The 288,358-nt window shown below is 42.3% G+C and overlaps 6 protein-coding genes across 19 annotated transcripts; 4 read left to right on the plus strand and 2 right to left on the minus strand.

Annotated features, from left to right (window-relative positions):
* Window positions 1–1,183: 1,183 nt before the first annotated feature.
* Window positions 1,184–20,571, minus strand: wt1a (WT1 transcription factor a). Of its 10 annotated transcripts, none has more exons than XM_070972051.1 (10): window positions 20,210–20,571; window positions 20,100–20,170; window positions 16,001–16,123; window positions 14,362–14,464; window positions 10,555–10,638; window positions 6,183–6,282; window positions 3,035–3,179; window positions 2,167–2,256; window positions 1,682–1,765; window positions 1,184–1,305 (listed from the first exon to the last, which is right to left on the minus strand). In XM_070972051.1, exons 1-10 carry the CDS (start codon window positions 20,569–20,571, stop codon window positions 1,184–1,186), a joined length of 1,284 nt encoding a protein of 427 aa, XP_070828152.1. The 10 variants fall into 10 exon arrangements, with proteins under 10 accessions (XP_070828152.1, XP_070828149.1, XP_070828150.1 ...); XM_070972048.1 differs by having other exon boundaries at window positions 1,673–1,765; XM_070972049.1 differs by having other exon boundaries at window positions 20,207–20,571.
* Window positions 20,572–47,357: 26,786 nt separating this feature from the next.
* Window positions 47,358–65,240, minus strand: ccdc73 (coiled-coil domain containing 73). Its single transcript, XM_070971969.1, has 20 exons — window positions 65,196–65,240; window positions 64,634–64,762; window positions 62,388–62,459; window positions 62,190–62,261; window positions 62,057–62,092; window positions 61,792–61,866; window positions 57,940–57,978; window positions 56,678–56,813; window positions 55,256–55,335; window positions 54,936–55,058; window positions 54,721–54,780; window positions 54,399–54,503; window positions 52,891–53,001; window positions 52,624–52,755; window positions 51,933–52,152; window positions 50,176–51,785; window positions 49,864–49,960; window positions 49,536–49,663; window positions 48,108–48,196; window positions 47,358–47,535 (listed from the first exon to the last, which is right to left on the minus strand). Exons 1-20 carry the CDS (start codon window positions 65,238–65,240, stop codon window positions 47,358–47,360), a joined length of 3,537 nt encoding a protein of 1,178 aa, XP_070828070.1.
* Window positions 65,241–68,382: 3,142 nt separating this feature from the next.
* On the plus strand, window positions 68,383–75,948 carry LOC139337877 (DEP domain-containing protein 7-like). Its single transcript, XM_070972700.1, has 12 exons — window positions 68,383–68,449; window positions 68,768–68,953; window positions 69,094–69,235; window positions 69,330–69,425; window positions 70,793–70,983; window positions 71,155–71,356; window positions 71,540–71,691; window positions 71,954–72,145; window positions 72,346–72,488; window positions 72,689–72,814; window positions 74,705–74,780; window positions 75,484–75,948. Exons 1-12 carry the CDS (start codon window positions 68,383–68,385, stop codon window positions 75,693–75,695), a joined length of 1,785 nt encoding a protein of 594 aa, XP_070828801.1. The 3' UTR covers window positions 75,696–75,948.
* Window positions 75,949–76,930: 982 nt separating this feature from the next.
* tcp11l1 (t-complex 11, testis-specific-like 1) lies at window positions 76,931–86,647 on the plus strand. Of its 2 annotated transcripts, none has more exons than XM_070972834.1 (10): window positions 76,931–77,233; window positions 77,612–77,761; window positions 79,164–79,296; window positions 79,382–79,502; window positions 79,719–79,939; window positions 80,250–80,386; window positions 80,901–81,079; window positions 81,194–81,375; window positions 81,928–82,100; window positions 82,199–86,647. In XM_070972834.1, the coding sequence occupies exons 2-10, from the start codon at window positions 77,620–77,622 to the stop codon at window positions 82,408–82,410; spliced, it is 1,500 nt and encodes a 499-aa protein (XP_070828935.1). In that variant the 5' UTR covers window positions 76,931–77,233; window positions 77,612–77,619; the 3' UTR covers window positions 82,411–86,647. The 2 variants fall into 2 exon arrangements, 1 of the variants encoding a protein (XP_070828935.1); XR_011602553.1 differs by having other exon boundaries at window positions 76,950–77,233; window positions 82,026–82,100.
* Window positions 86,648–89,261: 2,614 nt separating this feature from the next.
* On the plus strand, window positions 89,262–121,860 carry hipk3a (homeodomain interacting protein kinase 3a). The gene is made up of 18 exons (XM_070971865.1): window positions 89,262–89,649; window positions 93,717–94,753; window positions 95,048–95,239; window positions 95,443–95,624; window positions 105,248–105,371; window positions 109,504–109,623; window positions 110,170–110,256; window positions 110,522–110,706; window positions 110,905–111,070; window positions 111,609–111,732; window positions 111,980–112,074; window positions 112,258–112,412; window positions 112,697–112,858; window positions 112,941–113,312; window positions 113,521–113,682; window positions 113,769–114,043; window positions 116,459–116,613; window positions 117,334–121,860. The coding sequence occupies exons 2-18, from the start codon at window positions 93,719–93,721 to the stop codon at window positions 117,892–117,894; spliced, it is 4,152 nt and encodes a 1,383-aa protein (XP_070827966.1). The 5' UTR covers window positions 89,262–89,649; window positions 93,717–93,718; the 3' UTR covers window positions 117,895–121,860.
* Window positions 121,861–125,766: 3,906 nt separating this feature from the next.
* kiaa1549la (KIAA1549-like a) lies at window positions 125,767–235,017 on the plus strand. Of its 4 annotated transcripts, none has more exons than XM_070971527.1 (24): window positions 125,778–126,295; window positions 167,252–167,983; window positions 169,578–170,387; window positions 171,056–171,171; window positions 175,698–175,920; window positions 177,905–178,038; window positions 178,969–179,137; window positions 186,475–186,534; window positions 187,641–187,801; window positions 189,959–190,130; window positions 193,580–193,740; window positions 196,302–196,337; window positions 201,731–201,924; window positions 214,182–214,327; window positions 220,097–220,221; window positions 221,221–221,441; window positions 223,618–223,750; window positions 225,963–226,204; window positions 226,487–226,655; window positions 227,963–228,060; window positions 230,052–230,197; window positions 230,289–230,443; window positions 230,553–230,625; window positions 232,398–235,017. In XM_070971527.1, exons 1-23 carry the CDS (start codon window positions 126,058–126,060, stop codon window positions 230,580–230,582), a joined length of 4,671 nt encoding a protein of 1,556 aa, XP_070827628.1. In that variant the 5' UTR covers window positions 125,778–126,057; the 3' UTR covers window positions 230,583–230,625; window positions 232,398–235,017. The 4 variants fall into 4 exon arrangements, with proteins under 4 accessions (XP_070827633.1, XP_070827628.1, XP_070827631.1 ...); XM_070971530.1 differs by having other exon boundaries at window positions 226,490–226,655; XM_070971532.1 differs by lacking the exon at window positions 196,302–196,337 and having other exon boundaries at window positions 125,767–126,295; window positions 226,490–226,655.
* Window positions 235,018–288,358: the final 53,341 nt, after the last annotated feature.

The raw sequence follows: 288,358 nt of genomic DNA on the forward strand, positions 1-288,358 counted from the left end.
CTAGTTGTTCACTGAATTCAATCCCTTTAAATCAAACCCAGCATCCTCTTTTATGGTATGAATATGAAATTCTGAGAGAGGGCAGAGAGACTGAACACCTCGGTCCCTTTAAATCATTCCAGTGAAAGCAAAGAGATAAGCCTTCCCAAAGTAGTTCAACGTAAGACATATTTACACCAGCTGAAGGCGCTAAGCTGTGGAGGCATGTATGGAGCTGACCACAACCTTTGACCTCACTGTACACACGGTGGGAGATGGAAACAGTAACTGGGGGTGAATGAAATCTTTCATTATAACTCATGGAAACATTTTTGTCGAACATGCAGAGACACCAACTCTAAGCATGGAGACCTTCTGTGAAGGGAATGTCCTGTGGATTTCACAGGTTTGTGTGCATTTTTGTATTTACATTTTCTGCCTGTGGAAACACGTTACTGGCAAACAGAAAGTTAAGTGGATCATTGCTCTTTTCAGTTACTAACTGACCTCATGAAACAACAATGCAAAACTACTGGAAACATCTGTGTTTTATTTCTAGTTAAATCCCATGAAAACCAAACCAACAATCGATAGGCTGTACTGTACCTTTTATATATGTATATCCTTAAAAAGGGTATGTTTGTGGCCTAATCTACATTTTCAATAGGAACAAATTCAGCCTTCAGACCGGAAACAGCTGCATGTTAAAAAAATAGGCATGGGCTGCGATGGTGAGACGATCAATATGAACAAAGCACTGCAAAGCAGCTTTTAATAGGATTTTACAACTCAGAGTGGTCCTTTGCAAATGAATGAGGAGGGCTGCATTTTGCACACATTGATGATTTTGTATGGTTTGTGATAGTTTTTGTACTTTCATGGGTTTTTGTAGACAATATCAAAAAACAAAATACATCCAGTCTTACTGTTTAAATTAAACACCTTGAAGGTGACAGTACAGTTTCCAAGACAGACCCACACAATTCAGAATGTTTCATGACTTTTAGACTGATTAGCATTTGTCTAGAGGGCGCCAGGTAGTTTGTAAAATCAAAATGATTTTCAAGGGACCCATTAGGACTCCAGTGGCCCCTGCAGAGGCTGGTTTATGGGTTCAAGGGGGGTCGCTAGGTTTGGATTAACCAAAGTCAGAAAATATAACCCACATGTTTACATCTAAAAGTGTAATATGGGCTGACAAGAGTCAGATGGCCAGCTGGAGCTTGGTGAGGTTCCTCTGGTGCATGTTGTGGTGTCGCACCAGCTCGTCGCTGCGGGCAAATTTCTTCTCACAGTTCGGCCACCGGCAGCTAAACGGCTTCTCGCCTGAGAGAGGTGGGACGGATGGACAGGTCGGAAGAGACAGGAGATGGGTTGAAGAAGCGGTGGAGAGGGTGGGAATGACGGGAGGTGGAGAAGGTAGGAGAGGAGGGATTTAGAGAGAGCGCGAGCCAGATGGAACAGTGATGAAATCGAGAGAAAAGAAAACGGAAAACGAGAGAAATATTAGAATATTATGCTGATCATAACCTGAATGGGAAGATTAAATGGACTTATTATAGTACTTACACAAGTCAAGTAGGAATAATACATGTTGTCATTCCAGCATTATGTTACAAAATGACAGTATACAGCAACTGTATGTAAACATCAAATGGATGAAGAAGAAATGGAAAAATAAAAGTTTACGCACTTGTTTTACCTGTATGAGTCCGGGTGTGTGTCTTAAGGTGGTCAGACCGAGAGAACTTTCTCTGACACGTCTCGCATTGGAAGGGTCTTACTCCTAAACACATTTACAGTATGCATGCACGCACACACACACACGCAGTCCAAGTTCACGCACAGACACACACACGTACAGAAAACACATGCTCAAACATCGCACACACACATACACACACACACACATACACAGAGGGAGAAAAATACAGTAGAGCAGAGGCTTGCAGGGAAGCCATTCAAAAGTTCTGCCAGCCTTTAGCAACTTCATCCGAGGGGAGTTCAGTGTCGAACAGCACCGGACACAAAACGCAAACTGTGCACTTCAAAAGATTGCATTGTCCACAACATGGCTGTCATGCAAATAGCGGAGGAGAGCGAGTCGAGAGAGCAAATACACAGAATTGAAAGGGGAAACATGAAGAGAGAGAGAGAGAGAGGCAGACTGAGTGAGACTGGTCAGACCTGTGTGCCTCCTCTGGTGTCTCTTGAGCTGGTCGGAGCGGCAAAACCCGCGGCCACAGTCCGCGAACTCACACTTGTAGGGTTTCTCCCCTGGACCAAGACGAGAGAGAGGACACAGAGCATTCAACACAGTTCATTTTGAAATGATTTGTGCGACCAGCTGTTAGCTAGAATGATTATTTCATCCTTCTTATCTTACAGCAGTGGTACAGTAGCTAGCTGCTGCCTACAAAAGGCCATTGCTTTGGCATCACGGCTCCTGAAGTGGCAGCTGCAGCATCCCAGGCTGTCTTGAGGACAGGCAGGATGTGCAGCAAGCTGTATTTCAACTGACTTTAATCACACTCCATCATCAGCAAAGACACAAAATACCTCAAGCAACTAAGACCGGTAAAAGAAATTGAAATTGTGCATAATGTTATTTGTGTGTTTTTTTGTCCTTAAAAACCAAAAATGTAAAATCATTTTACAAAAAAATGAAAGACTTCTTATTGACCACCATGTTAAGTTCAATATTTACCACAGCAACATGGCCAAAAATGATTGAGAACAGGCCTATCATTTCACTTCTAATATTAATTAGCTTATAAAAATTGATACTAGAGTGTTTTCCTTTTCGTGAGACAAAAAATGACCGGGTGCTGTGGTTTGTTCTACGCTGCATCAGACAAGGCTGAAACTCGAAAAACAGGACATCACTTGAATAGCTTTTAAAAAGTTTGTTCTCCTGAAGCCAAAGTGCCAACCTTTAATTGAAGTGGGAACACATGTGTGACAGTTTCTGTGCCTCAGGAAAATGCAGCACTGATGATGCTGCTGTCAGAAAGTGTAACATTACAGCACACGTTCCTGCTTCTGCTGCTTTCACCTGTGTGTTTGCGACCGTGCGTCTGCAGATGAGACAGCTTGAAGTAGCGTTTGTTGCATCCTGGGTAAGCACACATGAATGGTCGCTTCTCGCTGCTCCCTGACCGCACTATGGCTGGAGTGATGCTGGGCACCCGCCGCACATCCTGCACACACACACACACACACACACACACACACACACAAACCACCCGAGGAAACATTAACAAAAACTATTCCTGGACATCAATAATCGACCCAGTAAAATGTAATTTAGAAAATAGGCAATTATATCTGTCCTGTGTGTAAATAAGTACATGTGATGTGTCTGGCTCGCAGGGATCATTATAATAAAATGGTCATATATTCATTAGATGGAAATTAGCAGCAAAATGACCCCAGATTGACTGCAGCCCAAAGGGAGCTGTTAGTCACGCCTCGTAGACAGACCCCCTTCCAGAGCGCCCCATTACAGCCCCGCTGCTCGCTGCCGACGCTGCTGGAGAAGAATAACAGGAAATAACACATGACTGCTGAAAAATCTGTTTTTTCTTCATATTAGTTCATCTGCATAGTAGTTTTTTCTTATTTTCCATGCCCTCCCATGCTGCCTGCCTACCTTCAGTTCCTCTGTTTTGCTACTTGTTAACCCAGTTCATAACATTTCAGCACTTTCTTCAACTGTTTCCACTTAATACCACTCTACCACTAAATATTTCTGCCATTACTTTCCTCTTTCTCTTTTCTCCCTCTCTCTATTCGCACCCCCTTTTTCTCCACCCTCCCGCAGCCATCTGCTTTTAATTTCCACAGTGCCTAGCATAATGGCCAAAGAGACTCAGAGGTCAGCCCTGTTGTAATTAGTACTGTTAGCAGTTATTTATAAGTATTTTACAGCCTTTACATGCTGGAAGAAGAACCTCTTTCAGTGCCCATGTCAGTGAAATTGACTGACATGATCCTAAAATCCCACACTAATACTGAAACAGTATGAAAGTGGAGTGACCTGTTCAGAATCTGAAGCCCTCTAGTACGTCAGGTGATGCTCAATACATGCTGCAGAACACACACACTGATGTCTAAGGGCTCATGGCAACATGTTGTTCATGAATGTAAAATGAACCCCATTGAGGTGTTAATCGAGCTCATTATCATGCTAATTATCAAAGACATTTAAAGAACCCTATGGAGTTTTTGGCCTTTAGTTGCTCTGTGGGCCGGTTTGTTTTATGAATGGTCCTCGTTTTGTTTGTGTCACTCATGTGCATGAGGGCTCGCATGCATGTGCACCCTGGTGACATGATGCTCATTCCTACCAATGATCTCACATTATTCCGCTGATTCAATCTGACCGCTGCCTGATTCGTCATTAGGTTTCCAAATGTTCAAAAAAATCGGCTTTGCAAATGTTTTATGAGGAAGGAAATGCACTCGACATTTTTGTCAGGCCTCGGTTCACTGTTTGTTTACAGAAAACTCTGCAGGGATGCAGAATACAACTTTAAAATGGCTAATAATGAGCTAATGTGTTGAAAGACTCTTTTGCTCTTGGAGTTGTGAACATTGAGCTAGCCAACAGTGCTAACACTGGGTCTTCATTTTGATGCAGAGGAATAAATCTATGCTCATAACCCTGCCCAGCTGACAAAGCAGTTAGCATGTGAAGCCTTGTGGAGCAACATAAAATGAGCCTCTAGCACACGATGGCCTTTCATTGTTGTTGCAAGCTAACGAGTGCTAACTGGTTAAATTTGGTAGCAGTTGTTGAGTTTGCTATAAAGAAGCTGGAGGCTCGTGATTGGCCTAAAGGTTATTATTAAATGGAAAAAAAAAAGAAAAAAAAAAAAGAAATGTCATGAAGCAAAAGCATAATTGAAAAAAATGCTGTTACAAAATAAAAAAAGATTTCTAACATATTGAAATATGAAACATTTCATAACAATAACTAGAATTGTATTAATGATTATTTATCTTCCATAATTATTTATTTGAACATCATTAAACACTTTGTGGCTCCGTACCAAAGTGATGAAGGACTAATCCAGCATGCCTGTCTCCGGTAAGACAGAGTAATGTCTGTTTGCTGCAGGTGTTCCTAGTCTGCTAAATTAATCTAATTATAGATCGACAAGACTGATTGATCTCCCAACAGCAGAGGGATATAATTAGCTGTGCGATTCAATAATTTGTTATGTGATGCTTGATCGTGGGATTCAGTTTTCAACAAACCGTGTAATAATTTTTCTGGTCATGAACCAATATTAATGAAGAATGAAATTCCATGGCTGTCAGCTGTATTTCCTTTGGCAGTGACCGAGAATTAGTGTAAATCCTGTTATAAAAATTATGGAGGAAAGCATCACGTTGCTACTCAATCTGTTATCTCACATTTTAGCAGCTCTTAAATTATACTTTAAAAGACGTAACAGTGAGAGTCTGTTTATTGTTTTGCACTGAGCCAGACCTCTTCTGTGTGTTTTGTGCAATACGTTTCAATGAACGGGAGGGGGGGAAAAAAAATGAGTTAGGGAAAAAAAGGAGCAGGGTGACTGATTAAACAGGCCCCGAAAGAAAGAAAGAGCTCAAAAAGTCCTGCTGTGGACTAAGAGCAGGTCTGGAGAATCTCTGCTCCCTGTCCTTTAGAGCTGCTGACAGACACTAATTAAAATCTAATGATTTATTAACATGCTGATCCTCGTATGGAAACTGTATCTCTACCCAGTGTAACCCTATGAGTGTGTGTGTGTTTTTCTTCACTGCTAATGGATTTGTGGAAAAAGATTCCTCTTGGCCTTTAGAGCTGCCTTTTAAAAATGTGTGTGTGAGACGTGTTAGTGCGCACGAGTAGGCATTTGTGTGTGTGTGTGTTAAATCTCTGCTCTGCTACATATCAGTATTTCCTATTCACGTAGCCTGGTCATTGCATCAAACTCTCCACTACTCAAAAAAAAATTCATTAATGCATTTTCCCCCAGTGTTTCTTACACTCACCTTAAGCTTTCAGTATGTCAAGCATGTGTGGTTGTCCTGATCTTGACACTAAACATGCACAGCAAAGAAGACAGTGTGTGTGTGTGTGAGGACAGAGGGTCCATGTGACCTCTCGATGGCCTCTTGAAAGTGAAAAAAAGCAACCTGTAGAGACACTGTAGTAGCGGTAGCAGTCTTACCTGTATGCCCCTGAAGACTCCATGTGTGTGTATGCGGTACTGTGTGCTGCAGCTGTACACCATGGGGGTGCTGGGGTCACTGTCGTAGCCCGCTGCATGGCTGCCAACACAGAAAAAGAGCGGTGTGACTGATTGATTGATTAACATACTTAAAGAGAGAAGATGGACACTGGAGTTCAACGCTTTCACACAGTGCTGAACAGCTGACTCGAAGCCACTTTGGCTCCAGGAGCAGACGACTACTCAATCAAACACTTTCAGCTCCGGAGCATCAAAATTGAAAAGTTGTCTAAGCCACTAAATCATTTTCCGATCACACACGGTCACAGGTAAAAAAAAAGGTTTCCACGTGGACGAGTGCCACGCACAGTAGGATGAATGTGAAGCAGACAGATATCAGATAACAAGATGTAAGAACATGATTCAGGGCCATAAATACATTCAGTGTAGCAAACACTGGCAGATATACAGCGCATGAACTGCTGTTTGACTGCAGGTAAGGTCGCGAAGGCATCATTATTCAAATACGCTCACTTTGTCACATACAGCCCAGTAATGCAAAACGCAGGCCGGCCGTTTGTAGCCTCAGAGTTGACCGTAGAGATGTAAGTCGTGTTGATGTATGTCTTTTGTCAGAGCACCACAGATCCAGCTGAAGCCTCTGGTCGTGTGTGCGGGTGCCTCTGTTTATGCACGTGTGTGTATGTTTTATGTAAAAGACTTAATGCTTGCAAAACTGACGACAGCGTCAACTGTACTTTTTGTGTTTAGCACTAATTAGCAAATGTTAGCATGCTTTATATGTTATATATGTTAGCATTAGGGCTGCACGGTGGCGCAGCAGGTAGTGCGGGTGCCTCACAGCAAGAAGGTTGCCGGTTCGATCCCCGGGTCAGGCGGGGCCTTTCTGTGTGAAGTTTGCATGTTCTTCCCGTGCATGCGTGGGTTCTCTCCGGGTACTCCGGCTTCCTCCCACAGACCAAAAACATGCTCATTAGGTTAATTGATGATTCTAAATTGTCCGTAGGTGTGAGTGTGAGTGTGAATGTTTGTCTGTCTTTGCATGTGGCCCTGCAATCGGCTGGCGACCGGTTCAGGGTGTACCCCGCCTCTCGCCCATTGTAGCTGGGATAGGCTCCAGCCCCCCGCAACCCCGAAAGGGATAGGCGGTATAGATGATGGATGGATGTTAGCATTATCATTGCGAGCTTGTTAGCATGCTAATACAGCCTCAACAAGGTACGAGCACGGTTGTGCATTTTACCTATTTGTGCAGGCACACCTACGTTTTGTTGACAAACCAAAACCTTTTCCCATTCGACGATGTGCAGTCATGTGTGTCACGTTATCATCTAACAATGCTCTCTAAATTAAGTAACTATTTATCGAATGGTATCTACTGTATTTCTTGAATTCTGTTGTCTTTTATCATTGGTGCTGCAATTGCTTTCTTCATCATTTATCAGTTTATCTATAGAAAATGTCTCTGGCAGCTCCCCTGAGCCGAAGGTGGTGTTTCCACACTGCTTGCTTTCCTGATCAACAGTCCAAAATGGAAAATGATTAAATTTAGAAGGATGTGAAACAGAAAAAAAGCAGTAAAAATCAATCTTTCAGAAGCTGAACCCAGGGAATAGTTGGCATTTAGGCTTGGAAAAGGCTTAAAATATGAATGTAAATGATTCAAATAATGAACAAGCACAGCATAATGTATGACACAAATAGACTTAAAGAGCACAAAACCTGCTCTGTGACGCAGCCTCCAGCTTTGCCTCTCATATCTTCTTATGATAACACACAGGGAAACAGAAAGCTGTTGTCTATGAAATGAGTTATGTCTCACTCTGTCTGACCGAAGGAGGAGGATGGGAGTTTGCATCCTGTGCTGCTGCAGTGGGAACGAACTGTAATGCGTCCGAGCAGTCATAAGGTGTTCTTTGTCTGCCTCGCTGTTTCCAAGGACAGCAGGCATCAAGACTACGTCAGTGGTAGACAGCGTTAATCATACTGCCCCCTTCGCTTCAATCCTCATCTTACCTGCCATTTTGACGAAGAGCAAGTGTCACGCATGAACCTGAAGTCCACACATTTAGAAGAAGGCTTTGGAAGTGCAACCGAGACAAACACCGCAAAATACAAGCGGAATCAACTAATAAATCTAATGAAAATATCATCTATAAATATGTTAAAACACAAACATACCAAGAATAATTACAAAAATGAATGTAATAGAATACTGCTTGCTAATTAATATTTTCAATTCTAATTAATAAAAAGGTTCCAAGACCCTTTGCAGCCATTAAAAGAATAGTTTCATATTTTGGAAATGAGCCTTTTCCCTCTCTTGGCGAGCGCTGAATGAGAAGATTGTTCGCGCTCTCACATTTGTTCGTTCAAGATAAGACTGCAGCCAGCAGCATTTCCCTCCTTTTCCAGTCTGTATGCTAAGCTAAGCTAAGCTAACCAAACCAGCTGCTGGCTGAAGCTACATACAGTATTTACATTACCAGATATATTACCATACACACAAATTATATACTTACAAATGTCAAGCTATATCATGAATCCTCACTTTCTATGTGTGTGCAGACATCATAGCATTGTAACTAAATACATTTGCATGACAAAAAATCATTGAAAATCACCTTTATTAAACTAAATATGAAACATGTAATCTCACACTCGACTGTCCACAGAAACGCCTCTGTGGCAGCTGATCCGGGGTTCAGCGTTTAGCGCGAACAGTGGGGAAGGCCCCGTCTGCTCTTCCTCTGTAAGCTCAACTCCCCCGCACTTCCTCTTCCTCATCTCCTGCTCCTCGGCCCCGTTCCTCCTTATCTCCCTGTCTTCTACTGACTCCCTCCTCATCCTTGCAACCCCCTCACACCTCCCACCCCTTCTCGTGCTCCCCCTCACTGACAGAGTCACAGAGGCTGAGCAGCTGAGACGGTCAGAGCCGAGCGGGGCCGGTGAAACACCACCGTACACCTTTATCAACCTTCTCTGAAGACCTGATGCTCAGTGATCTGTGGGCCAGGAGGCTTTAAAAATCATTTGTCTCTGCCGTCCTTCACTTACAGACAAACAGCAACAACACTTGCATACAAGCACACACATACACACTCACACTACTTCTCCACAATGAAGCAACATCCCCCCAAAAAGCGCAGACATTCCTTCTCGCTGCCACCCCTTTGTGCACGAACACGCCTCCATCACAAACACACACATTCATCTGTTAACTATGATGAATGCCTGTTGGCTCAGGGTCGGAAGGTATTTGTGAGCTGACACGGAGCTGACCATTGTGCAGCTACGCAGGTTACGGTGACATAAAGTGTGAACTCTGTGTGAACAGTGGAAGCTGATACAACAGTGAATATTTCAAACTGCTTTCTGGTGTATTTCTGCTTCTATTTGACTGTAAAAGGGAGACATGCCACATGAACGTCTAAGAACAGGGTACCCAGAGTTTGCTCTCTTCACCTGATTAAAGGACAATGCTGATGAGGCATCTTATAGCTGCTTGGCTAAAAAATACTCTCTTTCTGGTGCACATGCTAAGCTAACACTAAGCTCTGAGCTCCAGCATTATCTAAATTATAATGAAGAAACATTTTAGTAATCTTCTTCGGTACTGGCAGAACGTGGTGCCAGTGTCAACCAACGCTAAGTAAAATATCTCCACAACCACAAACCACATGTGCCATGAAATGTAGTATAGAGTTTCACGGTTCCCAGAGGACCACCTGACTTTTGTCTAGCACCACTGTCATTTCCACACATGTGAGGCATGGCTCTCCAAATCACGCAGTGTCCTGGCAGCCTTGTGGTTAGCATCAATACAATATAATGGCATCGTCCACAGAGCAGCCAGAGACCTCTGTTGCATGCCATCCTTCCCACTCTCGCCGTTCATTTCCGAGCTTCCAATACGAAGCTGCTGTCCGTTAAAATGCCAAAAAATGTCACTGAAATTCCAGAAAATTTACTGCACGTACAGTTTCCACAGGATGAAGGTGTGTTCAGACTTAATGCGAAGCAAGTTTCCACCCAAAACAGCCCATGAACTACACAAATGTCAGCAGCGGCCTGCCCTCAGTGTCACAGGTGGAGTGTGTGTGGAGCGGGCCTTTGTGTGTGTGTGTTTGAAACTCCTGCTGTTTCTCTCATTTCTCTCGTCTCTGTGCGTTTACAGTCATGTTGCCTCAGAATATTAGTCTTTTTCGTCCTGTTTGACTTATCTGCTGAACAAGCCAGGAGTGTTTAGTAGGATTATCCCCTCAAAACCAGGTTATCTACATGCAGCATAAACATGGTCTTGATAGATGCTGTTGCTGCTGTTTAAAGAGAGCGATGGATAAGTTCCTACCTCTTTATGGTGGATGCCAGTGTATTGACAGGGTTCCATGCCACACACTCCAACTGAGAGGTCATTTGATATAAATTTTCTCCGCTGTGGAGGGAAGACAAAACGTAGAAGAAAAGCTCATGAGCTGTGAAGCGGACCGTTATTTAGTAGGGTTGAGTGTGTGTGTGTGTGTGTGTGTGTGTGTCTGTGTGTGTGTGTATCCATTTGCGTATCTGTGTTGCCTTTTGCGAGTTGTCCTCAATAGAAGCACTCCAATGAAAAATGCCAACACACACACACACGCGCGCAAGCACACACACACACACACACACACACACACACACACACACACACACACACACACACACACACACACACACACACACACACAGAGTCACAGGTGGAGCTGAGGTTAAAGAATGTGTCTCAGACAGACACCAAGAAAGCTAAATTCCCCCATAACAGCCATCTTTCATTAAACACAGCAGACTCCACAATCATTATTCAGACCTGCCATGTGATTACACATGTACACACACACACACACACGCACACACACACACACACACACACACACACACACACAGTAGATTTATAGCTCTCACCCCCTCACACCGCAGCCCCTCTATCACACCACCTGCAGGCTCACAGCAGCCTGGATGGGGTGGATGTGGTGCCTGGTACCTTGCTCATTACGCAGCTATTATTTTACAGTACAGCGGGGGCACGCAGCCAGCAGAGCACACATGGTATTCCTGCTGAAATATTGTTGGAAGAGACGCCGTGAACTACATTTAAAATAATGATCCAGGACATTTTCCAGCAAAATGTCTGCTTCTCTGTTCCTGACCGCCTACGGCCACTTACGGACAGCCGCCTGTCCTGAACACCCAGCGTGTGTTCAGGTAGGTCTTTCCTGGGAAACCCCTCTGGGTCACAGCCTGCAGCAGAAATGTTGATTTCTTTCCCAAAAAACAGAAGAAGAAACTGCTTATTTACCATAAGGAGTGGTAGTTGTCATGGATCTACAACTATCAAAGCATTGTCAACAGAAAATCAAAGAAAAACAGATAAAGCCACTGGACAAGCAGCAGAGTGCAGCACAGGAACTCGACGTTAAAACGACACTCGACAAATTAAAATTACAATAAAAAAACTAACCCTATATATATATATATACATATATACGCACACACACACACACACACACACACACACACACACACACACACACACATGCACACATATGGTTTAATGAGACCTCACTACGTTTTCATTTCATGCTGTCCAAGCGGGCCAAGCTGGCAGCCCGCAGAGTAAATACAGTCCTGTTGGTACCAGGCTGCAAGATTAGACAACTGACTAAACTCATATGAGTCTTCCCAGCCGCGCGCGTGTGTATGTGTGTGTGTTTGTATGCATGCAGTCTATGTGTGCGTGGGTGTGTTGAGCACATATCAGTTATGTTTATGGCAAAGAAGACTCTCAGACTGAGACTTTTAAGGCAGTTTATGTGTATACCATATCTCTCTCTCTCTCTCTCTCTCTCTCTCTTACACACACACACACACACACACACACACACACACACACACACATATATATTGAACTGTTATCATCTATCCCTGTGGAATTTACTGGAGATTTCCTCTGTTCCTCCATCGTTGGAAAACACTGTCTGTGGCATGTGAAGAATGCCATTTAGATCCATTACAACAAGCAAACAGTTTGGAAAACATATGGTGACGAGGTTTAACTCCTTAAAAAGTTTAGTTTATTACATTCAAAGGAGGATTATTACAAGCAGGGCGTGTGCGGGTAGTTCACTGCAGTGGCAGATTTTCTGGCTCTTTGGAGTTTTTTGTACTCGCTGTTTCTCCCGGTCGAACTCTGAGTGAAGCCGTTTGCATTGTAGCAAACACATTAATGAACTTAATGACTGAAGTTATGACAGCTGAATATTTTGCAGTCACGTTTCATGAGATTACAGATTACAACTTGCTGAACTTTTGGTTCTGATGTGTGGGAGGGGGAGGGAGGAGAGGAAGGGATAACAGGATAAGGCGGACGAGAGGTGAGCGGGACGAGATGGACAGTTTTGGTGGGGCAGGAGGATGAGGAGGTTTTTAAAGAGTGTATTCATTTAGGCATCTGTGTGTGTATGCATGTGCGTAAAAATGTAATGTATGGGTACATATTTGGTAAGTGAAGTAAGAGTTTTTCTTGGCCTAATTGAAGGAATAGAACTCAGACTTGGGACAGGACGGGTTGTGATGATCTGATGTAGTAAAAAATAACAAATCCACTTTTCCTCTTGATCTTTTTCTCTTCATACCTGATAGATCTTTCGTGGAATTATCACGGTAGGAAAGGTGCAGGTGTATAATAAAATGAATCATGGCTGAATTCCATTAAGCTGCTTCAGGTTTAGATTGGTGTTACTGGGAGACTTGAATAGAACAGACACATCATTAATGTTATTAGTAACACTCATGCTTCTTCTACCAGAACAAATCCAGATGTCTGCTGAATAATGCCTGCAATTAATTGCTGAACAGTATCCAAGCAGCAAAACTACATATATCGCGTCTTCACACTTCACATTAGTGACAAGAACAGAGTGAGCCACCGGTGGGTCGCTTGGCGAATCAATGTACAGCTTGACAAGAAAAAGAGCAGACAGCAGTTTGTTGAGTGGAAACACTTCTGAAAAGCAGCCTTCCAGTCATCCATCGACTGCAGCAAATCACAGACTGTTTTGGAAAAACGGCTTGATGTGACTCAAGGAAACGAGAGGCAGTCTCCTGTCAGCGCCTTTACTTTATTTCCTGCTTATTTCCTTTGTTTTTCCTGGTTTAATCAAAATGAATATCTAACACGTGCGGGGTTTTGTTTTTTTTCAGACTACACTTTTAAAGATTTGATTTTGAGAGCTTATAAATCTGCATTCATTAACATACTAAAGGTCTCTCTGCAAATATCAAAACAGATGATTAGACTGGCCTTCAGTGCTATTAATTGCACTAACTGATTAGAGAATACAGCAGCACAGGAAACTACTGTCCAATCTAATGAAACTGTACTGAAACTGCTAAATGTTGCTGAAAACAAAGACAGTGCTACAGATCATAAAGCCAGCAGAATATCTTTGTCTAATTCTGCTCATTCTAGATATGACAGCAGTAAAAAAAAGTTTTTCCTGGCCCATCAGCTGTGCTGGGAAGTACACGCCATGTCAAAGAAAAGAGCAGGGGTGAATGAAAAGAGTAGAATGACGACGACTGCCTGCATAGTTTTCTCAATGCGAAGCAGAAAAGCTTGATTTATAATACGGTTTAAATATTTTCCATTCGGTAGGTCAAACCACTGTCCTTCAGGACTTCCTGCCACTGTTCAGTGGCACAGTGACTTTCATAGGCGTCTAATCTGCATATAAACAACATCCAAAATTCAGATTTAGACCACTCGAGGGAGAGATCCATACTTCTCATGACCGAGTTAGCATGAAAACCAGTGAAACGGCAGAAAAAAAAGCACCCAGAGGAAGGAGGACAAAAGGAGAAAGGAAGCTGCTGTGGCAGACAGACCTGTCCTGAAGGTGGACATCCTGTTCAAAAGTGCATCCTGCCGCCTCTCACTGAATTACCGCCGTTCGATCCCAAACAATCAACAATGCTTTCTGAAACATGTTGCTGTTTATTCTAAATATACATGTGTTAGGAGTGTGCACAAGGTGTGTGTGTGTGTGTGTGTGTGTGTGTGTGTGTGTGTGTGTGTGTGTGTGTGTGTGTGTGTGTGTGTGTGTGTGTGTGTGTGTTTGTGTGCTACCTGTTGTAAGGGTTCCTCAGCAGCAGAGCCTGGCTGCCTGTACAGCTGTCTGAAGATGTGTGGCATCCGTAGACTGGAGGAGGTACGGGATACTGCTGCTCACCTGTCGAGCATGGACACACACAACACACACACACACACACACACACACACACACACACACACACACACACACACACTCTAAAATATGTGCAAACGCTGTGCACTCAGAGGAGATGTTGTATTTAAACTTCCACCATATCTCATCTCCTTTTAAAATCTGCCCTCTCTTGCCCTCTTCTACTTGTCTCCATTATTTCCCAGTTTCTTCTACAAATAAAGAGCCTTCGCTTCATGTTTCTCTCTCTGGGCTTCCCCAGCAGTGAAATCAATGGCTCCCTCGACACTTCTCGACATTCCAAAATCCCTCACAGCCCCGATTCTCCCACTTATCTTTGCCGTAAAAACTGTCCGAAAATGACTGCGGCGGCTCCATAAAACAGACTCATTTAAATATTTACCAATAACATGCACAGAGCAAGGATTAAAGGAAAGGTGGGCGGATGAAAGAGGAGATGTGAGGAAGAGACGAGGGAGTTCGCAGGCCAGGATGTGGCTGATTTATACCTCAGACAGACGAGGTCACTGCAGAGACGTCAGAATAAGGGACAAGACACTCCCTGGGTGAGGGCCATGGAGCTGCCATACAGACGCAGCTGTGCACTCACATGGGGGCTTTAAATACACACACACATCTACTTTTGTTCTTCTTTAAAGAGACTCTGGGGCATTGTCATCTTTTAAGAAGTGACTACTGAAAGATAAAAATAGATACTCAAATTATTCTGGATAAAATGTGCCATAGTCTTTTCCACGTGTGTGCAGGAGAAGTTGGATTACAGGAGACACCTGAGGCTGGTACAGTCAGGAGCACTGGGAAGACTTTCATTAACATTTGAACCTACTTTGGACTGAGGAGAGGATACCATGCAAGTCAAAATGCAGACACAACATAGTCATAAATTACCTAAATTGGATTTTCTTACATCTGTTTTGTCATTTACAAGTCATAGGAATGTGTAACTTCTGTGCAAACGGATTTTTAAAGTAGCAGATGCTATTAGCACCCAGGTATCTGTAGCCAGCATGATTGTTTCCTGAACCTAAAGACGTATTTCTGTTGCCTATACCAAACAAAACTGTCACTGAAAACTGAGAATAATAAGTCATGTCAGTCTTAAAGAAAAGAAAAAAAAGAAGTCAGCAGTGATTTTTGGTGTCATAGAGGACTCAAACCCCAGTGTCCTGGGTGAAGGCCCCATGTTTGACCCACATCCTCTGCGCTGTAAGGACTTTGCTGGTGTGAATATCTGGATAGCTGCCATGTGGCTATTCTCACTGCGGCGAGACATGCATGCTAAAATCCGCTGTTCTACTTAAGTGCAGTGAAGGCAACCAGATCGCTAACGCAATCGGGTGAGAAAACCTCAGGCTAGCATGAGCTAAAACTCAAGCGAATCACTTTCACGGTTAATTTATGAACCGACATCTTCATAATTCAGTTTGTGCTTCCACACAAGTGCATGAGACAGTGGTTAAATACAAGAACAGATAAATAAAATAAATAGATTCGATGACTCAAACACATGTGTGCTCTTACCCATAGTGCTTTGCTGAGTTAAAGCGTCTTCATGTTTGAAGGAGTGGTTGGAGAACTGCGAGCTGTGGTGTGTGGGAGTGTGGCTGTAATTACTGGCTCCATCGAATGCGACCGTGCTGTAGGCTGCGACACAGAAACAAAGAGCAGTAAGTACACAGAGCCACCGTCAGAGATCACCTCGTTAACACTGGAACCAATCCCGACTTCTGTCATTTACCAGTTAGACCACCAGCTGTTTCACTTCATTTTCCTAATTTGAAAGGTGGTTTCATTGTTGAACACAACCATGAAATACAGTTGAAGATGGATAAAATGGCATTTGTGTAATCTTGTAAACAGTGCAGTACCTGTATTTTTACCTGTAACTGTCAAGCTACAACAGAAACCTGATTTTAAAAGGTTTGTTTCACAGTGAAGTCACCGCGGCTGAGCAGAGCACAAGACGGGGATTGAGATCTTGATCAGGTCAAAGAGTCAAGACAAAGTTTTGGTGCTGCTCCACAGAGAAGCTGAAGAATTTGCTGCTTTCTGAGCTCAAAAATTCCTGGATTGGTTTGTCTCACAGTTACAGGTTATGGAGTCAGTCCTCAGAGGTGATTTTAGACTATGAGAAACATATGAAGAAATGTTTCTGCAAATGTTTTACAGCTATTTTGAAAGATTCACAAGGACCCCGTCTCCTTAGCCTTTAAAAATACTTCATTTTCCCCCAAATGAATTTAGTTTCATTTCTAATGGTCGGTATCAAATTCTGAAACAAAAAGTTTACATGAATGTTGTCACTTTTTCAGTTGGGGAATCCAAACTCTGATAAACTTTATACAAATATACAGTTTCATATAGAAAGGGTATGTTTCCCTTTGAATGTATAAAAGAGATGACAGGACTGATAGCAGCAAGAGTTTTATCAAACAACATGACATCAGGGCTAAACCAGGGTAAATATGAACCCACACACGCACGCACGCACGCACGCACGCACGCACGCACGCACGCACGCACGCACGCACGCACGCACGCACTGTTGTTCAGGGGAGACTTGATCTGTGCCTGACATCCCATACCAGACCTGACTCATAAGACTGACCTAAAGGGCACAACACAGCCCCATATATCACCCACCCACCCACACCCACACACACACACACACACACACACACACACACACACACACACACACACACACACACACACACACCTTCACATACATGCTTCATTAATTAAAATGCAGCACTTTCACTCACTTTACTCAGTGGATCATTGGGTGAGAGGAGAGAGGAGGGAGAAGAGAAAAAACTCATTAAACATCTCCATTTATCTTCTACTCACCCCTGTCTGACTCCTCTGTGTGTGTGTGTGTGTGTGTGTGTGTGTGTGTGTGTGTGTGTGTGTGTGTGTGTGTGTGTGTGTGTGTTGATACTGTTGTTGCCTTGAAGTCCAGCACTGAGGTGACAAGTGATGCGGTCAATTTGTATTCAAGTGGAAAACCAGTCTGGAACACCTCGAGACTTTTCTTCCCAAACTGAAACTCAATGCTGTTTAAATACCTTTCAATTCCTAAATGTGCAGAAATGTACAACTTTTAAACACACGTTGCATTTTGATTTCATTTTAGCTGTCTTTCACAGCGTCAGCGAGTTGAGATGATTATGATTTTAGGTCCATTTCGAGGACTCTCTTTAAACGTGAGCAGCACGCTAACATGTCCTGATACTGTAAAATGTGCAGATCTGTAAAAGCTACAGTATTATACATGGAAATGAAACAAGTTAGATTTTTTTCACATGCCAATAAATGACTGGAACGTGTTTTAATTGCACCTGCAGGTCTGTCTGCACAAGGCCACCGTAAAAAGGTTTAGTTTTAACATATGAAGCAGAATAAATGCTTTCCGGCTGCAGGGACTTTCTACTGATCTTCTCTATGACCCCGCTCTGTTATCAGCTCTACTGTGTGACCCGAGTCCTGCTGTTAGTTTGTTTGTCTGTGCTCGTCCAGCCACAGCAGGGAGCAGATAAAACAGGTTAGAGGGCAGCTCAGCTCTTTGATTGTACTGTTATTCCTAAATTATCTGCTTGATAAGCATGTTATTACTAATTAATCTGTTGGGTAACCACGAACAGATTCATTATCCTGCGTGGAAAAAAAAAAATCAGGGGTGAGCTGAGATCAGCGAGAGAAAACACCGGCAGGGTAGCATTTGAACATAAAGTATCAAATGTTCTATGAATAAATACATTATATGTGTATCTTATGTTTAGTGATACATTGTACTCAATGGATTTTAATCCCAACTTTTGACACCTTTTCTCATCATGTTTCCTCTGTATCACGTTTAAACACATTCTACACATTTTGAAGTAAAGGAAAAAAATAACAGAAAAGTAAAAATCCAGGGTCTTTAGTGTATGATGTGATGTTGCATACACGCACGCACACACACACATAATTATTAATCAAATAAAGAAAAGAATTATGTGAGTTCAATTCAACTGAAGTTATCTCATTTCCATTCATTGATAGATATTAATTTAAAAAATTTCATCTGATTGAATTCTTCATGTCATTTTCACTCAAAGCAAAATTTGTGTTTAATTGTCTTCAACAATTTCAGAATGAGATAGAAAATAATAATAATAATAATAATAATAATAATAATAATAATAATAATAATAATAATAATAAATTTTGAGGATTGTCAGAGAAACAATATTTTTTTTCAAACTATGGATCAAATTTTTTTGGCTGATTTTTTAGACTAAAACTAAAGCTGTGAATATTAATCTGGAAAACTAGAGAGAGTGAGAGATACCATCCTGTAACATCCAAAATGACAAAGCAGTCGACTGCGGATGCCTCAACATGGGTAGTTTTTTTTTTTTCTTTTAATTACAAATCGACAGAAAAAAAAGTGTATTGTGCAGAACTTGATGAATGAAATGTTTAAGCATGTCATTTATACATATTTTTATCGTCGTAAAAATTGTTAAAGAAGAGAGGAGTTATACCAAAACTTTAAAATTCCACATTTTAGACTCATCTCTTTTGTCACATTTGGGTTCGTATAGTCAGAAGCAGACCTATTGCTCACGCTTGAGCAGCCTCAACACAGGCAATACTTCATCAAAAATAAATAAATATCAGACTTTCTGTTCATTTAGAATAAACTTTGCACCTCTTTCATTCAAGAGGAGTTTCACACAAAGTCCTGAGCCTGGAATTATTAGCGTCCATGTGGGTGTGCACTTCTGGGATACTGAACATCAAATATGTCAAATTTATACAGAGAAAACTGATGCTGCAATATTGAATCTCCAACCATTAATTTAAATAACAGTTTAACTATGAATAAAAAAGAATGAATGTGTCAAATCCAGAACAACATTTCCATTAAAGAAAAATTACGAACTCAAAGTGATCAGTTAAAGTTAATGAATGAGACTGATGTACGATTTTTACATGTTTTTCTCTCAGCTGTGACTTGTGTCCACAAACAGCAATAAACTACTAGTATGCCCGTCCTTGGCTTAAACATTATTATCTAAATCCTAAAGGGAATCCTGAGTAAGCGATGCTTGCATTTACACAAACAAGAACCATCAGTTTTCAGTCAGCGGAGAAGCTGAATCAGCTTTTTTAACAGGGATCCTCTGTTACCTGTTTGTGGTATTAAATAGTTATCTGTGATCATCGCGCAGTCAGTGACGCAGTACGAAATTCTAGGGTGAACTCAGGCCTCCGAGCTGTGAAGGCAACACAGCGACCGATTTAAACTACGTATGATAAGGTTTCATACAGGTGTGTCACTGCTGATAATGTACTGTGAGCTTCAGATGTCCGTCAGGTGGGTCAAATTAAAGGTGTGTGACATGAATCTACATCTGTGCTCTGCTTTGAGTCCAGCAAAGAAGCAGTGAGCGGTCAGGCTTCTACCTTTCATTTAACAAGTTTCATCAGTTTCCTTTAAGGCATCTGGGAACAATAGTGACCCTAAAACACAGAACACACACACACACACACACACACACACACACACACACACACACACACACACACACACACACACACACACACACCTGTCCTCCTCCTCCAGCCCTACCTGTCTGGTTGCGGACTGCCTGCTGTGTGTCCATGCAGTTGGTCAGGTACGATGGATTGCTGAACATCCTGCTGGGGGGCTGGTGGTGGTGCGGGGCCGACACAGACGGCGGTTGGCTGGGTGCTGGTTGTGGAGGTGGGGGCGCCCCACATGCTCCATACCTGCAGGCCCCGGTCCCCGTGAACTGCCCTGAGAAGTGGACGGTGAAGGCGCTGAGGCCACAGTGAGGGTCTGTGTCGAGGTGGTGGGGGTCGCTGGTGGCCCCCCAGGTGGGCTCCTGCTTGATGAAGGAGTGTGGCCCCAGGGAGGAGTGCGGGGTGGCCAGGGAGGAGTAAGGGGAGGCGGCGGTGTGGAAGTCCAGGACGGGAGCCCACTGAGGAGCCGTGCTGACGGGCAGGGCCGGGCAGCCGGGGCTGGGGCACGCCGGGAGCGGGGGCAGCAGGGAGTTCAGGTCACGTACGTCTGATCCCATTGTGGTCCAGGAGAGAAAACTAGGACAACGGTAAGCTATTTTTAAATCTGATCTGTCACCCTGCACCTTTCTACCTGTCTGCCTCTCTGGCTGACCCAAACCCAAATCAGCCTCCACCCTCTAAATCCACCAGAGTCTGGAGAGTCTTTCACCGCGAGAACTGTTTCTTGTCTTTCACGAGTCTTCCCCCGTTTGGTTCCTGCCCATCAGCCGTTTACGACACTGGAAACTCCTCAAGTCCGACAGAAGTTCATGGCGACGCAGCAAAGTCACAGCACTCAACTTTTCTCAGCAGCGCGGGGAGGCAAAATAAAGAAAAAGTCAGAACAGTGATGAGACGAGACGTTCGCCACAACGTCCACAACAGCAGGGAGAGAGAGTCTGGCTCGGAGGGATGGAGTCCATTCAAGGAGGAGAGAGGTTTCTGCTCAGAGCTTCCTCACTGAATGGAGAAAGAGGAGTGGAGGAGTGAGGAGGAGTAGCCCTCTTTTCCCTCCACACTCTCAGCTTGTGTGTGTGTGTGTGTGTGTGTGTGTGTGTGTGTGTGTGTGTGTGTGTGTGTGTGTGTGTGTGTGTGTGTGTGTGTGTGTGTGTGTGTCTCAGGAGGGTAGGAGGTGGAGTCAGGAGGTGATGAGGGACAGGAGCCCTCTGACTTCATTCATTTACTGTAGGCTGAACAGCACACACACACACACACACACACACACACACACACACACACACACACACACACACACACACACACACAGAGGAAAATACACACCAATTTTAACACCAGTTACTTAAACAATAAAATAACACTTCATCATACTAATGTTTATATTTTGGCTAATATGGAAAAAATGTTCACTGTGAAATTTTCTCTCTTTTGTTGAGGAACAAAGAAACATAAATGACTGTTTTTCAGTTTCAGCTATAAATCTACTTTGTTGGTGAGAGGCTGCTGTTTTTCAGTCAGATTCACAGTGGCTTATTATTTTAAACGAGGAACCGCACCAGCCACGCAAAAGACGCGTCTGCTGGAGGAAGTCCTCCGTGACATCGCGTGAAGGCCTTTTTTAAACCAGCAGACTCACCTGCGCGCGAACAGGAGTGAGAAGTGAGGCCCGGCCTCGCGCAGGGATCCGTTTTAAAGAGGAGTAAAATGAAGGGAAACACATTCACCTCCAGCGGAAAATGGCTGCTCTCATATAAATTTCATTTCTGGAGATCGTGCAGTTACGTTTGAATGATTTTTGAGGATTAGGAAAAAAAGGATCGCGGCTTGATTTCAGTTGTGGGCAGTTTGGCTGTTAATGGTCCGTGTGGCGATAAATGTTGTGGATTGAGGCTTTAAGGTCTGCAGCTTCCGAGCCTTTATTTATATTTCACGGTTTAAATTTTGTAACTAAAATTTAGCCGACAGTAGAGGAGGTCAAATTTGCATTAGAAAACGCCAGTGACTCTGACACGTTATTCGTGTATTTTTATGATTTATATAATGTGAAAACTACCAAAAAATGAAAAGAAAAAGAAAATAAAACTCGGACATATTTTAAAGTAATAGGTCAATCATTTGTTTTCAATTAAATAACCCCTCATAACTGCACAGTGAAAAAAGTAAATATATGATTAATTTATTTTTAACACAATGTACCATTAAAAACGAAAACATTATTATTATTATTATTATTATTATTATTATTATTATTATTATTATTATTATCTTCCAGCCTGTTTTCCCTGACCCCCCCTCTCTCTCCGCGTCGGTGCGCGGCTCGTTTCATGCAAACATCATCTTTAACCCCCGGTGTTGAAGCGCGCCATAAGAACGCACAGACGGACTTAAACCTCCAGCTCATTCAGAGACCAAAGCATCATTTCTTCATCCTTCATGTCACGCGTGTGCGCGGCGGACTCCTGTTGCTGAATCACGCGAAAAATAAATGAGATGAATTATGCGCCACGAATGATGCTGAACTCAATAAACGTCGCAGCACCAGTTCATTCTGTTATAAGTTTGGTAAAAATAAATGAAAATGAAAATAAATGAAATAAAATAGTGCTCACAATTTAGTGCGTTTTTCACGTAAGTAATGCATATTTAATGATGTAATTCCCTTTCGTACATAAAAAACAAGCGTCGCTGAGTCTTAAATCCTCTGTTTTGAACCTGTCGGAGCGGCTCTTCTTTCCTCCTCTCTTGTCCTCCTTAAACGCTGCTTACTGTACCAGTTTCATCGTGTTCAGACCCGCAGGAAGCAGGCTGGAGGCCCGATCACGAGCCTGCAGGCATAATTTAAGATGCCCTGAAGACAAGGAGAGAGAATATGAGACAAACATGATGAAGCATCTTCACACTGCAGCTGACCATCAAACACTTCCTGCTCTCTGCAGACTGGTTCCTCTTGGAAAAACAAAAATCAGAATCTCACTTAAGTTTTTTTTTCTTATGTGCAAAAGCAGCTGAAAATTAATTTCTTACATTTACGTTGGCTGCAGGTTTTTTGCAGATGATTTTCAAATATTTCGTTTTTCAAAATAGCCTCCACATATTTAATGAATCATCACTTTTTTTTTTGATTAAACAAGACTGATGAATGAAGTTTCAGCATCAACCTGAAGGAGCATCAGACTGGTATAGATGAATATGTTGTCTCGGATAAATAATGTCCATATTTACAAGAGCTGGAGCAGAGAACCAGCCTGTGCGACTGATGCGTTTCTTAATTAAGGTTGTTGTGACACAGCAGTTTGGCTGCAGCCTGAGACAGAAAAACAATGATGTCATGTTTCTGATGCTGAAGGACAAGTTGAAGATGATTCTGCTTTACTGCTCGTCTTTGTCACTTTGTTCAGAGCATCCAAACTTTGGCAAAGGAGGAGTTGGATGAGTGGAGCAGATTTGGAGCAAGTGGCAGCCACCACACTGTGTGTGATGTGTGAGACACCCGTGAGACACCTGTCAATCAAGACAAGCTCGAGGCCAAACATACTTTAAGACACTTCCATCCATCTGTTTTTATGCTCATTTCTGTGCGCATTAAAGAAAACACAGTGTAAATTTGACAAAAAAAGGCAGAAATGCTGCAAAAACATTCTTATGTTTTCTGTTTGTTTGTGCATGAAAACACATATTTCCATCATGTTTCCTCCATCATTTCTCACTGTTTGAGGGTGGACTGGTGCTCCTTTAATGTCATCTTCCTCTGCAATGCTTTAATGGCACCCGACTGGAGAACTAGCTAGCTTTTTTTACACTCAACTCCTAATGTAGAGGATGGAAACATGCATTAATAAAAAATTTTGAAGATTTTCTGGAAATTTTAATCTGAGTCATCGCCTGGTAGCTACTCATTGAGCTGCAGCTTGTGGCACATTTCACTCAGGCCCATCTGTGCAATCCCAAGGCCAGACAGTTGGCATTAAACATTAAAAGAAAACTCTTTTTCAACATAAAATGGCAACATTTCAAAAGTCATTTATTTCAACATCATCTACACGTGGACGTATGGTTATGGTTAGGGAAAGATAACGACTGAGGTAAAAATAATCCACCTGTGGACTGTGATTGGACGAGAGCTCCGACCTCCACACCCGTCTGGGCACATCTGCCCACACTGGACGACCATCGTGCACTGAGAAATACTCCATTTTTAAATGTTCCTATTCAGGATACTGGGCCGAACCGCGAGCTTACACAGCGTCTGTTTCACTAGCACGATTAGCTTGTTAGCAAATTATCCAATCAGCTGGTGAACCGTCAGGTTTAACAACTGCTTTAGAGAAGGCCGCATGAAGGAACTTAGCAACAAACTGAAAAGAATCACATAATTGTTTCCTGACCTTTACCTTCTCTTACGTGCGTGTGTGTGTGTGTGTGTGTGTGTGTGTGTGTGTGTGTCCTGTCCTTGAGCAATGCCATTGCTTCTGATCTGAGACTGTAGGCCCATTTAAGGTTATCTCTGCCTGACGCTGCTGGTTTTGCCAGCTGTCTTGCGGCCATGACAACACACGCACACGCGCGCGCACACACACACACACGCACGTTGGAAACAAAATCTATGAAGCCACTGGGACAGATGTTTCAGTGTCAAACAGCTGGACACAGTTAGTCTTCAGCATTATTAACTGAAAGCTTCTCTAACACGTCCCCCAGCTTGAACGTGATGTCTTGATTTTGGGCTACATTTGTATTTTTCTCAGCTTGAGCGCCTCACATTCAAGACAAACGGACGTTCAGCAGGCCAAAGCCACGGGCACACTGCCACTGTGGACACAAACACACACATACACAAACTGGCTGAAGAATTGAGGCATATAGTTAAAGTGGGTTTTCCCCCTCTTAACGGAAGCGTCCACTCAGCACTTTTCTTCCCATCATGCTCTTCCCCTGGAACCAATCACAACACTGTCTCAATTTGTTTTACACAGGACGTCAGAGGAAGCCGGCCAGGTACAGTCTCACAGCAGCAGCAGCGTGTGTTGTTATTTATTGTTTGTGCATGTTTTCACATGGGGCCAATTACAGTTACACAGCGTGGGCATTCGCTCTGCTTGAGTGTGTGTGTGCACGCGTGTGCACGTAAGTGTGAGTTTGGGTGTATCTGTGTAGAACTGATGAGCCGAGATAGGTGGTGACTTCACCATCTGGAAATCTAGTCTGGCTCTCTCTGCGCAAAGAACTGCTGACCCATGATTCAACTCTTCAACTCTGCACAGAGCGGAGAGAGGGAGAGAGAGAGAGAGAGGGAGAGAGAGGAGGAGGAGGAGGAGGAGGAGAGCATGAGGGAGGCAGGAGGAGCGCTGCGCTAAAAGTGCTTGTCTTGAGAAGAAGAATCAGTGTGTCAGAATACTTTGTTCAGCCATCAACAAGGGTCCTGGAAATAAGAGTACATGTGCACATATGCATAAATACTCATGCAGGCGTGCACACACTCTCACACACACGCTCACACACACACACACACACACACACACACACACACACACACACACACTGAGTCTGCTGGCCTTTTTGCTCACACACATGACTTATGCTGTTTCCTTCAGAGCCAGACAGTGGCTGACGTGAAGGGAATAACGTGGATGTTGTGGTAATGAAGTGCGAGCTTGTATGAGTGACACACTCTTCTCTCTGCACAATATACCGCGGAGAGGACGCACATAGATGTAAAATGTGCACATGCAGTAGACAAATGCAGCGCATGTTCTGCAGCTTAGCGTTCGACAGGAAATGCTGACCGACACAACAGATGAAGAAAGTCACAGCATTAACACTTCATGTGTGCGTCTTTAGCTCAGTGACACAGGAAGTGACATGTTTGATGTTTGTGGTGTGTTAGTTAGAGCAAAATCTCTGAGGTGTAACAACTGTTAGTGTGTCAATATGCCGATTTGAAGTACTGCTTTAAGTATTTTTTAGTGCGCTTTACAATCCAAGGACCGAGGCTGGTCTATCCATTCACTTTGTACCCTTGGTGTAGCAAATACTGTAACGTCCTCACAGCCTCTCTTCTTTCAGTTTCAGAGGAGTTGACTGTTGAACACAAGGACACGTTTGTGTCTTTTGTTCTGTGTTTTGCTGATAAATGTACACTGATCCATCATGATAAGCCCTGTGATCTCTGATAGGACCCAGGCTGAGAAATAAGCCAGCAGCACCAAGACGGGCAGCCACAGGGACATGTCAAAGTCAGCATGCTGCTCTTCCTCCCCTCCTCTTTTTTCCATCGTTTCTTATTCATTCAGCAGGAACGCATACACACAGATGCATAGAGGAAGACAATCGCACACCCCTCCACTCTCCATATTAACATGGCTGCCTTCTGTCCCAGAGGAGCGCTCAGGCATCTGACCAGTCGACCAATCTGGTTTGAAGATTGATGGCCCCCGCGGCCAATGGAACACATTCCTGCTCAATGAACAACAAATTATCTTCACATGAAGACTCGACTACCTTACCCCCAGTGCTTCCTCTCGAAGCACAGAGATCCCAGTGACCCGGGAAATATTTTGTTTTTCCATACGCGGCACACTCATGTTAAGGTGGAGCACCTTTAATTTAAGGACTACATCACCGTCACTCTGTCTCTTCTTATCTGTTTTTCTCTCTCTAATTCCACGCACACAGACTGGAAAGAAACCCCTCTATTGCACAAGTAGCATTAAGTTTCACAAACTCTGTACATGCAAAAAGATGTGAAACACTGCAGGCCTTTTAATGAAAGAACTAATTATAGGATTTACAACATTATTCGGCATGTCAGAATGTTTTTATGTAAATATTGTAAAAGATGCACTCATTCAGTGACAGATCAGTAAGTTGTAATGTGTGAATGTGCATTAATGATCTTATTAATTATGATGCACAGGTCTGAGTTGGGCTTCTGTGTACCCAGACAGTTCCACGCTGCTTTTCTTACAGACATGCTGTGTGTCCATCCTACATCCTCCGGTCTGAGCTATTTGCTGATATGAAGGAAAAATGAGCTCTTCTACATGCAGCTCACTAATGATGTATGTATAGTTTTGTTTTGACCAAATTTCCAAGACAGAAGTGCCATTTTTTGATAATTATGACCAAAAAACCCCCCAGAACAAACAAAATGCTGAATTTAAAAATAGTGGAGCAAAGAGCTCGTATGGTCCAGTGTTGTGTTCAACAGTTTCCAGTTGCTCTCTCGCTCTTACTATGCTGTCAGTCTTGGCCATATTAAACAGCAGACCTCGAGCTGAACAATGGAGAGAAACTGCACGTCTCTCAAAGACACACCCTCAGTAACTTCCACAAACCACCGTTGTGACGTTAGGAAATGAGCATTTTGATATCAGAAGGCGAAGCGAGAGAAGAATACAGCTGGTTACAACACGAAAGAGAGTCCAACAGACGAGAAAACGCTCATCTTGTTTTATGCGTTAATTCTCAGAGGAAAGAGGGGAAAAATCTTTAAACTGTCCAGAAAGGGAGTGTCGGGGGGAGGTAGGATTATGAAGAAAAATGAGCTACTGGTGTTACGAAACTGAATCAGCAACAATTTCAGTTGGACACTTTGCATATGAAAGTTGGCTGAAAGTGTGCACATTTCCACTGTCGCACTCCCTAGGTTTGATGATTCACAGATTAGAGGCATGGAGAGCGAGGCTGAGGAGAGGTTATGCACTGGTCACACACAGAAAACACAGGTTAACAACAGAAACATCATGGCCATTTCAAGTGCCAGGCAGGACACTGCACACAAAGCAACTCTCTGCAGGCGTATTGAGTCACAAGCCAGAGCTGGAATGAACTTTTTAAGCTTTCAGACATTTTTTTTCCCACCAACTATGATAATTAATGGCTGTGAGTGAACTAAGTGACCTTCAACCTCTGAATAATGTTTTCTTTGGTCAATGTTGGTCTCAAATTTACAAGCCGCAGAGGATAGAGACGCTCCCTGCAAACACAGGTGGTGAGCTGGATTCCACTGGACTCTCTATCTGTTTGAGTAAACATCAGCCACCTTGCAAATAAAATTAAAGAGAGCACTTAAGGCTTGGTCTTCGTCAGCGGATGTGGGACCACATCCAAGAAAGAAAGATATTGAGAGAATGGTAGTACCAGCTGCAGTCTCAGCGAGTGAAATACACTGGTATTCATGCAAGCTCAAATCAACTACAAAGGCGCACACATGCACAAGCACAAATACGCAAAGGAGAAAGAGTTATGGCCTGCAATAACTCTCACCCGCTGGAACTGAGTGGGATGAATCACTAATACGTTTATGCTCCATTTTGCATCGTATTCAGTTGTGGACCAGTTATATGTATTGATATCAAACCAGACGCTACAATAAAAACAACGCTACACGTGATGGCACTTGCAGAAAAACTAAAGAATACAAAAGTGATAGATTTTATCCATCCTGTAAAAGTGTTTTTAACAAGTCTTATTTTAGCTTAGCTCTCCTTTTACACTACGATAGCAGGGAGAGCAAACTAATACAGTAAAGCTGTGGGCTGGATAGCTGAACAATGAGCTGCAGATTCAGGTTCTAGTTGTAGACACACACACAATACTCCACTATTATCCCAAATCTTACAATTCCATATTTGATATGGGTCATGTAAACAGCACATTCCAATTCCAGTTTTCTGAATTAGGCTTGATTCCAAATGGAGTGTTTTCCAATTAAGACGTGGATATGCTGATATTATTCAGGTTCTGGGAGCATTCTTTGGATGTGTTTGCAGTTTTGCATCTTGTTTGCTTATTCTGTACATGTACAGACAAACAAAGAAGCAACTATTTGTGATTTTCGGACAAGTTAAGTCTTAAAGTTATTTCTTGACAAACACCTCAATGACCACAGACCTAGCATCCTGCTTGCAGTCACTCGCAGGTGGGAGTTGATCCTGCAGCCACTGCAGAGGACTGACAGCCTCAAAACACGGGGGGGCACACCCTACCAACTGAGCTACCCCACCATCAAAACTTAACTTTAACAAAAACAGTAAACGGTCGTTTCAAAATTCCGGATTAAATAAATGTACATGTGAAAAAGTTTAAAGGTGTAAGTAATATTGTTGAACTCTTGAGCGAGCCAGGCTAGCCGTTTCACCCTGTTTGCGGTCTTAATGCTAAGCTAAGCTAACCATGCTCTGGCACCAACTGATTTTTTTTCTTCATCTTTGGCCATTTGGGAGCAGTGGAACAAGCTATAAACACAACACTGACAGATGCGAACATGTTAGCAACACTTACACCTTTATACACTTTTCAACTGGCAGAAATCAGTTAGACAGCTATGTTAGATCGTCGTTAACTTCATCTTTCATTTCAAGTTTGGGGGAAATGTACAGCAGGTTTATTGGAGCCTTTGGTGATTTTTTTTTTTTTTTTTTGCCAAAAACAGCTGTCTGCTGCTACTGAAAACAAGGTTAATGAGAGCGGTGAGACTGAATCAAAACAGCAAAGGTGCAGATCATAAATTCCAAATAATGAGCTGAAAGCTAAAACTGCAGAGCTGAGAGATAATTCTCGGTGGGTTCATGACAAAGAAGAAATCCTTTCATGTGGCATTTTATAGGTTGAGCCACTAATGACATGAAAATATTGATGATTGCAGCTTTAAAGCACAGGCATGAGAATAATAGATCCTCTCATCTCAGTCTTGGAAAGGAAGCAAATAAGCATCCCAAAACGATTCCTTCTGCAAGTAACACAATTTGTTGTATCTTAGTTATGGATTTGTAAATGATGCTTGAACATCTATTGTTTCATCAGGTGGCAGACATCTCATTTTCTTCTGAAAATGATCTTAGCCAGTGCAAAGGAATAATGAATATCCTCCTCAAATGACAGCAATAATTTCCTGTGCTCTTGTGGAAGAGCTGATTTCCAGAAACAAATGATTTTGTCAAGGCAGATGTGAAAAAGAGGACAGAGGGAGAGGTAGAAATGTACGGAGACAGTCAAACACACACAGATGTGGGCTTGCTATGTGCAGGCTGTGTTAAGCACACGCTCTGGTTGCTGCAGACAATTCTTCAAAGATACTATCTGTGTCTCTGAGCGGATGGCTGAGGAAAGAACTTCTAAATCAGCATGTATATATATATATTTTCAGAGTTGAATACTGGAGCAACAAATCACAGCTCTCTCCTTAATATCCTGCCAAATCCACAGACACAATCTGAAGCTGCAGACATGAGTTAATATACATCTGAAAATAGATCCAAACATGTGACCCACTTGAGATGCCTTTGATTTAACTCAACAGACACTTGAAATAGTCTGATGCTAACGGCCTGAAAAGAACTGGTGATTCATCAGTCTCCTGTGAAATATTCTATTAACTGTGGCTTTGCGTTGGTCATCATACCATCCATCAATTAAAACAAGACTGTAGCCTGTGGAGACCTTGTCCTCGTGTAACTTACACTTTTGAACCACGTATACTGCGACTCTACATGATTACATTAAACTTTGGGAAGACGTCTGTAGGTGGTGTTTGGCCTTCGCGCAGGTCACGTTCAGAGGAAGCGCAGATACTGGAATGGAAAAAAAACTACAAAACAGACTTCATATAAACACACAAAACCAGAATTGGCTCTGGTCTGATAAGGATAGTCTAAGGGTAAAACAAAGGTTATAAATAGGAAGAACGAACAAACTGAGATCAACGTGTGACCCTTCCTAAGTTTCTTCAGGTGGTGTAACAGCCTCTGATAACTGTCCGTGCCCCAAACACATAAAAGAGCAACAAAAAGAAAGAAAGCACGAACGTATCAGCCCTTGTGAGCGCAGAGGATCAGAAATAGTAAAGCGTGAACAGTGAAAGTAGCCCAGGCGAGGCCACAGCAGGATGGCTTTTAATGATGTGCTGCAGGCTGTCACAGTAACCTCTGATTCACATACACATGCACACATATTGTATACGCTGGAGCAGCATGTCCACCATACCTTAACAACTGAATAGATCGATTAGCAATGACTCCCAAAATGAGATACCTGACTGTTGTTGAGTGTCCCGGACCTTCATTGTCACGTGGTTAACGTTGCCGGAGTGTGCTTACAGTAGGTTTAGGCACCAATAGTAATTGGTTAGCTTCAGGCAAAGATCATGGTTTGGGTTAAAAACCTAACATCGTTAAAAACGTTACTTAAGTAAGTCTGTCCATAAAAAATAGCACCTACACACGAGGTGGCACGGTGTGACTGTGTGGTAACACGGTCGCCTCACAGCTGGAAGGTCCCGGGTTCGATGCCCACCTGGGGTGCTGTGGGCGCCGGGGGCGTGTCCTCCACCATGCCTTCGGTGCCTGCTGCTCGAGGAAAGGGGCCTTTCTGTGTGGAGTTTGCATGTTCTCCCCGTGTTCACCTGGGGTATCCTCCATAAAATATACACTAAAAACATGCAAGAAGATCACCACCTGACCAATGGTGACAGGAAGGAACTGGGTCCCCGGGCGCCGCTGTTGGCTGGCAGCCCACCGCTCCTGTTCTGCCATGGAGGAAGGACTTTACCAGGATGGGTCAAACGTGGCGTGTGCATGTAATGCATGTGGTTGCATGGAGTGATCAATAAAGTACGCCTCTTCTTCTCCTTCTTCTCTTCTAGCATGTTGACGTGAGCGCAATGATATTTTTACATTATGACAGAAATGATGAGCAAACCTACAAAGCTGAGATTTAGATTGTTAAAAACCAGAATTATCCTTTAATAAGAGATCAACAAAGATATTCCTTTCAACAAATGCAAATATAATAAAAGAACAGTTTGATATTTTGGGAAATATGCTCATTTTGCCTCTTACTGAGAGATAAATGAGAAGATTTATACCGCTCTCGTGTCTGGACGGTGAATATGTTGCCCAAGGCAGCAGTTGGCTAGCTTAGCTTAGCATAAAGACTACAAACAGGAGAAAAGAAAGAGAAAATGCTTAAACACATTTCCCAAAATATCAAACTATACTTCTAATTATCCATCTGGGTTCAATGGCATCTTAATTGACAGGCAAATGATGCCACATTGAAGAAGTTCCACATCTCAAATCTTGAGCTACAATAATAGAATAAACAGCACAATATGTATCTTCTGCAAACATATACAGAAATATACACGCTTATCTGCAGTATAGACAAAAATATGAAGGCACTCAACATACAGTGCACGTAGAAAGAAAAAAAACAAAACACTTAAGTCTGCATCCTCCCACCCTTCTCCAGTGGACTAACTACTTGCCTCTCAGGCTCCAGTGATCTAACATCGCCCTCCATCTTCATCTTGTCCTTGTCACCTGCTCATAATGAGCCAGTGTCAGTCAGCCAACCAGCACAATAAAGTAGCTAACAGGGAGACAGAGCGGGGCAGATGACCCCGCTGGCAAGAAAACTGAGAAAAACACTGAAACAGATATCAGCCAGAGGAAGGACTGCGTATGAGTGTGCTGGGTTCACTGGCTGGTCAATTGAAAGTGTTTCACAAAAAGGACAAAAAAAGCAACATTCTTGGCTTGCCTCCACATAAAAGAGGGGTTTCATTACAAGAAAAGGTTTAATCTCGTAAACCATGAAACTCTGTCCTTTCCTGTGCTCCCTACTTCTTCTCAACGAGATTTATGCTGTTTCAATTATTCTAGTAAATTTAAACTGCTGTTTTAAACCTCCAACCTATTGTTGTGGTTGGGTGTAGTTCTCAGCTGACGTTACGCATACTGCTATGAGCACCTTTAGCCAGCAGGTTTATCTGACTTTACAGCCGGAGTTGTCAAATTCTCAGGTCAAGCCACTGCTGGCTTCAGACCCAGGATTCACCTTTACCTTTGAATGTTTTCAAGTGTATTTCTTATTTTTGTGACTACACAGACAAGGTCAAATCTCCACTGTAGATTCGCATTTCAAAATTTTCTTAAAGCGACATCCTCTATTGAAGTTCCCATATTGTAGAAAGCGAGATTTCCTTATCTTTTTGATCATTAAGCAGGTCTAAGTGCTGTTTAAATACTGTGAAAACATCAAAAAGCCCAATCCACCGAGGAATGCATTCAGCCCTTGTTCAGAAACTCTGCCTTTAAACGAGCCATTAGGACTTCTGTGATGTCACAGCCATGCAGTCACCGCCATCAGCCACGCCCCCCGGCACGGCATTGGTTGTAAAAACTGTGGCAGAGCTGATGCATAAACATGGTTGGTTACGCCTGCTCAGGCTTGTGAGAGCTGGCCAATCAGAGCAGACTGGGTTTTTCATGAAGGGGGTCTTAAAGACACAGGCACTAAAACAGAGCGTTTCAGACTGAGGGTAAGTGGAGGTGCTGCAGCAATGGACAGTGTAAGAAAAACTGTGTTTTTTAAAACCTTTAATAAAAGGATGAACCTGAAAATGATCATAAAATGAGATCTTTAACAGATTATCTCACAGATAACGTAACAATCCAAATGTTTTATGCTCTGGTTGTGTTTTGATTTTCTTTACTGAGACATCGCTTTCTGAGTTTAAGAGACACATAACGAAGAATGAATGGGACTTTAACTGACTGAAATAGCTCCTCATGTTTTGGCTGATCATTCATGTCCCCCTGAGGATGCAGCGTGCTGACCTTTCCTCTGGTGCCACCAGCAGGTCAAAGTTTTCACATATCCAGTGAAATGTCTCGGAGACACAGGGGGCAGACTGGTTGGATCTGGGGGACGTACAGTATTAGCCGTCAAAGTAGTCTTAACTGATCTGTGATTTTTCATGGGACTGTGAACTGTTTTCAGCGGGTCCCTTTCCAACATGCCTGCTAATTTACACGGTGGAAGAAACTCTACATTATCTATTAAATACATTAGAACAACACGTTTGATGTGCACATAAACAAGAAGGTGTGGATCTGCCATGTTTAATTGGAGTGATTTCACAACATCACTCCAGCTACAGACTGCACACGGACGCCTTCAGATACAGAGAATCACCACAGTAAAGGCTGTTGGTACACTAACCTTTGAGGATTCACTTATTAATCTGTATTCTGTGTCACTGCCACTGATGCCGTAACCAGAATTTAACTGTTTTTGGGGTGATCACGTTAGTTGGCTGAAAAATGCAGAATGGAAGTGGAGAGGTTTATCTGCAGGGTTTTGCCTGCTTATCTAACAGAAAGGCTTTTTTTATGGTAAAAGTGTTCCTCCTTTTATCATCAACTCCTAGCAAGCGCATGCACGTTAGACACAGCACTCAAGTATTGAGGTAATGGAGGAATGACACATTCATAACTCTTGCATGGTCAAGATTAGTGATGAATTGCTGTTTTTTTAATGAGGCTTTTAGCTAAATTTATGCAAGTAAATAGGACTGGATAGTGAATCTCAGTAGCCTGCTTCTTCCTTGACAAATGATTTTAAGCAGCAGTAATTCACTGCTTAAAAAAAAAAAGTTTATCCTTTTTGGTGGCATTTTTTTGTCGCCTTGGAAAGTTGGTAAACAAAAAGTGACATTGTGATATTTCAGTTTCATTTTAATTGTGGTTGTAGCACCAAATTCAAGCAAAAGTGATGTCATGACACTTCATATCAGGCAGTTCTTGACTGTACACTTAATCTACAGAGACATGATTCCCGCATGAACAAGCACTTGATGACAGGGAAGAACCTCCTTTTAAAAAGCAGAAAGCTTGAACAGTAAAGTACTTTTTTTCACTGAAGTGCAGGGAACTTTAAAGGTGCTATGATGATATGGCAGTGTTGTGCCTGAACGCGTTCACTGAGCGATAGGTCGTGAACTCGTTCATATTTTGGGCGAACGTTAACTGAACGTACTGTATTACTGCCTGATGAACGTTACTGTGAACTCGTTCATTCTGGTGTCTGTGAACGGCACGCTTTCTCAGTTTAACTTTGTTCAATAGGGAGCCAGATTTCTATAGAGCCTTCCAGGTGAAAACCCGGCTAAAACACACTGTAAACAGGCCTTAATATGTAGCGGAAAAAACACCCAACCTGGCAACACCAGCCACCGGTGTCACACCGCCGCATGCGTCATCAAAACAAAAAGCAGCATGGAGGCATCGTATGATCATTTAAAGAGTTTTCTGACAAGGTCGGTGAAGATGGTAAAAATCTGACATTTCTGTGCAAACTTTGCCTGCTGGCTTTCAGAAAGAAAATCCACACTTCAGTCACATGGGGTGAAAGCTGCAGCTGCTGCTAGTGTGGACTGAATGGACAGCAACAAAGCCTCAAAGCAGCAATGTGGAAATGCTGTCCCCTCAATGCTAATGTAAACCCTGGCTGGATAAGGGTTCAAAATTGGATATGAAGATGAAATGTGACGCATAGTTACAGAGTTAAAACGGATAAAATAACTGCTGTCTGGTTCTTTATGGGCCGTGGCAATAATTTAGAAAAATAACAACTCGCAGCAACATATGGAAAAAAGAACTATGAACTAGTTCATTTTTGGAACGCTGAACTTAGTTCAACATTTTGAATTATGAACTATGAACTGAACTAGTTCATTTTAAAATGTGTGAACTGAACTTTGAACTAGTTCATGTAGAAAGTGAACTTTCCCAACACTGGCTATGGGTGACATGGGTGTGTCTCCACTGAATAAAGTGACCAGAATATTATGGAATACAAATGCGCTGAGCTGTTGATCTGCTCTGTGCTAGTATAAAACCAAAGACCTGGATCTGACCCCCATGGTCCTCAAACAAACATTCCTGCATGCAGAGCATCCATCAGCTCTGTGTGTGTGTCTCTGTACAGTACCGTATGTGTATGTGGACTCATTACATTTAATGTGTCTTGTGGTCACTGGATGGGGGCATGTGTGTACCTGTGTTTATGTTAGAGTGTGTGTGGGTGTGTGTGCGTGTGTGTTAAAGGGGGGGTGAGGATGTAGCTCAGTCATGCGGCCTCCTGCTGCAGAGTGACCGCTCTGCACTGCTCACCATGATGAAGTACCAGACACATTCCAGCACTTCAATAACAAATGGGCTGACAGGGAATGATGACGGCGGGGTATGGGCTCACTCATCAAGTGTAATAATAGATTATTTTAACATTGTGGTTTGGTGCTGTAGTCTGAAAGTATCCTGTGCTGTGATACTCATTTTCTCACATTTTCACTTGAAAGGATGTGGAGCGCTCAGTGAGCTCAGCAGAATCACTGCAGCATACAGATCCTCACAGACTTTAACTGAGCTCAGGGAGAATAATGAGAGCCTCTGCAGCCCAGGAGGATATTGTTCTACTTTCTCGTAGTTGTCTCAACATCTCTATCTTCTGTTTTCTTTCCATCAGGACTCCCTTGCAAATCTCAACCTTCTATTTCTAGTTCCACATGTTGCTCTTGGAGGACGGCCCGGCTTCACTTCCGACATGAAGAACCACACGAAAAAACAAACACTGTCCATCTTTATCAGAGACATAGAGATGACCACAGTGGCGGTGGGCAGGAGCTCCACTGATCAAAATCCGATGACCTTTGACCCCATTTTTCCCGCCATCTGACAGCTCATTAAGGGCTGGACTGAACACAATCAATCAACAACTAACAGATTACCATCAAGTCACATTATTGCCCCCCTACAAATAGCTATTTGAAAGCAAAAGCACTTTATCCATCATTTTATCAATTGGCTATCAAAAAGCTATTTTCAGAAAACAAATGAAAAAGAGCAATCAGCGTTGGAAATGTGTAGTTATCAATCAGCTAAGAGAGGAAAAGGAGTTATCTACAATGGAAAATGTTTACCAGTTATGGAGAGGGAAAAAAAACATGAGAACAAATAACAGACAGGCACTACAGGAAGTGAGTAAATCAAAGCTCTGACCTCTGAGTATCAGTAAATCAGCCTTTGGAGCCGTTTCTAAAATTACTGGTCAACAGAATGTGAATGTTGAGCCTCAAAATAGAAAAATGAACCTTGGCTTTAAAACACTAAAACACAACCTGCAGTGAAATCTATTTGCAACGCTGTACAACAAAAGCACTTCTTAGCATACAATGACAGACTCCATATACAGACCGGTCTCCCACACAGGACTGAACATATGTATCTGTAGGCTGCAGGAGGAAATGTGAATTTAAATACAGGACGACGGTAAGTAAGACCAGCTGCAAGCTTTTGTTGCAGTTGTGGACCTGTTGGTCAGAGCGAGCATGTTTGCGTGATTTGCTTCGTGCGCTGTGGCTCCCCTTTGCTAAATATGCAGTGTTGTGGGAGGCAGTATGCAACCATAACAACCCACAGTATGAGTCTGAGGTCAGTCTATTTTAAAGTAACAATAAAATGAAAAATGACTTTTGCACCTTTGGTAATCATCCACATCGTAACTTTTAAAGTTATGTGAAAAACTTCTGGTTTCTGTTATCTTGGTCGATGTGAAAATAAAAAAATAAAAGATCAACAGCTAAAAGCAGTTTCCTTATTCTTCATCCTTTAGCATTTTAACTTGGAACGGCTTGATATTCTCCCCAAATCCAACGATTGAAAATAATCTTGGAAAGAAATCACACGCTTTTTAACTACAACGTTAACTTTCTGATGGATCATTTGGATCCAGCTCACCAGTGGTATCACTTGCTAAATACTTTCATTTCACCATTTCACCAGCTCTAATGCCAACTTGAGAAATGACCTCACTGATCTTGGAGTGTTGACTCATAACAAAAGACTTCAACCACCACTCCAGCACTGTGTGAGACAGTCAGGAGGGACTTTAAACATTGTCTCATAGGGCGAACTTCACTGTGAGAGGTGAGATTGTAAAATTTCCATTTTGGTTATATTTGCTTTGTCCTCTTATCCACTTTTATCTCCTGGGTTTTGCCCCTCCAGCATACCAGGGGGTCATCCAGACGTGTCCCCCTGTTGGGACGGCCTCTCTGGGCAGAGGGCAGTGGGTCTCTGGGCAGACTGGTCCACGGGCTGCACAGAGTGGGATAGTGACACCGACTCTGCTAATGGAATCATAATAGAGAAAGACATTCATCTGTGTCCCCGCTGCCTACCTATCAAAACAAACAGACCTGAGATGTATCTGAGTGCTTAATGGGCCAGTCAGTGGGATTACTTCTCCATTTTTAATCATGATTGCCATCACTTTCTGCTCTCCTCTCTGCAGTACCGCTGAATTAAATGGAAATTCTCTCAGCGATAATCCCCTATTTTTGCTTTAAATACCGTAAACTGTCTCCACTGCAGTTTTCCTCATCATTCCACACCCCTTCCCCCAACAACAATATACTGATTTTAAGTAACATATCATCAGGACCAGGACCTGCAAAGTTTAGAAAGCCACAGTATCCTCCATACCTGAGGCCATCAAACAACATGTACACCCTCTTGAGCCAGCGATGGATGTAACCAAGTAGCTGGCAACAAAAAACAGCTTCCACTGCAACAGACTAACGAAGACAAAGACGAGTTAACTCACCGTGAGAGGCAAACGTGGCCCTCTCTCTTATTGCTGTGAAGTGGCCAAGGCTGTCCTGTCACACATGTACTCACACAGCAACCTGCTGTCATGGACTCAGTGTAATGAGTGAGGGTTTGGTGCACAGGTGCAGCCTCAGGTGGTTTGTTGTGGGGTAATCTCCACTTGTCCCTGTAGGTTCCTATGCATGGAAGACGTAACCAGGGTGAGTGACTGAGTTTGTGTGTGTTTAAATAAGATCCAGCTTCATAGGATCTGTGTTTGAATAGGTTAACCTTTTGGCTTCACATTCTCCTCTTAATGCTCTCTGGTTATTAACGGTTATTGCTGCTGTGCTCAGCGTCCACTGTTAAAATTCATAAACATTTTTCAAAGTTAGGAGCATCCACAAATCACACGTTACACGACACCTTTGGTTTATTGTTTCAGCCTCACAGGTCCCATCTATTAGTAACAAAATCTAAGAAAATAAGGTCAAACAGAGCAGCCATTATCTCTGAGTTCAAACTGTGGTTCAACGTCAGAGCAAGAAGAACACGGCGGTTTGCTCAAGACCCAAAGACCTTCAATCTCTGACATTTCCAAAGCAGCAACTAAATACATTTGTAGCACAGCGGAGCTTGGCAGGTCGCTCTGGGCCTGTGATTTAAGGGCCGGTTCACATGCACGTGTGTGCGAGACTGACGTCTGAGCTCATGTGAGGCTTCTTACTATTAAAACATCTGAAATGTTACATTCACTCGCAAAATTTGCATCTTGAAACACGCCGAAGACAGCGAGACAGAGAGAAAGAGATGGAGATCGTGGTTGTGACAGGTTTATAGGATCCCCTGGAGTGAGAAAGAGTTCTCCATCATACCGACGGCGAGCGACCCACTGAGGGAGGGACTCACAGGCCGACACCTCCTGCAGTCTGAGTGTGTGCATGTGTGCGTCTGTGTCCTTGTGACCCAGACCAAAGCTTTAGCCCCCAGCTCCATCAATAACACAATGGCTTCATCTTCTGGAGTGGAGTGCACGCACAGAGACAACCACACACACACACACTAACGTGCACATTCCTGTAGATATATAGGCATCAGTGACAGTGTTGGTCTGTGGGAGGACCATGTACCCATAAGAAGTTAAAGCCTTCCCAGGAAATCAGAAACGTATGTCTGCTGCCACGGTGGTCCTCCGTGGAGGATAATTCTGTCACAGCCAGAGTCCGCAGAGTATCACAGAGCTGACCGGCTCCTCTATCTCTCACTTCATCCTATCTTTATTTCTCTTCCCCTCTCTCTGCCTGTGGCTCTGACACATTTTTAAGGTTTTTTATGGCAGACCAGTATTGTACTCGCATTAGGTCACACGGCACTTTTAGCTCCGTGTCTCAGGGACTTGCCTTGGAGTCATTTTGGTGATAACCTGCTTTGGACACTCCAGCTTTGATTTCACTGAATAGTTGAGGAAGATTTTTCCAGTTTGATGAAAAGATGATGACAGATTCATGATGTTGGAACCCAGGTTGAGATAATGTTGAGATAATTGGTAGCCACTGTCTGAAGCCGGGCTGTTAACGGTCATTCATGTTAAAAGTAACACATTTTTCACAACCCTCCATGTGCCCTGTCACAGAGGTGACGCTGACTTTGAAAGAACAAACATCATTTAACATATGCTAAAAGATCAGCCCCTTTTTCTGTTTTTGTGCTGTAAAGCTTAAAGCTTGTGTGTCATAAAGCAATATAACAATCACGACAAAGTTCTGTCACACCTTAAAGTCTTACTGACAGCTGTGCAGGAGGAGTCGTGAATCACTTTGTACTCACTGTTCAGTCATCTTCCGTTCAGTCAATTTAATCAAAGTCTGACGACGAAACCTCCTTCATAAAGCGAGTACAAGTGATTGACAGCTAACCTTTGTTACATCGATTATTTTGCGTGAATAAATGATCCAAGTGGTCAAATTTGAGAAAAAGCATATGTGAAAAACAAAAGGCAAACATTTGCTTCACTTTCTATGTGAACACACGTTCAGAGATGTCTATGAAATTGACATCAGACCCTTGAACTACCAGGCGTGGGGCTGCAGTCATGCACTGAAGTGACTTTATAAAGAGATTTTTGCGGCAGTGCTATCACTGACCCTTCCATTAAACACACACTGAGGGAGGACGTATGAAGCCACTGGAGCAGCAGTATTTCGTTCTGCAAACCTTTATTTTCTAATTACTTTTAAATGAGATGAAATTAATATAAATAAAGTCCCATTCTTTGACTGATTTCTTCATAGCATTGCATTACAGCATGTCTTGACAGCTGTCTTCATGTGCAGGAGCAGAGCTAAGTGAAAAATGACCAGGAAACCATTCATCCATTCACTGCGCCTCCATGCTTGTAGTTCAGAAACGACTTGTTCTGTTTATGAAACTTCCACGAGCGTCTAAAGCTTCACGTGGTAATGATCTTAGTTATGGTCGGACCACTGCTCTGTATCTCCCATCTTTGTCTTCTTCTTTTGCTGTATTTATTTGTCTTTCTGACATCAGTGCTCTCTTTCTCTTTCACTGCTTCATGACGTGCACATCAGGAGGATGATTCATAACTTGTGGAGTCTGATAACTGCCTGAAAAGGGAGAGTTGGCTGGAGCGCGAGGCCCGGGCTTATTTAAGAGCCTGTAAATGATGTGGAGGGCGACCTTTCAACTCTGCTGACCTTTGACAGCGGGGCGACGTTTCAGAGATTATCTTGTCCGCTGTGCTCGCAGGTGAAAGACGAGACCGTGTGTGCACTTGTGAGTGTAGGTCTGCGCCGAGCACAAGTGATTCACAGCTGAGGACGCACTCTCAGAGAGACTAGCAGTGCAGTCAGTCATGCTGAGCCCCGCTAAGGAAAGGTGAAGCCTGTTATTTATCAGCGTCATGAGGTTTCACCGCAGTAAAAATGTGCAGAGATAGAAACCACAGAAGATGAACGGCACAACGGTATTTCAAACCTGAGAATAAGAAGCGCTGTGTGAAGAAAACACTGAGAGGTTTGAGCTTAGATCGTTGTTTCTTTTAATTCTGCTGCTGGGGTCAGCCGTTAAAGCCGAGGCTGATTCACTGTGAGCGCAACCTCTCACATATCCTGCAGCTGATGAGAGATTTTTGATTTGGGATTGATTGACTTAAACAGACACACTTTGGTGTATAATGATGGGTGTATTTCATGGCTGAAGCGTCTGCCTGTCTAAAAGCTGGAACAGCAGCTGCACATTTTCACCTTAAAGACACCGTGTGGAGTTTCCAATCAATGGCAGCACAATGAAGAATTGATTTTAGGAGTCTGTTTGTTTGTTTACAAGAAAACACCACAGGGCACCTTTACAGGACCATAGCCATGGTTTTAGTCCATCCATCCACCCATTTTCTATACCAACTATCCCTTTTCAGGGTTGTGGGGGGCTGGAGCCTATCCCAGCTGTCAACGGGCGAGAGGTGGGGTACACCCTGGACCGGTCGCCAGCCAATTGCAGGGCAACATACACAAACAAACAAACAACCATTCACGCTCACACTCACACCTAAGGACAATTTAGAGTCACCAATTAACCTTTTGAGCATGTTTTTGGTCTGTGGGAGGAAGCCGGAGTGCCCGGAGAGAACCCACGCATGCACGGGAAGAACATGCAAACTTCACCCGGGCATCGAACCGGTGACCTTCCTGCTGTGAGGCACACGCACTACCTGCTGCCCCACCCCACCAAACCTTTTTATGCTGCTGTGTGTTTTTTTAACAACTTTTTCTTCTATTCCGGGCAGCCATTAGTTTCCATTCATTTTCTTACAGTACGACGTAAATGAAAGAGTCTTGAAACTTGCTTGAGTTCCTTCAGAGCGAACATCAGGTCTGCAGCAGCGTTCATTTTGTCAGCTGATGTTTTGCATTTAGTCTTAATCATGTGTCAAATGGCCAGATTAGTTTTTAGCACTTTTACTCTCCTTTTTTTTTTTTTAGTCAAGTTTTAGTTGACGAAAAGTCTGGGCATTTTAGTCTTTTCTTAGTGAAACAAAACTGTGACCATTTTAGTCTTTTTTTAGTCATTAAAACTCGACATTTTAGTCATTTTTAGTCATCTTTTATTATTTATTTTTATATTGAGCATTTCAATCTAGTCTCGTCAAAACTGATATTTTTTTTCATTATAGTCAAACTTATTTCACATCAGATTTTAGCTTAGCATAGCACACAGCATGTTTATGTCACCATATACATCAGTTAATGAATGAGCTGCTCAGGTGTTCGCTCACTAGTTTCAGACTGAAGCTCCTCCCGCTGCTTTAACAAACCTGCAGTCTCACTGAAACATCAGTGTTTCCCATTAGCCGCGTATTTGCTGCTGCAGTTACACATTGGCACCCCCTGCTTATAACCAACACTTGCAACGCTGACGTGTGTGTTCATGAAGGACGCCATCACTCACATTCGGTGACTGAGAACAGGTCTTCAGGGGCCTTCAGAGTCCACGTCAGGGCAGCGTTACACTAGAAAATCACTAGTTTGTGTGATATGTTGTGTTCATGGGTGTCAGGAACGACCATACCAGGCAGAGGAAAAGATGGCCGCAATATCACGTGCACAAGCACATGTGCTTTTGTCCCAATAAGGAAGGCGAGTCCCCACAATGTGACTGTGTCAACAGATTTATGTCCCCACAACATGAGTAGTACATGGTCACACTACAGCGCACACTTGTGTTTACCAACACACACACTTCCTGCATTGCATGCCATATGAGTCACCATGGCAACAGGTAAATAGAGCGCAGAGCCTCCATTTCACTCCAGTGCAGCTAGAAATATGAAGGCAGACATTGAACTTCTCCTGAAAAATAAAAGTGGAGAAAGGAGTCAAGTCAAGAAGTTAATGGATAAAAAAGTGCTGCGGAAATCTAAACAGTGACTGAAATGCTGTGAAAACACATTAAGACTACATGCGCGACCTTTATTCAAAAACTCACTTTCAAACTACATTTGGTCAAGTTTTAGGCTGCAGCACAATCATCCTCACTCACATAACGTCCGACACGACATGCTAACCCTGACAGGAATGTTCCTCCAGTGCGACCAATCACTGAAATGATTGCTCATTGATCAGTGTCTTGTATGTCTAAAGCTTCATCCAGTTTTATTTAAACAGTGATTACAGCAGTAACGTTCAGTGTCTCTGTCCTTAGATTGATGACTAACATCAAACTGAGATTTCAGAGTTTCTAAAGACGTAAACTTCTGCAAATGAATGTGCTTTGAAATCACTCAAAAACCTGAAAGCAAGCAGGTTCGTTTCAGAGTGCCAAAATAACAGAGCCAACTGTGACTGGAAAGCTGCAGTCTCCCTCGACTTCATTAAAGCTGCTTTCTGAGACATGGCGCTGAACTTAAACTCCAGAGACTTAAAGTACTCAAACACAGTATACAGTCTTTTAAGACTCAGTACATTTAGACCAGGAATCAACAGGTGCAACTGACAAGGAGGTGTGTTTTCAGTGCAAGGAAGGCACCTTTCACCCATGTTAACTGTCTTTATCACGGCAGGTAAGTGTTTGAAAACATGTAAATGAATTAGAAATGTTGAATTGATATTATGTTTGAAGAGTTTCCACATAGAAAATGAGGGAAAAAGGTGAGTCAAGGGGAGCAGAATCTTCCCTCTTCATAATAATCTGCTCATTTAAGTGTTTTTACAGGGCCAAAGGAGCAGCTGCACTTCTTCACTGTAAGACTGCAGAGTACACCCCGAGTGCCAGGATTGCACTCAGCCTCCGTCTCAGCAGACATCTACTCCACCGTTTAATACGACTTCCCGACCAGATTTACTGTGATGGCTTTTGAGGCAAAGAGGTATAATATGACAAAACATAACCCCATAACCCCGGGATATTCAACAATGTTTAGCGGTGAGACCCATTTAGCTGGAGGATTGGCAAATATATTGCTTTCCTCCCTTCTCGTGTACAGAATCTCAATAAAATGGAGCAGTAAATCAGGCCTGAATTCAAACTTGTGACTGCTCTTTCTCTGTATAGGCCTGTGTACTCGAGCCAGCAGGGGGACGGGAGGAGGGGGTTTCGGATGTGTGTGCTGTCCGTTACTGCATTGCACTGTGTGTTATCATTTGCGTTTTATCAGTGTAAGGGTTCAAGGTCTGCTGACGCGAACATGAAATAAAGTGGGACAAATACTCATTAGGCACAAGTAAAACATACAGTCTACCTATTCTATTTTACAGAAATACAGAAAGTGATACAGACACACAGACTCTTACGTCTACGATGCAAGATTAGCGCTTTTTCCTAAAGTCTGAGGGGTTATCTTAACATCGAATAACACACACTTACACACAATGTGCTGGGGGACACATTGATGGAATGTGAATGTCAGCGGTCTCTTTATTTACTCTCCATATAAAACACTGAGCAGTAATTAACAGCAGGTATCCTCCCTCGCCAGAGGGTAATTGACTGTTTCAAAGCACCAACACTTCATAACCCAGGCTGTGCGTGTGCGTGTGTGTGTGTGTGTGTGTGTGTGTGTGTGTGTGAGTGAGAGAGAGAGAGAGAGAGAGAGAGAGAGAGAGAGAGAGAGGGAGAGAGAGGAGGAGGCAGAAGGGACAGAAAGTGTATGCGAGAGAGAAATCGAATGTTTGTGTATGAGAGTATTAAAATGAACTCCTTTATATTCCACACCTCCCCCACCTCTCCTCCCCTCCCCTCCCTTCCTCCCAATAAGGATAAGGGTCAGCGGCGGTGGGCAGAGCCACTCAAACGCTCCAGTTTTCTTTACGAGCACATTAACATTCAGGCGTGTTCATATCAGTAAGTGTAGTAAGATGGACCAAGCGGAGACCTTGTGCCACCATCAAAAGGTGTGCTGTTAATTTCAGGATGTGAGCAGAGGAGCCTTTTCTCCAGCACGTCGGCGGGGACAGCTTCGGATCTTCAGCCGCACACTGAAACTTTCCTATCCACGTACCCGTACGACGGCAGAAGTTTGAAACGTGGCACAGAAATCTGGTGTTTCCACATGAGGAACAGCAGACGGCAGGTTTCTTCATAATTCCCTTTGGTCGCTGTTCTCGTTGCCAGTCGACTGAAACCCCACCGAGCATAGCCAAAGAACAACAGTGCTGCTAACCCTGCACTTTAACCCTTATGTGTTAACAAAGAGAAGCTGGATGTTAAATGACGACCTTCTGAATGTCAGCTGGGGACCATTCAGGTGGGAACAAAAAGGTGGCACGAGCCACCAAGGTGACCCTGTCCTTTACAGTGATGTCGTCCAAACTGACCTATTAAATGCAAATTAATCCTTCCAATGTTGCAGGTGCCATTGAGCAGGACCAAGGGTCAGTAAGAGGAAGTAGCTGATACCAAGTGCTGTGCTTTTGCTCACTTATGACAAGGTTCAAAGAAGCCACGAGCGCTTGAGACTGCCAACTGTGTTTCACTGCATGTTTAGGCACAGGACAGTTTTATAAGGGGTTTTCAAGTTAATAAGAGTTTGAAATATAACATAAAACAAGTTCAATTAGATGATTTATCCTCTGAAACAGAGGATATGAGTGAAAAAGGATTTCAATGCACAAACATTTTCGTTCATATTTCAGCCAGAGTTTAGCCTAAACGCTCCTGTTCTCAGAGCTACTACTCACAGGGAGTCTGACTGGAGACGCCGTTCATTTTCTGCTTCTTCATCAAACCTGCTGCACCATCCTGTAAATCCTGTTTACTGCTCCGCTCAGAGGATGTTTACTCGACCAAAACTCTACTATACCTTGCTGTTCCTCCGGCCCACTTCCAAAAGCTTTGTCAGCTCATTGAAACACGTCAGATGTGTACAGCAACACGGAAGCCAAGTATCTGTGGTCAGCCGCTTTGTGCTCACACTGGGCCATATGCTCATTCCTCACAGGGAACATAAAGTTAATGAGAAGCTTGTTAATTAGACTGTGTTTGCTAATTGATTTTTGTTAATTATGCTGGGGGGGGTGCTAATTGTTATCTCTTAATTCATGTTAATGTGTATGAACACACTCTAACCAGTTGTGTCCTAACTCATAATTGCTCCAACAACAACAGCAACAACAACACGGTGTCGACCAAAGGTGCCTCCATGATTAGAGCTCCTCTGAGACCTGCAACCCTGATTGGCCATGGCGCTAATTAATGTTAATTAGCATGTTAACAGTGGCAGGCCTTTTTAACAGTGTTTGGCCTTTGTTGTTTATTTGTCTGGCTGTTTGCTGTGACACGCATGGCTCGCAGTGGCAGTTCTGTCCTGGTCTATAAAAACAGCAAGCTGTGAAACATACAGCTGCAGCCTCACTGTATTCTCTGTGTCATCCAAATATACGATATAAGACAGGGATTTATCACAGTTACGACCAAATTTCATTGAGCCATCAAACGACAAGACAAAAGTGTGATTTTTTTTGTGTGTATGATGCATACATTTAACACTGCTTTATATACATACAACTGTATGTGAACAGAAAATCTTTCAAACACAGTACAGTGACATAAAGCTCCAGAGGGATAATCAATCTCCTTCTCTCCTGCATACCGACAACTTACAATGACAATGCAACTACAAATGAACAGAACTGTTTTCCCCTGGAAAATGTAGAAATGTGAACAGGCAATGACTGAAGCCAAAACCTGGACACCCTTTCATGGTTTTTCACAGTGTAAGCTCCAATAACTTTGCCAATAAAACCCGCTGAAAAGTAATCTGATCTATTAAGTTGAAAAGAACCGTTAATGTGTTGATATAATAAAAGTGGTAGCTTTCAGAACATTTAAACCTGCACTAGTCACCAACGTGTGCTACAGCAGAAGGCTTTTGTAACGTGAGTGCACAGCAACAGTTTGGGGGTTTATTTGTCCATCCTTCGTCTTTTGGGCAGTCGAAGCCTCTCTGTGTTGAGGAACTGTTCGATTTTGGAGATATGGGCTCTGAATGATGACTGCTGCTCTTCCCTCTCCTGAGAGCAGAGGGGTTCCCGGTCCGGCTCTGAGCTCGGACCTGCAGCTGAGGCGGGAGCTCTGCTGCACCTGCTGTAAGCAGACACCAACGTGAACTTGTTTTAGTCAGCAATTATAATACTATGACTCCAAATGATAGAACTCCTGCAGATACACAACCAGACGCATTATGAACCCACTTTAAAACAATGACCTAACCTGCATGGTGCAGCAGTGTTGAGCATTAAGAGTGTTTGTCCTCACTCTCGCTGCTCTGGCTGTGCAGCAGCAACATCTGGCTAACTTCTAGGCTGACAACACCAATAAGGTCTGCTCTGCATAAATGTTAGTTTGTGAAATATGTAAACACTGCAAAATCTGCATCATCCTTTGTCAATTTAGCATTTAATTCCATAGTTTTTTTAAATATCAAATTATCAAGCATGATGCCTGTCCGGCTGGTCCAGGACATTTTCATTCAGCTAGCTAGAGACATGAGACCACATCAGGTTCAAACAACACCGGTGACTCTGCAACCTCTGCTGTATTACTCACATTTCCAGTAAGCTCTTCCCAACAATGTGCGGATTTAAAACTTAAAACTATCTTGAAACTACAATGGCAGTCAAATTGTACGTCTTCCTGTAGGGTATACTGCTTACCCTGGGGTGGTCCGCCACGACTGTCTGCTGCCTGTGATGGAGGATGTGGAGACTGGAAAAGAAGTGATGGACAGAGACGCTCTGCTCCCCTATGTAAAAAACGACAGCAAGAAGTACAAAGAGTAGAACACAACCCTCTAAAGTAAAACAGTGGATGCTTGTCTTCTATCTAAAGGATTCATTATTTCTTAAGCCTCAGTGCCTTCTGAGGAAACGTCGTAGTGAAAGGAGCATTAACCGATAAACAAATGCAGAGCAGACAATAACCAGCAGCAATTGATACGTAACAGTATCCAGACCAGAGAAAGTAGCCGGGCCCAGACTGAACTCTGTGTGACATTCCCAGTGTTCAGAGTCTGCAGAAAATAAGGGCTTTGGCCCTCGCTGCAATTTGTTTAACTATCAGAGCAGTTTTTCTTTCTCATACTCTCGCCATATTGCACTCTATCTCCCTCGATTGCCAGCACCTGGATCTTATAAAACACGGAGTGACAGTTTGTGGTGATGGTGACAAAAGAGAGCAGGAGAGTGTGTGAGAGTGCAAAAGCAACGTAGAGAATGAGAAAGAGAGAACGAGCGACAGGATGGAGAAAGTGAGTTAGTGAGAGATGGATGATGAAGTGAGAGAGCGAGGGGATGGATAAAGACTGAGTGAGTGAGAGAGGAGAGGTACCCAAGCATCATTAGGTCGGTTTTCTTGCACAGGTCGTTCATTCTCTGTCTGTCTGGCTGTCCACAGGATGTCTCTGCATTCAGCATACATCAGCTACATCCCTTCACTCAACACCTGACTGAACATTTGTCAAACTTTCATACATGTAAAATCTTTCTCAGATATTCTGCACATTCTGTTAATTGTGTTGGCCCGAGCTAATATTTGCTTACTCTCACATTTGGACTTTTTTGGACCACAAAAATGTTGGAAAAAGCATCTAATGTCTACTTCTTATGACGACATGTCAGCTTGATGGAACAGACGTATTCGTTGAGCTCTAGCACACATTTCCCCCGAGGTCCACTCACACACATTTTATAAAACGACCAAATCATTTGATAGAGAGAATATCTTAAAAGGGTCATTCTCACGTCATCTGAGACGTGTTTCTAAGTGAACATCACACTGTGGCCATTTCCTGCTGTTCAGTGTCAAGCTGTAACGTGGAACAATGTTGTGGCTTTGCTGTGATTAAATATACTTGGCCATGGGCTTTAACAGCTGAAATTAAATTTTCCACATAGGTGAAAGATGAGCTCATACAGTGAGGAATCATTAATACATCAGGAGATATAGGAGCATATAAATCATGTGCTGTTTTACCTGTAACATGTGAATCAGGCTGGTGGTTAACAGCGTGCGGAGCGTAATGTAACTTCAGAGTTTGTCACAAAGGAGCAGCGTCTTACATCATAACAGGCTCAGTAACTGACCCTGTTTGCTGTTGCTGTCTCTCCCGTATCCGTCCACTCTCCCTGCTGGTGTCTCCTTGAGGAAGCCGCAGTCCCAGAGAAACTGGAGGCATTCGACAGATCTGACGCTCTGGTCACCACCGAGGGGACTAGGAAGAATGAGGTGAGATGGCAAGATCATCAAGAATACGAGAATGAATGATTAGTAGAGATGGTACGAACTACAGATGTACACCGAGTGCACTGTGTCAAAGGTCAGCGGTGGATCTACGGAGCAACGCCGCTGTGTTCCACAATAGCCGAATGCTTTTCAATGGAAGGGGTCATACAGTATCAGCTCAACAGTCACCTTTGTTCTGCTTGCCTTTGAGGAACACAGGGACTGTGCTGGAGGGCTGTCGGAGGACTCCAAAAGGAACTCTTGTATTTTGCTCAAACACAGATCCCTGAAAACACACCAATGTGCACGTTACACAGAAGAAAACAGCCAGTGTAAAAGTCCTGCTCATGCTAATTTCTCAATGCTGCTACATCTGGCATTTTGACCTTTATTCTTGCTTTAAAGCAAACCTATTTGAAACCTTCGTGTAAAGCTACATCCACACGTCTGCAAAGTAGTGAGTTACTAAATGGTGATGCTTGCATTTTTGAATTGTGATACCTGAACAAAGTGATGCAGAACGGAGACATCAGTCTTAGCTCTTGGGTCTACTGAACTGGCCCAGTCAAATGACGGCCTGTATGTCTTATCGCTCATTAGCTCGTTAGCATCCTCAAGGGACGTTTCTTTTGCTGGAGACGGCGCATAACATTTAGTGCTGCTGGTCTCTGGCAAAGCACCATTGTCATTCCCAAGACTTGAATGGACATCGGTTTTAGTCGTCTTTGCACCTCCTTCATCCTCTGCTTTGTCATCTTTCATGTTCTCCTGATAGCTGCTGGTCTCAGATTTACTTTCCACAGTGTCCACTGTGACTTCCTTCAGAATGGATTTTTCCACAGCTCCCCGGACAGTCTCACTGTTTTCACATGTGTCTCCATTCGACTGACCTTCCACCTTCTTACATACAGAAGAATCATCATCCTCGTCATCAGGTATCAGGGACCTCAGCTGTCCACGCTGCTGCTCTGGGATTTCCTGACTGTGAGGGAATGCTTGTGGTTCAGCTCTCACATGCGTATCAAGCATTTCATCCGTTTGCTTCATATCAGAAGGATTACTAGGTGGTGTTTGTGTTGCAGTTGTCTCCTGGATACAGATAATGTTATCTGACTGAAATGCATTATTGGTCTGTGAGTTACAAACACTGTACTGATTCAGAGGTCCAGAAAGTTCAGTGGGGATGTTGGGAGCTGATTTGTCGGACGGCTTCTCTTCTGCGGTTTTCACAGAGATCTGATGAGCTGAGTCTTGAGCAGAGTGTTGGGCCTCATCATGACAGGGGGTGTGCACTTCTCTCCTAATCTCATATCCCGTACTCACAAGACTGGAGTCTGCAACCTTCTCAATGGTCTGAGAGCAGTCTGAGGGTTCACAGGCAGCCAGCGGTGGCTCAGTATGCCTCAAGCCAATGACCTGCTGTGTGTTGCTCTGCTCGGCAGTTGTGTCAGTAGTCGTCTGGGTCGGTCTCTGGGTTTCTGGCGTGCGTGGCCCTGTCGTTCCTCTCTCTTCCACTCCATCTGGCCCATCTCCCTCTGCGCTATCTTTTGTTTCTGTTCCAGGCTGTTTGGTGTCTCCTGCATCTTGCGCTGACCTCTGGCTATCCTCTCTGTCTGCTCTATCGGCTGCTTGGGCCATGAGCGTTCCTCTCTTTCCGCCAGCGCCTCCTCCCTCCTTCACCTCTTTTCCTTGGATTTCTCTATCACACGGCTGCTCCTCATTTCTTCGCTCCTCTTTTCTGTTGCTTTTTCCTAGTATCACCTCACCTTTCTCACTCATTTCTCCGTCCCCTTCATCGCTCTTTCCATCGACAGACCTCTGGTCAGGGCTCGATGCAGCTGATGTGTCCCTCACACAGCTACCTTTGCTAATCAGCAGCCCGTTATCAGACAAAGAGGACGTAGCATGAATTAAACCCGAAACATCATTGGAATCCGTCTCGCTTGCGTTGGAGTTGTTTATGTGTTTGTCTGACGTGCTGCTGTCACTGTCTGTAGTTCCAGAAAGACAGAGGCTGTCCAGGTTGTTGGTGAATGGGCAGGTAAACAGGCTTACAGGGTTTAGGGGCTGTTTAAACTGAGACTGTTGCTGGTGGTTTGGGCTGTCTTGTCCTGAAAGAGAACACAACATAAATGTTTAGATAAAAAGTCTCTGCTCATAAATTAAAATGATATAAAAATGTCTTTCTGCATTCTAAATAAAGTGCTGAAGTACTAAGGTATTTTTATCGTGTGTATGCGTATTTTTAGCTGGCTGACCTCCAGTTGTTGCACTGGCACCTAGCTCAGTCACAGCTCCTGTGTCCTCCAGACTGGCTGGCTCTTCGGTCTCAGTGGGAACTAAGTGCTGCAGGCTGCCAAAGCCAGGCGGCTCAGAGCTGCAGACGGGTACATTAAGAGCTTCCTCCCCTCTGATTTTCTCCACTAAAGCGGGAAAGAGCTGAGTAGAAGCACTGAGGCTCGGACTGATGTCTCTCCTCTGTGCAGAGAAAAATAAAGTCACATGCTTGGAACATATATGTACAACACCACCTGCAGCTGAGGCCACACTCATTCACTCACTCACACTACTGTGCATGGATGGTGAATACTGGGCTGAGCTAACTGTGGGAAGTGGGAGAGCTTTCTCTGACACTGCAACCTTTTACTCTGCTATCAATGTTTTTGTTGCAGGCAGATGAGACAGCATCTACTTAGGACCTGGTGAGTGTTTATCTTTATCTTCATATGAAAAAAGTGAGGAATTTAACGATGAAACAGCACATGAAAATATTAAAAACAAACTTCCTTTTGTTGGCCCAGCTGGTTGTTGTGCTTTGCATTGTGGGACACAGTAGGCGAGACTGGAGATTTTTGCCGAATCATTAGGACATCCATATTATTTCTGGCATACCGCAGATGTTACTGTGTTTTAGCCAAATCAGTCTGTAGAACAGCAGCTTTTGAATACAGCCTGTCTCTGTACCTCCACGCTGGCCCGTGAGGCCGCTTCAGCGTGTCCCTGATGGAGCTCGTCGTAAGCCTTGCTCACTGCTCCAAGGCCCTGCTGCTCACGCTTGATGCGATCCAGAAATACTGCCTTCTGTTTAATACAACCGCACAGAGACAAATGCAACCCGACATGATGGCTCATTTCAGATGTTTCTGACGAATGCTGTTGTTAAATAAAAATGTCACCATCGCACTGCCCCGTCTCACACTCCAGTTTTTCTTCTACCTCTTTGTCCCAGCTGGTCTTGGAGGCGGTGTAGCTCTCCATCAGTCGGGCCACCTTGTCTTCCGTTGCCTTGCTTTTCTCTTGCATCACCTCATGTTCCTGCTTAAGGGCCTGCAGTAAAATTAATCACCCATAGGATTTTTAATGCAGTACTAAATTTTTATGTGTTTATTTAACGTGAACAGAAGGTCTTAAACATGGTAGGCAGAAAGAGGGCTTCTTGCTAATACAAATCAGTTGGCTTGTGTCATTTTAATAATGATTTTAATAAATTAATGAATAGGTGAATTAAAAATGAGAAGGGGGTACAGAGAGAAGAGAAGGGAATAATAAACTGCGAAGCTCGTAAATGGAGAAAAAACACACTAACTATCATTCAGTTGCAGACGGGATTATATTCACTAATGTGATATACAACAGCACGTTTACGAGGAGAAACGATGGTCATCATTTATTTCTGTCCTCGTGTAAATTCACTCCATAATCATTTAAATAGACCCTGAAAAATTCCTGATCTGTGTGGCAGGTGCAGGGTTTTACTTTGTAGGAAAAATATTTGACATTCTCCATCACTCAAATCCAATCGAATGTATTTGTTTGCATCAGTTAAAGGACGAGCACACGTTGAAATGTCAGAAATGTACGATTCTTCTGAGCTCCTGGTTTATTCCATCTTACTTAAAATATTCATTAGCCTTTTAATTATCACCTACGAACACTCAAATCATTTAAGCTCCCATTTTAATCTGAATGATTACACAATGTGATTTTTTTCCATATGTCTTTCAGCTTTATCTGTCTGAGAAGAAAAAAACAAACACTAAAAGGTGATTGGTCTAAATCCCACAATAACTGCGGGAAAGAATTTCAATCTACGTTTTTAACATGATATTATAATAAAACATCATTAGGTATTTTACACAATTGTCTCTCTCTACAAGATTAAAAGCTTTATTTTCATGTCCAACTACAAAACTGAAAAAGGTAAGGATTTTTTTTTATTCCACTCTTTTGTATATACTTATTGTTTTTAATTTGCATGCACTTGTTACTCTATCTGCTTTATTTGTGCTGCTGTAAACTAAATTTCCCCTTGTGGGACTAATGAAGGAATATTGAAGTGATGAAGATGCAGGAGGTCTGCCCTGGTTTATCATGACGATAACATGATTTACTATACTATAAAGTAGGTTTCTATTATTTTCTTGATCGTTATCTTCGTTTGAGCTCATTTCAGGTCAAATTTTAAATTCCAATTCAATTTAAATCAATTTAATCTAAAATCAAAATTTAAACTAGAATTACCACCTCACAGTTTTTGTCATAATTAGCGTAGGAATTCTAACTAAAACATTAATGAATGATACGGTGGCAGACAGGACGACGGGATATAACTCTACATCTAAAAGTTATTCAAAATAAGGCAATTTAAGACAAATATGAGAGTAAGTCTGTGCTGATGTGCACAATATGAAGAGTTATGTCCATAAACCAGCGAAGACTCTGACCTGGTACTGCTCTCCTTGTGTCTGTAGCTCCAGCTCTACTCTGCTTACTGTCTGTGTCTGACTCAACAACAGCTGCTGGGTGTGCTGCAGAGACTTCACCACCTCCTACACAAACACACACACAGAATAAAGGGATTTAGCTTAAATGCACTTTGAATTGTGGAAAGGTGAAACATAGACTAGGTAAAGCACTTTGTTCAGTATTACTCAGGACAGCAAGGCAACCTCCAAAACAGCCACACTAACAAAGTATCAGTGGAGAAAGAGCATCAAGATTAAGGCAGCGGTCACATTGTTTCCTTCCTATTTCCTAGTTTCTGACCTGCTTTTCTGCTCTTAGAGCTACATTTTCCTCCCTGAGTTTCTTGTTCATTTCCGTTTCCTAAAAAAGGAAAATATAAAAACAAAATGCATCATGATTAGCTCTCTGGCAAACTGTCAGAACCATAGTTTGATTTTGATGTGATAGAGCTCAGTATGAACCAGTTTTGGGGCTAGCACAAACAGATGGACTCCTATTGAACGACTGTTATTTACCATGTTCAGTTTGTGGTGCAGCTGCTGGATATGCTGCTCTCTGTCTGCAGGACTTCGGCTCTTGTTATGTCTAACTGCTAACATCTTGGCCTTGATCAGCTGTTTACTGACCTCCTCCAACTCCTGAAAAAGCCCAAAACATCCAATCATTTCAGGAGCACAAAATTATCCAACCCGATTCCTCTGGAATTAGTCAAGTCAGCTTACAAACTTCAGGAGCAAAAGCATTTTGTGTGACACAGTGAGATATGGATATTACATAAGATGTGATGACATGTTGCCTCAAATCATTCCAAACATCAGGGCACTTTTCCACATACCGTCTTTAGTGAGACAATAATGGCTTCTTGTTTTTCAATTGCAGAAGTCAGTTTCATATTTCTTTTCATGGCCTCATCAACTGTAAGAAACACACACGGTAAACCACCATCACACGGGATGCTATGACGATAGATACGGACAGACACTGTAGTTTAATATCTTCACTCTGGTTGTTCTGTGTCCTTTACAGTAAATGACGAGTGTAAGACTTTCAGGGATGTCACAGGACGTCTACTTTAAATATGTAACAGCTGTGGCAGAATGAGCCTTCTGCCTTCACATAAACAGAGATACTGTGCTGTAGGAATTTGAGATAAATGTGCTTAAAATGGGCAATGGAGCTGTGACTATGTAACCGGCTACAATTTAAGATTACAATGGTCACCTGATAATATAAAGCCTTCCACTGTTAACAGCACATATTTCATATTGTCATTTGTCCTGATAACAACAGCGAGCTAATGTGATTCTGCAGCATGCACAGTACTGTATATGTTACTGTAAGCCTCCAGAGAAGAGGCTATCTACTACTGTCGACATTCATGACATGAAAAAAGTGTGAGTTGACTGGACCATCTGACTGGCAACATGTGATTTAAACAGCTATGATTTCAGTCGAAATCATACTCAGTCGATTTCCGGCGGGCCAAAACTACGTGACATTGCACACTGAACCTTGAGGCTTCTGGGATAGAGCAGCATAAAATAACGCCCGTCTCCTCTATTGTCAGCTGGCAACAAATAGAGGAAGCTACGCTGGATACGTGGTTAACAGAAGTGGACAGCTGAAGAGCAGCAAATTGTCTCATTTAACAGGATGCATACTTGTTGTCGACAGCATGGATCCACAGAGCCTGGCCTGCTGGTATTCGTGCTGTGGGAATGTTTTAGTGGCTCACATAAAGCCCCGTGGTAGCACAGTCTAACACTACACTGCTGCTGACCCGGGAGATCAATTCATGGCCACTGTGACTGAATGTCAAAATATCCTGTGGGAGCATTTAAAGGAACATGACAGTGATCTCTGCTCATTACCCAGATCCCGACCCCAAAACGATATCTTGGAGATGAAGTGAAACTGGATGTTTTCAGGGACGAATGTGCTGTGGAAAACTCTGAAAGAGCTGAGTCAGACCGCTGTATCGAGTCAGTGAGGACCAACATCCCTGTGAGTTGTTTCCAGCACCTTGTTACATTTGTAACCTAAAGAATTCAGGCTGTTCTGGGGCAAAACAGGGCCCCTTCTGCTAACGTCTAATGCACACGTACTTTAGCTCAGTAACATTCAGTAGCGCGTTCTGTATGTGTCCTGATCTATGCAGCATGTTGTTAGTGCAGATGTGTCTTTGCACCATTGTATAATTTATAAATCTATAACCATCAACACACGTGTCCTTCTGTGCTATCCATCCATTCATTACCATTTTCCTCTAGGTTTTCGTGGGCCTGCTTGACCATGGCGCACTGCTTCGACAGAGCACTGAAACGCCTCTCAACCTCCCCCAGCTGGTTCAAGTGGCTGTCCTTTGACCTGCTCTGCAATGCTAGTTTCTGTTCCTGTGGAAGGGGAAGAGTTGGAACAGACAAGGGAACGAGCGCCCTCGACAGAGAGAAAAATCCAAGAAAAAAGCTGCCATAGCACAGACGGCTGTGTAATCCACAGATGTGTGAAAGTACAGAGCAGAAACATTACAGCAATACATACTTGGCTTCAAAAATACTCCAAGAATGAATGAATGAATGAATACATAGATGAATGAGGATGTAAAATGTTTCTTTTCTGAAAGCAAGAGTTCAATACACGTCTTTGCTGTCTTGCCAAGAGTTTGATGACAAGATCATGTCTGTCTGTTAACAGCTAACAGCTGGTTAATTAAGCCTAGCATAAATACTAGTGGCAGAGGGCAACAGCTATGTCCGGTTTACAAAATCCACTTACAAAAGGGCAACTCTTCAAATGTGTTGCTTTCACACGTTGGATTTTGTATTGATTAAACATATAAATTCAATGTGTCAATTAGTGAGCTTTAGAGGTTCTGGTAGGTGGATTTGTGTCAACTTTGGACTGTCGGGCTAGTTGTTTCCCCCTACTTCCAGTGTTTCTGTCAAGCTAAGCTAACTGGCTGCTGGCTCGAAAGTCTGTGCTCATTTTGTCAGACATAGAATGCTACAGGGGAAACAGCTGTCAAGCGAATGAGAGGATCATGGTTTAACACAGCTAACGCCTGTCTCTTTTCTGTGGGATGAAAGAATCAACTCAGCGCATGCCTCAGAGCGCTTTATCGCTCTTCAAACTGCCATTACACTTTGATTGTCTGTATCAAGCTGAGCAGATTCTTTTCTTCCCTCTCGCTGTCCCACTCACTCCCTTCGCTCTCATTCTCACTCCCTCCCTGGCCTCTCTCCGACACACCAGCTCACTTCGACTCACTCTGCTGAGCCACCGTTATGTGAGGAAGGTTAAACTGAGCGAGGCCCAGTTATAAAATATTTTAATAGAGATATTTTCTCTGCTGTGCTGGCAGTTCAAAGTGTCACACACTCCCTATCCGTTACTCCTGATGAGCTCTTCCCCCCAAACCCATCTCTCCTTAGCACCATTCCCTCATCCTCCTCTTTTAATTTTTCTTCCTCCCACCCATCCTCTGTCAACAGTTTGTGCAAGAGGAAAATCCTTCCTTACCAGCTCGCTTGATTTCTTCTCCAAGTTGTACTTCAGTAACTGCAAAACAGCAGTAAAAGAAACTCAACATGATAAAGGGTTTCAGCTCTGATGAGCAGAGCAATGCGTGTTACTGTGTGTGAATTTGAGGTTTTCCACGCTTTTCTTCACACAAACCCAACATAACACATTTGTGTACACATTAAATCAACACACACAGAACAGCTCGTGGATGGACGTTCAGGTGAGACTGAGGTGTCAGCTGCTGTTTCCAAGGTCAAGAATGAACTCTTTACTTTTACAACAATGTGGATGAGAGGTCCTATTTATCATCTATATGCAATTATGTCCCAGATGTGATCAAATGTGCTGCCTCTGTCTTGATGTAGGGCTGCGGGTAATGATTGCCTTCACTAACGAGTAATAGTGAGAAATATCACTATATCAGGCACCTGGGGTGACATCTTCAAATGTCATGTTTTGTAAAACCAACCCAAAGATATTCAACTTACAATGATTCAAAACAGACAGTCTTCACATGGTGAAGGTGGAACTAGAGCTAACTATGACTCACACGATCGATTGTGAAAACTAACGTTCTGTCTCTAAGTTAGCTGAGTGTCCACTCAAACCTTCACGACAGGCTGCCTGGACAGTATCAGATTTTGGGCATCATTTATTATACAACCAGCTCTTCGTTAAGCGGTATCAGTGGGGTTCTCATTCTGGGGATCCAGACCCTCAGGGGGGTCATCAAATAACTTTTAAGGGGTTACTTGCATGTTGATTTACGGGTTAGGAGTTTATGGCTTTTCTGATTTTTGTCAAATGTTTGTTTTCCTATTGACTGGGAGGTCTGGGAGGAAACAATTAGGTCCCGGTACACTATAGCACGAGACATGCAGACACGGATTATTTCATTCAGAATATTGAACAGGAACTATTGGACTCCAGCAAAAATGGCCAGGTTGGGACTTTGGGAGAATGATGAGTGTTGGAGATGTAAGAGGGAAAGGGGCACACTGGTGCATATGTTCAATGAATATGAGATGGTGCACAACCATTGGGTGGCTATTATCCAAAGTATTAATAAAGTACTGAAGGTAGAGTTCAGGGAGGGGGCAGCTTTATGTATTCTGGGTATTTTGCCGAGGAAATGCGCACATGGGTGAAACTGGCTCTTGCAACAGGAAACAGGGTCGTCTTGAGACACTGGAAGTCAGGAGACAAGATCAGTTTTAAGGAATGGAGAGATGAACTAACCGAGATAGCTTCTTTTCAACAACTTATTTCTAAGATTAATAATAATTTAGATCTCTTTTTGAAGGTATGGGCTCCTTATCTGGAAATAATTGGAAGGCGACGATCATGATGGCTAATACCTGTATGCTCCCCCATGTACCTTTTTTACTTGTTTTGTATTTTTCATCTTAATTATTACTGTATGATTATTATTAATTATTAATTGTATTTTTATTATTAATGTTTTTTTGTATTATTTCTTATTTTTCATTCAGTGTGTTTTGCTTGTTACTGTCAGGTTTGTTCTATTTTTCTTAAAATGCCGAGTTGAACTCGTTTGCAATGTATGGATCTGCACACTGGCTGTGCATTTGTAAAGAAAAGTCAATAAAGAAGTTAAATCACATGTTTGTTTTGTTTTGTTTTTTCCTCACAAAATACCAAATCTTCTCTTCTAATGATTAATCAGAAAAAGCAGCACAAAAGCAGGAAGCATGCTTTCATCACGTGCAAACGCGGCCGGTGACTTCGCTCTGCTTCATGTGTCAAAGGGGACAGATTGAGAAGCCACGCTTACGTCTACCAGCCTGCATGTAAAGACAAGCCATTCTTTGACACCAGGAGACAATGCAGCAATTTGCTGATCTTAGTAATATCATTGTTTCAATCCAAAAACAAAGTCTACCTGCAGTCTACATTGAGATTACATTTGCCTTGTTTATTCATCTAGTTCTGGGCAGGTATACCTCTATCATTAGTTTGATTCTGAGATAAATACTGAAGCACATTACGATGGATATTCATCATCCAGGTTATTTATTGAGATTAAAATAACTGCTGAGATGCATTATTTAGATTTAATTATAGATTAATTGAACCATACTGTTCCAGTGGAGCTCAAATTTGTAATTTAGCAGATCGTCAAGGTACAGCAATTAAATCACTTCAATCCCAACTGCCACTGATGTGAAAATGTGTTAAATTAAAGGAATCCACCAGACCGTGTCCCAGCAATGAACACCACTGGGCCTCACTTTAGCCAAACATGGCAGTCGGTGTCTCCCAGATAGAATATCAAAAACAGTCTCTATTGTCTCTGTAACACGGCTGGGTTGTTAAAGTGCAGCGGACCATGGGGACGGCTGTATATCACCTCTGTGGTGTCAAGCCCGAAGACGAACGCTCTGGGAGCCAGACTGGATCCGGCCTGTGCGCTAAAACCCTCTGCTGCCCTTGACTATGGTTGGACATGTGCTTTCTTGATTTACTTTTCTCTTTGAACAGCTAAAATTATTTTTCCTGATTTGAATAAATAGCGAGAGACAGACAGGACGAAAGACGGAGAGAAAGGTGACGGGGTGAGTGGGAGTGCTGGTGTGAGAGCTAGAGACAGAATGAGAGAGAAGAGGCTGTGATGTTTGGAGGTTTTTGGGACAGCGTCAAGTTAGAAAATTAATAAATACAAATTGGAGGTTATGATGCTGGTGGCTAAATGGCCATCTCCATTGGATAAAGAGGTTAAATCTAACTGGTCAGCACAGGATTTAGGGGTGTAACCATTATGATCACCTCGGAAGCATCGCAAAGCAAATTATGGTGGATTAATTACTCAAGATAAGATCATATTTGGTGGTCTGCTGTATTTTTTCAGTCATTACCCATCTGCCTAGCAGGATCCATCTTCAAAATGCACAACAATTTGATTTCCACATTCATTTGGCAGAAGAGGAAACCTAAGATTAAAGTGTTACTGGGCAGCACAACCTCACTGAATGCGTGACCGCAGCACACAAGTCGGCTTGGATTAGAAGAAAAATTCATGTCCACTAATGCATCTGGAGATGTTACCATTTTTGGAGCACAACAGCTGGAGAAAACTTGGTCTGGTCACTGGAGAGTAAAGACAGTGGAAGAACCTTCATCAACCTTGATCGAATGTGGATTTTCTGGCAGGTTAATCAGATGTTGGGTTTAGGGAGTGGACAAAGAGAGGGCTTATTACAATAGACCAAATGTCTGAGGGGAAATTTTCAAATCATTTAAACACTTATTATAAACAAAATAAATTTGGTTTATACTGCAAAGGTTTTTATTGTTGCTTACAAGTGACAAATTTAAAATCACTTCAGGAATGGACCAAATTGAAATCGATCACCCGCTGCCATAGAAATTTTTCTAATAAAGATTACAGAAGAAAAGAGAACAAATACATAAACGCTTACAATCACATGTGTCAGGAAGATGGAGATGAACGTTATCATCAAAGATGAAACATGCGAAGAAGTGCGAAATAATTCAAGTGGAAATTAAGAATGAGGGATTTTAGAAAATAAATCATATTAGCAAAAAATAAAAAATGACATTTTTATCTTGGCTCAAACCACTGCACCCACCCGTCATCACTGGCAAAACAGCTTAATGAAAGTGTACTCAATGGAAAAATAACAGCAAAACTCCATGTAAGGCAGACATGTTTTAAACCGATGAGCTCCTGGTGAAAAGGTGCTGTGCTGACTTTGTTATGAATTTTCAATTTATTAAATTTTGTCTGAGACTCAGCTGTGCCTAATTCAAATGTGTATAAGCACAAAAAACATTTTGTGAGGCTGTGAGCGTTGCATATCTCAGTACCTGCAGCGACTTCAGCTCTTCTTTTAAGTTGTTAATCTCCTTTTCTTTTAAGTCAGCACTGACCTGGTATTTCCCCTGAAATGTTAGATTATTATTGTGAGTGTCAAAAAGGCAATAAATACCAAAAGCACAGCACAAAAGAATTCACTGCAGGGGCCAAGATTGTGCAACTGAGATGAGTGAATTTACTACTCCACTAAAAACATTAATTGAATAAAACACTCTGAGTATCAGGTTGACATGTTTGGGAAGAAGCTCTTCATACCTTCTCCTCCTCAATGTTTCTTATTTTGGCCTGAAACTTGAGAAAAGAAAAGGATCTGAAGGGTTTAATGCATTGTTAAAAGTCCTGCTTTAGATTTTTTAATTTAAACTGTAACCATGCAGTGAAAACATACCTGCTTCTTCACACTGATAAGTGACTCTGCGTGCTGGTTTGCCACTGTTTCACTCTGATGTTGTAGGGACTCCTGACATACAGGACAAGATAAAGTAATGACAAAATGTACTATTTATTTAATAAGAATACAAGTGCCCACAATCTTTGTACAAGCTACTAAAGATGCTGATGTAAAGGCAGCCAGGCCTCGCTGTACCTTCTCCCACTCCAGCTCCTGTTTCTTCAACACCAGTTTACTGATCTGATCCTCAAAGCGTGTCTCTGCAACCTGAACCACAGACAGGCATCATTTACATAAAAACTGACCATCCTAAATAAGAGCAATCACACAGACTGAGTGAGGAGTAATTCACCATCAGACACAAGGCAACGTGGGTGCACCTAATAAATTAAATAATACGACAGTAAATTTAGATGGAGCAATGGCTGGTACAATGCAAACTTAGCAGGAACAGGACAAACTGAAAATCCGTTATCTCTTCCATTCTGTGGGCAAATAACTGTCTGGAGTTGAGCCAGAAGTGCAAACTGCACTAACCTGGTTCATCCCTCCGTATCTTTTGCAGATGCACACAGCGAAAGAAGAGGGGAGGTGATATTTGTGGAAAGCCATCCCTATCCTCCCTCTTTCCCCGGAGAAGGCAGGTAAAAGTCAATTGCTCTCTATATCCACAGGACTTTTTTATGTGCATGTGGGAGCTGGTTAACTCACTGACTTTATTTTATAAGTTCCTATTAAACTAAGCTACCAGCGTGGCATTGCACTTAAAAAAAAGGAGTGCACAGGAGATAAAGCTGTTATTTTTCCACTGAGGAATAATTATACGTGTGCATGTGTGCCCGCGCGAGAGTGTATACGTGTTTAAAAAGACACTAGAAAGCTTTATTGAGCCTGGTAATCCATGCAAATCAAAACAGGCAACTGTAGCTCAAATTTTCAAACTGCTAAATGAAACCTCACAATATGAGATTTGACTTTCAGCTGAAAGCTCACGCAACATTATATATTTGTCATGTCTTTACTGTTTTATTGCTGTTCTGAATGGATGGTTTTTAGTGGCATTAAAAAAGAAAAAATAAGCATCTGGGCATGAGAAAGCAAATGGTTCATTTCATAGTGGAGCTGGAAGAAGTTAGACAGTTTATCCTAAAGTTTTCCAGTATATGCATCATCGTGATAAGTCACAATGTGCCTTCATTTACATCTCACTTAGGATAATAAGTCTTTATTTGAAAAGTGCAAAAGGCTCCTCAGCTCACAATAAATGTCACAGGCACTCATCTTTCACATCTTTCCTCTCTGCTATAGTCTGCCGGTATAGCACATTCTCACAAACTAAAGCAGTGGGTTGTATTAAAAAAGGAAAAGCCCACTGGAATTTGACCTACTCAGGAATGTCCGGCACCATCATGACATCCCCTCGCTCCACCACAACCTCAACCTCTCCACCACATGAACGACACAACTACAAAGAGCTACTTGATAACGGCAGCGCCTGAGGAGGATCAGACTGATACAGCAGCTATGTTGCTGTCCCTCTTAACATGGCTATAACAATAAAAACAACGACCAACATCCCATTTTCGCTCCCTTCACCTTTAAGCACACTCACAATGTGTTGTCAAGTTGAAAGTACTTGCTGGAGGGTAGAAAGCTTTATTTATTTTTGTTACTTTTACAAACAAATTTCCTTTCTACTTATTGGTCAGGGGCCAAATGGTTTATGTGACCCCCATCTCGACGCAATGTGCATCATACCGAGCTGGGTCTTACTGACCAGACTGCCAAATGGGGAAGCTTCTTCCAACTCCTTCACTATTGCTATGAAATTACAATCCTCTTTAGACAGACTTGGAGCCATTACAGTCTAAGTTCTAGGCACTAAATAGTGATGTGACACAGAGGGACAAAGCAAGCGATACACAGATTTTGGCATTTCTTTGAAACCTAGTAAAGCTGAGTTTAAGTAACTGTATGGACAAATATGAGTAAATACAGTTCACTTAATTCTTCAGATCAGTGGATCCTGACATGTGGTTGGACCCTTGACGAGGAGACGCAAGACAAATCGGGGTCGTGAGATGATGAAGAAAACAGAAAAAACGTATTCCTGCGACACAAAATGATGTTCATTTATTCATACATTCCTCCAAGCTACTTTATTCTTGTCACTTACTGGTCACTTTTAGCTCCTTAGGTCTAAGAGAAGGGAAAAATCAGTTTTTGACAAACTGGTTACTACTAGTGGAAATATGCCACCAGCTACAACAGTTGGGAACCATGGCTTTAAGAAGGTCAGAAGGTTTTCCTGTTGTGCAGTAAGCACACTGTGGTGTTGTGCCTTCACAGTACTTGAAATTTTAACAAAAAGATTGTTTTTCAGTACTTCACAAATATAAAAAGGCACACACTGACAACAAATTTTAGGATTGCTACTATACCCTCCGAATATGCAGCTCCTCCACAGCCTCAAGCAGATGGGTTTTAAATTCCAACAACTGTAGTAAGATGGTGCCTCCACTTTCTGTTCGACAGCGAGACAGCTCCTGCTCCAACACAGGACCTTCTACCTGCATTAAAAAAGGAAATGCTTCTAACTTAACTTCTCAAATTGTCACCCAATCCAAGAGAAATACAGTTTGGCAATTTTAAGACAGAAAAAGTGAGGCCATATGTTGAGGCTGTAGGACAAAGGTGGTGTGTTCAAAGTAAGTTCCTCCAGCATTAAGTAAGAAAGCATGACCAAGTTCAATGAGTGATTCATCAGGTGAGCAGTTTAATAACTGCAGGAGTGTTGCAGCTTTTAATTAATATTAGCAATCATGCAGAAAAGCTTTCATGTTTTGTTTCTGAGAACAAAACTGAGATGAGCACAATACCTGGTAATAACTGGTAATTATTTATATCAGAAGTATTTTTTTAAATCTAATCTTAAAATGAATAAACAAGTCTCATGATGAATGCGCTTTGATTTGTCTTCTACTGTCAGAAGTCGTAACTTACGATGGAGTGGGTGGGGAGTGTCCCGCAGTCGGCACTGAGATCCATCAAGTTGTTTCAGGGCAGGCCAAGGTCCCACTGGGTCTCTGCTGCCTGTTAATCAAGACAGAAAAAAAAACATTTAGTTGAAAAAGGTTTACAGAATTGGCTGTTAAATAAGCAGTAACACTCTCTTCCACTTATAAGCTTATAATTACTTCCTCATCTGCAATTTTTACTGCTAAATGATTTTATTATAAATAATAGGCTAGCACTTTAAAGCCTCGTAATGCTTCTCAATCACAACAATCTAACCTAATGGCTTTGAAATAACCATTAGGGTTTTTTCTGTCTTTGTTTTACACCACTTCCACTGCGGTGAGAAGACAACACCTTGATAAGCCATCAAGGTTCAAATGAACCAGCCCATTGACACTAATAGGGGTCAGAGCAATAACACTGAATGGACAAATTGTGCTGTCAATGCTTTTTAAATTATCTAGGTTATTTAATTTGACCCGTGGATGGTCCTGTGCAACTGTCTCTGTCCCCTCGGCATAACCAAGAAACTGAGGGACACACACACTGCATACACGCAAACACACACCTAGAGGAAAATATGACTATTTAAGTGGGAGGTCTCCACTAGCCACTGATCTCTTAATAGAACAGACCTTTTTTCTCCCATTTAACCTGCGCTGGTATCAATCATGTTGGAGAATTAAATGATCCCTGCTAGAATTGGCTACTATCATAAAATGACAATGTGACCCCAGGCTGAAGAGGGAGGGGATGTGCAAACGTATGCTAGTGTGTCGAAGTGATAGTATATGTGTGTCTTATGCGCACACTGTGAATGTATATGTGACTGTGAGTAAGGGAGTAGACCACAATGTCTTTATTTGCTTCTCCTGTGATTCAGCTGAGCAGGCATTAACCACCTTCTCTAAGCCATGAAAAAGACAAATTTAAAGAAGTGCCATCCATTAAACGGGAACATTTCTGTTAAGCAACACGATGTCTGTGTTACCTTTGAGTGAGTTACACACAGGTGACAAATTAAAAGAAAAACCAGAATAAAGAAGACAAACATTACAGCGGCAGATGCATTCATAGAGGATGCAAGAAGGTACTTAATGATGAATATGGAAATAAAAAGTTATTCACTTTTTGTGGCCTTCACAGTCAACAAATCTCATCCCAGATCAACACCCATGGGAGATTTTACAGTGACGTGTTAGGCAGCACTCTCCACCATCATCAACAGAACAACAGATGAGAAAACATCTTTTGAAAGATGCTGTTTGTTCATCACTCCACTCGAGTTCAGAGACTTAGAGAAGCATAAATAAGGCACCTTACTTTTTCTTTGAATTTGTCCCCCATCTGTATCTAAGTTACTGTAATACACTGAGGCAAAGAAAGTTAAACCAGTGCCCTGAGATTATAATACAAGTCATCACAGTATAACTGACAGCAGCACAATAACAGAACGACTACAATATTGGTGTAAAGGTGCACTACAATAGGCCTTTTTAAAGGAAGACATGTTGGCATGCCACAGTAGGGATAGCAAGTGGTAAAAAATGAAATTAATGATGGCTGAATTTCATTCAGTTGCTTCACTTTCAGGGTCCTGATGTTGTTAATGCTGCCTCACTTGACTAGAACAGAGCCATTGGTACACCTGTTCAGATGTCTGCCATGGAAAAGTATTACACAGCACACTGTGTCTTAATGACAGTTTATTTTCTGACAATTTATCAATTAAGATTCTACATATTAATACTTCTCTATTCCACATCATATTGCAGCTAAAGGTAAAATACCAAGCTCTTTATAATGCTAAGATTTTCTTTAAAAGGGGGTAATGTTCCTGTTTTTAAAAAAACATGTTATCTGGTAACTTAAAATAACAGTTTTTTGTATATTTGTTAGAAATTTAAATGAATAAAAAACTGAGTTATCCATTGTTTATTGTAATTCATACATTGATTCGTCTTTGACTCCTTTATCAGATGGTTACTCTTCAGTTTCCAAATTAACATTAGCTTACCTTATTTGTCCAGCTTTGAATTTTCTAAATGTTGAGCACAAATTAACAGATAATGTCAGAATTTATCACATTCCAAATAAGTGTGTCTTTTCACTTTGGCATCCCCTAAATTGAGACATTACAGAAAAGTTCATTACCATCCAACATCCCATTGGAATTACCACCATTCTTAAACATTAGCCAAAACTTTAGCTTTAACTGAAAGCTAACTTAGCATGAAATGCTAGGTGCATAAAATGTGCTAATGTAAAGCAAACAGACAGCTAGTTCGTCCATTTTTTCGACATATTGTTTTAAAATACGTTGATGTAGCTGTTGTAAGTGAATTAGTCTGGTCAAAATGTGTCTTGTTGAAGTAGCTAACGTTACATTACCTTTAGTAATTAGCCCCGCTAACAAAGAAGATAATACATCAGCCGAACTGCCTCATCACAGCGCCCTCGTGCTTCCAGGAAGAGGAAACGATTCACCAAATGACGCTCAAATTTTTTTTTTTTTTTTTTTTTTTTTTTTTTTTTTTTTAATTGACAGGCTGCCATTGAGTAGCTCAATGGCTAGCCGAGAGAACACTCAAATTTGTTCAAAAACATAAAAACACACACGACTAAACAGGACACAGTGCGCCCTCACATCTGCAATGTGACACACTGCAGCCGCGTGAGTGAAGGTGTCTGTCACCTGCCAACACACACAGCCAACAAACAGGTGAGATGCTGAAACTGTGCTCCTCTGAACTCTTAGAACCTAAATACAATGTGAATAAAAATGGAAATTAAAGTTTTTTAATTATTTATTGCATTTAATAAAGCTAATTAATCAAGGAACATAAGATTGTGCTGACTCAAATGTAACATTAGACAGCATTGATGGTTATATTAAATAGTAGCATAGTAATACTCAGTGTTTTTGGTGTTTGATTTAGCATGTTCTGTGAATACAGGTGAACAGCGTGAACAAAAGGTTCAACTTTTGTATCACAGGCGAGTTCAGTGTTTGTTAGCGATTGGTGCCATCTAGCGGTTGACTTTTTAAATTGCACATAAAGGCGTTTCTGCTTGTCAAGACGTGGTTTGTGTCGCTGGTCGCTTTCCTGCTTGCCTAACCATCTGTTATCAACTAAAGGAGTGCTTTCTCTGCTTCTCCATCATCATAGACATGAGCTCCATTAAAGAAAGAGCTGCGGCGCTGAACCTTGCAGAAAAATTGTGTGTGCGTCCTCAGGGTAAGTTCAGCAAGCACGCTTTTCAGCGAGGTGTTTGGATCTCTGCCGCCCACGGAGGCCTGTTCATGTGTCTGATTGTTTGCTTCTGCCATGGATAACTATGATAAACTACTCAAAATTCCCTCAACTTGTTGTGGTCAGTCTGCACTGATTAACAATCAACCCCAATTCACTGCTGCTGACTAGTTAGACTTTGTAGACTTTCTTCAGCTTGCCCATGCTGTTCCTCAAGGTATCTTGTACTCCTCATCTGCACTCCAACCCTGCACAGTTCATCTGTCAAATATAACTGAAATAGTTTTTCTCTGTGCTTTTTAGCACATGGAGTGGCCAGTAAGCCAGTCCAGGCTTGCTCCATGTGGAGTGGCCTCATCTCCCACCTCAGGTCCTCTGTGGCAGTGAAGTGTCGACGAGTCCACCTCAAGTCTCACAGCGACTGCTTCCTCGGCTCAGAGGCTGTCGATGTGGTGGCAGAACACATTAATCGTGTCAAAGGCTCTGAGGGTGTGTGTGTGTGTGTGTGTTGTGTGCACGCTGGGCAGTGGATTTTACACATAGCATTTTATATTCTCACATTTTACATCGTTTAACATTTGCTTTTTTTATGAGTTTCTTTTTGACCCTAACTATCTGTTTGACGAAAGGTGCCAGTGTGTCACGGGACAAAGTGGTGTGTGTGTGCCAGGCTCTGCTGGACTGTAATGTGTTTGAGGCAGTGGGAACCAAAGTGTTTGGCAAAGACAAGAAGCAGAATGTGTTTCAGGACAGTAAGAGTGCTCTCTACAGGTTAGAAGCATACTCAGAAAACCCCAAATCTCTGTCTTCAATGGTTGTGACTGTATGAACATGGTAGCCCATTATTTGGCTCTTTCACACACAGGTTTGCAGGTGTGTGTACTCCTTCAGTGGAAGACTTGGAAAGAGGTGCACTTGTGAATGGCATCCAAAACCTCCTCTGCAGTGCTCCCTCGGACAGGTAAGTCAGAATCATTGCATGACATTATACCAGTTTATTAGTCACACATCGTCCAATACAACATTAACGCTAACAAGGTTCATAGGGTTGAACACCTGTATCACACAGTGTCAGTAAAAACTGACCAAGACTGGATATATTCCTGAGGACTGTTGCACTGAACTGCATAAATTGTCCATGTGTACTGTAAACTGTACACTGTGTGTATGTTTCTGTCAGTTCATGAACTGAATGTCCATGTTCTTATGTCACATCCTCACCAAGCGGTGCATCAGTGAAGTGATGCGACTGAATCTGGTCAGTTTAGAGTGAGAAAGGATTGCACACCAACGAGGAAAAACCAGAAGTCGAATGCTTGATGGGTGACCAAATGAAGTTATTCCACCGTGATGTTGACACTGTATGTGTTATGTTGCTAGTCTAGTCATGATTAAGATAAGATAAGATTTTATTGATCCCACACCGGGGTTAGCCATCACAGCCAGAAAGTATTAAAGCAAAACACAGCAACAACAGTGGCACAGAGGGGTCAAGATAAAAAATATACAGGCTATAGAACAAAAAATCAACTACGTGTATGAACATTATGTACAGATTATTAAAAATACTAAACGCCACAAAAATACTATTGCCAATATTCTTATTAGGAAAAACTACCAATGTTGTTGTATTAAAAAGGGATTTCTTACACTTAATCTGAAAATTATGAGCACAGTCTGAAGCAGTTGACTGGTTGGATTTGACATTTATGTTAGTTGTCTGCATCTATTATGCATCACCCATCTGAACTAGAAGTATAAGTGGCATTTAAAAGAGCACTCCACCGATTAAGCTTTGCATTACTGCATTATTTCTTTATTGAAAATTGCCAGACTTGTGAAAGCTTAAAGACAAGATGACAATCGATGCAGCAGAGCCAGAGGTATCGTCCTTTAATTCTGTGCATTCTTCATCCTTCTCTCTTTCTTCCCTCTCCAGCCACAAAAGACTTAGAGCAACTATTTTCACACATGAAGGAGCCCTCCCCAAGACCTGTAACACCGCTTTGATGTGTAACATCGGTGCAGTTCCAGCTTTGAAGAGACGGATATTTAGATTTTCAACTTGATTAGATACTGATGTTTCCAAGAACTTCATCACATTGATGCAAAAATCACTGTGAATCCAATATTACCATTAGCAGCTCTGTTCTTTGATTTGGACCATTGCCCACAGTGGTCTGATACAAGCAGAGACACTGAAGGGAGAGCTGCCACTCCAGAAACGATAAGCCACAAGAAGTCAAATCCTAACCTGTGCTAGAATCCTCAAAATGCTTCGACATGTCACCAGCCTGAGCTCTCAGCCGTCTCTGTTTTGTATCCCAGGCAGGAAGAGCAGACCTGTCCCGCCCGGCCACATGTTCAGACGCCCAGCCCTGTCAAATTCACTCAGACGTCCATAAAAGCCAACCAGCTGGACACTTCTGCCACTGCCTGTCTGTCATTGGAGCCTCTGGTGGACAGTCTGTCTCTGAGTCCCAGCAGAGTGCAGACTGACACTGTCTTACCACAATCATGTAAGACACATCTCCCAGAAATCATTCTTTTTAAGATTAGTGAGTGAAAAGTGGTAACACGCCTATAAATCGAAGATATGAGGAAATGACAGAAAAGTAAAATCTTTATTACAGTAATATAGTACAGTATTTGCATGTGTGCATTTATTTTTGTCGTGCTCCCCTCCTCAGTGGTCGACGAGGTGTGGCAGGAGCAGACTCTGGTCAGGCTGTTAAACCTGGTGGAGCTCCCCCTGCTGGAAGGGGTCCTTCAGTGCTGCCAGACCCCTTCCTCTCCTCCTCACTTAAACATGCCGGCCCACAGTAAACCCGACCTGATCTACAGCAGCAACCACCTGGACAGACAGATCCTCAAGGCCTTCAGGGACTTTCAGTGTGTTGGCTTTGAAAGCAATGTGCTGTTTAGACTGTTGGTTTAATCTCAACACACCAAATAGAAGTGGATGACAGTACCACTCACTTTAGAGCAGTATCAATCTTCTCAGTTCTAGATTTCTCAAATAAATAGTGGATGTAACCATTTTATTTTTCATTATTTTCCTGTGTTGCTCCACAGAGAAGACGCGTGGCTCTGTGCAGCTCTGGACTGTCTGGACTTCCTCCCTGATCAGCCAGTGGTGGAGCTGAGCAGAGAGCTGCCTCACTGTTTCCTCCAAGATCAGGACCGCTGTGAGCAAGCACCAACTGGTAGCTGTTCACAGGATGGAGGCAATTGCTTGGAGGAGTATCAGAAAAGGGGTGTTGGTCCCCATGAGCAAGGCATGTATCTGGTATCTGCCAAAGGCCGGCGCCGCTAGCTGATTGAGTTTGGTGTCCTTGCTTAGAAAAGATAATATAATTTCTCCTCATGTCAGCTTTAAAGAAGCTTTAGATGTAGTTTGATAGTGTGACAGGCTGTGTTGAAAGCATTTAACTGCCACTTTTAACAATGCTGCAATATAAAAGTCCATGTCTGTATTACCGGCTGCAGTCCAGCCTCTGAGCTCCGTGTCCACCCCAGTCAACAGCAGTGACGAGCGTCCTCGCCTCTCCCAGAGCGGTTTGGCCCAGGCTAAGCTGCTGCTGTACAGGACCCTGACGAAACACTACAGCCACACAGACAGGCCTCCGCTGCTGCCCCAGCACATGACTGACATCTACACAGCCATCACCGACCTGCTGGGTAACAGCCGGGGTTATGATTCACACTGTCCTACTGCAGGTCAACCAGGCATTTTAACTCCGCCTGTTTAGGTTTTCAGTGGCCCCATGTGGCACTTATGAAACATTTCTGGGCCTGTTTCTCTACTCAAGCTGTCCAACTCTTCTTAGATTTCAGTAACCTCAATATCATGTACATCTGTGTCTCCCTTGTCTTCCCAGTGAAGGCTAAGTTGTGCACAGCTCTTGAGGCTCTGCAGCTCTCTCTGAAGCTGCTGCCTCCCGCCTGCAGAGATGAGCTGCGCAGGCTGCTTACATTCATGGCTCTGGCAGCTGACTCGCAAGGGATAAAACTGGACAAGGAGGTGAGAGCTGGTGCTAAATTTTAAATGGGATAATGCATTTTTAAAATGTCCACGAAAATGTCGTTAAAGTCGTCACTGCGGCACCGCTTCTCATCTGCCTTCAGGCAGAGAGGTGAGAGGCTGCTAACAAAGAGGGCTTGCTTCCAGAGCTGTACCACCTGTTTTTGTCTGTAATCTGACATGTGCTGTTGGAACTGTAGATGGAGAACAGACTGGCAGTGAAGAGGTCTTTCTCAAGGGCAATCCTTCACAACAAGGCTCTTTCAAAGGACAAAGAGGACCTGCTGGTGGTCTTCATGCTCAGCAACATAAAGGAAATTTTCAAGGTAAGGGATTGCTGTCAGAACACATGCTTCTCCTCTCCTTGTTTAAACAATCCTTTGAAATTTTGGAAGACTATTAAATCCTTACCAGGAAATATAAATGACCTAGAGCTTCCCCAATGCATTATTAAGGACTCATAGAATCTCTGATACTGAGCGTTTCATTGCCTCTGGTTCCTTGTTGTTCTGACGGTCACATCACGGCAGGACAAGCCTTTAGTTTTAAGACAGTTTCAGCCTCAGAGGTGCATTAAAGCCCTCAAACTTTCAGACAACAGAAAATCAGCTGGTCCTGATAACTTGGACCCTTACTTTTAAAAGCTAGCAGCCAATTTTATCACACCCCTTTTGAAATCCTCTTCATATGGAAATCTGCTTTTGTTCTGCCCCTGACCTGAAAGAGCTTCATCCTACTCCCTTAAACAACTACAGGCCCATCTCCAAAGTCAGTCTGTCTTGGATAGGATTTTGTATGATTTTCAGTCAGGTTTAAGGAAAAAACAGTACAGCAACAGTGGCCTTAAAAGCACTAAATAATTTTATTTAATTTTTAGCCACTAGCAGCTTTTCATTTATCGAAGCAGCACACTAGCAGGACTACTGGAGGTAACTCACAGAATCACAAAGCTTGTCTATTAGAACCGAGAGGCGTCACTTGGTTGTACTTTTGTTGGCCAACTGTTGTATTGAGTCTCAAACAGAGTGTTTTTGTTTCCTGGGATGAAGAGGAGTTTTTTGCTGCGATAAGGACTCATTCATTGGTTGCACTGAGCACTGACTGCTTCCTTGGTGGAGGTCTGAGAGCATTTTCTGGGGAATTCTGTTCATGCTGATATAGGCTTGTAAAAATAACTCATTTTCTAAGAAAGTGAAAATATTAAATGTTAATAGGCTAATTTGGCCTAAATACTTTTGATTTTTTTTTTTATTCAGTTTCTGGCCCTTGGACAAATGTAGTCAAGGGCTCCTGATCTGAGATATTTGATTTTGTGGATCTTGCCATAATGTCACCAAGGCTTATCCGTGTAGGTCTGTCAGAGCAAAGTACTGGTTTTGGCAGCCATGCTGGTAGTATGCCTAAAAAAAAAAAAAAAGAACCCTCCAAATAGCACGGCTCTAAAAACACTGGATCCTACGTGTCCCATAATGCATCTCTAGCCTTTTTGAATTTGCGACCCTGAACCCAAGCTGAGGTGGCCCTGATGACATCACTGAGACATTTTCAGGGATTTTCAGGCTTGACAGAGCTCCACCTTTAAGTGAATGAAAACCAACACTCGCATGTGTTACATCTTATTAAATTTAAGACAGGCGTCGCAAACTCGTTCCACAGAGGGCCGTGTGGCTGCAGGTTTTTCCTCCAACCAATCAAGAGCACGCAGTCTGACCAATCAGCTGTCTGAAGACTGAGATCAGCTAATGAAATGAGTCAAGTCTGGTGTGCTGCTGCTTGGTTGGAAAGAAAACCTTCAGCCACTCGGTCCTTTCTGGAATGAGTTTGAGACCTGTGATTTAAGACATTAATCAAAGCCCATCATTGTGAACTCTTCCTGAAACGGCAATCCAGAGTCTGGCCCTGATAGTTTGTTACCAAAAGGTCAACTCAGAATTGTCTGTATTGGTTTGAGGCTGACTTTGTCTGAAGTGTTTGTGTGAGCTTTGACATTCAGTGGTGTTGTGACTCCCTGTTGTGTAAACAAATTGCTCACATTGGGTTGCAAAATATAGCTCAGAAAACTCTTACAGACATTTGTGTAAGGGTTTCAGAGAAAAGGATAAGTGGGAAGTTGAAATGAAAAGACTGCCAATTTTTATTTTTCACGTGTAATTTCATGGACAAGCCGTTCTCTGCCGTTAAACAATTTGCCACCAACCTCGTTTTCTTTGCTCCAGATACCGGGGGCTCTGCACAAAGGAGTGAGTGACAAGCTGGCCGGCCTGGTGCAGGGGAAGCAGCCCGACGTGACTGGTAAATGAGCGTTCATGAGTGGTAATCCCACAGCAGCGGCCAACACATAACACCTTGATAATGGACAGCGTTAAAAGTCCGAACAGATGGGAAGAAATCTCGCTCTCTCACGAGGTTGCAGCTGCTTTTGTACAGCTGCAGGTACAATACGATATAAGACAGATGTGGTACCATTTAAAAAAAAAACAAAAAAAAAACTTCTCTTTACCATTTCACAAGAAGCTCTAATTCACTGCGGTTGAAAATGGTGCTGATATTTTTCATTTGACTGAAACACCACTATGTGTCTAGTTACAGATGTCTAAAAAACCCCATTTGCATCTGTCATGATTTATTACTTGAAACTCTCCACAGAGGAGCACAAATGACTTCCACGTGCAGTGTTTCGCTTGGCAGAAGCTTTTGTTGTTGAATATTTCTAAATGCTTTTCTGCTGCGGGTGGATCCTCTGGTAGTGTAATACTTAGAAGTAGAAAAGAGTCCTAAGATCAGTGAACGTGTTCAGTAATGTCAGTCGCACAGCCGTCCGTCTAAAGTGCATTTTATTGATTATGAATTAGATTTTTCATTGATTAATGATTCGTTGGTGTCATATTTGAATGTGAAAATTGCTGATGTGTTTGTGGTAGAGGTCACTGGGAGGAATTGTGGGTAATATGCGAGGAGCTGACGGTTCACGCTGTTTTTCTCTTCTGTCCTTCAGGCTCGACCTTCTGTCAGCAGCTCTCCAGCAGGACTTACACCCACTCTACAAAAAATACCACCAAGCAGGAACTGTGGGCGCTGCTGAATAGCATCCACCTGGACACCAAGATTTCTGCCAAGGAGAGGAAGCGCCTGCTCGGGCAGTTTTACCAAGCCCACCCAGAGATATTTAACCAGTACTTTGGTGAATCTGCTGTTAGTGTGCTGTAGATTTGGAGGACACTCATACATTTTCTCTGTTTCTGATGTCTTCTACAGTCATTTTCACCACTTAATAGTTTTTGCCAGTTACATTTCTGTGTCAGTTAGACACAAACAGGCTGACTTAAAAGAAGTGTTTATATCAATAAAATATTAATGTACATTGTAAAGATGTGTATGGGAAAGATGCCTCCAGCATATGATTGCTTTTGTATGTGTATTTGCTTTATTATTGAACAAAATAAATAAACTGTTGATATACTGGGCTGTATTTCTCTCAAATCTAAATTCAGAAGATAAACATTATATTTTATGTCCCATGATTAAGCTTGAATGTGTGTGTTTTAACACAAAGCAGATGGAATAGAGGAGAGGCAGCCCATCATTTGTGAGGAAAAAAACTAAATCCATTATTTATCCATTAATTCTTAATATTGTGAATATATCTACTCTGCCTGATTCATTGATCCTTTATCTGACTGAGCTTTGTTTTAGACTCTGGCCCCGACCATGGCTCTGAGATATCAGTAGCCTAACTGTGCTGTGTGTTGATAAATCCAGGGTGCTGTCTGTGGTGCTGAAGGAGCAGACAGATTGGTAATTGCACATTTTCCCCTCAGTTTTGTCTTAGATCTATAATATTCTTTAACCTATATACTATAAATACTCAAGTTTATACTATATCGCCTGTAGTGTCACCTTCACGATCATAGTGACAAGCTGCAACATGTCGCTATGGTCGAGAGGATCATAGAGACACACTGCTTCCTGTAGCAGTCCTACAATATTGCTGTAATATTTCTGTGGTCGTTCAGTTGTGCCTGTGCTGCTGAAAACTACACTCCCAGACCAAACCACCACCAAAATATTTTGGGATGGACAAGACTCCAGATGTAGTTTTTACCGATGATGTTTGGTGTATCCTGGGAGTGGAGGTCAGTGTGCCTGAGGAAACCTGCCTGTACTGACCGCACTGAGCTCTGCTGCCTTAATCCAAGGATAGACTGTGAAAACTATGGTGTGTTGTGAAAAATAAGCATAATTAAAACACTTAATGCCTACATTCAGTAAAAGAACAGGCCTACACGGCATATGTAATCATTCTGTGGGGAGAAAATCTAATGCTGTTCAATAATATGGAGAAATTAACTACCTGGATTAAATCTGGATACATGACCACCCATAGATGTTGTGTGCGCGCGCCCGGGCTGGAGAGGGCTCGACTGCTACGTCATTTTAGCCCCACCCAATACAGGAAGCGACGCTCGGTTAGCGGCAAACCAGCAGAGGAGGCGACGACGTTAAAAAGCTCGACTTATTTAGGATGAAACAAAGCCTTCATTGTGTTGAGGACGGTGTCTGGCAGTGGTGAAGCTGTGAATGAATTTGTAACAGTGATAATTACCATGGTGGGTTTTGAGGGAGTGGCTGTGTCTTAAGGGTTTTGTTGTTTACAGCGAATCGTGTTCACGCTGACTAAAGCTAACATTTGATAAGTTCAGCTTCACAGCTAACCCATCTCTCTCCTCGGTGCTGCCGACTGCAAGGTTAGTAACGTTAGACTAGACTGTGATTACAGCCGCACTGCCACGAGGCTTTGTTCTGTTTACTTCTGTCGCGTTCACCACCTTAGACAGCTTAGCATCGCACCGACTCCTCTCCCCCTCCCCAGCTGATGTAGGTGATGTCATCATCTCGAGATCACAACAACAAACCTGTGTCTCTCCTTCTCCTCGTACTTTACCATGAAATCCAGTCGCTTTACAAATGCTGTTCATTGATGGCGCAATACTGCATGTCTAAAAACATCACTGTCACCGCGACACGTCACATATATGTCGTGTAGCGTAATCACTGTGCATTTTACTGACTTTGAAATAACTGCAGATTACAACTTGACACAGGCAAAATATGCTGTTTTGCAGACCTGAGCATGCCGAAGGAGGGAGACCACCTTGAGGGTGGAGAAGACAAGAAGTCAAAGGAGGAGAGGACGCAGGATGCTTCGGAGGAGACAGTGAGGAAGAGGGTCCGGGCGAATACTCCGAGTCCACATAGAGGGAACACTCCTCAAGGTGGGAAACGGGTTCATTTCAATTTCACTGGAGTAGGTTTCTGTGGATTTGGACTTGTCTGCTGTTGTCCAGTAGTCTCGGTGTATGTCAGAGCTGGACTTGCAGTGCAAAGCTCTCAAGTTGTTGCCTTCAGTTGGGATCCGGTCTGCTTCCTCTCAGATGCGGTTCAGATCCAGCTCAGTTCCTCAGTCTCTCAGTTTATCAGCAGAAACATGTTGACTTAGACGTGAGCACAAACAACCTTCCTTTTGTATATGGAGATAAAGAAACACTCTGTGAGGCAGCCTCACAAGCATGTTCCTTCAGGGGTTGGCTACCTCACATAGAGCTCTCCTGTCTTAACTCAACAACACAGCTCCTCTAACTCTCATCTCATCATCACGTCTGCGTGCTCCACTTCAGAACAAAACAAGCTTAACTTAGTTGGGAGCTATGTCACACACAATGACACTTTTTGGACACTTTAATTGACAGATGAAGGCATGACACAAGCAGTGGCGTAGCCAGGATTTTTCAACAGGGTGGACTTTTGCGAAGTAGTGTGGGCCACTATTTTTTACTTTTTTTTAATTATTCTGATATAGGCAGTAGGCCTACAGCAATTGTCCCAAAATTAAATATCACGTGATATCATCCCAGATCAGACGATTAATGGCAAACAATAACGGGCTACATTGATATGATAGATTATACTTTATTCATCCCCGGGGGGAATCTAAGGCACGACATACATGTATGTGATTTTAACATCGAACATAAAGACTTGTCAAATAGCTAGTCAAGACCATGGATGTTCAATTCGGTGCGTGTGTGGCTGAGTGTGAGTGCAGTGTGTGAGAGCATGCGTGTGTGTGTGTGTGTGTGTCCGAGTGTGTGTCTGTGCGAGAGAGAAGTTCCCATGGAGGATCGCAGGTTTGTGTGAATCCTCCCAGTGGTGGAAAAGACGCGCTCTGCTGTGCATGAGGTTGTGGCGAGTGTTATCATGACTCTCAACAGCTTGTTGACACCTGGGAAAATGTCCGGCGGACAGCTGTTGGTCACCTCTACCAGGGACGCAACCTTCCTCTCAAGATAATGTCGGGCGCTTCTGATAGGGTGGGCCAGCTGTCAATCATAGTGGCACTGGCCCTCATTGGCCCTTATGTGGCCACTAGATACAAGTGTTTGGAAATATCGTGCCTTCTTGTTCATACTGATAGTTACAAATTGGATTATCCTGTAGAGGCAGGAGTAGAAACTCTGTTTTCTGGCAGGTATGCTGAACAGACTTAACAGATCTTATTGTGTGCTTGATTAAAACAGAAAGATTATGACTGTTCTCTTGCTTTTGAGGCAAAGTACACTCTGATGTGTGATTTTCTAGGAATAAATCATTTCAATTGTTTATTTTCTTCCCTCACAGCCAGCCCCCCCAGGTTTGTCTCTGTTGAGGAGCTGATGGAGACGGCTAAAGGAGTCACTAACATGGCTCTGGCTCATGAAATAATGGTTAACCACGCTTTTCAAGTCAAGCCAGCGGAGCTTCCTGAGGGGAGGTGAGACATTGATTGGACACAGTCACAGACCTTTGAGTGCTTGTCTTGCTGTGTAAGTTGAAGTACCTCCTGTACCTGTGCACAGTTTGGAGCGTAGAGTGAAGGAGATCATGCACAAAGCATTCTGGGATTGCTTGGAAGCTCAGTTGAAGGAGGATCCACCGACGTACGGACATGCCATTAAACTGCTGGCTGAGATCAAAGAGGTGAAGCGGAGGTTTTTTATTTTATTCAGGAAGTAAACCAGCCCAGATGACTCAGAAACCCCTCAAATGTGAGGTCGTATTTTAGCTGCTCATCCTGCAGTTGTTTGTATTTTGAAAACGTCATGGCTGCACGGCTGGACATGTCATACAATATCTGCCTTCTGTCTTTCCATTCCCGCCTGCATTTAATCGTCCTCCATGTCCCTGCTCATCCAGACTCTGCTGTCTTTCTTGCTGCCGGGCCATGGTCGCCTGCGCTCCCGTATTGAGGAGGTTCTGGACTTACCTCTAATCCAGCAGCAGGCTGAGAACGGAGCGCTTGACATCAGTCGAGTGTCCAAGTTTATCGTTGAGATGATGGGCTCCCTGTGCGCCCCCTGCAGAGACGAGGACGTGAATAAGCTAAAGGAGATCACCGATATTGTGCCTCTGCTCAAGTAAGCCAAGAGACAAGAGAGAGACTATTATTAGGTGCATGTTTCTGGTCATGGTTTATTTTTAGATTGTGTAATTTCATTCTGGAGCAGAAGACAGCTTGTTCTGAAGTGACGTTATCATAGCGGATGATAAGAGAAGAGGCAGCAGGTCCCCAGACTTAATGTAGACTTAATGAAAGCGGATAACAAGTTAAACCTCGGCTGAGTTGGACGTGGATTTCAAACCTCCACAGCATATTTTGAGTGGATAGAATTTCATGACAGACAAGTCTCTGTTTCTGTCTTTGTCTTCCTCTGTCCTCCCTCTTAGGGCCATATTCTCTGTGCTGGACCTGATGAAGGTGGACATGGCTAACTTTGCCGTCAGCAGCATCAGGCCTCATCTGATGCAGCAGTCGGTTGAGTATGAAAGGAGCAAATTCCAGGAGTTTCTGGAGAAACAACCTAGTAAGGAATCATTCTCCCATTAAATAAACCATATTATATATTATTCATGCTGAAACATTATGTGTTATTCTTGCAGGTAAATCTAATAGCATGTGCACTCATTTTGCCTTATTTGCAGCATTGCAGTGATGCAGCTAGCCGGTTACAGTACACCCTGAAACAAAACTGGGTGTTGTTTATGAAATATTGACAGTTGAAATTTTTAATTGGCTTAGTTCCAGCACATGGAGTAAAGCAAAGAAGGACATTCATAGTAGTCTACGACTTCCTCTTGCTGCACTCTCCTCCAATTGAACATCATAGATTTCTGTGTTAATGTGCTTGTTATCACAAAAATATCTTCAGTTGACTTCTGGGGTGCATAATTGGTGGAATGTCAACCGTGAAGAAGCTGTTATTAGTGTTTTAGTGAGTGTGGCCTGGTTCTTCTCAAAGCAGGGAATGGATGGATGTTATGTCTTTGCTGGGAAAACAAGGATCTGCTGTATCCAGGAAATGATCTGTTCTTCTCTAGATGCCTTAGACTACACTGAGAAGTGGCTTGAGGACACAGTGAGATGCTTGAGAGAGGCTGCAGCGGATGGTTCTAGCGCTGCCTCATCAAACCCTCCCTCACTCGTCCCCCTTAATGTCCATAATCACGCCTATTTACGCCTGCTGAGGTGGGACCACGCCTCAGACCCTTTCCCAGAGGTACGCTCCGTCAATCCTGAAACCTGTCATCTTTTCTTTAATGAATTATGTCCCTTGTGATTCTGTTTGTGTCTGTGAGCATAAACCGTGTTCCTCTTATTCTCGTCTCCACAGACATTGTTGATGGATCAGGTCCGGTTTCAGGAGATGCAGCAGGAGGCTGAGCAGTTAGTTCTGCTCTCCTCCGTGCTCCTCGTTGTCTACACCACCACAGGGGAGGCTATCTCAGGCCTGCCGGGCCTGATGGAGACTCTTAAAAACACTGTCAATGTCTTGCTTGCAGACATGCACACACCGTGAGTACCAGTATGTTGTTTGTCAAATTACAGTGGACAACTTTGCAGGTTGATGCAGGGAACCTTTCAGCTATGACTCCCACTGACTGGGTGGAGTGACTAATCAGGGTGAGGTTCTAGTTGCCTAAATGCGACTGAGCCAAAGATTAGCTATTTTTCGAGGCAGTTAGCATTTTACCAAGAAATTTGATGGTGAATATAGTTCAGTAAGAATGAGAATTTAGCAGCTGAAGAGTCTGATATTTCTCAGGAGTTGATGGAGACCGAGAACAGAACTAGTGACAAGTGACTAGAAAGAGTGAATATTGAACTAATAATGTCCCATGTCTGCCAGATGTGTACATAAACAACCTGTTTGCAAACATGTTTGCCATATAAAGTTACTTAGGTGCTAATATGCCAATGTTTTGCTGCTACCAAGTGAAAAAAAAATCAATGAATGCAGCTTTACTGTGTGTTGCACTTGCATCTTTTTAATACTAGCAGCAGTTTTACAACTTGTAGCCAAGTTGTGCTACTATATTTAAATACTTCCTTTTTGCCTGTCCCAAGGTCTTTTAGTGCACAGGAGGCCTTAGCGACCATCGGGGAGAAACTGTGTTTTGAGCTGAGTCAGTGTTTAAGCCAACATGGCTACTCTCCATTTTCAGCTGACCGAAAGAGCACTCTGAGGGGACAAATCTCAGCTACCGTCCAGCCGGACAACGCAGTCCGCAAGCTGATGGGTAAGAACAGTGATGCGCGTGATGACTTTGAACACCGTGTGATTGACTGTGACGTTTTATGGACACAGTGACAGAGATCTCCTCTCCCCTCCTCTCAGACTCTCGAGTTCAGAGCTACCTCCTGGCTTCCCTGGAGTCCAGCCAACATAAGACCCCTCCTCCTCTGCCGGGGGGTCTTGTTCCAGTAGGCAGGGAGCTGAAGGAGCTTGCTGTTCGCTTCAGCCGCCTCGTCAACTTCAACAAGCTGGTCTTCTCTCCGTTCTACCAAAAGATTCTCCATAAAATACTGACAGGAGGGGAAAGTCCATAAACATGGAAAACGGAGCAGGAGCCACGTGGAGAGTGGTCTGTACTGTAGTTTTGCCATTTCCCCTCACTAGTAATGGTTAAGATTTAGAGAAAGGTGTCGAGGAAGCTGATCTGCATTCAGCAGATAAAGCCAGCTCCCACAGAGAGTGCACCTTATGCCAACATAATCAAAAGCATTGGCTAAAATCCACATTAACTCACACTGTTGCTTATTTGATCAAACCTCAGGCCTCATTATTGTGTCCTGACAATAGCCATCTCACATGGAGTTGTTTTCAGTATTACTAGCTGGGTATCATTCGATATCTGATCCAAAACAATACTTGTGTTTTAGAACCCATGCTACAGCAGTACTTAGTGGTACGTTTACCATACTTTCCAGAGTATTAACACATTTCTTTCTACAAAACCGCTGTGGTTAGGTAGATTATAACTAGCACTGTCAATCGATTAAAATATTTAATCGCGATTAATCTCATGAATGTTGTGGTTAACTCGCGATTAATCGCACATTTTTATCTATTCTAAATGTCCCTTGAATTATCATTTTAATACTGTTATCAACATGGAAAAGGGGATAGGCTTGCTTTGTGCAAATGTTTTTTAATTGAAAACCTTTGAACATAATAGCCTCCATACGCCTCTGTTGAAAGCCATCCATTGTCGCCTGGTTTTGACCAGGAGGCGACCGAGAATTCGCATTCGCCGTGTGTTTGGCCATCAAGTGGTATTTCAGACTGGATGTGCTAACTCAGTTCACACCAACAACACACACAGATAACTTTGGTCTTGTCAGTCGACCCATCTGGCAACTTTTTGAAACTGAACTTTCCATTCAGAATCTTGTTCGCATCCATTTTGGCATTTCGCGTTTGACATCCACACAAACCGGTAGCCTACTCTTTTACAGCTAGCGAGCAGACAAGACCAAACACGTGCGTGGGGCGTGCCTAATGTTTTGTTTCCGGTTTACAATCGGATCCTGTAGTTTTTCTTACGTTACTAGCAGTGGCCACAGCTTATAAAAAACTACAAGTTCACTAGGTTAATCTCACGGTAAAATAATGACACCGTTAAAATTGATTTGCGTTAACGCATTAATAAGGTGATATTTTTGACAGCACTAATTATAACATAGCAAAACTATGATTCTGAAATACAGAATTAAAATCAACAAGACAATGGATTGGAGCCTTTATCAAATGTCTTGGAGTAGGAAATCAGTCCTCATCTAACTTAAATGGAAGGAACGACTGCATGTTTGACGCTCCTTTAACTTTCTCAAGCCCACACAGGTCTAGATGCGGCAGTGTCAGACCCACAGCTTTGTATGTGCAATGATCTCCACACAAATGTTGCCGCTGTGGGTCTGGAACTGTTGTCACTAGAGCTGTGCAGGTCAATGACAGCGACACAGGAGGCCAAGCGGTCAGCCGGTTTTCACAGGACACTGCACTCGTTGGCAGAAACATTATTTACGAATGTCCTACGGTTCACTAACACACAAAGTGTGGTTTGCAAATACCAATGCATTTAGTTTTCAAAATACAAAATGTACCTATCAAACAAATACACAACATACTGTACACTACTAACAAAAAGGTAGAGATATTTTGCTTTTGGGTGAAATTTATGAAAAATGTAAAAAGTTCACGCTACAGTGATATTATAATTATAATTGATTGAAAAGCCAACAACAGTGGTGGGTATACCGCAACAAAAAATGTCACTGTCTCAATAACTTGTCATATGCCCTTGAGCATCAATTACAGCTTGACAATGACGTCTCATGCTGTTCACAAGTTGACTTATTGTCTGCCAAAGCATGGCATCCCACTCTTCTTGAAGGACGGCCCTCAGGTCATTGATGTTCTGGGGTACAGAGTTACGAGCCTCTACACAGCGACTCACCTGATCCCATTGGTTTTCTATGGGATTCAGGTCTGGAGAAAGTGCAGGCCTCTCCATTTGAGGTGCCCCAGTCTCCAGCAGCCGTTCCCTAATGATGCGACCTCGATGAGCTGGAGCATTGATGTCCATGAAGATGAAATTAGGCCTGTGTTGTTGATGCAGGGGCACAATTACTAGATTAATGACATTATTCAGGTAGTATGGGCTTGTCACTGTACCATTCACAAAGTGTAGGGCAGTTCTGTATTGACTAGACACACCTGCCCACACTGTAACACCACCACCACCAAAGGCTCGTCTGGTGACAGCAGTGGCTGATGCATAGCGCTCTCCTTGACGTCTCCAATATCGTTGGCGGCCATCGTTTCTGCTCAGCGTGAATATATTCTCATCAGAGAACAGCACTGAGGTCCACTGGTCCCTCGTCCCGTGCAAATGCTCCCTGGCCCATGCAAGACGATGACGCCTATGCATGGTGGTGTGGTCAGGTACCCTTGCAGGTCGTCTAGCACGCAGACCACGCTGATGCACACGGTTTCGAATGGTCTGACGTGACCCTTGGGTACCTCTCACCTCCCTCAAATGTGCCTGGATTTGAGTGGCATTCATCATCCGGTTCCGCAGGACACTGTTCACAGTGAAGCGGTCATCAGTGTGGGATGTGGCCAAAGGACGTCCACCTCTATGCCTTCCTGTGACTCTTCCAGTATTTCTGTTGCAGCCTGTTGATGACACTGACACTCTAACCTCAGTGGGCACCTCCCTCTGAGAACATCCTGTTTGAAGCCTCACAATGGCGAGGTACTGCTGATCAGTTGTTGGGTGTCGTCTTGGTCTCGTGATGTCAAAATGTGAACACCTGTTGTGAAAATTACCGTTCAGCTTCTTGTTAGACAACAGCAAGTTGTGCAAACAGTACTGAAACATTGAACAATTGGACATGTGCATTCAAAAGTTTAGAGAAGGTCAAATTAAGTTCACCTGTAAAGGTTATAGTACATTTTGGATTCATCCTGAAATTTCACCCAAAAGATGAATATCCCTAACTTTTAGTGAGTAGTGTATTTCTAATACATATGCTTATATGCTATATTAACCATGTAAACACAATGAAGACGTTCAACTATACACCCTGCTGGTGTACACAAAGAAGAAGATTATCTATCCAGTAATATTCCTGAGCAATGAGAACAGCTGGCTACCTGACTGTGCTCTGGAGAGAGCAACTGATTGGCCAATGCTCAGGAACATGTTTTGGCAGATTTCACCCAGACGCTGCATGACAGGTCATTTAGCATGTCACACTACACGAATACAGATGCCGATTGTCATTCATGATCGGCCACAACACTGGTAATTCGTCAGCCACGACAGAATCGTCTCAAAATTGGGCTATTCCCCGAACAAATCTCCAACAGAATGTGTGCGTCTGCCTGACTGACGTCTCCTGTCAACTCATAATGCGTAAACCACCTCTGGAGCTGTCCTGAATATGGCAGAGATGGGACTTATTTGCCAAGTTACGAATGTTGATAAAAATATGCAGCACTCATAGACGTTTTGGCTGGGACTGATTCCCTACACTGACATTTTCATACAAACCTGGCTAGTAAAAGCTTTCAGTACTTGACAGTTTTCAAGCTCAGAGCTACTGACTGTTTGACTGCTCAAAGCGGTTTAGCAAAGCATGACTGCATGCTGTCTTTTTCACTGCAATCCTGAGGAAATACGGTGGATACAAAAAAAAAGCTTTACACCTTTACAGCTTGAGAATCAAAATCTCTGCACTGGCTCACGGGGAATCTAAATCTAAATGACCAAAATCACAACATCCTGTGAATGAATTACTTCCTACACACATTTTAACTGCACAACAGTATGAAGTAAAGGGTAAGTAGACTTTTTGTATCCACTGTATGTGCACAACTGACTGTTCTTGTAAGATATTTTAGTGTTTTACGCGTAAAGAAAATTACCTGAACGAATTGACTGAAGGGAAGCCAGACTGGTGTTATGGACCAACTTGAACCGTTGCTCTTTTGTTAGTTGTTGTTTCGAATAACTTTAACTTATTCCAAGCATTTCTAATTGTAAGATGTTTAGAATATTTACTTTTGACAAACACTTTGCTTTGCAGACATATTTTACACACTCAACTTACAGCAGAATATTTACAGTGGTTGGAATATTTCTTCAGGTACTCACAGAATGATGTCGCCTGTTCCCCAAACGAATAAAATGTATTCATTGACTGCTCACATCAGTTACACTGATATTTGTCTTTAAATGTTCATCCATCATGCCAATAAAGTGTTGTTTGTCCCACAGAGCAGAGTCAGTTGTCATCCCAGTACGTCTTGTTGGTTTGTCTCTTTGTTGGCCTGCTTCTCTCAGGTTTGTTTTTAGAGAGGGATCTAATGGGATTCCCAGGTAATGCAGGTATGTTAATGACCTAATGGGCTTTCGTTTATTGTTGACGAACCATCAGTCTGACATTGTCCTCTCTCTTGACCAAAGCACGATCTGAAAATACTGAAAACTGAGAGGACCCACCAGCGTTACGTATATTTTACATATGAGACACTAGGTGGAGCCAGAATTCCGATATTCAACCTGATAAGACATTTATAGAAGCAGAATATACAATTGCATAGTAGCCCTTACAATGAAATGTGACTTCCACTCAACACCAGCAAATGTTTAAATTACCCAGTTTTATTAGCAGTCACATGGCATATAGATGAAGGCTTGACTGTACAGTTTGATTTCTTATGTGTTTGAACACATCTGTAAAAAAAAAAAAAAAACACAATTTAAACAATAAGTGCAACAAAAGGATGAGACAGGATGAAGAAGACAGACATCAAATGAGAATGAAATACATTATTACATTTGATTACAGTCTTGTTCTGCTGACACGTTTAGTCCTGATTATTATGTTTGCTTGCATCTGAGATGTGTGTGTAATTAAATGTACTTTTTGTCTTTGATTAAAACAATAATTGATGACCAGCTGACAATAGCAACTCTCTCCTCTTAGACGCTTGTTCAGGAGGCGGGCGGGTCACTTGTTTTTAAGGAGTTATTGAATTTGAAGAAGTGAATTATTGACAGTGGTATTATAAGCCGCATGAGAGGAAGGTCCTCTACTGGTTAATGCTGAAAATCCTGCATTTCACCCAGTCAGTGGGCAGTTAAATGCGAGAACCAGGTGCCAGCTGCAGCTCTGAGGGCAATGCCTGGTTCAAGGGCAGGACTGTCCCTTCCTAACTTCTTTCTGCATTAGAGACTTAAATTGAATAGCCATGTTTCACAGATGACATTTTGACACAGTAGGTAAAGCATAGGTGTAAACAATAAATTTGAGGATGACTGTTTTTTAACAGAATGGAGCCTTTTTTAATATTAGTAACATCTGTGACTCTGTCTGTGCTTGTGTTGGCATGGGTGTGGTCTACCTTCTTAAATCTCCTGGCTCTGCTAATTCTGCACAAATGCTTGCAAGAGGCTCGTCACCCCTCCCAGCCTACACGCCTGCCTCCTATCAGCTCATCTGCCTGCAGTATATCTACCTCTGCTCTACTTCCACTCATCGCCAGACTACTGTCTCAACCTCGGTGGATTATTTCCTGCCAGCCACACCTCAGACAGACTTCCAGTCAGCCATCTCCACCAACATACAACCAGATTTCCCAGTTCATCAGTCAGCCATCTTTGTCAATGCCCAACCAGACCCTGCCCGCCTTCTGCTCAGCACTCCAGCAGTCTGCCTATATTCTGAATCCTGCCCCGACCCTCAGCCGTCAATTACCACCATTGGCCCTGCTCTTCATCTGCTAGGCTCTTGTTCTGCATTCCAACCACTGAACTTCAGATGCCATATGCTTATCCAGCAGTCTGCATCAAACTGTGGCCTAATCTTCTGATGCTGGCTGCTCTTCCTGACCTCCAGCCTCAGCTCAGCCTTTGTCATGGGCTTCCAGATTGGCCCCTTCTATGTTTACCCACATCTGTGGCCATACCCCAGCAGATCCCCCAGTATTTTCTTATGTTTCCACTTCCCTGTGTTTCCAATGCTCCCACCTGTCTCCCTGTTCTGTTTGTGTATGTTGGTGTGGGCATGGTCTACCTTCCTCAGTCTCCTGGCTCTGGTCATCCTGCACACCTGCCCCCCATCAACTCATCTGTATATCTACCGCAGCCCTAATCCCACTTGTTGCCAGATCATTGTCTCAGCCTTGGTGTATCATCTTCCCACCTGCCTTTTGTCCTGCTTGCCTGCCATCCGCTCATAGTTTGCAAGCTAACCCCTGCCAGCCACACTTCCCTTCTTTCCCTGCTCATGCCCAGCCACACTCCTTCATCACCTTGCCCAGCCTGCCACAGGATCCCATATCCCACCATCAGAAGAGTAAACTCTGCTGCAATAAACCTCTTTCTGTGCATGTCTTGGGTTTGGATCCTCCTGAGTTGACGACAGCTCCACTAAGCAGCAGTGTTAGGTAACATTGCAGGGCCCTCTTCAGTTGATGTTGCATTATTTCCTCATGAACTAACAAAAATCAAATTAACAAAGCCACCTGACATGCAGTGGACATGGGACCCTGGGCAGCAGCTCACTTTGCTGGGTTGATATTTGAGGGTATGATAAGATGTTTTCTAGTTTAACCACTGGATATACATAGACAGCTTTAGAAGGAGCTCTGCAAATGGATATGAATAAAGTTCAGCATAAGATAACGTCATAAATATAACATCTAAATGTATCTAAATGAGTAAAATATCACGGAAGTCAAATGTTTTTGCTCAGCAGTCAGTGTGACATGTGGACACTCTCTCTCTCTCTCTCTCTCTCTCTCTCTCTCTCTCTCTCTCTCTCTCTCTCTCTCTCTCTCTCTCTCTCTCTCTCCCCCGTCCCTCCCTCTACCTCCTCCCCTCCCCAACATTCCACACATGCGGGGAAGCAACAAGCTACCGAACCAGCAGCAACAGCTAGCAGCCAGCAGCTATCTGTGTCGGGGACGCGGCGTATTAGCATGCAAAAGTTTAGAAACAGAAATCCTTGTCCTGAATAGAGACAAGAGCAACGCTCGGCGAAACCTGAGACGGCTGTGGAAACCATCGTCATGGCTTGCTTTCGTGATAGCTAGTTATTTGTGTTATTTTAAGCTTCAAATGTGTGAAAAGTCGCTCGGTCTCTCCTCTCCTCGTCGTTGAACAAGATGGCAGCAGCAGCAGCATCGTTGCAGGATTTGACTGTGGTGCGGGTCCTCGTTGCTAGCTTGTTCTTTGACGCTCTGGGTGATATAATTCACAGGTCTTGCTGAAGGTAAGTCGTCTTTTCTTAAACTGGCTGTGAAATATATTTTCGGTGTGACGGCCGTGTTTGTGTATCGTATCGTTTTCACGTTGAAAGATCTCATCGCTAGCTTGTTTGCTAACTGTTAAGCTAGCCAACTTGAGTGAGTTCCCTTTGACAGACAGTGTTACGGTTAGCAGCGAGAGCTAATTAGTTGCAAAGGACGAATAATAGTTGTTCAAGGGTCTGTTGCGAACATGCTCCTGTTTGTATTTTGTTTCTTGAGCTGTCTTTTGTAAAACGTTGATGTTACCTTGAAAATATATTATAAAACATACGGGAATTGAGTGTGTTAGGGGAAAAAAAAACTCAATAAAACGCGCAACACTTGCACTACAGAAATTATAAATTAGCCAGTTTGGTTATTAAAGATAAATTTTGCTAAACTATCACAATCCCACATAGTGTAACACACCCATTTTTAAGCCGTCGATCACTTAGCGTTACAACATAAGTTTCAACAGGTGTCTAGTGTGGTGTTGCCCTTCCCCCAAACGGGCGCGTGCGCGCGCGCGCGCACACACACACACACACACACACACACACACACACACACACACACACACACACACACACACACACACGATAACTGTCTCCTAGATTGATCAGTAACAAACTGCGTGTACAGCTGGCATTCTTTAACAACACACACACACACACACACACACACACACACACACACACACACACACACACACACACACACACACACCTCTGTGTCATGGCTCTCCATTTCAGGCTTAGATCTTGTCGCCCTGTGGGATATCAGGCTACGTAGGAGGCATTACAGCTGTGTCTGTGCCAGTGTCTCTCAAAGACTGATGGGTATGGCACCTTGGCAAGTATACACAGGGTGGACTATTTGCACCACACCTGCCATATGGAGTAGTTCTTATGCTAACTTTAGTCATTTGCACCAACATCAAGTTATTAGCATGTGCCAGACTTGCAGCTGTCGGTGGTGAATGAAGAAAGTAGTTTTCAACCGTGCATACAGTTTACATCTCTACTTAGCAATGGCACAGTGCTGCTATCTTTCTGGAAAACGTTTTTGGCTGAAGCAGTTTTAATGACAACCCCTGATTTGCTTGAAGTTCTGACAAAAAGAACTAATTTATTCATCAGTACAGCAGTCAGCTCAGTTTTGCACTTTCAGTACCAGTAGTATTGTTCTGATCAGAGTGAAGTCCATATGTTTTTCTTTGGCTGAAAGTAAAGTTTGATCGTAACGGTGGTTGTTAATTTCCATCTGCAGTGTACGTGGTACAAAGAAGTGAAGTGTGATGTATTATCATGTTGACGTAAAGGCACACCCCTCTGCCTGTCTGAGCCTGTGTGTGACAGCTTCAGTAGTTATGAAGGCCACCGGCTCTCAGAAGGCCTTTCTTGTCAAAGAAATCTTTGTATATAAGACAACCAGCCTTATGAGTGTGTTCACGTAACTTGTAATGTAGCCTTAAAACTGGAATCACCTGAGTGTCAGAGGCCTGGCCCTCTGCCTGCTATCATGGTGTCATGGCCTGCTGCAAGGAGAGGAACATTCATTTGAAAAGGTCAAAAGAAAATTTAAAATAGTGTTTCAAATTGGAAAATAGTTTGATAAACTGTCATGTATACTTCATTTAGTATCAACAGTTAAACAGAATATACTTGTTTTTGTAGACATGCAGACATGTGAGACTGATGGAAAGTATTGAATGTGTTAGCAGTTGAATAAACACTTATTTTTAGCTCAGGTTAGGGAAACATTTACAGGACACATGGTGTTAAAAGCAGCACAAATCAGATATTTGTCAATGCAACTTTAATATGAGTGCACAGATCTGGAGATTTCTGGTCATTGTAATCAGTTGCAGTATCTGTTCTTTTTTTGTGTTGACTTCCAGAGAAGGTGAGCAGTATTCCTAGAGATGTACTGAGGGTTACAAGAATGGATAATTCTGTCTCATTTGTCCATGCAGATAATGATTTGACTGTGTTCGAAAGATAGGCAGGCATCTGAACATTACTCATTTTGCATGTGGGTTGTTTCAAGCGTAAACTCAGATGTCAGATATGAGTCATTCAAAAGTAGATGTACTGATATGGTTGAAAACTTTTAATATAGGCAAAAATTTGTCTTTAGGGTTGCAATGGTAAGAGATTTTCACGGTTCTATCACTCCCTCAGAAAATATCACATATATATACAATTCTTCTTATTATTATTATCAGCTACAGTGACCCCTAAAGTAACAAAAACAGCAGCATTGTTTTGATTGAACTAACACTCTATTATCTTATATCATGAAAACGGTATATTAATTGTTCTGTGAATTTGATTAAGAAATGGTTTAAGATAAACATTACCGTACCATATGTTATCACATTTTATCATTTTCTACTTTTATTTGCAACTTTCATACAAACAAAAATAACTGCCTCAACATTTGAATTGAAAAACAAAACTCTCAAAACAGTAAAACTGACATTCTTTCACTATCGCCACCAGCTGATGCTCTCAGGTCACGTGAGAATGTGGTAAGCAGTCCTGCAGCCCCAATCATGTGGCCTTGCAAGGCAGCTGGATTGCTACTTCGAGCTGCCTGCTCTGAATATATTGCAGAGGCACTGGAGATGTTTTCTCATGTGAACTCTGGACAGTGTCCGCAGAATTAGGTCAGGACGTTGTCCAGCGTTTCCCTTTTCCACATGCAGCACATTTGCCTGTGTCAGACACGTTCTCAAAATACTCTGAAATCTTGGAAATACTCTGGTTTATGTGAGAGGTGGCGAGTGCGTTGACTGTTTTTGCGTTGATGTTGATACTACATGTATTTGGATGTATCCACAATGTCAATGAAAGAGTGGAAAGTAATATACAGGCAAGCATAGGAGAGTCTGAAGCAGCTACACCCCGTGCAGTGTCATCAACACATTTCTACCGTTGCATGGTATATACAGTCATACCGCCCAGCCCTGCTGACAAACATGATACTTCATGTAAACTTGAACTATTTTTCGATGATACTAATATGGTCGAATTCAAATGTACATGGTATGATAACCGCCAATTTTCATATCATGGAACATTTTATGAATTACACGAATAATGAAATATGAAGCTCCATTCTTTTTGCTATTTTGAAAGTAAATTCAATCAGCACCTGAACTGTAGCGTCAACACAAGCAGTACACTAAAAGAGTAGGCAGTACAGCTCTAAAGAGGGCACCCTTGGATGAATTAATTTCAGCATTTGATTAACTCAGATTTTGTTTTCAAAGCAGATCAGCACTGGGGATGTTGCTTCTAACAATACCTGCTACTGATGTGCATGGCGCATAAAACAGTGTTTAGACAGTGTAGCATTCCAGACAAAAGGTTTATTAACCAGTGGGATCAGGTGTACAGGTGTAATTGAAAAATGTCATTGAGTTGCAGAACGCTCGTCATGCTTCATGATGTGTCATTTACCCCTGGGATACTGCTTGCTTTGCAGTTCTACTTTGTGTGAAACTGAGCCACCAGTGTAGTGTGCAGGGACAGACCAGAAATGCAACGGGCTTCCCCCATCTCCCATTACAGTAGGCCAGTTCCCCTTTCCAGTAAAGGTGACATAGATGTGTATGTGCTTTGGCAGCTTTTATGATGGCTTTATTTAGACTGCAGTCTTTTCTTCAGAGGACGTTAATAGAAAGGTGCTGTTTTGCTGTTAACCATTTCACTTCTCTGTACACAGAATTTTGGTTTTTCTTACAGTGACATAGGCCAGTGGTTCTCAAACTTTTTCTTTAATGCTGCCCTTCAGAAGCTGAAAGCTTTCCTGGCCCCTACCCTGCATTGTCTATCAGTCTTTAACTATGATGAGAAGCAACTAATGAAAAAGGATCCCCCCAGTGCTCCCTTGTTTGAGAACCACTTGCATAGTCTATCTCAGCATGCTGAATAAACAAGTCGACAAAACCTAATCCTTAAGGCCAAAAACTTGTATCTAAAATGTCTTTGCTATACTCTTGACTGATGGATACATGTGTTTTTTTTTAATCTCTGTTCTTAAGGTATGGCCACACAAGTCTTGGTCTACCCATCACACCTGCACTCAGCTCAAACAAGTGCCTTAGGAACCAGCAGCAGTGGTACCAGTAGACACAAAGACGAAGCTCACCGTAGTAAGAACACCAGCAGAGCCTTTCAGCACCGACCCCCGCCGAAGACGTATGTGATTGGAGTCAACTACGGTATCGCCTATCCCAATAACGTTATCCCATCCTCAACTGGTGCTGATTCCGGAAGACTGCACAGGGGACTACATCTTGGAGAGAGGGAGGAGTGGACATTACAGACTGCAGGATTACAGAGAGAGGAGAGCTGGGAGAGACAAGGAGAAGGTCCATCAGCGATCGAGGAGTCTCTTAGCCAGAGCAGAGGCCCACAGGAAGTGAGGCTTGGCAGAGACAGTGGTGGAAGTCCATCAGGAGGAGGCCTGGACTGCGGGATACTGAGGAGGGCCTGTATCAGACCAGAGGGGGAAGAGGGCAGAACCAGAAAAGCACAAGCAAGAGGAGGATACATCAACCCTCTAGACACAGGTGCCACCCAGAGATGTGAACAAAAGGCAGGTGAAGGTGGAGAGCGTCCGCGGGAGAACGGCTGCATTGCAACCATGCAGATAGTGGAGGAGGCATCTTCTCTACCTTCGCTTCCTCCCCCTGTGGCTATGTTGCAAACCAGCAAAGGAAACAATGCAGACACACTCAGAGTAGGGGGTGGCGGGACACTCCCTACTCAACACAGCAGGGTTGATGTGGTTACGGGCGTGGGAGTCGGGGTGGATGGGACCGAAATTGCGCCCAATGGCAGCACCGAGGCAGTGGCAGGAGCTACAGTGACCAGAAGTGGCTCAGGAGATGGTGACTATCAGTTAGTTCAGCATGAGGTTCTGTGCTCTTTGAAGAACAGCTATGAGGTCTTGGAGTTTCTGGGTCGTGGCACCTTTGGTCAGGTGGTGAAGTGCTGGAAGAGGGGAACGAATGAAGTGGTGGCCGTCAAAATACTGAAGAACCACCCATCCTATGCACGTCAGGGACAGATTGAGGTGAGGATTTGTGTATTTTTGTTGTGCATACAGAGTAAATATATTGTTGCCTATGTCTTAGTTGAAATCGTGGACTAACTGAAAATCAGTTTTTATGGTGACCCCGAGGCTTGTAACTGCAATTTTATTAGAGCATCCCGCCAGCAACAGAAACACTGCTTCTTTTGTCATTTTAAATTACAACAGAGACTGCGTTTGATCCTTCTGGATGCTAAAAATGGTCTGTTTACTGAAGTTATGCCTTTTTTTTCCCCTTCATTGAACCCATGTTGTTCCATCTTTCCGAACTCTCAGGTGGAGATCCTGGCACGGTTGAGCAGTGAGAATGCAGATGAGCACAATGTGGTGCGTGCTCTGGAGTGCTTTCAGCACCGCAGCCACACCTGCTTGGTGTTTGAGATGCTGGAGCAAAACCTCTATGATTTCCTCAAACAGAACAAGTTCAGTCCATTGCCACTCAAAATCATCAGGCCTATTCTGCTGCAGGTAAAGCGACACCTGTTGCAGGCATACACAGATAACCCATATATGCAGATACAGTACTCACACACAAGGATCCAAAGGTGCTCGTAGAAGATATTTTGAGATGATTAAGATGTTTTATTTAGGCTTGACATGTCCCTATCCAATATAGGGCCCATAATCTCAAACTTACCATAATATATCTTTATTTGTGTAACTCTTTGCAGGTTGCAACAGCTTTAAAGAAGCTGAAGTCTCTGGGTTTGATCCATGCTGACCTGAAGCCAGAGAACATCATGCTGGTGGACCCCACAAGACAGCCCTACAGAGTTAAGGTCATTGATTTTGGCTCAGCCAGTCATGTGTCCAAGGCTGTCTGCTCTACTTACCTGCAGTCCAGATACTACAGGTAAGGACTTTCACATTCACCGTCCTTGCTTCGGGGTATTTTCTTTGCTCATACACCTTGAAAGCACTGCAAGGGAGTCATTCTGCAGCGAGCGAGCGGTGAGCCGACTGAAATGCTTATTCATACTTTTTAACACTTGTTTTGTTAGCATTCCTCTTTTACTTGTCAAAGCTGTTTTTAATTCCCACAAAAATAATTTGCAGTGATCAGGAACATTCATTAGACCGGCTTTTTTTGTCAGTGTAGAAATGACTATAGATGCATTGTTCACTGATATTTTTCACTGCCCAGTTGCTGTGTTGATAATGAGGAATTGCGTTGCTGAGTGTTGCCAGGGGAAAGCGCAGTGTTTTGGGCCAAATGTTGTTCTGAAGCCAAAAGTCAGTCCAGCACTGACACATTTTAACTTACAGTCTGGTTTGTTGTGAGAGTTTGTGAGAGAATTGTTGGTTTCTTTGTAGATAAAAGAGCTTGGTCTGTACCAGCTCTATATGGAAAGTGTCCTGAGACAACTTCTGTTGCGATTTGGCGCTATACAAATAAATTGAATTGAATAGAGTAACCAAAAAAAATTCAAAACAGGAATGTCAGCCTCTTTCAAATAGTACAGAATGTTCAGAAATGAGAGCGACGGGGTAGGTTTTTTTAGCAAGATCATGCACATAATAAAGTCATATCATGTCATTTTTCATGATGTGCCAGCCTAAGTTATCTGACGTAGTCCCATGGGTAATGCTTGTTTATGTGTGCGTCTCTGTTTGTTTCCCACAGGGCTTAGCAAAGTCTTGCCCCAGCTTTATGTGTTTAGGCCTTCTTTCTTCTTACGTAATGTGAATTGCTCTGTATTAACCTGCACACTCTCACTGGGAGCTCCATGACATGCACAGTCTTTTCCCCCTTTCTGTGTTTCGCCTGCTCTCTTTCTCTTTGCCCTGCCCCCTCGCTCTTTCCTGCACTCAGGCATTCTTGGATCCATGCCTGCATGCATGTATGTCTGATCTGTGTTCAGTGCGTCACGCCCTAAACTCTGCTGCTCTTGCATAACGTGCAGAGGAACTGAGATGTTTATATGAGGAACAGCATCATGAAATATTTGGCATGCATTGTAAGCTATGTTGAGAGGGAGAAAGTTCTTACGAAAGGCAGATATGATTGTGAACTAAAAGACGCGTTGTGGTGTAAATGAACTACGTTAAGTAATCAAGCTGTAAGGTCACATTATGCCAGGCAGTACATTAAGGGGCCTGCTGTAGTTATAAAACAAAACTGCAGATTGTACAAAGTAGAATATCTGTTCAGCATCCAAACCTGGTAGTTTGAAACACACTTTAAATTGTCAGTGACTCATTTTGGTCTTGGCATGTGTGTTAGTTGCAGGTGACACATTTAATGATGTCCACACTTGTTTCCAAGGCTTAATATTTCCAAGCCATTAACCACTGGGCAGCTTCTTGACTGGCAGTTACACTCACCAACGCTCTTACAAGCAAGTTTCAGCAAGTTTTTTCAGGTCGGGTAAACTATTGCAAATGTTGTGCAATCTATGACAAATGCTCTTGAGAGCCTGGGTATGTCTGCAGCTAATGCACTGTGCACACCCACCTTTCCATGGTACGCACTTCTGATTGTGTTGTTGTGTAAGGGGCACAACATTTTCTCATTTATTTCAACGCTAATATATGCTAATGGTGTATACTGTAAATTGGGACACAAAAGCGCGGGCCTCCTGTCCTGAAGCAAACGCCTTTTCGACCAAATGTACAATGACAAGCCTCAGAGCACTAGACTACCAGCATTAACCCTACAACTTTGCTGTTTTTGCTAAAGCAAGCCCCATCTGAAGAGTAGGAGAGTGGAGCTATAGCTGTTACATAACATAAGGGCTTTTCTCTGTAGCTGACCTGGTTAAGTGCATATGAGTGTGCGTTCATGTGTGCGTTTTGTCTCTGAGCGGCGGCTGAGATCATAGTGCAGTTAAAATGGGCTGGCGCTGAATTTTAGGGAGGTCACTCAGGACACAGCAGACCAGGGAAGAATGTGGTATGTAAAAACCCACATTTAGATCCATGAAAAAACATTCAGACATTCCTGTGTGTTTCTGGGTGTGCTCATATGTGTGCCCCCAGTCCATGCAACAGCTTCAATGCTGGGTACTTTATGTAGGTTACACAATGTGCCCTAACACGCTTCACATGTTCCCACTGCCATAACAGAAGTGAACAAAACATCCAGACTGTGATGTGCTTGAGTTTGTGTGTTTGTGTATGGAAAGTTTGGAAATGTGGTGGCAGTGGCTGTCTGGTGTGGGATTCATGTATGTATCTGTTTGTAAATTTGATGTATCCTGTCCGCTTGAATGTACTCTGAGCTTGTACGGAAGGTGGAAACAACTTTCCCTGCAGAAGGACAAGTAATCCTAAATCTAATCTAATCTAATCTAATCAATAATAAATGACAGAGAAGATCTCCGAGGATGGAAATTTGGTGTGTCCAGATTTTTACCTGCTGTAGCCGCAAAGCTATATTGACCTGAAATCCTCTGAAGTTGTGACATCTGGTTGTATTTTGCTGTGACCAACAATTTCAGTCAGATCTTTTGGCCTTTTGCCCAAAAAAATAGCAGGTCGTTGGGTTGAAAAGTTATTCAGAGAGTCCATTCACAGTAACTTTTTTTGGCTTATAATGGTACACTTCCATTCCTCTGCCCTCTCTCTTTCTTTTTTGCCCATACTGCCTCCGTTCCACTGTGTGGTTGGGTGTATGGGAACTGGCTCAGCCATGATAGCAACTGGTCATATATACACATTTGTAGTTTACTTTGTGTGTTGCTGGGGCTGTATGTTTTGTTTGGTAAGTATCTGTGTTCACAGGGAGACATCGGCACTCTGTTCTGCACCGCTCTGTCTATATGATTATGTCATTTGAGTCTCAGACTAAGAGAGGTGTGTGTGTGTGTGTGTGTGTGTGTGTGATTTTGTTTCTACATCAGGTTATCGGGAGGGTGCTTTGCAGGATGTAGTGTCTCCAGTGTTCATATTGCATAATGGTTGTACTGCATTGTTACCACATTGAAGCTGTTAAGAAATGCTAGTCTCACCATAGTGGGTTGGAGCAGTTTTTGTTTTTTGTTTTTTTCTGGGGTTTTCCCTGGATTTTCCAGAACCGTAGGGTAGTAGCATTGCCAGCAGTGTGGCTTTGATGCAGAAGTCAGTTTTTAAAGGCACAAAGAAAACCCTACGGGGCTGTAAAATTGAGGTTGTGTAAACAGCCTCAGTACAGGAACATTCTGAGATCAAAATGTTAACTAAATTAAAAATACAGGTTTACATGTTAATGTTTTCTCTTGCTGTTAAAGGGTTGTTTGCAAGCATGGGTACCTTGTGGAGTAATACATGGCCATAATTTAAATGAAGATCGGATGAGTCCTGCTCAAAATGCTAGTTACTAAATACAAAACGGATAGGACCATTAGCCTTTAGCACATAATAATCATTGATGAGACGTATATCCCACATTATCATGATTAATATGAATGCTAATGAGGGGTATGCATATGTCCTGCTTTTTGCCCATCAGTGTTATCGATCTAATTTTTCATCAACAAATGGACTCATTTGAATGAATGCATTTCGATATAAAACAGCTTATGGTTTCAGTTATTGCTTTTGAGCAGGAGGAGTTGGGAGCTAGTGTGCAGCTCTGCTGGAGCTACATGTCTCAGGTTGATTCCTCCTCGAGGTTCATTCCCATCCATTATTATTCTGTAGCATGCTGTTATCTTTAATGAGTGGTTGATGGTGAGTCCAGTATGTTTAAGAGTAGCTGTACATGTTTTATGCACATACTTTTTTGTCAAGATTTCAGGATGTCATTCAAAGAAAAGATAGTTTTTTGGCAGCAGTTTTAGGTTTTGAACAGTTCACACAGATTTTGGTTTGGATTTGTATTGATACCTCTGACTCACTGGAGAGTCTGTGGCTCAGGCGGCAGCATGTCCAGTAATTGCAGGGTGGTGTTTTGATCCCTGGATCCTCCTGTTTTGTCTGTTTTCTCAAGTGAATGTTTATTCAAGATAGTCTGCTTTTATACTCCTCTCATTTAGGCATTTTTGTGTTTAAATGAAAAATACTATCAGGTCATAATATATGAACTTGAGCTTTGCTGATTTTATCAGCACAGCTCTGTTGATAGAAGTCTCTGGCAGAAGCTTTTCAATGCTTGTCATGCTCTAATGGGTAGTTGCCATGGTAGCATGACACAGCAGGTCCTGGTGAGGTGACTGCTCTGTCCTGTGGGTGCTGGTGACATAAAACCACCTCCCACAGTGAAAATAGAGCACTGGGCTATGTGAATAATTCAGCTTAGCAGATCAGGTGGAAGGAAAGATAGCTATCATTTTAGCATGCTTACAGATTTGGGCAGGTTGTATTAGGCTTCCTTCACCTAGGTGTGATTTCTTTGTCACAGGTGTAGTTTTACATTTGCTCCTAGTTGCATTGCAATAGTACATGTTAACTGTTTCACGTAGAATCAGATATTCATCTTTGCTAAAATCTCTTGGGAAAGAACTGGAAAGTTGAATCCTGAGTAGGCTCCGACAGATAGCCCTGGGCCTTCTCTCTAAAAAGCATATGTTGATGAGTTTCGCTGACTGGCTCAGACTGTCAGTTTCACTCTACAGTTTCAAAAAACAAGGCTAGAAGTGGTTTTGACGCAACCGGGGACTTTTTAGTGGTTTGGGAAGTAAAACAGTGGAAAAGACATGTAGCAGTGTTTGAGGCTTAACGTTGTGTCTCCCTGTTTGTTCTGATGGTCAGTGAAGAAGCCACAAATGGCGGTGGATCCCACTTGCTGCAAACACTCTTACGTAATGCGTCATGAATAATATATAATCACTCCCAGTAAGTGGTATATTTACTTGAAACTTGTATCTAGATTACCTTTTTCTGACCTGCAGGCTCTGTTTTTTCTGCTCAAAGAAATAATTAGAGCGCGTGTTGTTACTTCTGTCCCTGCCTAGCCTTTGTGTTTTTCTCTTTCTAAAATGCTGCTGCCTTTCCTGCTTTGTTTGTGCATGTGCTCATGCACGTGCACGTATCCAGTCAGCTTAATTATGGTCCTGATGTAGACCCCAGAGTAGTTGCTACTGTGGTATAAACCAGTGGGTATATAAAAAAGAGAAACTGATGTTGTCCAGAGCCACAGTTTAAAATGAGGAAACGTGGCTTTCCATCCCCTTCTCTCTCTCTTCTTTCGTTCTTATAAGTATTTAAGACGCGTTGGTCTGTTTTTACTTTTCCTTTAATATAAGCTGGGGTATTGCTTTTCTTATAAATTGTCGTAGTTCTCTTTGTTTGAGCCTGAGAGTTATTAAGACTGGTGAAGTTTCCTCCAGTCGTAATTGAATTTTTATTACGGTCTTGTGGCTTTTATTTTATTCATTCATTTACTGATTTATGTATTTGTTGCTTTCTTGCCTCCATGACTGTGTTGCCAAGTCCTCCACCCATTTTTTTTCTTGGGTCTGAGCAGCCTTTTGCATGGAACTGTCACATGGGTGGATGTGTTTAGTCATTCAAAACCTTTTTTTTAATTCCCCAAAATAAAATCAGAGATCACTCATATTAATTAGGACATTTAATTTCCGTTTGTGAAAGAACTTTGTGCAAGCACTTTGAAAACGTAACAGAAAGTAATCCCATCCCGCTTGTGTTTGATTTCCTAGCGGCGTGTTTCAGGCAGTTTTTGCTTTCAATCTTTTTTTCTCTGCTTGTTGTACATACATGCTGACACTCATGTAACTTAATCTGCTGTCTCACACATCAAGCCTTAGTAATGCAGTGTGGTGGGTTTGAAATATAAGCATCATGGATCAGCTTTGCCTACAGGGTCATATGTCCTGTGCTAGAGATGCACCGATAGCGATATTGAATATTGGTCCGATACTGGCTGAAAATACAGGATTGGGTATTGATCCAAAGACAATGGGCTGGTGTAGCGTCAGATACCTTTATTTTAATAAATAATAATTAAGTAAATTTATATTTATGTATACAGGTGATAGATTTTGTTGTTACAAAGTAAGGAAAGTAATGTTTAAGACAACCCTGATGTTGCCTTAAAGAATGATTCCAGTCTGAAGTTAAAATTTCTATTCAAATTGTAAAAAATCCATATATCTGATTGTGAAAATGGCTTGATTGGGGGAAAAAGAAAGCAGCAGTTGCACTGAACGCACTGTGTGACGGCCAGGAGTCACAAAACCCGTTGTCCTGTAAATTACGTCTTTTATTTCTTTATTTTTACCGGAAAAAATGTGCGTAATTCGACATATTTAACAAGCTCCAGTCATAATTTCAGATGAAAATCATTTTAATTTAGATATGAAAATATTCTGGCTGGACGTGCCGTTTTCGCTGCTGTTCTTATGTCTGCCCCCCTCTCTCGCCTCTCAGAGTTTATTTCAGCCAATCCAGAGCTGCTGATGATTGGGGGAACAGTGAAAAGACGAACCAAGAATGTTTCTGTGAGTTTTGTTTTGCGCTGTTTGAATGAAGTGTATTTTGTGCGGTGGCTTTGGCGAGAGTGATTTAAAACAGCGTCACTTTCATTGACTGAAAATGAAATGTAGGTCAAGCTGACACGACAGCCCAGGTATCGGAATGAAAGCGTCCGATCGGCGCATCCGTATCCTTTACGGAGTCGCATTTCATCACGTTTTGTACTCATAGATACTGTAGGTGCGTGAAGTGTGTATCTGTTATCCCAGTTCTCTGTACACAGCTGCGTGTGTGTGTTGTTATACGGTCTGTAGTGTTTATTCTTGTTGTAACTGCTGCTCTCTAGTGTGACTAGTTAGTTCTGGAACCTGGTCTGGCTGCCAAACACCTGTGGGTGTGTGTGTGGGTGTGTTTAACGTGTGTTATGTGATGAGCTGTTACAGCTCTGGAAAGCTGGGGCCATAGCTGCAGCTTTTAACAGTCTGGCAATATAGCCGGGAGCAACAACACGAACGCACGTTTATTTTTTTTGTGCCTTCTTTAATCCCCTCTCCCCCCACTGTGTGTGTGTGTGTGTTTATTTTTTGTCATGGACCTGTATTGAACAGCTACCGTTATACCCCGAGTCTGTGTTGGTGCAGTCTGTGGAGAATATGTGTTCATCTCTTGGAGAGACAGGCCAGCCAATATTAGTATGAAGTCAACACACAACAAAATAACAAACGTCAGTGAAACCGGTCAAAAGTTACTGTAAAACTTTTTGGTCCTTTCTGTTTTCATCTGTACCTCAGACATTAAGCAGCAGGCCGTGGTTATGTGGATAAGTGCAGTTAAAACCAGAATGTCCTCATCTCTTGTTCTTGTCTGTATAAATGGACTTGAGGTTTTTGCAATCTCGAGCAGTTGCCTAACGCGGCCTTACGTGATCTTTGTGCTGCATGAGTTTAGCAGAACTCAAAGCAGTTTAAGAGAAGTGATTACAAGTGTATGCCTAACTTTATAATGACAGATTATTTTGTATTGTATTATTGTAGTTTGTCTACCTATACTGTTACATTACTTTGCTTGTTATGAGTGTGGATTAGTAGTATTTCTTCTTCTCTGCCTTCTTCCGTGTTCCACTGTTTTGACTGTTTCTGTATGCAGACAAAGTTTTTTTTGTGTGGTCTCGTGGTTGTCTCTGGGCAAATACACCTCTGTTGATCATAGCACTTAAAACTAGGAAAGCCACAATCAGTGTCCTCGTCCCTGCTTCAAACAAAGCGTTCACACGCTCTCTAAAATGTTTGAGGCAGTCTTCCTCAAGGCTCTTTATGGAATTGCATAACTGGACATCTTCCTCTTCTTCCTCTTGAAAAGGCAATAGCAAATAGTAAAGTGTAATTTCCTCTTCCAGGACAAAAGGCGTCAGTTGTGCTGTAAATGTGATAGATGTGACATTTGCAATTGTGTGTCTACACAAATGCGTACACGCACACATAGAAACACACACATGCTCAGTGTCATGCACACATACACACGATGAGTGATGTCCCCATTTATCACCCTGTAATACTGTTACATTATGGTCTTGTGTCCGGTTGTTGCTTGGCAACAGTCATTTCCCCTGTGGTCGTCACAGCAGTGGTTGCTATTTGCAGCGCTGTTGCTCAGCTGCTGGGTCCAGGTCTAATGGTCCTTTGTTTTCCTGTGCTGCCTCACACTACTGCTGCAAGATAAGTCTAATTTGAATTGTGTAAGTGACAAAGTCCATTCGTTTGAAGAGATTTAGTTCTTTGTTACGGTAACACTGCACGCACGTCATATGAATGTATTGTTCAATTTGAGATTCCTAAGTAAAGAAACCTGCGAGTGTAGTGCAGGGAAACCGTGGAGAGAGCTGGATTTCTGGCAGTGACAGTTACGTGCTGTGCTTTGTGGTATTCTTAAGACCAACTTCATTTTTCAACTCCTTAAAAACGTCCTTAAAGTTGCATTAAATTAAGAGGTAAAATAGGGTTTTCACAATGAAAAACTTTAACCATAAGATGAGGAGTGGAAATTTGTGGAATTTATCGGTCTGAGGTTTTCACAAGGAGGCAAAGGTGATATTTTAACAACGATGTAATTACACATGCCAGTTCCGGAGGTCCCATCTACCTTTCCTGCAACGGTCATATCCTCCTGAGACCCAGCCGATTCGTTTGTGTCCTCTGTAGTGGACATTTGGTTTTGGTCTATATCATTTGACTCATTTGAACTACCCTACTAAGTCCTGGTGTGCTCAGTAGATGACATCCTGGCCTTTCCAATGATATCTCATGTGTTTGGGTGGGATGAGGGGAACTTTGTTTTCATGCTGAGACAACGTGGAGACTGCAGCAAAATGCAAATGCAAGGAAAAGAGTAAAGATAAGACAAATATTGTTAAGATATTGTTTTTTTTTAACTATGGTAGTCATATATTTTCTTGTTAATGAACGTGTCAGGAATCATAAAATTGGAGTCAGAGCTCAGTTAAACTTTTTGTTCGGAAAAATAATAGCAATGTTATGAATGTTTAATAATGTCGATTTTGTTCAATAGTTCAACAAAAGATACAGGCCAAATGTTCAGTTTCATTTGAAAAATGGGTTGACATTTTGGTTGTCTTGTCAGCCTGTTATGATTTCGTTGTGTTATGGTAAAATCGTTCTGTTAGTCCACTACAGTGGACATGCTGTAAAATCTAAACTAAAAATATTTTTTTTTTACAAAATTTTAAATTGTGAGCTGTTGTTTTAGTTCCAAAGAAGCAGGAAATCACACACACAAAAAAAAAAAAATAAATTGAAAGATACTTTTTTTCCTCGGTTCTCAAGAGGATATACAGTATGACCTAGACAACCTAATGACCCTTATTTCTCAGGGTTACAAGTCAACCACAAGATAAGTATGACAAAGACATTTTAGAGATCATTTTGTCTGTTCCATGATGGCCACCCACAACAGTTTTTTAATATGGTGCTTAAAATGCACGCTGAAATACCATAAAAGGAACATCACAGTCCTGTGGGCTGCGACAGGTCTCATTAGTTTTTTTATTTTTCATGGTGACCGACTCGCAGGCGTAACCGTCTCCGCCTCTCTTTCCTCTCTCTGTAGGGCTCCTGAGATTATTTTGGGCCTGCCATTTTCTGAGGCCATAGACATGTGGTCACTGGGCTGTGTGATAGCTGAGCTCTTCTTGGGCTGGCCCCTCTACCCGGGAGCGCTGGAGTACGACCAGGTAACATTCCTGACACACACACAAGCAAGAACTACACGCACACAAACTCCAAAGAGGGGCAGCAGAGACCCTAAAGATGTATCCCTCTCGCTCGAAGGGAGAGGGAGCGAAGAGGACAAAATAAACAGAAAGAAATTAGGAATACCTTTTTAATGCTTATAATTCTTAGCTTTCTGCTTTCTCAGTAGCTGAAACTCAGCAGTATGTTCATTATACAGTTAAACCTTTATTTGTTGTTGCTCCCTGATCTCTCTCTCGCCATATGACCGAAGTCCAACAAATCCAGCATGAAATCCACCTAATACTAATCTGAGCTGAGTGAATCAGGAAATTGTTCTTGGCAATATGTGTGATTATCTTCCCACGGCGTTGTGCGGTCTAAACTACACAACTGGGACTTTAAACGGAGTCCCCCAGCGAGGGATAGGGAGCATGGGAAAAGGCCCGCTCCACATTCACAGACCAGTACGGGATTACCCTGTGTTTGACTGTAGGCAACTCTGTGAAGACCAGAATTAAGACGGTCTTGTTTTCAGTGTAAGAGAAGAAATGCTATTGTCGTTTATAATGTTTGGAGAAATTATATTTGACCTTTTATGGATATCAGCAAAATTCTCTTATCTTGCCCTTTTTTGCCAAACCAAATATTTGAAATTGGTTGGACTTCATAGTCCTAGTACACGCCAGCACCAGACATTCTTGCTCATTACCATTTTTTTTTAAAGAATGGATAGCTTGTTTGGTGAGACCCTGTTTTATGCATGATTGTTTTTTGAGGGGTCTTGTTGGTGAGTTGTCACTTGTGTCTCCTGCAGCAGCTTGCAGTGGACAGTCGTCAGAGATCGTGGCTGATGGAGCTGGAGATGGACAGCTCTGTTGTAGGGGTTGACTGATTATTGGATCTGATATTCAGCTTTTTTGCAATTATTGCAATCTTAAATTTAAAATTTAAGTTTAAGTATAAGACTCTGATGTACCCGCCTCCCTCTGTCTGTAATGGTCCCTCCCGCCCACAGCAATGTCTCATTGGTTACACTTAACAAGTAATAGCCTATCAACACTCAAGGCTACTGTGTCTCTTTTTCAGCATTAAATTAAACACATGCTTCATCTTTCATTTGAGTAGTAATACCACAGTGTAAATATACTTACAGTTGAGTCCTGCATTGAAAAGGTTAAAGTACAAAAGTATTAGCATCAAAATAGTAATAGTAAAAAATAATTTATAACAAAAGTTATCATAGAAATTGAGTGAAAAGTTCAATGTTTCCCTCCAAAATGTGGTGGAGTAGAAGTAAAAGTAGCATAAAATGGAAATACTCAAAGTACAAGTACCTCAAATTTGTATTTAAGTACAGTAGTTGAGTAAATGTATGTAGTTACATTCATAGTTACATTCCACCTCTGGTTATTCCAAATGTTCACACTAGGATTCTTATTTTTTTTGACAAATGGATATCAGTGCCAAATATGGGTTATCTGTTCCCTTGATTACTGATAACCTTTATCAGCCCTGGAGGAAAACAAAACAAAACAAAAAAAACATTTGGGGCTATCCTGGCTTTGGTGCACCACTGGGCCAAGCCAGGACACACACTCGCACCCTCACTCGTGCACATTGAGCCCCCCAAAGTATGCTGTTCTATGCCAAGGCTCACTGCAGTTCCACTCTACACAGCAAAATGTATTTATAAACATAAGCCTGATGGTAGACATGTACACACACACAAACACACACACTGTGGTGAGCGTTCAGTGCACCATCAGCAGGTTCTCAGTCCAGTGCCCTCTGGCCAGTCAGTGTGTTTGTTCTGGGCCGTAGACATGTGCACGTGCACGTGCACTCATGCACGCACACATGCAGGCTGTAAATGGATCACTGTAGGATTTCCATTGGTCACGGGATTCCTGAAGTATCTTGGAAGTTTTAGAGGGGTGATCAAGACGGGGCAGGCCCGAGAGCTCAACCAATTCTGAGGAAAAAGTCACCACATGTGTGGGAAATTTACAGATGGCTAATTTTACAGAAGTACACCAGAATATATTTTACAACTTCAGATCAAGCAAAATAAATCAAAAATAATGACAAAACAACATATTATCAGTAGAAGTTCATTTTCATTGTCAGTCCAACTTAGTCCAGCACAGGTCATGTGGTTTTATATGGTGGCCATGTTTGGAACTCCAGTGAAACATGAAATCAATTTGCATGACTCAGTTGCATCATCTTTTTTAAGGTGACCACAATAAACTCTGTCTCTGCAATAGATTTTACTGCCTGTGTCGGGTGAGAAAGTTTGGAGTTGCGAGTGTGAGGGAAGGGGCAACTGTGACCTCGGGCTGCCTCTGAATCATTCATATTTTACCTGCCATAGAGCAATGCACGGTCAGAACGTGGCAGGCTGGGAACAACCTGAGTCTCAAAATGACCTAACCGCAAAATGTAGTTATGGAAGTAGAGAAGGGTAAAGGCAACAGAGAGCAGCGCGAGCAGTGTAACTCGTGTCTGTTGGCTGCTTCGACACGCTCGGCTCCAGCACAGACTGTCAATGAAGTCGACTAACCCACTTTTGACGCTGGTACAAGCTCCTCTATGTCCGTCGGGTGTGAGTTGAATGTTCAGCTGACAGCACTGTCAGCATCCTGACAGAAGAGGCTCTGTGGTGCACTACCATTTCATATCTAAACTCTGACTAGGACACACAGTTTTTCTTTGTGTACGTGGAAATGTGATGTTTACACGTCTTAAAGGTAAAACACAACATACACTGTATTCCAATTTCTGCACATGCACGTTTTTCTCTACCAGCACTGTATGCAGATTAATTTTGAGTATTGAGTATCATCTTAAAACACTGGTATTCTGATATTGTGACAATAGCACATGATAGCTGATATAGTGAAGACACCCAGGTTGACTGAGGCACGTTTTCCAGATCATTTTTTGCACAGAAAGGAAACATGGTGGAAACGCAGAGACCAGCTCATCTAGCATCGGTACATTTAGGTGAATACGGCATTAAATCAAGTCTCTGATTCCCATTATTTTGATGTTGCTGTGTTGCAAACTTTTAGATACAATTCCAATATGGCGATACAGTTACAGTTCACTGTAGCATTCACTGTAAATTCTGCACAATTCTACCACTCCTTTAATTCTTAAATGGATCCCTTTAGGAGACTGTAGGATCCTTTCTTTAAGAATGACTTCATTATTGTGTTTTCTGGATGTTTTCGCTGGTTTGACGCAGGCTCCGGTCATGGGATTTACATCAGGGTCCCAGACCTTTTAATCTGTGATCTAAAGTTCGAATCAGGATATTGAAGACATGAGGCCTCAGAGGACGCTGTAGGTTAAGCATGAATGAAATGTTTGTCAGTACCAGTAGGACTTCGTTTCTATAAGTAATGCAGGGTTTAAAGACTCTTCTATCATAAACTGAATCTTCAGTGTATGAAACTGTTTATTTGTGCTGCATTCTGCCATGTCAGTGGCCTCTGACCCCCCCCCCCCCCCCCTTCTGTGTGTGTGTTTGGCTTGTTTGCTGCATCCGCCTTGGGACATGAAGTGCTCCATCTATGTCTGTTTGGCAGAGCAGTGAAGGTTGAAGTGCAGGGATTTTAACATGGCGTGTTAGATAACAAGCAAGTTACAGAGTGTAGCATAAGCTTACGTGCCTCATGTTGTTTTTCAAAAACTTCCTTTTCATGTTTGAACAACCATTGCGTCAGTGTGTTTTTTATTTCAGCCAGTTCATGTCACTCATTTACCACCCTTGAGGAGCTTTCTCTCTGTTCACAGAAAACACATTTATTTTCTTTACCTCCTGCATGGTATGAGCTCAGCACCAGTGAAACCGTCCGCTAAATGTACCTGCACACTGATAAGATGCTGATGTAATATTCAAAAGCTGAACTCAGAGTATTTTCTGTAACTGGATAAAATGAGCGAAATGTGTTTAAGCTGATGATCATATTTTCAGCCAAGTTGTTGTGACGTAAACCATTTTCTGTCTGTTCTCTCTTTTTTCTGCCATTTCTCTTTTTCTACATTTTCCCATGTCTTCTGTCACTTCTTTCCTGTGTTGTTTCACTATACTTCAATTTCTTTTTTTTTTTCCTGTCTGCTCAGATCCGGTACATCTCCCAGACTCAGGGCCTGCCAGTTGAGCAGCTGCTCAACAAAGGGACCAAGACCTCTCGTTTCTTCTCCAAAGAGTCCGACTCTCCCTACGCCTCCTGGAGACTAAAAGTACCCATACACAAATCACACAAACATACATGCCCATAACATGCATGTTTTTCCACATGCAAAGCACACACACTCAATCAATCAGCAACAAAAAGCAGGAGCTATTCATTGGAAATTGAAGAGGAAGTCCACACAGCAAGGAGAGCATGAAGTACATCCCCGATAGGAAATAGCTGCATAAACTTTTCAAAACAGGACAAAGCCAGCACGCCCTGAGGAAAGCTCTAGAAAATATGAAACCCTGTTTAGACTACCTGCTGAGCTGACTAAATAATTTGAAATGAATGTGTGCCTAATATTTATCTGTCCATGTACTTCCCGGCAAACAGCCAACTGCCTAACACTCTGACCACATGGATTCACATGGAAACGCATGTTTGTTCCCACTGCCTGTGTGTATTTTATCTCTACTGTGACCCCTTTCAAACACGACAAATCCCGCGGTAGCTATCAACACAGAGATGCAAAAATGTGTTTAGACAAAAATCTGAACACACTGTGCCTGCATACAGATTTTTTTTAATCTTAATATTTCTGTCCTTCCAGACAACAGAGGAGCATGAGAAAGAGACGGGACTTAAATCCAAAGAAGCCAGAAAGTACATCTTCAGCTGTCTGGATGACATAGCACATGTGAGTCCAACACGCCCAAATGGCTTTAATCACATTCAAACCATGCTGAACAAATCCAACATAAAGACGTGCAAGAGCACAGCAATGTTCTCTTTTAAATATGTTTAACTCCATGATCACATGTCAAAACACGGCGAGCCTAGTTACATTGCTGTTAAATGAAATCAGCTGACCTCAGTCTCTTTATTAATTGTGACACAAACAGTTGTCCTGTGTGTTTCTCATATGTCTTCTCTCTGCATGTCTCATTGTCTCCGTCTATCAGGTGAACTTGGTGCTGAGTCCTGACAACAGTGACATGCAAGCAGAGAAGGTTGACAGGAGGGAGTTTGTGTCTTTGCTGAAGTGCATGTTGCAGATCACAGCTGAGGACAGGACTGTTCCCTCCAGTGTCCTCAATCACCCCTTCCTCACCATGACTCATCTGCTGGACTTCCCACACAGTAACCAGTAAGGCTGCTACAACTGCCATTGACACAAAATGTGTTGGCTGGCACGCTCTTGTTTGTTTTCTGTTTTGTTTTTTTTCTCTGTAGTAACTAGCAGAGTACAGAGACACGCATAAACACATAATTGTTGAATGTACTCTGAAACTCGAGTCATCAAACGTGCCCCCTCACCCCCTACAACTCCTCTGATCTCCTCCAGCGTGCAGTCATCTTTCCGCATCATGGACATGTGCCACAGTCGGCCCACCAGTGCAGTTTTTGATGCTCTGAATCAGAACACCATTCATTTCTCGAGACCTCCTGTAGCCCCCCCTGCCTCTTCTGGCCTACCTCTGGGCTACAGCAACATACCAGTCCACACTCAGGTGAGACACTGTAGCTGTGTGTGGTCTTACGGGCCCAGGGCGTGTTTTACCTCCATATTTTATTTTTCATAACACCAGTAATCATTTACATCAGTGTGACAGATGTTGATTTTGTCAGTTCATTTTGCAGACAATGCCAGTGCCTGTTCAGTCTGTGCCTTTCAGCATGGCAGTGACTAGATGATTGCAGTTGAAAATTAAGCCTCGACACATTGTCTGTTGGTGACACCCAATTTCTTCCAGTCAGAACAGAAATGCCTATAAACATGCCTAATCTTTGGTTATGTAATATTTCTGTGCTTTGTGTTGGTGCCGTTGACCTATTGTTGCCCTCTTCAGGAGAGACGGTGCTATAACATTGTCTCAGACTACTGGTTGTTTGTTACATGTGACACTTTGAATCAGTGTGCTCAAGAGTAAATGCCCGTATTTTCCCTTTTCTCCTCTATATTATCGTCCCCGTCTGCCGCTCTGTCTCTGTCTCTTTCATTCTACCATCTTCTCTGCCACTCCCTCCTTGTACTCCCTTCTAATCCAGACTATAACCCAGTCGGCTCCGTCTGTGTTGCATCATGGGATAGCTCTAGCAACTGGGAATGGTCAGTTTGGGTGCAGTGACTCGTTTCCACCTGCCCTTCTTCTTTGTCCTCCCAACATGCAAGGTATGTAGGCTGCACACTGCTTACAATGATTACATAAGGGGTTTTTGTTAGTAATCTGAGTAATCTTAATACAGGGATTGCCTTTTTAAAATGTTTTACAGTGTTAAGGCAGCATAATGGAAGACATTACTCATTCTGTTCCAGTATAAAGTGGCTTAACTGCTTTACCAAAAAGCTACTGAATTTAGTCATAACCTTTTTGAGGTGCATGACAGCTGCTTTGTTTTTTGCTTTTGTTTTCTTAAAGGTAACCTTAACCAGCCAGCAGGGTATTCTGTTCCCATGGTAACTCAGGCCCCTCCCATACAGCCCTTACCAGTGAGGCCTGGTGTAATTGCTCAGGTAAGACACAGACCCAGACATAGATTCTCCATAGGTGTGTAGCTTGTTGGAATAGAGCACTCTCTTGAGTCCCTAACATAACCTCTGACCCCAGCATCATTCCTGTGGGGCAGTTAACCCAGGTCAGAGCTATGGGGAGCAATGGATGATTGCGTAACATCCCTGATTTCCCTGTCCCTGTAGCAAGCCTGGTCCAGCCGGGGGCAACAGCTCCTTGTCCCAGCAGCCTGGCAGCAGATGACTCCAGTGGGTCCTCCCCCCTCTCACCCCCCTCCACCACCTCCATCCTCCCTTACCAACGACACCACAGGCGGCGCACAGAGGATCGGCGACTGGGGGTGAGTCATCCAAACCGAGTCTGGAAAGTTCCCTGTTTTAAGACTTCCACTGGTTGTAAAAATTGTTTTACATTCAGTGAGTACATGCAGTAATGGATTCGACTCAGCATTGAGAAGCAGGACCTCACATATAAAGTTCTGTACTATTATTTCAAAGTTCTTGTTATGTATTTTTACAGCTTTATTTGCTTTTATCGGAGCATAGCATGTAATTGATTCCTGTTGCATATTTTTACTCAAAGTGTAAGGCTGCATTATGTTTCTCCTGCATTACCTTTTAACAGGAAGGTGCGTCCCCACAGCAGCCACTATAGTTCAGTGATGCAACAGCCTCTCCTGACTAATCAGATGTCAGCCCTCTCTGCCCATCAGCCAATCAACATTGGCATAGCCCATGTTGTGTGGCCCCAGCCAGCCAATAAAAGGAACAGACACAGTCACAACAGGTGAGACTTTGCTCCTAACCTTTGAAGTTAAACCTTTCTGCCACTTTATTTATAGCTAACATGTCAACTGTTCTGTTAACAGGAACCTGTCCCACCTCAACAACATCCACATATCAGCATGCCGGACCCCCAAGATAGCAGATGTTGTTGGACAGGCGGTGGCACAAAGGGAGCAGCCTCAGAGGGAGGTGCCTCTGGTGGAAACCAGGCAACCGGAAGTTCAAAACACAGATGAAGAGGAAGATGATGTAGAAGAGGAGCTGAGCTGCTTCAAAGGGGTGGCACCAAATGGTAGCAGCCAGTTGGATCTGTCCAGTCAACAACAGCGAGATGTGGCGGTTCTGATGGGTGACACACCAAGCCCTGCTCCCAGTGTGATCAGCATCCATAGTGAATTGACTGATGGAGAGGATGAGGGGGATGATGAAGACCCTCAGAGGTGTCGTCTGAGCGAGTGAGTGACGTCAGAGATAAAGGAAATGTTCCACCGACAGATATGCAGACGAACTCATTGTAATGCTGAGCGTTAGTGAAAAGTCCGAGCACCTGTTTGTGTTCAAATCTAAAACTTCCATGTGATCTACTTAAGTTCATTCTACTAACATGACATTTAAACATGGCTTGAGCCTCAGTAAGGCTAACCTGCATTTTTCTGTCCATAGGTGTAAAGAGGAGTGTGTGTGTGAGGCGTGCAGAAACACCAGTGTGTCCATGGAGCGAGTGTGTTCCCTCAGCAGCCCCGACAGCAGCCTGAGCACCAGTTCTTTTGCCTCCAACTCACTCCAGTCCAGCCCCTCCCTCTCACCATGCAAGAGACCTAACAGGTAGATGAAGAAGCGATGATGTCCACAAGGAGACATACACTCCTGTGTCCAGTCGTCCTAATGTGTTATCTCTCCTCTGTGTTCAGCATGTCCGAGGACGATGGCCATGAGAGTGGCTGTGACACAGTGGAAGGCTCCCCCACGTCTGACACGTCAACCTCCCCGCACGGCAACAACACCTACCGTTACCTTGACAACAGTAACCACAACAACTACCCACCGTTGGCTGCCATGGTAGCACCACTGCCTTCCCCTGCAGTGCAGGGCAGGAGTCCCCGTGGCGTCAGGACAATGGTGGTTCCACCAATGAGAGTGCAGAACAACAACACTCAAGGGACAGAGGAGCGTGTCCAGAGAACGGGTCAGTGGAGATGTTTACCTTTCCAATAGGGAGCATATGTTTTTGTTTGTATGTCTATGTACTGCAAGGCTTCTTATACGCATGATGGATTTCATGTTCCAGAAGAAAAGGAGCGTGTTTCTTTCATTACAAGCTAAGAGACACTGACGCCCTCGGAAAAATATTGTTTGTGTACTAACACCTAGAAAAGTTTTTTTCCCCATAAATGTGTGTCATCTTGCCACCTGTCATGTGGTCTGTCACCTGTGCTTTGGCGGTGTCTGCTTTGCAGGTCATATGGAAGCAGTAGGGGCTTACCACCCCCTAGTGGGTCATAGAGGCTTTAACAGGTGATCAAGAGACACCAACAGAGAACTGGATACGTTGTACTGATACCTCAAAGATGCATCCATTGGAGAGTCCTCTTTTATTGCTTTTCCTCCATCAAAAAGCTGTTTTCTTTGAGGAATGTTTCCAGGAAAGAGAAAAATCTTTGCAGAACTGGTGTATTCATTCCTCACCCATTACACATGTGTAGTTAAATAGGGTCATATTTTTATATATGTGTGTATGTGCACTTTACTTGAAATTTGTCAGCATCTAGTGTAAGCTTCAGTGAACCAGAAATCCCAATTCAAAGCAAGCTTTACTCATTCTGTGTGCTGTGCAGAGAGAGTAAAGTGATGGAAGCTGTCCTCATCTGAGCACTCGCTTTGGCTCATGGTGGACGTCTGTTTCCTGTTAATCTCTTAAGTAACTCTGACCAAACCTTGAAAAGAATACCTGAACTGCGGCTTAAGTAAAACAAACCACTCCTTGTTTCACATCAAGGAGGGAGAGTTTACAGCAAACGTATTTTGTGAACTGACGTCAGTTGGTTCCTGGAAGTGGAGGGAAAGGTGGATGCATCTCATTTGGTATTGAGTCAGGTCCCATGTTTCCTCTGCTGGTTCTTGCCATGCAGCAAATGTTGCCCCAAGGCACTGATCTGAAATCAGTTTCTCTGTTCTGTTACTGTCACATGGTCATTTTTGTTAATGGTGACGTGATACTAAAAACCGATTCAGATCAGAGTCCAAGGGTCAACTTTGCTTGTCAAGTGCTTTTTCTGAGTGCCAACAGTCTGTCTCTTCCTATTTCCTCAATTTACTGAATTTCATTGTCTAGTTTTACAGTGCTGTCTATTATGGGAAGATCCCCAACTGTTAAAAAAATGCCATTCCTCTACACCACCAGCTCAGACATTTCATCTGAAGCAGGTCATTTTCTGGCAGTCATTGGGTTCACTGCGCTCCTAAAATACAAAACCTCTTCCACACCGATTGTAACCCGGATGGAGTGGTATTCTTCTGCACGACGGCATGAGTGGTGCTTCTCTTTGGGCAGCAAGTAGCTGATCCAGCGCAAGTTTCTAGGAATGGGTGAAATGTCAGCACCTCAACATGTCTGCCGCTGTATATGTTAGGTTTTATTTATTGTTGTGATAATTTTCAATGCATAACTTCTGATTGCAGCCACTTTATCGTATAAGCTCTCAGATTATACCTGTTAATTTTAGATTGCAGTTCACCTTTGGTTGTACTTCATGTAAGCAGGCTGTTCTTGTTCAGTTGCAGTTGCCGCTTTGTCTCATAAAGATTAGCTTGTGGTTGCCCCTTCAGTTTTGCCTGCTTTTGCTTCGAATGTGATTTCTGTTTGTTGAAATCATTCCACTGTGATTGCACAGCTGCAGTTTGGTGCTGCTACACTGATTGTATTTCATCAACACCGAGAACAATTTGGCATCTTTGCTAACGGTATGTTGCTGAACCTGTGTAGTAATGTCTTTTACACAATCGTGCTTGTGTTTAATGCAGCGTCTCCTGATATTGAAAGTCGCAGGCGTTCAGTCCTTTCACTGGCGTGCTGGGCGCAGACTCATGCTGTATGCAGCGTAAAATCTCATCACTGTGGATCACAGACTGAAGGAAAAAGGGAATTGATCTTCTGACTTCTTCAGTAAAGCGACAATAGTTTGTCTTGCTGCTCACAGACTTATGTGACGTGTAGTATTAAACTACACTTGCTGTTACCACCTGTAACTACAGGTGTCGCTGAGTCAACCAGGACTGAAATCTTAAGGAATGCAACTTTAAACAACACCTGAGTGAAGTCTGGCTTGAGAGCATCTTGGTCACTTTGTTTAAAATGTGTTTATCAACTGTCAAATTCTTTAGACCCAAAAACCTGGATTGAAGTTCTACCTCTGAATGTATGTCTTTCATATCTGAATCTGTTTTCTCTGGTATGCATGCGTGTTTGCTGCTTGAAATCTTTGTAAGTTGTTGGTCTGCTTCACTGTATCCGGTCTTGCAGGTCAGGTGGACTAAACCTGCCGTCCAGTTTTACAGTATACATATCTTTGCCTGACTCACTTCTGTCTTCTCTTTGTTCCAGCCTCAGAGTCCTGGTCCCGGTCCAAAGGGCGCTGCAGCCTCATAGGACAACACAGCACTCCTTCCTCCGTCCCCCTCTTTCCATCGGCCCCCCCTCTGTCCCGACAGCAAAAGGTGACTGGGCAGCAGCAGCAGCACCCTCTGGGCTTTGGACAGGTCAGTTAATTTCTCTGTCTGTCTCTTATAGTATCTGGAGCATTATGCAGGTCCTGAACACAAAATGTATTAGTGAATTTTTATAGGATGGCGAAGGCCTAAAGTAACATGGCAGGAAGATGAAACCGGTGCCCCAAATGATTTAAGTTGGGGTTGTGTTGCTTTGTGGAACAAGAACAGGTGTTTTGCTGAGCTTACGTAACAGCTTGCACATGAGTGTGTGTGGGAAGCAAAGACAGTATTTCTATGAAAAGTTAAACCCAAGGGCTACATTGTGGAAGCAGACAGATGTGAAAATCCCAGAATGTAGTGTGGCGCTTTGTTAGTGAGGTAGTTTGTGAAGACTTGCCCGTAGAGATATGCGTCTCTGAAGCGCACTAACAGATGTTTAACATGTTGCGTCTTGTTTGATCTGAATAAAAAGGAAAGTGGAACCAAGACATTTCTGCTTCTGGCCGAGAGATTGTCCAGCACAACGTATTGTTTTTACACTTCAGTGTTAATTAATGAACTTTAGAGGTGCTGGTAGGTGGGTTTCGTTACCTTTGGACTGAGCCAGACTAGCTTCCCCCATTTCCAATCTCAGCTGCTGTCATGGACACACATGAGAGTTGTATTGATCTTTTCATCCAAGTCTCTGCAAGAAAAATGTGGATATATTGTCTCAACAGTGTGTAGAATGTGTGTGTTAACAGACAGTCATTGTGTTTCCTCTCTCAGGTTCAGCCGTACGGTTCAAACCTCAGCAACAAAGAGTGGAACGGCAACTATGGGCCTCTGCGACCGCATGCCTACATCCCCCCTACTGTCCACACACACACCTTCACACACCTGCCACACAGCAGCCCCACGCACACTGCGCCCGCCCCGCACACGCACACCCAAGGCCTGCCCGCACACACGCTTCTGTCCTACCCCCCCAGTGGCCCCCTCACCGCTGCTCACCACCCCCACCCCATCCTGCCCTCTCGCCCTCCTCCCCCTCTCCTCCAGCACAGCTACAGTCTCTCCCACCCCCAAGGAGGCGCTATAGTTCACCAGGTGACCCTGGGCATCAGCACCCACCCCCACCACCCTGGACCCCCTGCTCCCCACCCACACAGGCTCCTCCCCTCCCCAACCATCCACCCACATCAGCAACCCGGCTATGCCCACCACCCCCACCAGTTCAAGCCTCCCTTCCCCCCTCCTCACCCCTACATGGCCTCCCCGGCCGCCTACACAGGCTTCCCTCTGAGCCCCACCAAGCTCAGCCACCACCCCCAGTTCTCTTACATCTGAGGAGCCGGACGGGGCCGCAGCAGTACCTTCTCGTGAGGAAGGGCAACGGGAAATGGACTGGGGCTGCAACCTGGGCAGGTAGAGCTTGCAGCAGAGCACAAAACGCACATTTGTGATGACGAAGACGAGGAAGAGGAAAATGTGGTCAACTCGAGAAAGAAAAGTAACAATGCTGAAGATAATGTTTCATGGGGGCACGCGGCCTCTGTAATCTGGAGGTTCTCGTCAAAATTCAGTGACGGTGTTTGATTGTCAGAGCAGCGTCAGCTCTGAAGGACCTCCTGCGCAATCACGTCGGCCAAACGCAGCAAACGGCGATTGAATAAAACGGCAAAGCTTTATACGAGAACCTGGCAAAAGTGAATGAATTCACAGATGACGGCGATAAGGAAATCTGAATTAAGAATGTGTCCTTCGCATATTACCTCCTGTCATTTGTTGTTTAGGTAGTGTTCAGAGAATATAATCTAATTAGAGGCTGGAAATCATTTGTTGTTGTTGCTGTCAGGGTGCTCAGCCTCCCCTTCCCTTTATCTTTGTTGCCTTGTAGCATGTGCTCGCCAGTCAGATCTGTCTGTTAAGCCATCCCAGTCTGTATTAACCAGGATTGAGCGCTCCTGTCTGTGTTGGAGGCAGACTTTACTGCTGCCGTCTCCTAGTGCCTTAAAACCAGAGTCTACGACGTTACTTCAGGAGTTTATAGATTGTAAATTTAAATGGGCTTGCAGCACTTAACCCTCAGACTCTGAATATGATGGGCTTATTAGATAGATATGAGGATAATGCTTGTGTTTTAATATTGGCAAAGGCTGGACTTCGGTTTGCTTTCTAACTCAGAGTGTGGATTTACTTTAGCTAGTGGCTGCACATTTAGGGCTTTGACTGAATGAGCTTTTTATGTACATAAAGAGTGATTTGATATTTTGATAATCGATTTCTATTCACTATAGTACTTAATTCATAACAGTATTGTCACTGTTTACTGTAACTGCAATACAATCTAGATAGCCTCTGGGTTGCTGTGTTTTTGTTATGTTGCATTTAGACTTGCATTACTGCATTTTATGTTTTAGTTTTTGGGGAGTGGCATAGACTAAAAGAAAAAAAAGATGGTTTTATGTTTTTACTTCTAAATGCTTCTCAGTGTTTGAAATAACCTATGAACTTACAGTATCATTGCTGGGCTATTGAGTGTTCGAGGTGTATCGGTAATTGTTTCAAATATTTGTGTGAGATGATCCTTTTGTCCGTGTATTGAAGCCTGTTTCTCAGTTTTGATACATTCCTTCAGGGTGGATGCATAGCCTTGATTGTTTTGTTTTTTTTTCCTTGGTTTTGTTTAATTTCCAGTGTGTAGTAGAGCTGCGTCTTTACCTGTCATATCAGCTGGTATTTTACTCCAATCAGCACCAAAGACTGTTCATTAATCATTTCTGAAGCATGGTCGATACGATTTCTCCTGTCACCTCCAGCATACTGTTGCAATTATCAACATTAGAATATATTGTGAGATCTCTATTTTAAAAATGAGGTTGAGGTTTTATTTTTCTGAGCTATGTTTGGCAAAGTGTATTTGGAATGTATAGATAATAAGCTGCTATGTAATGATTATCTGCCACTTCGTAGCTGTGAATTTAGAGGATTAATCTCATTCTAGCCTGCATTCTCTCCTTTGTATTGTAGTTCTGACGACTAGATACAATAGAAGTGGGTTTTATTTTTAAGTATACTGAATGCTATTCCTATATGCTAGTGCCTCTGTATATTGGCTTTGTTGTTTTGAAGTGATTGTAAACTGCTGTAATGGAAGTTATGAGTTTTTTTTTTTTTAATCTGTTGCTTTTTGGTTTGTGTGTGTGTGTTTTTGTGCGTGTTCATTTAGCATCAGTATTTCAGACGTAGGCTGGGTTCACTCTTGGATTCTGTAACCGGTGTGTCGTTGACGTGTTATCGTTTTTTCCGAGTTTTATTCTGATGACATGGTTTGTATTTCCTTTACTGGACTGTATTCGCAACTCTTCGTACTGTACAACTAGTGCCTTTCCTCCAACAAGTGGCTGCCGGATGAGGTCTTGAATCGATATCGGAGCAGTCGGAAAATTTGTAGACTAGTTCCTCCTCAGAGGAGCGGCTCCTGTTTTCACGTCCCGAAACCCCAAAGGTGTTTGTTTGTTCGAGTAAGATGAGGTCTGGAAACAATCTTATTTTTCACCGAATCCTAAGAAAGTGCAAGTCAGGGAACGCGCTCACCAAGAACACCGTGCAGTACTCAAAAGCATAGGGCCCGAATACACGCAAACGCAAAGCTTTATTCTCACACCGTGAATGTATTTGTGGAGCTTGAGACTGTTTCTGGTTCGCAGATGAGTCATTTGTTGAGTTTCTGACGGCTACACGGCGTTTTCTCTCACGTTGCGATCGGGGTGTTGTATGCAGCTATTACCATAGGTAGATATCATCATGTGTTTCAGTCAGGGGGTTTCAAAATGCTTTATCCATCAATCCTACGCAAAGTTTAGCTCCAAAGCTGTCCCATCCTTATCTATGGAAGCATGTTGCTGCCACTGTGACAGACAGTTTCTTGTTAAGAGAAGCGTTTCTTGTGTTTATGAGATCCCTCAAGAAATGTTCATCCAGAGCCATTTGGTATCTAGTACTATGGAGAAAATCAGTCCTAACATGAATAATTAGAACCAGCAAACGTCTCTTTGCAATAAGAAACTGGATGTTTTTCTGTCATGGTGGCAGCAGTCACGCGGCCGGACACACCTTCTTAAATGTATTACATTGTAATGGTTTTGCTATGTTGCTTGTACTGGTGGGTGTATTTTGTGTACTCGTTTAATATGCTACTGTGTTGACGATTCGTAGACAAACGAGGATGCGCTCGTCAGCTCGGAGCGCAGCCTAGAATTCGAACTGATGGGCGTGTGTCACGGCACGGTGATCCCCTTTTTCACCCCGTGCCGTGCAGCTTCTCTCCTCGACTCCCACATGCCTCTGTTCTTTGTCGGCTCAGCACCTGTGATGAGATGAACATGCGTCCCACCTCAGCGATGTCCCACGCTATAATCCACCTCCACTTTGGGTTGATTGCTTAGGATAGATAATCCCGCTTCCCGGCAGCCTTACGCTGACAGTTGCATCATCAAAGTCAGCGCAGGGTCACCCAGTCCCAGATCCAAAGCTCAAGGAGGACATGGAGCCCAGCAGCCTTAAGTAACAAAGCAGGCCTGAGGACTTGTTGAGTACTTGGAAAACATTAGAGGAAAATTGAGCTCACTGCCTCTGTTAAAGATTTTTTGGGGGGATTTGGCATTAAACAGGGATTGGGTCCAGTCTCTGCTTTCACAAAGTAAGGTCTTAGTCCGTGTCGGCCTGCTTTTACTGGGATCTCACATGGCAAAACTCAACAAACATGGGTCTGAGCATCTCATTTAGGTGCTGGGCTGAGAAACAAATAGTGAGATTTGACTCCGAAGACACGTTTTAGGTGGATTTTATACCACAGTTATCTAATTATCGGGTTGACATTTATTGTATTTAGACACAAATATGTAGACGTGATTGCTAAATTGAAACTGTTACTGTTTTAAATATGTGTAGATCTGTGTGGCTTTACGATTTTAGTTTTTGATTTTTATTTTCTTTTTGTTTCTTAAATGCTACACTAGTTTGACATGTAGCAACTGCACTGTGCAATATACAACAATATGAGGACTGGGAAAATGATTATTGTTTGGATGTAATAATGTGTGTCTTACCAGTTTGCGGTCATTTTCTCCCCCCCCCACCCCCCCCCCCCCCTAGTTCTCAGTGAGTTTCAGTGTGACCAAGCCTTATGTACTTTGTCACAAAAAGCGGGTTCCTTCTTGGTGACTCTTATTGGTGAGTGTCAAATTATGAATTGATGGTGTACTATGTCAAGATTCACTTTGAATTAAACAAAGATCTTTTGCTTCAGTCGCTGCTGTCTTTGTGGATGCACCTGTCACGTACAGGTATTACTGTTTGATGTGTGGTAAGCACATCATAGAGGTCGACGCGTGACCCTGTTTCTAATTGTTATGCTGCCATTATTCTGTCCCCTCACGCCTGAAACTGAGGCTACAGTCTGGCCTAATGTACTTGATATATATGGGGGCTACATGGGATCAGCTCAGCCAGTTCATCAGTCATGCTGACAAACATGTCACTCAAAGTTCTGCATCTGATTTGCATTCAAGGTCCGAGGTCCACAATGATTGGAGGTAACAAAGCAATATTCAATCAGTTAACGTGCCTTTAATGTCACCTTGTGTGATTGCGTCGGCGTGAAACGGGTCGACGAGGCTCGGACAGTTGGTCCATACTTATTTCTGACAAATACATTTACGCGAGTTGTAGAAACTGTCCAAGAGAAAAGGAGGTGGTCTGTGATGTAGGAGCAGATTCTCTGGTGTAACGTTAACATGAAAGCACAACACACAACACTGTTACCATGACAATGATGCCAACGATAGGGAAATAATCCACGTTAAAACCAAATTCATCTGGGGACAAGAGCACAGTGAGTGATCTCCATCTGCACTGTGTGTGCTGAGTAGTTACACTTCACAACAAACCTGAGGTGTGGCAGGGGTCCTCAACCACGTTTGACAAGGGCCAGACTTTCAAAAAAAACACTTATTTAGGCCTGATTAGCCCATTATTGTTTAATATTTCTTACTAAGTGTTATTTTTTTAAGTCTATATCATGAACTTTCCAAAACATGGAAAATATCTAACTAGAAAATGCTCTCAAACTTCCACCAAGGAGGCAGTCAGCGCTCAAGACAAAACCCACAGTTCAACTAGCAATGACAGAGCCCTCATCTCTAAAAACTCATCTCCAGGAAGCAAACAAGAATACTCTGTTTGAGACTCAGTACAACAGCTGGCCAACGAAAACCAAACCAAGTGACGCCTCATGTGTCTAATAGACGAGTGATTCTCTGAGTGTCTGTGGACTGGCCAGGGCTCGACAGACTAATCAACCATCGCTGTCAGGACGGACTGGACCTCTTCTGCTGGTGAGGGACGTTAGAAGTGCACATTTTCTAAATTCATGGACATTCTGTAGGCCAGATGTGACCCACGGGCCAACGTTTGATGACACATTCAGATAAAGACTCTGAACTCAACGGAGGAAGGCACAGACACGTCTACCCACCAGAACTACAGACAACAGCAACATGTGTAACTTCTTTAAAGGCTGTTGCTCTGCGTGTCATATAATGGTGATTCACACACTTTCAGATGTCGTCTTGTGCTTCACGGCTCCTGTTAACTGGTTAGTTTTTACTAATGACTGGACATACACCAGTTGTCTGTTTACCTCTGCTCAAATTAAAGTGATTGGTGTTTGGCCATTCTGATAACCTCTGGTAAGCGACCCCCTCTTCCCCTAATGGATCTGATGATATAACAGTGTTTACAGACTCAGGCTCCTGCAGGGCTGTTCCAGCAGCAAAATAATAATTGCACCATTATTTGTTTTACAGTAAATTGGCCACAATGGGGACAGAGCTGATGATGAGCGCTGTCCCTCGGTGTGTGCATGCAGGCAGTGTGGCTCTGCCCTCAGCTCCCACCAGGGGCCGCCTGCCTCCCGCTGAACTCAGATCAGCCACAGACCCATGCGAAAGCAGAGCGGCGCTGGCGTCACTGCCTGACTGATGTTTGGTGCTTTAATGCTGCAGCGGGCTTCATGTCCGCTCCGTCACAGACGAAACAAGCGAGTTGTCTCATCTGTCCTCTCTGGTTCTAGAGGTGAAGTAAGGAGTCAGACCGTTCAGACCAGCCTGTGCTGTTATTTTTACCATAATTACACCAAACACGCAGGCTGTTTCTACCTGCGAGAGGCTGCGTCAAGCTAGCGACCGTGTTAGCCAAAAGCAGACCGGAAGTTGGCTAGTTTACCCATTAAAAGTCAAAGCGCATCGATTTATCTCGCCACAAAATAACGAATGCCCCTTACAGTGCAAAATATATGGTTTAACACTCAGTGAAAACACAAGGAGTGATGCTCTAGCTGTCAAATGGACGCTAAGGACCAAATGTAGCTGTAGTAAATGAGCTGTGAGCAAGTTCAGGCAATATATGCTTGCATCTTACAAGCAAATCTTGATTTAAGTTTAATTCAGCTTGTTGTACTTAACAGATCCAGATGTGTTCAGAGGAATTCTGGTGGGACAGCAGCACCGCAATAAGCCGATGAATATTAAACACAGAAACATGATCATTGCACGCAGGGTGGACATGAAACATCTCAGTTTGAACCATGGGCCTTCAAGAACAGCCTCATCGACCCAAACAGCCCCCCGATCTCATTAACTTGTGCTTTAAGCAAGATGACTTTTTATTTCCAGCTTTCACAAAGGGCCTGATGCAAAAAGCAAGAGTTCAAAAGTGTGGACACCCTGCATTGTCAGTACTAAGTAACACCACTTTGGCAAGTATCGCAGCTTGAAAAGGCTTTTTGCAGCCGGCTAAGAGTCTTTCAGTTCTTGTTTGGAGGATTTTCATTCATTCTTCCTGCAAAAGGATTCTACTCGTCTTGCACACGCTGCTCTTTTAAGGTCTATCTACAGATTTTCAGGGGGCTGTGAAGGCCATGTCAAAACCTTCAGCTTGGTCCTCTTGAGGTAGTCCGTTGTGGATTTTGAGGTGTGTTTGGGATCATTATTCTGTTGTAGAAGCCATCCTCTTTTTACCTGCACAGTGTCCTCTTGTCTGTCCAGCCTGCTCAGTCTTTTTGCTGTCAAACAGGGCTTTTAATTTGCCTCTCTGGTAATCCAACAAGCAGTTCTCTCAGAAAGTTTTCTTGGTCTTCCAAACCTCAGCTGTTTCTGTTGACTGCCACTGCTTAATTATATTACAAACGTCTACGTGGAAATGCTTCACTATCTCCTTACATCCTTCTCCCACTTTGTGGGCACCAATTATTTTCATTTTCACAGTTCTAGGCAGCTGCTTAGAGGAGCCCATGGCTGCTGATTGTTGGAACAAGGTTTAAGGAGTCACAGTTTGAATAAAGCTTTGAAATGTGCATCACCTTGCCTTCCCTAATGATGACTGTAAATAAGCCGTAGCCCGAAAAAGCTAATTTAGGTCTGACACCTTGGTAAAAGTTACCTGAGAGCTCAACTCTCTTGGCCTTGACTGGACTCCCTTCCCCCTTTCACTCTTAAATTGTAGAAAACAAAAAATAATTCATTGATCTTGCTTAAAATGTTGACATGAATGCTTCATCTTTAACTTTATGCCTTTTAGAGATCAGTTCATCTTCTACTCTCTTCATTATTCACAGGAAAAGAATATATAGAAGCTATTCACAGGAACAGAAATGTATATATACATACAGTATATTTACCACCTGCTCGTCACAACTAACAACCATTCACATGCACACTCACATTGACATGTACACTGCAAGGGCCAAGTACATATATGTATTTATATAAACACACACACACACACACACACACACACACACACACACACACACACACACACACACACACACACACACACACACACACACACACACACATATTATTATATATTATATCCAGTCCACTCAGGCTGTCCCACTATAACCAGACCTCTCAGCCTCATTGTCCCACTATAACCAGTCCATCTCTCTGTCCCACTATAACCAGTCCTCTCAGTCTGTCTGTCCCACTATAAAAAGTCCATGTCTCTGTCCTGCCTGTATATAATAAACACTAAACAGGCTTCACCTCACGGTCAGTCAAGTGTCCCTTTAACCGTATTAGCAGCAGATGCACTTCCAGACAATTTAATTTTTTAGGCGGTTTATTTTGAAGGCAGCATAAACTGATTTCCGGTATTTTATCAGTAGTGATGCAGCTGCCAGCGGAGATGGAGAGCGCCTGGCGGTCGCAGTAGGGACGTCAGACTTCACACAGCGCGCGTACACACAGACACGGACACAGTGAGACGCGTCAAAGAGACAAAACAGTACAGCAGTCTCATTGTTTCTTTATCGATCTCCACAGCCTCCAGCAGGCTCATGGAGAGCGGAGCCCTGCTTGTCCGCACCGGGGGCACGTTGATCGGATGCCTTTCACCACAGCAGCGCCGTTAGATGCTTTCCATTCGGGATTAATTGGTTGACCAATGGCTCCCAAACATGCGCTCCTCTCCAGCAGTGGCCCCGGGGTTGGAGGTGTGAATATTAAAGGAGACCCCTGCTCTTCCTCTCCGACGGCATGGTTCCTGAATGCGGGGATGGCGGCCGTCCGTTCGCCGAGGAACGGGAAGAGGACGCGGGCGCTGGATAGGATGCTGGCCCGGTGGTTTGTGACTGTCGGTGCGGTCCTGATGCTGATGATACAGAGCTCCTTGGCCGCTGACGGTAAGACACTGATGCTGTGTTATGTTCCAAACTGTGAGAGTGGTCCTTTATTCCTCATAATCATAGAAATAAACCAAAAGAAATAAATACCACATGCTCAGCAGGCTGAGTGGCGCGGAATGTTCCGACTCCCATTCCGGTCTCAAGATGGCTTGATGTCATTATATCATTTAATTAATGTAATTATTGATTAGACACTTTGTGAGATCTATGAGGGGAAGATATCATCAGACAGTTAGATATAAGTGATAGCCTCTAAAAACAACAGCTGGGTTGTATAAGATGTGGCAGTCATTTTGATGCGTCTGCAGCTGTTTTAGTGATCTCTGAGGGCTGAACTGTTATTTTCACAGCCTATGTCTTTACAGAAATGTGATTTATTGCCCCGATCGCACGTTAAATGTGTTTGTTGTGCTTTTTAAGCATCATTGTAGTCGCACACAGGCCCTAACCCATGTCACGTCCCCAAACACGGAGCGGGAGCGCACGGCGGACCGCAGCGCTGCGCCGCGCCGTGCCGTGCCGCGCCGCGCCGCGCCGCCACAACGCGCTCACCGCGGTCGTTTCATTGCATTAAGGCAGAAACTTTTTATTCATTCATGGAGCACTGAGCCCCGAGGTCACCAACCTCAAACGAGATCCATAGGGGACGTTTCATAGTCGACACAGATAAATAATTTATGAGCTCCGTGTCTTCACGGCCATCCAAGGAAAACAAAAATAGAGTGAGGGCGAGATCGAGCTGACGGTTTGGCACCAGTGTCTCAGCTGCAGATACCGACCCACCGAGCGGTAAACCGGTCGCGTAACACCAGCGCATACCGCTTCCGCCCCCGATGCACACGCAACTATAATGCCAGTGGTCTGGTTTTTAGAAGTGATGCCTTAATAGGTTGTTTGCAGTCACATGATGTTAAATTCAGATGGAGGGTAGGAAATGAAAACCGTGATGGAGGACATAGAGGGAAGTTCTTCCTGGGCTAATTTAGATGAAATTAAGAGAGAAAGGTTTAAACTGAAAATCAGAACTAATGTTGTGACCCTTTTGTTATGAACTGAAGGTTTTACCTTACAGATATAACAAACACCTGCTCATTCAGATGCCTTTCTACTCTAGAAAACAAATAAAAGCATGTAAATGTATGGAGGCAGCAACTTTTTTGTTGGCGGTCGGGTCCACAGCCTGGATGCCAAGGTGCTCCGGGATGACTGTCATTTGGTTTCTGTCTCTGTTTTTGTTGTTGGGATATGTTCATAGACAGTATCCACGTGAGCGATTCTGTTGACATGACAATAAAGTCATTTCACACCTAAGTCCTGCAGATGTGCCCAGCTGATATTAGAGCTAGCCTCAGCTAACATGGCTGTTGTTAGCCTCGTCACTGCGGCCAGTCTGACCAATAGCTGACAGAAATGTCAACCAGCCAGTTATACTTATGTTGTTTTTGTTATGATTTATTAGTAAAACACCGTCACACATATAAAACTCCATGTGGCCGAATATTAAGCTGGCGTGTGGCAGTTTTTTTCTTATTCATCATTAATACTTTGAATGAGTGTGCTGTCGTTGTGCCATTGCCGTTGTTTTCTGCCAGCGTTGAGCTTTGGATACGCTCAAATGACTGAAATCAAGTGTATATGTATTGATTCCACCTGGCAGGAGGCGGCACTATGTAAGTATACATTTGGTCATTCACAGCATTTAACAGCAACTGAACCTGGAGCTTTTTTCTACAGTCCGAAAAATCTAGTTAAGACATCGTTGGAATCTTTGTTCCTCAATTTAATTCTTACACTTATGTTTCATCAAGGGACCACGTTGTGCCTTTTTACACTCATCCAGCAGCATATGCTCTTTCTTACTGACATACCACCATGTCATTTTGGCTTGGAGCCTTGGAAGTCTTGACTGGATGGAGTCAAGTTTGCATTGTTTGCATTTGGCAGGTTCTTGAAAAGAAATCACAAAACAAAAACAGACATCAGAAAACTCAGACGTAAGTGCATCCAAGATTCATTATTAATCCCGTTGTTCAAGCCAGGTTCAGCGGTGCTTAGAGATGCAACTGGCTACTGAAGGATCAGTTCACCCATATGACAAAAAGCATATTTTTCCACTCCGTTAGTAACCAGCCATGTGTAGTTTAAAGTTTAGATATTGGCAGCTCTCCTGATGCCAGCTCCAGCTGCATGTGAGTGGAATTTCAACTTCGGTGTTGGCAGCGCTGAAGGTGACATTTGGAAAACCTAAATGTCAAATGTCTTGTCGTTTTCCAGGAATAATGAGTCAGTTTTAGTCAGGATGCTCCACAGACAGCTGTGGAGACATGAAGCTGCTGAAGGTTTTAAAATATCTATCCATTAACTTTTCTCAGTTATAATGCTCCAATAAAACCCAAACAACACAAAAATATAAGAAGTCTGTATGTATTTGGTGCTCCTACAGTTTCTTAGTGCAGTTCACTTATTGCACCATTGTCGTGAATATGGACAGCTGCGTTTGTTATGATTACATTACTTCCATTCAAAAACTAGAGACTTGACTTAGCAAGATGGCTAATAGTCCAACAGCAAGAAGGCCAGTTCGGCGTCTGTCTGCAGCCTTTTATTTCATGAAGCTCTCGCCAACCACTAAAAGCTGGTTTGAGATTTACTCCTGTCTGGCCTCTTGCTCAGCTCTCTTCTTCTCTTCTTAGCTTCCTCCGTCAACGACCTCCTCAGTGTCTTTGCCTCTGTGATGATGTTTGTAGTGGCTGCAGAGCAGCCGGAGGACATCCGAAGGAAAATCAGAAAACATTTTCTTCATAAGACGCGATCCAGTTTCACCCAAATCAGCGACACAGTTGGTGGTGTGTGACGTAGTGTCGTTAAGTGTTGCATGCGTCTAGCAGGAGATCATGCCCACTCAGCCCAAGTTACAGAGTGCAAGAAGAGGCATTCAGGGCCCAGAGTGGGAACGCAAGAGGCGTCATTCTCCCTGTTACAAGTCAGTCTACCATCAAAGGGGTTCTGAGACAGTTATTTTAAGGTAAAATGATGTAATGTTGCTATAACTGAAAGTCAGAAGAACACTGTCATTACCACCGTAGCCATCTCTCATGTTAACCCTCATATTGGAAAAAATTTGAACCCTGGCTCTCTGAATAACACACGCTGCTGCTCCTCGTGTGAGGGTGACGACGAATGTCCGTGTCCCTGTGATTAGCACAGTTGCACATCCCCTCGTTAAGCGCAGATTTGAGAATGAAAGCAGAGCTGCAGAATATGGAGAAGCTCGCCAAAGTATTTGGAAAAAGACAGTTTATCTGCCCAGCCTCCCCAGTTAAATCAGAGCAAATCGCCCACTCACTCTCAACATATCCTCTTTATATCATGCCGCTGTGCCACTTAAGAGTGAGCTTTTCCACAGCATGGCTCGGGGAGATTTGACTTTCTCTCTCTTACCTGGTTACTCAAGCATTCAGCTGTTTCAGGTCTTTTTACAGAGAAAACAGTCCCATTGTATTTTTGTATTCTCCATCTCCGTTCATACCAAGAAAGATGTTTTGGAGGCTGATGCCTAACTGGTGTGTGTGATTTATGTACAATATGTGTGTGTGTGTGTGTGTGTGTGTCTGTGGGCACGCACAGACTGTGTGTTTGTGTGTAGGTGTTTTCTTTAATAGGTCTACAGAGATCTTCATCCTCAGTCAATAGCTGAGATCTATTGGTCTGTGTTACCATGGGAACGTGTCAGCAGCTAGTACTTTTCTCGCTGTGAGTCTGTGTTTGTCAGTCAGGCATTGAAATAACATCTGAGTAAGTGTCAGGTCTGTTGCCTGATAATCGGCGGCCGATGACACACCAGTGGCGATAAAACGGTCTCTGAAGCGCTGAGATTTGTGGGGTTTGAACTCAAACCCTTCCAGCTGCTGAACATCCGGCTCTTTGGTGAGTCACTCACCGCGTAGCGCTGTTGCATCGTGCGTGTGTGTGACCCTTTTCTCTCATCGTGCTGTACTCGACATTCATTACAAACAGTAGCATGATGGCCTTTCTTGCCACAGTTTAGATGCACCAGTAGCGTCCAGCGATCTCTGGGAAATAAAGGAAAATTAATGGGCAGCAGCCAGTAACTAATTAACAGGAGCATGTGCCAAGATAGTATATGATGGTCTTTTCATGTGTTTCCTCCTATTAATCGAAAGCAGAAGGGAATAACAAGAGAGGCGCCTCCCATAGCTTTCTCTGTATTTCTGAATAGTCAAACGGTTGCTAAAGACAGGGGACATTATAATGACATGCATCAAACAGAGCGTCACTGTGGTGATGGTGGGGCTGGGTATCATCTTGTCCTTTCTTTAATACCTTGCTCTGTGCCTCTCGACACACCACTCTTTTCATTTAACACAAAGCGCTAAATAAAACCTTTCCTAATATCATCCAGCCATGACGAGTGCGTGCAGACATTTAGGGTTTTTTTAGGTTTTGAAATCTGTGAGGTTTCTCCTGCAAGCACAATGAATGGAGGTGAGTTTTTGGAGCTTCTGAGAAAGAAAGAAAGAAAGAAAGAAAGAAAGAAAGAAAGAAAGAAAGAAAGAAAGAAAGAAAGAAAGAAAGAAAGAAAGAAAGACTGACTGAAAGAAAGACTGTGTTCAGACAAACAATTCTGTGTGGAGTTTGCATGTTCTCCCCGTGTTCACCTGGGGTATCCTCCTTAAAAAACCCCACTAAAACCAATGGTGACGAAAAGAACCGGGTCCCCGGGCGCCGGTCGGTCGACAGCCCACCGCTCCTGGTGTGCCGCGGAGGAAGGACTTGCCGGGACGGGTCAAAAGCAGAGGAGGAATTTCACCAATGCATGGCGTGTGTGTAGCATGTTGTGTTGTGTGACAATAAAGGGATGTCTTTCTTAAAAAAAAAAAAATCCTGTTAGATCGCTTTGTAGCGTCAGTTGTTGTTTTTTCCTTGCAATCATCGAGAGGGAGCACTCAATGATTGACAAAGTGATCGTTTGTTTTGGCGTCCTACTTACTTACTTAACAGTTATAGTAGCAGTTTTCTACGCCTACGACTCTACAGACACGCTTCGGTCTGTACCACAAAGATGTAACGGTTTGATACCTAGTTAGACACCAGTCTGATTTTGGAGAAACATCAAGTGTTTGACCGCTTTACTGCTCTGCTGCAGGTGCTATAATTAAAGACCAGTTCAAGATTTTTAGAAAACAGAAAGCCCATAAATGATGGAGAGATGATGAATCTTCTCGCTGGATGAGCATAAGACGACATGTTAGCATATTTCCTTGGCTCTGAATGGAGGAATCAGACAAACCCCTGGAGTCGAACAACCCGAGCGGGACAGCGAGGGATGGATTGGTGATAAATCTTCGGCTGATTATTTATCTATCATAATCAATTCAAATGATTGGTTGTGCTGATGAGGCACGGTATGGCCTGGCTCCTGTCCGTCTCCTGTGGCCTCTGAGAGTGGCGGAGTTGGCAGAGGATCAGAGCTCTGAGAGGCTGCATCCTACCTATCTGATTAAAAGTTTAGTGTCCGTCCCCAGACGGAGAAGTTTCTCGTGATGCGTTGAGTCAGAAGAAAAGCAATGTTACTGCTAGCTGGTGTGTTACCGCCATATACAAGGGAGGAAGAAAGAGCGCAGGTAATCAGTCAGATTTAGACTCTTACTGAGGTTGAATTTCAGTGTGATTGCAGGGCCGATGCAGTTTCAGCTCAGACGAGGGATTGGCAGTGAGACGGTGTTTTCATGCTGCTGCTCTACATCCATACGATCACACGCAGTGAACTTGACGACTTATAGCTGGGACACATACCAAATCTGGGCTCGCATTGAATGATCAAAACAATCTAATCTGTACTAAATATTTATCCTCGCAGAGCCTTATTACATGTGACAGGAGAACGACTGTAGTGTGTATTCTGCATATAGCATTTTTTAGTAGATTTGACTTGTAATTGTGGTGAATTCCACAAGGCTCATGGAGCACTTACGCGCAGAGCTCGTGTTTAATGCATGACGGCTGTCAGATGTGATGCCTCTGGAAACTCTGACGATGGTTGACAGATGAGAACGCTTGCTGTGCTACAACCTGCTTTATTTGATATCAGCCACTTGGTGTCATATGGATTCTCGCTCACACACCATTGCTCAGTTCATCAGCTTCGAAACTCTGACAAATCGAATTAACGGCACCACGCTCTGCTGTGTCCTCTACAGTAAATAACTTTTCTGAGATTCATTGCAAAAGGTTCCCAAAGCCGCAGTTCACTTCTGCTCAATTTAGTTTATGTCAAAACATGTCCCTTAAAAGTATTAAGAGGGATATGTGATGATAGGATAGTGATGTTTTCAGCCTCTGATAATGGCAACGCTCATGATCCGCAGGCAGTAATGTAAGCAATAACTTCTGGAAAGGAGCAAGCAATCGTACAAGTGTTCCTTCACTCAGTTATTTTCAGTTTCAGGACATTGTGTGCGTATACCATAGACACACCAGGCTGCGTTAGCAGAGTGAAACTGTCCCAATGTACAATTTTAATGGACTTTAATGGATTTTAATGAGCCAGCCATAAGAAGTAAGTCTAATTTCAAATAATGTAATGTGTCATTACTCAGAAGAAGATGGCTGTAAGATTTCACTCTGAAGAAATGCTGTGTGAAGAACAAGCCACGCATAGTGCTGCGGACAAGTCAGCCAGTACTGAGATTAACTCAGTTTTGGCCTTTTCATTGGATTTTTGGACAATAAGAAAATGTAGAATAATACCAACCTTATCTTGTAAAATAGGCTCACGAAGAGAGCAACTCTGGTTGAACTCAGTTCAGCTGTTTAGTTCGTTACTTGGTGTTAATCATTCATATAACGACCAAAGCTACGAGCGCTGATTCACAGTGATGAATAGAAATGAAATTGTTTCACTTTCATTTAATAGACACGATTATTATTATAGTATCATCATTGTCACTCCATTGGCAGTCCATTTCCATTTCCATCTGTGCATGAAGAAATCAGGGTGGAGAAAGGTGGAGCGAGGCTACCTGCCTCAAAACATTGCCAGTATTGCTTTTGGCTACAGCATCTATTGAGGTTACCTCTGCCTCATACTTCATGCTGGTAGACGGAAATGAGTGTCAAGAGGTGGAGCAGAACGGCACCGTCAGTACTGTTTCATGTTGCTACAGCAACGGCTGTTCGAAAATGTTCATACCGCTATCAGTTGCTGATATTGCCGATACCTTGGCTTCGATACTGATTCCTGAATTGTACTTTTTTTTGACCAGTTTTCTAAAATCCATTTTAAAAAAAAGAAATTCCATCACCCATGAACGTACAGTTACTCACTTCAAAGGATAACCTGGACTAGAATGAGAGAGTGATGGAATATCTAGTCTGCTTAATCCAGTGTTTTGTAATGTTAGACAGCCAATCATCAGATTATTAGATCTTGCTCCAAGCAAGCTTATTGGCTCAGTGACGCCAGTGAGATCTGCTGCTTAGGTATTGAAATTTGGTACCAAATGACAAGCCGTTTTTTGATACTTGATAGTACTATCGCAATACCATCTGCACCATAAAAGTATCAAGTATCGCACCCGGCTGTGGCTGCAGCTTTGATTCGTGGCAGCTTGTCATGCTTAGACCTCAGCTGTCCTCCTTTGCATCATCATACTGCTCCATTTTCTGCTTTTGTCTGAAGCGCTCAGGTGATCAGAGGTGTAGCAGGAGGAGGACTCTGGCTGGAATTGATCCAAGGTTGGCGGGGGGGTGGGGGGTGGGGGGGGGGCTAGCACTGCATCATCCCCGCACATGTTCTCGGCATTAAAGCAGCAGTGGCTCGTTTTGCATCACTCCGCTTGGCTGCACTCTGCTCTGTACTTCTCTGTGCCGCTGTGATTATGCACTGCTGGGGCTTTTCGCTCTGACAGGGAGAAAGAAAAAGAAATAAGATGGAACTTTTGCTTATTACATACCGCACTCATACATACAAATCAGAACTATAGGGTATGCTGACGCTGGGAGGCAGGTGATTTCAGTGATCACCTTAATGTGCTGTGTTTCATAATAAAATGCTCATCGTTTTTTTTTTTTTTTTTGCCTGCATGTCTCATAATGTTGTCAGTCCTCTTTGCTGTTGTTTATGATGCACCTGTACCTCAGAGACACTGCAGGTAAACTGTGTAATGATGCCTGCTGTCGTGTTAAATGTCTCTGCTTGCAGCACTGTCATCACTCACACTGTTGCCAGGCAGAAATACAGAAGCAGCTTTATTATGCAGGGAAGACAAACTCCAATAATATGACTGACACAACTCTGTTTTAGCTACGGCTGGTTGTTTTCTTGACGGTAACTGAGCTAACCAGGCTAAATGTCTCCGACAGACTCTTAATCTGAGCTGTTATGCACCTCAGCACCTCTATCACCCACATAATGGCTTGAAACGCATGCACACACTCAATGCTGCACTCGCTTCCATCGGTGTAACAGACAGCTCCTCTCTGCTGCATTCTGGAGTTAATCATCTCTCAAATATGTGTGAGTGTGTGTGTGTGTTTGAGTGAGGAATATCGAGAAACTGAAAGTCAGAGAGGTTTCATATGTGGATCATAAATATTTCCCCAGCTTGTACATTAAATAAATTATGCATGGCAGGGCCCTGTTACAAATCATACGGGGAGGCAGAAGCTCTTTTGGATAAATAGATTTCTATAATCCCAATTAGCCACACTTTGTATTTTTCCAATCTGTGGGGGCTGTGAGAGGTTGCGTGTTTCCTCGCTGGTGTTTCAGGAAGGTTAATTATTTTCCGACACTCTCACGTGAGAAGCACTTTGATGTGCAACGTGTCATGAGGACACTTCTCATGCTCAGGGCTCATGCGTGTGTGCACACGGTGTACAATACGGAGTCATGCAATGTTTGCAGAGTGTGTATGTCTTAATGTGTCCACAGAGAATTCGCAGCATGCAGTCCTGCATGTAGGTGTGTGCAGGTATGCAGCTGCTTGCGGTAAACTAGAGACATCTGTGAGTGCGTGCTTCCCTCCAGATGTTGTGTAATGCAAGAAAGGTGCTGCAGTTCACTCGCTCTGTGTTATAATATAATTTCTCACTCCTGTTAATATCTAATATCACTGGTAGTTTTGGGTGGTTTTGGGTTTAGGTATCTTTTTTTTTTTCAAACATATTTTTATTTAACTTTTTTGCAAAGCATGTGCACAAAAGTAAAGTAGGAATAGTAATAGTACAAAAATACAGACATTTAAACCTGACAGTGATACATCAAATAAAATAGATCAATGCATTAAAATACTACTACTACTACTACTACTACTACTACTAATAATAATAATTGAACAAAAACTAAGGACGAGAGTTCAGGAAGTCTGATCCTTTTTCCGGGCCGGGTCTATAAGCCCTGACCTCATCCTACGAGGTGCAGTGGTACCCAGGTAGTCGAGAAATGGATCCCAGGTCCGATAAAATAGAAAGGGATTATCCTTCAGTGCTGTAGAGTAAGCTTCAAATGAATGATACTGGTCACAATTTGTTTGCACTGATTGAGAGTGGGAGCTTTATCAGTGATCCATAAGGCCAGAATACATTTCCGGGCACAGTGCAGTAAAATGTGCAAAAGGTCTCTGTTGCGAACATCGGCAGGTAATTCATCCTCTAGTCCCAACAGGCAAGTCCTTGCGCTCAGATGTAGATGATGCTTGAAAATGACATTAAGCTGTTGAATAATCATAATCCAAAACTGCTGAACATGAGGACAGCTCCACAAACAACGAATAAATGATCGGACAGCAGACTGACATTTCGTGCACAGTTCTGACAGAGTTGGGTTCATTCTGTGTCTGGCCTCAGTGATATAAAAATCTTGAATTGCCTCTCCCAGGCAGGGTTAGACACCAGGACCCTGGAGGGCTGGCCGCACAGGGCATCCCACTCCCCAGGCTCCATTCCTTTTAGGTATCTTATGTGCTGAAGAGAGGGCACACAGAGGAGACCTGAGGATGATATTCTGCTCCTCAGCCTGCAGTTTCTAACTGAATGCTAAGCTACATCTCAAAACAGCAAGTTTAACTCCTCAAGCATTTTGTCTGTATTTTAATCACAACCTGTAGTCTAATTAAAGGGTGATGACAAACTCTGTCACCTCTGCTAAGATGGATATCATTGCAAGCTTCTGAAAGCCATGTCTCTGTATACATTCTGTGTGTATAAACTCTAATTCACTCTTGCACGGTGCACTTCACAGCACACTCAATAATTCACTCTATAGTGAGCACGTTGTCATTTTATCATCATCGACAGATGTAGAGTCGCACGACTGCAACTGTAAACTCTACTTTTTGCATCTATAAAACGGGCTGCATAGCAGTGTGGGATTGTTAGCAGACAATAATATACATACCATGAAAACTACATGTTATACCTCTGCACCGGTGGAAGCTGAGGCTGGAGTCCTTTCAGGTCGTCTGTCCACCTGCAAGATGGACATATGTCTCAGGAACACTGGAAGGGAATCTTGTCAAATATGGCACAATTGTTCACAGAGTTAAGGATGAACTGCTTCCATTTTGGTTGTCAAAGGTTGCTGTGATCTCACAAAATACATTTTTGGCCATAGCTCAACTCAGTTAATAAGCTTATGAAGAGAAAATTGATTGACATCTGCCTGACTGTTAGCCTTGCAGCTTTGGGGCAAAACAAAATACACGTTTCGGTCTTGTGGGCTGTTTCATATGAAGACATTGTGGCAGCAGGAGAAGCACAGGTGTAACTAATAAAACGAATGATGGCTGAATTCAGTTCAGTCTCAGGGCCCCTGGTATTCTGCATGCGGGCTCGCTTTAACACTTAATTCACCTGCTGCAGAGCAACACCTGTGCTTTTCATATGATGACATCAACATGTCTGCTGTAATAAAGGTCCAGCTATTAGTACACAGAGTGAGGTCACTTCATGAGCAGCCATGCAGAATAAATCACACCACCTGTGTGGAGTTTTACAGGACAGATTATTTCCATCGCTTTTTGTACTCGTCTTTTATTTCTTAATGAATGTGAGTGCTTTACACCCTTTCCTCCCATACAGAGATTCTTTACTGTTATTATTGATTATCCAAAGCCAAGCTGCTTTTACACACAGAAACCCATCATGTGAACTGATGTGTTCATGATATGTTAAAGCGCCGACTCGCGCGCGAGGGAAAGATTACAGGAGTTTGAGCGGTTCCCCTCCAACTAATCTTTACTAACTACCTAGTCACGGACGGTATGTGAAACTCTGGCCCCTTTAAAAGACTAGCGGTGAGAAGTTCATGTTTTGACTGATATATTACTTTACCCGTGATGTGAGCCTTAAATCGCCATATCCGTACGTCTTTTTTATTCTTTATTAGTCGATTTGATTACTTAATACAATGAGAAGCAACAGACTATCAATACGAGCTTGTTTTATTTAAGCGGGATATCCTCTTTCCATTTAAATAGGATTTTTTGACAAGGCAGTTACTTTATTATTATCATAATTTTTTTTGTAAATATACGTTTGCATTTTCTTTCCTCTACGCTGGTATAAGGGGCCAAAATAAGTTAGACTAATGCTAAAGACTTCATTTGGATTAAAATGCACGCTATCAGATGACGTTGGACTGCTAGCATGTGTGAAATTGCGTGTTTCACCTCTAGCGAGGGGCCCTCCAGGTCGAGGATCTCCCCTCTGCCTACCAACGGGGACTTAGGGTGGCGAAGAATCACCCCAACTTGGGAGTTAAATGTTCTTTTTTTGTCTCTTTCAGTTAGCACATGTTGTCCAGATGTTCAGGACTGTGCAGTTTCAAGTTGTCTGGAAGCTAAAGAATGTAACACGGGATTGGATCATTTAAATGCCATTTAATAATATAAAACTGGTGTCTATTAATGTGAATGGGATGAATAATCCTGTTAAGAGGAGCAAGATCCTGGCTAAATTGAAAAAAGAAAAGGCTCAAGTATTATTTTTGCAGGAAACCCACCTGCCTCAACAAGAACATGAAAAGTTAAAACGTTTTGGTTTTAGGAATACATTTTATAGTAGCTACAGATCCAGCCAGAAGAGGGGAGTGGCTATTCTTATTTCAAATGCAGTTCAATTTGAAAGTCTTAAAGAAGTTCAGGACAATGAAGGGAGATTTGTATTAATTAAAGGAAAGCTAGAAAACACAATGGTGACAATGGTTAATGTATATGCCCCCCCAGAAAGTACTAAATGTTTTTTCAAAACTCTGTTCAACACTATTGCTATAGAATCTGAAGGTATATTGATATGTGGAGGAGATTTTAATGTGGTCATGAATCATAATCTGGATACAACAAGCCAAAAAAGAAGCAAGAAACATCTATCAAAATTTATTAACACATCAGTGCAGGAAATGGGACTAATTGATGTGTGGCGAGAACTCCACCCATTAGAAAGGGACTATACTCACTATTCAGTACCCCATTCTGTTTACTCCAGAATTGACTACTTTTTATTAACACAAGTGAAATCCATAGGGTCACACAATGTAAAATCGGGGTGGCAGATATATCAGATCACAGTGGGGTCAGTTTGACAATGCACCTGAATAATAGGAAAATAAATACTGTATGGAGGCTAAATGTGGGCATCCTGAATAATCAGGCAAATGTGGAGCAGATAAGAGAAGAAATAAAAAGATATATAAAAGAGAACGATAACGGGGAAGTAAACCCTGCAATTCTGTGGGACGGTATGAAGGCAGTTATACGGGGGAAACTAATTGCTTTGACGACATCACAAAAAAAAAAGGCTCAACTAGCTATGTATAAAAACAAAGTAGAAAAACTGCAAGAATTGGAGAAGAAACATAAAAATGCAGAAAATCAGTCTGTATTACAGCAAATAAAGAAGACAAGGGAAGAGATAAATGAGATGCTCAGGACAGATATAGAAAAGAGGGCAAGATTTGTAAGGCAGACATATTATGAATCAGGCTCCAAAGCAATAAAGCTGTTGGCTAGGCGACTGCGAAAACAACAGGCTGTTAACACAATTTATAAAATAAGGAACCCTCAAACCAACCAACTATCACACGAACCAGATGAAATAGAAAAAACATTTGAAGAATACTACAAGAACCTTTATTCTAAACCAGTATCAGCTGATGAAAAAACAATAAGAAGCTTTCTTGACACACTTGACCTGCCATCTATTGGTGAGACACAGAATGACACTGTTACGTCACAATTCACAGTGAAGGAGCTAGAAGCTGCAATTAGCAGGTTGAAGACTAGCAAATCACCAGGCAGTGATGGGTACCCTTCTGAATGGTATAAGACCTTCCAGAGGGAGCTAACACCTTTGCTTCTATCCTGCTTTAACTGGACCCTTAATGAGGGTAGGGCTCCCCCATCGTGGAAAGAAGCAATTATTACTGTTCTACCCAAAGATGGCAAAGATAAAGAAGACTGCAAAAACTATAGGCCGATTTCACTTTTAAATGTAGACTACAAACTATTCACATCAATTATTTGCAAAAGACTCGAGGCCTTCATACCAGATTTGATTGATGAAGATCAAACCGGCTTTATTAAAGGTCGCCAAACACACGATAATATTAGAAGAACCCTCCATATTCTAAACAACGCCCAAAAAAGTGGTACAAGTACAATTCTGGTTAGTTTAGATGCTGAAAAAGCATTTGATAGTGTTAGTTGGTTATTCTTGTATGAGGTACTAAAGAGATTTGGCTTCAATGAAAAGGTAATCCAATGTATTAAAACTATGTATCAAGAGCCCACAGCTAAGATCAGAGTAAATGGAAGCCTGTCTAACTCGATTCAGTTGGAGAGGGGGACAAGACAGGGCTGTTGTATGTCTCCCACTCTTTTTGCTTTATATGTCGAGCCTTTAGCGCAGGCAATAAGGCAGAGTGGGGACCTGCAGGGTGTCACTGTAGGAGGGACTGAACATATCATTGGCCTTTTTGCGGATGATGTCATAATTTTTCTTGAACAACCAGACATATGTTTCCCGCACCTAATGTCTCTTTTAGAAAAATATGAATACTATTCAGGGTACAAACTGAATATATCAAAAACACAAATTCTCTCGTTAAATTATTCTCCATCCCGTCAAATAAGAGATGCATATAATCTGAAATGGAATTCTAAAACAATGAAATATCTTGGTGTAACTCTGAGTAAGACACTCCCTGACATGTTTGAAAACAACTATAGTGAAATTGAGAAAAACATTCAAAAGGATCTTGAAAGGTGGTCTACCCTCCCATTAGACTTAAGTGCTAGAATACGCACAGTCAAAATGAATATTTTACCTAAATTGTTATTTTTGTTTCAGGCCCTTCCAATTAATATCCCCCAAAACAAATTTATAGCCTGGGATAAGATGATTTCTAGATTCATTTGGAATAGTAAAAAGCCAAGAATAAGATTTACGACACTTCAACTACCTAAAAGTAAGGGGGGGATGGCTTTACCTAATCTCACAGAATATTTTTACGCAGCCCAACTTAGGTATCTGGCCTGCTGGTGTAGACCTGACTATGAGTCGAAATGGAAAGAAATGGAAAGGGAAGTACGGGGCGTTCAAACCCAGATATTGGTGGGGGATGAACATTTGGCAGGTGCTTTGAGACATAGTATGAACCCAATAGTAGCATTCACACTTGAAATATGGAGTATTGTTGTAAGAAAATACAAACTTAAGAGGGATATATGCAATCTGGGGTGGTTTGCGTATGATCTTAAGTTTAAGCCAGGGACGTACGATCCAGCATTCAAAGAATGGGTACAAAAAGGTGTGACAGCAATATGTACAGTATCAGAAGGTGGACAGTTTTTAAGTTTCCAGGATCTTAAGACAAAGTACAGTCTCGAAAACAAAGATTTTTATAGATACTTACAGCTGAGAGATTATTTCACAAAAGAGATCAGGCCAAATGAAACTATAAACAAGGTGATTGGAGTAATGATCGACTCATACAAACAGAAGGGGTCCCGGCCTATCTCCGCTTTTTATCGAGCTTTGGGTGAGAGCAGGAAAGAATCAACGCTTTATATAAAAGCAAAATGGGAAGCAGAACTAAAAATCCAAATACAAGAGGAGGAGTGGTATCACATGTGTGAGACACAATGTACATCAACAAATTCATTAATATGGAGGGAGTTCTGCTGGAAGAATCTAACTCGCTACTTTATAACACCAAAGATAAAATCTAGGCAACTTGCTATACAACAAGACTGCTGGAGATTATGTGGGAGCATGGAGGCAGATCATGCACACATCTTCTGGAATTGTGTAAAAATGAGGTTATATTGGCAGAATGTTAACTCAGTTGTAAAAAATGTTTTGGGATATGGAATACCAAACACCTGTCCAGTGATGTATCTTGGGAATATTGAGAAGGTTGTAATGAAAGAAGATCTGTACATGACTAAAGTATTACTTGCAGCAAGCAAGAAAGCGGTCACAAGAAACTGGCTTAACGTGAACGCTCCAAACCAGGAGCAGTGGTTGGAAATTGTCCAGGAAATCCTTGTAATGGAAAAATTGACATACCTGTTGAGACTCAAAGAGTACACATTTGAAAAAAACTGGGAAAAATGGAACATTTATACGAGACACCAAGTCATCAACTGAACAAAAGCTAAATGGAACAATGGACTGTACAGTAACACTTCCAGACCGTTTGTTAGTTCCATGCTGTATTGCTATTGTTTTTGTTATACACTTGTGAAAACTCAATAAAAATTTAAGTTATAAAGCGCCGACTCGTACCTTTTCATTGGCTGATGAAATGCTGACACGTTGACAGCAGATATTTGAAAGCATACCACCACAAACATTGGTGCTTTATTTCTCCCGTCTTTTCAGTCCTGTTCCTTTGATTCAGTCTGTCAGCAGCACCTCCAAACCATAAACAAATTCCCAGGAAGCTTGATGGACAGAAGGAACAATTGAGTAAATTTAGCTGATGATGCCGATGTGAGATGTCAGTTATTATTTCATCGCTGAAACTCAACCGATGGGAATTTGGACACTGATAGTAATTCCTCAAGGTCAGAAAATTGAATTTTGTGACAGCAAGTTGAGAGAATTGCTCAGCGCTGGTGGAGGTTTGTGCTTTCAGGTGTTCTGTCTAGCTGCTTGATTGAATTGAAAAAACGATTTGGGCGCGACCCCCATCATGAAATGATTTCCATGAGGTGGTGAACCCCCCTGTGGAGGCAACAAATCGTAGATGGAGAATGATAGAGAGCGTGCACTGTCCCAGCTAATAACAACTTTAGAGATGAAGCGTCAACCCTGGAATTGGAAACTTTCCTCTGGAGCAGTCGGGGCGGACGTGCGAAGCGTTTCATTCCCTGATTGGTTAAATATGAAGTGAAGAGACAGGAAATGTTAAATATGGGAAAGACTGACAGCCTGAGGAAATGAAAAAAACAGAAAAGGGAGTGAAAGAAGCTGTCGTCCTGAGTCAGCTCATGAGGAAAATGCAACAAAGGAGCGACACTCGCTAACAGCTGCGTCATCTTCGCCATCACTGGCAGCACTGTCATTGTCATTTGGCCGTACACAGCAGATAGAAGGTGAGGAAAGGTCTTCACCCTTCAGAGTCTGAGCTTTGCTTTTCATTTCTTAGCTGGAGGAGCAGACGTTTCTCTGGAAGCGAGGCCGCTTGAGTGATTTTTCCACACTCCCGCCTCCAGCCTCAGGACCCCTGAACGAGGAGATTGATTTTTCTTCTGTCACCGAAATAGAATGAAATAAAAACAAGGAACGCTGCCTCCGCGTGAACTCCCTGCTGTTCTCGTAAAGCTTTTATACAATCGGACCGATTATGGAGTGAGCCTCCAAAGGTCGAGGTGCGTTTGTATCATTGACTTGAGCCCAGTCTCCAGTCGTTCCACTATTCAATTCAGAATCAGAAAAATCAATTTGTTCGGATGAATCTTGTTGGGCAGAGGCTTTTTTTAGCCACACACCGAAGAGTTCCTTGTACCCACATGAGGTTGTTGCAGCCTCCAAACAGGCCAACAGACAGGCGGCAGGGATTTATTTCTGCTGTAGCATCTTAAAAAGAAAGAAGGGGGAGAGGGAAGCAGCGCGAGAGGCAGAATGAAAATTTAATCAGCCCTTGCTTCTTAAGGGCTGACTGGGAGCGAGAAGGATTTATAGCTGTTTGGCCTCCACCATGTATCACTGCAGCTGCTCCATCACGGTGTGCACCCGTCTGTCTGAGTGTCTCTCCATCCGGGTGTTTCTCATGTGTCATGTGACCTTGAAGTCACAGTTGTGTGTTTAACAGCCACATTTTTTTTTTCTCCTGTCTAAGCATGCTAGTCAGCAGCAAGCTTCAGTCGGTGCAGCTGTTGCCTGAGCCACAGCGGCCTGACAGAAACAGCATTTTATTTGGTGCTTTTAGCTGTTGTTGCTATGGGTAATAATATCTCTGCACTTTCTTTGTAGTCAGGGATCACAGTTGCACACATTCATACGTGGAAGCTTCCCGGTGCAGTACTCAGTCTGGTCTGATGGTCAGCGAGCAGGGGTGGGCTGGCACTTACGGCAAAGAAACTATGTGTTAACAAACAACAAGCAGAGGAAAAGCTGGACTGGTACAGGCTCTGGTCTCCCTTATACCCCGACCTCTACGCCCTCACTTCCTGTGTCGGCGCCTCACTTTTTCTATTTGATGGCTGGAAATGAAAACACCATTTCAGCTCCAAAGACCCATCTGTGTATGACGACAATGCAACAGCTGCAGTACGGTGATATTGGCCTAAAATTACTTTCTCATTAGATAAGCTCATGTTTTTTTTTTTTGCAGTATGTGTCCTCTGTTTCCATGGTGATGTTTGAAATGTTATCTTGTCTGTGATGGGAATATGAAGATACACGGAAACAGCTTATCCTGAGTTTGACCTTAACCAGGATTTCGGCTATTACGCTGCACGATCGGTGAATGTTAATTGCAGCTAAATCTAATTGCCTTCAAAAACTTCTGGCCACAAAATGTTTGGACAGCTGTGTATTCATGAAATATCCTGAGCTTCAGTGACAGTCGAATCATTGAAAAATTATAACGCATTTCAAGCTCTTTCATTTGCAGTCTACAATCAGTGGCAGCTTATTTTCCTCATTATGTCTGTCTGCTGGACTGAGGTCACGTTGCTGTTTAAATGGAACAACTGCTTTCGATGAAGAAGGTAATGACCCCCCCCCCCCCCGAGCAAATCAAAGTCAGCCTGCGTGGTTCTGACCTCCCCGCACGCTCTGCTTTCTATTTACCAGCCCAGAGAACAAATATTCAGAGAATATTCATAACTGTGCATAATCATACACACTGTTCAAGACTGTAAGATGCACTCGACAACCAAGATTAGATTGTGGGTTTGTGAGAGGGAAATGTTGAAAATCCAGCGTGCCCGTCGGTTCAGATGGCTCTCTGAAATTCAGTGTGAAGATCAGAGGCAGCGGCATTACGGAGCCAGGGCCTGAGTTTTAGCACTGAGAGCCGCGAGATGAAAGGTGGAAACAGTGGAGAACAGTACCTTTGTATTTTTTATACTTTAGGATTGAAGTAAAGTGCTGTTGCTGGGCTCTGTGATAAAATCATTTTTTTTATAGACTTTAGAAGCCTGTGATGTCTTCTTAACTGGCAAAAACTGTCAGTGAGGATGTTGAACTCTGTCGCACACTCTGTGTATGTGCATGATTTTCTGCTTCAGACGGTTACATAACGGGTAGAGCCTAATTAGTGTAGACTTTATTCTCTTTACTGTAGTTTAAAGAAGTGCAGCGACTTGATTTTCATCAACACTGCCATTTTCATCAACTCAACACCATCTCTGGGTGGAGGCAGCGAGTGATACAGTATGAGTCAGGGTAAGGATAATGATGACTACGCTTCATCAGATTAATGTCTACAGTCAGTACTGAAATGGCACTCACACCATATATGTCCTATAATACGCACACACACGTACACACAGCATGCCACCACAGGGGACACAGTAAGGGCAAACGCACATCGGCTCAGGTCCAATCAGATTCACTCAGCTCACTTATTGGTTTGTGCCGAGTCACATGGTGCATCCTGCAGCACTTTTGGCATGTGTTTTACTGGAAAATCAATACTGCTTTACACACATCCACAAATCCTGTACACACACGCAGAGACACACAGTTTTTAAAAATCATCAGTCAAAGTGCCAGAACAGCTCACTATGATTACTGCTTTCACAGAAGCGTGTGTGTGTGTCTGAGTGAGTGTCTGAGTGTGTATGAGTGTTCACTTGTGTGACGACACGAGTGTGTGATGTGTTCTGTTTTGAGGGCGTACTTGATTTAATAGGAACTCATAAGCGAATTAGCGCTTTGAACTTCCCTTCCCGTGTGTTTAATGTGTACAGTACAGCAGGCGTGTGTGTGTGTTTGTGATGTGTTTGTGTGTCGCACTACAAAGAGGCCTGTCCTCCTTTCTGTCCTCCTCAGAGGACACGGTTGTCTTTAATAATTTGACAGTTTTCACATGTTTTCAGAAAAGCGGCACTTTCCAGCTGACAAACACATGACAGCTGTGTGAAAACAGAACCTGATGTGACTGGATTGTAAAGTGAGATGCTCTCCATGTTAACGTTTTACTCTTCTGGTACACACAGCGAGAGTGAAATTACACAAATCCTTTTGTTGAGATTTCACAGTTTTAGTCCCGTGTTGTGCATTGCAGTTATATCAGTGAACACATAGAAGAACTGCAGTTTGGACAGCGAGCACACTGAATGAACTTATCTTGATGTCATGTACAATGATCAACGTCATTCATTGTTGAGTCTGAGATGGTAATCTGCTTATACTTATGAATACCATTAAACTATTATACTACTGCTGTCATCTGGCGGCTGGTTATGTAACCCCATACTGATGTTATTTAATTATAGCTCTATTCATACTCCAGTTATAAGGGTGGAAAGTAGTTAAGTTTATTTACATAAATCCTGCTGCGACACCACCACACCAGCTACAACATTAAAATGATGTGGTAGCACTAATAATAATCCAGTATATAACACTTTAAAGCAGAATGAACAGAATGGGAATGGTCTGTTTAGATACTTAGAGCTGCAATAATGTTTTTGCATTAAAGAATTAGACACATACATGGAAAGGGCTCGCTCGCAGCGGCAAATCCACGGAGATTTTTCATCCAGTTCTGCAGTTCCCCTCAGCTCTGAGGAGCATGTTTATGCACTTTGTCTCATTGTTCGAGTCAGCCCACTTCCAGCCGCATCAGGCAGCTGTTTAGAGCTCAGATAAAGCCCATTTTATGCTACCTGCCAGCACCAAAGCACTGACAGGCGGACAGAAACACAGCTCCAAATGAATGCAGATTTTGCTGCTGGATGTGGAAAGAGCTTGGTGTGCTGCCCCAAAGTGCCCCCCCCCCCCCCCCAAAAAAAAAAAAAAATTGTATTTTCACAAAAATGAATGAAATCTATTTTGTTGCTCTCTTCAGTTCAGTAATAACAGAGTGATATAGACAGTGTTCATTTTCACATTTTCTTTTAACATTCAGTCATTTTTGTATTTTTGGAAAAGCTCCACATAAAAACCGATGCATTTTCAATGTGTCTTCTGAAATCACCTGCATGTCAAGCAACAATCCTTTTCACAGGTAAGACTTTTTTATGCAACCTCGAGCCTCTGTTTGTTTTTACGAAACATTAACGTGCCTTCCATTGGCGAGGTGAAACTGAGGCTCTCAAAGTGTTTTATTACTGTGTGTCTGCTATTGCTGTCCAGTTTCAATAAAACTAGGCTGAATTTCCCCCCAGTGACAGATCCCACCTCAGACACAGACATGACGTGATCTAACAGGCTCTGGCTTTCTCTTTTACCTTTAACAGAGTTGAAAATTGAAACCTAAAAATAAAACAAACTGCACTGTGTGCTTTTGTGTGGAGGCAGAGCACCACTAAAAGCCACTAAGAGGTATTTTGGGGTGTCCAATGACCCGTGCGAGGTATTGAGAATCATCTCCAGCTGTTGTCCTCAACTTAAAGTTAGTCAGAACCTTTAGCTGCAGCTTGGAGATGTGCAGTTTGTAAGTGCTCACTCCCATTTTTTTCAAGACTTTGACTTGAGAGCCTCTTTAACAAGCAGAATCTGCTGCTTTGTTGCACTTCAGCTGCAATCGCTGTGAACTCCAATACCCAGAAATCCTGTAAGGCCATGTCAGTATGCTCACATTCATCTGCATGGCTGGTCTATGATGTATTTGCTATATTCACATCATTAGGGCATTACATTATTAATTAATCATGCTCTGACTTTACATCGTCTCCCCGTGGGATGTGAGCAGTGTACACCAAAGTGGACTAAAAAGAGGCCCAGTTTTGTCTGTGCGGAGCAGCTCTCCCCGCGGTACAGTAGACAGATTGGACTTGTCACTTTGTGTGGGTGGAGAAGATTTCCCACCAGTGACCATCCCCTGCAAACAGGGCGACACCGTGGGCTGTCCGATAGGCGGCGATGGCTCTCGACTCGGAAAATCATCCCAGTGGCTTGTTAAACCTGCATGTGCTTCTTTCCCCAATTGTGAGCATTTAAAAAAAGCTGTAAACAAAACATTGACATGTTGTCATCATTCGCTTTGAGCTTGTTCCAGACAGTTGCCTATTTGCATATCCAGCAGATACTGAGCAACATTAGAATTTGTGGATTTATTTTTCTGTCCACCTGGTGAACCTCACATCTTTGATAAAGCTAAGAGCTAAAAGACGCTAAAATGCTGAGAGGAACTGCAGAATCGGATGATAAACCTGTGGATTTGTCAATGCGAGTGATCCCTTTACATGCATCCTTCAGAATAAAAATATATATTTCTGTAGCTTAATTCTCAAACCTTCTGTAGACGTGGAGATGTTGCTGATAGAAGATTCAACCACTCACCTCAAAACTTTGCTTTTCTTAGGGAACTTAAACTTTTGACCAATACGAAAACTCGTCTCCCCCAAGACGGCATCATATCAAATGCAAATGTGCAGCAGGGAATCAATACTGCTGCCTGCATGTACAGTGTTCATGGATCCACATTCAGTTGGAGGCATTCCAGCTTTTGATTTTTCTCACAGAAGTGTGATCTACCAACTGACCAGTGGTGCCGGCAGGTCTTAGGTTATTCTTTCTGACTGTTTGAATTGAACTTTTTGGATGTTTTGTTCATGTGACTTCTGAATCTCCCGGGCTTTACTCAAACTTTGAGATACATCTCCGTGTTATTTCACTCCTCTGCTTCTCCAGGCCTGCAGTTGCTTTGTGGAGCCTCAGGGACCGGTCCTGGTGCTGCAAAATACTTTTTTCAGAGGTTGAGCAGCACTGACCCATGATGCACTGGGCTCCTCTTTTACTTCTTAGTTAGCAGTACCAACTTCTCTGCTCCATTTTCTCCATCCTCCTCTCTTTTATCTCAAAACTTTTTTTTTTTTTTTTTCCCACAGCCCGTTCATTAAAAGTCTCCTGTTTGCTCTAGAGAAAGTTAAATTTCTCAGCCTTTCTTAAGTAACTCTTGCCTTCTGCTGTAATTATACCCTGTTTTCACTTTGGTTGTTCAGTTACGTTTTCCTAAATCCTTTTTTTTATCCAAACCTTTTCCTGCTGGGGTTGCGATAAACGTCATCTGCGGTGCCGGGTTGCTTGATGGATTTATTGCTACACAGCTTTAAACTGACCTCACATAGTCCACAGTTCTGCTGCGGGATTGTTTGGTTAAATCAAAATGTGTGTCTCTTTACAGGCTGTAGATTCATCAACGCTTTAACAAGTATGCTTTCCTCCTCTCTCTCTCATACACACACACACACACACACACACGTTTTATTCTGTTCTGTGTTCTGTCGTGGTGCTTGAGATGGTTGAGGATGCTGCTGAGACAAGGGAAGGCTGAAAAGGACAAAGCTTTTGAAACCATCAGAGGAAGAAACAAAGTCTCAGCAACACCCATCCATTCACCTTATACAATGCACACATCCGTACACACACACGCACACACACACACACACACACATGCACTAACATATACTCACACGAACACTTCCACAGTGATCCGTCATCATCTGTTATCACAGAGATGCTGTCACGCAAGCGAGGCCTCGGCAGCAGCAGGTTGGCTGTGGGAAATGAGGCGAGAGATGGGACCTGAGCTGGCGTATGTGTGTGCGTGTGTGTACATGTTTGTGTGTGTGCGTTTCTTAAATCCAGATGTGTTTCCTGTCCTGTGTCCCCCTCTGTAAGTCCGTCTTCGCGTGTGTGTGCGTCTCTGTGTTGCGGCTCGGCTTGTTTGTGTGTTTGCATGCATGGACGTCTGGGATTCTGTGTGTGTGTGTGTGTGTGTACATGTCTGGATGTGTTATTGTCCCTGTCACTGTATGTGTAGTTCTGTGCGTGTGTGTGTTTGTGTTTGTGTGCCTAAGTAAATGGATTTAGGCAGATGATGTAATAGTTTTTGTCCCCTTGTGTGTCACTCCACATGAGCTAAAGGCTGTGGAGTTCACTGTGTGGCACACACTTATGTACAGTGTGTGCGTGTGTGTGCGGGTGTGTGTGTGTGTGTGTGTATTGGGCAATTTCACTAGATGCATCTTGTTAAAATGACAGGAAAGTATTCAGCTTAGCAAAACCGTAATCTGTAATTGTTTAAAGTGCAGGACTAAAATACTGACTTTCATCATCAATGTAGATGATGTAACTTAGTTTTTTCTATTTTTTGTTTATTCTTTGAAAGAGACTGTGGGTGTGTGTGTGTGTGTGTGTGTGTGTGTGTGTGTGTGTGTGAACTCAAAGGGAAAGCTGCGCCTGAACGTGACGATGGATGTTCTTATATTTAGGGCTATTTCAGAGGCCAAGTGGTGTGTTTTAACAACCATCACAGCCAATAAATGAAACATAAATTAGCCTAATGGAGGCCGACATCACTTACTGCTTTGGAGACAAGAGGTGAAATCCTTCTTCCTCATCCTGACTCAGTTTTTTATTGGCCCGCTGCTCTGCAGTCACCGAGCTGCAGTGCTTGATGATCTTGCACAATGTGAGCTGAAAGGACAAAAGAAAAGCGTGGAGTCGGGCTGTTTATGAAAATACAGCTAAATACATACTTCTCCTTTGCTTCCATTCTTTCTGCTTGCCGAATCAAACTCTGATGCGTATCACCCTCAGCGCAGTGTCTCTACATGTTGTGCAGAAAGAGTGGATTAGAACGCATTAGATAACAGAGAGAATCAATTGACCTTTGCAGCTCCCATTTTCTACAGCAATGTGAGAAACACTGTTTCCATGACGAAGGGAGGATGATGCCGCTGTACGGTATTGTAAATGACAAGGGCTTTTAAGCAGCGGTTTGAGAAAATTAAATTCACACTGGACGTCCCTCACATAGTAAATTAATAATGAAATGGTGAAAAGGGAAAGCTTATGGCACAGATGAACTGGCTTCCGCTCTTTGTGTCTCTGTGCGCTTGCGTGTTTTCACATAAATAAGTTGATCTGTCAAGAAAACAACTTAAATTATTTCTCTTCATTGACAGATGACCTGCTTTTTCCTATCTTCTGGTTATATCGGAAAATATCAAGATCCTGCTGTGGGCTTCATGCAAAAACCTCTCATACAGACAGACTCGCTCTCACGTGGTACCTATGAGTAATTCAAAGGCCCCCTCCAATGAAACAGTGGTGGAGACATGTTCTGTTTTCAGCTGCAAAGTTGCAAAAGCAGAAATGATGAGCCTGCATATGACCAAGGGATCTGAAAAGAGCCGAACTGTAGCCTGCAGCAGCCTTTTTCCAGAGCACTGCTTTACCACAAAACTTAGTACTCAAGCCCGACTCTGTTCGATCCGTTTATCCTGAGGACACAGTGAGTACTAGCCAACATGTTGGTCAGCGGTAAGTTTTCCCATGTTTTATCTGTTAACTGCGTCCAACAAATCTGCAGCGTGCTAGATAACGTTATCCAACATTCGCCTGCCAAGTTACACGGCGCTCCTCGTCGAATGCTGACAGGACGTCTTATGGTTTGGAGGTGTTGACGAAGAAAGCTGCAGCAAACTGAGCTGAGAACAGTTTGTCAGGGTGAGCCGAGCTGCCGATGAGGTTTTTGTGTTTGCTGAGTCGAAGCTGCAGACGAGAATGACATTTGTCAATTTGAAACAAACAAGTTTATGCAGTTAATTTGGTGAACTCAACAGGGAAGACCTGTATGAGCGAGCCTAATGGAAAGAACCTTTAAGTTTAGGACTGTTGTGTAGTGGAGGCTTCGAATGATGACCAAGGCGTGTCTTTATCAAACAGAACATTTTACTCCCCATATGCTGCAGTTTACAGAGGAGAAAGTTTTAGAAAAGGGGCAAACAAACAGGCCGTTATGGCTAGCCACCCGCGTTCATAGCATCTTTATTCTAGCGTCAACATTCACCAGGTTACTTCCTGTATTTCAAAATAAAGCATCTTCTGTTGGCTAGGCTCAAATTACTATCAATAAGTAACAGATCTACACACATTTGCTGTAAATAATGTAAATAGTGTATGATACTTCTTTTAACTAAACAACACAAATCATGTAAATTAATTATCATGAACTTCCTTTCAAATGAACAATAATAATTCACAACAAGGACATAAACATGAAAAAGGTCTTGCACAAGGCTCAATGTCTGGAAAGGAATGGAAGGACAACATCAGGTCTAGTCCTAGTGGAGAAAAGGTGCCCTGTGATCCAGACCAGCAATGTAACATCACACCCCATGAAGACTCGTCTCAGATGAACTTCTACTTCTTCTGAAAGTCTCCTCTGACCTCCTGCAGCGTGCCTGTAGGTTTGTGTGCAGGGTGACGGCCTCATAATCTCCCCGCTCCACGGGCCGTACCGCCATTTGAATAAGACGCAAGAATTGTTTTTGCTTCCTCCAAATGTTTTCAGTGCTATCGAGCCCCTCCCGCTGGGCAAATATGCTCAGGGCAGGCAGTGTGAAGGCCCCCACAGTGTCCAGGATTATAGACTATCGCGCTGGCAGGCAGTGGTTTGTGAGCCTCCTCAGCTGTGTGTGTGTGTGTGTGTGTGTGTGTCAGAGATGTCTCCAAAAACCAATGAATAGCAACAAGCATGGCTGCATGAATTATGGTTCTTTCTATCTGTGTTGGTTGATATTTTGGGTTTAATTCTTTTTTTTGAGTCTTTAAAGATACAAGGATGAAAAAAGTATAAGGCAGCTGTATAATAGACTATTCAGTCTCAGTGTCTACGAAGCATAACTTCAGCATTCTGCAACCTTTTTGTCTCAGTCTAAGGATGGAGGCAGGTCTGTGTGTGCAACATTCATTTGATCTGAATTAAGGTTTTTCATTACAGACGATTTTGTTGTAGATCTGCAGTACTTGCTTTTTACTGACCTGCACACATTGACAAGCAGTTTCAACTGGAGTGGCATTTCTTTCATACTTCCTGTGTACCTCGATGGTTAAAGACTGTAAGTGGTCAGATCACGGCTGAAATCAGGATGTTTTTGCACAGCTTAAACGTAGCTACGCCCAAAAAAAGAGGCATCAGAGATGAGCCATTGTTACTGTGACTTCTCCAGTCTGCCGCTGACCTTACCTCAAACAAGCCCCCGATGCTGGCTTACTGTTATTTTCTGAGGATGCACACATGCAGGCTTCAAAGGATGCAGGATATGCAGGTAGTTTTTATGTGGACATGTAGTTAAAAGCAAGTACATCAATGCTTAAGAAATGAAGGGTGTGAAAAAAGCGTGGGCCCTATTTCAGTGATGTGAAGCCAACTTTTTCTGAACACTGTCGACCCACAAAGGACAATTATGGGACGTTAGTAAATGGTGTAACAGCACAAGTGAAAAGTTTCATCAAGTCAGCAATGAGACTCTGTAATTTCAGGTACACAGCAATATCTGCGTAAAAAAATGGCTAACATTAGCTAAAATTAGCCGCCATAAGCTACTGGTCATGGTCAAATAAGGCTGCAGCAGTGAAACTGCTGAATGTGCTGAATGGAGCAAGAATGTCTTTAATTGCTTATTAACTGAACTCCTCTGTTGTAAGAGGAAGATTATCTTCTTTCCAAAGTTACATCGGCCTGCTTTTTTTTAGCTCAAGAAAAGTGTACGCTTGTATGTAAGAGGAAAGGTCACTTTTATTTCCTTCATGACCACATATTTGAATGCACAGACCACAACAGACTGCGTAGTGTGTACAGCCCATTAAATGTGTCCATCTGTGGTGCTTTTAATGCTGTTGGACCTGCGTAACAGATGTCAACAATGAGACACAAAACGACTGAAAAGCTTCCAAGAAACAGGGGACGAAAACGAGCAATCGGCTGTGATGGTGCTGTCGCTTCATCATGGAGCCGTGTTTCAGGTGGTCACCAGACAGCGGGCCACCTCACACCCACAGCAGCAACAGCACTGGCCAGACTGGAGGTTGTCGCTCACAGCTACTGCATTAGCTTCAGCCTGCTGGGAGGGAGAGGAGAAGTGTTTGGGGTTGGATGCAGAATCTGTCGCCTCTCTGCTTCACAGCCCCAGCTCAGCCTGAGCTCGTCTGCACACAGCTACAGCTAATCTCCGACCCGGCTGGAGATCGGAGATGTTGCTGTCAAATATGTTCGGTGCACTTGCTCATATGCTCGATGTGATCTTTGCCACGCGTCCTGCCCTCTCTGCATTTCATCTCTCAAGTCACCTGAAAGGTTTTCACTCAGTCCAAACTATTCTTTGACAAGCATTTCAGACTTTTTGCACAATTGTGTTGCTGTGGCCATGATGCCACTGATGTGTGTATTGTACGGTATGTGTGTGTGTGTGACAGACAGAATGACAGAAGAATAAGTGGAGACAGAGTGGTGTTTTGTCTATGTGCCTGTTTATATGCGTGTGTGAAGAGAGGATGTGTGTGTCTGTGGAAGTCTATTTTTGCCGCTGAAAATGCGTGTGTGTGTCTGAATGTTTGTGAGCGCGCTGGAGTCTTCTTCTACGCCTCAGAATAAATGTCTACTGGCTTGTGCGAGTTTGGGTGTGTGCGTTGGATGCGCACGTGTCAATTAAGGTCTGTGTGTTCATGTGTGTGTGTGTGCACACCACAGCAGCCCAGGATGTCTCCCCAGTTCTGTTTATGCTAGACTGACTGACCTACCGAATGCCCCAGAGCTGTCACATGACTGTGTTAGCCAGTCACATGGGACCCTGCGACAGAGCGGCACAGATGAGACGCCATGCTGCCTTCTGCCTGCCTGCGTGTGTGTGTTTGTCTTAATTATTGCATGACTGCATGCTTATTGCCTTACTGATATTTTCCTTATGTGCGTCTGTGCGACTCCTCTGCTCGCTGAACTTCTCAGGTCAGGCTCTGTTGGTAAAAGTGTGTGTGCTTACACAACCATAACACTGAATACTAAAGGTAAACTGCTCTTAGACATTCAGGCTGCTCACGGGTACTCTGGTTTCATTTTTGTGTACTGGTGTATATTGTTTCTCATCATCCACTGACCTGAAAGTGTGTTATAACACAAAAACTGAAGAGCACAACAGCTCTTATTGGTCATTTACATATCCCATTGCCAATTACAGTGTAATTGTGGGAGTGTGTAGCAGCCTTTAGACTAAGGGTAATGAACCCTTTTCCTATCAAGGGTCATTTCAGTTTGTATAACATCCTTCACTGGCCATGCTACATTATTGAACACATGTATTACACCAGCCCCTGCGGTTGATGATGATGCTACTCGCAGCTGGTTTTAGGGGTTTGAGTCAGTCAGTTTTGAGCAGAGCCGAGTCTTTGGAAGAGTCTGTTTTGAAAAGGAGCTCTCAGACGTTCTTCGGCTGTCCAAACAGATGCAAACTTCAGTGCATTGCTCCTCACAATGGGAAAATCCTCAGGACGAACATACAGTGCATTGAATTCCATCAGAGCAAGGTTGTTGTTCTGGCTGCAGCTTTGAGCTCGCTGATGCTTTGCAGCTCAATGATTTCATGTTGTAGGTTGTCAGGCACATCAGCTGGTTCCACATTAAACAGCAGAGCAAATATGTTCTGCTCCTGTTAACCAACTAATAGATGGTGCTGTGTTGAGATATTGCTGTGTGACTGTGTTAAATCATTGACTTCAACTGAAGCACAGCGACGCTGCGTTTTATCAAGTCAGATATGAGATTTTTCCAAATCATAAAATTAAATAAAATGTTTTTAAAGCTACTGAGGCCACAGGCACCACTGTACAATTTACAGGGTCTCGCTTTAATTAACTAGTGTAAATTGCTAGACTGTATATGTTTTTTATGAAACACAACTTGAATATTTCTCAAATAAAACCTAATATCTTGGACATGCAATAGTTGGTAAGGCGCAATTTCTGTAATCTGTGGCAATCTGTGTGGAACGAAGTGTTTACAGAGGAAAAGGAAATAAATATGTGACCTATCACCTCATCATATATTTTTTTTAGATTGCATTTTTTTTCTCAAAAAATGATCTGTTCATGGAACATATGCAGCGGATTTCCGTTCCATTAAAACCTCTGGATACTGAATATAATATATAAAAACTGAATATTTTGTTGTGCGTGATCATTTGGAACAATGCGTTTTGATTTCTTTTCAAAATATTGAAAAAAGCTGTTGACATCTGCATTATACTGCATTATGTAATTGTTCAGGATAAGAAAAAAAAACATCCTTAATCATATTGACTGTTCGGGGAAAACTAACAAAAAATGTGCATGACAAATTGAAACACAGTGTAATCATAAATGACCTCTAACAGCCCTCAGTAGAAGCATGAATAACAACAAGCACTCACCCATCCAATCGACTGTGGCCTGTCAGACCGCAGCCTGAAACACAGATGCTGATTGCTGGACATGTCTCCTTCTGCAGTGAGCCACTGGTAATCAACACACACCACCGTGACGGTTGGTGCCCTCTGCGAGGCATCTAACTACCATCGACTACAATACGAGCTGTCTAAGAGACAGCAGAACGACATATCAAAGCCAGGCGGCAGTAGGCAGCAGCCAGGCAGCCTAAAAAATGCCCGGCAGTGCCAGATGCCTGATAAGCAAAGCAGTCTGCCAGGCAGCTTGATACCAACCAAACAATAATAGATATCCCCACAGACTGCCCTGTATTAGTTTGCTTCCTGTTGGGCACCTGGCAGTTTCCAGCAGCCTACGAGGCGATATGATTATGACTCTGCTGCCAACTTTCTGCCATTTCTGACCACCAATAGTGCTGTTCCCCCGTAAATGGAGCTAAATCACTTGAATGGCAGTATGTATTTTGTTGATAGCATGTTTTTCCACATTTCTCTATCCGGCTTCTCATCATGTACATAACATCCCACCGTCCTCATGCTCACTGGTGTCCTTCTGTCTGACACCCACAGCCTTGTTATACGCGCTCATCTGGATGCAGGATGGATTAACAATAACCAAAATCAGGAACACTGACTAAATCTTCATATTAATTAGCCTGTTTTTATGAGAATAATAAAAACAAGGGCTGAACTGAATGGATTTTAGGTGCTTTCTTGATGTCTTTGGTGTAATATATTGCACATAAGAAGATGAGCACCACAACATGCAGAGCCAGATGGAATGCTGTTGAAACAAGGCAAGTCAAGCATACCTGAGTTATTGAGTTCATACAGTATGTCGCCATATTTATTGTGCGGAACGGTACAACAATAAATATTCCCTTTCATTAGCTGCCTGGCAATTTGTGTTACGCTGCTATGCTCACCTAGGCTCCTGATAAATATTTCCCTTTCCTATCTGAGGGCGGTGTGTGTGTTACTGTGTGACCAGCTGATTCAGACCAGGTGATCTCTCTTGACCTCCCTTGGGACCCTCCCGTCGGTCCGGTTGAGCGGCCCACTCTTCAATGTAATTTTTCAGTTTAAAAAAAGTGTATATATGCAGTTCCTTTAGGCGGGTGAAGCAAACTCCATCTCTTTTGTCTCCCAAATGTCTTGCCTTCTGCGTCCTCCTCGTGGTGTGTCCAAAATCTCTCTGCCACAGATGAATCTCTTGGCGGCTAATGAGTCAGAGCCACCACCCACCAAGTGTGACATCAATATGACCCTGCTTCTCTCAGCCTGCCTAAATCACACCTACATACTTTAATAATAGATTAGCATAGTTTTTTTTTTTTTCATGATAAGTCCTTTGAGGGTCAGGATTGCCTCAAACATGGGACATGATAAATGCAGTCAATGCATACCATGTCATATAAGAAGTACAGTTAAAACTGATGCTGGTGGTAGCAAAGATGCTCTGGAAAAACAAGTTTACCCATTTCAAGCTGCACCAATAGTATGAAATGATGTACACTTCCTGTGTCCTGAGTGGGTACGGTCGCCTCTCCCATCGTCCCTGTTGGGCCTTTTTAACATGAACACTTTACTTCTGGACCACGTCACAACTTTACAACACTAGATACAGTACAATTTGAATACTTGCACCTTATTTTGCTGCTTGTTTTTCTCTGCTATCTTAATATTCTGTCCCCAGATCTCAGGAGAATGTGCTGCTGAGGCAGAGACAGGTCTCATTTTCTCATGATTTGTCTCTTCATTGGGACGTCTTGGTTCCTGAACCATCTGTTGTGGAAAGCGGTCCTGCTGCCTAAATCATGTGACCTCATGAGGCAGCTGGATTGATACATCTATGAGGACACATTGGTAATATCAACAAGAGTAGAAAGCAGTAACCAGGCAATCAGGAAAGAGTATGACGCAGCTACACTCTGTGATGTCATCGACACGCCCACTCGCTCGCTGTGCAGCAGGGTATCAGTACAGACACTGTGAATGACATCATATGAATATGGTTTAAGGGATCCCACTGTGGAAACTGTGAGACTGTCAAATCTCTACTGATGGACATATTTCTACTATTGCAGCGTATATACCGTCATACTCATTAATGATGTGTGCTGTCGATCTGTCGTAATTGGTTCTATTGTTGATCCTCTTCACTATGGCGGAGCATTTTGTCCAATCAAGAATCATCTTAAAGGTCCACATCTCAAGGCAGAAAGAAGTCTTACTATTATTACATTTTTCTAATTAATAAATCACCTTTCAATCAGTTTACTAAATCTCAGGGGCAGTAAATAATCCATGTGTAATTTCAGATCGTATTAAGTGTGTGATGATTTCTTGCTGTATGGAGCATGGAGGGACGGGTATTTTGATGTAGGTCGGTCAGCAGGGGGCACGCCGACTGAGCCCAGTGGCCTCTCACATCAAACAGAAGGCCATTCAGCCTGAGGTCTCAATATAACCCACAGCTGACTCTTCATCACCACTGACCCTTCCAAATAACATATGTGTCCTCTATATCTGCAGTGTAGCCTTTTAATAACATATATAATTAAAGGAAATCAGTTCAAATGAAAGCGGACTTTTGTTTTGCCTTTTGTCTTGTGTCCCGTGTTCATGCAGCCAACTAATCCTCGTAATTCCCTACTGATGGTAATTTTATTATGGCAGATAAACAATTTATGGGTCAATTTATCATTTGGCTTTGAACTCTTGCCACAGTGTGTTAAGCCCTCGTATGTGCTTTCATCCTGCCATTAAAAATAATGTCTAATACTGCCTCTTATCCTAAGCTGTGTAAATGCAGGGCACTGATGCGACTGTAGGTCGGTCTTTATCTCATTTCTGTAAAATGTCGGCAGTGATTGTTTGGTTCAGTCTGACTGGAAGCCAGAGGCTGCTATATGTTTGCTGTTCCCTTCCTTTTATCAGCAGACATTTTTGGTCAATAAAATCCTTGTCAGTGTAATTTTCTACGTATTTATTAAATGACATGAATTCATTTTGTGCTCTGCTCAATTGCAAAGATAAAAGTTGCTGCATGAAATTGACGTTGTGTTTGTTTCGATAACATCGCGGCACCTTATTACTGCTCCTTGTCATTACAGCTGTATATCAGGGTGAGACATAAAAGACAGGACAGACGTCACATAAGCACAGAACACTCTGTTTCCTTCTTTATCTATGGTAATGGTTACCCTGGTGACAGCATCCCTGCGGTTGCTGTAGAGACCCAGCAGCAGAAGCGGCCCTGCTGTCAAGCTGAATGAAGCTGTTGATTTACTGTTACCTCAAATAGGTTCAGAGAGCAGAGAGCATTGTTTCTTTTCATCGAATGACTAGCCTGCCATTTGGATGACATTCATTTGTTGTGATGTAAAAGGTTGACACCTTATTTTAAAAGCTGCTTAAACAAGTGTTTTTCAGGCATGTAGGTATAAACTGGGACTCTGTGACGTTTATAAGACCAGCAATCTCCAGTAAGGTGTCATTAGCAACCGCACGACACAGAGCATGACACAGCAATTCTTTTTTTGGGACTGAAGTGACCCAAACATCCAGAATGTTCGGTTTAAACAGCTGTGAAAAATGACATTTCAGCTTGACATTTTGTGACTTTTTGTGCTTCCCCACCCCCATAGCAGTCCAAACACTACACACACACACACACACACACACACACACACACACACACACACACACACACACACACTCAAAGTAAAAAGCTATTTAATCTCATGTAAAGTATGTTAATGACCTGTTGAATACAATATTCACTATTGCTGTGAAGCTGTAGGATTAAATGATTCAAACATATTTTTTTTTTAATGAATGTGATTTAGAAATACCAGTTTTGACTGTTATTGTTTAAAGCAGACTTTATCGGAAACATTTCTTCCATGGCAATAATGTTTATGCAAATGAACTTGGACATTTCAGTCTCATATGGCAATCAGGGGACATCTATTCTAATTGAAGCAATGAATGTAAATCCCAAACTGTTACCAGGTAAAATAATTATAAGTGAAAAAAACAGAAAACAGTAAACAGTAAACCAAAACAATCCTAAGAGGCAGTGTAAGGTATCAGCACCTGTATGAATGTTTACCAGCAGCAACAGTGTGGCTTTCATTGTTTTCACTGTGTGCGTGCATGCGTGTGTGTGTGTAAGTGCTTGTGTGTCATCATGACTAAATGTCGGCCTGGAGACACCTTTTCTCCCAGAGAAGCAGGTCTGGGTACTTTTCCAGCTGTTTATATGTTTGTCTGTGGACAGATTTTGTCAATGCAATAGCATCATAACTGTACAAGATGCAGCCATGAAACTGTAGATGTGGCGTTGAAATCAAAATGAAGGCCATGTTCGAAGATGGGTGTAGTCCGACCTATGAGAACTAAGCACTCATATAATAAAATTGTAATGACTACTGAGCACTCTCGTGTGCTATACACCTGCACTGTACCCAATGAAAGGCAGGAGTTTCTGCAGAAGCCTGGCTGGTGACAGTGTACAGGCATCTACAGAGCGTGTGTGTTTGTGTGTGTGTGTCCCTTTCAAATGCTGCACCTGGTGACGCAACAGAAACTGAGCTGCTTCACCCTTAGCCATTAGCTATTCCATCCATCCATCTCTTGGTCCATCCGCAGCATCACCACACCGTGGCTAGGCTTTGCAATCCGTGAGAAAAAAAGCAATCATAAGCAAAAATGTAGTTACTATAATCTTCAACTGATCTATTTTCTGATTTGATGTAACTACTAACCTAAAAATGTGCTTCCCTCATATTCTCACTGTTCAGTTGATATGATGTTCTGTTAGTCAGTTCACACATTGGGTAGCTGTTGTTGCCAGGCAGTTTTTCTCACACTTTGGCAGTTCTTCTGTGTATTACTGAGAAAACATGGCACACGCTCCCTTAGCTTCACTCACTATCACCCTTTCAGATAATACCAAACTTCTCCACATGCAGTGAGAGAAATAGGAGAGATCCAATGGTTAGATCCTCACAATAGTATGACGTCACACCTTGCTTTGCCATGCTATCGTGCCGGCCATCCAAAATATCCTGACTGATATTTTGTGCTTCATCTCACACAAACAGATGGACACTCTAGATGACTTCAGTGCTCTCAGATCCTGTCAGAGTGACAGTCCTGGTCACACTGATCTGTTGGCAAATATAGAAACTCCCAAATGCCTGACGAAAAACTCGACCCCACCGAAAAATGAACGTGAGAAACATCTTTGTGCTTTTTCGGGACAGACGTGACATTGATTTGTGATTCTCCTTTCACCGTCGTCCATTGATCTGTTTACCTGACTGTCCATCCGTTCGACAGTACATCCAAACTGTTTCCTGTTCTCGCCTCCACACAGACAGATGGATGCCCTGAATAGTTCCAGGAAATGGTTACATGTCCATCCTGTTGGACGGCCTCACTCTGTTGGACACAACCCACTGGCTAGGGACCATCCTTACTCCCACTGAGTCTCAAACCACACCAAGTGTATCTGCGCTTTGACTTGCAAGCAGCACTCCCACTCCAACTACAAAGGCTTCATTTTTGAAGGGAAAATCGGTCAGTCATTTAAACACATTGGCAGTAAAAAAAAAAAAAGTCATTCATTCTCAGCCTCAAATGAATTGTGCTTCTCTTCGGGGTCCTCACACATGTAGATTAAATGTATGTCTTTTATTTGCCTCACCTTTTAGAAATCACCTCAACTCAAAGCTCACTCCCATCAACTGAATTGGAACGCAAGGCAAGAATTGTGCGCAAAAATATATTCGCCTATGTGCTCGAAGCAACATATAGATTTTTTTTTCAAATATTATCAATTAGCCTGCTGTTTTGTTTTTGCATATTTACTGTATGGTTCAGTATGAGCTGCTCCCGTAAGTGTCCCATGTTTAACTATTTCCAGCAAGCAAGTGAAGACAACTGTACCTTAAAGCTGCAGTAGGTAACTTGTATAAATGTAATTTTTTTGTCATATTTGCTAAAACTGTCCCTATGCCCAGACAGCAGTACATGAAACATGTAATCTGTGAAAAAAAATGGCTCCATTGGTCCCACCTACTGCTCCTACTGCGATTTGCAAGAATTCACCATGCCCAACACAAAACAACCAATCAGAGACAGAGGAGCGTCTGAGGGAGTGTCTGACATCTGTCAATCACTACTCACACATGCTGCGAACCGCCCCCTTCCTCCACTCATGCTGGTGGCTGCCGCTCAGTCAAACAGCTCTGTGAGCGGCGTCAGGGGGCTAGCGAAAGCTATTTCTCACAAAGGAGAAACTGCCCATACTGCCGCTGCCAAAAACAGCATATACGGCTAAGACAACAAATAACCATAGAGCTAATATGGTGATTGTTACAGTAACACTCCGCAGCGCGTACGGTATGTTAGCGACTGTGATGTAGCAGCTGGGCAGAGTTAGCTAAGGCTAACGTTACTGGCAGGGCATGAGTGCAGCGGAGAGGGAGGACGTGAACTTGTGTTGGTTCAAATTTTCTTCTCCATCTTACCTACTGCAGCTTTAACTGCCCAGCTCGAAACAACAGAGAGACAGTTAAATCAAGGCTAATGTTAACATGCTAATATTTGCTAATAAGTACTAAGCATGAAGTATTGTTAGTTTTGCAACTATGTGTTTTGTCATATACTGTTAAGTCCAACTGTTGTTCAAATATTTCAGTCTGGACAAACCGACCAACATTGCTATCCGTAGAGCCACGCTGTTTGTCTGGCTAAAGATCTTGCAAATACCAGACATTGTGCTGGTGGGTGGGGTCACATTAAAATTTACAGAAAGTGACAAATTGAACAAATTGAGAGAGACATGAAATTATCCTACATGGCAGTATGAAGTAGTGGACAGGTTAGTAATCCTGTGTGCAGTTTACCACTCATTTGGTTTACTTCCTCAAACAACACATTGACACTGAAATGGAAATTTCATTTCATTTGTGGCTGCAAGCTCATGAAGTTGCCTTCTGCAGCTTTGTGATAAGCAACTTTTGCAGTCCTAAGTGCCAATTGGTTATAACTGTTAGCTGAATTTCTGAAAGTTCGACAGACTTTCACTCCCTCTAAATCTTGGAATATGATGCCAACAATCTGTACCCACGTTTATTGTTTTCTCAGTAACACACAGTATGTGAATGGAGATGTTGATGACATTATTAGTGTACCCAGCTTTCTGCTCATTTTGTTCTTCATCACTTTCTGTGGCTGCATGGTTTTGTGCCAGTGACCGTAACTAACACCACTATTTTGCTTGCACTAATTAAGTGTGTGTTCATTGTGCATCATGCAGCTCTGTACTGCTGCCCAGTCTTATAAATTACACTACAAAGTCTGGTGTAGTCTTACAGAAAAATCATGTCCAGGACAGCTCTTCGACCGAGATTAAGACGTGTTATTTTTCATCTGTCCTGTTTAATAATATCTGCAATGAAAACTTGCCACCAGTTGGCTAGTTGGCAGATTCAGCTAACCAGACTCCCCCCCTGACTTTTCTCCCTGAGCCTCACAGAGCTGAGGACCAGTTGGCTCAGTACCATTCGCACACTTCCTAACCACCTGTCCTGCTCACAGTCAGGGTGGCGGCATGGACACTACTTGGCCCACAGCTTCAAGTAAACTAACCAGGACTGAGGAGGGCCATAGAGCGTAGACTTGTACCATTACATTATCATGGGCACCTGGAAATGGCTAATCTGAATGGTCAGAAAGCTTGTAGTGACCTGGCAGGGCTTTACAGGGTTGTGTTGGCATCTACAGAGATTCAGCAGGGCATCAGTGGACACAGTGCCAGCTGGCAAGGCACTATGGTCAATACATAATATGACACTAGTCTAAAGCCTTGTAAATGGCCAGTAGTTCTTTGTGCACCGTTTCCATGTGATGATTCTCATAATCTGCTATGCTAAGCTGAATGTCCTCACACAGAAATGGGCAAAAAATGTCCTGTGTGTTTTGTCCAAATACATAAAGCGGGTCAGTCCTGCTCTGATCCACATTTATCCATCTTTAATCCACACTTTCTGTTCTACCAACCATCCACCACCCATCCATTCATCCTGTCCATATTTGTTCTCAGTGGAGCTCCTTCTTTCCTAGCGTTTTGTCAGAGGTCTGATGATAGAGTCACATATGTTGCTCTCAGCCAGAGCAGGTGGCAAGCTGTTGGAGGAGAAAACACTCAAAACACTGCTAACAGTTATGCATATGGTACAGTCCTTCCATCCATCCCACCATCCATCAATCCATTCATTCATCCCTCCATCTACCCAGACGATTCATCGTCCCATTCCAACAGATCGATTCCTAATAACTAGAAACATAAACATAAAGATAAACACCTAGGCCAAGAATCACTGGTACATTGTAAGAAAGTACAAAAAAATTAAAAGATTTTTCAATAAAAGAGCAGAAAACATTGAATAAACTTGTACTCAAATCAGAGCAGGCAACACCAAAAATAAAATGCCTAAGAGAACAATTAGCTCTTGCTTCTATAGAAACCAATATTCTGAATGAAAGAGGCATTATAAAAAGCTGCATGCATTCAGTTTCAGGTCACTTGGGCGCAGCAGAAAAAGCTGTAAACATAACACTGACATGTTATCATTGTTTAGTTGAGGTGAATCATGTCAAACAATTTGCCTGTTTACACATTTAGCAGTCACTGAACAACATTAGCATTCACTGTAATATTTATGCCTGACAAATCCAGTATTCACTGTAGCTCTGTGTTGGTCCCCCCAGTTCCCGAGGGAAATATCTTACTCTTCAGCTGCTAAATGCTCCACCATGTTCACCCGCTAGTTGCTAACCTTAGTTGTGTGCCCTTTGGTGCTGGAAAGGTAGTGCGCAATTTGTTTATCACAAGGTTGATCAGAGTGGAATGTGTGGGCTGGAGAACCAAAACAATTAGCTAAAAGATGCTCAAATGTCTGTATAGTTGAGAGGAAAAACAAAATCAGGTAACAGTTCTCTGCAGGTTTGTCTTTACAGGTGACTCCTATTGTTCAAATATTGATTAGTGCAGCTTTAATATTCCATTAGTGTACAGATATTACCTGACAATATGTGCATTGTTAGGTAATTACTATGTACAGTACAGTTCAGCGCAGCTTTAATTGAGGTCTTTTGCTGACTGTGTGAGCAGGTGTCTTCATCTGTGGGAGAGAGGTCTGCACTATGTCCGGAAGATACTCCTGCAGCATATCAAACAGTCCTGCTTTGAACATGATGTTAGCAGGAGTCTCTTTCACATCACCATCTGTTTAGAGCCAGCAAAGAAACACTACATGCTGAAAAGCTGTAGTGGTTCTTGATGAGATAAATTGCTGCAAAAAGAAATATACAGTAACATTTCAGTAAAGTTTAACAAGCATATTCCTGTGGTCACCCTGTGGTGCCCAAGTGATTGTCCCTGCCATTTGTAGCTTTGTTGTTCTTTTCCTCTCTCAAACTAAATAATGGAGCTCTGGATGCTGGCACACAACACAGACCCTGAAGAAGCTGAAATATAAACTGTCAATAGATTCATTTCCTCCATTAAATGGCGTTTATGATATGACATCCTTTAACAATGAGCAGATTGCTCAGTGGTGGTAGTTAATAACGGGGTGGTTGAAATGCTTTATAGGAGGTGTCCAGAGGATATACAGCAGCTAAGCCTGGAGCTGGTTCTGTAAAGCCTCTCTTGCTCACAATCACTGTCTTTTAATTAACCAATCCTCTGCAGAGACATGGGGAGCGTGGGAAGTGTGTGACACACATGCACGCTTAACACATTTGCAAGAAGTGTGCGCTTAAATAAAGAAAAATGAAGAAAAAATGCAGCCTGGCCCACGCTTCCCTCTTATGATATTTTACGTCGAGAACAGGAGAAACTCAACGTCAGCCTGGAGCGATGCCAACGCCAAACCTTTCTACTTCATAACAAATGAGCAGATGCAATAAACTGTGTCACCCGGTGAGGCAGCCAGTGAGCCAGTCAGACGGCCAGCCTTGTTATTTCTCATCTTTCAATCCCACTAAAGCAAGGTGCCTTTGAGACTGAATGTATTAGGCACAATAATCGCCTCAGTCTGCCAAACCTTCAGGCTTTGTTGAGGCTACAGAGAAGATGAAGACAGTTCACAGAATGGAGATAAAGGCCAAAGCTAAATGCTTTAACTGGATGCTATCTTTGCTGCTCTATTTCCATAAACTGACTCATTTGGTGTCAAATTTAAAAAAAATGAAAAATGACTTTACTTACAAATAGCTCACACCAAACTTTGCGTAGCAACAATATTTCAGTGTCATCAGTATTCGTCCGAGCTTCGAGCTGCGAGCTGAGCCTGAGTGGTTGTGTATGTTCTAGGAATAATAAATCCACAGGCTTGCCTGGCTAACCTAACAGATCAGATTAGTATCTGTGAAATCACAGCTGAACACAGCTGTGTGTATGTGGATGTGTGCGCGTGTGTCCTAATTTATGCACTCTGGAACATCTAAATTAATTCCCTATGCTTTATCCTCCAAAAACATACAGTAAGTGACCTACTTTAGACATTATTACTAATGTCCCACAATCACAATTTAGAATTTCCTTTAATCCCTTCAGATAAGCGTGTGTGAGACAGAGTGGAGAAAAGGGAAGAATATGCATATGTGTATGTTTGCCCAAGAGTAGAAGAGATGTGTGTGTGCTCTCATTATGGGTGTGAGCAGAGCACATTTAAATCTCCTGGCAGTTGGACAGTTGTGGTGGCATTATGAGGACTAATGTTTTTAGGCCTCCAGCTGTGTGTGTGCATGCGTGTGTGTTTGTGTGCATGGAAAGGCACATGTCAGATGAGTTAGACAAAGAACTGAGAGTGAAGTCGTTGTCCAGCCTGTGGGATGGATGAGTCAAAGACTGCTCACAATATCTCTGCTGCCCAGAACTTGTAAAACTAAACACTATTTCTGCTTTTTCCTTCACCCACCCCTTCCTCCATCCTCCTCTCCCTCATGTTTCCTACAGCTGAGGGAGGTCACCATGAGTCAATGAGACGGGCTGTCTTGCCTCTGGACCCTGCAGTGCCCTCCAACCTCTCAGCCACCTCAGGGACTGGAGACAGGGCTTGGGCTAAAGACAGTGATGCGATGGATGAGGCTGATGGCGATCCTGGAGCTGGACCTGGAGCTTGGCCTGAGGGTAAAGTGTTTGCCGGGGCCAGAACAGTGGTTTGGACTGAAACAGAAGCAGGAGTGCGCACTGGGGCAGGTGGCAAAGTCTTTGCTGAGACTGGGATTTTGACGGGAACCGGCACCTGGGCTGAAGTTGGGGCTGAATGGAGACAGAGGGAAACAGAGGGGGGTGACCTGCCAGGCATGTCCAAAGACCCAGCTGCCTGGCTGGGGCAGCGGAGGGTGCAGATGCGTGGAGTGGGCCAAAGAGAGCAGAAAGCCTTCTCATCAGTCCCCACCATGCTGGCAGAGACAGTGGAGCTGCAGGCACCAGTGTTAGGAAAGCCTTTAGGACTGCTGTCTAAAGCTGCTTGGACCAGAAGCTCCTCTTCATCGTCATCCAAGGCCTCCTCCTCTTCCGCCTCCTCCTCTACAACAAAAGCAGCCTCTTTGCCTTCCTCCTTATCTTCCCTCTCCTCTTCCTCTTCCTCTCCAGCCAGTAACAATGAGAGTCAGACAGCAGCATCAGACAACGTCTCTGTGGTCGTTGTCAACAGCAACTCCTCCAACAGCAACTCCAGTTTGGGTATGGTGCAGGGCTATTCTCTCATTTAAACATATTTCAATTTTGGACTTTTTACAGTGTATTTGATTGCCTGCTAAACCCTTCTCTGAACAGCAATTGGCCAAAAATAGCTTAGCATCCATAACTAGGCACAGCATGCCTGTCAAGCTTTGATGCCACATGCATTGGAGGGTCGTGTCTTCTTACAGTCGTAACGTAGCGAGACTTCCAAAGCCAAGGTTCATATAATTAGCATGACATTATATTTTGTGGGATTACAAAATAGTGTCCACATCTTAAAAGCCTTGTATCTTGAAATATTTATACAGCTTGTACAGCTTTGCTTTCATCATAGCCACCTAAACAACCATCATCATCATCATCATCATCATCATCATCATCATCATCATCATCATCATCATCATTGTCTTCACCGCCATGTCTTGTCCCATTCCACAACCTCCATGTCTCCCCACTTCCTGTCATGCCTTCATCACAATAACAGTGACATCATCAACAAGGTATTTCCTCCACTTGTATTTTAGCTTCTGACACAAGAATGAACAAACGTTCACGTCCCATTGGCCAGTATTTCCTCTCGCATTGATTCACATCACAGTCACAGTCCAGCACATTGTCACGTTGTGATGTGGGGAGGATAAGAGGGAATCGGGATCTCTCAGTCTGAAAGGATTGATTGCCTCCCTCTTGTTCACTCCCACCTCTTTACTCCTCTCATCGACATGTGTCTGATTTCAGTATGTTGTCTGGAGATGATTTAGATGGATTAAATGACACTAAAATATTTCTTTGGTTTGCACAGTGAAATTGGATTTTTATTTCCTGTGCACTTCATCTTATTTTCAAATTGGCAATAACCTCCTCATCTTCCTTGTTGCCTTTGCATTGTTGCTTTAAGTGTATTTAAGATGCATTGCTTCATCATCTCATTCTGCATCTGTGTCCATGTGGAAATGAACTGGGTGAATGGCTCTTTGCATGCATCTTAGGTTTGTTTACTCTTTTTTTTTTAATCTAAATGACACTATCACATAGATATACATAGAGGGATAAGACTTGCAATATTCTACACTTTTGTTCTTGTCAACAAATGTCATAAAAAGACCAAGAACAACAATGCATTAGCATAGAGAAGAGATTTAGTTTCATTTTCAAAAAAGGAGAAAGAATTTCCTCAAACAGCACAAAGCTGTAGGTGTAGCAAACGTTACTCAAACTGGAGTAAATACTACATTTGTTTGGGTCTATTTTCAGCTACTGATGAATACACATTTTCTCTATGGAGTATTGATGGCAACCAGGTGGTGCATGTGGGATTGACTCAAAATAACGACATTGTGTGTTCATGATAATGTAGAAACGTGTCAGCCAGTGTAACAGTGTGGCTCACTGATGTGTTTTCAATAGCTATGAATAACAATGGAGCTCTAATACACAGAAGAATAACAGCATCAGGCTTCACAGACAGTATGTGGTAATATTGATTGTTGGTTGTTGACCTTTTCAAGGGATTAGTTGACAAATACAAAAACTTTTGAATATCATTAGACGTCTTTTAATATAACTGAACGTCCAAATGTTTTCCTCCCTGCAGAGGAGTCCGTGAGCAGCCTGCCAGCCTGGGATCTCCCCACTGTCCCAGAGTCACTCCTGTCCACAGTAGGCGACCACGACATCACACTTCCTGCCAACGTCACCAGCCCTTTCTCCACCCACCAATGGAACACCACCATGCCTGTGCGCACCAGAAACATTTCACGGCACACAACCACATCAACCACCACCATTAACACATCTCTATCACCCACCACCACCACCACAACTTTACCGTTATCCACCACAGTAAGAGCACAAACATCATCAGCATCCACCACCGTTTCTCACACCACGAGCCAGGACACTGTGACCAATGACAGCCTTCAGCTGACGACAGTAACCACGACGACGCCCTCAACAACCACTCTTACTGTGACGGCTGCTGAGATGATGACACAGGTGATGACCACTGGGAGCGACGTAGCAGTACCACCAAATACCACCGCCGCTACAACCATGCAGCAAACAACGAGCCTCAAACTGACCACAGCGGCTACAACTCATCCTACAACCACCACTACAACCACACCTGCCACTACTACCACCACTCCTACTGTCCCCCCAACCACCACCACCACTACTCATTCAACCACTACTACAACTACACCTGCAACTACTACCACAACTATTGCCACCACCACCACTACTACCACTGCAACCACATCAACAAAGGCACCTGCCACCACTGTGTTCATTCCAGCCCAAACCATGCCGCCTCCCACCATGACCACAGAACCTCCATCCAGTACCAGCGCAGAGGAAGGCCCTCTACCATGCAACGTGACCGAGAAGTACTGGGTCAGAACAGGTATGAGACTGAAAGCTCATCACTACGATTTATCTGGAGTAGAATAATAAGATAATGATGTATGAGGGAGATAAAGAACAGAGAGTAAAAAGAGCAGGATGAATGACTAAATGATCTCCAAAACAATGCTTTTCTGTTACTTTGGGTCCTGCATGTCTCTTATCAAATTACCTACAACATACTTGATGTTGCGTACAGGCAGGCTTTAGCCAGTCTTCTGGAAAAATGATTGCAAGGTAATGATGAACACTTGTGGAACTCAATTTCCGAGCCTCAGCCACAGTGTACCTATTATGTGTCCAAGATGTAATTACATGCATGAATATTAATTAAAACTTGCACTAAAGCAAGGACGGATTTTCCTCGAGCATAAACACTTACATTAATAAGAAGCTGGAGAGTGTAACCTTTGACTACATTTACCACACTGCTGAGGCCTTTTCTGGCGTTGGCAGCTGCTTACAAAGTGACCAAGCAGACATTAAACCAGCAGCCAAAGTCCAAGCTCCTGTGTCCTTCAGTGTCCTCAGGCAAGATATTGAATCCCTACCAGCTCCATGGTGCTGGGGGATCAATTAAATATAGCATTTTATTAGTATTTGAGATTTGTTACAGGCTAAATATAAACACACTCAGTGATTCTGAATTTTATCATTTTTCCGTCTCAGTTCTGTCCATCGAGCTGCGTAGGAACTGCCTGGACCTGATCCTGAAACAGAACCTCTCTAAGGGACTGAGCCATGCCCTGCAGAGAGCTCTGAATGACTCCACAGCCTACGCACAGGTCAGTGTCTCTTACAGGTTCAGCTATAGTAACCGCAGCTCAGTGACACGTGCACAGGTTAGCAGGAGATACTACCACTATAACTACCACATATCAGTCTATGTGTCAATGACTATTAGACAAATCTGTGACCAGACAATTTCTTAGCAACTAGTAAACACAATGCAGTGTTCATCAGGATAATGTGGTAAGTAGTAAAATAGTAAAACCTAGACATGATTCATTTGTATCAGCTGAATTATGAACTCGGTAGTCATGCTTCTTGGAAAATGTCCACACTGATCACTGACAAGTCACTGCAGATCAGGGGCTAATATATCATAGGTCTGTGGGCAGTAAACACAACTACCTAGTAGACACAGATCAGTGGCCAGTAAATGCAGGTCAGTGGCTGGTGAACATGGGTCTGTGCCTTGTAAATAAAGGTCAGGGGCCAGTGAACAGTGGTTAAAAGGTCACAAGTAAAAACATGTCAGTGGATAGTAGAAATAAGCCAGTGACTAGCAAATAAAGGCCATAGGCTGCTAAACACATGCCAGCGGCAAGTAAATAAAGCCTTGTCCACCAGTATACAGAAACTTTTCTAAACAGATATATATCAGTTTGTGAAAAAAAATAAGAAAAAAATAACAATGTATTCCCACCATTATTGCTGTTTTTAGCACATGCTTAATACACCAAGCAATAATAGGCATATGCAAATTGAGGTCATGTCATCATTTCCCATTTTCTCCGTTTTAAATGCCAAATGGATGCAGTGGAGTTTTGATAAATCTGCCCTTCAGAAGGCGTTTAAAAAAAAATCCCTGTTTCAGTGACCTAAAACGCTGTGAACAAGAGGCCAAGACTCAGAAGAAAATGTGCTTTTTGTGTACAAGGCCTAAAGGTCAGTAAACACAAGTCAGTGGCTAGTAAACAAGGCTCAGTGTCCCGTAAATAAAGGTAACAGGCTAGTAACCACATGCCAGTGGCTCGTAAGTACGGACTATTGCTGGCAATAAAGCTTTAGCTGATAATCTACCAACTTCACCTTTGCTTTCCATATAGTCAGTGCTAACTCCATCAGGTCTACACACTCTTCATGTGAAACAGTCGACCGCCAGCATCTTTCTGCTTCATTAAAGCCCGATTTTCACATGTTCATTTTTGCCACCTCGTTGGCTCTTCATATGTGCCGACATCGCATTCTTGAGTGTGTCATCATTCTACAATGTTCTGCAGCATTCATCATTTTCTCGTCCTGCTCATTCACCTCACAAGGACTCATCTGAATGGTGCTAGAGACAAACAGAGAGGTGACTAATGCAGACGGCGTTCAAGTCTGAATAGAAATAACCTGTTGAATAGCAGTGTTTGCTTAGAGAGGTGATTACACACACACTCACTCTCTCTCTCACACACACACACACACACACACACACACACACACACACACACACACACACACACATACACACACACACATCCATAATAAATGATTCTTTTTGTTTTCCTGCATCATAGCAGTGCAGTCAAGTGATCTTTCCATTTGGCTGCTGTGTGGATGCTTTTCGTCTCTGTTTTGATTTGTCCAGCCTCTCTATTTTTCGTTTCAACCGAGCCTATTTGTATTTCCTCTAGATCTTCTCTGTCTCTCTTCCCTCTCTGAAACGATCGCTCTCTTGCAATCTTCCTTTCAGTGTTTACATTTCTTGTATTGCTCCCTTCCACCATCTCCCCCCTATCTGATTGCACCCTCGGTTTAAGTCGATTGATTTTCTGCCAACCTGTCTGTCTCGCCTGTCTGCTGGTCTGCCTGTTGTGCCTGCCCGCCTCTCTGTCCGTCCACCTGCCTCCCTTCATCCTGCTGTCTGTCTGTCTTCTGTCTTCATCTGCCTGCTTTTTCTATTTTTATCCAGTTGTTTGTGAGCCTGCACAGGGAGTGACTCAGTGTCTCTGAGCTCCAGTCCACTTTCATCTACCCCCTCACACACACACACACACACACACACACACACACACACACACACACACACACACACACACACACACACACACACACACACACACACACACACACACACACTCCTCAGTTCTCATCCTCTTCATCAGATAACTATTTGGCAATCTGGATGAGTCTATTGAGAGACAGCAGCAGCCCCAACAAGGTATAAAATTGGCCAGAGCTTTAAAAGGCATGATACATAAGCAATGTTTTGAAACACTGTTAATGGGCAAATATTGGCGTTAGCAGAGACAGTGATTGTCAAACAGCATGAAATTAGCATGCAGCAGTATTTAATGTGTTGCATCATTGAACAATGTGCTTAACCATAATTGCTTGCAAAATCTGCCAGTTTTACTGCTTTAAAATGTTGGCAGGAAGAAAGAAGCGACAGCAGAGGGCAAGGGCAGTGTCTGCTTGGCTTTATTAGGTACAACTCTGCTTTACAATTATGCAAAGCAACAGTGAAATAAAACCCTTGCGGCTTGTGCGGGGTGCATTAGGAATTCTTAATGGGCTGCACTTTATTGTAACACCCCGGTTCAGCATTTGTAAGTGATATATGAACAATTGATGAATGGTTTAGAACATAGTAGAACACATTATACTGTAACTGCAAAGAGGTATATAAAACATTTTAGTGTTAATAATATATTTGCTGGCAATTATGTCTCTTCTTCCATTATGAAGTGCCCATAAGAGGATTCTTGATAACAGCACAGTTAGAAGCACAGAGCATTATTTATCCTTAAAAATCCTCAGAATATATAAATCCTATAGCACATGATTAGCAATCATCATATCAATATCTATTACTGTCCAGGAGTGTGCAGATGTCCGTGGATTATTCATACAACAAATTTTGTGTTTTTTAACTACAGATAACTTGTCAGGAGCATGTGATAGGACACTGCAGTTAATGCAGTACTTTTAATTGTTGATGCTAAATGTGCGTCTTATATAGAATTTTATACATTATGATGGAAACAGATCCTGAGTCTGTTCTTCAAATTAGTCCACATACCAACTAATGCTCATTACTGTTACATGTTAAAATGCTTGTATGCTATTTATAATATATAATATTTATATATGGGCTTATCATATTGTTTTAACACATTAATTAACTGTTTATACATATATATAAATCACTCCAAGGCAGATTTGTGCATGCCTAAAACTCCCAGAATATGTATTAATTGTATATGAGTAACAGCTGTTATCTTGTTATTAACTACACTAACTGTGTAGGCACCAGTTATGGATACGTCATAGAATGAGTTATTGGTTAACAAAGACATCAATAAACACTATCCTCATATAAAATCCTCATATCTGCTTAGAACTACATTGTAGTGTGTTATAAACCAATTATTAATAGTTTTTACTCTAATAAATTCTAAACAGGGGGTTGTTACCCAAAATGTTTAATGGTCTGAGTATTGTATTATAAAACTGTTTCACTTTTCAGCAAAATATGAAATCCGTGACTTTATTCTGTCAGTGTCCACTTACAGATGTTGGACATGAGGACATCCCTTACAGTCAGTGGTATTGGACATTATTAAAATTTCTTAATCATTCCATTTAAATTAAGACTTAAAGTGAGAGATTCAAATGTTCTCTCGTTGTTGTTGTTGTTGTTGTTTTTTAATAAAATGCAAAACCTAAAGGTCACTTCTTGGAATTAAAGAACATGTTGCTGAGTGTAGTTACAAATAAAGGGCTGCTTGATAAACTGGGGCTTGAGCTTTAGCAAGTGCTTGCAACAGGAAGTGACTTGAATAAAATGGCAGGTAGGACCGTTTGACAAACAGGGTGAGTTTTGTTTAATTTCTGTTGATACAGAGAGGAAAAGGGAGGAGAGGAGAGGAGGGGAGGGGAGAGGAGATGAGGGGGAGAGGTAATGAGATACAGTTTCACTAAGAGGCATGTGTTTTTTTAGAAAAAGACTAGCTTGGGGCAGCCAGCTTACAGAGGAGAGGAAAGGCAGGGTGAGCAAAGAGGAGAGAGCCATAGTAACAACAGCCACAGCTGCTCAGTGTGGATGAAGGTGGAGGGTAGAGGGAGGTGGGCGGTGTATAGTTCCAGAAATACGAGCCTTGACTCACCACCGATTGTTGTTTGTGTGTGTTTTTCCAGGACACACTTAGTCAGATTTATGACTGTTGAAGGCACAAACTAAAAAACTCCCTCAAGGCAGATTTGGCTTTAAAAAGATTAGAAATATTCTCAGTCTGATGCATTTGTATTCTAAACCTATAGCTCAAGCACAGCATTTGTTAGAAAAAAGGGGCTTTACACCTTGTCTCCAGCGGAGTCTCCTGAGCTCGTTTCATCTGGTAGCGCTGATTTCTTCTCTGATACTGTTTGTCTGGTTCTTCTTTGCAGTGTGTGTGCTTTGAGAGGAGAACACAGATCATCTAGACATACAAGCAGCACCATGTTTTTGGGACGCAGCCTCTCTTGAAAAGCATATGTAAGTGTAATAAAAAAAAATGAAATTATCCTCTCTCTGTCTCTCTCTCGCTCTGTGTCACAGGTGGAACGTGATGACTGCAGCCCTCACAACGTGACGTTGGGTTACTACGTGACCAGCGGCAAAACTGTCTACATTTCCTCCTTGGTGGTTGAGGCATTGAATGTCTACGGTTTTGACAAGCTGCTGTCAGAGATCAGGCAACACACCCCGTTGGTCAAGGCAGTTCTGGTTCCTGTGGCAACCTGGGTGCCCACTCCAAACATTCACCTGCAGCTGAAAACAGGTGATGAAACCGGATGGAAAATAAAATAACATAGATCAGCCTTTACGTAACAGAGTCGAACAAAAATGGTCTGATGATGCTCAGTCTGGAGGTGGAGTGGATAAGGATAAGGATAAGCAGAGGTTAGAGAGAGAGAGGAGGAGGAGGGAGAGAACACATGTATGAGCAGAGGGAGAGCGGAGCGATAGAAAATGCAATGAGAGTAGAGAGAGGGAGACACAAGGGAAGAGTAGAGCAGAGACAAAATTAGAAAATTCTGATTACATGTCTGCTCTCCTTTACTCTTCTCTGATACCCTAAATCCCATACAAACTCCCATGATTGCAGAGCAAAGGCAAATTGGTCCATTCATTTAGTCAGCCTCTTAAGCCTCTTTAAAAAACACATTTCAGGGCACACACACACACACACACACACACACACACACACACACACACACACACACACACACACACACACACACACACACACACACGTTTAAATCGAGTCTTGTGGGAAACAAGGAAGGAAAATCAGTGCAATTAACAAATTGTTATTTAAAAGATAGGTGCGCAGATTGGAAACCCATTATTTTTCTCAGCTAAGAATTGTAGATTTTAAAGTGTTTTTCAGTTTTCCAATTTGCAGTGTTGTTTTTGAGTAAATTAAAACCACTCTGTAAAGTATTAGTATTTCTTAAAGCTGCACTAATAAATACATTTATATTAACGATGGGTCAAATGACTACAGCGCATGTCCTGTAAAAAGGATCGCTCGTAGTGATCGTAGGGATTTGTTAACAATAGCAGCAATAGCTGGCGTCATAATGTAGCTTTAATTACCAAACAGAATCAGCAACTATCTGTGCTGCGCCCTCAGACGACATATTTTATCGCCTGTAGTGTGATGTATACCACAGTAAAGACTTCCCATGTTTGTGTACAGCTGTGTATGAAGTAGGCACTTGAGGCAAGAACAAAAATCCATTTCAGGCTTGTTCAGCTCATAAACCATAAATACTCAGTGTATTCCAATTTACCACCCAGCACACAATTTGCATAAGATTACCAACTGGGTCAACACTGTTTGTGCCTGCAATGCGTAGCAGACTATGAGACCAGTGAAGGATGTAGAGTCTTTTTTGCCTTTTTTTTTTTGGAGAGCCTGCACTCATAAGCACCACAGCGTTTAAATTTAGGTCAGAATATTGTTCCACCTCTCCTATCCCATCCTTTAAGAGGTTTTTTTTGAAAGAGTAGAGGACGAGTGCAGGGAGAGAACGGAGAGCGACCGTGGTAAAAGGACTGAGACAACATTAATAACATCCTCCATAATCTGCTGATGGACTCAATATTGTATACCCTTCCCTTGTTCCTTCCCGGTGCGGAGCTGCGAGGCGCTGATAGACAACTACTCTTTTCATTGTTCTCATTCTAGATAGTGGCGATAATCCTCTTTCTCTTTCTCATCGCTGAGGTTTATCGGTCACACACACACACAACATCTATCAAGAGCGCTACTTTTATTAATACCAAAAACAGAGCCCCGATACAGATTCCAGATACAGCTCGATGAAATAGATTGCTGTAGAGCAAAGTAATTTCTCTTTCCTCAGCTCTTTTCCAGCGCTTCTGTCTGTAGACCTACTTCACTAGCGACGATGGAGGAAATCTGACCTGCAGCAGCCCAACAGAAAATAATGAATGTAGAGTGCGGGTATTTCTTGATCTCAGAAAAGCATTTGATACTGCTGCGCATGGCTTACTGCCACAGAAAGATATGGCATTAGAAGGTTTGTAAACCATTCTGCTTATCAACAATCAACAAACCCACTGTATCGACTAATATATTGAGACTTAGAAGATTTTAAACAGTACAAATCATGCACGGCATAGTGTTGGAAACAAAGTGCTGATTTGTAGGGAGTAATTGCCATTTTTTCTGTCTACAATGAAATTCCATGTCAATATCATTTAAATATAATTTTCTTTCTTTTCCCTCTCAGTGTTGAGATTCGTTGGCCCGACAGATAACATCTACTCATGCAGTTTTGTCCAGATGTTGGAGCAGAGGCTGGAAAATGCCTATGATGAGGCTCAGGACAAAGTGCTGGAGACATACAGCAGGCTCACTGTGGAGGTACTACATGGCTTCATGGAGGCTATTTTTAGTGCTGAATGCAGACAGTCAACTATGTTGTATGTGTATGTAGCATGCTAATCAGGCTAATGTGAATAATATAGCTGGAGGTAAAATTCGGGACACAAGCATACAATCTGTTAGGTGGCTGCTACATGATGGCCGCACTGTTCCACAATAAAAGTACTTTACTGCAAATGAATATATAAAAAATGTAAAATTGCTCTGCAGTTTTTCAGGTCACAGAGGTCAGACAGGTTTGTTTGCAATTTACACTTCAAGAAAGGAATGATTATAGAGGCCTGTAATGGTTTATTTCTGGAGACACAATCAAAGCTCATTCTTCCACTGTGCTGTAACAGGTTACACCCTCTCAGTTATTTTTCCTCCTTTTGTTCTCTGCCTCTTTCTCATTTTTATCTCTTTCTCTCCGGCTATCAAGGTCCTCTCATGACTGCAGGACATACATGCACACACCATCATAATCATAAAGTAGGTCTCCGCAAGCAGAGGCAGATATGGAGTCCATTCATAATTCATCCTCTGAAATATTAACACTCAAGGAGGAATGTGATGGAAATTCCTGGTATCTCGCATCATCATCCACTTTACTATGGTGACTCAAACACATTATTTTCAGAGTGCCACGTAGGTCTTATTAAAGAATGAAAACATTGTTCATTCAAAGTGTCATACTGTGTCTGGAGCTCGGTAATGCATTCTTTATGGGCGTCTTAGACATCTGGTATGATACCATTAGATATTTCTCTATGAATGTTTGAATTATACATGTGCCCACTGCTGCCTGTTCATGTGTTTGCTATAAATAAAGCATTGAAAAATCATTCGAATATTGCACCTTGGGGTCACATAGTAATTCAGCTGATTCAAATGAAACATTAAAATCATGTGTTTTGTGTTTCTCTTCAGATCCAGAGTGTGTACCAGGAGCCAGGCTCTCCATCAGTCTCTCTCGTGTATGTGGTGAAGAACCAGGATGTGATTCTTAATGGGACCATCTCCAGTGGCCTTCTCAACCAGCTGACTGCAGAGCTGGTGGGCTACTTTCTGTTCTACCCACCCCTGGTCATCGCTGAGCGTAAGTAACACCACAGTGCACCTTAAAAGGTCATAAGGGACAGCGTGCTGCATGCTTTAAGCACATCCAGTCTCTCACATAGGAGTCTCTGATTCGTCAATGAGCAGCCCCCAAAATTCAGCAAACTGCAACTAAAAATGATGGTGATGGTATCACGATTGGGTATGAAATCCTTGAAAGGCAGCTTAAAGTATACATGCAAGGATGGGGTCAGGATCACCACTTTGTGAAACACATGATTAAGGAAAACCAAGAAAACACAGTTGATATTTACATTTCATACAGCGTCAAAACTTTTTTGGAATTGCGCTTTATTATGTATGTATGCATGTCATCTGCAAAGAATGACATCAGTTCATATACGTGATTTTGATCATTCAATTCAGAAGTTTTGTAATGCTTAGCTACAAATGCCAAGTGAGAGCTTTGTGTCCAGTCAGTTTTCCTAGCTGAAGTTATCTCTTTTCAAATAAAAGAAAATGAAGCTAAGGCAGACAGTCAACTCGAGTCTGCCACTGCACTAACATGGCTTACTCTGGACTTAAGATGCCAGTGCTCTGCAGAGTCTTTTGCTGCCATGCCTGTTGCCACATAACTCATGCTTGCTATGGTGTCACTGCCCACTACTAAGCAATTGTCACTTTCCACTGCCTGATGTGCTAAACCTGACATTTCCCTGTGGGCAGTGCCCAGGTCAGAGCCAAGACACCAAATCTCAACACTGTACACATTCTACACTCACTCGATAATCCATTCCATGTGGTTTCACTGACTGAAAAACATTTTTCACTTACCTCTTGTGTTATCTAACCATGCAGATATTAGAAGTAAGTGAGAAAATATGTTTTTGAAATGGGTGCATTGACCCTTTAACTTTTAGACCTCAGAATCACTTGCAGATTAGCTTGGTTGATCCCAGTGAACATACATTTACAGTGTTTAATTCGGTGTTTAATCCAAACAGCATTTCCACACAATGAAAGGTCACATATTCATATGCAAAGTGAGACAAATAAGTGAGGTCATCTGGCAACTTCTCTGTCTGGGCATTTTGAGCAGCCAGCAGCAACATGAGTTGGCATCACTGCTCTTAGACATTTCATCCCTCACTCACTGCTAATTTCTCAGCATTCACAGCAACAAAGAGTTGCTTTGCTCTTATGGTGACACATAAAGACTTGGCTAGCATTGCCTAACCCAGAATTAATGGTGTACAAATTAGAGTCCAGTCAGGGCGCTTAGTATTCATTCATTTGATGTACCCGCAAGGCATCTTCTCAAAGGCACTGCTGGACAATTATGATGCATTTGTACTCATTCGCAGAAGGCTGTAGGTGAAAATGAAAATGAGCATTTTATCTGCAGTCAGAGCACATGGCTCTGACAGCAATACTGAACACAAATATTCACTCTGTACTGTTGAGCTAAATGCTGTAGTAACACTTTTCAAGTCAATGCACCATGCCAGAGCTTAGTTCCATAATACTAACAAAAACAGCATTATGCATGGCTGCCGATTTATGAGATTCATCCAAACTGACATTTAAGAGCGCTGAAGTACAATGCAAAAGAGGACTGGTGTTGACATCATGTTGACCTAATGGGTGTTATTTTAGCTCACTCTCACACACACGCTGGAAAGATGTGCCCTCCATTACAGCCATTGTTCATTTTTGGTTGAAAAGGTGACATTTTAGACTTAGAAATCTTTGTTTTCATTTTCATTATCTCTCTGACTTTTATTAGCTATTTTTCTTCCTTTACTGCTTCATTTTTGCACCTTTCGCATATTTCTCTGAGGTAAAGACCACACTAACAGCCCTGGACTGCTAATATACATCTTGCATCACTATATTGTTACAGCATAAAGTCTTAAACCACTAATGTGCCAAGAAAGTGTGAAGGAGCCATATTTCTGTCGAACTAGCTTTAGTGCTACCCTCAGGCTGTGAAAAATGTCTTGAAAACACAACAAGGATAGAAACTGTGCCCACAACCCTCCCTGCTCCATGTGTTTTATGAGCTTTTCGGCAGCAGGAAGAGAACAAGTATACAGAGCTGAGCTTGAAACCGAGAAAAGATTTTTGCATTCAGAGCTTTTTTTTTAGTCTTGAAAACAGGCCAGGCTTTAGACAACAGGGGGCTCAAAGAAAGAATTTCTTTGGGGGCCCTCCTTACTTTTCCTGGAGCCAAGAACTATGACATAAAGCAATAAACTATATACTATAACTATCCAGTATATCTAAAACTAGTCTAAAGTTTTATGAGGACAACATGAACACAACTTGATACTGTACTGCCACAATGTGGCAAGAACATTCCTGTAATCTGTAGGAGTGGGATTAATCCTTGCATAACAAACTCTTTGTCATCTGCAGAGAAAGTACCACACTCCCTTAAAAAACCGTCCAGTTTTGGGAGTTGTTGAGAAAGAATCTTTCTAAACTTTGTGAAATGCTGTTTGACAAGCTACATCAAATTCTTAATTGTTTGTCCTGTGCAGCGCCTGTGCCAATCAAATCCATCCACTGATCTATTCACTGACATGGGGGCCTCCTGGCTCAGAGATATGTTAATTGGCTTGATGTGATCTATCCCCAGGACTGTAACCTAAAGTCGATCTGACTGACTGTGCTTGAATCAAAATGCAGGTAACATCTGTTACAGTGCACATGAATGTGACACCTGCTCTGACAGAGGCGGTAGGAATTGATTAAACCAGTAGTATTAGCTAGCCATCCTGTTAGCATAATATAACATTTTTGCAAAATTGTCTTGTGGGACATTTGAAGTGCTCATGGGGGCCCTCTGGTAGCCCCGGGGGCCCTAAGCAGACACTTAGTACGCTTATTCGTCAGCCTGGCTCTGCTTGAAAGGTTCACCAAACAGAGGCTGGAGGTAGTACAGAAGCCTGCCAACAGAGAGGGATTACAATATAGACCCAGGGAGACTCAGTTGGACTTGGTTTGTTCTAACCACAGAACTAGACATTCGGAAGAGTCTGGTCTCTTTGTGCTACTTTTATAGTCATTACATAACACTTGTGTCCTTGTTCTCTGTAGCAGTGTGCTGCTGGGATGAGACAGACTTACATAGCCATATGTATGCTGCTTAAACAATACTGACTCCTGAAAACCATTGAGTCCATTGAAGGGAATGCATGATTTATGGCTTTGCGTATGTTTGACCCGCTTCTCAGAGGGGGGAATTCAGGATTACTCTATATTGTGTGTCAGACTATACTATGTCTGCAGCATAGAAAGAGTCTCAGATTTCAACCGTATCTCCTACTAAGCTCATTTTCATATACCAATTTGCTTAGGGCTGAAATTACTATGATGTATAAGAGGTCACACGTGGTCATGAACCCACAGAGAATTATCACCTGACTCTGTGGTTCTCCTCAGCCCTGTGCAGCTTTTTACCTCCTGTCAGGTTTCCCAGAATGCAACTTTACCATTTTGATTCAGTTTCTTGGCTCTCACCTTGTTTCCAGCAGCAGTCGGCTGTTGTTTTTAGCAAGCTCTAATAAACACAGTGTACATACTAGTGTTGTTTTCGTCAACAAAAATTCTGACGAAATATCGTGACGAAAACGAGACGGTCGTGACGAAACGCAATATTGTTGATGAATGAAAATGAGACTAAATGTGGTTTACAAAATAAAAACTCAAAAAAAAAACAAAAAAAAAAAACCGTCAACTAAAACGAGTCGCCTCGTCTCGTTTTAGTCAATGAAAATGACGAGCGTTTTAGCAGTTTTTATTTTGTAAACCAAATTTAGTCTTGTTTTTATTCATCAACAATATGCATTATATATTTAATTAGAGTTATCGTCACATAACCAGCATTTATGTTGCGTCTCATCTTGTTTCTGTCATTTCAAACGACGATATTTTGTCATAATTTTCGATGACGAAAACAACACTAGTACATACCTGCCCAGCACGAAACAGACAGAGTTAGTTAGTCATTCAGCACCCTAAAGAGTCGTATCAGAAGGAGTTGGCGGAGACCAAAAATTAGCTAAAAGGAGTGTTAATGCAGCATTAATTGTAAACGATTGGCACATTGAATTGTATTTCCCCAGATTTTCTTGCATTTGCTTTAACTGTGACATGCTATGAACATCAACCATCAGAGGCTACTGGTCATACCAGACCAAGCAGGGCTGTAGAATCAGAAATTTAAGATTGGACTTCATTCATCAAGTGGAGATAAAACACAACTCCAAATGGATTCTTATGGAGCTCCATGTCCACTGGATGTGTAAATAAGCAACTATTCTGCCTCCAACTGTCCAAAAGTAACTGATAAGTGCTGCTGGAAGGTTTGGGAAAGATTGTGGTTTTGGTTAAATATCGGAAAGTCAGAGCTACCCATCTTCTTAACCAAGTGCTTTGAGTTGACTAAACATAACCATAAAATACCATAAAACAGTATTTAGAATGGTTTTGAGGTAGCGTGCCATTAGGATTACCTGCTGTAGATATAGGGCAAATTAGGTTCAACTAGTTCATTTTTATTCTTTAGTATTGTTACATCATCTTCCTCATGAGCAATTAAAGACCGTAGACCTCATACGTGAGCTACTTGAGCTCTGTTTGCATTCCACTCCAGCCTCTAATGCCATCTGTGAGATTTTAAAAGGGCAAACAGCTGTACAGCTCCTATCATCTGAATCATGCCATAGGCAATGTGTTGTCCATGCCTTTCGAATGAGCTAATTTTAGCCTGGTGAGATTAGATTAGTATCTATTTGTGCATGCTCTCAACACCCAAAGGGCTAAAACATCACACTTCACATGATCACATCCAAACCCACTTGACATCACCACGGAAACCCTGTCTGTTCCCTTAAAAACCGGCTCTCTTACTAATGTTGAAACAACAAGCGAATGACTATAGAATCATGTAAAATGCTAGGGTAGATTAATGATTGGGTCATCTCGTTGTGAAGCCTCCATAATAATGACTGATGTTTGGACTGATCCCTGCAATCGGCTGGCGACCGGTTCAGGGTGTACCCCGCCTCTCGCCCGTTGAAGCTGGGATAGGCTCCAGCCCCCCCGCAACCCTTGAAAGGGATAGGCGGTATAAAAAAGGGATGGATGAATGGATGGATGTTTGGACTGAGAGCCACAAACAGGTCACAACAAGTCAGAAAGTTTTGAGAGACAGACAATTCATTGTTGGTTTTGGTCTATTCACTGGATTTGACAGTAGGACTGATATAGACTGACATCAGTATTGTACTTTAAACCTACATTATTTCTCATTTTTGGAATTATACAACTAAATTTTCCAGCTACTGTGTTAATGAAATGAATCCTGTGGATTAGTCGGCCCGTTGAACTGATTCCCTGAAGGGCACTGAATGCATCTAAACCTTAACGCTTCAGTGCTGTTTGTCTTAAGAGTTTATGTGAACTTGTTTAAGTTGCAGAAGAGCTCAGTGAATGTAAATGCGCTCACATACAGACGCATCATGGAGGGGGCAGCAGACAGGCAGACAGAGTGCCGAGCAGAAGCACTCACTGGTATTAACAGCTACCGCTGGTGCAAAGCCATTGACTCGAGCTAAACGCTACTCTCGGCAGGCAGCCAGCTCAGAGGAGTTAGGTGGAGACAGATGGTGAAACAGGCAGATGGGAAATAAGAAAAGATAGGTTGACGGATGAATAGGACACAGAAAGAGGTCGACGGACTGAGAGAGTGATGATGGGTAGATAAAGACAGAAGGAGACAGTCGGCTGGGCGGAAAGGAACAGGCATTTTAGGAAATGAATAGGCTGACGGGTAAACAGGTAGAGAATTAGGCAGGTATGGAGGCACGCAGGCAGAAAGAAAGGGTGAGAGCTGGTGTACAGAGGAAGGAAGACGGTGATAGGTAAGAGAAAGGTGGATAACAACACCTGACAAGGAGAGTTTAATCTGATTTTATCATCTGTGCCAAAGGCCAACGCTGAACATCTCCTCTGTAGAGTTTTTTTCATATGAGACATAATAATAACACACAGAAACGACAACAACCAAAAGACAAAAAAGGGTACAAATGCAGATAAGCTTATAAAATTAACTACATAAACTGAGTAAATTTAAGACGTCACATTTAGATTTCCTGTATTGTACTACGCCCATTAGTAGGAGTGTGTGTGTGTGTGTGTGTGTGTGTGTGTGTGTGTGTGTGTAATAAGGAAAGTAAAGCAGAAGCAATAATAATATTCATTACATGATCCTCATCATTCCATCACCAACACCCACATTATTAAAATACTAAGTTCTAATAACTGGTGTCAAAATGATCAGATTGTGTCTGACTTGGTGTTAATTTTAAATTGTCTTGTGTTTGGGGACTCTGCTTTTTCTTATCTATACACACATTTTCATTTGTACATTATTCCTGCTGGTTTTCCTTCAGTATCCCCTACCTATCAGTAACATATTATTCACGCCTCTGCCCAGTCACAGTCCAGGGCAAGTTCACCAGTGTTTCAGCTGACCTACTGTCCTCCGTTTCAATCACACTTCTTTGTTTCTATTCAAGTTAGATTTGCAGTTGAATAATTTTGAGAAAAGACTAACTGCTGTGCTGGTTATCACGCTTTGTTCTGCGTATAACAACACTGATTTAAAAAAGTGCAGGATTCGACTCAGGGGCTTCTACAATGATTGACGTTTAGGGGGCAGCCCTGACACACTAAAAACCTTGGGCGAGGTATTATTTTAGCACAGTAGTACTGGAAGGTTTCTTGGGGTCTGGGTATTTAATGACTGCCGTGTGTAGTCTGCCATTGAGGAAAATGTAGTTGCTCAATGGATTATGTTCAGTTATTTCCAGTGAAGGACCACACTGAAGGTGTAGAGCGGGAAAGCACTTTGACAGCAGAGACTGGGCTTTGCATCCTGAGTCCATGTGTGGTTAGGCTTATTTTTAAATGTGAGTGCTTGAACATAACAATAAGATGTTCATCAGGCTTTAGTTGCATTGTTTTACTGCAGGGGATAATGTTACAGGGAGGCAAATGAAATAAGCTGTGAATGTTTTGCAAATGAGTTCCTTATAAGCGTTTCGGCAGACACATTCATTTAAAGTGTTTTCTAGTTACATAGACACAAAACAAAATCCAGGGGCCCTAACTGGGATATAAATTAAATACTTTTTATTCTCAGAAAATTGTTCAAATGTCTTGAGTAGTAAGTATGTGTGCAGTTTAGGAAATGCATTTTAAAACTGGTCTGGTCCCCCAAATCCAGGTGGTGTTACTCTCGAATTCGACTTTATAAAAGCTGCAGTTGCCTATAACTTTCCCCTCTCTCTCTCTTTCTCGCTTCAGCCCTTGAATACCATAATCTCAACACATCGGCAGCAACCAAGAACTACTGGGTCATAACAGGTAAACACACACACACACACACACACACACACACACACACACACACACACACAGCCTTAACCAACGTTAACCCAAGTCTCCACCCTAAAATTTAACGATTTACATTATGGGGACCTGCACTTCGTTCCCACAAGGACGGCGAGTCCCCACAATGTCACTGTGTAAATACATTTATATCCCCACAACGTGAGTAACACATGCGCTTACACACACACACACACATACACACAAACAAGAAGACGAAAGTGCAACTGGGTAATCAGCGGTAATCAAGAGCTGCATCGATTGGACAAAACATCAGTTAGTTAAACGCCCTGGTGCTCGCTGTTGTGCAATTCAGCAATATAGTATTGGCTCTCTACAGTCTCCTTCCCTCCCTACCTCCCACCCCCCCTCCCCTCACCTGCTCACTCCCTCACCCACCTGCTCTCGCTGCTCAGCGTCTTTAGCCGCTCTGTTCCTGGGACGACCTATTGATGTATAATTCACAGCTTCCTGACTGGGGCATAGGGAGAGATCACATCACGGCTGGGTGTGAATGATGCTGAAGTGTGTGTTCAAGTGTGTGTGTGTTAAGTTTGTCCACTGAGCTATCTCGCTTATGGCAGCTAGTAAGAGACGCAGTCAGCAGCAAGATTGATGCAAGCACCTGTGTGTGTGTGCATGCACCGGATATGTGTTTTTTGTTCAGTTCTGATGGAGACACGCAGTGTGTGTCACTGCAGCTGTAATAGAAGTTTCTGGATGAGCAGCTTTTAGTAAATGGAAGGGACGATCATCCAGTCCTCTCTAATATCCCACTCATCTCCCGTCTGTTCTTTCTTTTTCCATCCTCTCCTCCTTCGCCCTCAACAATATCAATAGTCATCAAATGCTCTCCCTTTGATGTTTTCGTACCTGCTCCATCTTCACACTCTCCTTGCTTCACTCATCCACTCCTCACCCGTCTTCTCTTTCCCTCCCTTTGCTTTTCTCCTGGCTCTTGTTGTCATTCGCACTCCATTCTCCATCCCCTCACCTGTCGCCTCTTTCGCCCCTCCTTGCCGGCCTGAATGCCTCTTTACCCCCTAAATCCCTGCTCTGTTCTCTCTTGTCTCTTCTCGCAGTGATCCAGGATGTGGACAGCTCCTCCCTGGAGGCCAACTACCAGAGTTTTGCCAGCTTGATGGAGCAGCGGCTGGCTGAGCTCTTCCTGGTGGCGGGCAGGCAGGGCTCTCGGATGGCGAGATCTCGGCGGGCCACCACCGTGGGGGCCTACACTGTGCAGGTGGGTGAAAATGTGATTTCTCTGTGTCATTGTGTGCAGCGTCAGTTGTGTTTATAACAACTGGTTTGCACCTTTCCAAGTGATGACATTAATCAACCAATCAGTAGAGAACACACCACCAGTTAATTTAGCAGAAGTAAAAATACAAAAAGTCGACAGCCATCCTGACAGCTATGTGAGGCTGTGCTGCTGCAGTAAACATGCGTGCTAATGTCAGCATGGCAGCATGCTCACAGTGATGATGTTAACATGCTCATGTTGTAGCAGGTGCAGTGTTTATGGTCATCAGTTTAGTTTAGCCCGTTAGCATGCTTACATGCATGAAAGTGTAGTTGAAAATACAAATGACATTCATGGGAAGTTCATTAGCTTTGCAGACAGCTGGTTATATATATGTATATATTTCAATCCATCTATCTACCTGTCTATAAATATAGACTTTCAGAGATATTTCAGTCTGGAGCTAAACGCTGGACGAGCCTGATCTGAAGGTAAACTATTGGCCGTTGGTGCCAGTGAACATCAGAGAAAGCTCTGCATTCAGGACCCTGGACAGCACCCTCTTACTGTTCGTGTGCTAGATTATTACATTAGTAAATGAGTGCTCGTACAGGAAGTTGTCAGAAACATAGACAGAGAAATCAGCGTACACATTGCAAAACTGACAGTGGGAATCAGTTCAAAACTTAATCGAGTTGATTAATCAATTATTCTGTAACTATTTTGATAAGAGATTAATCACAAAGGTCTGTTTTCAAGCAAAAAATAGCAAACATTCACTCATTCCAGTTTCTTAAATTTGAGAATTTGCTGCTTTTTTTCATCTTATTTGATTGTAAAATGATTATCTTTTTTTTTTTTTTTTTTTAGCTTTGGACTCTTGGTCGACTGTTGATGGCTTGGGCTTTAGAAAATGTCTTGTACATTTTTCACCTTTTGTAATGTTTTATAGACCAAACAATCAACTGATTAATTGAGAAAGTATTCAGCAGATTAATTTATTTTTCAAAAATTATTATTATGATTATTTTTTAGTTGCAGCTGTCATGCAAATCTAATCATTTTTTGCATTAAATAAGTTGCTCTGTGGGAACAGACTCCAAGTCTCATCACATTTGAGAGTATCTTCAAAAAGGAGGGCTCTCTAAACTGTCACTGCTTTGCCACAGAATATCAAAGCTTCAAATAAATAAATAGGCAACTCAATTGCTGATTATGAAAAACGATTTTAATATTTGATAAACAGGTCTGAAGTCTCTGCAAACAGATTTCCACAGTGCACTGAAATGATGATGTGAAAGCCATAGAAAACCTCCTGGGAGAATATGGTTTGAAAACAGCATGTATTAGATTTGTGTGTACTGTTTTCAGTGTATGGCCATTTAACATTTGGCAATGTTAGTATTAGATTGAAGTAGTTTGAGTACTTGAACTGAAGGTACTTGTAAGCACAGAGGTACAAATGTTTGTGTGTTGTTGTCTGTATGTGTCACCTCCCTGCCTGGTGCTCCATATTGTGCAAATTAAGACAACGATTGACTCCTCCTGGGCATTACGCCTTACACACCCTGGTTTTATGGGAAGTCACAGATGACCGGTTTTATGGCTGCAGCAATGGAGGAGGGAGAGGCTTCCAGTAAGGGGGGCAGCTGGGGGGTGGGGGGGGTGGGGGGGGGATCATCCAGCCATTTAACACCACGCATCCCTTCTTTTTATGAAAAAATCAAATTACCAGACTTGATTAAACCCTGTGATCTGCTCGTCAAATTAAAAAAGGTGTTTGATGTATGATGAAAGGAAATTGAGATTTCAAGTGACTCAGTTATCCTCGAGTGTCTTCCCCAAGTGCAGTTATCTCGCAGCAAATGGCTTGTCGTGATCAAAGCACCAGAGAGGATTCAGAATTTTGATTGGGCCGCTGTAGATATAGCAGGGACTTTTAATCTGTTGGTGTGGAGAGATAAGGGATTTTGTTTTGAATCTGGCTGTAGATGGTGCGTTATTGGTAATTGTATCTATAAAATAAACTTCTGAACTAGTGAGTCTATGCAATTGTTATGTATTTGAAAGTACATGTAGTGTGATCAAATATAAACCCTTTTTTTTATATAAAATGAGATATTGAGATATTGGACACTTTATTTGTCCTCTCTGCAGATGGTGAGTATGCGCCGACTGCCTGGCCCCAAGAACCCAGCAGAGATGACATACTACGTCCAGCTGAATGGAGCACCCATCACTGGAACCAATGCTGCCAAGACCCTCAGCAGTCTGGACTCCCAGACCATGGCTCTGACACTGGGATACTTTGTGCAAGTGCAGGCTGAACGTAAGCTTGTTACATTACTGTCCAGTGTTATGATATGTGTATGTATCGTATTTGTTAAGGACAGAGCAAGTCAGACATGATGCAAATTAAGGGTATTATTTACTGACTGACTGATAGGTTGTATATCCTGAACTGTTGAACTACTCCAAGTCCAGTAACAGGAGTCTTATTTGATTATTCTAATGCTTCTAAATGAATGAAGTGTTCTTGAGGTGGCCCCATCCTCGCTTGTGAACGACTGAGCCTTTCCAGGATGCCCCTTTCATACCCAATCATGATACCTGTGGAATGATCCAAACAGGTGTTTTTGGAGTTTTTCCACATCTTTCCCAGTCTGAAGTTGCTCCTGTCCAAACTTGTTTGAAACATGTTGCTGCATCATATTCTGAATAAGAAGATATTTACAAAAATCTAAATGATGTCTTATTCAGTTGAATATAGCTTGAAAGGAATTTGCAAATCACTGCATTTATTTTTTGTCATGTTTTTAAAGAGCAGCCCAACATTTCTGAACCAGGGTCTGCACTATTCAAATAAGTTCATGTTCTTGCTAATTTACTCCAGTTATAGAAGTGATTAGCATTAATAAAGAGACTTTTTTCTTTTGCATATTTACACACATATTTACACACATTTTCTTTTCCATGCTTTTTTTGTATTTAGCTAGGAGCATATATGTACACACAATGTTATAGATGCACAGAGTACATTTCTCATTCAGCAGCCCTTGTAGAGATGCCAGTTTAGCTGCTCTTTAGGGTTCATATGCTGAACTCAAGCATGACAGTCTTGGCTTACTGTGACATTGTGCAGCATTTGGCTTTTCCATCAATTTCCATAATTCCCTGTGCATCCAATAAAGCTTAATACAAATTCAGACTCACAAATTCAAAATCAGAGATTGAGTTTCCATACTTATATAACGTTAGTTCAGGAAATTGAAGTGGTGCACTGTATATTTGTTACTAATATTTGTTTATAATGGCTTTCAGAGAATGTTCACCCATGCGATGGGATGTTCATGCTGTAGCTGCTGGAGAGGACAAAGTGTTCCCTATCACCTTATATCCCTCACATTTCAGAATCTATAATTAACAAGCTGGAGAGATACCAACAACCATCAACGCCATTCACAGCTCCTCCTAACGGTGCTCAAGCAGGAAACTGAACACAATGTTCACAGAAAATCCATTTAGTTTGCCGGCACAGGCTCGTGGAAACAAACTGCATTAGTCCATCAAATGAAAAAAGCAAACTTGTGTAGTAGAAGTAGTAGTAGGCAATGCGCTTATTCGCTTTCTTGCTGAGAGTTAGATGAGATGAATGATACCACTCTCATGTCTGTGTGCTAAATAAGAAGCTATAGAGGACACAAGCTTGTCACACTTGTTCATAAAGGCTACAGGAAAACAAGTCAAACAAACAAATCCATCAAAAAGCAGGCAAGAATCAACAGTCGAACAAAACCAGGGAAACAAAACAAAGACACACAAAGCCAAAGACAAACTGGCCAGGAGACAGGTAAAAACTAAACACACTAGGAGGGGAAGGCTAATGAGGGACAGGTAAAACCATTACAAATGAAATAATCAAAGACAGGAAGTAAAACTAAGCATGACATGAAAAGAGGAACCTTCAAAATAACACAGGAAACGTCAAGCTAGTCCAAATCCACAACAAAGCCTAGCTTAGCATAAGGTAACAGGGTAAACAGTTGGCCTGGTTCTGTCCATATGTGACAAAATCCACCTACCAGCGCCTCTAAAATTCACTGATTTACACTACATGCTATATCTAGTTTGTTTTTGCATTACAAAAAAACAAATACCTCTCAGGCTTCAGGTACAACAATGCTGAAGAGTCAGTAAGTGGTAGATTGTAGCCTGAGAGGTGAAACCCAGGGCAAAATAAAGTGTAGAAATCACTCCCTGCTGCTTTTAAGATAAGATAAGGTAATCCTTTATTAATCCCACTGTGAGGAAACTTGCACGGTCACAGCAGCAAAGGAGGTAATGTAATACTAAGAAGCATCAGTAAGAAAAGCAAGATATGATAACTAAGTAAACAATACAATTAGTAAAACAAACAATGGTTGAATTCACATTATTGCACATAGGGAATATTGATATTGCCCAGGTTTGTATGCGCAGCATTGAATGAGTACATTTGTTTTTCGGTGTGTGTGTGTGAGTGTGTGTGTGTGGTCTAGTGGGAGCAGTGTTGATTGTAAAGTCTGACAGCAGCAGGAAGGACAGACCTGTGGTATCTCTCCTTCACACACAGCAGGTGAAGCAGCCTCTCACTGAAGGAGCTACCAGTGCTGTCAGAGTGTCCTGCATGTGGTGGGACACGTTCTCCATCAGGGATGATAGTTTAGCCATTACTCTCCTTTGTCCCACCGCCTCTGCTGGGTCGAGTGGACGTCCCAGGTCAGAGCTGGCCTTCTGTTAAGTCTCCTCCAGTCTGTCGAGGTGCTGCTGCCCCAGCAGACCACTCCATAGAAGATGGCGGGTGCTGCCAGTCTTCAGGAGTGCCTCCTGCTCTCTGAATGACCTCAGTCTCCTCAGAAGATAGTCTGCTCTGGCCTCTCTCATGTCGTGTATTTGTATTGTAAGTCCATCCCAATCTATTATTCAGGTGAACACCCAGGTACAGTGTCCACCCTGGATAGCCATTGGTGTAGGAGGAGAGTGTTTGCACCTGCGGAAGTCCATCATCAGCTTTTCGGTTTTCCCTGCAAGTGGGGATGATTGCAGAGCTGTCAGAGTGCTTTCGCAGGTGGCAGACTTGTGCTTGAAGTCTCCACTTTAGGGGATGAAAAGTAAGGGATCCAGGACCGTTCCTTGTGGGGCCCTTGTGCTGCAGACAATGTGATCAGTTGGTGAGGTAGTCCATGGGTTAGGGTTAGGTTATGAGGTTGTTGTCCACACCTGTGCACTCCAACCTGTCACTCAGAAGCCTGATGATAGAATGATTGAATGAATATCTAACGGAGACCCCCATTCCCGGTGAAAATTATGCCCTCATTGGTATTAAACGAACAAGAAAACAAGATAGAAAATATTCATTAGTGAGCTTTAGAGGCAAAAGATGGTGGATTTTTTGAGCTGTTAGACAGAGCCAGGCTAGCTGCCCTGCTTACATTCTTTATGCTAAGCTAAGCTAACCACCTGTTGGCACTAGCTCCATACACAGGGCTCAAACATGAGCATCGTATCCATCGTTACATCTAACTCATGCATGAAAGCGAATAAACATATTACCCATATTTGTCAAGCTAGTCTTTCAAATTTGTGCTGAACATTTAGAGCCCGATCTAAAAAAAGTGTTTTAGTGTACTTCTTTCTGCTTGTCTGTAATTCTCTGAAGGGTCGCTTAGTGGCTAAACAGCTCATGAACGATTGAACACTCACTCAAATGCTGATGAATCATTTTTTGTATGTTTCTAGCTGTGGTAAAGACGCCACCCAGCAACCTGTGGATCATGGCCGTTCTGACGCCTCTCTTCCTGTTGGTGGTGGTGATCGGCATGGTTGCCTTCATTCTTTGCCAGAGGAACAGGGTCATCTTCAAAACAGGTGCCTTCAGGACCTTCAAAACCCGCTCCAAGGTAAGACTGTTAAACTAAGTCAGTTTATCCCTTTCTCCTGTTGTTGTTTTCTGCCTTATATGTCCTTGTATTCATCTTCTTTTTCTCTGTCTAGTCTCTGTTCTTCTTTCTCCTTCTACTACTAATAAAAAGAAGCTGTTGCCTCACTCTTGGGATGATAAGTGTCATCCCAAAAAGTTCAAACATCACTGCTTCACCTTACTGTGTCCCAGAAAACAGTTCAACAGTGAAACTTCACCAAAGATTACATAACCCGGTTCTGAATGAGTTATTCCTTCAGGTCAGAAAAATTGAATCCCATATGCGCAGGCCTCACTCATTTTTTTTCTTGCTGCCTAATAGCCCATGGTCATTGCTAATCATGCACGCTGCAAAGACTAATCGGCCGAAAAGAAATGGGCTGGGCTTTGTGTGCTGGAAGTGAACCTTTTTCCTGAAGGGACCCTTTTTGGATCATTGAATAAACTGAGGACCCCTGAATAAGTGACATATTTTATGAATGTTTGAGAAGTTGTACAATTAACCTTAATCTTGAACTCAATAAGAGCAGGAGATGTGTGTAAAATGAGTAAATGGGATGAGTTTTACCAATATTTTTAGGAACTATTTATACAATTCTTTGTTTGTGTTATTTTATTTATTTTTTTCCATGCATACTTAATAGACTTTTTTTTTTTTTTTTTTTTTTTTTTTAACAAATTCAGTGTTTTCTTCTCCCTCACACTCTCTAATGCAGGATGAGCCTGTTTACCAGATAATGAGGGCTCTGTGAGTAGGTTCAGGTCCTCACTGTGCCCTTTTAAGTTTATATCTTAGACATCATATATACTGTAAAAATAACTATTTAATTTAGTTTTCTTTACAGAAATGATTGAAGTGCTTACGATACATTCTTAAAAAAGGCCTCATGACCCCCCGGGAAGCTTTGATGACCCCTAGTGGGGTTGGGAACCAGTGCCATAGGGTAATATTGGCCCTTTCACAATAATTATGTTCACTCAGCTCATTTGAGGTTAAATAAAAATCGATCATTTCAAATGAGCATGTGTATAATAGATTGCTAGCAGCTGGTTCGATCAGGTTAGACTGTTTTCCTGGACACAGTGAAGTGCATGACGCCAGAACAACAGCTGTTTGTGTCACAGCACTCAGTCAAGTGGTAAACAAGTAATAAGCTAGCCAGCTTAATTTATTCTGAAGAGACTGTCTCGGTTTTGTTCACAATGCCATAATCATGAAGTGTGTTTCACATTTGATGTCATGATTAGACTAGACAGTGAGAATCCCTGTCATTGGCTTCTCATGCACTGCATACTCCACCCTTTGACCATGCTCTGGTTAAGGTCTTATTCAGGTCAAGCTGTTCACACAAACGTTTGATATCCAGCAAAGGAATCTCCCTAATGCTATGAATAAACCAATACACAGAATATTTCTGTCTGCAGATCAAAGACTACTTAAAGCTTTGACCATCAGTAAAATATTCCCTCCTCGACTGAGCAGTCGTAGAAAGAGCTATCTCTACAAATACATGTACAATGTTTCTGATGCTCCTGACAAATATCCTGGTGGAGCAAGCAATTACTCTTGTAGTCTGGCTGACATCAAAATGTACTCATTATGGTGTTCTGCATAAGAAAACTGAAAGTGAAGCAGTAAGATGTTTTGATACTACAGCAACTGGTGTTGAATGGGGAGCTGTAAACCGGCCGTAGTAACCAGCTTTCTAATGTTTTGAATTTGGTCAAACCTGACTATGTCAAGGTGCATCAACCCAAAAAAAGTTACTTACATCAACAGGAAAGCTTTGGATTTTGTTCACACTTTACTCAAAATGTATCAGTTGAACACAATTAATTTTCCTTGCGGACCAGATGTGGCAAAATTACATCAAAGTGGGCAACAGATGTATGATATATTGAATCTTATTTTCGTAGTTTTGAGCATCATTTCTGTCAGTTATGATACTGTAACACTGTACTCACCAAGCTGATGAAATCTGGAAATACATTGTGACAGCAAAGGCTGACGGTAAGAAAAACGGTCAGCAAAGTTAGTAATTACAGTACGAATCATAGTTAATGTTAAGCCTGGTAAGTTAAACAAGGAAGTCTGTAAACAGTCGGGAGACTCTTGATGGACCCCTGTGACCTGAAAGGGAATGAAAATGTGACTGTAAGGGTCATCTGAGCTAGTGCTGCCAAGCTAATCTGTTAGCATGTTTAATGTACATGTTACGATGGATAAATTCCACAAATACCTGATTTTAGAAAATGACTACTTGTGTTTCCTGTCCAGCCTTCATTTTTTTATTTAATTTGGTGAGTACAGTGTTATTAACACAACTAGGACTCATGGCCAAACTATGAAAATTAGACACATCCTATCCTATCCTATCCTATCCTATCCTATCCTATCCTATCCTATCCTATCCTATCCTATCCTATCCTGTGTCCTGTCCTGTCCTGTCCTGTCCTGTCATTTCCCATTCCAAGCTAATCTCTTCTTTTACAATACTAACCCCTCCCTGACCTTGTTCCTCTGACTCTCTCCCTGTTTAGACCTCATATCGAAGGGAGGGCAGTTACCACCACCAGGTATTCACTAAGACACTGGTTGGGTGAATTGGTGACTGACCGACTGAATCAATTCACGTATTAATGAATGAATGAGTTACTGCTTTGTTTGCTGATTTGAACAGACTGTGTTGATCAGCTCGTGTACAACTGCCTTGTTGGCTGCTTATTTCTGTATGCACTGCCTGTCGCTGTTGCTGGGTAGATTCTTGCATGCACTGTAGCCACTGTGCTGTGGACATGAGTTATTCCACCATCTTCATTGGCTATGGATGATCAATAGGAGGAGGGAGGAGGGGGCAGTGAGGAAAGGTGAAAAAAATTCTAATAGGGGTGTAAAATTTACAAGCACGTTCCTTACGATTTAAATTGTTTTGGTTTGAATCGATCTGCTGAATTAGTAAGGAGAGGCTAGCTCGTAAAAGCAGGCAAATGAGCTTAATTCGGCCGGCCAGAACATGCCATTTTTAACCAGAGCGCATAAACATGAATAGCAGAAAGGAAGTTCAACACCTGTGAACCAAACCAATCTATTTTTATTTTGCAGCATCCATAAAAAGTGACTCAAGCTTGTGTCATCAGCCTAGACTGCCTCTCTGCCAGTTCCTTTCCCTTTCAAGCCAGTCGTTTTATCCTCTCAGATGAAGCCACTCTCATCCCTCAGTGGCTAAGCAGGAACCCTACACAGACCCCAACCCAATTCTTTTTTCATATGAGGCTCTGCACTGGATTATGGTAGCCACTTTTTCATGGCTAGACCAAAGAAAGAGCAGCAGTGGCCGCAGACGCTGGATAGAAAATGCTAAAATGCTTTAAATTAAAAAGAACCATGCAGAGGCCGTCCCTGTGGATACTGTGGCTTTAGTGGAGCTGATTTGCGGGTTATTTTTATTTACCTCATCCCTCAAGAGGCAAAGTGAGGCGAGTGAAGGATGGGGGTATGGATGTGCTAAGCAGGATGTTTTTCGGGGGTGATGGAGCTGATGTAGCACCACAGCACAGCAAGGTGCAAACACCCCAAATATGAAACATGATGTGTGTGTGTGTGTGTGTGTTGCCACTGCTTTACTGTATCTCTTTATACTGTGGTATATTACATTCACATTTAATACATGAGGTTCAAGGTTTTGTTTGCTTTCACAGTCATTTGTAAACATTTACTATTACTTATGTTGTGTTTTATGAGAGAATGCATCAAATATTAAAGCTTTCCGAAATGAGATTTCATAAGTGGTGCCGTGAGGCTGCAATCACTGTTCTTATCCACAGCGGTATTTACCCTCGTCCAATCCCAAGCAGTGGCATGCATGAGCAAATGAGATAAATATTTCACACGGGGATTTAGTTTGGGAAGGGCTTGTGGCAATGCGGCAAACAAGATAAACTGATCTAGTTTTTTTTTTTAAGGATAGATTAAAATTTTTTCAGGTCTATCTTAATTCAAGACTCTCGTGCCCACGTGTACGCTGAAAGTGTCGCTGTGATTGGTCCTACTGTCCATACTGGCCTTTTTTTTAGGTAGTAAACACTGAGAGATATGACAGGAAGTGAAGTAAGAGGGGATGACATGGAACAAAGGACCCCAGCTGAACCCAAACTGGGGAAATTGTGATGACATGGTCAACATCTTAGACCCCCCAAGCCAGCAGCATAGCAAAGTGATCCCTTCCTATTCCAGATTCCACTGTCAGAGAAACTCCAGATGTAGTCTGGATGATCCAAGTGGATTATAATCACTATGCATTCTGCATGTATTTATTCCTTTTTGTTAATGTGTCCTTTCCCTTATCCAGATGAAATGTAAAAAAAAAAAAATGTACATGGGGTCCATGTCAGAAGCCCACCTCAATAGCTTGTGTATGTGTTCTGGTAGTCATACAAATACTAACCATACATATGCAGAATAACAGACTCCATCAAGTTGATCTACTGTGTGTGCTCCCAACCCGCTGAGCCATCAGTCACCATGCTGGACAGGCTAAAGCTGCTAATCAATACTGTAGTTTATGCTAGCTCTGCATGTGTGCTTAAGCATTAAAGAGTGATTCTGCAGAGTCCGGCTCACTTCATCACTCTGCACGTCTTCTCTGCAGCTGGAACATTCTTCAAAATGGTTTTTACTCCCTCTGTGCCTTCTCGCATTAGCATGAAAGCCTCAGATAGCCACCGTCTGTGTGGATAACAATAGCGGTGGAATCAGCAAAAGTAGAAGCAATCCATTTTTCATTTGTGAGGTGCTCAATGAAAGCACAGTGCAGTGGCGTTGGCCATTTAAAGGACTCAAGGTGTTTTGCATTTTGCTGCATCATGCCTCGACCTGCCTCAGGAGGAATTCATGTAACCCGTAGAGATCCATGCTGTTGTGCGGCTCAGTCTACTTCCCTGTATGTCTTATGTCACTTCTTAGATATACTCACTCTTTGGGATGTTTTTTTTTCATGCAGCTCTGTGGTGCGCTTCCACCATTCGCCCTGCTAGAGCTGAATTTAAATCAATACGGCCGCAGGGGGAATAGAGCATATCTCATCCATCTGCTGTACCTCATCAAGCTGCTGTTGGCTGTTGCTCTGAGTTAAAATTAGACATGAAGAGAAGTTTCTGTTTGATAGCGCAGGCTAGGAAAATAAGAGTGGATAATTTGGTGGTGCAGCAGGGTCATGCTCGCAGTCACTTCACATGACATCTTTCAGTAAAAGAACCAGTCGGACCCTTTCTCTCTCTTCTCTCATACTCGTTTCCTCCGTCACTGTAAATGGATACGGAGAAAACCACCATCCATCTCTGACAGACTGATCAGAGGCTCGCATCATACCAGAAGCCCTGTCTGCTGCCGAAGTCTTCATTAAACTGAGCCACTCACGCAAGATGAAAGATGGCCATTTGTTAAGTCAACATGCTGTCAGGGGACAGTGGGAGAGAGGGAGAGGCAGTGGTGGAAACAGGCAAAACAGAGGGGGGATTAGAAAGAAGGAACGGGCAGAGATAAATAAGAAAGAGAGATATATGAATGTGAAAAGAACAGACAGAGAAAGAGAAAGACCTTGAGCCAGTGCAGTAAAATACGAGTCGTGAAATGTCAGACGCACTTTTCAAGGTTACACCCCTTGGCTCTGTCATTTCTGAGAATCCATACTGTCTCCATGCATGACAGCCCTTACTGGACAGCCACTAAATGATGCAGCTTTCACTGTCCATGTGCAGTGTGCGTCAGCTCAACAGCCCTGACACCATATCTAATGTTTTACTGCTCAATAATCCATACACGCGAGGCATACTGGTGGAGGGATCTGTTTGGAGCAGCACATTTAATTCACCACCTCCCTCCTACCCTGGCTGCTGCCCTTTATAGCACTTGTCATAAACACACACACACACACACACACACACACACACACACACACACACACACACACACACACACACACACACACACACACACACACACAGCTTAACTCCTCCTCAACCCGCAAACCTTAGGAGGCCATAGGCAAATTAATGTTTGCACTCTACATACACACAATAGTCACAACTGTCATCACACATCCCCTCAGCAGGTAGAGGATGTGTGCAGACGCACGCACACTCAGTCCATACATTCATGCCATGGTGAGAGGGTTGACCCCCACTCTTTCTCTCTAACGTGTGTGTTTTCTATGTGAACATGTATCAATATCCTGACACTCGTCCACCGCTGCAGCCGCATGCATTGGAGCGAGCTGATGGCACGTATGTGTATGTGGTGTGATGAATTATTAACAATGCCGTCAGCCGGATGCCCACGCTGACTAACCTCACATGCACTCAGGATTTAGCATGCATCATCAAATGCGTTAGGCGTCCCATTTTAGAGCCGCTCAAAATAGAAAAGGGGAGGCAAAAAATCAGGGTTTCGTCTGCTTTGTTGTGTAACCTAAAAGGGTCTTTCCCTCCTTTTTCCCTCTCGTTCTCTATTCCATAAATTGAAAGGCATTAAGTTTTACAAAGTATGTGTCCAGGCCTTGGAGGCTTAACAAAACACGCCTTCTGCTGCCTTTCTCTCTTTGTCTCTTTATGCCAAAATCCCTGACTTCAAAGGTGCTGTTAAGCTTTATTATATATTTATTTTTCAACTTTTTCATTACACCAGCCATGGTGTTTGGAGACAGATAAAAACTTGTTCGGGGGGGGAGGTCCATCCAATTACCTTTATCAGAAATGGAAGCAGCCCTTCTTTGGAGATTTTTCTTTAATATTCTGGAGACCATGTCATGTTAAGACAGGCTGACATCTGTTCAGCCATGTGGGACTGTCCAGTGCTTCAGCTTCTCCAAAGCCGGAGACTTCCCATTGTTCCCATGGCCCATTATTCTGAAACCCCAATCGTACAAGAAATGTCAGACAAAACCCGCCCAAAGTCCCTCTGATTGGCCAGTGTTCATTGCTTAGTCAGGTTTACAGTTAGATGTTAGGTCACTGGTTTCCAACCTGGGGGTCCTGGCTCCCACTACATGATTTCTTTTTAGGGGGTGTAGGAAAACTTTTTCAGAGAATATACATATATCTCTAAATCTCCATATTTCATTTGTTTGTGTGAAGAAAACTGGTCAGCTGCAGTACAATTAGAGAGCTTAAAAACATACCATCAAGTGTCATTTTGTTCAGTTTACATGCAGGTTTGGTCCTTACTCTTCAATATCACTGAAAGCTACACCACTAGTTTGTTTGCTTTGTCTCTTTGGGCTCTACCTGACACCAGGGAAGGGAAAGGGCACACATTTCTCAAACTGCATCACCACTTTGTGATTAAATGGGGTTGTTTTCATGCAAAATTATGCCCGATGCGTCTTTAATTCCTACAAACATCAAGATTTAGAAACTGCAATTCAGCGATTTCTCTAAATGCCGTGGGAAATAAAATCCACGCTGTGTGCATCTGTCTGATGTTGTGTGCTTTGACTACTGACTTAATCTTGAGACTTCATACATTGAGCCTCTCTTGTCAATATTTGCTACCGTCTGCTGCACTGTTTCTTTGAGCCATGCATCATGGTGTAAGTGCTATTTATTTTGTGGCTGCTCTGTCACTCATTGCTCATTATTGCGGGTTTTAAATTACATTGACCAGCCTGCGATATGAATAAGATGAGAAACTGTACTCTGGAATACTACTTTATCTTGTGTTGCCTTTTTGTTGTCTTTGCATGTGCTTTATGTCCTGGAGACTGCTGCTTATTTAATGAATGGAGTTGCAGGTCCATCAATCCAACAGGCAAACTACTTCTCAGTTGTTCTGCAGTAAATTAGGAATGTAAACACTGAAGCATCTTCTTAGTTAAATGTCCTGAATGGATTGATCTACGAGCTGCAGTATCTTTGAGCTTCAGATCAAAATTAATGTTTTTCTGACCTCTGGTGTGTTATCTTTTCTCTGCCAGCCTGTCCAGGGCTTTGACTACGCGAAGAAGCACATGGGTCGAACAGGTGATGAGGCTGTCTCCGTTACTAAGGAGACACTGGTGCTGGGGCTGCCCGTACGAGACGCTCCACTGTCGCTGTCACTGGATAAGAAAGTCCACCAGGATGGGAGCACCAACAAGAGGCCTCCATCTGCTGACATACATAAAGGAGGGTAAGACAGTCACTGACTCTTTTGTTTGCTAGCAGGTTTGCTTAAATGTGTTCTCATTTGTTAGTTTTCGATCAGTAAAGTCATTTGACTCATGTTAAAATCAGCAAGTCATTGTGACTTTCTCACTTTCACCTGACTTTATTCATATTTAACAACAGATAACAGGTAATAATGGTAGTAGTAGGAGAAGCAATAGGCTAATAGGCTAATCACAGTCCGTATACAGTCCATGTGGCTAAAATGTAAATGTTGCATTTACATTTATGGTTCTGGCAACCTGATGAAAGTTGATTCAAGTATTCATGCTCATTTTAGCTCTGTTTTGGTCTCCACCTGAGAAAAATATGTGGCTCCTTAGCTGTGAAATGTTCCGCTATGTTCACCAGCTTTGTTGCTAACTCTGCCGTTCAGTGATGAGCAGGTAGTGTCCAGTAGCTTTAAGAGCTTTTTCACTGAGAGTGGCTGCCTCTGCTGCTGGAAACTGCTTTGATCAGAGTGCCATGAAACTGAACTGAAGTTGAGTTGTGGAAGTAAAACAAAAACAGTTAGCTCAAAGATGCTAACGTACCGAACAGCTGAGAGGAACTGCAGAGTCAGCTGATAATTCTCTGTGAGCTCCTCACTATGTTGATCTTTCATGTTAGACAATGACCATTTGACTCATTGTTCATGTAAGAATATTAATTAGCGCAGCTTTAGATCCAAAAACATTGTTATTGGCTTTGAAACCCAAATAGTGTTTGTCATATTTTGGTTTGGAAACAAATATAGAACACCAATTTGCATATTTAAAGACAAAAAAAAAAAAAAAAAAAAAAAAAAAAAATTAATTACTCAATCCTGAATTAAACAGAACAACCAGCAGATTGTGAGGTGAAGGTTTGGGGTCTACAGTTTTCTTTTGAGTGTTACAACAAACCATCTTTAATGCACAATGATAAGTGTTAGTCAGACAGTGAGGCAAAGGGATTAGGTCACTTCAGTCACACTGTTGACCTGATCATATGTAATTCAGTCTGAAAAGTCTGCTCATTCAAATCAGATGAGCTGATCAAATATTCGGCTCCCAACTTGAAGCGCTGTGAAGGAGAGCGACAAAGTTCTCGAGCAGCTGTTTCAGTCAGTGAACAAGCCAGCAGCAAAAACCCGGAGCTTTTCAGCAGGACCACACATCAGTGTTTGTTTGTGCATCGCAGCCTTAAGCCAGAGAGAAGCCAACAGTAAGCAGTGCAGACTCCGACAGATTGACATGATTTGAAGATAAGTCCAATGTTAATGAGGAGCTGTTTGGAGACAAAAGAGACTTTAACAGTGCTGGGACTGATACATGAAACTGATGCTGTGAGCTGCTAAACATAAAGGAAAAGTACTGGTGCCATATGGAGCATTTTAACACGAAAACATGAATCATTTTGCTTACAGCCTAACACCTCTCTGAGCCATGGTCTGACACGAACATCACAGAGCGCTGGAAATGTTTCCTCTGAGCAAAAAGAAGCTGTCAATTATGGCAGGATATAAATGTAAATGACTGTGTCTTTCCTTCAGGATGTAATCAACATTTGGAGCAGATTTTACGGCAGATTTGACACCAGAGATTTTGGATAAAAATACACAGAAATTATCAACCAGTTTTGTACATAAGATCCTCTTGTGAGTGAGGGGTAATGACTGTGGATGATGCACATTACCAGTTTGACTGATCCAAGCCTCACGAGGCATCTGCTGGAGGTGATGGAGTGAGCTGTTTGATCTTATGTTAAAACAGATCACTGGCCACTGGAGTGTTTATGAATATTACACTGTCTAGTAGCTGTTAGTCTGAGCTGCTATGGAAAAGCTGCTTCATCGTGTCCAAAAATAGAAAAGGAATGATCAGATATTAATAAATAATTCCCTCTGAAGAGATTGAAACAGCATCTGAGTTTTTGCTGTAATTGTCTTGTAAAGCATCACTTCTTCTGGGAGATCAGACAAATCGAAACACACAGATATCAAGCATAAATCGCTACAATGGCGTCATTTCAACGTAAACCCACAAATCAGTTTAGAGAAAAAAAAAGCTCCTTATAACTTCAGATCTTGTCTCGCGGTGATCTCATTAACCACTTTCAGCATCAAAGCAATCCAGCTAATCAAGATTGTTGTGTGAACGAGACCTGATGATTTTCTCTGATGCGGATTTCCCAAACTGTTCATTTTCAGACACTCAGCGAGGTTTAGCCTCAGTAACTTTGTTACACAGCGCAGAGTAAAGCTTGACTGATGTTGCACAGGTGCTATTTTTACATCGAAATCTGGGTCCAAACTGAACAGTTGAAATATTTTTCAGCTGCCCATAAAACGGCATAAGATACGACGTCATTAAAAATTCAAATGAAACACTGCTTCTCCATTTACAAAAAAGCCAATCTCTCCTGGCCCCCCGATCTGTGAAGTTCTCCGTAAACTTTCTTTTAATCACACAACCCTGGTTCCAAAAAAGTTGGGAAGCTGCGCGAAACCTAAATAAAACACAATGTGATCATTTGCAATGCTCACAAATCACCTGTTTGGAGGATTCCACAGGCCAACGCTTCCACCGTGCTCTTCGTTTTAGGTTGATCTGCTCTGATCTACAGTCATAACGTTGCGTGCCACCACCAGTGTGCAGAATCAGCGCAACACAAGCGTGCTCGGTCAGTCTAATGTGTTGTCGTAATGAGAGTTTGCAGTGAAGGAGGCCTGCCTCCGCTGGCTGACCTCATTTATTTCATTTGCCAATGTAGATTTTTACTAGCATTTGGCAAGTGGCAGGTGCTAATTCTGGACCCTGATCATAATGTTAGACCCGGGCACTTTGCCCAATTTAACAGTTGAGTGGAAACTGCCAAGCTGCAGTTAGGGATCATCTTAAAAGAACGTGCAAAATGGCCAAGAGATGTCAGATTTTTGTCAAGAGCTTTTGCTGCAAACCAACTGTATTTTTGCCTGGACCTCCTCCCCTTGCATGCATAACCTCAATTAAAAAAAAAAGGCAATATGACCAAATAATTATGGCACATTTGTTTTGTCAGTAGGTTTCTCATTTTGTTTCAATAGACACTTCAGACCTCGAGCGGGTCCTCCTTCCATACCCAACCCCCAGTTTTAAATCACATGGATTATGGATCATATGGATCAATGTGGATAATTTGTTGATCCTTTTTGACACAGTACAAAGAAAATATATTTAATTAAATATATTTATTGATTTTTGTAAATCTATACTTGTTGTTTCAATCAAGTTGGGACAGGAGCAGCTAAAGACTGGGAAAGATGTGGAATGCTCCAAAAACACCTGTTTGGAACGTTCCACAGGTAAACAGGTTGATTGGTTTCATATTGCGCACCTGCCACGTGGAACAACATGCAGTGCCATTTAAAGCTTTCCTCATTTTTATCCATAGGGCAATTTAACTGTATCACATTTTGCTTCTAGGTGTTCATATATGGTGTTCATTCATATTTACTGTTTTTATTCATTGTTGTTGCTTTCATTTATCTGCTTTTGTTTTAATTGTTTTACTCGGCTATATTGTAAATGAGGTCTCTCCCTCAATGTATTTCCTAGTTAAAATAAAGTTTGAATTGAATTGAATGATTGGGTATGAAAGATCCATCCTGGAAAGGCTCAGTCGTTCACAAGCGAGGATGGAGAGAGTTCACTTTGTGAACTGTTTTCACTTGATCATACTCTTTTTCTATTTTTGTTTTACACAGCGTCCCAACTATTTGGAGTCTGGGATGTCGTCCACTAATCACAGTTATTCAACAATTAATCATTAACAATTCATTAATTATGAGGTCATTCCTGATTCATTCCTCATTCGTTCTTTGTAACGGTTACCTCCGCACCCTTAGAGTCAATGTCTGGTTTGTCCATTCTGGGCTACTGTAGAAACATGGCAGTGCAAGATGGCGGTCTCTGTGGGAGAGGACCTTCTCCCTTTGTACAAATAAAGAGCTCATTCTAAAGTAACAAGAACCCAAATACAAGTTCATATTTTCAGGTGTTTATGCACTAATGAAAACATACTTATGAATATTATATTCCATTTCTGCCAAAAGATCCCACTAGATTTTACACACTGGTCCTTTAAGCACAGGTGACTCGTTAGTTTCAGTAACAGTAAGGAAAGAAACTGTCCTTTGATTAGCAAGAATTTATCAGCAGTGGGTTTTATGCACACTAATGAATGTCTAGCCCACGTTTTTGAATATACAGATGACTTGGAAGTAGATGGTTTCTAGCTGCCAAATTCTGCATCCCTGACTGACTTTCAGGAAAAAAAAGACTTACAAGTCCATGAGGATGAGTGCAAATAAATACCTGAAATCTTTGATTTCAGATGCAAGAAGTCCGTCTGACCCGGTGTTGGTGCCTTCCTAAAACCAGAGCGCAGAATGTTTTTGCTCCTTAATTTCAAAGTTGAGTGAAGTATTTCAGAGCTGTTTTAGAGCTTTGTGTCAGAAGGTGACTGTAATGTGTGTTTTAGGAAACACATGCTCATAGAATGAGACAATTCCAGCACTCCATCAACAACAAACCTCTATTCTGATTTTCCAAAAAGGCGAATCAAATCCTTGTGATGACTGAAACTTTCGGCTAAACAGGCAGTCATTAGTCCTCACAGGCATTGAGAAACTGCTGCAGATTAGGCTGGTTTACTGGATGCTTAATTGTATATCTGGCATAATATAATATGACAGAATTGGATGATGGATACTGCAAAATTTAGGGTCCATATTCCTGCGTCTAATCTTCATGTTTTATGTTATTTGTCATAATTCGACATTTAATTTTTTTTTTTTTCTATTCAGTCTTTTCTGCGCTAATCTTCTTTGTTATTGTCTTCTATTTCTTATGCGTGACCAATGAATATGATTTGTAAGCATCTGTCAGTTTAAATGCATTTACCAAAATGTGCAAAACAGTCTTATTCCAAATAGACTTCACCGGGATTATGAGTTATAATCTGCTCTGTGCATGATCATAGAAAACATTTACAACAGAATTATGACAACACATTTTTAAACTTTTCCATCCCCAGACAGTGTGTACTACAAGCTACACCCACACATCCACCCACAGCCCATGGTGACATGCTTCCTTTAGTCAGTCATAAATGAGATGCATCATGCTTCTTCTTCTCACAGAAATGCAAATTCAGAAACACACACACAAGACAGTTCCTTTACACACCGCTAAACAAAACTGAATGGAGGTGGGATTAGTTGTGCTTTGCTTCTCAAGGATGATAAACATGTATATTTATAACCCAGGCTATAGCCATGCCAGAGGGAGCCATCGGTGTAACAATGATGACAGTGTAAAATGCTGAAAGAGGTGGCACACTGCGATAATCAGCTTTAGCAACATCTATATGCGCACACATGTATCTTATGGGGAGCAATCTCTTCGAAGACGGTATCGTAGGTTATCCCACCACCTGGGTGCACACTAATTAGAAAATGAGGCAGTATCTCATCCGCTAACCAGTGCAGTATGGAGTGCAATGGGATAAGAGGGGAGATTTCACACCTAAAACAACAACAAAGGATGCAATTATTCTTGGACTTTATAGTGGTAACTGAACAGCTGAGAGCTAGATTTCTGAAGTGTTTTCTCTCTTCAAATGCACAGGCACAAACAGGCTCGGAGCGTTAAGGCAGAGGAAGAAGAAAGGGTGATGAGAGAAAACAAAGCTCAGTCTGTGCCCGACCTCACTGACTCGTTAACCGTCCTGTTTATGCATCGGACAGTCAGTAGTTTACTCTGTGATCAGGAGTAAAGAGAGTGAAAAGACTCCTCACTGACAGGTGTGGAAGTATTTGGTTGTCATTTTCACATCTATAAAATGACTTTTGCTTTGTTTGGTTTGTAGCAAAATGCAGTTTAGCAGAAGCTACTTTCCAATATGATCCACTATGAAACCTTTCTGACGGCATTGCATCTTACATAAATTCCACATACAAATAAAACGGCTGATGGGAGATCTTGTATAGTGCACGATTTAGTAAGTAGGAAATGATTCCCGATTCTGTACTGAGGTATGGTGGAGCTTTGATAATGAGAATATCTTTCATTGTTTAGATGTTTGGTCCCATTTTTAAACAGACAGAAGCCAGAGCAATAATAAATTAATCATCAAAATGATCAGAATTCATCAAGTGGGGAAAATGAATGTCTGCACCACATTTGTTTGCTTGAGACTTGAGATTTCACGCGTCGTCTGCAGAGCCACACTACTTGCATGGCAGAAAATACCAGCTGAATGTGTATTTAAGTGATTTCAGTGCATGCCATTGTAAACAAAATCTACACTAATTTAAAGTATGTGACACACATTCTGTGAAGGGAATGGAATAAAAGATCTTGTACTAAGTTGTCAAAATCAATGTTAAAGGCATTGGCTGTATCACTCCCTATTTACTATGCAGTGCAACAGATTGACTCTCCACCATTTCACCAAAGTCTCACAGTGTGTAAATATATTCACCATATAATGATCTTCAAAATTCCTGCAAGCGAATGAAAAATGCAGAGCCCATGGCATGAATACTTTCTGCTAACAATACAAAGCTGTGCATCGCATAGAGGCTGAGATCAGTGTAACTACCGTAGTGAATGAGTGAACGAGGGACTGATTTGTGGTACAGCAGAGGTTTTGATTTGTAGTAGGAAAAGTGTTACTAATAACGTTAACTATGCCTCCATTCTGTTCAAGTGTCCCAGTTAGCCACGACAGTGTGACGGAGAGAAAGCATGCACGACACCAGCAGCCTAAAACTGAAGCAGCTAAATGGGATTCAGCCATCATGCATTTTATTATTTACACCTGTGCTTTTCCTGCTTGCTACCACATATGAATGCACAGCAAAACACACGCACACAACCAAAAGCAGTCCACGAGACATAAATATCAGACTACTCCTTATGGTACATTTATTTATTCATCTTTATGCAATATATAAATTATACTACTTACACATTTGAATGAATTCCCTCCCTCATGCACTGAAATATACATCTGCAGTAACATAGTATGTGCACACACATGCTTTTAATTAAATATGTTGCTATATATACACCTTCAGATAGAAACTCAGATATAAATTTATAAAAATAAGTGAAATAAGTGAAAAATGCAAGATTTGACTGGCCCGTAATCCATTACTGTGCTACACCCACCCATTCCTCCAATCTCCATCCCTCTGCTACCCAGGAATCCCATGGCCATTATAGACATAAACCAACAGCATTCAGACAGAAAGGAGTTAGATAATTCTGCTAATTTCCTCCATCATCCATCATGATATCCACAGAAATAGCCAAGATTATACATGAAATATATGTGTACATATGAAGTAGCCAAAGTATGTAGGTATAGTATTTATGTATAATATTATACATAATAAAAAGGCAAGCAAGCAAATACATGAAAACATAGCTGAAGAAGACAATTAATCACAAGTATGTATACTAAAATACACAATTTTTCCAGTAATTTTGACCAGCAAATAATATTTTGTGTTTTGGTATTGTATAATTCTGCTGTAGAAAGCTCCAGGAGTGCAAAATCCTTCAATGAGTGTGGTTTTCAGGGACCAGTTACCATCCTTTTAGCAACTGTGAGACCAGCTGACAAGAGGCGCCTATCGTTTGTAATGTCTCCAAAGAGGAAGTGCCATCAAGTAGAGGACTCTGTGAGCGAGGGATGGCTCTCCCAGTCATTTTAGCTACATGACCTCCAAATCTCCAGATGAAAGAAAGAAAAGAAGTGCCCTGGAGGTTATAGGACATTTGTAAATCTTGGAATTCATGTTGCTGTAACATGTCTTGTAGAGTATGGACACCTTTGCCACCCGACACCCCCACTATGGAAAGAAAACAATTTTCCCACCAAGAGAGTCATTATGGAAAATTGGAGATCGGCCAAAGAATTTGTTGCAAATTTTTAGCAAACTGTTGGACTTTATGCCACGCGGTGAAAAGGTAGGAGATATTACCAAAAGTCTCAAAGATTTTATAGTGATGTAATAGTGATCAAGGGACTTTTGATCAAGATCTAAATCGTCTGTCTAAATGTGATGCAGTGTGTCATGTATGGTGATCGGCTCAAGGACCTCATATTTTCTGAGCCGTGGGCTGCAAAGAAAGAAAATCAAAGTGCAGATAAGGGGCTGCCCTGATGAGAGGATCTGGCGCTGTGGTTTTCTGATCTTGAGACTGAGTGAGTCATTCATTTCAACCGACAAACTATTAATGTTAATAAATTAATTTAGTTCAGCCTCAAGTTCTTGTCTGAAAGTGACTATGTTTACATGCACACTAATATTCCGCTATCATTGTAATTATTATAATATTCTGCTTTTGATACGGGTCATATAAAAAGCATCCTGCTGGATTCTCCAAATTAAGCCTTTTTTATGAATGGAGCATTTTCTGATTAAGACGTGGGAGATGAAACGTAATCAATTTTTGAACTTGTCTTATGCTGCGTAGAAAGAAAAGAAAATTCACAAGTAGAAGGATTCATCATGCACCAAATATCATTCCCCAAATTAGTATAAATTAAGACACCTTTGCTCTTTTTGGTATAACAGAGGGAAGCAATGCCTATTCAATGTCAATGATTACCGTAATTTCTGGACTATTGAGCGCACCTGAAAATAAGCCGCACCAACTATATTTAGAAAGAAAAAAAGATGTGTACATATATAGGCCGCACTTGTCTATAAGCCGCAGGTGCCCACGTTGTAACATGAGATATTTACACAGAAAGATTTTTTTAAATTTTTAATTACCGTAAACAAATGTTTGTTTGTTTTTTTCCCCCAAACAGTGTCTGTAACACGGCAGTAACATAGCAGTAGCACAGCAGTAAAACGACAGTAAAACTGCAGTAACACGGCAGTAAAACGACTGTAAAAGTGCAGTAACACGGCAGTAAAACGACTGTAAAAGTGCAGTAACACGGTGGTTAAAGAACATAACCAGCCTACCAGCCGTAGCCTGTTAGCCTACCAGAAAAGTCATTGGTCGCTATCTTCATCTTCCTCCTTCGCACTGAAACAACGCAAGTCGTCTTCTTCAGTATGGCTGGAAAACTAGCGTCTTCCTCGGTGCATTATCTCCTCCGCTTGTCTCTCTTGCTCTTGTGTTTCCTGCTAGAGCGCCCCCTGGAGGCCGTTAGCCCGTAAAAATCTATAGATTTAGCAGCTTCGTTGTTTAGGCAGCAGGGCTCAAAGCGTGTGAAAAAGTAGCGGTTTATAGTCCGGAAATTACGTATTCTGAAATCTACATCAGCCTCATTATAATGTGACTCCTGCGTAAATGCAAAAGACTCTTCCTGTGGAGGCGCTCCAGACTGCCTGTATGAGTGAGCGCCTATGAATTCCATGATAAAACAGATAAAACAGTAATCTGATTCATAGCCTTTCAAATTTGAGTCTAACATACAGCTGGGCAGGAAAAACAGTTTGGTGAGATTGATGTGAAGCAGAAAGTAATGCCACACTCAGCCTTGACCAGCAAACATCCTGCTTCTCCAGAAAAGACACCCCCACCCCCCCAATCAAAAGAAAGTGTACCAGTGACCATGAAGGAGCAGACGTAGCTCCTCCATGCTCCAATCAAAGCAAAACAGACCATTAGACCATGGGACAGAGAGCCAAACAGTATAACAATAAAGCCCCACACGGTATCTTAAGAGATGAAACAAAGCAAACCGGGCATGACCGTGAACGCCACCTGTGGCTGAACAGCTGGAACAGCATCGTGCGGCTTGGTTCGAGGGCTGTGCACAAAAACTGGATTTCTCCTCAGCGCGGTCACACAACGGACAGCTACTTTAATTCAGTCTTGTATTTTTCTCAAAAATACTTCTGAAGACTGTGCTATTGTCCTGACACTGAAGGTGATCTGAACTGTGTGCTTCAAGATGCAGCATTTGAGATGCTTGCTGAAAACCTAAAAGAAGTGAAACTGTTAGAAACAACAGCAATTATTTCAGCTGCGTCTGAGGACAGAGAAAGGTGCGGACTGAATGCTAACCATGGGGAAAAGTGGAAGGACAGTTTCACACAGAGAGCATTTATTCTGCTCGCTGCACCCTCCAGAGAGCTCCAGTGTGTGAGGCACAAAGAAAAAAGAGAGGCAGGGAGTCAAACATTGCTTTCTGGCAGTGTGATTATTGATTCTGGTGTTCCTCTCTCTGGCCTCCCCACACAGATTTACATGGAATACACATTGTATTTCTTCCTCCATGCCTCGGGCTGTTTGCTTAATACCACGACTTTTACTGGGCCTCGGCCAGCCATTGACCGCTGCTCAGGCTGCGCTGTGTGTGTGTGTCTCTGTGTGTGTGTGTGTTAACGTGTGTCTGTGTGTTCACACAGACAGGGTGTTAGCCTCGCCTGTGGCTCTGTAATGTCCGGTCTTGCTGATCTGTGCACATCACACCACCTGTAGATAGGCCTGTCACATGTTGTGTCGCTGTTGCGACTTACATGCCTCAAGGCTGTGTGTGTGTGTGTGTGTGTGTCTGTGCGCGTGTGGCCATGTATTACTGATGTTGTGGGGACATAAATCTGTTTTACACAGTCACATTATGGGGACTCACCTTCCTTATGGGGACAAAACGAGAGTCCCCATAATGTAATTCATTCAGTTTGAGGGTGTAGACTGGGGGTAAGGTCAGGTTAAGGTTAAAGTTAAGGTAAGGGTAAGTTAGGTTAGGGTTAGGTGAATACTGGTTATGGTTAGGGTTTGGGTAAGTCTCCAGGAAATGCATGTAAGTCTATGTAATGTCCCTGTGAAGACACGACTGCGTGTGGGTGTGTGTAGATATGTGTGTGTGTGTGTGTCCTGTACCTGGTTTATGATGTGTGTGAGGCTGGAACAAAGAGAATGAGGGCTGTATATGTCTCCATATATGTCGCTGCCTGACTTTATTGACTCTTGTATAGTCAAGTGTGCGTGTCGTGTTTAAGTGTGTGTATGGGTGACATACATATATACTGAGCTATTTCCATCAAGGCTCTTGGCTGTTAACAACCTGCCCAACAAAATTAGGATTATTTCTGCTCTACTTGTCCTTTACATTTATGCTCTAATTCCCAACATTTTCTAGCCTTAAATATAGCATTTTTTTTTTTTTTAAAACATGTATGTAATGTATTGTTTCTGTTAATAAAAACACAAACCAATGTGGGATCGCAAACCATCTCACAATAAGTGCAGCCCAAAATTATGATCATTCCAAAACATGACAAAGATGTACCAATGTGCAGTACAATACAACAGCACAGGAGATATACGGTTTGCCTTGTTAGCTGGTAGCCTTAGCATTTAAAAGAAAGTCTTGGTCCAACCCTTTTGATTTAACCTTTAAGACAATTTCTTTAAACAACTGTACCTCATTACTAAACAACCACGACAAAGATCTGTTGATCTGATGTTCAGAGGAGTGCACCGATAAACAGGCCATATTGGAATGGTTCTGTAATCTGTAAGTTATCCACATATGATATACATCATAACTTGCAGCATTTGGTCATAAATGGTATGAACTTCTAACATGGTCAAGAATACAAAGGTATGCATTTAAACACTGAGAAGTCATAGAGGAAAAGCCGTCAGAAAAGAAATCTTCCATTGTTCCATTTGAGAAATTCTTGGTTGTTAAGTGTCGGGCACATCAGGGGTCTTGATCTCAGGGAGTCCTGTGTAGCTTCAAACAGGGCCAGTAATCACTAATCAGCCCTGTCTCCTGTCTTCTCCAGGAGGTCTAAATGTAAATGCCAGTCTTTGTTTTATGGATTAAAGACAGGAACTAGCATCCTTGGTCTGAATTTATAGACCTGGCATATAGAAAAATCTCTGGGTTCTGCTCAATGATGTCTGACCTTTGTCAAAATTTGTCACATCACTTTTGTGACAAATCAGTGAGTTTTAATCATCTTTGGTTCTTTGTTTTCGTTTTGAGATCCCCTTTTTTATTTTTGCATTTTTATTAATGGATGAAATTAACTTCACCTGCAATACACAACATGTCTTTGGGTTTTTTAAAACGCTCCATTAATATTTGTTTTTAGCTGATTTTTAAAGTTGATTGATAGTGTGTTTCCAGGATTAACTGTGAGGTGATGCCCTGTTTGTGTACACACTGAGACTCACGAGCCCTCCTCTCTCCTTACTCCCTTGCCTCTTTCTGTTGCCATGGATACTACAGGCGGTTGCCAAGCGAGGAGGACGGCTCGATGTCGAGCAATGGCTCCGGGAAGCTGAACACTAGCAAGAGCTCCTCGGCCAGGAGGACAGCGACCGGCGGCAGCAGCAAAAACGGCAAGGAAGAGCTGCACAAGAGAAGCACCAACGGTGAGGAGGAGGAGGAGGAGGAGGAGGAGGAGGAGGAGGAGGAGGGGGTCAGGGAAGAAAAAGTGGGAAGGTTAAGAGAGACAGGTAGGTGGTACAGGAAAGGAGTAAGTGAGGGAGAAGAGAGGACACATGGAGAGACAGACAGACACGCTGACAGACAGATAAAAAGACAGAAAGTCTGTGTCTCCTTATGTTTCCCCATCACAAAGTCTGTCACTGCTAATAAATAAGTGCTTACGACCAAAAACAAGCAACACACATACACTCATCTAAGTCACGCACACACAGTTGTTACACTACTTGTGTCGCCCCAACACACACCCACACAGTACACGAGTGACTTGTGGGGACATTACATAGACTTCCATTCATTTCCAGGAGACGTATCCAAACCCTAACATAACCACTGACTCCAACTGGAATTAGCTAGTCATAAACACACACACATTTTCATATGATGATAGGACGATTAATATGAGCTAATGAAGCACACATGACCACAGAGAGTGAGCACACTCATACATACGGTGACTCAGCCTGATGTTGCATCACATAACTGTCGGTGATGACATATGTACTCATGTCACACACTCTCACATGTATTTTTACTCCACACACACACACACACACACACTCTGATAGGCACAAAAAGTGTACAAAAGAGCCATTTGATGTGCTTGGATTTCAGCATTTCAGATGTTTTCATGTGGCTTACCTCATTCCAGGATGCAAAGCTGAAAAATGCCGTATAGAGATAAAAGGCAGCGGTTGGCAGCGCATGTGCCTTAAGCACTGCATCGAGTTACTTTTGAGTGGATTCACAGAGGAAAGACAGGAGCGTGGGTGGAAAGAGTTGTGACAGCATACTGTCACGTTAGTCCATACAAGCCACAGCATATCGTTTGTGCATTAGAAGAATGACTCGGTATTAAACCTGTGACATTCAGAGGGATCCTCATCCTGGGAGAAAAGACACTGATACACTGTAGAGCTATTCAAAACAAACTAGCTGTATGTTTAAAGAAAGGGATGTGGATCACACACCCATTTATTCTGAAGACAGAATGTTGGCAAGTCATTAAAAGCAGGTCATGAGAAAGCATTAGGAAATTATTTATTAAACGCTGCTGAAGTCAAACTTATGTACCAGATCTTGCCAGGACCACTCTGCGAGGAATGTGATCAATATGTCACTGAAGCTAAGATCCATTCATTTCCTCCACAGAGGTGAACATCAAACCAGATTCCTGTGTTGCCTGGTTTTCATTTTAATGTATTTTCAAAAATGTAGTGTCATTCCAGTTTCCTGAATCTCCGCCAGCATATTTGATTTGTTCAATAACTCAAAGAGGTCTGGTGTTGTGCTCATCGATGGCTGTTTCTCCTAGAAATATACCCACAAGTATATGCAGCAGACGTTAATGTAGGAAATGCAGTCAAATACTGCTTTTTAGTTAGGTGTTAAGTTACTTTTTAAAACATTTACAGCTGATGCTTTTCTGTCAAGTTCAATTTCTTAATAGCTAACGATTGTTAGCCACTCTGTGGTAGCTACTGAAATGCTTGTTTCCAGTGGTCTCCTATTTCTGAATCCAAATGTTCAATGCATCATCAAGTTCATCAAATGCACAGTATAGATTGCATTTGTTACGTCTGCACCATTTCAGCAAACTCCACATTTTGCACACAGCTTGAAGACATAAATGTGACATACTTGGTATTTTTGGTAACTTGACTAAGAATTCAAATTTAATTCTGTGTGTTTGGACAGTGCACTGCTGCAGAACATGAACTTGCAATAATGATGTTCTCGAAAGGTCGGATGGGTTTGATAAGTTGATTGAAATAATTGGTATTGCTGTTGCTTGGAGTCTTATCCATCTGCACAGCTCCCTCCAGTGTCCAGTGATTATACTTGATAACTTCATTCACACTTTGAGAAAGATTCCTGTTCGGTCACAGGATTATAATATGTGTTTTTATCTATAGTTATCAGTGATGGCAGTAAATGTACTACATCTTCATTATGACTTGTCCAACAGATTACCAGGCAGATCCTTTTCCAGCTCTGCAGACGCTGCAATCACTGATAACACTGCAAAGTTGTTTCTGTTCAGTGACATTCTAGGACGCTGCGACTTTCAATCTATTTTGCATCAGCAAACCAATGTTCACAGTAATTTGTGTGATTTATAGTGTTTATGCAAGCGAATGAAGGAATACCCAGAGGAGAGGAGGGGAGGATGAGTAATTGTTTCATTTTCTCACTAGTGCTCACAGACAACAGAAGATGGACAGAAGTACAGTGCTGTTTTCAGGAAAGAAAAGAGAGACGCTAGAAAAACAGATTGGAGCACACGGGCACTCTGTTCTGGAAAATGAAAGATTAATTAAAAGTGTAAATCCAGTAAACTACAAGCACAGATGTGTGAGTCAGAGAGAAAGAAGGATTGCATATAAAACCACATGAAGCAAAGCAAAATACAGTACAGATATAAAAAAAGAAAACAGAAATAATAAGAAAAGAAGATAAGGGAAGTGAAGAAACTTTTTTACCCGTGAGCGGATTTAAATTATTCTCAACAACTTCTGTAATACAACAGGAGAACATTGCACAGAGCGTACCTGCAGATACAAAGATGCTTCTTTTCAGCGGCATGTATCTGGTGTTTGTAAAGTCTTGTCTGGCATTTTCAGCTTTTCTGACAGCTGTCATGTGATTTGGAGGTAATGTGGTCACAGTGGTTTTATTCCCAGGTTAGAGGAATAATTTGACATTTTGAGAACTGCGCTTAATCGCTTTCCTGCAGAGAGTTAAATGAGAAGACGGATACAAACTAATCATGGAGGTAAGCCAGGAGCCAGTTAGCTTATTTTAGCTTAGCATCGGGACTGCAAGCATGGAGAAACAGCTCACTTGGCTCTCTGAAGCTGTACTTAACCTGCTTTTTTTGGGGAGTTACATGCTGGAAACGGTGACCAGCGACCTGATGATGATGGTGCGATGCACAGACATGAGAGCGGTATCCATTATTCTTTTTATTTAGATTTTTAATTACACCAGCAGTTATTGTAGGAGAGCTCTGGAGCAACACCTTTGGCAATAATTTCAATTAGAATTTTCACCTTTTAATTTATTGTGTTTCATTTCCCACTTCCACATTACTTGCGAGACAATTCATGATCACTGTGCTTTGATCGCAGACGATGAGAGCAGAACAGTTACATCTCATTAGTCGGTCACAGATGTGCAGGAAAATCGAGTCAAAAAGTCTGGACACAGCTGGTAGCTCTCATTGTGTATGAGGACACGGCTGCTGTGGTGCGCTGTGAGTCTCTATCAGACAGATTAGTCTCTGCTCTCAGCTTACGCGACAGAAGGTTACAGTCGAAACGTGTTGTGGGATTTATTTTTCATTACAGCTCCATTTTATATTAAATGACTTTTAGAGCACTTGATCTTAAATAGTTGAAGGAGGATGACGTGAAACAAAGATCTCGCTATCGATCAAACTGACCCTCAAATCGATCTTCATCCTCAGATCAATCCTTGGCCTTTTTCTGTACAGCTAAATGTTAATGACTGTGGTCTTTCTGTAATCTGTTAGATGCAAATGCAAAATGTTTTTATGTCCTGTGCGTAGTTACTTAACAAACAGACTTTACCATCTCTATAGCCACACTGCAAGTTTGGATACACAAAAAAATCTCCATGCTTGAAAGCATTAAGGAGATCACCGCAGACATAAAGCAATAAAAATTCAAAGCAAAGCACTTATCAACAAGCAGATTGTCGATTGAATCACAGTGTTTATCTCCTCCAGTACAGAAAACATTCATAAAAAATTGCCCTTAGTAACAGCTGCTGCAAAAGTTATTTCATTCCTGTAATGCAAACACGTATTCTGTAGCAACCGGATGAAGCTACATGATCACGGTACTCTATTCCAACACCACTCAGCCATGTCAGGAAAACACTTTGATTAAACAGGCCAGTGTTGGAAATCAGTTGTGACAGTAGTAGAAACGGCCTTATGGCAGCCACCTGCGTTCAGAGTGCACATTATTTACATCCAGTATCATCCTTTCCAATCTGGTTCACAGCCTCTGCTGCTTGTGATGCCACCTTTCCTGACCTTACCTGTCACACTCTGATAGTCGGCTCAGGAACAGCAACAAATAAAGCAGGCTGAGCTGCAGCCAGGATGAATGGTGACAGTGTGGGTTTGGAGATGAGCTAATGACAGACTGTAGCCCGACAATGAAGGAGTCTGCCATATGATGTCAGTCAGCAGTGAGTCACAGTGGACCCAGTGCATCACAACACTATCCATCTGCTGCTCCCTGCAAAAACATGCACACATAAGTACAGTGAGCCCCTTAATATACTGTAAGAGGCAGATGACATCGCATACAGCTGACGTTTCCTCATCGAGGTAAACAACATAAATGGCACAGAGTGTGTGCTTTCAGTTATGGTACCTTAACACAATTTGTAGTGGATTATGCTGTAAATTTGTGAAAGTTGCCATGACAACATGGCAGTAAATTTTACATTAGAGACAAATTCGACAAAATATCATTATTTTGAGTGCACAACAGCATAGCAAGGCCAATGAAAGCATGGAAACATAACACAACACCTGGAATGAAGCTGAAAGCAGACTTTCAGAAATGTGCATGAACAAGCTGATACACACACACACGCACAAACGCGCGCGCACACACACACACACACACACACCTGCTGTACATATACTCTCTTAACAAGGCCATTATGTTCTTGCATAGTTGAATTTTTATTTGTTTGCTAACTTTTCAACACATTTCACATTTCTTATGGCCAGGTCCTTAACCGAGTTACAACACTTTGTTCAGAACCTTACTTAAAAATAACATTTCTTCAAATCTCTAGTTAATACTGTAAGCCAAACTTCTTGTGTGTTGAACATTATCTCTACACATTTTACAAACAGAAAATTCCAACTCACAGGGCAAGCAGCACTAATCACCAGCCAACAGTCATGCTAGCAATCAGTGAGCTCAATTTAAAACTCAGTTTGCAACAAAACTAAAATTCAGCAACTATATTCTACATATATCACGAACAAATATCGTCCAAGGAAACAATGTAGGAAGATACACTGCAGCAGGATAAACAGTCACGCTCTGCTCTTGCCAACCCATCAGTTTGACATTTAGTGAAATAAGCTTATTCGGCTCTGCACATAAGGTAAACCCTTTGGTTTTTATAGGGACTGAACAAGATAGAATGTTAATGTACTTTAGAGATGCTGATAAGTGAAATACTTTTACTGTAGCTTTGGACAGAGCCAGGATAGTTGTTTCCCCTGTTTTCAGTCTTCATGCTAAGATAATCATCATCCAATCATCTGCTGACTCTAGCTTTATGGTTGCCATGCAGACATAAGAGTGGAAGAAAGTAAGTATGTACACAAAACTCTAGCAAGCATAAAGCACAACCTTAAATGCACTCAGACAGAGGGTAAGACACCCATTTTAGGACTAAAAAGCTTCTTGGAAGCAAGGAAGGTCAAATTAAATCAGTTTATATTACGCCAGAGACCGCCGTGATTACCCAGATTTGCAAGCTTTTTCCCGCAATTTGACAGTTACACTCAGTGGATTAAATAAAATTGCTCTTTAAATAATGTGGGAGTAGGTATACTTTGCATTGCATCACAGCTTCCTGGACGGACCATCCCTCTCTGACTCTCGCTCACCTGTTTGTCTCTCTCCTCCTCCCAGACCCGTATGAGGAACATTCAGGCTCTCTGCGTCTCATCACCATCAAACCCATGACGGCCCAGCCAACCTACTCCTACCCCTCCTCCTCATCGCACAGCCAAGACTCTGTGGTCATCAACGGGGAGGTGAGTATGCACACGCGCACAAACACACACACACACACGTAATGTACGTGCACTGTCATAGGTCTATCGTGCTCAGCTGTGAGATGAGTCCACAGCGTTGACAGTATAGGACACATATTTTTCCGTCATGGTTCATTTTTATGCTTGTTAGAAGGCACAGAGCCGCTCTTTGGTGAAAAACACTGTGAACATTAGGCCTCCTCTGCATGGAACAAGCAGAGGACCATTCTTTTCTCTGCATTTCAGCACCAACATTGTTCCATGATACAGTCAGTAGTGTAAAAGCTGCAGTTTATGCAGCTTTAATTGAAAGAGCGAACCTTTCATCTATGTGGAAATTTGCCAGAATTTTCCAGCCCCAGTGTTCTACAATCTTCTACAATGTTCAAAATGCAGCTTTTAATGTTAATGAAGGCAGTGTCTGTAACAGGCTAGATTAAAAACTCTTACTAATTATGTTCACGTGTGACTGAATGTAATCTTGGTTCTGCAGAAACACTGCACACACTGATGAGCTGTTTGTTGCACACAGCTGCTACTTGTAGGATTATTTCCTTTGAGGTTATTATATGTTTGTAGTAATGGAAATTATAGTAAAAATAATGGATGCGTGGCTAAAATAAAACTAATTCTAATGCATGGGATTTCTCATAGTAATGGTACCTTGAAGGCATCAGTTCAGAGACCTCTAGGTTGGAGGTGTTGGCGAAGAAAGACGACTGAATACTGATACTAAATTCAGCTGCTGTTGCTACAAACACTGTGTGTCCTCTCCTCTGATCTCTCACCCCTCTTGTCACTTTTCTTTGACTCAGCCTGTCACCTATCACACTTCTCCCCCCCGTCTTCCTTATTCCACCTCAGTCTATCCACCCCTCTCTGCAGCAATACACAGTTCATCAGAAAGAATTAAAACAGCGCTCAGCTGGCTGCCTCTGGGCATATGGAGCCAGGAAAATATGATTACTTGAGTTCAATACTTGAATGGATTGTTTGCAGGCAAACCATGGTGGGCTGAAGCAGAAGTCAGACATCGAGCACTACAGGAACAAGCTGCGTCAGAAGGCTCGGAGGAAGGGGTACGGGGAGTTCTCTCTGTCTGAGAGCGGCAGCCATGGCTATAGTCACCGTGACACCAGGCACAATCGGCACGATAACGGGGTCAAGGAGCCAATGACAGCTGAGGAGAAGAGGGCCTCGTTTGCAGGATGTCACAAGAGGTATGGAGGACAGTCAGTGGGGGTTCCACAAAAATAAGATTTAATGTGAGAATGACTGTGCCTTTAATCAAAGCCGTCACTGGCATTAACTGCACTGCAGATGGTCCAATCAACAGAATCGACTGAAGAAATACACTCAGATAAAAGCTGCCGTGGGACAAAATCCCACCAAATGTTATAGCCGTTAAATAAAAATGTTTGACGTCTTAAGTTAGAGGATTAGACTTCACTCTCAAAGCTGAGCCCCATTTCATTCTTGAAGCGTATTGAATTCATCTATTTTTGTTCCAGTTGATTTCATCATTGTTTAAGCAGTAAACCATCAAACTAAGTGCTTTACAGCTGGCTGCTATTGTTTGGCAGAATGCATTCTACTTTCATGAAATAGTTTCATAAATTTGTTTTTATTTAATCAGTAATAATTGAGTGCTAAATTAATTCTACTTATTATAGATCTGCTGTAGATGTGTGGCTGTGGAGTATAGTTGCTAAGCAACACTTAAGGAGCGAGGGAGTAGCTGGGTTTTTTGGTCAGCGTGTCAATGTTTTCCAGTTCATACACACATGTGTTTTGCTTCTGTCACCAGCTGATGTAACACATTCAGTCTTTTCACATTTCAGGAATACTGTTGTGAAAAGCTTTCATCTGTCTGAAACTTAAACCGGACCAACAGAAAAGCCATGGCACAGTACTGCAGTGTAGTATTTTTTTTTTAAACAAACCGTTGCTTAATATTTCGATCGCACAAACAAATCTGGGCTTTGAGTGCACTTCATTAGTCGTGAATGTCTAATTAAGCTAAAAACTAAGCAGCAGGTAGTCCACAGTGTGAGCTTCCAGACCGCAAACGTCTGCCTCATGTCGATGTGTAATTCAGGATTCACTCTTTTCAATCCAGCAGCGTTAAATCAGAAATGACTCAATAAAAATCATGACCAAAAGGGATTAGTGGATGTCTGAGACGGCTGCTGATATTAAAGCCCAACTGGGTCGATTTGTTACTGTTTTAGACATGAAATTAGAGGAAGACTAATTGTCAACAATACAATTAAAACACACCAAACCAATGATGCTGTAAGGCCTTCAGAGGAAACAATGTCCAGAATTCACACTGTAAAATGTCAGTGCAACATGTATATCAAAGTATACAGAAAAGTAATTAACAATCCAGGAGGGGTCAGGATCAAAAAGAAAGTTAAAAAAAGAATTCAGTGAAAACCTTGAAGGGCCCACAGGTCTTTATTGGTTCTATATATATCTAAGATAAGATAAGATAAGATAAGATAAGATAAGATAAGATAAGATAAGATAAGATAAGATAAGATAAGATAAGATATACCTTTATGAGTCCCACAGTGGGGAAATTTCAGGTATTACAGCAGCAAAAGTGGATAGCAAACATAGAGGGCATCAGTAAAAGGACATTAAATATAAAACCAAACAATATAAACAAGGAATAATGAAATATGAACAAACAATACTGATATTGCACATTGATATGATTGCACATTGATATGAATTGATATCTCAATCATACTGCAGATGAACTGCATTTTTTGACACAGATAATCAGCTCAGATGAGCTCAGTTTGACTTTTTTATTGTAAATATTGATTCATGAGCACCAAAATAACAACTGATTAAACTGGTAAAAGCTCGAGCAACAACTCCTCACGTACTTAGTGAACCCAGATTAAACGTGTTTTCAAAGTAAAGTCAATTGAGTGTTAATATGCTGAGCAATAAGTCATGACAGTTAACAGTTGTCTCATTTATGGGCAACAAGAGCAAGACAGATGCTCCCATGAATGTTAGGTTTTAATTTCCTGAAGTTCAAATGACGATCTATGATCCAAACCACAGAATTGTCACTTTAATTATAAAATGTATTTCATTATTGTTTCATCTGGTCTTCTGTCCATCTGCTCCCAAGCCCACCTCCCTCAAATTATTCACCACACATAATATAAGCTGTTGTTTGTTTTTTTAAATTTGAAATTATATAGTTTGAGTGACCTGAATCACACCGTGTGTAACTAGCTAGTGTGTGTGTTACATGGAAACTCTCCTCACTCTCTAAAATCCCCAATTTCTCCCACCTAAATTCAGATTAGACGTGCCATCAGAAGTGCTTTCAGTATTTTAAGAGTGGCTCTTCTCACGCCTGTCCATCAGGTACTCCCACCCACGGGAGCCCACCTACTGGAGCCGGCAGTCTCTGAGCAGCCCGAGCCCGGTGGAGACGGAGATGGACCTGCTGGTGCTGAGAGAGCGATCCAGGCGGGGCATCCGAAACAACGGCTACGATGTGAGTGACTGGGAAAGCCGTGGACCTTCTGATTAGTGTCAATGTTCTTAAAACGCTGAGCCAGAAATGAGCTCGGTTGCATACAGAACAAGGTGTCAGGTGCAGGAAAAGTGCAGTGAATCCAACTGGTGTTAAGATGAGTTTTAAGAATGAAAACCGCTATAACCTGTAAGTTTGAACCAGGACCAAGGCTGCGTGAGTAGAGGATGTGAGGGATTTAAACAAGGAGATATTCAGATACACACTAAGAACATGCAAAGCCTCGAAGTATTTTGCAGTCGGATCCTGTAACAAACTGTAATATAGCGGCTCAGGACCGACCTCTGACCAGGTGAGTCATACAGAGCGATGATGTCTGGATCCTTCTTCCTGCAAATACTGTAGGTCACATGATGCCTGTGGCAGCGTTAAGCTCTGCCACTTTGTCAAACCAATAAAATAATCTTCTGAGAGCATTTATATCTTTAATCCTTCCTTTCCCTCCTTCACTCTCATTCTGATGCTGCGTGCTCACACCTAGAGGATTAACAAATCACCTTTCGATGAACCTTACAAAGCTGCACCAAACAGAGAGATAAAGACAGGGGAGGTAAGAGCGAGGAAATGACAAAAAAGATTAGAGAAAAAAGTGATTCCTTCATTTTAATGCAATGCAAAAGATGGAGCAAGCTCTGAGAGAGAAGGAGATAAAATGGGGAGCGATAGAGTGAGTGTGAGTGAAATCTCTTCATGCTGCTTCTCTGCTGCATCGCAGCAACAGCAGCGACCGTGCTACCTAGCTGAATGTCAATGATTCTGAATATGATTATAGCCTATTCATGGATTCAGATGGGAGGCTCGATAGAAGTTAATAGCCTTGGATGCACCAAACTCTTTGAAATGGCACAAAGAGAACAGAGTGTGTTTGTGCAGGAGCGTGTGTGTTTGCGTGTATTCACACAGTGGGTTTGTATCCCATCACTGTGGTTTTCATGCTTTAAAATTGTTGCTACGTGCAGCTCTCGACATTGTATCGTGTATTTATTGGGCTGGTTTGTCTGATTGGCTGGTTTGATTTTGTCATCTTATTACAGTGCTCTGTCATCCAAATGAATGAATTCATGCAAATTTTAATTGAATACGCACAAAATTAGTTACTGGAGTTTATGTACACATGTCTGATGTTAGTCAATTAAATTAACATTAATTATTTTATATGTGATTTTGGAATTTGACAGGGGCTGTGTGGAAGAGAGCAGAGAGGTTGTATATACATGAAATACACTTTGTGTGAAGGGTTAGGGTGAAATGGTAAAAGCTTCACTGCCTCTCGGATGGTAATAGAACAAATGCTAACCTGACGAAACCTACTGAAGAAAGAAGAAAGCATCACCGCTAACCTTTGATCAGTTCAGTTTTGTTGAAGCTGTTTTATAAAGGTGTTGATTCAAATTCAACAACAGTTGAACTGTATTGTGTTGTATTCACATGTGTTTTCCTTATATCAATGACACATCTGTCTGTATAATCAAGTACAGTTCAACAGCAAATGATCATACAGTTGAATCAACACCTAATAAACTGACAGAGACAGAGTGCATATTACATGTTATTGTTGATGTGGTCATATTTCAGGAGTGCCTGCTCCATAGAAGGTATGAGTCTGATAATAATAATAATAATAATAATAATAATAATAATAATAATAATAATAATAATAATACATTTTATTTAAAAGCGCCTTTCTAGACCCTCAAGGACACTTTACAAAGATAAAACAAGAACAGTGAAACAACAACAAGAGCTATACACAGATAAGAGCTAAAAATTGGACGGTGCAATGCTTTCTTGAACAGGTGGGTTTTGAATCTGGATTTGAAGTGGGGAAGAGAGTCGATGCTACGGATGTCTGGTGGCAAAGAGTTCCAGAGTTGGGGAGCAGAGCGGCTGAAAGCTCGGCTCCCCATGGTGATTCTACCTGATGATCATCGAAGAAAAGGGGGAAAAATGGTTTAGTTTAGACCCCCGTACTGAACACCTGCTGGGACACTGCAGACTGATGATGCATTGTCAGCTTCCCTAAAGTTTTTGTTTCTCCAGAAACCAGATGTTCATACAGTATATGATCAGGGATGGTCACTTAATCTCTGAGTGATTTCAGTGTCCATGTCCTCTTCAAAGTCCTCCTGACTCAGTGTGTGTGTGTGTGTGTGTGTGTGTGTGCGCTCTGCAGGGCGAACCAGAACCGTTTGAGGAGACCAACGTGGACCGTCTGATGAGCTCTCTTGGTTACGGAGGTGGATCTACTGGCACCGGGAATGGCAGCCTGGGGGTGAAAGCTCACCGTGGCTCTGACTCCTCCACACTGAGCTCCCAGCCATCCATTGACGAGGTCCGCACGCAGATGCATATGTTGCTAGGCAACGCCTTTAGCCTGGCACCTCCGGACCATGACCCTCCTTCTCCTCCAACCAAGTAAACTCATGTTTTTCGCATATTACTTATTTCTTAGCACATCTGCATGATTTACAGTACTGCGTAGGAAAAGAGAGACGTGCCCTGATGCAGAATTTGAAATCCCAGTGTTGAAGAGCGAGCATCCCACTCCAAGCTGTTTTACACGAAGAAGAGCAGATTTTTCTGAACATGTCTGCCTGATTATGTATACTGGAGAGAAAACAGGGAAACTAAAGAGACTAGGTGTGCATCTATTGTCTTAACTTTTTCTTCTTTGCTAATGTTCCTCTCTCTCATGAGCAGCCACCACCATCACCACCACCATGCCCACAGAGCCTACAACCCGTCCCACACCAGCCACTACAGTGATGGGGTGACCAGCGCCCCAGGGACCATGAACCATCCCTGTGGAGGCCGGCAGAGGAGCGCGGGCTATGAGGACATGCACCAGTGTAGCCTCCCCAAACCGGTAAGCACTAGGGGGAGCCTGTGCACCAATGGTTTTATTAGTCTATGCTCAGAGCATTTCGACACAGTGATGGCACAGCGTCTGGGCTCAGTACTTTATCCGAGGATACTTCGACATGTCGACTGCAGGAGCAAAGGATCGAAACACCCACTGATTAGCGGACGACTGCTCTACTTCCTGAGCCACAGCTCCCCCAAACTAATCCACATTAACTAATTTTCAGGCCAATTTGAGGCAGACATCGAGTTGTAAACATGCCAAAGAAACTCAGAAATTCCAGTTGAGGCAGACTCACATTAGCGTTCATTTGGAGTGTTTGTGTCAACCTGACAAATGTAGATACAGTATTTACTCTCCTCTTAGCCAGTCTGGGTTTCCACCAACTCCTGAGAAAGATATTGAGCTCTTTAGCAGCTAAATGGTCCACTGTGTTCACCCGAATGTCACGAACTTTGTCTGCTGTTTGGTGGCGGATAGTCTACAGTTGGTTTATTAGAGGTGGCTAGAAACAAGGTTGATGAGAGACTGAACCAGAACAGCGAAGATGTGGCCTGTAAAACCAAAACCACTCACTAAAAGCCACTAAAACAGTCAGAAGGGCTCATTCACATCATTCACATCTCACAGACACCTTTTAGATTATTTTACATTGCAAGTAGTCATTTTTGTTGTTGCTGTTTTGAAACAAAGTAGTGTGGAGTAGAAGTACAGTGTAGCACAAATCAATCAGTGACCAAAGCATAATGCTATGCTTGGAAAACCCATGCAGAGCAAGTCGAAAGTGGCCTAACAGCACTGGAAAACAAATAAAGCCTCTTTTTGTCTGTCGAGGTCATGAACATTTAGGTCCCTGTGCATATTCAGGTTCTCTACATTTTTGCACACATTGATTTGTATAGAGTCATGCAAAAAAAATAAAACTAACATAAAATATTACAGCACTAACGAGTTAACTAACGCACAGACTTTCACAGAGAGGTTGGACATCCAGAAAAGCTGCTGTTAGTGGTGTCTGTGTGTACGTGCCAACAGCTGATCAGCATGGGGGATGCTCTGCAGAGATTAAAGCGATTGAGGATTGAACACCTACCAATAAATAAAATTGCCTCACACATCTTGAATGTGGGTCTTCTGTTTTGCTCTGATCAGACATCCATCTGATTTTCTGGCCCCCTTCATTTCTCAACATTGCTTTGCTGTTCCCTCTTCCTTTTGTATTTTGACTTTGGTTTGCTGTATTGGTCTATTTTGTACTACTCCATTTATAACTATACAGAATTTCTAAATTACATTTGTGGCTTCTGCAGGGTTTCCGGTTCACCCAGCTTCCTGATATGGGCATCGGATCTCCACCACCTCTGATCCCCTCAAGACCAGGACCACCACCAGGGACCTCACTACGACGGTAACACTCACGCATATATAGACAACTACAGGCTCTTGAATAAGAAAATCTATTAAAAAACATAAAAAGGAAGAAAAAAAGTAAATGAATTAACTAATAAGAACAAGGAACACTGTGTACCCTCAGTGAAAGACGAGATCTGGACTGAAGTTGGTGTTCTACAGAAATATCCAGTGTGTTGAGCTTGTGGACCTCAATAATATTCAAAGATCATTTGTAAAGCAAATGTTCACATGTGGCATTTAAAAGCATCCCTGGGTGCATTCTCAGCCAATTAAATTGCAATGCAATGCTAATCACTGTATCAGATGCATTTATGGCTTCTTCGTGGGGAACACGGAGTGGAATCGAGTGAGAAAAACTACAGAATATTAACGAGCGTCATGTGAACTCACTGCCCTCCGCATCCGCTCTCGATCTGTGCCTCTCACTTCTCTCTCGCAGGCCCATATGTTAGTCTGCATCATTTGAACTGAGCAGCCTCTTCATTTAAATGCTGTTGCTGTGTGCACCGTGTTGCTGGGCACTTCAGCACTGCAGAGAGTGATTGACTGTTCAGCTGCTGTGGATAGAGTGGACGGACATGTTCGCCATCTAGTGGACAAATAGAGAAATTCACCCTTACAAGTAAACACGCTCCGGCTGCGATGCACAGCAGACTGCCAAGAACAAACTCAATACTCACAACGCAATATTATTTGATATTTTGCAGATCATTTAGATATTATAGATGATTTTGAATATTTGGATTTTGTATGACAGAAACTGCTATGATGGTTAATTCTCTGATTTAGGCCAATTTAATTTTGAATCTATGATTTTGAAACTACGAGTATGTGACCATTATTCTTGCTTTAAAACCAGAAACACAAATGTTTTAGAAGTTAACCAGCCAGCTCGTCATACATCAGTCCCTCTGTACCCTCAGGGAGGAAGAGCCCAGCATTTTAATTCCTCTTCAGTATGCGCTGTGAGGCATTAGTGTGCAGAGTGCATTATGGTCCTGAGCCCTGGCAGTGACATCATCTGTCCTCCAGTCTCTCACTGTAGTGTAACATGTACAGTAGTTAGTATGTCTACAGCGCAGGGGAGGATGCTGCAGTGTCGAAGAGCTGGTCACATTAAAAATAGAGAGTCGTGGTCGGCACAGAGCGCTAAAGGAGGCTCTGGAACACACACGTACCAGCTGTTTCAGATGATTAAGTACCCAGAATACCCTGAAATTTCTTAAAAATTGTTTTAGATTTATAGAGTCAACTATTCAGTGACATTTTGTCTTGGGATTGAAGAATGTAAATTTAGTAAAGGATGGACAAATGCCAAATCTATTTATCTTTTCAGGGCTGATAAAAATAAACCTGACATTGTGTCAACACGTTATGTGCGTGTTTTGCCTTGACCAGATTCAGATTTTGATGAAACATTTCATACAAGTTAAGCAGCTTTTTTGTCATGGTATAATACTGTAATGTTGTATTTCTTTACTAAGCATTCAAACAGACTTTTTAATATACTTAGTCTGCACTTTTCTATAGGAAAATTAAATAAGAGAATAAAAACGTGTTTGATTGGCTGAAAAGTGACGTCGTGCTTGCATTGAACGGAAACACATCAGCTGACCTAATTTTGGCTCTTTAACTGACAGGTCAGATACTTCAGCTGACACTTCAAAGTCTGTCACAGCACACACACCAACTGACACTTCAACTATGAACATCTGACACACTTCATCTTCACACCTCTGGCTCCTCAACTTAAACTGAGCTTTTATTCCTCACTCTTTAAATGACAGTTCGGCGGTCGGCGGTGCTTTCTCACCGGCTGACATTTCAACTGCTTTCATCTCTAACAGCTCACCTACAAAACACACAAACTGACAACTCAAGTACCTTCAAGGCTCAAACTTGAAAAGAAAATTTCAAGTGTTTGCCTTTGCCACTTGATTTATTTTCTCTATTCAGAAACCATGTGTCCCTCCTCTCCACTGGCAGCTCCACCCCGGATGTTAGTCTGAAGCCTCGTGTGTCAGAGGCCTCAGACCTGCAGGCCCAGCAGCACAACGGCGCCCCGTACCTGCCACTGTCCAGGACCCCCTTCCCTGCCGTCACTGTCGACCAGTCCATTACCACCTACTCAGGTATGACACAGCGGTGGGGTGCTGAAACGCAGACGGTAGCTGTGATAGGTGGAGTTCACTCATTGGCTAAATCCATCTTTACATCTCACAGGAAACCCAATAACAGCAGTCTACGCTATATCAGCCAACCGCCCCGGTTACTCAGACTACTTTGTCATGTCACCGCCGTCCTCGTACCGTAGCCCGTCCTGGATGTCCTACCCCCCTGAGCCAGAGGACCTGCCGCGGCAGTGGAACGACACACCGGTGAGACACACACAGCTCCTGAATAATGTAGCTTAATACATAACAAGCTGCAAACAGCTTCTGTAACAGTATGCTGTCAGCGTGTGAAGCAATTCTCTCCTCCCTGCAGAACTCACGTCACCTGGAAACCATCTGCTGAAGTCGTCTGCCTGCGACACTGAGTGGAAACAGCCAGTAGCTTGGTGGGTAATATCATCTCAGCACTGCTGTTATGTTGTCGTGCTTGTTGAGTTTCGTCTCGCTGAGTCTTTCTGGACAGTTACTGTGGAATCTGTCCCTGGTTAGATGCAACACGCCGTGTAGATTTTTACTTTTGTATACACAGTATACTATGGGGTAAGGTTACTGTCAAAAGTTTCGTGCGTGCACACATAAAAATCGTGCACGTATTCAAAATGTGTGCGTGTTAGTCTGTAGTTGTGCATGAATAAAAAATTTGTAAACTCTTGTTTAAGTCAAATCATGCATAGATTATGCAGTGTATAAATTATCTGTGAGAATGCAACTCGTAAAGTTACAACTTTCCAAAATGACAAGTACGGATTGCAGTTTACGGACGTACGCGCACACTCAAAGTGTACATCTGTCTTATATTGGTGAGGGTAACAACCCAGACGACGTGTTTTAGACCAGCTGGGTCATGGTTAACCTAGTTTAGCAGTGTTTCCTCGATGTACACTTTGAGTCAGTCCCCGAATGTAGTAAGAAAATGATATTAAAACAATTTGAAATTACGTACTTGACTTTGCTCCAAATCCCTCGCCGCCGCCATCTTTCACGCATGCGCAGTTTGTAGAATCAATGTTATCTTCCACTCGATACATAATGCCTGTGACCTCGTGACGTAGTTTTGACTTCACGCTTGTCAGATTCGTATTCATTCTGAAGGAAGCGTACGTCCGTAAACTGCAATCCGTATTTGTCATTTTGGAAAGTTGTAACTTTACGAGTTGCATTCTCACAGATAATTTATACACTGCATAACCTATGCATGATTTGACTTAAACAAGAGTTTACAAATTTTTTATTCATGCACAACTACAGACTAACACGCACACATTTTTAATGCGATTTTTATGTGTGCACGCACGAAACTTTTGACAGTAACCTTACCCCATAGTATAGACATAGGCATACAACAACAACATGTCCTCTTGTTGTCATCTCAGAGTGTTAGCACAGCAGCGCCTCAGTACAGCTTCATTACACAGTTTTTTTAAAGTGCTTTTTCAGCATCAGGCTAAATAGGTCACAAATAGTGAATCCACATAATTAATTTTAAGTGCCCTGTGGAGTTTTTAATCACTATCTACACCTCAGAGCAATGATTTTATGAGTGGGAAGCTGTTTTGTTTGTTCTCATACACGTGCACGAGGCCGCACATGCACGGATCTACAGGTGGTGGTAATGTGGCAGCCAACAAAGGCAGGGAAGAAGAAGACTGCTGGCAAGCAAAGACTTGCAAATGATTTATGAGGAAGGATATGCACTCACCGTGTTGTTAGGCCTCAAAGATACACGTAATGCCTTTTGGTGAGCATCACCGAATGCGAACAAGCAAACTCTACAGTACAAGGCACTTTTAAAAATCTCAAAACTCATACATTTTTCAACATATTACTTCAGATCAGCCTGTAAACGTTTTTTTTTCTTCTTTTGTTTCAATGTTTGTTTTGTTTGACTTGTCAATTTTGGTTTCGCTGGTCTAAAAGCCTTTTGGCAAGTTATTCCATCCAGACAGCAAAAGCATTATCTCTTTTAGAGGTTGCACTGCAGACCAGCCTGCGGGTGAAAGGCCGGATCAAATGTCTGCAGTGCTTTATCTGCACTGATGCCTCTGACGTCAGTTAAAAGTATATTTTCCTTAGTCACAACTAGTGACTGCTGAGTGAAAATTCAACTTAAATCTGTGCTGGACGGTCAGTCACCTGCGCTCACTGTGCTTTTCTCCAGGTGTCTCTTTGGACCGGCAGAGGATCTCCCTCTCACTGAAAACTCTCTGGAGCTTTAGCACCCCCTCCTTCACTTCGGCCTGGCCTTCCTCCTGTATGATTCATTCATTACCAGTGGACCCCCCTCTGCCCACACCTTATCCCCCCCCTCCACTGGCCCGGCCTCCATCTGTGCTCCCCCTCAGCCCACTTCATCTGCAGCTCAAAGCGTTTCTCATCCTCTAGAGCTCCTCTGCCCCATAAGCCCCTTCACCTGGTCAAAGCTCTGCCTCAGCCTCCTCACCAATGCAAATGTTCAGCCATAATTCTCTCTCTTTCTGTAGTCTCTCTGCTCCCTGAGCCCCTGGCCTCAATGGCCCTCACTGGCCCCACTGGGCCCTTTGTCACTATCTCTGCCTCTTCTGTGGGGACCACCACTGTACAGCCAGAGGCCCCTGACACTGCTGAACTGAACTGAGCTGAGCTGAGCTGCGTGAAGCTGTACTGTGCTGCCCTGCCTAATAACACATGTTCAGTGTGGATGAACAGGGTGAGTACAGTACAGTGAGACAGGGGTGACCTTCCAGCTCGTTCTCTGCCCCAGCAATCATCGTATAGTAACTGCCATCTGCCCAGCACACGATGGCACTCAGCGCTGCGTTATCATGACAGTAGTGCCCCAGCCATGGCCAGTAGTCTGCTCCTCCTCTGAGCTGGACTGGACTGAACTGGGCCATCCTGGACTTGCCCCAAAGGTCCACCAAGAAGCCAGGAAAGCTGGACTGACGTAAAACTGTGCTTTTTTGATGAATCCAAATTCCTATGTAAACCTTCTACAGCTGGTTAATATGTGTATTTTAAACTTAAGTGAGGAAAAAAAAATCTAAGGAAAAAAAAAAAACTCTTGTCTTGAGCTGTCTCAATTTCAGTTTTTGGATAATTGTGTGCTTTTGTCTTTTCTTTTTGTGCATTGATTAATTATCAATGGATTACTGTACAAAAAAGACAGTGAGTGTTTACCTGTCACTCACCTTACTTCAAGGCAAAAAAGAAAAAAAAAGACATTCTTCAAACCTGAGAAATCGGCGGCTTTGTTGTCTGTGGTTATGATGGCATTTCTGTACTTTTAAAAAGAATTACTTCATTTACTTTTTTCCTTCATCGGATTCAGCAGTGAAAACAAGAATTAGTCACTATGTTCTGTCCATCATCTGATTCTGAAGTTTCTGTCTGCTGACCATTAGGCAGACCTGGGTCAAACACAACTCACTGAAATCCTCCTCATGTGCAGTTCTGCTTTGTAGCTCGCAGCCGCTGCAGGGTTCGTTTGACTCGTCACAAAAGATAAAAACGTTGACCGTGTGATGACGTGGATTTGAGCTGATTTCAGTTCTGGTTTGACTCAGGTCTGTTACAGTTATGTGAACACACCAGTATTCTTAGAAAAACAGTTCTTTTACTTGAAAGGTGTCTACTGTATTCTACCGTATAAGGAAATTTGACTTTTGGTTCTTTTGGTCTTGATGAAGAGGGATGAATATTTGGTCATTGGACTATGGTGTAGTACTGTTCAAGAGACTTGCCCGGCTCTGATGAGCCATATATGTAATGATTAAATGTATTACTGTATATAGCAGATGATTTAATGAAGAGATTTATGCAAGTAGTTTGGGAGGGAGGGATGGTTCGCTTGACATTGTTCTGACGCCATTTTTCTTCCATTTAGTTTCACTGCAGTTATGATGACGGACAGTCAGACTGTCTCTGAAGCTCCTTGACTTTCTGAACGATGCACATTTCATCATCACCTGGATTGTCTCTTTTCATAGTATCGATAACACAGAAGAGAAAATATTGCAGATAACATTTTATGAAAGGAACAGATTGAGTTTTTAGAGTGGCACAGAGAGCAGATCTTACCCTGCATTTATAGTATTCTTAATGTTTGAACAAAGCTAATATAGCCATAATAGTCGAGGTAATGCAATTTTTTAGTACAAAGAATGTCATAGTCTAAATTATATTTACCCTCATTTTTTCTGAGGAGAACTAGAAATCTGTGAGCACACTGTATGTAAGGCTCCTCATCATTTAGATGGTACTAAAGGAGATTATAGCCATATATTAACTTCACCAAGTAGACATAAAACAGCTAAGATATACAGTGTTACATTCAAAGTGGCAGATGATACCAAATGAGAGTATATTAGATAGAAAATGATGAGGCAGGGAATAGAGGGCTAGTAGAGGTAGAAACATAATAGTTTAACATAAAATGAGCACTTTTCTAAAGATCCTAAATGGGAAACAGCAGAATCAATGCATTTGTTTTTGTAGTACATCATAAAGCAGATGATATAAATCTACAAACCATTTTAGAAATTCTTTCAGCCAACCAAGCCTGAAACTGTAAATGCATAGTCAAAGTAAAAAAGTGTCAAATATCCTTTTTTTCAGCGAAATTATGATCAACTTTTTTAAGACCTTGAGACAAGGCTGTAGCTATAATTGACCACACGTGGGATGTGCACAATAAAGTCAGATTCTGATGTTTTTATCAGAAAGTTTACAACCAAAAGTTTAGCCAACTTTGAAACAACATTACATCATTTTAGACAGCCATGCAGGGAGATAACATTGACAAAAAAAAAATCTATTTTGGCAGTCAAATTCATATAGGAAATGTGGATTGCTTGTGGTGGCTAGTCAGACATTTCTTAGGGAGGTGGAGCTGCACTGGAGGACTTTGTACTCTTGAGCAGATTTCTAAAATCCTCACTTTCAGCCCTGCCTCTACATTTATGACTTCAAGTTTCAATTCCAAAGGGAATATCAATGCGTGCAATATATCTAGAAACATTACAAACACAAGTACAACATTTAATATCCACAGTCACTGTCAAAAAAAAAAAAAAGCATGTGGAAAGTAGCACAGATAAAAAGTTGTGTTTTTCAGTTCAGATGTTGTTTAAAATTCCTCCCCTGTCTGAATCTAGGCCTGCACATCATTAATATTAGATGTGGGTATTTAGGGAAAAGAAAAGCAAAGGTATGAGATGACAGTACTGGAGCATTACGAGTGCGCTTGGTGCTATTGGTGTTTTGAATCATTATCATCACTAGAGATCTGCAGCAACCTTCATATTTGAATTCATGCTCATGTATAAACCAATGTACGGTTGAAGAGAAGACACTTCCCCTCATGTTTATCGTTTTATTCTACTCCATGTTAAAGGAAGGGGTGGGCGGGTTTTGGTTTCTAAGCAGTAAATTTAAGGAGACTTGATGCTATGCTGTAAGTTGATGTGCAATGTTTGTGCTTTACACGGGTAGCGGCGAGATGCTTTTATTGACGACGGACTCTGGGATGGACTGACTGTGAGTAGTTTTTTTCTGCCATTTGAGCCATGTCACGATGATGTGATGCCATGGTGGCACTGATGATGTCACGCTGTCGTCACTCGGGTGTTGGTGAGGTCAGTGACGACAACAATGAATGCTGTTGGATGTAGTTATGCATAAAACTTTTTGGTGAATTTAAACAATAAAGACAAATTACAATTCTTGGCTCTCATGCTTTTTTCTTTCTATTTGTGTTTGATTTTGTCTTTTACAATTTGTGCTACAGCAGACCGTTGATATATAATCCATTTTATTAACACATGAACGGCTGTGTATGCACAGCAGATCCTTGTCCTATGACCACTAGAGGGAGGCAGACACATGCAGTACAGGCCTAACGTTCAGCTCCCCTTCAAACTGCCTCAGCCAGTGTTCTCCACCTTCTGAAAATTCTTAAAGCACGATGAATAAAACATGTTTGGGGAATCATTTCTGCCCCTGAGATGAAAGCTGAGCTGCTGTAACAGCCTTCTGTCAGCGACCTTGACTCTTCAAGCACCCTCAGACTGTTAGTCAACAGGAAGAAATGTGGCTGCGGTGAGGACTGATTCCTGTAAACTGCAGCAGACACAGACACGAATCACCGCACAGATAAACTGCTTTTTATGTGCTCCATTATAATATCATTTTTCTTTCTTTCTTTTTATTTTGTGTAATGTAATTCAGTGATACTTAATGACCTCAACAATCTTAACGCTTCCCACTCAGAATGTGATTTGCTCATTGTTGCTTCACTTGGACGTTTGATTTTCACTGCGCAGGATATGTCGGTGCAGTTTGACACTAGACACATTCTTTTCACATTCACCGACTGAAGGGGAAAGTTTCTCTGTGCATTCAAGCAACCATGGTCCAAGCGTGATTTGGAAACTTGAAGCCTCCGGGGCACATACCGAGCATGGACTTCTGACTGAAGCATCTTTTGCCCAGCAGTCAGCAGTGGATGCAATTTTAACAATTGCTAACGAGCTAGCTAAACTTTTTATGTACAATTTCTACATGTCTTTACAATCTGTGATGATGTTGATTAATTAAAGCTGCATTAATTGATTTTTGCTCTCTGGAAAAATGAGCAGAAACTGCAGTCACATTGTCAGCATATAAAGTTGTCATGGGTGACGTGTTAGCAGTTACCTATTTTCACATCCAGCAGACGTGGCAATGTTACCACTCAGGTGTTTCTGTCCGCCTGATAAATATTGTCTCATCTAGGATTTACATATACTCTCCTTTCAGCTTTGTTTTGGGCTCCACTAGAGGGAAATATCTGAACTATCCATCCATCCATCCATCCATCCATCCATCCATCCATCCATCCATCCATCCATCCATCCATCCATCCATCCATCCATTTTCTATACCGCGTATCCCTTTCGGGGTTGCGGGGGGGCTGGAGCCTATCCCAGCCATCAATGGGCGAGAGGCGGGGTACACCCTGGACCAGTCGCCAGTCGATCGCAGGGCACAAACACACAACCATTCACACTCACACTCACACCTAGGGGCAATTTCACAGTCACCAATTAACCTAATGAGCATGTTTTTGGTCTGTGGGAGGAAGCCGGAGCGCCCAGAGAGAACCCACGCATGCACAGGAAGAACATGCAAACTTCACACAGAAAGGCCCGACCCGGGAATCGAACCGGCAACCTTGCCACCATGCAGCAAATATCTGAACTAAATGCTGATAATTCTGTGTAACTTATTTGTCACTCTAAGTCTCTAATATCCTTTCACATTACAGATAGTCATTTCATGTGTTGTTAATATAAAGTTGATATAAAAATAAACCTGTTAACTTGTGCAGCAAGATTTTTGCCACTTGTGGGCCGAGCAACAAGCTGAACTCAACGCCGACATTAAATTACATAGTTATGATGAATATGTTAGCAAACCAACAGTGTTCATTTAGGAGTTTTAACTGAGTTTACAGGACCCAAAGTACCAGGCTCAGACAAATGAGGCAAAGGCGGCAAAACAGTTTAATGAATAATAGAGTCAGAGTTCAGGTGAGGCAGAGTCTCTTGAGCTGGAGGGTTGGCAGATCGACAGGTCCAAGTCCTCAATGAGGCCAGACCGGCTGATCCGAGTGCCTCTGTGAGAGCAGACCGGCAGGGCAAGGATGGAACAGGTGTGGGCTGGGCACCTGAGCACAACGGGAAAACAACCAATTCAGAGTACAAAAACACAGGCAAGACAAAAATACTGACAGAGCACCAGCACGAGCTTCAGGTCTGGTCATTACCACACAGCAAGGCAGACAACAGGATGAATACTGGCTGTAACCTGGGTGCTTATATAGTGAGTGAGTGGGTGAGTCCTGATTAATGATTGATCACAGGTGTACTCAGGAGGCCAGTCCCCAACCACTGGCCACACCCTGCAGCAACACAGACAGAGAGAGACAGACAGGAGACAAAGAAAGGGGAGACACCAGAGCACAGAGGGAAGAAGGAGGGGAGACTGCAGATGTACACAGACCATCAGACAAATGTAAGTCTAATATTCACTTGCTCTGCTTTGGTCCCCAGCAGCTCCTGAGGCTCTTTAGCTTCTAAATGCTCCACTATGTTCACCAGCTAGTTACAAGTGTTTAATGATGAGCAGGCAGCTTGAGAAATTAGCCTGACGAGTTTGTGGGGCACAAATGAGTGCACAAATTCAACAATGATGCTAAAAGGTTTTGTAGAACTGAGCAGAGCTGCTGAGTGGGTGCTAATTACCTGTAGGTTTGTCACTGCAAGCATTGTCTTTTGCATTCCATGTTGTAATTTGATTGATTGTTAAGAAGAAAAAGGTACTTAGTGCAGCTTTAATTCGTTTTTGCCAGCGTGTCAGCATCCTGCTCTACTTTGTTCTGTTCTCTGGCTGGGGGGGGGGGGGGGGGTCAAAGGACTCATTTGGACAGTTTGAAAAGAAGCTCAACATGGTGTAAAGGGTTTTGGAAAGCTTTGATGGGCTCTGTGCAAACACTGAACAGCCTGCTTTTGTGCTTGCTCAGGTGCCTTGTGTTTGTGATATTCTTCATCCTGTCTTGGCTTTGGTCAGCTTGTCTCTGTGGTGCTAATCCCCTGTGCTTTCATGCGGGAGGTTGATGTTATACTCAGCTAAAACCTGCCAGATTTCCCCCAGAACAGCATCTTTTGGCCAGAGTTTTCCCCAGCAGCTGTGTGTGTGTTTGTGTGTGCCCCGTTAGACAATGCTGTTTCAGCTCTATGTGCCTTTGGCCTGTGCGGTAGGGCCGATGTAATGAGCACTGTTTAACAGCTCTGCACCGCACTCTGTGTGTGGTTGTGTGTGTGCATGTGTTTGTGTCTGCATCTGCGTGTGCTTAATTTCTCTAGCCAGTAATTAATGGCTAATCTCTCTTAGTCAAACAAATGGGAATAAAAAGAGCTGGCTACGCAGCCGAAGATCAGAGCACGATTTCAGGGCTTACACCACTCAGAGGAATTAGGTCCTCACACACGCACGCACGCACGCACACACGCACACACACACACGCACGCACGCACGCACGCACGCACGCACGCACGCACGCACGCACACACGCACACACGCACGCACACACACGCACGCACACTATTCAGTTCAATGAGTAAATTAGCACACAGCCACAGCAATAACCCTTCAGTATTGCTCAGTGTTGTCTGAGTCAAGGCTGTGTCAAGTCCAGCTTTCCTTTTCCTGTGCAGGGCTTTCTAGCACTCATCAATGACGGCTGGGCTCCTTCTCCCTGCAGCTGCCATTGTCTAATAAGAGGGAGAGAGACAAATAGAAAGAGGGGTGAGGAGGAGGGTCGAGAGAGACAGAACAAGAGAGATAGAGGGCAAGAGGGAGAGAGACAGAAGGAGAGAGGGGACTGTTTAGCCAGCGTTAATTAAGTTTGGACAGGCTCTCCAGGGAACCATTATGAAAGTCTTATCTGCTAATAAGAAAAAGAAGACACTGTAATTACAGTTCTATATAGAGTACAGGAGAGGAGAAGAGGGGAGGAGAAGAAAGTGCAGACAGGAGTGAAATATTACCCATTTACACTATCTGCTTTGTTTCCATTCTTGAGCAGTCCGTCTTTAGCGATGAGTCTGCAGCCAGGATGGACTGCTCTTCTGAAACTGTAAGTAATGTTGGGATTGGTCAATGCAACACCAAACGTCATCAGTTTATCCAAAGCAGATGACATAAACTGGTACCTCAAGTACAGTTTCCAGGTCTGTATGTTAAAGGGTTGGTGCACCTAAATTATAAAAATACATGATTTCTCACTTATCTCTGGCGGCATTTAGCGTGCAAACAACTTTGGTTTTTTTTTGCTCAGGTTTTGCCTCTGGCCCAATACAAAGGAGGGGAAATTTTAGTGTTCACAGTGCTGAGAAAAGTGCTAAAAAATCATTTACACTTTGCTAATTTATTTTGCAACTCCTGAATAATTCTTGCACAATACATGCTCTCTCTCTCTCTCTGCTTTACACCGTTGAGGCATGCATTGTACCTTATTTTTGCAAATGCCAAATGAATGACTAAATAACAACAATAATAAAAAATAATAGTAGTACTTTTTACAGTCTAATCATTTCTTCCATAGAGAGATGTATGCAATAGAGAAAATAAGAATATTCTTCGAACAAAAGCTCATTTTAAAACCAAGTAAATATTCATTCCTAATTTACTCACTATTGAAAAAGCTTTCCATGTTGAATCGTGTGCTTGCCTGCAGACAAATTTCACATGTTCAGTTGATCTTCTGTGCACCAACCAAAAGACTCTCTCGGTTGCACTATAGCAGCTAATTGGATTTGTAGAATTGAGCACTGTCTCTGTTTTCTCCATAATTTGTCCTAAATTGCAAAGTCCCATCCAAGAAACTTCTTTGAAGCTGTCAAGACTGATTCAGAAATGACAGAGTCATGAAATCTAACAGCTCCACTTTCTTTTCCTTGTTTACCCTTTGGAGATAAAAGTGAGACACTTCACAGCAGCTCAGAAATGGAATACAAGTTATCTTTTTGCGATAGACAGCTGCATTTTGCCGCAGATTTTTGTGGGTAAAGATGAGTTGCAGAGGATTGATATCACTCTGTAAATGACGCTTGAGGTAGGAGATGGTGAGCTTAGCTTGGCCTAAAAATGAAAGCAGGATAGCTGGCCAGGCCTCCTGCATATGATCTCCTGGAAATCCACAAGCTGACATTTTGATGCTTTGGTTTTTGTACAGAATAAACGAGGTATAACGTGGTAATTAGTGAACTTTAGAGGTTCCTGCTTCCAGTTTTGTGTTATGCTTAGATAACTGTCTGCAAGCTTCACATTTAGCAGACAGACAATAACTATTTCTTTAAGATGCACACATACAGCTGAGAAGTCTCTGGTCCAATTCTGCCTGTGAGGGAATTTTCTATCACAGGCCTTCTGTACAGTTAGGCGCCCAAAGGTCTCAGGGTTGGACAACACAGAGGCCTCAGACAGAGACACATTAACATCATATTTGGAGGTCATTCTAGCAGACGGCAGATAGGAATTGTCTCCCCCTGTTCTTACTACAGAGGTAGCCAAGGTCTTATAGATAAACTGTATAGACTGATACCAGACCAATTCAAGGAGGAATGCTCGAGGTCACGTTTTAAGGGAATTAGGTCAAAAGTGTCCTCAGTTAGAGGGTTGGATGTCAGGGGATACGTAGGTATGGTATGAGCAATTGTTTGATTTTATCCAATAGAGTACCAGAAATGTAGAAGTTGGGTACAGAATATCCATAATAGGGAAAAGTTCAAGAAAGCATGAGACGTTGGGGGTATTAATACACCCCATTAGAAGGGACATCTCCAGAATTTGGTGTGACACTACCTTGGTTCCCTTGTGGACATTGCTCATCAGCTTCTCCTTGATGCATCAAGCCTGCAATAAGTATTTCTGCATAACACATCTGAAGTCTCCTGGTGAACACCACACTGTTTGAGGACCAAACTGTGTTTACCAGCATCAGTTTCCATCAGAGTTCATGCAGTAACATCCTTTATACAATCATGTGTTCACAAAGTGGTGAACCTCTCTCCATCCTCTGTGAATGACTGAGCCTTTCCAGGATGTCGCTTTCATACCCAATCATGATACTATCACCTGTTACCAATCAACCTGTTTACCTGTGGAATGATCCAAATTTTCCACTGCTCAAACACACAGTGCACAAGATGAATGCATAGTTACTCAGCAGAAATAGTTGCCAGAAATAAAACTCACAGATCCAATGCTCACCTCAGATTTCTACAAACTCAGTAATCCTCCATGTCTGCCCAGCTCTAAACACCCTCACTCCTCCTCACTCTGGGCATGTGTAGGCTGTTCTGGCAAAAGTCTGATGGCCAGAGAGTCTCCCAGCAGCCCTTTGCTCCTCTGGTGCGCTGAGGGAGGCAGACACACGCAATCCAACACCCCTCCTTCAGGTAAACAATGCTATCCTGCAGAAACTAGCCACGAGGTTTGGGATGTTGCGATGACCCAACCACTAAGGCCAGGCATCCGTGTTTTTCCCACCTGCAGCTCTGTCAGGCCTTGCAGCCAGCCTGCTCCACATGTCCCATCAACGCTCCTGATGTGTCAGCCAACAGAGATCCTCCGTGTCCGCCTTGGGGGCACTTTGCAGCCTAGCAGGCCTGTGTGTGTGTCACTGGCCCTGGTGGATACATGGTGGCTGCTGAGCTTCCTCCTTCCCCTCTGGTCAATCCCAAGCCTAGCAGTGGCACAGAGCAGTGGGGAGGCATTTCCAATATAGGAATGTAACTAAGTCCATTTACTCAAGTACTGCACTTAAGGACAAATTTGAAGTACTTTTATTTTTAGTTTCTGTAACTCTATCACTGCACTACATCTCACAGGCAAATATTGTACTTTTTACTGCACAGCTTTAGTTACTAGTTACTTTTCAGATAACTGTTTTTCATAGTTGTCCTTCCTGTCCACTGAAAACCGTCTCAATAATTGATGATTTTGAAATTCAAGGTTTCTGCTAAACTGAAGGAAAAATGAAGGATAGATAAATGAACTATTTAAAAAGCCTCTTAGGTGATAACAAGCTGTTTTTCTTAGCTCATGAAAAAGGACTTTTTACAGATATGTGGTTCTCACAGGACAGCGACGCTACAACATGTGATGCATTGCTGTAGATTAAACTAGCCAAGTAGTTCAAATGAGCTCAACCTTAAACATCTACAGAAGTAAAATGCAACAAACACATGAATGCAGTTTAACATTACGGATCATATATGAATACAAGACATTGACAGTTTTACTGTGTAATGTGAACTTTTTGCTTCCATTTTGCTAATAAAACTTAACTTAACTTACTTAAGTGAGGTTTTGAAAGCAGGACTTTTTTTTTTTTGCAGTGGATGACTTTCACAATGTGGTATTGGTACTTTTACTTAAGTACAGATACAAGTAAAACATGCCTTTTCACAACTACCACCTGTTTAACATTTTGCAGAGAAAGCCAGCTATCACCCACATCAGCTCGACTCTTGTATCCCACTCCGACGATACCAGCAGGCTGTGGGAGATGACTGGGTGGAGGCACAGCTGCAGCGTTCCAGGCCTCCCTCTCCCACAGCTTCATGGCATCTCACACACTCTCCTCATCTTTGCCAATTCATGTTGCCTGAAGACAAACAAGGAATTCCTTTAATACCTCCACCATTTCATCAGCCAACTTTCACACCTGCTAATCCACAAATCGATCGGCAGGAGCGTAATGCAAAAACCATCACCAAAGTACAAAACCTACACAATAAGAAATATCAAATTCAAACACACAAGCTTGATTTATATCAGCGAATGAAGAGAGATTTATTTTTAAACTGTAGGCCTGTGCAGCTGCATGAATGAAACCTTTGAAATCCAGAGCTGGGTCCCACCTTCTAACCATCTCATGCAGTATGCAATAAAATATTTACTTCACTGGCGGCGTCGTCTTACACATGTAACGTAAACGTCATGTGTAACCAAAATGAAGGATCAACTCATAAAAAGCAAAAACTGTTGAAGTAGCACAAGTGACAGTGCAGAAAACCAGACTAACAGCACATCATGATAACATGCATTTCAGGTACAATCAACCACACATGCGGACCCCCAAACATTCCACTCATATGTGACTGTTGAACATGTTATTTCCAGAATCATGGGGATCAATCTGCTGCGTTAACAGCCTCCACTCTCCTGGTTTCAGGCTTTCCGCCAGATTCTGAAACAGTGCAGGATTTTGCTCCCATTCAGTGAAGTCAACCAGCGATTCTGGGCAGTGAGGTCTGGCTCATAGTCTTATGGACCTGGCTTTGTGCACTGGGGCATTGTCACAAGAAAGGGAATTCCCTAGACTGTTGCCACAAAGCTGAAAGCACACTGCGTTATTGTATACTGAAGCATTAAAGGGCCACTCCAATAATTTTAAAAATGGAGTTTCTCGACATGCGGGGTACCTCTCAGCCTGTGAAAACGGTTGTATTATGTCCTCTTTTGCTCCCATGTTTGAGAAGATAATCCTGATGATGTCACAGTGATGTCATAGGACCCAAGGGCTGACAGCAGAACATCACACTGCATGAGATGCTCAAGGTGCATTATGGGAACTAAAAGTCAGGATATCCTGCACTATCTACTGCGTTTTTTTAAATATTCTTTCTTAGACTTTATGGAAATGACAATACCATGAAAAAAGTATGCAAAAAGACACATAGCACATGGCATTGGGACATCTAGTAGAATGGACCTCTCAAAGGTATAATGAGCACTTACTGGGTCCACTCTATTCTTTATATATGGACATTATTAACCCTAATGTTTGTTTCATGTTGCTTAATCCTGTATTCCCCATCTGAAATGACCACCCCATTATAGCTGAATAATATTATAATATAATGGTGCATGTTTTATCACCTGATGTTGTGTAAGGTCTTTCTATGAACTTAACCATGCTGCGTTGGGTAATAGAATAGGACCATGTGACTGGAAACAGTCCCATGTTTGATTCTGGCCCTGAGATCGTTTGTCATTTTGATAGCTAATTTTTGATCATAATTATACCTACATACAAGCTGTGGCTTTCAGGATCCTCAGGGTATCCACTCCATTTACCCTGTGAGTAGCTGATCGCAGATACAGTCGCTCACCAGTAGATGGCACTGTGTGATGCACTTGGAGAAGTAACAAATCCCCTGCACCACTGCCATCTACACCGCTGAGAAAAGTGCTCCAAAACCCCAAACTCTTGTTTACACTGTCATGCAATACATGCAGTGGTTTACAAGAAATTAGATTATATCAAATGTCTTTATTGCCTCTTGTCTCTCTTTCTTCCAATCTACATTTTTCTGTTAACAACAACAAACAAAGAAATATGGTCCACAAGTTACACAACAGCAAAGACATGTGGCTCCAAAAGGTCTATTTCAGGGGGAGATTTCTTGTCATCATGCGTCATTATCCAATGATTCCGAGTGGGTGTAAAATTCCCCGGGGTTGGATAAGTGACTCCAGACACTGACCGCTATCACGTACATCAAGCTCCAGCATAGCTCAATGGAGACAGAAAGAGCTTTTGATAATATATGCATCTATCCACGGATGTAATATAAGACATATGGGGGAGATTTGATGAAGCCCAAAAGGCACTTTGCAGCTGAGATGATGAACTTTAGCCTCTTTAGAACTCCAAATTTTGAGTGACTTGTGAAGGAAAGCAAAATTTTCTTCCACACCATCAGCTGACACCTCCTGACTGACAACACGTTACAGTCAGTCTATCCATTCCTGTGACAGCACCATAAACCAGCCCATGCCCATTTTCCCATGATCTCCCCGAGGAGCTGCCTCCACTCAACAGCCTCTCTCCTCTTACCACACACACACACACACACACACACACACACACACACACACACACACACACACACACACACACACACACACACACACACCATTCCTTCACCTTTCTCCATCTATCAATCTATCTGTGTAGGACTTCATTTTCTCCTCTTCTATTTTTGTAGCTGTGTCCTCAGCTGGAGGCTGGCTGGGGCTCTGACAACAATGCGGGGTGTTATCATGTTAATTGGTGCCAGTTCATTACCTTTCATTGTCTGCCTGCACATGTCGTCACACAAATGCTCACACACATGCATTAGATTTTCATCACTTTTGGATACATTATATAGACTTACATTCAGTTCCTGGAGAATCACTCTGACCATAACCAGTACTTGCCTAAACCTAACTTTACCACAAGTCTGCACACTAAAATCTGCTGATTCACATGATGGGGACCTGCATTTTGTCCCTACAAGTAAGGCGAGTCCCCACAATGCGACTTTGTAAACTGATTTATGTCCCCACAATGTGAGTATATACACAGCTACACATACATACACACATACACAAGAGGATATGCTGCTTTGGTCCAATAATTGTATTCACTGTAGATCAAAGGCAGTAACCTTGTGCAACATTTAGTGTGTGGTCAATTAAAAGAAAAATCAACTAAACTCTGAGAACATTTAATACCGTCTGAAAGCAAGCATTCATTTTCATTACCCACTTAATCATTTTCAGGGTCATGGAGTTTATTCCAGCAGGCGTTCTTTCGAAGAAGCACTGGGGAGGTCGCAACAGAGCTAACACACAGACATTCACTCACGCACATACTGATCCACCTGACCTGTGTGTGTTTGACTTGTGGGAAGAGAAGATAGACTGTGTCAACTCCACACACACACATACACACAAAGGAACTGGAAACTTACGTCTATCTTATCAGGAGGAAACATGAGGACACCCAAGAGTTTAGGGACTCTTTCAGTGAAACAATCTGAAATTTTCACCACATCTGTATACCATAAAACATACAGCTGATGGAGGAGGTGTTTTGTAGCACCCAAGGGGCTCATTTGTTAAGTTTCATGTCACAACAACAGCAGCTTGCCCAGGGTAAATAGCAGAAGAATGACTAGTAATTTGCATGATCAGTGAGACATCATGGTTATCTGTTACTGCTGACAAACATATCACACACCTGCTGCTTCAATGTCCTTTTGCTCAGTGGAGGAAGAAACACGCATGGTTGTCTCTCAAGTAAAATTAGTAAAGTAAAACTCCTCCATTTGAAATCATACGTACGTCTGCAAAATGTGTCAAAAGGAGAAACGTGCATTATGCAGAATGATTGTTTCCATTCAGACAAATGAGTCATGCTAACATTGCTAATTTAGCAATCGCCAAATGCGCTGTAAAGATTAAGGAAATGCCTCTCCACTTCCACTGTATATAAACCATTTCAAATGCATCTTTCTAAATCAAAAAACCAAAACTGAACACAGAAATGAGCCTGTAGGTTACTTACTGTCGCTAACTGCAAAACAGTTAGCGACAGTAAGTAACTTTCCATCGTTGATCGTTGAAACCACAGCCTATAGTGCCACAATAGAAATCATTATACATTTTATATTAAAAGATAAAAGCAGCCACCACCAATTAATCACTGATTGAATACATAGTCATCAACCAAATTGTGCCATCAGCATTGAAAACATATTGTCATGAACAAAAGCCGATAATAATTTATGTCCTATTGTCAGCCAAGTATTCTGTGTGGTCAAACATCATTCCAGCCCTGCTGATAGCTCTCATAAGGTTCATGCAAAGTTTAAGTTTACACAGTCTCATGTTCGTTGTCGGTTGAGCAGCTGCAGATTATACTTCGGTATGTCAGATAAGACTCTGGGTCCCTAAAGACAGAAACGGAAACAAAGTGGTCAATGTGTGACTGAGTGATCTGCCCCTTTTGGAATTATGCCAAACTCACTTTCATGCACTGTGATTTAGACATACGAACACACAACGTCAAAATGTCAGTCTATTTGCACCATGAAAGGCAGTGTGCTCCTGTGTTTTCCTCCCCTTTCTGAAGTCTGCTGTCCTTGATCTGAACAAAACCTGCTTTAGCAGCACAGTGCAGGAAAACACACAGAGATCCCTTTTCATCTGACACGTTTTCATCTGTGTACCCTGAAAATTTTACTGTGGTATTAGAAGAATCAAAACAAACTTACAACATCTGTCACACTGTATATGTTTCAAATGGAACCTGTGCAGCATATCAGCTTTGTATTATTATCACTTAAAAAGGAGTAGATTGCCTCATCAGCACCAGTCCTATGACTCAATGCATAAAGAAAGAACTCAGCCATGATACCTAAAGATCTCTTACTGCTGATTGCATTGACCACACTGAATGTTGTCCTCCGACCAAGTATTTCTACCAATAGCTCCACATCTGCCAGCGGGCCTGCTGCTCTGACCTCAGCTGTGTTAAACTGATCTCACTTCAGGAAAATTACAGTCTGGTGGTTGAAGAACCCTCTCCTGCATACCCTGTATGTGTGTGAGATGAGCTAAACTTATGACCTGAACATTACTGGTTCTACAATCTCAACCTTTACTGTAACCATGTGAGCAGAAAACCACAATGACTGAGTGCTCTTGAAAACATTTCACTCCTCCAATGCAATTGGGTAAACCTGGAGTCAGTCGACATAAAGAGCAAGAAAGTCTGCAGCTGGAGGAGGTGCGATGGATGGATGGGTCAGACAAACACTTTCACTCAGCAGATTGCTGAAAGTCAACGTGGAGTTATTGTAAGTTAAATAATGTACCTAACACTAGCATACTTATTTGAACCCAAACTGATGCTCATATTTGTCATTTTGGTAGTCATTGGCAATTGACCTGTTCAGTCTTTTATGTATGAGGACATGTTGGTTATCACAGGTTCGGTTTAGAGACATCAAATACGCAACAGACAGCCTGCTTTCCAAACTGTGATGATTGGGATTTTGAATCACAATAACGGTACTTTGAAGGTAACAGTGCACATATCGCGATACTTCAGGGAATGAGGGTTGTGCGGTTGTATCTTTGTTAATATGTTGAAAGCAGCACTGTGAGCGGTCCTTCATCATTAGTGTCACAGGAAATCCCATTCATCCCACAAACTGGATGTATGGAGCGCAGAGTTTAAAAGATATGAGCTTCCTTTGGTGAGGGAGAGGCTAACAAAAAATTCTGTGCGTTGCATTATGGGAAATGTAGGAATCCATTATGGAGCTTGACTCATACTAGGGACTACAAGTCAGGACATCCCAGCTCTGCTGTGAGCAAGGGCTTTCTGTCTAAGTCTGTCTCTTTGAATGTACAATAACTAGATTGCTTGAGTACTACTGAGCGGTGGACGTGCCATGTGGTGCTCTGAAATCTGTAAAACTCCAATAAATCCCAGCAGGACCTTGCTGTGTAAAATAAAATAGCTGATAACACAGAATGACAGGGGAAAAACATCAGCTAATAACAGTTGTTGTGATTATTGCATATTGAATTATTATGTGCATGGTCATTGTGTTCCTAATTAGTGTCTATATTCCCCTCTGTCCCTCCCTCCCTCTGCTCCAGTATTGTGGGGTGAAGAGGGCCCATGTTGTGTTTCAGCAACACAAAGCTAATAATGCAGAGCGAGGGAAAGCAGCTCCAACTGCCAGAACACAGCAGAGAGGAAAAAGAAAAACAACTACCGCCAGTAATGAGGGATTTATTACAGAGGAGAGTGGCTTTGTGGTGTGTGTGTGTGTGCGTGTGTGTGTGTGTGTGTCCATCTAAATGCATGTGCTCCAATAGTAACAAGAAACAAACACAAACAAACATTCAGATGGATTAAGAGAGGAAACAAGGCCACATAATTGCAGGAAGGGGGTAAATGGATTCCTCTGGAGAGAGGAAAGTGAATTACATCCAAGTGCTGCAACTCCCCTCTGAACCACATGAACTCTCTGTCTCTCTGTCCCCCCTGGTGTTTCTGCTCTTTTCTCTTTCTCTGTGCTTCTCACTACGGGTGGCTGCTGGGAATTCACTTTCTGGCTCAATCTACACCTCTTTTACTGTCATTTCTCCTTCCGCTCTGTCCATCTAATCTAATCAGCTATTCCGGTGAGAGCACATCAATATCGGTGACATTATCGCATTGGTCCGCGGTTGTTTCAGATGGCATTGTACAGCACCGACTGTTCGAAGGAAACATTATATTGATGCGTCCACCGCCCAGAACCTCCTCGTGTTCAGACTGAATGGGAGCATCATGTGTGAATTTCACGACCAGATTTTCTTTTTCGTGTGGTCCATCTTCAAGTCAAATACATATAGTCGACATTATACTTACACTTCACGCAGTAAACAGCATCAAATGACAACATGAACACTGCAACATTGCAGGTCACATTGAAAGATTGTGTTTATGGCAAGTAAACAGGTTTGTACGGCTGGTGATGGAAAGTAAAAGTCATGGGCCAGACAGCCAACTGCCAACCCAACGTCCACATCCTTAACTTCCACCTTGCTTCATAAAGGGCATGCTGCTGTACTTTCTATATTTGTATTGTCCAATTTATATGCGATTCCTCGATATACTGGGTTAGCAATGTGTACACCAGTTGTGTTTATCATATTTTAGCTGATCTCTCCAGAAACTCATTATTCTAATCCTCGTGTTTGCTCTTATCTTGGTACGTTTATGAGGTGGAGTCACACAGCCTTGGGATGTGTTCCAACATTTTTCAACACATAAGGATCACCCTATAGTTTCAGCTGAGAGATGTGTGTGCTGCGACGAGTTTGCTACGTTTATTTATTAGTCTGAAGAACAATAAAAAAATAAATAAACTCACAAAATGTAAAGAAAGGAGATGTTCATACACCGTTGTACGCAACTTTATTGAGTTACCTGTTAGTGAAATGTCCAGAGTGAGCGGGGGTAAGCAGTTCTGCATTGTTTATTGTCATCTGTAATGTTAATCTGAAGTCAAGGTCCTCTCCTTCACTGAACTACAATGAGCCTAATTGCCTTGTTACCACATTGTTAAAAACACTTCTGGGATAGGCTTTCTTCTGTTGAGTCACCACGTCTGGTTTGGTGGAAATAAACCCGACATTCACAGAGTTCGATGTGAGAATATTCTGGCTCTACGTCATGTTGTTCCTGCTGCCTCTCTGTGCCGTTGCTGGCTTCTTTGTGTTACAGTGTTAGCTCGCTGAACAGAGTCTGTCAGTGCACCACAGGCTCATTCATTCTTCAGAGGTAGACCATTCAATTCTGAAATAAAATGACAAAAATTGGCCCCCCAGAAATACTGCCAATGGACTCAACCATTCGCTGATATATCCGTCCAAATGCCCAACCCTAACGTGTATTAGTTAAGACCGAATTTACCATAATGACCCTAAGAGGCCTGATTTGCATATTTGTTCACCTATTTATACCAATGTAATATACTAGGAAACTAACTTATGTACTTATCTGTACTTTCTCACTAATGTAGCTGCTTGCTAATTCCTCATTTCACCTGCATCGTTATTCATATATTCATGTCCTTACTGACTGTCTCACTTTCTTAGTGGCTTATAGACTTGCCCTCATGCTCTCACACTTATTGATTTGCTTGTTTATAAAATCATCCATAGTTAATGTAGCTTTGTCCACTTTCTCACCTACTTTTCAGTTACTGTCTGACTTGCTTTTCTACTGACTTTCTGCCTCACACACCCACTCGCTTCTGTGCCTATTTAGCATATTTACCTTCTGAAGATCTGGTTTGTTTACTGAGTAAATTTAATCAGAAGATTGAGTGAAATAAGTTGCAAAAAGTAGCAGCACATTGCCCGAGCATTGTTCAGTTTTTTCAGAGTTTCCCGCTGACTGTTGACAGCAGGGGTGCATGTACCAGGAGAGTTTTTGGTACTCACGCCATGCATAGCATGGTCTTAATAAAGGTAATCTTCCTCCTCAGCATCCCCCTCACTGTCCTCTGCATTAGCTTCCTGATTGGTAGATGATGAAGATATAATGACAACTGGTGGAGCCTCAGATTAGCTGTCTCCATCCACAGGTCAACAGCTGGTCTCTGAGGTCGTCTTTGACAGGTGAATGTACATCAGGGCTGAGAGACGAGGTGTCTTCTTGGTTTTTATGATGCTGAGATGTGAGATTTCTAAAGAATGGCGCACATCGTTGTGTTGCCAACACCGTGGAGGTCTTCTTTCAGGCCAAGCTGAAGGATCAGAAACTAAAAAATGATGTTGAGAAATGATTTGGGGCAGTCACATCTGATTTCTAACCCTTAATAATCTAACATCAGTGAGTAAATTTGTCTTGTCCCTGTCACTGTCAGCATTAGAAACTGTGGCCCTCACCATCAAGCAAAACCTCTTCAGCATGGCAGCATTTTCTGCTCCACCTACAGTATTAGCAAATGAAACTGCAGTAGCTTCACAACGAACCTCTGAAATGTCTCACAGCCTTACAATCAGCTGATTTTGTGCAGTTCATGAAGGTGCACAAGTTTTGGTAAAATGCCATTGTGCATACTGAGATTGACAGAATAGATTAACATATATTGACAGATAATAGACTCAGAGAAAAATGAGAGGGTGGCAGCAGTAAGAGAAGCAGTCATCTAATTAACTTCCACTACTGCTCCATTTCCATTCCAACACAGGAATGGGTGATGAGTTGTGAAAAATGAAACTAAAGAACTAAAGAACAGAAAGGCTGCAGATGACAAGCTGTTGAGAGAGGGAGACATAAGAATCTGGCTTTTTAATTTTTTAAGAGTTGAAGAGTTGAGTGTCTTGGATTCATTTCCCTCTTAGCTTTTTGAAAAGCTTATTCATGCTGCCATTTTTGCAACTGTTGACAACAGGAAACAGAGAGATGCTCTGCAGGGGCCATGAACATTTGATACTGTGAGTTTTAACATCACTGTTATGAATAAAGTAGTTAACAGAATATTTGCATCCACAGAATAGATGAGTTTGAACATTTGACAGAATATTTGATCCATGAGTAAGTTATGCCCAGTCCAGACTAGGGCTGTCAACACTGGCCAAAAATGACATTCGTTTATTCCCTCCAAAGAAGCACATGGGTTTGAACCCTTTGAATATCTATTTTTGCACATTATGTCCATGAGAGGGAGAACCACTACAACAAGACTTTATACTATTTCAACATAAACAAAATCTATGTACATGCACATTATAAAATAAATGATCAATGAGAGTGATAGAAACCTCGAGGCGGCATAACTTTTAGCCTTACTAGAATTTAAACCAGTGAGTTATATAAACATCCACCCCCGCCTACAGTTGTCATGGACATGGAAAGTAGTTCTAGAGAGCAAAACTGTCTTTTGTGTATTCCTGCTGTAAAGTTTGGACTTTAATGTGTGTTTATAAGGATCACTATTGGAGCCACCCTCAAGTGTCCATTCGAGGAACTGTAGTTTTTGGCTTCAGGCCTGGAGGTTGCCACTTCGTCCAAACATCCACTGATATATTCCAAAACTTAACTTTTCCCTGTGATTTGCCCTTTGGTCCACATGCAAACTTAGTTTTAGGTCCCTGCATACAAAGCTTTTTGAAAACTTCTTCCAGGGTGAAGATATTTAGAAACTCTATTTGCAGTGTTGACGTGCAGACAGGGAAAAAGAGTTTCTTGTGATGACAGAATTTGCTGTGTTATCTCTTTTGCTTAACCTCAGTGTGTGCACTGTTACAGTATCTCCCTTGTTTACTATGGCAAAGCCATAGTAGGATCAGCCCTCTAGTGGCAGATAGCCTACCAGTGTTAGCTTTTTTCAGGCTTCTGATTGGCCAGCGTTGGGGTTACATCCCTGGCTGTTGGTTTGGCATGCTGTTGAGAGTGCATCAATGGCATTTTTGTATGGATTTTTTGAAAACGGTGCATGTATAGACAGGGCTTTATTTTTAGAACATGTTAACCATCAGCCTGCGAGCCTCCTGCCATCATCTAGCTTCTAAGTCGGGTAGCCGCTGGCCTGCTAGCCCCTGAGTAGGCTAGCTTATTATCTAGTTCCACCTCCCAGGATTTTCCTACACCCTGTACAGTTATGACACTATTATAACTATCACAGCTGTCCTGCTGATAGGGGCACCAAGTCAGAAAATATCCATTGTTTTGGAAGGCAGCGATAATTGATGTATTTTGTCATATATTTTGGAGGACACATTCCTTCCTACTACATTCAGTCACATCCACCAGGAAACAACATCCTTGTTCTACCTAGTAACATTCTTGCAAGATTGGTCTGAAAGCTAAATTTAGCGCCTTCCTGTGCCACAGATTCAGTCACGCGTCTTTAATAAAGAAAGAGTAACCAAGACAGTAAGACATTGAGAATCAATCACTTTCACTGCCATTCCTAACTACTGACCTTTGCAATTCATGACTTAACAGGAAAGGCAATTCAGTGAAGACCTTTTCCTTCATTCATCATCACCCAACCAGAGATTTTTTTTCAGTGTTCAAGTCTGTCCTAATCAGTTTTTGGATCACAGGTTATACAGAGTCAGGTTAACTCTGACGCTCCCCCTGCATTCCCCTCCACTGCATCATATGACCTGGAAACCTCTGACAGTTATGTATTTCACAAGCACATACAAGTCAGAACAAGGTATTCAAGGGGCTTTCTCCAGGCAAGAGAAAGACGACGAGCCGCATTTTTTCCTCTCAAAGGTCTGAAAAAGTGAGGTAGGGAAGATGGATCAAAGGCAAGGCTGGAGGAACAGTGAAGACAAAAGAACAGAAGAAAGAACGAATACACGGGAAGGGAAGGATGGAGGAAAGAGGGAAGGAAAGAAATTGGACATAAAAAGGTGACATGTATTCACTCAGCAGTTTTCACGAAACCTTTCTCATGCCTCGTTTCCATAGCCCAGTGCGTTTTTTTCATCTGGCATGATTTATGCACACTGCAGATTTTACCATCAGGCAATCATGTCATCAGCTGGTAGAAGGTCAGACTGAATAATGTAGTTTCTTCTCTGTTTTTCTCCATTCACTGTTTCTTATTTACTAGCATTTTGAACACTTTTTCTATTATGGCCAAAGCAGTCAAATTGAGAAAAATGATCGTCTTGCTGGTTATTGAATGAATAAATCACTGAGCACAGCCTTGGCTTTTCCACTTGGGTCCTTCCTTTTTGGGCTGTGTGTGTGTGTGTGTGTGTGTGTGTGTGTGTGTGTGTGTGTGTGTGTGTGTGTGTGTGTGTGTTTGTATAAAGTCAAATAAAGTTTTCGGTGTTGACATGCAGGATGTATCGTCTTGCTTAGAGATAGCTGCTTGATAATTCCTCAAGAAAAAAAATCCCCTATAACGTTTTAATAATGTTTAACAGCTACAGGCAGTGAACAAACATCAAACACTGATGTAAATGTCAGGTTTTGGTGTCAGTCGCTCACAATCAAAGAGTAACAGTTTCTTTATGGTCCCACCAGGGAGAAATCCATCACAGAAGAGCAGAAAATAAGGATTTCTCCTCCAGCAGCCTCACCACTCGCAGTGCAATGCAAACTTCAGCGCTTAACTATTGTGGTTTCGAGTTGGCTGTACATATCAACCATGAATCAACCATGAATGAAATTAGGCCGTCTGGAGTAATTTGGAGGTGGAGTCATGAGTGGCAGTCGGACAAACATGCTTTACGGCTGTCGAAATGTGAAAAATCTGTTTCTGTCCGCCTTCATCACATCTTTTCCCTTTTGATTTTTCCATCTCAGGCAAATGTAAAAGTGTATTTGCTTCCTCCCAGGTTTTTACACCAGTGGACAAAAACAACATGAAAACATTCAAAGTTTCAGAAAAACATTTGGATTGAAACAGTAGGTTAAAAGTGAGCAAAATGGATAAAATACAACAAAGCAGCTGCAGGAACATCTGAATGATAATGATTACAGAAATGGGAATTTGTCAAGAATGTCAACGCCATCAACTTGTCTTGACCTTCATCTCCTGCCATTCAATTGTCCCCCATAACTGCAGAGGAGAAGTACCAACAGCTTGATTCCTCTGCGTTCTGGCTGTGACATGGCAGGCGGTGCTCATCTTGGCCACTCAGAAGCATCCTACAAGCGACTCTCCACTGGGCTTTGCAGAGTATGCGTCAAGTCTGTTTTTGATGGAAGCCAGTTCAAGCTGCACAGAGCAGATCGAGCAGACAGATGCAGGAAGGGCATAAAGAATCTGGTCAATTTTCCAAATAAAATGTGCAGACTCCCGATCATATTACATTATTAACAGACAAAAAGGAAACATTTGACTACTTGCTCGTGGTAGACGCATAAAAATCGAGGAAAAAATGACCAAATCAACAAAATCCGAGCACATCGACAGGCAAATTGTTCTGCTTCTGAGGGTTATGAAGTCGTGTGGAGGATGGGACAAAACTGCATTGCAGGCGAAATGTCATTGAGCCGTGCCCAGTGGAATCAAAGAATCAAGACGTAGCTGCTTCACTTCCTCCCTTCAAGTCATCTCAACATGAAGACAAAAATCCTGTCAACAAACAGCTGCAGTGCTGTGCGTGAGTGAGAGGACACTTACATGAGAAACTTAAGTGCATCATTAAAGGACAACTGCTTCCACTTGTGTTGAAGGAGAACTGCAATCATTTCTGTGTCGTGTTGTGTACAGTGTCACTGGACAGACGCCTCAGTCATGAGATGGCATGAATGCAGTCACAGGTGGAGCACGTTTCTGTGCCTCGTGGGTGTGCTTATGTTTGGCAGATATTGGCTCACATCACTTTTCCACGCGTATTATAACTGAAAGTTACTTACTTAAATACACTCTCACATTGTGGCTTATTTTATAAAAAGCATGACTTTGACCGACATTGCTCTTCATCATCTATGGGTAAGCCTCCTCCCATTTGATGGGATACAAAAACTTTTACGCCTTTTTGGCAGATTCTCCATCCCCATAATGTTCATCCATCTTCTTTTTCTCTGTCTCTTATTTTATTGGCAAGTGCTGTCTGTGTTACCGGTAGTGAACGCAGCAAACACATTAAATAGGGCAGGCAGTTACTCTTCCCATCAGCGATACAGCCAACCTTTTTTATTTATTTATTTTGTTTAGAAATGTTAAAATTCGGAAGATTTGCAGGAAAATATTTTAACAGGAGGAAAATATGAGATTCTCCCACATTTTTCAAGCGTAAAACATGGCAGAATCCTTAGAAAAATGGGAGGGTTGACAGGTCTGGTCCATAGGTGATGACATTTCATTTGCCCTCTAGATAACAAGCACACCCACATGAGAATGCTGTTTATTGATTGCAGTTCAGCATTCAACACTCTCATTCCCCATAATCTGGAATGGATGTTGGGCCCCTGGGCCAGAACACAGACCCCTGACATTACACTTTGGGATCCACACCTCCGCGGCCATCACGCTCTGCACTGCTGCCACCCAGGGGTGTGTGCTCAGCTCACTGCTGTTCACACTAATGACCGATGACTGCTCCATCAAATATGACACATGACAGCACGACACAACACTGGTGGGCCTCATCAGCAGTGATAATGAGACAGCATCCTGAGGCGAGGTGGACCCTTCTTCAGAGGAACCATCTGCATCACTGTCTGGTATGGGAACTGGACCAATTCAGACTGCAAGTCCCTACAGAGGATATTGGGGTCAGCAGAATCCATCATTGGGACCTCTTTGCCCTCCATCCATGACATTTACACCAAATGCTGCACATACAGGGCCTCAAGGACCATAAAAGACCCCTCCTAGCCTTCCCACAGACTCTTTTCCCTGCTGCTATCTCTTAGAAATACTGGGGCATCCACTCCAGACCCTCCAGACTCAGCCACAGCTTCTTGCTTTAGGCTGTCAGACTCCTTTACAACCTGCTGCCCCCAAGCTCAGCATAGCAAACAAACAAACACCCATGGCAATGAGGTTTCTACACTGGCACATTTTTGAGGGATTCCTGTCAGACACTTCCAGAACTTCTTGCTGCTGTCAGGTGACTGACAGTAAGCGCAGTGTAATCTGATTTGGCACTGACATGAAAACAGTCAAATCCAGCACAATTATATCATGTCAAAACGAAACAAAGCTGTCATGTTAGTGATGGATTATCTCACTTTGTTGATGTTGTTTTTCATTCTCCAAATGCAGTGCAGATCAAATGCCACCTGGGGTATTGTGGAGGAGAAGGGGAACCAAGACCACGCGATCAAAGGAGAGCAAGACATGACTACGTGCGAGGTTGCAATTATCAGTGGCCTGATTTCACATTTCTGTAAGAACCTGCTGTCTGCATAGTTCAGGGTATAATTGTGGTTGTCAGAGAGGATGATGGATGATGGCAGATACTCTCCAGTGCTGGGACACAATGAATTTCATTACAGCCAGTTCATTCAGCAAGGTAGTACATTACATAGGTCATGTTAGCATTTATTCATTTAAATTACACTCTGTGGAGCGTAGTTTGATACATTATTTAACAATTTTATTGAATGTCTGAGTTAATTTCACAACTCACACTCTCACCTGACTAAACAAGGAGTCTGCTGCTGCGTGCTGGACCTGCCACATGTAACGTGCTAAAAACGACAATGCTAACATGTCATTTGTGATGTTTACAATGGCTGTTTCTCAATACCAAGTATGCCAAGTTCAGACTTACGAACTTGGCAGTTTGACTTGGGAGTACAGTCTCTCCAGGACGGGAGGACGCAAGATGGTCATTCTGCAATTGGGACGGCAGCGTACTTGATGACGTTAGCAGGACGACATCTCCGAAAACTTTGGAGCAAATTTTAAATTTTTTAAATCGTGATGAATCAACCACAGATTTTAAGTTTTAACATCCACTTTCTCACATATAATAATCTTAAAACCACATTCTGTACTACTAAAACAGCAGTATTTCGAAACTTATGAGTCCTCTCCTCTACCATCGTTGCTACGAAATGCATTCTGGGATACGTGGTTGCCCCAAGTCCACACAAGTCACCACCCGATGCATCCTCGATAAAATGGCAGGTGCAAGAACACATCCGGGTGTTTGACTGTACTTGGCGAGATGTGGACTTTTGAATTGGAACAGTACTTGGACTGAGACTGATGACGTTTCTCAAGTGCACAAGAACACAAGTACAGAGAAGAACACATATTGAGAAACGGCCCATGTTCACCATCTCTTTCAAAATGTTGAAAATTAGCTAATTAGCACTGAATGCATGAACAACTGACACAGAAGAGAATGTCATTAGTTTTGCAAATATTTGATCAAAAATCAACAAAGTCTGATTTTGACCTGATGATGGTGTTTGTGTACTCCACTTGTCCCCAAGGAGAAATATGTCTTGCAGCCAGGCAGAACACCAGAGATATAGACACACAGACTCAGGAACAAAAACCAAAAGAACATGATAAACTACGTGAACAGATGAATACATCAAGTGACGACTGGAAACTTAGAGTATGTGCAGCCATCATTAAGACCCTCATCAGCTCTCAGTGGTTACATTGGAAACTAATCATCAGCTGGATTTCTATCATGAGCGTTTAACAGTTTAGAGCCCTGCTAGAAGTGGCCTTTGGTAATATAAATCTCCCTCCGGTGAGTCTTAGACGTTGCTCTTTTATGGAGAATGCGAGACAGATTAGGCAGTTTAACACCAATGATCTTCCTGGACACTTTAACTGCATGTTGCAGCCTGCTCTTGTCTCCTATTGAGAGATCACTAATCCAAGTAATATTAGAAAATGTGATGACTCCACCAAGCTGTAAAAGAGTGTCACGAGCTTAGTGCACACACCAGTTGAGCTTTCAGAGGAAGTGCAGCTGTTGCTTGACTTATTTACAAATTGTCATTGTATTGCCATTGAATGCCACCTTGTTATCAATTATACAACCCAGATATATGTAACACTGAACCTGTTCAATAGTCTTGCCCATAATAATAGTATGAATGTATGTGCAGGGTTTTCTTCTAAGTCTACACACATAGCTTTACCTTTGGTGACAGTTGTAAAAAACAGATATCACACCACTGAACAAAATTGAATCACTCCCCTGTAACAGACTCAGTGTGACTGAGACAACTGCAAACTTCAGGATACGTCTGCCAGGATGGGACCGTCTGCAGTCCTCAGGATACGGTGTGTATAAAATAGGTGACAGGACACAGCCCTGCAGCAATCCAGTGGAGGAGCAACCTCTTTTTGGCATTCTGCCTTTTGCCCTTACGCTCCGGGATCTGTCTACCAGGAAATCTACAATCCATCCAGCAATGCCAGGACTCACACCAAAATTGGACGACTGGGACTGGGCTGAATTGTGCATGTGTACCTGCCCGAACTACAGATAAAATTGAGATTTTTCTTGAATAAATGATGATGACGCTCACAGCTGGTTTTCCAGGTTTGGGTCAGTCAGCCTTCAGCAGAACTGTTTTTTCTTCATCTCTGTGATTTTTTCCAGACAAACAGACACTTTGGAGTTTTACTTTGTCTGCTGCTATCAGCTCCACAGCAGCAACAAGATTGAGATTTGGCCACTGTGAGCTCGTTCCCACAAACTAACTTAGACACACTGAATGGCCTTTCACTTCAACAAAATATACTCGCTCCTCAAACTATGAATGTGTTGCTTTCAGGGACCGCTTGAAAGAGCACATTTGTCTTCTATCTAATGCTATTTTCTGTAACGCTTAAAAAAAGTAAATGCTTTTTTTTTTGTATTTATGAATTGCCTTGCTTACCAAAAACATAAGGATTTATTCTCAGGAATGAAACTTTGCTTTAATTTACTTTGAAACTGCCATTAATGAAAAGTGTCAGCGTGTCACCAAAATTCTTAAAAGTCATATACATATTATAATCACAAAATCCATCTAGTTAGTGATGGATATGATCTAATCTGTTGATCATTCGTGGGACTGACTGATCAGCAGATCAGTTGGACTCACCAAAACATTGCTGCCATCAGCAGGGAAAAATGATTGTTCCTTCGCTGAAGTAGCCTAATTTGACATCAGCTGTGATATCAGTCATATTTCAGCCTTGTCAAAGTAGCTGTGAGTGTTCAGAGCCGCCATCCTCTGCATCAGCACAGCCTTATCTCAGTGGGCTCACTCTCACACAGTAACAAAGCACTATTAGTAATGCTGGCTGGGTTTATCCATTCGGTCTCTGGCTGGCTTTACTTGCTCAGTAGTGTTTCAGCACTTTCAAAAGAAAAGGGACCTGGCAAGGTGCTACAGCCTCCATAACAACCACGATAATTACTTGAGCTGTTCAGTGGCTGTGTCAAAGTGTTCATACTTTCCATAATAAAGAGCAGGCTGAGGAACTTAAAAAAAAATGCTCATAACCAAAATCCAGTGGAGCAATCATGCATACTTTACTCTTTGTGGTGCTGGGAAATCAGCAATGAAGGCATCCGGTGAATGGAAACGTAAAGGCTAACTCTTTGCCCAACACTAGGATACATTTTTAAATGCTTAAACATCAGATATTAACTTGTACATGGAGAGGATAGTAGTTCCTTCGTAGATTCCATGTGTGCAGTTACTATCCAGTGACAGTTTTCTTTAAAAACTAAAGAGGAAACTTGCAAAGAAGCAATCTTCTAACCCCTGGGGCAGGTGCTGATGTGTTTACCCATTTACCTCACTATGTGAGTTTGACTATTACTTTTCTGTGTGGGCTTTGTATCAGCTCAGAAATAAGCAGCTTTTACCCAGCCCTTAATGCCCACAGGGCCGGTTCAATACAAATTCATTTGGTCATGTCATTTAGAGTTTAGCTTGGGGTTGGGCTGTGGATCAGAATGACACTCCTGCTCGAAAATAACAAGACGGAGACATTTTCTCTGGCAGGAAAGATATTTTTGTGAGAGCTTACTTTGGTAATGATTGGCAGCCCCCCCCCCCCCCCCCCCCCCCCCAAAAAAAAATAAAAATAAAAATACAGTATATACAGATGATTCCTGCATAACAAGGCGTGACAAAGTGTGATGGTGGAGGTGCCAGCGCAGTTGAAGCTCCTGCTTGGAAAGATGATCGACAAACACTTGGCAGCTGGTACAATTTGAAGCGAATGTTCAGATGATCTGTTTACTGTAAATCTTGTCAAATGCTGTTAGGTCCAAATGCAGCTAGCCACTTGTGAGCATAGCATCAAGCATTAACAAACCAGATATATTACCTGGAGTTGGCAAAGATGAAAGCAGAGCTAAATGGAGAGTGATACTGGACTTAAATAAGACTACAAATTAATGCTAATGGTATGCTATGACTGCTGGACCTGTGGATAGCACTTAATGCATGTCATTTCTTTGTTGTAAAGCTCTTTTGGCTGCAATTATTATATTATATTAGCTTCTATACAAATAATTAAGTCATTTCTTCTTCTTCCTCTTCATTTTTATTACGTAAGATACATTAAATTTATTAGCCCCTGATGTGTCAAATATGTATGATGGGAAGTTCTGCCCCCAAGTGGCCATTTGTTTATTTATTTATTTATTTTCCTACTTTACATCACTTTAAAACACAGTTTTTGGTTAGGCCCCAAACTCCACGCTCCATGCACACACACATAAAAAAGAAAAAGGATTGTTATGAACTGCTCTGTTTTCAAATTGAGTAATTATTGTAATGCATAAATCAGCAGTAATGTAAAGCTATCAAACACATTGGTGAATTTGTAAAAGGTGACATTTCATGCTTTGTTCCTGAGACGTCAAAGCATAAAAATGATCTCAGCAGGAAGCATATTTGACTATAAAAGTTTCATGTGAAATGTACAATTTGCTATATTTGGCCATTAGACATATTGCAGTACTTAATTTGAATTTTCAGAATAATACAAAGACCTCCTGCGAGTCCTGATCTGCAAGAGAAGCACTGTGACAGCCTGCTGTTAATGGACTATTTAACATGTACAGGCAACAACGACGAGGCGGCTATGCAGACACAGCCACAGAGCCGGGGGGAGAAATGTTTAATAACACGACTGATATGATCCACTGCACCTTAATGCCTCATCAGACAGCCATGTGTATGTGTGCTTTGGATGTCCTATGCTGTGTCTGTACATATTAGTGTGTACTGAGGTGCAATAGATGTGTGTGAATATGTGTGTGAGCATGTTAGGGCAAAACTCTTCTCTGCAGCGTGCTGATAAATGCAGTGGCTGCGCGCTCTTCATCAGAACTGGGAGTCTATTTGCTGTCTCCCTCCTCTTTGCTCAGTCAACTCAAAGGAGATAGTTACCGAGAGGGAGAAATGTTTTAACTGAGCTGTCACAGTTTGTAGATCACAAAGCAGGATGATCTGAATTCGCAATGACTGGAAATGTTGTGTGTAGTCAAAGAGTGATTGAAAATACTTATTGCTCTGTCTGACTGCACTTTTTTCCATATTTTTTTCAAGTGATTGAAAATCTTAAATGTTTTTTTAATACAGCAATTATTGACGATATAAGGAACCACCTACTCATAACTCATATTGGTCTCATAGAGGTACAAACAAATGTTTGAATGTTGATATTTAATGAGAATTTGAGAAATTGTTTATACTACCTAAATAACTTCTACCACCTGCAGCCAATAACCTCGAAATGAAGAATCCCACACTGGCTTTAAAAATGCCACTATGAACAAAGCTGATTTGCAAACTTTCCATTCATATTAGCACCTAAATGTAATATGCAAATCTATATATATTTGAGCATTAAAGGCTCTGTGACATATGGTTTTGTGACCTTCTATAATTTCATGCATTGGCAGAGGTTCTGTTGAATCATTCCCAGATCAGGTGTCAGGAGAAAACAACAACAACAACAACAACAACAACAACAACAACAACACTGTTTACAATTTGTGGAACTTTAGCCAACAGCAATCATTTGTAATCTGCTTCCTTTTGTGAAGCTTTATCAGAACTGAATACCATGTTTAAAGTGTCAAAACAAGCTGTTCATTTTGTGTGTGAGTGTGCTGTAATCACTGTTTTTAAGTAACAAACTGCTCATGGTGGCATGTGCTTTCCCAGTGAGTTTGTCTATGTCATTGTTGCTGGCAGCAGAATTGTTCCTGCAAGTTCTTCATGGACCGTTGAGTGTGTAACGTTGATATGATACAGCGTGTGCCAGGGGAACACCAGGCTTTCGGTCCTCACAACAATCAATTCCATTCAATACTCGATATGTGTTTTCAGATGCTGCATTGCATGCAAAGTAATGTTATATGTAAAATGTGCAAATGTCGCTTGCCAAGCACTGTTCAAAAAGATGCAGGTCTCCCTCACAAAAATAGTATGTTAAAATGATCAATATGATTAACAAGATCGCTGGTGTTGTGGAGGTGGAGCTGGACTCACTGGAGGCGGTGTCAGAGAGGAAGACGCTGTCCAAGTTCAGTGCCATACTGGACAATACTTCCCATCCACCCCATGAGTCCAGACTACCTCACAATTATAATACTGCCATCAACACATGCAAAAACTCAACTGGGCTGTGCATACTTTTATACTGCTATTCAACTATTATTATTACAATATATCACTCCTCATCATCATTTTTTTCCTAAATTCTTCTAAATTACATGTTAATGTAACTTAGGTCATAATGTAATACTTCATTATTTACCCCCAAGATCTATAATAGCTATATAAAATTATTGCCATATATATTGCATTATATGATTCTCTGTTGTTATTATGTGTATTATTATAGAATTAATGTTAGTAGTAGTAATATTCTACGATTCTATTATTTATTATTCTTATCTTCTGTATCAACAGTTATATTTTATATAGACGGCTGCTATGTATTGTTGCATATTAGACATATTGACATATTCATGTTAACATTTCATATTGTTTTCTATTCATGGTGATTTATATTGGCCTATAGTGCACATATTTTGACATATTTTATATATGTTTACATTCTCTATTTCTGAAACGGAGCTGAGACTGACAGGAAGTCTGTCATTCCATTTTCTCTTGTAATGAAATGTTCAACAAGTGGAAATATAAACCTTAGTAACTTTAGAGGATCACAAATATCTGTATCAGATAACATGGCGGTAACAGCGTTGGACTGAGCAGCGGGTCAACATTCCCTTCCTTGAGCTAACTGTTAGTTTGGCTAAAAGTCCCCACGGCAGCATAGCCGCCAACACACTGAGTGTATTAAATTGAATTTCCAGACAGGTCTTTTAAAGGTTAGATCAATAGTACAGTGACAGTGAAGAAGGTGGAATTAGTGAGACACCTACAGTTAATATGTAGGACTATGTGTGCACGTGTAGTCGTCCATGTATTGATGCCGCAACATTTTAATCATCCTGTTTGTCCCAAGCTGCCAATGCTGATTCAAACCATGTTTGATCAGTCTGCTTTTTCTGGCATCCAATATGTCAAGAGATGATAACATTCTCCCACCGAGCTGCCCTGATCTGAATCAGTATGGATCGAAAGTTTAAAAAGGGCAGCCCTCACTGCAAGAGAAAGACAATCAATTTTTGTCCCAACCACAGATAAGATTAAGATCCAAGATGAGATATTCAAAGTATGTGTAGTGGTGGGCTGACATACTGATTAAATACTGATGTGTTTTTATGTCCAGAGATAGTCGAGTAGTTAAATCTCCTGCATTTCAATATGTGAGCTCCTCGTCTGTCTCCTCTCTGTTTTCCCAGTCTGCTCACTCTCAACAGACTGTACGAGCCACTTGATTATAAAATGGCAACAGAGCAGATTATGAGGTGGGATTGTGGTAATATGACCAAAAAATGCAAAATAGGTACTTTCCATAAATCTTTATCCCAACGATATTGTAACAATAGGAAACTATTTGAGTGTACTGTTTATACATTTTAATTGCTCCCTCAACTTAACATGATAAAGCAATCTTTACTCTGCCTGAAATCAAAGTAATCTGATCCTTTCTGCCTTATAGTGTAGAATATTCTGAAAGTGGCGCCCTCTTTGTAACCATACATCCATGCATTTAAGAGACCAGCGTCCTGGTGTAACCATGACATTTACTTATCGCAATCATGAGCATCTCAGCTTCCCTGAGGTATGAGGGATTATATCGCTAACTAATGTGTGCACTAACTTTTAATTTTACCTCCAAATAAAGTGCTTTAGAACAGTGGTTTTCAAATGGTTTGTGCCCACAGCACACCAAAGGTATGTATTCATACAGTATCCAGTCAACATGGCCTCTATAACATTTGTTATCACTATAAATGGTTTTATTCACTAATGCCAAATAAAATTTGACAACCAACTACATTACTCATGAAATATTTATTGACAAAGTGATTAATGTAAATGAGGTCGTGTGTGTGTGTGTGTGTGTGTGTGTGTGTGTGTGTGTGTGTGTGTGTGTGTGTGTGTGTGAGAGAGAGAGAGAGCGAGAGAGAGACTCATCCCACAGTCCCAGGGTTCAGTCCACTTGGTAAAGAGTCTGTTTTATTTCCTGCACAACCCCCGAGACAGTTCAGTTCCAATCCAGTTCACAGCTACAAAAAGAAAGACACCTTAAAAGTCTTCCAGCTTTAACACTGATCCGCACAAAACTCCACCAAGACTCGCAACTCCTCTGACTGCAAAATACATATATCCACCAGATTATTCCTCATCGTGACGCAAGCTCCAGAGACAAGTCGTCTGTTTTAGCACAAGCACAAGTTGCATATTGCAGTAAAAATGTATTGCTGTCACAAAATCCCTCAGCACGCCTGGACGAGACCGCATCACGGCACACCAGCATGGGACCTCCTGGTTTAGAAGATCCAGCTAAGATTTTGGCTCGTTTATAACTGATATGATCGTCTGACTGCTTGTTTTTCTTTCACCCTTTGACCTACTTTCAGTCATTTAACGACAGTTCTTCTTCTTCTTCTTCTTTTGAGGCTGAAACCAAATCACAAGCAGCACTTAAGCGGAGCCATTTGTGACGTCACATGATTGGCAACATTCTTGGCAGGATTTTATGTGGAAATAATTTTCCCAGCATTAGATTTGTATGATAAATCACTTAAACAAACACACACATACATCGGCATTACACTCACCCGAAGACTGCATCATTCATTTACGCAATCAATTATTGTGCGACCAAAACATCCACACTGTTTTCATAAAAAGATTTTTTTTTTTACTGTTAGATGCCAGAATGGCAGTAAAATCCAGCCCTTAAAAAAAGCTTTTGAAATGGAAGACAAATATCTTAAGAAATGAAATTAAAGACGCATAACTCTCTGCAACTGACAAAACATGTGATTCATCCCTGCAAGGAAATGGTCCTCGCTATTACGAGAAAGGCAGCACGGACCTAATGCCAAATAAATCCAACTTGCACACACCGCTGCTCTGAAGAAAAGCCTGCTCCTTTTCAAAGACAGCTGTAAACACACACTGTGGACATCCCATAATCTCTACAGTCATCTAGTTTCTCTCCTTCCCATCTCACACCTCTCTCCTCCTCTATCCCTCCATATGTTTCTCTCCACCATTCCTGCTCTGCAGGTTATTTTAATGCTCACAGGTCATATTTTATGCCTCACGATTCGGATATCTGCACCCTGGCTGCTGCTTGGTGAGATTCCAGTGTCTCCTGAAAGCCCATGAAACCTAAAACTATGACAGACTCAAACTTTCAGATAGATGTGTTATATTTATGTGCAATGATTCACACTGTAGCTGACTACTTTTTGTTATGTTCTGCTTTTTTCACAAATGGCCTTGGGAAGCTTTCTCTCTCTCTCTCTCTTTGCTCACACCCAGAAAGTTTTTCCTCTTGCAAGCAGCTTTATGTAACAAGCAAATTGTGTTTTGTGACCTTGTTATAGAGGAGAGATAAACGGCAAGACGACAATACTTATAGATAAATGGTCACTTTTTTTGTCTGCTGACTGGTCAAACATACAATTTACACTCAGTTACATGATTAATTAAAGAAATCGGCACAGAGAAAAGGCAGCTGAATGGAAATCAAATGTGTTCAGTGCACTGAAATGCTGTATTTGGTGTAGCCTGGCTGGATTCCAAGATAAAGAATATGGGGGTCTTGCTCTCACCTGTTTGCTAAAGAATAATGCTTTCCTCTGCATTCCACAGCAAAGGCTGGAAAATAGCACCACAGTTTAGCAAATAACTGAATGTGATTTGTATGTATGGCAGGCAAGTAACCTCATCCACTCTCCTACATAAGTAGAGCAGTATTTTTTAAATATATTGGAGGAGACTGGTGTATTTGGGAGTAAGTGTGCATGTACATCTAAGTGTCAAAACCCTCCTAAGCACATAAAAGCCCTCCCTACATCTCTATCAGAGTCATGGTCTAATTTGTTTCATACAGCAGATGTTGCACCAGCTGTGCCGTGCTGTGCTTTTTTTTGGTATGGTCACGTGTCATGTGCACTCTGCCGATCTGTACATGTGCACACTTTGTATATTTGGGAGTGGGCTTTGTAGGCATTTGCATTATGTGTCCAAACATTGCCAAGTTACTCCGAGTCTCTTTAAGTGTTTAGTGTGGCATACAGCAAACAGTCTCAGGCAAACAAAGATCTAGGAAGGGTAAGGCAAGACACACGTTCAGAGATTTTTATCAGGGAACAGGAGAACAGGTGTGGTCAGAAACAGGCAGGTAACGGGAGATCAGTCCATATGGAATTGCTGTGAGTCTTGCATGGAAACAATGATAGTCTGGCAAAAAGTGTGGCAGAATACTGCACTGATTGCTATGAGCCTCAGGAGTGTAATCAGGTGAGTGGGCAGGTAGGCGTGGCTGAGTGTGGAAAAGTACTGATGGCACAGGTGGTCAGATGAGGGTAAGAGAACTGAATATACTGTGACAAGTGTCCTGTTACGTTGACCGATGGCTTACTGGCACACCTAAATGGAACACAGTCATCATCAACATCAGCGCTCTCCCTGCCGTGACATGTCAAAACATGCACCGTGAGAGAGGTCTGTTATGCTGGCGTGTGCAAACCAGTGTGATGTGAAACCAATTAACTCCAGCTGGACAGACCATTGTTTGTTCCCAGCTGGTGACGTGATAAGGCAGGCAGAGGCTGCATTGCAGTGTCGTGTATAAAATGTATTAATGTAAGCTTACATTCTCATTCATGTTTTCCATGAAATGCAAAAAGACTGAAAAGACACATTAAAGGGATTTTCTACAGTAGCCCAGAACAGACAAAAACACTGGTTCTAGATGAATGGTTCCAAACCTTTTTTTCCTTTAAGCCCCCCTTTGCCTGTGTTCAAGACAAGCCAAGGCCCCCCAACCCCAAATCCTACCTGCGTACACGCACTAAAAGAATAAAGTGATTAATTACAAACTTTTATTTGCAAAAATAAACAGCAGTTGTATGTCTTTGTTCTTGTCCAATTGGGTGTGTTATGAGGATTTTAGAAATTTAATGTGCGCAAACATAATTCTGGTAACCTCACAACTTCAGTGCAGATAAAATTGTGCACACCCCCTGTGAGCTCTGGCACCCTCCAGTGGGGTGAGTAGACCCCAGGTTGGGAACTGCTGCTCTAGAGGGCGCCACAAAGACTAAGCACAGGGGAAACAGCTAGCCTGGCTCTAACTGAAGTAACTAAGTGGTATGTGTCCTTTCATTATGAAGCTAGCTTAGCACAAAGACTACCAAGAATGGTAGGACGCTGTCATATCAGCTGTCTTGCACTGTTCTGTTTTAATCTACCTGAGTATGAACTTCTACATAAAGAGATAGGGCATGGTCTGTCATGATACAGGAGTCGATGATGCATTATTCTCTCAAATGAACTGTGTTAATGTATTGTTCTGTTCAGCGACCAAGAATGCAGCTCTGTTGCCGAGCTTCTAGCACCAACTTCTTTAAAAGCACACGTGCATGAACTTCACTGTGCAACTCTCTTGTCTGACAAGCCCTAATCTGTTCAATCACACTCATCTCTTTCACTCTGTCTCACATTATTGTGCGGCAGATGGTGGATGCAGCCATCCAAATGCACTCAGATGAGGCAGTTCACAGTGACATCAAGTTAGAAAACATCCTAACTGAAACCCGACCCGATGTCCCACATGTCCAGGTGATCGACTTTGTCTGTGGCTACTTCTGAAAATAGGATTCCACTGCTGCTACACCTGGATGATGTCTTGCTTTTGCTCATGCTCTCACTCAGTTGCCAGTTTTTGAAGAGACAAATTTCCTGTATAAACAACGCTTTGCCCCTTTCTTTCTTTCTTTCTTTCTTTCTTTCTTTCTTTCTTTCTTTCTTTCTTTCTTTCTTTCTTTCTTTCTTTCTTTTGAGAATATCACTGTGGCCCTCCAGACTGGCTCATGGCCATAGGATCAGCTGGGAGCACTGTTGTATGACCTGCTGGACCATTTCAAACTCAAACTTATCTTTATGAGGGCACTTCACTTCAATCTGTCAATCTGACACACACACACACACACACACACACACACACACACACACACACACACACACACACACACACACACACACACAAATTGCATAAGACAACATTGATCCAAAGGCCCTGTGAGTCTCCTGGCACGTAATTTTCAATTACTTTTAGGCTATTACAAGAGGGGTAATTGTTCTTATATTGTTTTCTACCTTATTCTTGATTAATCTTAATTTAATTTATTTAGGGTGCTCAGAGCATTAACATCTTAAATTAAAAAACAAAATGAAGAAAAAGACAGCAACATCTCCTTCCAAAAACAGTGTTCCCAGATAAGGGAGGATAAACAGCACAAGTAACTTCTATCAGTTTTCTTTGGATCTACTTTGTAATGAAGAGAAGTGTGTCAAGTGAAAGTGAAGTCTGTGGATTAAGCATACAGTAGTAATGGGGACACTCACTCTGAAGGGAAATGTGCTGTTGATTTTTTTTAATGTATTTTTTCAATTCCATGAGCACTGCAAGTAAAATGCAAAACCTGCATTGTACTGGGATTTAAGGAGAAATCTCAGAGATGATCTGATTGGGTTACTACTGGAGGTAAATGAGAAAATATGTTGTTTCAAGTGAGCCAAAAACAAAGGCAACAGGCATTACCTTGGGGGGGTAAGTATCAATTCTAGCAGATATATACAGTATATATCAATAAAAATAAACACAACAAAAAAAGGCTAGTGCTGAGATAAGGGATGGACTGAGGTGTGCTGCTGGAGGGTGAGGCACCTGTGTCTTATGAGTGGGCCAACAGAGACACTCAACAGTTGTCCAGTGTTATGAGATCACAGATTGCACCGCTATGTGCTGCCAGACGCCTAACCGTGGCCTCTGGGTTGACTGGCCACTCAGTTGTGCATCTGCAAGTCTTTGGAGCAGGACCGCTTCTTTCAGTTGAGTCGCTTGGACTTCCAAACTCAACCAAATCGTATCGTCCAAGTCGCTTTCGTTCCCTATGAACGGGATTTGTCTGAGTGTGTCAGGAAGGGGGCTGTTTTGGAGCTGTGCATGCAGGGTTCCTCAGTTGGACACAATCTTCCCCCATCTGGGATAACTCTGTTAGGGTGGCCAGGGCCTCCTGTTGCAGGCTGGCATTGTTCCACTGTAGAGCTTGACAGCTATTCTGCAGCTGGGTGAGCTGCTCCTGATGCTCTGCAGTCTGAAGATGTGTTTTGCAACGCTGGATAAGAACTCTCTGACGAAGCACTAACCAAGCAATGACCCAACTGTAGATGCGGTCTCACAAAGGGATGTTCACTTAAAATGTCAATACTTGAGGACTTTTTTACATTTATAAGGTGAACAGTGAAGGGTTTAATCCGAGGACTGACCGTCAGAACCAGATGTTATTACAACACATGCACAAATAATCAAAGACGGCTGCTCCTTAGAGGGACAATACCCTTTAGCAGCACTGATCAACAACCAGAAATACTTCAATCAATAAACATCCCCTGTCCAACGACAAATACAACTACACAACAAGCAACTATAGGCATGAGCAGTGAGTGTGAGAAGGAGAGTGAAGCTACGTTACATGAGAATTCAAGGTGGCAGGTGAATCCACAGTTAAACAGAGAAATGAGTAGTAAGATGGGGAAATGTGATTTACCCATCTCTGACAACAAGATGCCATGAAGCAAAACTGAGTTATGCTACCACACCGATGTGTGTGTGTTTGGGTTGGTAAAGGAGAGAAAGAAAAATGCACTCAAAATGAAGCATAGGAGCTTAACCACCAGAGAAAGACACAATAACTGTACTTTTATCGCTCAGAAACCTGACATGCGTTCTCTCGTTCATCAGGTACGGCACTGATCTTTTAACCGATTAAGTGCAGTTTACTGGCTTTACACTCTGTGGCAGAAACTAACACAAGCAAAGCCCAATGACGTGGGACAACACAATCAAACTAAAGTGCTAGGTGCACAGAAACAAGCAGTAAGGACAATGGCTGAGGTATTTCAAACTTCAACAACAGGACTCAGTGGAGTAGATAGATAGAGTAAAGCTTACACAGAAATAAAGCTTACAGTAACACACTATTATTAACCTGTCTCTGGCCAGATAATAGCCTTTGGCTCGAAATCGTATCACCCTCTTGGTGGGCGGGTTTAACAAAAGGATAGTCAGGAGCAGAGGAGACAGCAAAAGTTGACTTGACTGAAAGAGATCGGGAAGAAGAAGTTATCCTCTTTTTTTAAGAAAACATGTAATCCATATATTCCTTCTACAGGTAAGACTGCTGGCTGTACAGCGATCTCTCCCAGGATCCTGACAAGTTCATGAACACAACACAGTCTATTACTTGACAAATTAGGGGTCTTCTTGCTTAGGCTGATTAAAGTACTAATGTTTGATTAGGAATGGGACACCTCCTGTAGCAACTTGACGAGTTCTTATATCTCTGGTGACGACATGGCTGTGTCGCAGGAACAGCCCTGAATCATCAGGATAATCAACATGATTCACACTGATTATGACAAAGGCATCTCACAAAGATGGTTGTGCCCAGTAAAAGCATGGATTCACCTGCTGCAGCTACAAAATCTCACACACGATCATCTAAAATGTGTGAGTATTTTAGACAGAGACCCAACAATGTAGTACTCTGTATGATCTGCAAATTAGAAATAGCCTTATCACAGCAGTACAACTTGATGTGAAGTATCTTGGAGCTATGGGATTATATTGTTATATTACTGTGTTAATAAAGTTTAAAAAGAAAAAATAAACCAGGTGGTGCATGCGTATATCAGAAACTGAGGGTTTACAACCGCTCTATCAAGAACTGCAGGACCTCTCTTCCACTGCAAGGCCATGATACTGAAAAGGCTGCAAGCAGGAGAACCAGAAGCCAAGCAATCGGCCTCTTTCAAACAGGCACGTTCTGAACAGGCACTGCACTTGTCCCATGTTAAATGCCATGTAAAGATATCTTGTAGCATACTGTGCCAATTATATCATCAGCATCAAGATGAAGCAGGACACAAAGGATAATAAACCTCCATCTTGGGGTTAAAAAGCCTTCAAATTGCAGATGAGAGATCAGTTTCACTCCCTCACACACAAGGTCTTGACATTATTTTCATTAAAATAGTTTCAATCAAAGCATCAGTAAAAATGTAATATAAAAAGTCTAATTAAAAGAAACAGCTTCACAGTTTCATTTAAAGGGATCAGTATAATTCACGGCTTACACTCTTGGATAGTCCAACCATTTTGACCCAGCCTTCTTACTGAGAGAATAGTAGCTTTGGCAGATTTAATTACAGTGTTATTGGTTCACTAAGGAACGACCCTCAAGATGGCATTGAAGATAAATCTGCCCACACATCCTGATATTTCAGTTCAACATTGCTGCTTTCCATTTCTTTTTAATTCATGTGTCTACACAATGTGGCTGATTTTACATTAATTCAATGGTTAAGGCGTCAAACTTGACAACTGATGGAGTCCCTAACCTGTGTCAGCGCCACGGTTCCATCAAATGATTTACTCTACAAAACATCAACTCGTTATTGTGCATTTATACAATATCATAGATGCAAACTAACTGATGTGATCTCTTCATTATTTGATAAACTTTCTCCTCATGCTGCAACGGAAAGATAAGATTCTCCATTATTAAGTGCCGTAAGGGGGGTAAGCAAACAAACAAACAAAAAAGATCAGAAACGGCTGACATTTTATCATTATCACTGTCTTCCCCGGATTTTTATCTGATGGCATTCAGTCAGATAACACAACCAAGCTTTCATGACAGAGACCAGTCAAAAAGGTCAGAGTCAGGCAGACTCTGAGGTAATGAAAGTTTGAGAGAGAAGATAGAGAAGGAAATAGGAAGACTCTCACTTTGCATCATCTGGAAACTTTTATCGTGCTTATCCATCCCGCCAGCTGAGGTGCCTTTGAGCAAGACACTGATATCTTATCCAGTGTTGCTGTTTCAGTGAGCCACCCTCTCAGTCAGAAGAGCGATGAATGACAGTACATTTCAATCTTGTTGTGATGTGTTCAAGGCTCATCACTTTCAGGCCTATTGCTTTTCACTGGGACCCACTGCTCCTTGTTTCTCCAAACCTCAGACTGCCAGCAGCATAGGTCTTGTACTTGAAACAAGAACTTTAACCAAGGGTCCTGTCTCCTACTTAAATGACCTGTTATATCCAGCTGATGAGCCTGCCATTAATAAGATCAGAGCCAGTTTGGAGAATGAACTGCAAATTACCTTGTCTGATGACTTCTGGGCAGAGGCCCTGGGAGCTGTCAGTTCATCCTGTGCTAGACTTATAACCCTTTATAGTTCAAAGAACTTCATAGGCACAACATAGCAAGGCCAGACTTTACCCAGACAGATTTTCTGCCATCTCACCTCCACGTTCTGGTCAGTTGTTGAGCTTCTGGAAATCGTAAGATTACCTGACATTTTAGAAATGATCCCCTCATATAGATATAGCTATCTTCGGTGGAAAGTCACAACAACAGCTACTCAAACTAATGTTGCTGAAATTTTTTCTTCTGTGGAAATCCCCCCTCCCACAATCATTTGAAGCCTGGCTGTGTGATATGTCAGTGCCCAAGTGATGTGCCAACATTAGCCATGTGCCTTGCTGCCTGTGCACCACACACATACATCCAGCCCCCATATAAGATTCCCAAGTTTCTGTGTGTATGACGATATGCACATGTGCATCTGTGTGCATGCTGTGAGTACTAGCTTTACGCCCTGAGATCTTTTTTCCATGATTTATATGTTTATTTCTATGTATTTTACTCACACTCCTGTGATTGTTTCATTTAAATTTCTTTCTGTGCATCCTTGTCTTCCATCCTCCTCCTGCCTCCTGGCTGCTCTCAGCCCATGAATGGGAGCTGTGGGATGAAATGGGATTGGATTGAGCAAAGTGGTATGGATTGATTTAAAAAAAAAAAAAGCAAAACAGAAATACTGGCTGTTTTTGACTTGAACTATACATCACTAACCCCACCCCACTAAATACAGTACTTAAAATGAGATGGCAGTAGCATCTCAGTACTACCAGATGTGCATTAGTCAACATTCACTTTGACATTCAATAAAAAGTTTGCTTAGACAGTAAATCCCTCTCCAGCAGAACATTGCTTGGAATTAAAATGAGATTTTTCAGTCAAGCTGCAAACAGAGGATTGACTTGCAGAGCTAGAAGGCTTGACTGATAAACTCGACATTGATTCAGCTCAATATGTCAAATGGCTGTGGAGTAATTTTTTTATAAATTAAACAATGCAAAAGTGACAAAATACCTGTCACACAAGGCACCCAAACAGGTTTAAAGTTCAGTCACCTTTGGTGCATGATCAGCGTCTGTGTTGTGATGTGAAAACAGGAGCTGTGCAGAGGTGTAAGATTGGAGTAAGTGCTTTGCTTTGTGCTGGAGATGAACATTAACATGCAAGTACTGCAACGTGAAATCATCAATGGATGAGATGGGAACATAGATATACCTTCGTGTCATCTAGTGAACTAATCACATTTCATTCTAAACACCACGTTTCTCTCTCTGTGTGTGTGTAGGTGTTTTTGCATTTCTGAGTGAGTGTGTTCTTGTGTGTGTGTGTTTGTAGGCTGAAGCAAAACCCAGTGCAATCAGTTTTTAATTTCCCTGAAATCAAATTACATGGACGGGCAAAAACCAGAGCACTGGACTATAGAAAGTCATCTTGGAGATTATAAATCGACCCTGGAGTGTGTGAATGTGTAAGTGCTTGGAGTCTGTGTGTTTCAAAGTGTGTTCACATGCATGCACTCGTGTGTATTATATATATGTAACAATAAAATCAGCCACACTGGAGCAGTCGGGTAATGACATGCGTAACAGGTTGGAATGAAAAACTAATGTCGTAGATGAATGCTGAGCAAGAAATCAACCCTGTAACAATCTGCTGACTGTTTTCTGTAAACTCCTCACAGTACTGTACCCAATTAATTAGGTCATTAAAGAAAAGAACTAATAGAAGGCAATGCCCTGCTCCATAATTTGTATTGATCTGCTGCAACGAGGTTATGCACGCTCTACTCAAAATTGCTTTTCCCAAAGCAGTTTGCAGCAAAGTGGAGAACGGGATTAAAGTGGAGTGCTTTGTGTATTGATATCAGATCCCTTATACTTTAAATAAGTTTACTTTGCTGTTTGTAGTTTGCTCCATCACCTCATGTCTGCAGTGTTTGCAAAGTTCAATAGTTGATCATGAGGTCAGGTTTACTGTGTCAACCAATACTGTTGACCAGGTGTTTCTATTATCAAATATGTGATCGAACAAATCCTATCCCATTCACCATCCAGCCAGGCATTTGCTTGGGTGAATGCATGGATTTACGAGTTGCTATTCCTCTGTTGAATTTGTGACAGAGCAGCCTCTCAGCCCAGTCATTTGAATGGAGCTCTGGGACCTGTTCTATTAAAACACACTTCCATCAAGCTGTTTTCTAATATCTCTGTTTTAGCTGTGTTTCACAATTTCCCTATACGGCATAAGTGCACCATTTCCCAGAAGTGAGTTAAACGTCACCAACACAACAGGTGAGTTCTTGGGGAAGTTGAGGGGTTGAGTCAGCTTCAGGCATGTCTGTAATAACAACAGTACAGAGAGGGCAAAACTGTGTCGATGCCTTTCTAGACAGCAGAGATAACAGCTAAACTCAAGAACACAGACATTAGATGACATTAGAAGACAGCCCCTTAAGATAAGTTAAGATAAGATAAGATAAGATAAGATAAGATAAGATAAGATAAGATAAGATAAGATAAGATAAGATAAGACTTTATTAATTGGTAGCGTTGGGGAAATTAGGATGTTAGGCTGTCCCTCTCAGAGCTTCCACAGCTGCAGCAGACCACTGCGTAGAAAAGAAAACAAGTATCCGCAGTGCCACGCTCGCTGTATTCGTTTTGTATTAATACAAAGGAATCATTGTTTAACTAATGCTGGGATCAGACCACGTGATATTTTTGTCTTTGACGATGGTCACTGTGTCAGATCTTGCTGTGTCTCGGTTGGGTGACTGGACAGACCACACAACACGTGTGATTTCAGGTGTCATTGGGGAGGTGGTTTAAACATCTGTCAATCATGGCCACAGACGCGTTGTGTCCGATGCTGGTGTAGCAAATAAAAAAAAGAAAAAACAGGCGTGGATGCACTCCCGGGTAGCAAAGAGGAGACAGTATGGACAAGTATGGTAACAAACTTTTCTCCCGTTTCTCCCTCCTGATAGCAGCAACCTCAGCATCCCTCCTCCGCTTCGCCATGGTTACCTGACTGTGCTCTGGAGAGAGCACCTGATTGGTCAACGCTAAGGAACACGTAATGGGAGATGTCAAGCCAAAAAAATTCTGACATGTTTGTCTTTTCATCGGGGTGTCATGAGGTCCTTTAGCATGTCAAACTACATGGGTATAGACGCCTGAGTGTTGTTCATAATCGGCCATGAAGACTTAGAGACTTAGACTTTACTTTATTGATCCCAATTTGGGATTTTTTTTGTTGCAGCATACATATAAACATACATATAATAATAAAATATATACAATAAATAGGATTTCAGCTCTCTATGGCGAATGTGTTGCTTTGTTTACACAACTAGCACAATAAGCAACACTAGCATGTATTTGAGTCATGTTTCTGGCAACCTAATCAATGCCAGTGTTATATTCTCTTATTTCTGTCACTGCTGCATGCTCCACCATGTTCACCAGCAAGTTGCTGACTGTGTCTGTGTGCTGTTTGGTGCTGAGCAGGTAGTCTGCACCAGCTTCATCAGAGCTTCACTGAAAACTGCTCATGAATCAAACAGCAAAACCAAGAGCTCAAAAAAACTACACAAAGCAGGGAAAACAGTTGACTCTGTGGGTTCATCACTACAAGTCATCCCATTCATTGAATTATTATTGATATGAAAATATTGATGAGTACAGCTTTGTGGATTATTACTTACTCACCACATAATTTTAAAGCAGCAGTGTTTCCACCTTCCACATCTCAAGGCTGTACTTCTGCTCTGAGTACTGTACCGCCACATTTTCCCTGCGTCTGTCAGATAAAATGCTGAGATCTGTTTAGTGAGCGGTAATACCTTTACAGATTAAAGCCCATGCTCTCATCTCACATTCGTTTTGATCACATTTTCTACCACAAGATGCTTTTTTTATTTCTCTGTCTCTGAAAAAAGAATAAAAGGTACTTAAAGAGCCTCTAACTATTCAGAAAAAAGTTAACATCTTTCACATTTAGTCCAGCGGGATGTTCTTTGGTCCTTTGTTTCCAGAGCTGACGAGGCTTTTAAGGGAGCGTCGTACATCAGCCAAGACCTTTATTTGGCATTAGGGAGAGGGTAAGAGCTGCTCCCTACCTGGGATCATAATGTAGCATAAAATTCATTTCCAAATGTACTGAGTGCAAGTCTGTGGAGCGTCAGAGAAAAGGGAGGAAGAGGAGGAGGAGAGAGTGACTGAGTTAGGAGGAGAGGAGGAGAGGAGGTGGGCTGTGGGGGATTTAAATCAATCAGCATGTGTTCTGTGGGGAAGTCAGAAGCAGACAGCTGATTGATGGATTAGGACCAAGACATGTTCTGTCGACATTCCCAGTCTGCTTCCAAATCTCTGACATCCAAGCAGCATGATATCCACTATCACTTTAGGCTCAGCCCTTGTTTTTAGGAGTCACTGAGTTTGATTTGTGTGTGCGTTCAAACAAATCCTCTGGCACACACAGCAGGGGGGGATTCGGTTAAACATTTAGGCTTTGACTTGCTTTGAACCCGGCGAATTTTCATGCCACGGAGCCGCAGCTCAGAAAAAAGCTTCTGATAAAAAAGAGCTTAATTGGCCTATTGGTTTCTGAGCTTAAGAAACCTGCTGTCTGGGAACAGTGAGACACATAATGGAAACTCTATTTTCACAATACAATACGACGTCCTCCATGTGCATGTTTTCTTGGAAATAAAGCTATGACACACAATTGAATTCTCTAATTATTTCTATTTAACAGTGTTCATGCTAAAGACTGCAGACTGAAATAGCCTTTTCTGATAATTGCAGGTGATGAAGTCCTGCCACTGAGAAATATAATCACTGTAATCATCGCTTTACTATTGTGAGTCAAAATCTTTAACTTTTTTTTAGATGTCTCTCACTGTTGGCTGAAAAAATCTTCTGGCGTGTTACAAAAGAGGTAACTGTTATTTTAATTAATGCAATCAACCACGAGAACAATTAATAATCTGTTGGGTTTAAGAAAATGAATCTTTTTGTTTTGATTCTTTTCAATCAAGTAGTAATTCTTTGAAAGTCTGTCACCTATCATGTATTACTACTACTATTACTACTAAAGTATGGAAAGAATTACTGCTGTCGTAATACAACACCTGACGGCCGAACTGATAAATCAGCTGTTAATGCCTCTCAAAGTAGGACCACCGTCGTAGAAAGGGTTCAGACCCTTAGCATGCAGTGGCTCTCACGGGGAGCGCCTGCAGTCTAATATTCCACAACCAACTGGGGAGGAATAAAAATTGTTGCAAACCAGTAGCTCCTGTGTGAACCAGAAAATGGAAAATGTGCTGCCGGTGATTTTTCCTGAATATATTTGAACTCATTTAGCATTCTGTACAGTGAACAAAGGCCTATTGCCCCTGGCTTCAAAAAAAAAAAAAAAAAAAAAAAAGAGCGAAAAACAAGATAACTGAAAGCAAATGTTCACGATGAAAAAAACAAAAACATTATGGCTCCTGCAGTAACCAGTCATTCACAGCGGTGGTGACTCCATCAACACTGATGATAAGCTCCACACAGACATTTGTCCGTCATGCAGAAAATAAGTGAGTCTGAGCTCAGCGAACACCTGCCTTCTCTTTGACAACATGCGCACCTGCTTTGGGTATTTTCACCTTTGCCAGCAATTTTTAGCTAATTACATTTATGCGCCTCCATATTGCAATATGCTAACTGAATGAACACACTGAAAATTGATGGAATCATCACCTCACCACCTGTTCTCAGCACAAAGAAAGGTTTCTCGCCTCATGTTTGTATGAAAGTAAAAGCTCTCGGACACAATAATAACAGTTCTACTGATGGGATGCATTGATTGTTTTATTCATTTAACAGCAGTGTTTCAGTGATTCTCACTTGATATAATGTCTACAAGGAACAAGAGAAATGGTTATTCATATCTCTGCAGAAGTCATTGTTACTTGTAGGTTTCTAGTAGTGGGGGCACACTGTTTTAGTTTGCACGTGTCCAGCTGAAGATGAACCCACGTTACTTCATTCACCAGTGAATTAGGTGGTGTGCTTGGCTTGCCCTCATTCACTTTCATTTTAGCATTATTATCATTACATAATCATCATATTTTTGGTTTTACTCACCTGCCCTCATATGAATGATAAAAACCCAGATGAGGACTTCATGTGCAGGAGTATTCCAAATAGCATAAGGCCTTACCTGGGTTTTGGCAACCAAGGCATGATTCACTAAAAACCTAATCTTAAAATGGGAAATATGTTATATGAGTAATCTATCTTTAATTGCTCATTTCAAGACCCAAAATGGATGGTAGGCTGATGACTGCTGTTCAAAGCTTCCCAGTTCTGTATAACTTTGGATTAAAGACTTGCAATAACATGGAAAAAAGCTGTGAACACAACATACATTCATCACCTTTTAAGTTCATATGACAAACTTGTAAGTAAATAAATGCTCATTGAAACATCTAACAGATGTGGAGTAACATTATCATTAATTTAATGTCATGTTTCTGGAGTCCTGATGAGACTCCAATATTCACAATATTCAGCTCTTTATTGCTCTCCACCAACTCCTGAGGGAAGATGCTCTATTATGTACACCGGCTGGTTGCTAACTTCTGAGCAAGTAGAGTACAGTTGGTTTATCTGGACTTTATCTATGAAAACAGCAGTCTGCTGCAGCTGAAAACTATAGCAATGAGAGCTGTGGGATGAACCAAAAGTTGCTGGGCATAAAAGCAAAACAATGAGCTGGAAGACTCTGAGTCCACGCAGCTGACTGCAGAGTTGAGTTCTGTGTTGGTCTGTAGCTATGAGCAATCCCTTTCTGTAGCCAGGGGGTTTCAGACCCAAGTGTCCTACATATGGACCTCTGCCTTTTGTCAAGAGTCAGACGTTGCTGGAAACAGAGGTCATTGTAGGCATTTGATCCAATAACTAACCCAGTCATTGGTCTAGTGAGGACACTCTCCATTGTTAAACTGCATTTCTGGTGTAGGACAGAAGAATACGATGAAGAAATTATTAAAGTAAATTAATAAATTCAGTCCCAGTCAATACCTAACACCATAAGTTGAGGAGCAGCACGCAGCTGTCATTGTCTTGCAGTTCACTGCTTGTAGCCAGAGAAGGTGAGAATGCAAACCTGCTGGCAAGTAGAAGATGCCTGACTGAAGTTGTGTCTTGTCCCCTGTGTCTCTTGACATTTTGTGGGTTTCATGTATGTATCTGTCAAATTTGATGTATCCTGTCCGCTCTGATGTATCTGTGTACTCTGAGGTTGCACGGAAGGTGGAAACCATTTTCCTTGGGCAAATAAATCTAAATTTAAATCTCACCAACAAAAACCTGAAGGGTTTATTAACATGAGTTTATTCCACATCATCCATATCTGATTTACACCTGGCATTAACATGCATCACTAGTAACAACCATGAAATCATATTGCTCTTCCTCAATGAAATGCAAATAACTGCTCCCAGCGTAACGCACTGCGCTCATGTTTGATGCAAAATTTGCACTGTCATCAGTCTTTTGGAGAGATCTGGAGTCAGTGTAGGGATGGAACACCGCATGCAGCCGTCCTTGTTTTACTGATTAGTGCATTGCAAATAATAAACTGGCCTGAGTTTTCTTTTTTTTTTTTGGCTAAAGGAAACACTTAAACTCAGTGTAGCATATTTTATGTTTGACATTTCTGAGGAATAATAGAGCTTGAGTTTGAGGTTTGAAAAGCATAAGAATTTTTTTTTTTTTTGTCAACTAGAAAAACTGTCTGACAACAGCAACATTGACGACAGTTGCAAGCTGAATGGTGAGAAGGACATGGTGAGACAAATGTATTGTTAATAAAAGATAGACTAGAGACTGCAGGGGTGTGTGGTGAACTGAACACATACACAGATCCAAAGCCTCAGTGTAACCTGCTACAAAGACACCACAAAAACACTACCCTCACCTTGATACATTTTGCTGCCTTAGGGCAACAATGTGCCAGATGTGTACAAAAACACAAAAAATTTTCCATGGAACAATTATTCGATGATAACAAGTAGCATAAAGGTTGTTTTAGAACACATGTGATTGCATATTGCCCATTTTTATTGAATAAGCGAGTCATTTAAGTATTTAAGAATATTGTAACATGCTAAGCATTATATCTGCTCTGCGTAAGCATGTTAGCATTGTGAGCATGTTAGCATGCTGACATTAGTATTTAGCTCAAAGCACCACCATAGCCAAGCATTCAGCTGCTAGCATGGCTGCACACTTACTTCATTCTTATTTCATGTTGTGTGGAACCTCGGGAAGCAATTGCTTTTTATTATGAAACAGAGAGGAGCATCACATTATCTGCTTTTGCATATGAAATACATTTGTATGGCTTCATGTGATCCTCCTCTATTCCTTACATTAAGCCTACACAGGGTGGACCTACACATTGCAAAGCGCAGTCCTCACTGTGACCTCACTGTGGGGTCCATTCTCCCTCGCTGTCACTGCCCTCAAGCTCACGATCCTCTGTGTGAGCAGGAAAGACCCTACAAGATCAGGTTTCTTTCTCCTTTTCAGACCATCAGCTGTTCCTGTGGAAAACAGAAACACTGAACAGTTGAGATGATAGAGTGTATAAGAATCTATATCTTGATATTAGACGTGTTAAATAGTTACATTTATCTTCCTCCTCTTAAGCTCTGTGCCACATGTGGCTTTGCTTCCCACACCAAAATGCAACATTACGTCCACGTCAGCCCCTTTTTGGATCATCAGAAACATGGCATGAGATATAACAAAATAAATAAATAAATAAATAAATAAATAAATAAATGTAAAGGTGCCAAGAAGTCTTTCTGTGTCCTCAGGGTAGATATACACTCGAGGTTAAAAAAGGACTGTGAGCCTCACCTTAAATTTTTAAATTTACAGGCAGGTAGTGTGCGTGCCTCACAGGAAGAAGGTCGCCGGTTTGATCCCCGGGTCAGGCGGGGCCTTTCTGTGTGAAGTTTGCATGTTCTTCCCGTGCATGCGTGGGTTCTCTCCGGGCACTCCGGCTTCCTCCCACAGACCAAAAACTCATTAGCTCATTAGGTTAATTGGTGACTCTAATAATTGTCCTTAGGTGTGAGTGTGAGCGTGAATGGTTGTTTGTCTGTATATGTTGCCCTGCGATCGACTGGCGACTGGTTCAAGGTGTACCCCGCCTCTCGCCCGTTGACAGCTGGGATAGGCTCCAGCCCCCCCACCACACACAACCCCGAAAGGGATAGTCGGTATAGAAGATGAATGAATGAATGAATGACATCTTAAAAGGGAAAGACCTCTACATACACACACGTGCGTGCACACACACCCACACCCACACACACCCTCACAGTGACAGTGAAGCTTCTGGCTACTGTCATACATGGTTCATTATCTTGAAGGATCATCATTCCTCTCCCTGTGGTCACTGTACAGGCTGCCACCCTCAGCAGATGAGTACATGTGTTAACACAAGTGTTTATGTGCCCACATTTGAGGAAGCACTTTGTAATATTCACATGAATCATTACACATTTCAATTCAGCCTGTGTTCAGCAGGCAAAAACAAGTGGCCTCTTTTGCTTTTCGGTCTCTTACGGTGCTGTTTGCCCCCGCAGCACCTTTCGGAAACGCCTGCTCTGTTGGCGTACTGAGCGCACCCACAGAACATCGCCACCTCAAAAACTGGCTCTGCTCATTCAAGACACACAATGAACTTTTACTGCATCAGCACTCTGTGATGCTATAGAAATCATTTTGAATAGAGGGAAGCACTGAGGTAGTCATTCATGATGGATAATGAACTCTCCCATTTATCTCTCTTTCACTGTCCCTCTCCCATCTTCTGTCTTTCTTTCTCTCTCCCTCCCTCTTTTTCCATAATGGCTAAAATGTTGGGATGAATATTTGTAGTGTTATTCTTGTTTTATTGAGTAGAAACGGTGGAGATGGGCAAGAATTGTGCTGCCTCAGCCTTAAGCAACGTGGTGTGTAAATCAGAGCTTACAGCAGGAGGAGCTCATTAATGTGGATGAAGCGGGACAGAAGGACCACATGAGGCCTGGAGGAGCGTGGAGACAGAGACGAAGTAAGACGACTTGTTAATAGAGACTGTGACTAGGCATGACATTTGTAATTGGTGAACAGATATGAGATAAAACACTTTTTCCAGTTTTAGGGTTCTGATTGCTTTCTGAGCAAAGAACCTTAAAGAAGTTAAGCCACAAATCAGCACACTGACGCACTATTGCTCACGTGTGCTTTATCAGCTTATTGTTAGTACACTCTACAACTCCTTGTCTCTATTTTTGCATATTATGTTTTATGTATTGTTGCACTGATACAGTAAGCACTTACAACAATTCAGAATAAGTTTGTCAGTTCCATATTGGACTAGCTTCAATAATGAGAGGTAGTAAGCTTAAATGAACAAAATGCCATGATAAATGAAAATAATAAATGGCGTGCACATTTTTAAAACAAATGATCCCATTCTATGTGTTTTGCGTCATTATAAATCTCTTTTTTGGGCCACCTTTTGACAGGGGAAACAGGCTGTACACAGACTGACACACATTATTATCACCATAATAAAGTTGTTATGGTTAACAAACAATTGCCGACATTAATACCCAGCAGACATGGAGCAACATTAGCATTCATTTGACGTTGTGTGTCGACGCACATGGCAAAATTTTAATGTCCAATGTTCAATCTCCTTTAGTTTGTTTTGGGCTCCATTAACTCTGGATGGAAATATCTGTTCCTTTAGCTGCTAAATGTTCGACTGTGTTTCCCAGCAGAATGCTAAATTTGTCTGTTATTGTTGGTGTTAGATAATGTAGTTAGGTAGTTCAGACTTTTTTAGCGATAATGCAGCATGAGGTCAAGGCATGGTTTGTTTTGGTTAGCAGTGTTTTGTGTGGTTAAACTTATTAGTCTTGTTTGTCTTATTATTAACATTTGTACTATGTAAGTACTAATAAAGCAGACTATACATACATCATGTTCTTTTTCTAAATATATACTATCTATACATACATGATAGTTCCAATACTAAATCTTGAATTAAATTAACTCTAATTTATCTAAACGCACATTACTGAATGAAAAATAACCTAGTGTAAACCGTGTTGAGAAGTAGATTTAAAATACTGCTTCAAGCTGCTGCTCTGGCTGTTGTGATTGATGTGTCTGTCCACTAACCATGCTCCTCCTTGTCTAATTTCTTAGTATCATATTTAGTGATGGCATCTCTCGCTTTGTGCATTTTGTGTGTCTTGTACCTGAGTGATATTTGTCTGTTCGGTTTCTCCCTGCTCAGCGCTGGAGGGGCTTATTGCGGTCACCTAAATCCTAATGTACAGCTTGGACTGACTGACGCACCTGAAGGAGCAGAGCCTGTTCTACTAAATAAAAGAGTAGCGGTCCTAATACACTCTCTGACTCCGACAGAAGTGCTGGTCATTGGGGAGAGAAGAAGATATTGGTTTTTAACATCAGGCAGTTGCTTTAGAGGCTACATTTATGTGAACAAATGCAATTCTAACAACCATTACATGCAACATTCTAAAGATCAGAGTCCAGATGAGGAAGAAAGGTGAAGTTGAATGAAGTTAAGCAAAAATTAACCATAGCTGACACATAACACTGGATCAGAATTTACTATGCCTTCTTTTCCTGTCAGTTTTTCATTGTGCATGTGGATGAGCATGCAACTTTTAACTCTTCTTCAGTTTTACTCACTGAAATTTGACGGATTTTTTAATTTTATTTTACACAGGGATTGTTACACAAGTAATGCAAAATGACTTCCACTTGCATATCTATGTCTATCAAAAGTCATTTGGACAATTCGATATTTGCGCTGGCATCATCTGAAACGTGTAGATCTCATACAGTGTTAATGGCACTAATTATCCTGTCACTTTATTCTTTGTCAGAATGACAGAATCAGTCCGTTGTTCACTGCTGAACAGCGGGGGAACTGTTGGTCTGCAGCCAAACAACCTGTGCCGACCGCGGCCTCATACTAAGATTTATCAAAACAAGGTCATGTAAACTCAGCAAGAAGCAAACCAAATGAGAGAGGAGGACAAAAGACAATAACAAACGGAAAGAGAAAAGGTTTGGAGAAAAGCTTCCGTTGGCTGCTGGCTTGATACAGTATTGGACGTGGAAATCCACGCTCACTGACAGCTATTGCCAAGTGTTCTGTAACAATGATTGATTTCCTATTTTGGCCTACAGTAGCGACGTCCATGTTGATGCACTGGAGCTCTTTTCCCACATACGTCGAAGTCCTATCAGCATATTAAGATCAGATAAGATAAAACTTTCTTGATCCTGTGCCAGCATTATGTAATGTATCTCAAGTATTAAAAAGCAAAACAGCAAAAACTGTGCCATAGGAGGGTCAAGATAAGGAGGGTACAGATTAAAGAATGAAAAACAACTACGTATATGAACATTATGTGCAGACAACATACTAATTGCCATAAAAATACTGCTAATATTTGTTATGGTCTGTGTGTTTATCTTGTGTTTTGGGATATTTTTGTAATTGTTCTGCTTAATGTCTCTCTCTCTCTCTCTCTCTCTCTCTCTCTCTCTCTCTCCTTACCTGCAGTGGAGGTGTGACCTGGCAGTACTTCTACTCTCTGTCGCACCTGAGGCAGATCTCCACTGATTGCCACACACTTTTAAGCAGCGTGGCAGCATGGGCACGCTGCCAGGTTGTCTAAGCTTTCATGCCACGACCTTCCAGCCATTTCTTGCTCTTGATCTCGTTCCATAGTCTTCTGGTTTTGCTTAGCCTTGTTTCTTCAGTTTCCCTGTATTGGCTTGTATTGTTAGTATTGTATTGTCTAGTTTTGTCTTTGCTTGTCATGGTTGTAGCTTCCTACCCGCTTGCCACGGTGAAGTGATTTTTGTTTCTTAGGGCTGATTTTGTGTTATAGTTATTCCGAGGGTTTTGGTAGCGACAGTCTGAGTTCAGTTTTGTTATTTCTTAGTCTATGGTTATTGCTTCCTACCCGTTTGCCACGGTGTAGTGAGCTTTTGTTTTATTGGTATGATTTTGTGTTCCTGTATTTTTGGGTCAGTAATAAACCGTTGTTTTGTTAAACGGCTCCTTGTCTCCTGCTGATTGCCCGCACCTCTGGTCCAGCAATCGCTTTGATTCTCCGGAATCATAACAATATTGCTATTTTTCTTATGAGAAAACTACCAATGCCATATGTAGAATTACACTTGAGAAATGCTGCTGCATAAAAAGAACATTGAATTGCATGAGTCTATGTACATTTTATTAAAATACTGTAGCCAATATAGATAATAAATGCAGTGTTTGTCCTACGGGGTAAGAGGTGGGTGGGGTAAGGAACAGGGGTTCATTTTTCCATTCCCGGTCTCCATATTCTGCTGCCCCCTGCACTGTCACTACTGTGGCCTGAGATGGTTTTCAGGCCCCTCCAAAACCCTCTGTTGTCCTCCATCCTGTAGCTGTCTTTACCTCTCCCTTTCTCCTGTTTCAGCTCCCTCTGCACCCTCCTCAGCTCATCTTTTTCTCCTCATCTACAGACCGTCTTCCTCTCATTCAGTAGGGCTTTCAGTTCCAGGGACACCCAAGGTTTGTTGTTTGGGAAACCATACCTTCCTGGTAGGCACAGTGTTTTCCACACAGAAACTGGTGTAGTCTGTAATGCAGGTTGTTGAACTGTCACTGCCCTCCCCAGTCAGTGGTTTCAAAGTAGTCCCTACACGCCATACTGGACTCCTCTGACATCTTCCCACATACCTAATGTTTGGTTGTTGTTTATTCACCACAGGGATGTATGCAGGGAGCAGATGAACCAGACTGTGAT

The sequence above is a fragment of the Chaetodon trifascialis genome, chromosome 10 (genome assembly GCF_039877785.1).
Source record: "Chaetodon trifascialis isolate fChaTrf1 chromosome 10, fChaTrf1.hap1, whole genome shotgun sequence".
Lineage (NCBI taxonomy): Eukaryota > Metazoa > Chordata > Actinopteri > Chaetodontiformes > Chaetodontidae > Chaetodon > Chaetodon trifascialis.

Bases quoted from the DNA above. Each gene is read 5' to 3' on its own strand.
- hipk3a (XM_070971865.1), top strand. From the start codon at position 93,719: ATGGCCACACAAGTCTTGGTCTACCCATCACACCTGCACTCAGCTCAA. The intron at 95,625-105,247 runs GTAAGGACTTTC...CTCTCTCTGTAG, and splicing joins CTGCAGTCCAGATACTACAG to GGCTCCTGAGATTATTTTGG. The intron at 112,859-112,940 runs GTGAGACTTTGC...TTCTGTTAACAG, and splicing joins AACAGACACAGTCACAACAG to GAACCTGTCCCACCTCAACA.
- ccdc73 (XM_070971969.1), bottom strand. From the start codon at position 65,240: ATGGATCTCAGTGCCGACTGCGGGACACTCCCCACCCACTCCATC. The intron at 62,460-64,633 runs GTATAGTAGCAA...TCTGTGGTTCAG, and splicing joins AGGAGCTGCATATTCGGAGG to GTTGCAGAGACACGCTTTGA. The intron at 62,262-62,387 runs GTACAGCGAGGC...CCTGTATGTCAG, and splicing joins AGGAGCTGGAGTGGGAGAAG to GAGTCCCTACAACATCAGAG.
- tcp11l1 (XM_070972834.1), top strand. From the start codon at position 77,620: ATGCCGAAGGAGGGAGACCACCTTGAGGGTGGAGAAGACAAGAAGTCA. The intron at 79,297-79,381 runs GTGAGACATTGA...ACCTGTGCACAG, and splicing joins GCGGAGCTTCCTGAGGGGAG to TTTGGAGCGTAGAGTGAAGG. The intron at 81,080-81,193 runs GTACGCTCCGTC...TCGTCTCCACAG, and splicing joins CCTCAGACCCTTTCCCAGAG to ACATTGTTGATGGATCAGGT.
- kiaa1549la (XM_070971527.1), top strand. From the start codon at position 126,058: ATGGCTCCCAAACATGCGCTCCTCTCCAGCAGTGGCCCCGGGGTTGGA. The intron at 193,741-196,301 runs GTAAGACTGTTA...CTCCCTGTTTAG, and splicing joins CCTTCAAAACCCGCTCCAAG to ACCTCATATCGAAGGGAGGG. The intron at 221,442-223,617 runs GTATGGAGGACA...CCTGTCCATCAG, and splicing joins TTTGCAGGATGTCACAAGAG to GTACTCCCACCCACGGGAGC.
- wt1a (XM_070972046.1), bottom strand. From the start codon at position 20,571: ATGGGATCAGACGTACGTGACCTGAACTCCCTGCTGCCCCCGCTCCCG. The intron at 16,124-20,099 runs GTAGGGCTGGAG...TCTGTGTCGCAG, and splicing joins GGCAGTCCGCAACCAGACAG to CCTACAGCACGGTCGCATTC. The intron at 10,639-14,361 runs GTAGCACACAAA...TTCCCTCCACAG, and splicing joins CTGAGGAACCCTTACAACAG to CGGAGAAAATTTATATCAAA.
- LOC139337877 (XM_070972700.1), top strand. From the start codon at position 68,383: ATGAGCTCCATTAAAGAAAGAGCTGCGGCGCTGAACCTTGCAGAAAAA. The intron at 68,450-68,767 runs GTAAGTTCAGCA...TGTGCTTTTTAG, and splicing joins ATTGTGTGTGCGTCCTCAGG to CACATGGAGTGGCCAGTAAG. The intron at 69,426-70,792 runs GTAAGTCAGAAT...TTTGTATCCCAG, and splicing joins TGCAGTGCTCCCTCGGACAG to GCAGGAAGAGCAGACCTGTC.